The 219,826-nt window shown below is 47.9% G+C and overlaps 4 protein-coding genes across 4 annotated transcripts; 2 read left to right on the forward strand and 2 right to left on the reverse strand.

The window, feature by feature from the left end:
* The first annotated feature begins 2,716 nt into the window (after nt 1-2,716).
* On the forward strand, nt 2,717-94,980 carry Otof (otoferlin). The gene is made up of 46 exons (XM_085691208.2): nt 2,717-2,888; nt 23,018-23,076; nt 35,719-35,807; nt 42,117-42,216; nt 43,809-43,990; nt 56,860-56,933; nt 58,031-58,157; nt 58,577-58,631; nt 64,143-64,274; nt 69,166-69,228; nt 69,645-69,729; nt 72,546-72,705; nt 73,677-73,863; nt 74,016-74,202; nt 76,084-76,307; nt 76,741-76,849; nt 77,578-77,758; nt 77,859-77,979; nt 78,540-78,640; nt 78,744-78,834; nt 78,955-79,071; nt 79,299-79,451; nt 79,747-79,936; nt 80,039-80,163; nt 80,583-80,717; nt 81,213-81,374; nt 81,522-81,641; nt 82,648-82,809; nt 82,932-83,094; nt 83,597-83,727; nt 84,802-84,831; nt 85,150-85,281; nt 85,631-85,697; nt 86,937-87,079; nt 87,169-87,303; nt 87,500-87,637; nt 87,919-88,046; nt 88,150-88,320; nt 88,905-89,065; nt 89,677-89,819; nt 90,126-90,214; nt 90,601-90,699; nt 90,837-91,078; nt 91,523-91,701; nt 91,784-91,884; nt 94,013-94,980. The coding sequence occupies exons 1-46, from the start codon at nt 2,810-2,812 to the stop codon at nt 94,191-94,193; spliced, it is 6,003 nt and encodes a 2,000-aa protein (XP_085547334.2). The 5' UTR covers nt 2,717-2,809; the 3' UTR covers nt 94,194-94,980.
* Nucleotides 94,981-95,517: 537 nt separating this feature from the next.
* Drc1 (dynein regulatory complex subunit 1) lies at nt 95,518-130,106 on the reverse strand. The gene is made up of 17 exons (XM_087907424.1): nt 129,903-130,106; nt 121,417-121,504; nt 120,514-120,626; nt 117,672-117,855; nt 115,288-115,425; nt 113,963-114,049; nt 111,693-111,815; nt 105,920-106,059; nt 105,589-105,723; nt 105,038-105,270; nt 102,983-103,095; nt 102,045-102,134; nt 101,522-101,608; nt 98,396-98,661; nt 98,001-98,144; nt 97,581-97,683; nt 95,518-95,717 (listed from the first exon to the last, which is right to left on the reverse strand). Exons 1-17 carry the CDS (start codon nt 130,055-130,057, stop codon nt 95,661-95,663), a joined length of 2,256 nt encoding a protein of 751 aa, XP_087763550.1. The 5' UTR covers nt 130,058-130,106; the 3' UTR covers nt 95,518-95,660.
* A 5,266-nt stretch (nt 130,107-135,372) lies between these two features.
* Nucleotides 135,373-177,177, reverse strand: Selenoi (selenoprotein I). Its single transcript, XM_048436616.3, has 10 exons — nt 176,996-177,177; nt 160,568-160,636; nt 159,341-159,449; nt 157,713-157,787; nt 153,617-153,879; nt 152,352-152,460; nt 148,312-148,360; nt 145,921-146,101; nt 144,654-144,839; nt 135,373-141,510 (listed from the first exon to the last, which is right to left on the reverse strand). Exons 1-10 carry the CDS (start codon nt 177,050-177,052, stop codon nt 141,412-141,414), a joined length of 1,197 nt encoding a protein of 398 aa, XP_048292573.3. The 5' UTR covers nt 177,053-177,177; the 3' UTR covers nt 135,373-141,411.
* Nucleotides 177,178-195,649: 18,472 nt separating this feature from the next.
* On the forward strand, nt 195,650-209,305 carry Adgrf3 (adhesion G protein-coupled receptor F3). Its single transcript, XM_087907425.1, has 14 exons — nt 195,650-195,796; nt 197,060-197,120; nt 197,774-197,914; nt 198,357-198,533; nt 199,120-199,335; nt 200,492-200,701; nt 202,322-202,465; nt 202,651-202,847; nt 203,382-203,561; nt 204,470-205,852; nt 206,930-206,971; nt 207,055-207,117; nt 207,547-207,602; nt 208,702-209,305. Exons 1-14 carry the CDS (start codon nt 195,707-195,709, stop codon nt 208,724-208,726), a joined length of 2,985 nt encoding a protein of 994 aa, XP_087763551.1. The 5' UTR covers nt 195,650-195,706; the 3' UTR covers nt 208,727-209,305.
* Nucleotides 209,306-219,826: the final 10,521 nt, after the last annotated feature.

Below are 219,826 nucleotides of genomic sequence, written 5' to 3' on the forward strand. Positions count from 1 at the left end.
GGAGAAGTGTACCCTGCTCAGCTGGCTCTGTAGATGGCGGCTGATGAAGACACAAACACTAATGAACTCAGGAAGCCACTGCAATCAGAACACTCCAAAGACGCCCTCTAACAGATGCCAGCGCGTCTGGGAGGTGGGGAGCTACATGTTTCCAAGAGGCACACACTCAAAAAAAAAAAAATCAGAACAACTAAAACCTATTGTGGCAAAGAAGCCAAAGGTGGGTGAGTGGTTGCCAAGTCAGCGGAGGAATGCCATCCAGTTCTACCTGCAGTTTCCTGAGGCTCCTGGGGGGACATTGCTGCACAAAGAAAACATTTGATAAAGTTGTTTTGTTTTTCATAGAGCTTTTCTAGGTAACAGACTTGGCTGTCCTGGAACTCGCTTTGTAGACCAGGCTGGCCTCGAACGTGAGATCTGCCTGCCTCTGCCTCCCAAGTGTTGGGATTAATAGGTGTGCACCACCACTGCCCAGCCAGTAAAGCTGTTTTGAAAAGGTGCCCTGTAGATCTGATGTGACAAGGTGGCGCGCTCACCTCCTCCCCATCAGTGGCATCCCAATTTGGACACATCACCCCCTGTGCTGCTCTGGAGCGTCTTTTTTTTCTGCATGAACTCTGACTCGGGGTATCTGGGGCAGTTTTTGGAGTGGTCAGCTGGTGAAGATAAGCCACGCTAATTGGAACTGCCGTCATCTTGTCGATGGGAAAACTGGGGTTTGGTGACAGTTCCTAGGGCAGCTTTGAAGGACTTTCCCTCAACATGCACAGGGCTGCAAAGGGCTCCCTAAAATTCACCCTTTATAGCGAAGCACAACCAGGGGACCCTTGGGAAGCAGGGGTCTGCTAAGTACCACCGAGCCTTACAAACAAAGACGGATCTGTATAATTAATTTTAAAGGGACATTAAACTTGGTCTTTAAAATTATTAGATATTTGCTTTTATTCAGTATATGCATTTCTAAGAATTTTCCAACTCAGAGTAATTAAATATGTGTGGGAAAGGTGAGCAGAAACTGGGAGGGAGAAGAAGAAAATGAGCGCACAGGGAAACGGGTAAAGAGCAAGGAACAGTGAGAAGAAGCGGAAGCTCTCGGAGATCTGCAGGCTGCTCCACTATTGCGGTGCCATGTCTCTCTCTCTCTCTCTCTCTCTCTCTCTCTCTCTCTCTCTCTCTCTCTGTGTGTGTGTGTGTGCGCATACAGGGGAGTCCATTTCCATTGCTACAGCTCACATCTGGAAGCCAGAAGACCAGTTGATCCTCTCTTACCACACAGGTCCAGGGTCAAGCTCCGGTCATCAGGTTGGATGGTAGGAGCCCTCACCTGCCGAGCCAGTCCATCAGCCCAAAGCCTGTACACTTTTTGACAGGACACTGAGCTTCTGAGCCCTGTTCATATTAGTTAGACTTCTGGCTATTACAGGATACCCTGTTCTTTGTCCCCAGCTGAGGATGTGGGAGGTTGGAGTCCTGAGTCTTACACCCTGCGGTTTCTGAGTAGGTACCTCCAGTGATGATCCCTATTTCAAGACCAGCTGCCTGAAATTCAAACCATGATCCCAGGACAGAGCACCAGAAATCAGCATCCCAGGGACACAAACAGTACAGGGCCAGGTGGTCAGTACATTGTTACTTCTATTTTTTTTTTCACAGGGACCAGCCCTTGGGAGCATTTTCTAAGCTGCCTTATAGAAACTGCTTTCCAGACTCTAGGGGTGTGTGTGTGTGTGTGTGTGTGTGCAGACTCTAGATGAGTGTGTGTGTGTGTGTGTATACAGACTCTAGATGAGTGTGTGTGTGTGTGTGTGTGTGTGTGTGTGTGTGTAGTATGTATGCACCCATGTGGGCATATGCATGTGTCTGTGTTTATGTGTGGAAGCCTGAGGTCAACCTCTGCTGTCTTCCTTGGTCACTGTCTACCTTATTTATTTAAAGACAGGTCTCTTTACTGAACCTGAAGCTTATACATTCAGATAAGACCAAGTGGCCATTAAACTCCAGGGCTTCTCCTATCTCTACCCTTCCCTTGCCCCAGAACTGGGCTAGAAGCCCATGCCACTGCACCCATTTCTAAGACAAATGCCAGAATCCAAACTTAGGTCCTCACGCTCTTGTGGGAGATACTCTACTAGCTGAGGCATCTTCATTGCCCCTGGGCGAGGCTTTTCTAAGTAACACAGCACAATCCATCCAGGCTGCCAGGCTTTCCTGTCCGTGTTCCCCAAACCCTCCGAGCACCCACAACCCTCGTGATTAGCTAGACGGGAGCCACCATGGATAATCCCCAAGACACCGGTATGTCAATCAAAGCCCAGATCATGGCGTTCCTGATCCCATAGAAAGAGGTGCCCTGACCCCACACCCACCCCATCCCCATGCCTACTGCAATCTGTTGGCTCTTAGTGACATAGAGCTTCCATCCTCCAAGTGGCAGGAGCTTCCATTCAAGGAGCTGAGAGAAGATACCTGAAGCTGGACAGACCTTTATCTAGGGGCTGGTGCTGCTGAATAATGAAGTCAGCATGCACTTCCAAGCTACTGGCTGGGTGTACAACACACACACACACACACACACACACACACACACGCTACACACATGCTGGGCTGACAACTCGGAGGGGCGGGGCTGGCAGGGCTGCACGGCTCTGCTGAGCTGAAGAAGCAGCTCGCTGTGGTTGCCTTGGTCTCTGTGGGCAGCATCAGGAGGAGGCGGCAGCAGCCGGAGAAGAGGGAGGTGTGTGAGCCGCACTCAACCAGCTTGCTCCTTCCTGCTGCTCTGCCTGGCACTGCCCAGGCTCTCCCTGCCAGCATGGCCCTGATCGTCCACCTGAAGACCGTCTCAGAGCTGCGAGGCAGAAGTGACCGGATCGCCAAAGTGACTTTCCGAGGTAGGGAAGCCCCTGTCTCTGCGGAACCCCAGGTCTGCAAACTGACCCAGTCCATATTCTGTGAGTTGATAGAGACGGGAGAGGACTGGGAGGAAGGGTGGCAAAGTTCTAGCAGGCGTAGTGGTCTCATGTGCCTGGCCTGAACTAGCCTTGAGGTTTTCTACAATCCCCCAGGCCAACACACCAGTGTCCTGGCAGAATGCAGATTCTTGACTCAGTGAGGCAGAAATGAGGGGTCCATGCCCACAACCACAGCACAGCCTTTCTGGGACCCTTCCTTCTCTTCCCCCACAGACTGGTGTCTGCCTGGTGAATAGGAATCTATGCCTGAAAGGACCAGAGTGGCTGGCAGAAACTGGCAGCCAGCGGCACTCTGCCCTCCAGTGCTCTGAGGGTATTGGCCTTCCTCAGACCTTCGATGTCGCTAGACAGGGACATTACTCCAACCTCTCCTCCTAGCCTGCTTCAGCTCATGGATTATAACCTACTGTGTACCGAATCGGGGGTCTGACATGAGGCAGGCAGACCCCAGTCGGAAGAGCTACATCTGGCGGGGCCTGGGAAGCAGTTAGCAGACAGGCACGATGGGTGTTTGGTGCAGATGGGCAGAGGACATGAGTACCATAACCAAGCTGGGAGCTAGCGCTTGGGGAAGACTTCTAGGAGCAGGCACTGCTCCCCTGCTGGCTGAGGGACGACCAGAGGGAGCAAGCAAAGGGAATTGATGACAGGAGAGGTAAAAGGAACAGTGTGCCCCGAGGCTGGGAACAGAGCTGGAGAAGGGAGAGATAGAGGTGAGGAGCTGAAGCTGGGCATCACCCAGGGTATCTGGCAGCCCCCTGAAGAGTCAAGTAGAGAAAGACAGGGCCAGGTTTGCTTCTGTGCCCACCAACCTCTGCAAATTACAGTTCAACCTGCCTAGCCACAGGAAAACCCTCTGGTCCAGGGGTGTCTCAACAGCCTTTGGCCAAAGCCAATGTACTCTCCAGTGTGGCATCTTCTCCTCAGAGGGGTTGAAGGGAAGGAACTATGGCTCAGGATGCACACTGCCTCTAAAGGTCTGCCAGGAGGTAAGAGACATGGCGACTCACTAGACATTCCTCTAGGCAGCTGCCTCACCCACACGGGCCACGGGCTCTCCACCTGCACAGCCTGCTGGTCACAGGACTGGGCCAAGTGGCAGGAGGGAGGCAGGCAGAAGGGACCTGAGAGTGGGCTGGGCCACCTATTGCTTTGCAGGCCATCCAAGTGGTGGCGCCACTCTCTGTGTGCCACCTGCTGGCTGATGCTGGTTTTAGGAAAACAAGTACATCCTTCAGTCTGTGGGGCCTGGTCTGCGTGCCACATGCGGTCCTGCACTTGGCTGCTTAGCTCTGGGTTGCTTGGTGGCTACAGTGTGACAGGCCAATCTCCTTCACAGAAAGACAGACTTTCAGGGAATTAGTGGAGTGGTCAGGTCTATGAAGATCTGTCTACCCGATTACCCGATCTCGTAATCTCTTTGATCTCTTCTGGGGTCCACAAGAAATAGGCATCCTGTCCATCAGAGACTCCCATATTGGGGGTGGGCAGTGCGGGGAGTTGAACCCAGGGCCTCCTATAACCTTTCTATCTCTGAGCCATACATGCCCCAACCTTTTCTAGGCCTGAATTCACTCTGGCCCAGGCAAGCCTTGAACACACACTTTCCTGCCTCCTCCATAGCTGAGATTATAGGCTTGCCCCACCAGGCCCACCTTCCGCCTCTTCCATAGAGCTGCAAGGCCAAACACCCAGGAATTGGGCTGGCTGTAGCCCAGGCCTCCCCATTTGCAGGTTGTCAGAGGCAGAGATCCTGCAGCAAGAGGTGAGGGGTGGGCAGAAAGGCTACGGAAGAGTTCAGTCAGATCTCTGCAAAGAGAAAGCTCAGACATTCACCAGATAGATGCGTAGCAGGTGGCAACTACGGGCACCCCAAACACCAGCCTACACTGCCGTTCCTGAGGGAACTGACCAGCACATCCTCTGCTGACATCTGCAACCAGTGTCCAAGCCACACTGTGTTGGGGAGGAATGAGAAAATAGAGAAGCTTCAAATAAAGCAGGTGGCAGAAGGGGTAAGGGGTCAGCATGGGGCCTACGGGTGAAGGAGAGAAAGACCCTGTCCTGAGGAGTTTGCCGGGAAACAGGAGGGCATGGATTCCGCCTGCCTCACCCACCATGGCTGGCCTGGGGCTTCCAACAGCAAACAGGACAGGGCAGCCCTCTTGTGCTGAGAGGCCTCCAGCCTGCAGGAACCATCTCCAGAGGAGGTCAGCTGGAGGATGCCTGTTGGCTTCCCGTTTCTCTGCTCTTACTTCAACCCGAATCTCCAGAGTCACGGAATATGGGGTGGGAGTGTCTGTCTGTCTGTCTGCCTGTATACCTTTCTGCCTGTTCTCAGCCCTTGCATTTCCCTGGCTGCCGAGATTCCAGTGTTAAGCTGTCATTTCTATACCCCTCTCTGGAGCCTTCTTGCCAAAACACAAGGTTGAGAATTTTCCAGACTTGCACTGTTCACCTGGGCTTCTTACCGGTACCGAGGTTCTCTGTAGTAAGGCTTCCCATGGAGGTTCATCTTTATATTCCTTTACATCCTATACCCCCAACTTCTGCCCTGCTACATTTAATGTCCAGCTGGTTCCCAAGATGCCAAAGACTGTACACCTTCCTGCCTGAGACTGCGTACTTCTTTGTCGTACAATGACCCCATCTTCCATCTTACAATGTCCATCTTCTGCATACTTCAAGTTCCAGCTCATGTGTCACCTTGAGGAAGTCCTCCCCTTCCCTTCCACACCCTGTATACCCTCCTATGGCTCTGCCACCGTTCTGCTGTGGGCACAGGCCGCACTCTGTGAGCCGTCCTACCTACCGAGAACCCTCGAGACAGAGGGCAGATCTCAGCTGAGCTGCTAACTATCCTCCATAAGAGACGACTCCCTTCCTTGCCATCTTCACTGTTTGTTGTTGTTCTGAGACAGGATCTCATGTCGCCCAGGCTGGCCTTGAACTCACTGTGTAGCTCAGCAAGGCAGGATTACAAACATTAGCACCATGTACCTCACTTCTCGATGTTTAATGGGTTTAAACTCTTCCACGGTGGCCCTGTCAGTCCCTGACTCGACCCAGCTATGAATGCCACCAGGATTTTATGCTACAGGGAGCACCAAACTGAAAAGAGGTCTCATGAACCAAGAGCCAAGATCCCTGGCTCCATTCCTCCCATCAGCTTCCAGCTCAGAGAAGCCTCAGGGTCCCAGAAGAAGGGACCTCATCCTCCAGCAAATGTTGGGGGTGGTCCAGCCAAGGAACCATGTCCCCCAGCAGTCAAGGAGTGCTTCCTGTAAGGGGAGGCAGGGTTGGCTGGGGAAAGCAGCTCCTAGCTGGGTTTTGAACTGCATGTCTTTAAGTAGAGATTCAGGAGAGCAGAGGATGGGGGGTTGGAGGGAAAGCCACTCCAGAGGAGGAGCTCACTGCCCCAGAGGCTGCCAGGTGAACCCCCGAGCCAGAAGGAGAGCTGGGAAGCCAGATCTGTGGCTAGAGGCAGGGGAAGGGAGGTGGTGACTGTGCTCTGGGGACAAGATTGCCCTTAGACTCTTTTTTTCTTGTTCAATATGACTTCTTTCTGGAAACTTCCCCAGTAAGGGAGGCAGAGTATTCAGGGCCCCACCCTCAATATTTCCCTGGATGCCCAGGCCATTTAGGCACCTGTGCTCTTGGAGGATGGAGCAGGTGGTTCCTCTTTCTGGGGACAGTAGACAGAGGGGCTCCCCAAGGACAGCAGCTGCAGCCTGTGGGGCAGGTATGGGCACAGCTCTGTGCCTTGATATAGTCACAAGGAATGTGCCCACAGTACCCCTCCACTTCCCCAGCACGGGGGTGTGGAGGTGTTCCTTCTTGCCAGGATAGTGAGTCTCCTCCCACTCCTTCCTTCCTCTCCCTCCTCCCTCTTCTCCTTCCCTCCCCCTCCCTTCTTCCTTCTCTTTCTCCTCCTCTTCCCCTGAGCAAGCCCAAGTCCTAGCAGGGGGTAGACGCTGCACCCAGCGCATCCCCTCGGCCTTACCGCTTTGACAGGAGAAGGTATTCTCATGCTATGAAAATGACTGTTAAATCGTCTTCTGCTACAAAAGCACTCGGTGAAAGCCACTGGAAATGTACGGGGAAATGGGGAGCGAGAACGAGAGATGACTTGCAAATGATCCCCCAGAGTGTGAAGGCTTGCTTATCCTGTCCGTCTTTACTGGCTATAGAAAAAGCTACCTTTTCCCATCTACACCCATTCCTGGGTCATACATACATACACACATACATACATACATACATATGCTTCAACTATACAGAGGAGGGAGAATCACCCCAGCCAGTTTCAAGACCCTCAACTCATGGCCAGTCTTGCTTGCAAACCCTCCCCTTGTAAGTCCCTCATGCCAATTATGTCGAAAAACACATGTGTTGTTTCACCTAGAAAGAAGGGTTTTTTAAAAACCCACATATTTTATAGTTCCTTAAAAACAAACACTGCCTTACTGGTGCCAAACGCTCGGTCCATGTCCATTTCCTTTGTCTCCTCAATGTTGGAAATTGTTTTCCAGGTCACTAAAAGCTTCATTTTAACGTGTCCTGTAAATCAAGTAATTAATCATTCATTCACTCATTCTTTCGTTCATCCACAAATGGTGTTTGAGAACCATCTGCGTGCCAAGCACTGCTCTAGACCCTGGGAGGACAGCAAGGAGACCTTCAAGTGGAAGGGCAGTCCTGGTCCCATCACTGTGAGTGTGCAGAGGATTGCAGAGAGGGAGGCCCAGGGGCCAGGGCAGAGCATGGCCAGGGAAGCACCCTGGACCAGGAGACAGGCAGCCCTGACAAGGTGGGACAAAGGCAAGAGACAGCGCCAACCCAGCCACTCTGCAGCCAACTAGAGGCTCCAAAGTGGGTGGAGTCTGTGGGGAGGGACTTCAGTGGGGGAAGGGATACACTGCAAGAGAGGTGTCCTTGACAGATAAGAACAATCTTCACAGGATAAGCCTACAGAATGAGCTAGTCTGGGACTGGAAAGGTGTCTCAGTGGTTAAAGAGCTTGCCACACAATTGTGAGAACAAGTTTGGAGTTCCAGAACACATATAAATATAAGGTGGGCACAGTGGCTTTCCTGTAATTCCACGCTGGGACCGCAGAGACAGGGATCCCCAGAGCAAACTAGACAGGGAGATTAGCCATATGGGTGAGCTCTGGGCTTGACTGAACAACTGTCTCGATGAATAAGGGGGGGTGAGAGATTCAGGATGAATCCTGACATCGACCTTGGGTCTCCACAAGCAAGTACATGTGTGTGCCCATACACATGCAAAATTACAGATACGTGTAAAAATGGAAAAAGAAGAAGAAATTGGTGCCATGTAGGGGTGCGGAGATGAGCCAGGGGTCCAGGAGCTGGGAGTGCAGTATAGAGGCCGGAAAACATCAAACAGTGGTACAGTGAGTCTTGGTCACACAATGAAGCCTGAAATTTTTGCCAAGAGGATGTGGGGATAATTATGGTGGTAGGTGGGAGAATAGGAAACTGAGATCTGGTTCAAGAAAAACCATTCCATTTGGTTCCAGACTACAAAACCAGGGCAGGGTACAGCTAGGGCTGCAGGACAGACTGAAATGGTGACCTGGCATTCAGAGAACGGGCAGCCCAGAGACAGTGATTGAGTGGGTAGGAAAAGATGCTTCTGGATAGAGGGTAGATGGAGCTTGTGGACTTGGATTTGCATTTGGAGAAGCAGGGGTCAACAGACTCAAATAGATCTTCCTATTTGATCATCCTTGTCCTAGGCTCTCTGATGACCCAGGAATTCTACTGTGGATGGGGAAATAGTGGGAGCTAAAATGGTACTTGAAACCGATTTGCGGCTTCAGGAGGTCCTCCTCTGTTCTCCTGCCTGAATCCTGGCAGTCACAGAGACATCTGGCCAAAACTCCTGGAGCTGTCAGCATCCTTGTGGGCATCCCCAGGGCTGGAGCCTTCGCCACTTCCAGAGGCAGCTGGTCAGTTGGCAACAGAGGTCACTGTGCAGTCCTGACACAGGTGCAGGCAGGCGATAACTCCATCCCCAGAGACTACAATACTGCCCAACCCTTTAACTGTCCTCAGGGTGTCCCTACACTCCATCTTCCCTACTATAGAGAGAAATATGGATGCCTTAGATTCCGCTGAGGGTAATCCATTCTCAGCTCAGACTTGGCTGAATGTCATGTCACCCACCTCAGGAAGCAGTAACAGTCACTGGAGGAAGGAATGCAGCCTCCCATACTACACAAGAGAAGCCAGTCATATTGCCCTCGTGGACATGCAGTTCTCAGATGTGTCCAGAGGGTCTCCTAAGACAGATTGTCCTGTGATCGTCTCAGCCCATTGACTGCTTTCTGCCTGGATAGATCCACCTCCCAGGCGCTTTATGTTTAGAGATCTTCTTCGTTTTCCTTCATTTGTTTTTTAAAATTTTTAATTTTTATTTTATTGTTTTCCAAGAGTATTGGAGTTTTGTTTGTGTGTAAGTCTGTGTACCGTGTGTGTCCCTGGTACCCATAGAGGCCACCAGAGGGTGACAGGTGTAGGCCACCATGTGAGTGTTTGGGAATTGAACCCGGGTCCTCTGGAAGAGTAGCAGGTGATCTTAACCACTGGCCATTTCTTCAGTCCCTGCTTGCTTCTTTTAAAAATGTGAATGTTTAGGATAAAATCAGCATTGTACTTGTAACAGTATTTTTACTCCATTTGAGAATGGAAAAACATTCGCTCTCCCATCATGCACCTGCATAGAATGAGTGCTCTGTTCTCTGTGCAGCTTGTGGATCGCTAGGGTCACAAACTCCTCCATCTGTCTCTGAATTGGGAGAATCTAGCTCCCGGCATCTGCTAGACCCACCCCAGGCTCTAAGGCAACACCTTCCCCTTCTCTGCCACCATGTTCCTATCTGAGGAGTGGGAACCAGTGACGTCAGTACCCTGGAGAAGGATTAAGCCAAGTTAGAGAAACAGAGCTCAATAAGTTCATCTGTGACTTAAAATCCCTGGCCTAGCCCTGTCTCTCAAACGTGCCCTGTCCGGGGCTGACTTTCTGGGTGTTAGCAGGTGACGAAGTGGAAAGAAATGGGTGACATACTGACCCTTGAGTAAGGGAAATAGTGACAGAGGGGCCTTCGCTTAGCTGAGACCTGGAGACCCAGGGAGTTTCTGGTCTCCTGGGCCTGTCTCTGTGAGCAGCTGGTTTTCAGAGAGGACACTATTTAAGGAACTTGCAGAGTATCCTTTTGGGGGGAGGGAACTCATTTGAGTTGAATTTCTTTGTCATACTGTGCCACCACCTGTCAATAAGAAAGCAAAGAGCACTCTATGTAAGAAAACGAGGGGTTGTTCCCAAAGAAAATTACCAACAAGCCGACAAGAAAATCATTAGGGAGATGGAAGATCTGACACATCCCTCCACCAACGTCACTCTAACTAACAGGGTTTTCTGAGATATTAAGCCTCAAAACTGAAGGCGACACCTTTGCCTGACATATCTATGGCGTGTTTGCTGTGACAGGCAACGTGCTGAGGAACTCAGGGATCACTACATTGCAGAAGTCTGACATCGATCGGGCCTGCAAGATGCTTCTGTAAGCTTGGCAGCCTGAGTTGGATCCACAGAACCCACACAAGGCTGGACAGAGAGAAGCAACTCCAGAATGTTGTCCTTTGACCTCCACACATGTGCCATGGCATGTGTTACCACATACACATATCATCCATTCATACTATTATCTGGGGGGGGGGAGAGGGATTAGAAAGACTGACATCGTGTGAACTCACAGGGGAATCTAGCCTTTTGACAGTGGAATAGTGTCACCTACAGATGTGTTGGGCTGCATTCATAACTACTGTGGACCGCAGGTGGCACGCGGGCCTCAGGTTGGACACATCCACACAGAGTATGTTCTTTGGCCATAATGAAACTAATTATAAAACCAATAGCCATGAGGTATCTTTAAAAGCCCCAGATATTTGATAATTAAATGGTAGCTGTCTTTCTAACCTGTGGTCAAAGAAGAGCACAAAGGAGAAATTAGAAAACATTGGTGGGTGGGGCTATAACTCAGTGGGGGAGCACTCACCCGATGTGCGATGTGCGTGCCACTCCTGGTTTGAGCCTTGATTCCACCCCACAAGGTGCAGGGGCAGAGAGAGGAGCTGCCACACAAGTGTGAGACAAGTGTAAGGACTAGAGTTCAGGTCCCCAGCACCCACAGGAAAGCCAGAGAGCCGTGCAGATCTCCTGCAATCTCAGCACTCGGGAAGCAGAGACTGGGAATCCCCGGGGCGAGCCAGCAGGGTAGCTGAGGGGGATCTGCAAGCTCAGGTTCAGGAATGGAGCCTGAGTCCTTAGAGTGAAGAGTGACCGAGGAAGCTGCCCCCCCCCGTGTGTGTGTGTGTGTGTGTTTGAGAGAGAGAGAGAGAGAGAGAGAGAGAGAGAGAGAGAGAGAGAACAATGGCTCTCATAAGCATAGACATAAAATCCCTTCACAAATAGTAGCCGACGGAACAACAATAGAGAAGGATAGTGCATCACGACAAATGAGTTTTATCCTAGGAAAGCAAAGTCCTCTTTAAAGTTAGGCAATCAAAGCCTTCCACCATGTAAGTGGAAGAAGTGAGAAAAGCTGCAAGCTTGTTCTACCCACCGTCCCACAAAATCGTGCGACAAAATTCAATACCCACTCATGATAAGTACTCTCAGCAGGGAAAGAATAGAGTAATTTCTTCAGTCAGGTAAAGGACCATCCCAAACTACCCAGCTAACACCGCACTTACTCCACAAAGCCTGAACTAACGTTAAGGTCACAGGCAAGGCTAAGTGGTCCTCCATCACCACTCTGTTCATTACTAAGTAGAGTCTAACCAGTGCAATAAGACAAGAAAAACAAAACTCACATAGCTTGGGAAGGAAGGCGTGAAATTGCCTTGTTTTACAGAAAACCTCCCTGGCTTGTGTGAAAAATCCCGAGGAACCTATGTGAAAACTACACGAGTAGGAACGAGCAACTTTCAGGGCACAGGGTTGATGCACGGTAATGTTCCTACAGAAATACAGAACACCAAATACAGACAAAATGTGTCTGTGGGAGCAAAGGTCACAATGGTGAAGGTGCCAGTTCTCCGTAAATTACTGCTGTATAGAGCGAGCACAGTCCTAGCAAAAGTTACAACAGTCTGCTTTGTAGACACCGGAGACGATTTTAAAATTGTGTGAGATGTAGAGGATCCAGAATAGCCAAAACCACCTTGAAAACAGAAGTATGGGAGTCTCTTCATTTCTGTAAAAGCCTCTAAAGTCATAGGGACCAAGTCAGTAACACCAGCCTAAGATAGCAGACACTCAGGATGCAGGTGGATCTCTGTGAGTCTGAGGCCAGCCTGCTCTACATAACGAGTTCCAAGACAGCCAAGGATACATGGGAAGACCCTGTTTCAAAAAAAGGGGGAGGGAAACTGGAGGGATGGCTCTGAAGTTGAGTGCTTGCTGTGTAAACATGGGAACCAGAGTTCAGATCCCCACGCCTGTGTGACAAGGTGAGTGTGGTCTCACAAGCACCTGTAAGTCCAGGACAGAGGGAAGCAGAGACAGGAAGACTGTTGGAGCTTGCTGGCTGCCAATCTAGAGAAAAACAAAGTCCTTTCATTGAAGACCCATGCTTCAAAGGAGTAACACGGAAAGGGATAGAGGGGGACTCATGATGCTCTTCTCTGACCTCTGCACATGCGCACAGGCATGCAACATGCACATAAGCATACGACATGCATACAGGCATGTGCATACACCACACACATACATATAAAAATTAAAATTGAAAATAAACAAAGCTGAACAATAAAAACTATAAACTTGTAGAAGAAATTCTGAATGTGCTTGTTATAGTTCGGATTGCACAAAAAAATCTTAAAGGAAATACAAAAATCTCACATTGTAAAATACAAACCTCCCAAAACTAATGAATTTGATTTTTCTTTTCTTTTTGTTTTTTCTTTTTGAATTTTTGATACAGGGTTTCTCTGTGTGACCCTGGTATTGGAACTCACTCTATAGACCAGGATGGCCTTGAACTCACAGATATCCACCTGCCACTGACACCAGGCATGAATTAGATTTCCTAATAATTAAAAATTCCTATTTATCACAAAATATATTTAAGAATGCAAGAAGGCAAGGCACACACAAGATGAAAATATTCACATCGATGCAAATCAATAATGAAAAGACCAATGAGCAAACCTTCTAAAGCAATCAAAGACTTGAGATGATATCTCATAGTAAAAGGCAAAAATAATAACCATATCAATGTGGTCATCATAGTTAAAGAGATGAGAATCAAAGTTACAAGAGACACTATCTCACATGCACTGCAATAACTGGAAAAGTAAGTGTTCTCACAGTCAGAAGATATTTATGAAATGTCAAACAGTTGCTTTTTTTGTTTTGTTTTGTTTTGTTTTGCTTTGTTTGTTTTTCAAGATAGGGTTTCTCTGTAACTTTGGAACCTGTCCTGGAACCGACTCTGTAGACCAGACTGGCCTCGAACTCACAGAGATCTGCCTGCCTCTGCCTCCCGAGTGCTGGGATTCAAGGCGTGCACCACCACTGCCTGACTTTTTTTCACATTGCTAATTGGTTTGTGAAATAGGGCCATCACTTTGGAAACCTCTTGGCAGTTTCTGATAAGCTGTGCCCACAATTCTGCTCTTAGGCATTTCCACAAGAAAAGTGAAATTACATGTCTACAAAAGGGGGTGTCTGGAAAAAGTCACAGCAGATTTACTCATAATAACTCATAATAATGAGTAAATAATAATTTACTCATAATAATCCCAGTTTGCTTTCTATCACTATGATATAACACTAACCAACAGCAGCATGCAAAGGGAAGGGCTTATTTGGCTTAGCGATTGCAGTTTCGTCATTGAGGAAGCCAAGACAGGAACCTGGAGGAGGCAGGAACTGAAGCAGAGGCCACGGAGGAAGACTGCTCACTGACTTGCTCAGCCTGCTTCCTTGTCTACAGCAGGACCACCTTCCATGGGTGGCACTATCCATAGTGGACAGTGTACCCGGCTTTTTCTTTTGGGTCACCTCCCAGCTCCCAAATCACGACACAGAGACTATTACTAGTTTTGAATATTCAGCCCTAACTTAGCTCTTTTCTCGCTAGCTCTCATAACTTAACCTGTTTCTCTTCATCTACACTTTGCCTCGGGGCTTTTTACCTTTGTTTTTTCTGTGTATCTTACTTTCCTGCTCTCTCTGTCGGGCTGGCAGCTGCCTGGCTTCTTGCTCTGGGAATGTCCCTCGTTCTCTCCTCTCTACTTCTCCTTTTATTCCCCTCTTCTCCTGAATTCTAGATTCCTCCTATTTGTTCTCTCTCCCTGCCAGCCTTGCTTATCCTTTCTCCTGCCTAGCTTTCATCCGATGGGCTCTTTATTAGAACAATCGGGTGCCTTAGGCAGGCAAGGTGAAACAAATACAACACATCTTTACATAATTAAACTGATGTAGCACAAACAAATGTAACTCCCCTTTCGACAACTAAAGAAATAGTCTGCAGCATAAACAAATGTAATAAATCCTTGCCCAGTTAAGAAAATAATATTCCACAATAGGTGGGACTCTCCCATAACAATCAATCCTCGAGAAAATGCTACCCTGCAGTCGTCCCACAGGCAAATTTGGTGGAGGTAGTTCTTCAGTTGAGGTTCCATTTCCCCAGCTCACTTCAGAGAATGAAACAAGCAAAAATAACGACCTAGCATAATAAGACAATCTCAGAAGCAACCTATGGGCAGAACAGCCCAACACATTGAGTTTGATCCACACAACAGAATATTACTCAACAGTGAAAATGCGTAGATTGGCCCACCGTGTGGACGAGATCTCTAAACGAGAATTGAAAATAACGAGGAAAAATGTTTACCACGTACTTCTCTCTGGTCAGAATTTCCTAAGTAATACACTGCAACTATTTACATTTATAGTATTTACATTAGTGTGTATTATATGCAGTCTAGCGATGGTTAAAAGTATATCAGAAGATGTGTGTGGATTACATGCAAATGTCACAAGATTTTATACAAGGGATTCTAGCACCCACAGGTTTAGGTATCCATGGGAAGTGGGTTCCAGGCCCCTCAGACACTGAGAACAGCTATACTGATGTATGCAGCAGTATGAATGAATTGGAAAAGAAGTGACTAAGAGAAGCCAGACACACAAAAGCACATCTAGGGGCTGGCGCAATCGCTCAGCTGATAAAGTGCTTGTCTTGTAAGCACAAGGGCCTAGGGTTAATCCTAGAGCCCACCAGGCATATACTTAAAATTCCAGTGGTAGGGAGGCAAAGACAGGAGATTCTGGGGCTCTTAAATCAGTCAACGGAGCCTACTTGTCAAGTTCCAATGAGAGACCCTGTCTCAAAAGAAGCAGCAAATGGCCCTTAAGGAACAACTCCCAAGGATATCTTCCGACTTCTATATGTGCGCAGGCACACATGCTCCTACACACACATGCACCTGCATGTACATGCACATGTACCTGTACGCATCTGCACCTGCAAGCATATGTACACACATGCTCCTTCACATACATGCACCTGCACACACATGAACCTGCACACACATGCACCTGCACATACATGCTCCTGCACACACATTACTTTAACTTTGCCTAGTTAAAGTAATAGTCTATAACAAAGCTGGAGGAAAATGGGGCAGGAAGGTAGTTCAGTGGTGAAGAGCAATTGTTGCTCTTGCAGAGGACTTGGACTTGGTTCCCAGGACCCACATGGTGGCTCACGCCCATCTATAACTCCACTTCCAGGGGATGTGACCTCCATGGGCATCAAGCATCCATGTTGTGTACATACATGCAGGTCAAACACTCACACATAAAATGAAATAAAAATAAACTTTAAAGGATTAAGTCAGGACAGAAACTGGAGCAGTCAGCTGCTGGCAGTGGCAGGTAGAAATTAGCTGGGAAGGGGTCTGGGGAATACTCGGAAGAGCTGAAAGGGTCCTGTATCTTGACTGTGTGGTAATTAACAAGTGCGTGCATTTATTAAGAGCCATTAAAATATACCCTTAAGATCTGTGAATGTAATTTTTACTTAGTTAAAAAGAGAGTCATAATCACACTTAAAATACCTAAAACTTGAATAATATTACAGGTGAGTGAAAAATCGTTTCTAATTATACGCTGCTAAAATTACACTATAAATGTGATTCATAGTAGAGGAGACAACTTTTATATTTAGCATGTAACTTAAAGGCCTAAAGCAAAGACAGGACCACTCCATGGGATGATGACTGTATTCTACGTAGGCAATAAAATGTGTGCCCATGCTGTTCCAAAGACACCCCTTTCCCCATTTCATGGGTGAAGAGACTAAGTCAAGCAGAAGGAACATGGTGGGGGCACAGACTAGCAAGTAGTAGAGCTGGCCCAAGAGCCATCGCATCTACCAAACTCAGGACCAGAAGATGACTCAGCAGGTGAAGGCACTTCTGCTGCAAGACTGGAGATGTGGGTTTGGGTCCCGGAACCCTAGGAGGAGGGAACTGACCCCACAAAGGTGTCTTCTGACCTCCACATGTACTTGTGGGGTGCACCCCCCACATTCACCATGATTTCATACACAGTAATCATAAATAAAAAACTTTTAACCATCTACTCAGTAGTCCTATGCTCACAGCAACTTGATTTTATGCTCAGACTTGCTTCAAAACAACCTCTTGCCGACTGTCCTAAGGTTCCAAGACATTAAACTGGTCCAGCATGATTATTGCCAGATGACCAGCGATGATTCTGAGACCCCATGAGTAGGACCACCAGCTCCAGGGCTCTGAGCCTTGACTGGCAGCTCCAGGCCCACCCACCCCTGCCAAAGGCTGGGCTCTCCCTTGTGCTCAGAGCAGTAGTGTCCTGCTTCTTGGAGCTTGTGGGGGTAGCTGGCCTTCCAAGGAAGGCGACTGACATGAAGTGGAGAGATTGAGAATGCAGCAGGACCTTCTTGGAGAACTCCTAAGGGGTAACAGAGGAAGCACCTGCCGTCAGGGGCGGAGAGGGGCCTGGAGGAACTTTACCAGGTTCATCTCAGGAAATGCTTAGTGATTTCCTGACTTTAAGTAAGGCAAAGAAAGAATGAGGGCAGGGCCAAGTGTTGAAGAGTGTTATGTTCTATCTCTCGGCTCACATGGAGCAACAGTAGCTGGTTATGGTGGGAATTTGTCTTGGGTCTATCATGCACTATAGATGGTTACCAATGTACTGTGCACTCTCAGCACCAAAGCTCCATTTTTTTTTCAAGACAGGGTTTCTCTCTGTATCTTTGGCTGACCTGGAACTTACTCTGTAGACCAGGCCATGAATTTACAGAGATCCACCTGTCTCTGCCTCCTAAGTGCTGGGATTAAAGGCATGCACCACCACACCCAGCTAGCACCAAAGCTTCTTTTGAGGTGTTTTTCTTAAATGCAAGGTTGTACCAGGCTGGTACTCTCAAACTCTCTACGTAACTGTGCCCGTTAGTTCTTGTCAACTGGACACAAATTAGAGTCACTTGGAAAGGCGGACCTCAGTTGAGGAATTGCCACCATCAGATTGGCCTGTGGACATTTCTATGGGCATTTTCTTGGTTAATGATTGATGTGGGAGGGTCCAGCCCACTCTGGACAGGTAGTCTGGGGTGTTTATGAAAGGAATCTCCGCAGGCCATGAGAAACAAGCAGATAGAAGAGTTCCTCTGTGGCCCCTGCCGCAGCTTCAACCTCAAGGTCCTGCCTTGGCTTCCCATAACGATGAACTGCAATCTGTCTGTCAGACAAAAGCCTTCCTCTCCCATGTTGCTTTTCATCAATTTCTTTTTCACAATAGAGAACCAAACTCGGACAGTAGTTAAGGGTGACTGTGAACCCCTTCATCCTCCTCTGGACAGTAGCTGAGGGTGACTGTGAACCCCTCACCCTCCTCTGGACCCTACTCAGTTCTTCCTTCAATAGCTGCTGAGGACAGACGTCTCATTTTTCTCATTACCATGAGAATTCAGTGTGCCACTCCCAGCTCCATCAGGACCCTTTCTCAGCTCACAAGCTTTGAAAATTTGCATACCTTCTCTCCTGGAATTCCCAGCTTACTGCCCAAGCCCTGGGAAGCTAGGAGTCTGTTATTCTTCTGGTATCTGCCTTCATGCCTGGGTAACTCCTGCCTTGACCCGCTAGGCAAAGACTCATTTCCTCCCCATCTACCTTTTCTCTTCAAGCCAGCAGTCTAATTCTATCTTATATAAAAGCTTCTCCGCGCCTGACACGTCTCTCCCTGTGGCTTGTAATAAGCTCTTAAAGGCAGCATCCAGATTCTAATTATCTCAGCTCAACGTCCCTCCGTGAAGGCTGAACGGCAGGGTCCACCCAAACCGGAGAGGGGGAGACCCCTTGCTGCCTGTAGAAACGAAGGAACTTATGGGGCGATCAGCCCTCTGGGCCTGTGTCTCGACAGGGCCCACTGGAAAGGGAAACTTAGTCTTCTGTGCAGTCACCTCCAGTGGGACGCTAGGACGTCAGTCACCCTGCACATAACACAGGCACACGGCTCACCTGCATATATGTAGCTAGCTGCAGGGTGGGTGTTTTTAAACAGCAAATGACATAAAGGTTCATTCTGTTAAGATCCCTCTGAGTTGTGATGGGAATATCAGATAGTGTGGGACTCATGACGCTCTGAGTTCTGCTCTGCCCTGCTGGGCATGGGAGGAGGTCGTTTTAAACCCAATAGCTCTGCCACCAGAGTAAGGGTGCAGTTCAATCTTTCATCTACCCTCCCTCTCACCTGACCCCTCTCCACACAAGGAAGAGGTGGTTTTCTTTCAATCTTTAATTCTCCATCGTCCCTGTGGCAAGAATGGGAATTGGGTATTAGGATGTTTAATGGTTTGATCCAAGGCCATTTAAAACGAAGCGGAAATGTCACTATCTGAGACGGGTGGCGGATGAAGTGGACGGTAAGTGGAAATGAACTTGAGCACAATGCGGTTCACCGTCCCCAGTGATAAGCTGGAGGAGGGGAGAGCCCCCGGCTCTCCCCGGAGGAGACAGGACTGCTTGTTAACCCCCCCAAAATGTAGCTCTTCCAAAGCGTGTTAGTGTGTGCTGTTTCCTTAACACATTGCTCCTTCCGCTGTTTCTGCATGATTTAAGCAAATATTTATTTGTACTTGTATGACTATATTGCATGTATATAAGGAGAGAGAGTCCCACTCCCCTGTCTTCCTCATGGCTTCATCTCCAGAGCGCGAGACACTGAGGTTTTTAGTGCTTCTCCAGGTGAGCTGAGCTGTGGTGTGTGGCGTCTACATGACTAATCTCACTGTGTTTACCTCCCTCCCAACCCGGGGCTGTGGGCAGCTACAGAGGAGTGCTTCATGCAATTCAAAGCCAAGCCCGCCTGACAGGACCCCCACCTGCCCTCCCACAGCTGAGTGCCCCAGCTTTTCATTCCTGGAGACCCCTGAGCCTTGCCCATATCCGAGGCTCATTAAGACCCTATAGGATGAAAAGGCCTTTGATTATTCAGAGCTGTGAGTCCTTGGGGAAGCCCAATGCACAACAGCGCTCACCTGATTCTCGAGTTATATTGCGCGTGCTGCCCGGGGGGAAAAATTAACAGAGGCACAGAGCTCAAACGTCATGGCTCATGTTTCCTCCGCCTCTGTTGGCTGCCATCGAGTGCGTGGCGGAGCTTTTATCTTTTCGATTTTCTTCCTGTGTTTTTTCCCTGGCTAGTGCTAAAGACTCTTTCTGTCTCATCTAGTCCCATCCATTTTCTGTGTATATTACTTCTCTGCTTCACAGCGTCGCCATCATTATCTCCGATGCAACCAGGCAACCCTGTCTACATTTACCTGCCACACACGCAGGCGCTTGCATGCACACACTCATGCACACGTGCGTGCGCGCACACACACTTGCACACTCGCTTACTTGTTTCTGTTCACCCAACATTGAAACCCCTCACTTCCTAGTCAGGATACAGCTCTACCCACTGTGTTATAAAAACCATTCAGGCCCTGGAAGTCTCTTATTAAACAAAATTAAATGGCTAAGCTGGCCAGGCAGGGTGCCCCACACCTGGAGGACAGCTGAGAGTTCAAAGCCAGGCTGGGCTACGTGATAACACTGTTTCAAAAACAAAAGACCAAGCCACTGAGGCCCAGAAAATCTGAGTCAGTTTCTAAGGGGAGCAAGCCCTGGCCAAACCTCTGTGCTCACCTGCCTCCTCCCTTATACGGGGTTCATTCTGTCCTTTCTTGGCCCAGCGCTACCCACGCAAAGCCTTCAGACTTTCTGGGAGAAGAGCATGTTTCCCTAATACCAAATCACCTGGCCACCCAGCCATGGCTACCAGTGACAAACCACACTAACTCCCAGACAGGATTGAGTTCAAATTGGGAAAAGCCTTCTGTGACATAGACCGCCATTTTAGATTGGTGAGGATTTGAACATATTTCCCTTTTGATTACAAAGGTAAAATATGATCTGTAAAGAAGAAACCATCCATAGTAAAGGATACACATCAGAGAAAGAGTGTCTAGTATACACATGGCCCTTGTTCGAGCTCTAACACCACACACACACACACTCACACACACACACACACTCACACACATACACACACAGCCAGATGAGATGGCACAAGCCTGACATCCCAGTAGTTGAAAGACTAAGTCAAATCTTGAGAGTTAAAGATTAGCCTGGGCTATATATCAAGACTGTCTCCAAGAAACAGAGCAAAACAAGCAAACAAAAAAAATTTAACTCACATATAATATACCCAATGTACAGTAAGAACGTGAAGCAAGTATATGCTTGCAGAATCTACTCTTTGCTCCAGAGATGACCACTTAGTGATTGCAATCTTTCCATGTGTGTGCACGAAATATGTGTATGCAACTGGGGAGTTGTTTTTGCTGAAGAAAGAGGATGCTACAATGTCACCTTTTTTAGTACGGAACTGACAGAGCATAATAAGTTAATTGTAAATAATAATTTTTAACTTTATCTACTTGGTTTCTTCCTGATAGAAATTACAGCCCTTGTCATGGGATTCTATCCCATTCTCAAACAGTGTGCACCCTGCCTTATCTGTGTCATTTCTGTATCTCATGCACACTTGTATCTTGGGCATGTTTTATACGACACTGACTGGGGTCTGTTACAACCCTGTGGCTTCCCCTTTTATGGTCCCCTGAGAGTGAGATCCTGGAGAAGTTGTTCATCTTCCCATCCAGAATCCCCATGGCCCTGTACATCAAGAATTTTAGTGAATATTTCTCATAGCCTGCCCCCACTCTCTACAAATCTGATTCTTCAGCAGCTTGGCCCAGACTGGATAGGTCAGAAAAGGTGATTTCATCCTTTCCATTCAACAATCCCCATGTGAGGTGTGTAGATGCCAGGGTCCGGTGCGGAGGGTGGCCTGAGACATGCATGCGTATCGAAACCCTCTATTTCCTGTGCCAGCCAGAAAGGAGGGGCTAGGAGCAAAGCACAGGGAAGAAGCCCACTGAGCTGCCTTTCTGCAAAGGGGGCACAGAAATGGAAAGACCGTTGGTCATGGGTCAGGAGAGCCACAACCTAAGAACTGGCTGGTTGCTGAGCGGTGGTGGCACACGTCTTTAATCCTAGCACTCAAGAGGCAGAGGAATCTCTGTGAGTTTAAGGCCAGCCTGGTCTATCTACAGAGAGAATTCCAGGACAGCCAAGGCTACACAGAGAAACTCTATCTCAAAAACAAACGAAGAAGAGCATCTGGCTGCTGGCTGGTTGCGTTTCCAGTTGGTTAAAGGTTTTTTGGCTCCGTTCAGATAGAAATCATGAGTAGATAAAGTGTTGGCGTCTCTAGAAACCACAGCCTGTGTCTTCAGCCCCAGCAGGTCCAGCTCCCACTGTCAGCCTCCGTGTTCCCTACCCCCTAGCTGCGGCTCTTTGGGACTCTTCAGTAGTCATGCTCCCCACCGTGCTGCGGTTCTCCAACTGCTAGCCACCTCAGAGCTACCAGTACTGGCTACTGGCCACTTTCAACACAAGCAGTCATTAGTGTTACCCGCCACTGGTGCGTTCTTGCTCAATGCACCAATAGACTTCACCAACATACATAGTAAAATGATCTGAGAGAAACTTCACTAGGCCAGGTGTGATGGCACATGATTTTAATCGGGAGGCAGAGGCAGGCCTGCCAGAGATATGCAGTGAGACCCAGTCTCAGACCAGAAAAAAAAAAACAAAACATTATTAGGACTTCCTCATGGTATGAGAGGAGCCCTAATAAAGGTGAGGTGGTGCTGCTTAGACAAAAAAGAAGGGCTCACGCATGATCAGAGTCCTGTTGGCTAACTGCGGACTTTTACATAGTTCTGCCCCTCTGCCCAGGCATAGTGGGCCTGCCTGGGCAGCTTGGGGACCCAAACGAGGATACCAGAGGAACGAGTCACCTAAGAAGCTGTACGATGAGTCGCCTGGGACTACACAGGGCATGTGAGCAAATTCTCCCAGAGCAGACCTCGGTCATCTCTTAGGGGAAGTCGGGCCCTAATTCTTGGCTCAGGTTTTGTCTGGGCAGAAGATCCTGGGGTGGCTGTGGACATGGTCACAGAAGGGGTTAGACCCCACAAAGCCCCACTAGTCTGCAGAGACCCACGACCCCTTTCAACCAGGCTTCTGCTGTGGCGGCAGGGCTGGGGAGAGCAGAAGAAGACCAAGGGGCTCCCAGGTAACAACAGAAGAACCCCGGGATCCACTCTTCTACTCTGACTAGCCTGGGCCTCATCCTAGGTTTCAGTGTCCCTTCTATAAAAACAGAATTAATAACATTTGGTTGCTAGAAGGTCAGGTAAGAGGTTATGTGTGGGGGCGTCCCTCATTCTGGGGGGAGTTGCACAGCCATGGGGTCAAATGCTGCACTGATACTCTCAAGAAAGGTGTGTCCCCAGCTCACTGTCTAGACAAGTCTGACTTTACGTTCTCTTCCGTCCACAGGGCAGTCCTTCTACTCCCGGGTCCTGGAGAACTGTGAGGATGTGGCCGACTTCGATGAGGTAGAATATCTGTGTCCCTGCCCCTTTCCAGCAAGCTCTCCTCTCTGCCCACCCCCGACCCCAGGGTGGCGGTGACCCTAAACCCTGGGTGGCTTGCTTGCAGCCTGCTTCACCGGAGTGACCTCCTGGGAGGAGGTGGAGGTGGGTGGTTGTGGAAGCCTCCACACAGCGGAAGCCCATCCAGTGAGTAACAGCTGGGCGACCAGACCCAAAGCTGCTACCAGATCTGGGCCTCTTCGCTCCCTATAGAGAAAATGCCACTGGAGATCTAAAGTCAGCGCAAGACTCTCCAGGGCATCAGGGAGGGTTTTTCCTCGGTGTCTCGTGGTGTCCTTGGAGTAACCGGGCCACCAGGGCGTCTACGATGCCCTTCTCAAGAGGATTCAGCCTTTTAAGAGCATCAGGGTGCTCATCCCTCGGTTCTCAGAGCTACCTGGGTGGGAACATTGAAAGACATACGCACAGTGGTCCCCCTAGTTTATTTTTCTTCTGAACTATAGACTCAGAATTGTTGAACGTATAAAGCAGTCACTTCAGTTTATAGCACATCATCTCCTTGGCCCCATAAGGCCCCACTTGTGTCTTTTGGTGTGTATGTGCACTACACATACCATTTCTCACACACTACCATTCTAACGTAGGCAACAGAGCCCTTTTGGTTCTCTGTGCCTCCTTGCATGGTTTGCACTGCTGTACGCATATGTTTGTTTATTTAAATGACAATGTGTTCAATATTTTCTTTTCTACTTTTTCACTATATACTGTCTCTAAGTTCCATCTGTGTTACATCGCGCTGCCTGGGACACAGCCAACGAAGGGTGACCGTCCCAGACTGCCCGGGATGGAGACGATTCCAGAGAAACAGACTTTCAGTACTAAAATGGGGAGGTCCAGGGCAAGCCAGGATGAGCCGGCCACCTGCCCCTCTCTACCAGGGAGGGTTCCTAGCTCATGGCCCTAGAAATACAGAAAACGGTCTCCACACTTTTCCTGCATCGGTGTGAGTGTCTCCCCGAGATGAGCATCGGCATCTGGAATCTGTGGCTTTTGGTGCTTCCTACACTAATGTGACCCAGTGCCCCACAGCCTGTGGGGCAGAGAGTGCTGCTTCCTGTGCCCACATCCTCGCCCACAGTTGGGGTTTCCCAGGCCCCTGATTCTCACCAGTCCAACGGGGATCTCTTCTTTTCTCTGCAGGTCCCAAATTACTAACAATTTTGAACATCTCTTGATCATGCCTTTAGTCTTTTAGCTCCCTCTTTGGCAAGTTGTCATATTCCTTGCCGTTTTACCAGTTAGGCTGTCTGGGTTGTTGTTCTCCTTTCTTACTGATCTTCTTAACCAGTCTCTGTTGATGTTAGGTGTTTAAAATGCCTACTGGGGATGTAGCTCAATTGGTAGGGTGCTTGCCTAGTATACACACAGCCTGGGGTCAACCCCCAGCACTGTATAAACCAGTCATGGTGGTACATGCCTGGAATGCAGCACCCAAGAGGTAGAGGCAGGAGGATCAAGAAGTTCTGGTTGTCCTCAGCTACATATCAAGTTCAAGGCCAGTCTCCGTTGGATGAGATCATGTCTAGAATGAAAGAGACAGTGTGCGTGTGGTGGCGGCAGAGGAGGGGGGCGGTTATTGTTCCCAGTCTATCAACTCTCTATGAGCTAGGTCAAAGATCTAGCTTTTGTTTTGTTTATTTCTACCTGATGTTCTGTTAGCTGTGGCTTGCTTTATTTTGAAACTGTGTTATTAGTTGCTATATGTTCACAATAGCTTTCTCTGCATGTCCCTTTTCTCATTGACTAGCATAAGGTTTCCTTTCTTGTCCCTCATGACGTTTGCATTAATCTCTCTTATTGGATCCTAAGGCTGTTACCTAGGTATTTGTGGCACATGAGTGTAATCTAGTATTTGAGAGGCTGAGGCAGAAGGATTACAAGTTTGAAGTCAATATGGACTTCCTTTTCACACACACACACACACACACACACACACACACACACACTGCAAATCTCAGCTTATTTTGTTGACTATCTTTTCAATATGTCCATGTTTTTAAGTTTAGGTGGATCTTCTTAAGATCTTTAGATCTCATTTTTTACCCATGTGAGCATTTCTGGTTTTTAAAAGAATTTTTATAAGTGTGTAAATGTTTACCTAAAATATGTATGTGTACCACATGTGTACAGTGCCCACAGAGACCAGAAGGGGGCACCGGGTTCGTTGGAAGTGTAGCTGCAGATGTGTGGGCCTCCGTGTGCGTGCTGGGAATAGAACCAGGGCTCTCTGCAAGACAGCCAGGGCTTTTACCCCCCGAACCGTTTGTCCAGCCCTGGAGTCTCTGTTTATAAACCAATGATGTCACCATTTCCATTTACTGCTGTATCCATCAGCATCTTGTTTTATATTTCCCTTCCCTTCTGTTTGCTCCTTTTCATCTTGTCATTGCTTGATAAGGTTTAATTGAAAGATCATAATCTTTTCAACAGTTACCCTTATGAAAATTAAAGTCCCTACTGATAACCTGTAGAAATCAATTAGAGTCGTTTATCATTAGCGTAGTTACTTTAATATTTTCTCATGCCTATTTGGTTTCTCCACCTCACTCCATCTCTCATGTCGATTCTGCCTACATCAGGCATTCTTTAACTTTGTCCACTGCAGTCGGTTTATTTATTTATTTACTCTTTAGGGACCCACCACCCAGCTCTCAAATAAATACGTGGAGACTTATTCTTATTTATAAATGCCCAACCTTAGCTTGGCTTGTTTCTAGTCAACTTTGCTATCTTAAATTATCCCATCTACCTTTTGCCTCTGGGATTTTACCTTTCTTTATTCTATATTTCTTTATTTCCTTCTTACTCTGTGACTGGCTATGTGGCTTGGTGACTGGCCCCTGTCACCCTCCTCTCTTCTTGTCTCTCCCCACTCTTCTTCTCTTTTCTTCTATTTATTCTCTCTGCCTGGCATCCTTGCCTATCCTTTCTCCTGCCTCGCTATTAGACATTCAACTCTTTATTAGACCAATCAGGTGTCTTAGGCAGGCAAAGTAACACAGATTCACAGAGTTAAACAAATGCAACATAAAAGAATACAACACATCTTAAATCATTAATATTCCACAACAGTACTCTATATCTCTTCAACCAAAGAAGTTTTTATGCAAATTTTATATGTCCTGGGGATTGAACCTAGAGCCCTGCACACGTTAAGCAAGTGTGCCATTACTAAGCTACACTCCAGCCTGTACTGAAAAGTCTTTGTTTATTACATTTAGTTAGTTAGTTAGTTATGGAGGGGGGTGGCATCACACACCAACACACCAAGAAACTTATGTGAGAATCTAAGAATGACTGTGAGAGACAGTTCTTTCCTTCTACTGTGTGTGTTTGAAGATCACGAGTCACCAGTCCCTTTATCCACTGAGCCATCTCTTTAGCCCTGTATCCTGGTTATTCTTAAATTTTATTATGATGGGTTGGGTTGTAGATTTTCCTTATTGCTCCCATTTTGTGAGCCCTAACAAATCTATGCCTTTTTAACCTTTGTTTACTATTGTTTTCTTAAAAAACAAAACAAAAAAAATTTAGTCATCATTCCCAATTCTTGATTAAAGCTATTGCTCTCTCTTGGTCCTTCAGAGCACGGCCTGGTCTTTGTGATGCTTCCCTGTCCTCACACTACATTGCTAATACATTCCCGGATGGCCCAGGTGCTGTTCTAACTCGGTGCTGTGGCAGTAATGGCCTCAGTGTCCTTACTGTCTGTCTTTCGCAGGAGAGGTACTGCCAAAGCGCCTTTGCTTCCCTCTGTGCAAGGCCCCTGTGTGGACCACATTCTCTGGTGACAGGCCGGTTGAGAGAGAGGTACTAGGGGCTGAACTAAGTGGGCCCAAGTCACCCCAGAAATGTGCAGACCCTCACTGGAGTCAGGAGAAACACCATTGGCAGTAGCTCTGGGAGTCAACAAGAGACATGAGCTGCTGGTCCGTCAGCACCTGCTTGTGTTATTGCCCACCTCCACAAGGTTCTTGTCGTAGTTTATCAGAGATACAAACGGTATCATGGCAAACTTTTCCTCAGCCTTGGGTCTCCTCCCCTCACCACAGGCCCCACACTGGCAGCCTTCAACTTCCAACAGCCACCAGCTTAACAGCCAGAGATATATTCATGTGTCTGGGTCCTTTTGTCTTTCTGCTTGGAATCCGTCTCTCCCTCCTGCTGCTTGAGTTTTTTTCCAGAACTGACTTTAGAGGTGAAAACCAACAGTCTTAAGTCACCAGCTTGGCCTAAACCTGAAGCTCAATGTGACCTCCCACCCAACCCCAGAACAGCATGCCCCTTTTCCTGGTGTTTGTTTCTCATGTCTGGCTGTGTGTTAAAAAGAACCCCATGGCAGACGTGAGGTCCAATTGAACCACCAGGCTGAGGGACCACCCAAACCAGTTATTTTTCCTCCTCCTGGGCCAGCGCCATATGGTATAGCTGGCAGTTCAGACCCAGAACGAGAGCCAGGAGAAATGAAGCCTCGAGTCCATTTCCTCCCCACTGGGTGTGCCCCTCTGCCCTGGGACAGCTGGACTCGTCACCAATACTGTGGGAGCATTCTGTTCTTGTGTTCTCTGCCTCCTTGCTGTGCAGCTTTTAATTTTGGCTTAGCCTCAGTTGCCACATCTGTCAAACATGCTGGAGATGGACATGCAGTCTCTCTGGACAACAAACAAAATGAGGGGCCATTGTGATAAAGAGACCCTGCCATCACGAGACTGCAGCCTAGGCGCCCCCCCCCCCCCCCCCCGGCACAGCCTGGTGGCTCCCTTTCCCACTTCCCTTCTTCAGTCAGGGGCTCTGGATCACTTTCTCACAGGCCTGCCTTCCCAGGGCCGATAGCAAGACTCCTAGGGGCCCTGTCAGTCCAGGTCCCAGGCTGTGAGTAACCTGATGCCCCTTCCAAGGACAATACCGCCCCTTTCCATGCACTGCACCCGGGACACCTGAGCCACAGATAACACACGACATTCAAAGTTAATCACCGTGTCCTTCCTCTTTCCAGAGCAGGCCAACACGGGTCAGGTAAAGATGTCCTTGATGCCACTGGACATCTAGATGGGGCCTAGTCTGAGTGTCAGAAGGGTGCCTGAGCTAGTGGGAGGGACCGAGATGGTCCGTATAGGAATTTAACATCGGGCTGTCTCTGGGACAGTGTTCAGTGACCACAGAGGAGAGGCAGAAGCCAGGGAGCTATGGCAGACACTGACAGGATCCAAGAGCCACTGCCAGACAGAGAGAACCTTGCCAGTGTGCTCTCTGGCCTCTGGGTATAGGGCTGGTGACCATAAAGTTCCTGATTATCACTTAAGAGAGAGTCACTGTTACTTGTGGGTGTGGGGGCAGGGGTGGCCCAATACTCTCTGAGCCATCCTCTCCATCTAGTTTCCATAATAACCCGTAGATGATGGCACCCGGGCCCAGAGAATGTCCCCTTACAAAGTGACAGAATGGAAGTGGCCAAGCCAGGATTCTAAGTGGACACCACCAAGACTAGATTTGAGGACCTCTCTGGGTACAGCAACAAAAGGCTGTCCTGAAGCTTCAAGACTCTGACTGGCTTGCCCAAGTGAGTCAGGCTTCCTCTCCTTCCTCTAGCCTGTTTACTAGTGTGTATTCCAGAAGGCAGGAGGGGCAACTCCTCGAGCCCCAGAGAGACCATGAAGACCCATCCCTGCCCCAGGTAGACAAGCCCTACATTCCTCTGGCTATCCCTGATGGAACCAACCTGAGGTCTGGGGAAGAAACCCTTGTCAATTCTCCAAGGGTCTCTTCTGTCCCTGGATTCTGCCTAGGGCTTTCAGGAACTGGCTTAGAGAGAGAGATACGCAGTTTGGGGAGCCTGGGAGTCAGTAGACCTGGGCTCTAAATCTCTCATGAGACAATGTTTCTGGGTCTTGGACTCTTTCATAAAACGAGAGGAGGGGTTCCTCCCTGCATGCTGCCTTGTAAGGCTAGGAAAACGAAATGAAGGCAAAAAGGTTAACTGTGCTTCTTCTGCTAGGGTAAGGAGTCCAAGCAAGGGAGGGGTGCCTGCTTGATTCTGACATGGGTAGACAAATGGCTTTGGACTGAGCAACCTGAGTGGGCAGGAGGTAGCGGGAAGAAAAACAATGCTCCTCCAACAGCAATGGAAACAGAGCCCGGAGGTGTCCCCTTTCCTAGGGGCTGGAACCCGAGATCCCTCATTGTGCTGGTAGCGCCGAAGAAGCTGAGGCAGGAGGCAATGGGGTGGGGGGGGGTGGTTAGGGAGGAGAGCAGGGGGATCACACCAAGTCTGTCTCAATCCTGACTACTTTGGTTTAAACACTGGCACTGTGTGAACTCTCCCACCCCCAAGTAACCACACCACTTCAACAATGCTAAGGGGAGAGAGCTTGGCCTGAGTATAGCTGGCTGAGAGACATCATGCCGGGTCACAAGAAGCCATGCCAGGATTTGAATGCTAGTCTGTCTGATTCCAGGGCCCAGGGTCACTTGAAAGGGAGATAAATGATTCAGCCCTTCCCTCGGGTGCTCAGTACTCACAAAGCTAGATGATCTAGGGGCTTTCTAAGCTCAGGCTGGGAATGGCTGAGCAAGGATCTGGGCCTGCCAGCCCACTTCTGTTTACATCTGGAAGCCATGGGCTGTGAATTCCAAGGGGACAGGAATGTGCCATCTCTTCGTCGTTGGTCTAACACGCAACGCTAAAAACATTAGGAAAAAAAAAGAAAGAAAGGGATGGACATCTGCTAGCCTGGCACCTGTAACTGCAGGCCTGGGTCCAGATCCAAAGTGCTCAGCTGAGCTAGTGGTATGGGCAGGCCCTCAGCTTGGCCTTTAGAATAAGCAGAAGGCCAGGCACAGACAGTTACTGAAAGGTGCCTTAGAGGTCAGTTAGTCAAGGTGCAAAATTTTCTAGTGGTAGGAGAGGAGGTCTCAAGGGAGAAAGGGCTCCCTGAGACTTCCATAGGCAAGTGTAGAATAGGTCCTTTGTCTCCCAGGACTGTTTCTATTATACTCCAAATATTTATGGAGAACCCTCAACTCTCAACTTTTCCCCCCAATGCATGGGGGCCTGTGCCTGGAGGATGCTAACCTGCTGATAGGCCATTCCACCCCTAGTCAGTGGGCAAGCTGGGGAAGATGCAGGTCATCTTCCCACACGTCAGGGAGCTCGGTGGAGTCCCAGAACCCTGAGATTGATAAGATACAGAACACTGCATTCCGCCACTGCTAGCCACATTAGCCTAAACCTGGAGCTGGTGAAGTGGGTCACAACTAGACACTCAGGGAGCTCCCGAGACTCTTCCAGACAGAGATCATCTTTCCTTCCTCCACCACAAGTACCCAGCCCCCAGCTCCTAGACAGTCTCATCGCATGCTGCTGTTTCAGGACAGTTTGTCTTCAGAGCCATCTAGGTATATCCCAGGGGTGGGAAACACCCCAAACCCCTGCATCCCTGCACCCTGTACCTCTGCACCCCTGCATCCATTCATCCTGCATCCCTGCACCCCTGCATCCCTGTACCCCTGAACCACTGCACCCTTGCATCCATTCATCCCTGCACCCCTGCATCCCTGTACCCCTGAATCACTGCACCCTTGCATCCATTCATCCCTGCACCCCTGCATCCCTGTACCCCTGAACCACTGCACCCTTGCATCCATTCATCCCTGCACCCCTGCATTCTTTCATCCCTGATCCCATGCATCCCTGCATCCCTGTACCCTTGTTCTGCACCCCTGCATCCCTCCATCCCTGCAGCACTGAATCCATTCATCCCTGCATTTTTGCACCCCTGCACCCTGTACCCCTGCATCCCTGCATCCCTGAACCCCTGCACACCTGCATCCCGGATCCCACATGGAGCCTGCTGCTCACAGATCTGGTACACAGAAGATGCTCAGCAAACTGGTGCCTCTGAATGGGGTGTGGTGGCTCATGACATCTGAGGGAGCGATGTTTGGCTCAGCTGCTCCCCTAACAAGGTCAGGATCCCAGGTTTGGGGTTGATGGAACAGGATGTTACATGGTGAGTTGGATTTTATTGACCCACCTCCAGGCAACCACTTTTTCTGGACACTTCCATAAATAAAAGCCACCACCCTCAGCTGCAATGGCCACAGGAAGAGACTTTGCTAGTGCTGCCCAGGCTGGAGACGTGCCCTATGTCCCCAGAAACCTCTGCAGCCCTCAAGTGTCTATCACCAAGGAACCAAACCTTGCCCAGCTCCTGGAACAAACGGCACCATTATAACACTTTTAAAAAATGGCTTCATTAACTGACACTTCCTGGGTTCTGGCTCTATGCCAAAAGCCTGGCCAGCCTCAGCTACCCCCAAAGAACACACTCCCGCTATCCCCTCATGGGTACCTGTGCTGTAGTGCTGTAAAGGGTGCAGGGAAGCCCAATGAGACAGTGAACAGATACCCACGCCTCAGCTCTGCCCCTGCTCTGAATGCCCTGAGAATGGTCATCATGACATTCTGGGAACCAATAGTGAGGAGAGGAGCAAGAGAACTGGGGGGTGGTGTATGTGTGTGTGTGTGTGTGTGTGTGTATGTGTGTGTGAAGACCAAGGCAGGGACATGGATCCCAGCCCTGCTGCTGGTGTGAAGTGATCTTCAGACCTGATAGGGAGAGCCACAAGCAGCATTGGATAATGTCATGGTTACCTACTGCTGTGTAACAAGCCACCCAGGGACTGACAAAAATCTTCACTTTACTGTGCCTTCTGATTCTGAGGCTGACCATCTGGTTCTGCTGGACAGCTGTGAGAGCATCACTGCACCCATATGGGTCCTTTCTGTCTTCTCCTCTTGGCCCCACATCCATTAGGACCTCTCTCTTCCAGCAGCACAGCCTGGACTTCCTTCTGTATCACCGATTTCTAAAACAACGAATAATGGAAGCTTCCAGGTCTAAGCGCCACACAGCATCACGTCTGCCAGCCTCTCCTGGTGAAAGGCAGCCACAAGGCCAGCCTAGTCTCAAGGAGAGGCAGCACAGACCCCAGCTGGAGATGATAGGGGAGAAAGTCACAGGGAAAAAGCAGAGAGGAGGACTGGGAGCCACAGAGGCGGGGCACCCCTGATAACAGCGGAGTCACAGCTCCCCGGTGTTTGCCTCGTGCCTGAGACAAGGTGAGGTAATGTTGCCTCAGTTCTATAAATCAGAGAGCTGGGACGTGAGGTAACCCATCCAAGGTCTCTTATTTGTTAAATATCAGTGCCAGGGTTTGAACCCAGACAGTCTACCTCTTCATTAATAAGCTACATTGCTGATGAAGCTGGACAAATCCTGAATCTGTTTCCTTCTCTGGGAAGTGTGGTAAAACTGTACACTATGCGACAAGTGGCAACCAGCGCCTGACAGGTGGTCCACACTCAATCAATAAATGATTTTGCAGTTGGCGATCTAAACTGATCATCAGAACCACAGGTCCCACTGCTCTCCCTGGCTCAGGAGACAGCCCAGCGCCAGGGAGAAAGCCTTGCACTAAGCTTGGAGACGAGTGTTTCAGACCCGCCTCGGTCCAGACCAGTCCTGTGCCCTTGGACACTTCTCTCTCAACCCCTTTCAGCAGGGGAGCATCTTTGCTCTGTTGCCAGAGCCTTGCTTACTGCTTGAGAGCAATGCCCTGAGAATTGCTACTGAGACAGGAATCACCTCAGAACTCTTTCCCTTCTTAAGCAGCACTGTCTGGTCAGGGACGGTTTGGTGAGCAATGGCTCCTGGGAGCTCCCAAACCCCTAAAATCTCCCACCTTATCTGGCCGTGTTCTCAGCAGATCTCAGCATATGTGTGTGTCGCTGCATCTTTTTTTTTTTTAAGGAAATGATGGTCAAAATGAGACAATGAAAAATGAAATCAGGGTTTGAAAGAGATGTGAGACATGGAAAAACCATGGCCGATGAAGTGTGTGAGAGGCAGAAGCAGGGCCGAGAAGGGCCAGGGAGACATATTGGCTACACCGTGTATAAAGCCCCTACAGGAGGAAAACAAGCTCAGACAAATAATGGCTTCGTTTTTGCAGCGCTTCTCTCCATAGAACATCCTGTCCCTTGTGTGATGTCGCTTGATTCTTGCGACAGCCCTGTGAGGCAGACATCCATCTTAGTCTGTCTTTTGTGTCTATAACAAAATCGCCAAGACAGGGCCATTCCTAAAACATAGAAGTTCATTTGGCTTGCTGTTCTGAAGGTTGGGAAGTCCAGAACACGGCACCAACATCTGCTTGACCTCTGGTTAAGCCTCCTTACTGCGTTACAGTGTGTCAGAGGGTCTCACACAGCACCACACCGAGCCTGGATCCCACGGAGAGATTCTAGCTCCATCCGTGTTGAAGCTGGGGATCAGGGGCCTCAAAATGTTTCCAGAAATTATGCCAACAGATAACCATGAATGGAACCCATGAGGAAGAGGGACAAAGACGGAGAAATGAGAGACAGAAGCAGAGAAAGACCAAGAAAAGCAGCTATGTAGAGCCAGAAACAAGGAAAAGCAAAAATGGGGGGTGGGCAGAGACACAGACAGACATGACAGAGAGGCAGAGACAGGCAGAGACAGAGAGGCAGAGACAGAGGCAGAGACAGAGAGGCAGGCCTTTATGTACTGTCGGCTCTTGTGACCCACTGAACTACACCCCAGTGGGAGACAAGCAGAGGCCGGCAGTTTCTCTCTGTGGGTCCCCTTGTCTCCCCTCATCACTTTCCCCAAGTGACACACTGTTTGCCATTGTGTTCATCTAAAAAATGCTTCCTCTCCGAGGGTGCCACTTCCAGGACCGCCACCTGTTTCTCCCACTCCTCCTTGCTTAACCGCGCCGGGAGCTACCCACAGCCCACAAAGGGAACCTGAGCTCTTCCGCCTTCATCCCTGGAAACCCAGGCTCAAAGGGCTCTCCAGGCCCTCCGTGCACTCCCATCGGCTCCTGGCTAATGAGCTGGGCCTTGTGGAAAGTCTTGATTTCCCTGCAGTCTCGTCTGAGCAACTTCATTTAGAAAACATTCTCTGTGGAGCTGAGTTGAGCTGAGCTGAGCTGCCTCAGGCACCAGAGAACAGGAGCAGAAGCTATGGTGAAACATGGCTGCCAGGAGCCGCACCAATCTCTAGACATCTGCCCCTCTCCGGCTCACATCAGGGTTTCTGTCTCAGTCGGAGTTACAATCTCTGTGATGAAACGCCATGACCAAAGTTCATCATTAAAGGAAGTTGGGGCAGGAACCCACACAGGGCAGGAACCCGGAGGCAGGAACTGATGCAGGGGCCATGGAGGAGTGCAGCTTACTGGCTTACTCCCCATGGCTTCCTAGGTCTGCTTTCTTATAGAACCCAGGACCACCAGCCCAGGGATGGTACCACCCACCATGGGCTAGCCCCTCTCTCATCAATCTGATTAAGAAAAATGTCTTGCCTACAACCATTTTCTTAATGGTTCCCTCTTTTTTGATGACTCTAGCTTGTGTCCAGTTGACATAAAACTAGCCAGCACAGTTTCCCTGGGACCTGGCTAGGCCTAAGAAGAGATGACATGAAGTTGGGGGGGGGTGTTAAACTGGTCAGTCAGGATAGACCTGTAAGCCCAAGCCCTTAAAGTCCCCAGTCTGGGAGAAGGAAGTCCAGCAGTGGATTGGCAGGCCCACGAAAGAAAAACTCTGTGTTTACTAACAGAGCCATGCCGGTTCTCTCCCTGCTCAGAAGGTAGGGTCTCTGGGGATGAGGGAGCCTAGCCGGCCATCAGCTCCCTGTCAGGCAGGTGTCTGTGGAAACTTGTCCATTCTTGAGGGGGATGGCTACAAGCTATTTCTCTAGAGAGTGTCCCAAATGTTGCACACAAGATGGAATTCTTTCTCTCTTCTTTCTTTCCTCCTCAGTTGTCCTTGTTGCCCCCAAATGGAGAAAAGCTAGGTGAGGACGGGAACGACAGAGAGCCCTAGGGAAGAGCCTAGCTCTGCCCACCGTTGGCTTTCCCTAGAGACGATTCCTTTGAGGAGCTGCAAGGGGTCCTGGTTGCCACTTGTAGGGCATTAAAAGAAAAACCCACTGAGTTTCTAATTCATCGTTACTATTGGCTTAGAGATGTCTCCGGGGGTGCGAACGGAGGAAGAGTAAGTCGGGCGGACTGTACATAGGTCTGACCCTCACCACATGGAAGAGCCACCAAATGAGCCTGTGTTGTTCACACTGCCACAATCAGTTCATCCTGAAACCATCTCCCACCCCACCGGCTATGTTTGCCCTGGAGTTCACCCACCCTGGCTGCCCCGCCATTCTCAGCGCTCACAGGAGCTGAGAGGCAGTGGAAGCAGCACAGAGTTGGGAGTCAGAAGTCCTTCTTAGGCCTAGGACCCCCCCCCACATCACTTATCCTGTCACCTTGGCAGCTTGCCAAAGCTTTCTGAGCACCATCTTTGAATGAGGAATGGGTAACAATACCCTCCATAGGAAGCAGCTATGGTAACTGACTGAGTGGGAGTGTGGATGGTTTGTCCCTGGAGAGCCTGGCCCATGTGAGGGTCACCCTGGCTGCTAGGAGGCCCCATTTCATCACTCATCACCGCCCTGCTGTTTGCACCCAAGGCCACAGCTGTTCCTCTCTCCGCAGACATTCCGGTGGCCGGTGGCCAGCAGCATCGACAGAAATGAGATGTTGGAGATCCAGATTTTCAACTACAGCAAAGTCTTCAGCAATAAGTAAGCATGGGGCGGGCGGGGGGCCAGCCTGACTCAGACTTCTCTAGGATTACATACAATAGAACCCTGCACTTTGAAACCATCTTTCAAGGCCTCAGAGCTACCTATCTTGCTCTTTTTGGTATCCTCAAAGTGCCCTGGGCCTTGCAACCATTGTCAACCAAGAGCAGCTCACCCTCCTGTCCACCCTCAATCCCCTGCCCTTTTAAAGTTACATTTGCCTCTTTTTGAGCTCTTCCTTACTCAGACTGAAGGATGTAGCCCATCAGAGATGCTAAAAGCCAAATGACTGTTACATCCTGTGATCTTGACGGTAAAGTTGCCTAACAGGGACTGTTCAGTGCTGTGGTTTAGGACCCTTGAGCCAGTGATTTAATATGTGGCCCCAAGCAGGCAAAGGAACCCCTCTGAGCTCTCTGTGCTTATGTGTGAGAAAGATAAGAATTGTCTCAGTTCAACTGTGGGATGAAATGATGAATTCATTCACTCAGTCAACAAACACTTATAAAGCGCAAAGTGTATGTCATGAACGGAACTGATACTAAAGAGAGAGATGTCTGCTCTCGTGGGGTTTCCAGTCTGTAAATGAAATGCACCCACCTCGAGTGTTATCCTACAAGCAGATCAATCGAAGTCACCCCTGCTCTGTGGGTGATGCACAGGTTTTGGAAGGCACTAGAATGGTGGCTGAACCTAAGTAAATTGAGACACTCTGCCTTGAGGTAAAAACTGAATTGCTGCTCTGTAACCCACAGGAGATCATGGCTGAACTGCAAGGTGTCCAAAAAGGTGTGGCAGTGTTAGTTCAAGGAAGGCTCTAAAGGGACTAAGCAGTGGGAAGGGAGTGTAGTGGGCCACATGAGAAGAAATACAATCTCAAAAGGGTAGGCAAAGGGTCCGCTCTTTTGCTGTCAGTTGTAAAGAACATTAATAGGTAACACCTGTGGTCATCTGGGGTGAACACTAATTCTTTCCTTATGGCAAGTAGATGCAAGCTTCACGAAGAAGTTGTAGGATCATGTAGCTCACCAAACTGTCTGTTCATTCAATCATCTGTTTTTCCATTCATCCATTCATCCCATCCCACTCATGCGTCCTACCTGTGCATTCATCTCCTTCATCACTTCAACTCATCCATCCATTCACCCATTCACCTACCCATCTACTAACCCACCATGTTAGTCACAGTGGTTGCTAAAATGAAGGATCAAGGCACAGTCCCTGTCCTCAAGAAATTGTTTGTTGTGTGAAGAGAAGAGACACATGAGGACCAGGCTGTATCACTAGGAAAGCAAACAGCTGGAAGAGTTGGTACTCTCCAACACCCGTGCTATCTCAGGAAGCAGTGAGTGCCAACCCTGGAAAGGTGAGCTGAATAGACCCCTTGTAGAGTGGGGTTTTGGTCTGCTGGCAGGACCACAGAAAATACAATTAGGGCACTGAGGCCTTCTCTCTGTCTCCAGGGGATCACATCACTCAGTCAGCTTCCTCTAGAACCACAAAAAAGTTTTGGAAAAGCATCCCACTAGAGACCCTCACAATAAAGCATGGCCTTATTATCTGGTGTGAGACACCCCATGACTAATCTGGCCAGGAGAAGCAGGAACAAGAGAAGGACCCAAAGCAGACCGAGTGAATGTAGAGGAGAGACAGAATCAGAAGACCCCAGCAGTAAAATCCTCACTGTGCAGAAAGGGAAACTGAGGCTCAGAGGCACGTGGAAGTCATGTGAGAAGACTCTGGAACAGCTAGATGGGATGTACATCTTCCACCTCCTCTTTTAAACCTCCGTAGCTCCCAGCAGCCAGAGCATCTGAATGCGATGGAAGAAACTGAGGAAGAGATTTCTGAATCCCTTCCAGGGGAGACTTCCAGAGCAGACAGACCCCAGAGTGCAGAGAGCCCCCATCCGGACTCCTGCTACAAACAAAGGATTTGGAAGTTTTAGGTGCAATGGATAACCACACAGTGAATCTTCCAGGTATTAATGCCCATCTTAGGTGTCCTGAAATGCCAAGAAGAGGGAAGACAGAGGAAGTATGAATCCCCCACTGTGTCCTCCCCCCTTCCCTCCCTGCTCTCCCTCTCGCCACTGAAGAGCACGCAGGAAAGTCACATGATACCTAGTGGAGGGGGACTTAGAGACTGTTCAGGCTACTGCTGACCAAGGCCTAGGATGGAAAAAGAGACATAGGCCCATCCTGATACAGGCCAACCTAGGAGCAAGGCACTAGAGTTAAGTGGGACTCAGAACTTCCTGCCTTAGAGTTAGGGTCAAAGTAGAGGCCTACCTGGTTCTACCTAGTGGTGTTAGGGGCTTCCAGGAAGTAGAGACGTGGTAGAAAGGAGACAGTCAGGGACCACAAGTTCCCCAAGTGTGTGTGGCCACCCAGAACCAGGGCTTCCTTCAATAAACCTGGGGCTTCCATGAAAATATGACATTAGGATGAGATTTTATGCATCCCATATAGCCTTACCAGGACTTTAAGGGGCAATGGCTCCTTCCACCAAGGATGCCAGAGGCCCTGAATAATTCAGAAGCTACCAGCATAGTGGAAGCCGGACTGAGCCCCGGGCATTTGATACCGGCTCCCAGGGGAAGACGGTAAATTATTGACAGGATTCTGGTGCCCAGTTGCCGCTCTGTTGTGGTCAGTCTGTGGACCCATCAGCACCTGAGACCTCCTCCCCACTGTCTACCTACCTGAGAATCCCGCTTCTCCCAGGCTCCTCTGTGGCCCCTCTTTCTAATGGGTGAGCTGCTCAGGAGACATAAGGGCCCAGACAGTAGGTTCAGAACATTCTTTACTGAGATTAATTGTCCATTTCAAAAGTTATTGTTTCTATGTTTTATTTATCTATGCTTATTATTTGAGGAAGGGGGAGCTGTTGGTTACACACACCACCACCACCACCACCACCACCACCACTACCACCCCTCCCTGGGTGTGTGGCAAGTTCTTTCCTTTAAGAGTGCAAGCTCCTAGTGTCCTGACCCCACCTCCCTTCAGTCACCAACAGGCCCTGGCTCTCAGCAGGGCTTAAAGGATCAGGGACGACCTGGATCTGTTCCCAGAGCCCAGCTTCCAGAGAGGACCAGCCCTGGCTGAACCTTCCGAAGGCAGGCCACCACAATCGCGGGCAGAGGAGGTGGTGATGCAGAGGGCTGCGGTATTATAGAGCTATACCTCCACATCAGTATCTGGGGATGTGGATGGCATCGATACCTTAGAGAGAATTAAAAAAAAAAAATTACAAGACTTACAGAGGTTGCAGCACTAGAAAGACTCACATAGCGGCCAGGTGCTGGAATCCCCCCGAGCGACTACTTGGTGAAGTTACATCTGTCTGACTCCAGAGGGAACGACAGTTTGCATGTACATAGGGCTTGTCCCAGGAAGTTGCCAGGAGGCTGGTTGGCTGTGTGTCACAAGCAGTGGTGCATGGGCTAGCAGGGGCAACCTACTGCCGTGTTAGTACTGATGTCACTGTCTTCCTTGTGTCTGGAAGAGGCTTGAAAACCTGGTAGAGAGGCCATTTCAGGGATTCCTGCAGATCAAGCTCCCCTCCCAAGCCCCTCCCAAGCCTAGGATCTCAGACTGTAATGTGAAAGAGATCTAGAAGACGTCAGAGCTCTCGGGACAACTGCAGGGGAATGGCTCCCTCCTGCCCCCTGGGGGGTGTTTGTCACATTGCAGCACCTTGGTGGAGCCTAGGGACCTTCTTTGACTATTCTTGGGCGGCTAAGATTGAGAACAAATGTGCCCAGGTTCCAGCACTCAGCAGTCGCCTGGCTGAGTGGGGTGACAGCGGCTGGAAGAGCCTGACAGCAAAGGCTTAGAGTGGGACAGACAAGCGGTGTGACCCGAATAGTAGGAACAGTATCACCTGGATGTGTGGAAGTACGCGTGCCCAGGGACATATCACCACCACCACCACCACCACCACCTCCGGCCAGCAGGCGCTCTAGGGCTCCTCTAGACTCTATCCCATTAGAATACTGAAACTGGGTGTTCTATGAGTATTTACACTGTGGAAATTGATAAATGCTGAATACTGGCAGTGACAATGGTTCTGCGAGGAGTTAGGGGGTTCCCCCCAAGATTCCATGTATACCACTGGTTTAGAACCATAACAGTCGAGGCCTTCACAAAGCCAGCGCCTTATTTCCTGTCCACTGCGAACTGTTGTGATGTTTCCAAACTCAGCGCCCTGTCCCTCCTCTTTATAAAGGTGGACCTGAAACCCCCAGCGATGGCTTAGGATCTCCTGGGGCCCAGCCCAGCACTTGAGCCCCATGTGCATCTGCAAGCTAAGCAGAAGCCAAGATGGAGCTAGGATCTTCTACAGAGCTTCTCTGGGAAGAATCTAAAAGACCAATTAAGCTTTAGCATGGTGGACAGTTTGCCTTCAGAGATGAGAAACTCAATGAGGCTCTGAGCTTAGGAGGCAAGCACTTCATAATCGTCCCTGACTGCTGGATCCACCATGCACTCGACACAGCTGGGAGGACTGTGTGTTGGGGGTACATACATAGTCATGTGTTTACGTGCACATGGGTATACAAATGTATGCCTTCTCTCTCTGTCTCTCTCTGTCTCTCTGTCTCTGTCTCTGTCTCTCTCTCTCTCTCTCTCTCTCTCTCTCTCTCTGTGTGTGTGTGTGTGTGTGTGTGTGTGTGTGTGTGTGTGTGTGTGTGTGTGTAGGCCAGAGGTCAATATTTAGCATCTTCCTGATTTCTTGAGACAGGGTTTCCTACTAAACTTGGAGCTCACTGATTCCTATCTCCACTCTCTTCAGTGTTGGAATTAGAGACAAGCACCATAGCTCCTGCCTGTTTATAAAAAGACATGGATGCTTGGGATCGAAACTCAGTTCCTCATGCTTGCAAGGCAAACGTTAAACTCATTAAGTCATCTTCCTAACCCCAGAGTTAGGAAAAGAAAACCAGTGTCCCCCTTCACAGCCCTTAGTATCTTATAGGCAGAAAGCCTGTCTGTGTCAGAATCCATTTGATAGTTCACCTCATTCATATTTGTCATTGATTGGTTAAGTCCCTGGCCCCTTTCTTGATTCCACCTCCCTCCTCTACAAACTCCAAGCAGCACATGTCCCCAGATCCAGGTTTTATATACTGTGTGTGCCTTGAAGCCCTTTTGTGCTTCTGTAGAATCGGTGTATGTGTTCTCCATGGGTTCAGATGGAAGTACCACATGAGGGCATCTTTCTGACACCCTGTTGTCTCCCAGGGCAACAATCTTCCAGTCTCAGGGTGGGATGGGATCCAAGTCAGCATCTAGACACCCACTGCTGCTCATTCATAAATACAACAGACACTGGGAACTCTGGCATACAGGGAACACCAACGGGAGGCTAGACACAGAATGCAGGCTGCTTGATGGGGCGCCACAAGGAATGCTGGGAACATCCGGTGGAGTGAGCATGTGTTGGGGGAGGAGCATGTCATTCATGAAGTTGGAATCATTAGCGTATCTTAGAAGAAAACTGAGATATCAAAACTTAAGTGAGGTTCCCAGGGCAGAGACCATCCGTGTAAGCATCAGAGCTGAGTTCCTGTCTCAAACCAGGGCAGAGACCCTCCGTGTCAGGGCTGAGTTCCTGTCGCAAAGACTGCGCCTCTCGCCCAATTCCATGTGCTTACCCCACTATGCAGCTGAACGAAGGGGATTCTGAGGTCCCCGGAGTTCCTGCCCACCAGGAGCTTGCTGTAAATGTAGGGTGGATGGAGGACTGGTGGTGATGAGAGTAGAGACTTCTACCCCTCTGCTCCAGTAAGGAAGTGGAGGAAAGGAGTTCTTATGTAGTCAGAGTCTAGGCTGGGCCTGTAGCTCACTTGCCCAGCATGACCCAGGGTTCAGCTTCACACACACACACACACACACACACACACACACACACACACACACACACTCATCACCACCACCACCACCACCATCATCAACAGGAGACTCAATGTCTCCCCACCACCTTCCATTATGTCATCTGGAAGCTTCCACACTGCAAGGGACCAGCTACAGTCCCAAGGCTAAATTCCCTATCTCTACCGGTGGCCATCATTTAGATTTCTTTCTTCTTCTAAGTCTTCCAAGGAGAACAAACCACACATATCCAACCATCCACACTGTAAGGGGTACCCTCACAGACATGCCATCCTAGCCAGGTCAGCCATGGTTCCCAGGCTACTCCAGGCCCAGTTTAGGGTCTTCACAATTGCCCATCTCCTTGCCAGCTAGACACTGGCATCAGCTTTGCTCCTCATTCTGACAACGTCCCTTCTGTCATTCACAGACTTATTGGGACCTTCCGCATGGTGCTGCAGAAGGTGGTGGAGGAGAACCGTGTCGAAGTGACGGACACACTGATCGATGACAACAATGCTATCCTCAAGGTCAGTATGCCAAGGAGTCCTCGGAGTTTCCCATCACCCAGTCCCCTGGGTCTGTGCCCATCCCACAGAAGATGCTCCAGAGCAATGGTCCTCATCCTTCCTATGCTGCGACCCTTTAATACAGTTCCTCATGCTGTAGTGACCCCCAACTATGAAATTTTGTTGCTACTTCATAACTAATTTTGCTACTGTTATGAATCATAACAAAATACCTGTGTTGTCTGATGGTCTCGGGCAAACCCTATGGAAGGGTCATTTGACACTCCCTCAAAGGGGTCACTACCCACAGGTTGAGAACCACTGGTCTAGCGACTGCTCCATGATTGACAAGGGAGGTAGTAGGAGGACGTCAGGGAGATTCTCCAGAGCCATTTGGTCTGAAGGCTGGTGCTGGAGGTTCTGCAATATGGCTGGGTCTGTCCCAAGTGGAAACTCAGCCTTTCCCACAGCGATAACATTAGGTGAGGTAATGAGGACACCATCTCCTCTCCACTGCTGTGTTTTTCCCATTTGGATCCAGCTCAGTAATGAATTCAAGGTGTGTTTTATCGTCCAATGGCCGATTGAGCCTTGCCAGCCTCTCCGCGGTGGTAACCTCCACTTGCACATATGACGAGGCTCCCTTCTGACCAGCAGTTCAGCAAGGGTCAGGATCTCATTTTCTGCTCCATCTGTCCATTTCTGCTCAAGTAAGCATGGGTATGCACGAACTAGTCAGATCCAACCCACCCTTCAGTATCCGTCCCAACAAAAGGAATGGGAACCCCCTTGATGCCTAGCCCTCTCCAGCTCCTCTGAGGCCAATCACAGGCAGCTGGCATGGTGGTAAGGAACCTGACCCTTGGTTGTGATTCTCAGTAAGGCCTACATGCCATCTGCAACGTGTACAAAAGTGTAGTGGCCTCACTAGATAGCTCTAAGGGGTCAAAGGGCATGCAAAGAAAGTGCTTAGAGTGTTAGCTAATGTATAAAGAGCCTGTATCTTTCTGCCTCAGTTTTGCTCCACGCAAACTAGGGCTGTACCTTTTAGACATGGTCCCTCCACCTGGGTTCTGTTTAACATCTGGACCCAGGTGTGGCACTCCACTTTTTCCAGAAGGAAAACCCAAAGCAACTCCCAAGACCCCCTTCTCTAACTAGCAGATGAGTCAGAGAAATTGGGAGAAGTGCTGGCCTCACTAGGCTGAGGGAAACCCAGGACTGGGTCTTCTCTGAGAAGACACGCTCAACTAGTTTTGTTAATTTGCCAAGGAGAACCCTCAGGCCAGTACACAAACTGGTTCTGAGGATGAAGAGGTGACCTATTTGGGGGTAAAGAACCGAATGATTCTTTACAGAGGACCCAAAAGCCTCACATCCAGGCTTAGGCCTAGCGACCGAGGACAGCCACTTGACTTGGGCATCTGGGAAGAGGAGGGCCAAGCACAGGAGGACCTCGGGTATCAGTCTTACTCAGCCTTTTTTTTCTCATCTGCAAACTAAGGCAGGAAGGTCTTCACCTGGTCTTCACGGGAGTGAACGTGCCTCACAGATGCCACAGGTACCAGGGGACTGGTTGCCTGCCCAGTTGCTCACTGTCCCTCTCCCTGCAGACCAGCCTAAGCATGGAGGTCCGGTATCAGGCCACAGATGGCACAGTGGGCTCCTGGGATGACGGAGACTTCCTGGGAGACGAAGCTCTTCAGGAGGAGGAAAAGGACAGCCAGGAGACCGATGGGCTGCTCCCTGGATCCCGGCCCAGCACCAGAACACCCGGCGAGAAGAGCTTTCGCAGGTAAGTGGCTGGATGCCTCTGGCTGCCCACTGCCCCCCAAAGGCCTGGGAAGCAGGTGCCAGAAGCCAGTGTTCTGGAAGGCCCTCTAGGCCTGGCTAGGGTCAGAGTGTGGGGCTGAGTTGTTAGAGAAATATTTAAGGGTTGAGAAGATGTTGGCACCCAACCCAAGAGCACACAGGAGGCTCTAATCAGAATGGGGGGCCAGGACTGTTCCAGCCCTTAGGGAAGCAAAAGCCTGAGAGATCAATCCTAACATAAGAGGCAGGGGTCTGCAGTGCCTGCCTTCATCAGAGAAATGGGAAAAGGAGACAGGGAAGGCCTCGGTTTCCCTGGTCTAAGACCCAACAGTGCCAACCAGGCCCAGGCAGCCTGACCTCTTCCTTGGCCCAGTAAAAAGATCCCTAAAAGAGAGGCTAACAGACCTGGTCAGGACCTGGACACTCTCTGTTGAAAAAAAAATTTGCCCAGGCTTTTCTGTGCCTAAGATTCACATTTCACAAATGTCCTGCCACTTACAAATGACAGAGGGCTTTGACCAGGCCTCACCTCCATACATGTAGTACTTTTACCACAGAGAAAATGCAGTGGCGTTACTTTAAGCTCAGGGGGCAAAATTGACGCTAGCAAAATATCCCTAGACACCTAGGAAGCAGAACGCCATGAAAGAGACTTGAGACCCGTGCCTGGAGGTCTGAGGTATTTTGAGGACAAGGGTTCCTCATATCGTTGCAAGCTTCCATTTTTCTTCCCGGAGGAGGTATACTCAACCTGTGTTAGAAAACACACAGTGAGCGAGAGGGAACTGAAGTGCTTTAGGCCGACCTCCTCCCTCACCAGCTTCTCTCCAAACCCAAGTTTAAATAAACACCTAGGACTACACGCTTCAGGCCAGCCAAATCCTCTGCCGCATGAATATCAGGTCCTTTAGCATAAGGCCAAGCCTGAGTGCCTGAAGTCATGCATCTCACCCATCTCTACATCTGTAAGACAGGAGCCGGAGCCACCAGCCCTGCTCCAGCCGCCATCCTGATGACGATCTAAGGGGAGATCAGAGGCTATAAATAAAGAGCCAGCCGGGCGCTGGTGGTGCAGGCCTTTAATCCCAGCACTCGGGAGGCAGGGGCAGGCGGATCTCTGTGAGTTCGAGGCCAGCCTGGTCTACAAGAGCTAGTTCCAGGACAGGCTCCAAAGCTACCGAGAAATCCTGTCTTGAAAAACAAAACTGAGAAAATGAAGAGCCAAGTATTGCACATGGAAGGGCTGATGACAACAGGTTCTTCACCCCGGATAGCGGCAAATATCAGGACGAGATTTAGAAATGGAAGAGGACCATCAGAGACTGGTTAGTAGGTGAGGGCTATAACACAGTGGTCACCACCTGTCACCATCTGCCGAGACTACACGGAGAAGAGCCATGTAGGGCTGGCTCAGAGGGAGTTCTGAGAAGCAGGTCACTACTATAGAGAAAGGATTGGGGGCCCAAGTGAAAGCTAGCTCCATTAGCTTGACCCCGACTCTGCCCTCGTCAGCTGACTGACTCTGACATGTCACCAATCCTCTCTGGATCAATGACAGAAATAAATGAGTTCAGAAAGTAGACATACTGACTCCCCTCCTCTCTGGCCTCCAACGGGGCTCAGTATACTCAGGAACAGTCGTGAAAACAGCTCCCCCAGTAATTCTTGGTTGCGGGGCTGCCCTCACTAGAGAGGCAGTAGAGTAAGGACCCCAGGATGGGGCTCAGATAAAACAAGATGAAAGGGTACATCTCGGACCCACGGAGAGTTCTGGTCCAGGAAGGTGGAGCTAAGAGGGCTGGCTTAAGCCTCACTGCACAGCATCCTGGGGTTCTCTCCTCTTTTCATCTCGCTGGACCTTTCCCAGGCCAGAAGAAGGGGTAGGAGGAAGGGTTTCATCTTAGGGACCGGGAATTGGGCAAGATCAATAGCATAGCCAGAGTGTCTAGCTTTCAGTGGGTGCCACCACCCTGGTTAAAGGAGCATGTTAGGGCACACTACTTCCCCAGCTGCCACCTGGAGGTGCCAGCCTAGGCATGACATCACCTTTGAGATGGCTCTCACCACTTTTTCTCTCCTCTGGACCTAGCCTTGTAGCGAGCAGGGCTCCCTCTGCTCACGTAGTTTAACGTCTCCTGGGCTCTGATCCACCACATGCCACCGAGTTTCTCTGCCCACTTCTCTTAGTTTCTGCCCACTCCTTACAAGAGAACCCCAAGTGGGCAGAATACCACCAGGAGACGGCACAGAAGAGCAGAGGGTGTGGAGCCCTAGTGCTGGCTCTGCTGCTTGGAGACACCTCCCCAGATGTAAGATGGCTCGCTCATGCCCACAAGAGAATTAGGAAGAAATGAAGTACTTACTATATGTAAGTGATATCTATGGTACATGGAAGGCAGGTTCTCAGCCAGCATTCTCTGTTCAGTCTCCATGTTACCTTGACCCCAGCTGTTTCTGTGCTAAGCACTACCTGACCTTCTGGTCCAGGCTTTGTTACCATCTGATTCTCGCACCACCCAGTGCTAAGGGCTCTTCCAGTGCTGCCCACTGGAGGTTCAGCTATCCTGAACAAGAGCAGAAATACCTCCGCCTACTCCCCGCCACACACACCAATGTCCCTGTTGTAAAAAAAAAAAAAAAAAAAAAAGGAATGGATTACTAACCTCACGAACATTTCCACTCTCAGGAACAAAAAATCAATACTCCAAACTATACCTCAGTCTCAGAAAGAGGGAGGTTTTGAAAACACACACACACACACACACACACACACACACATATTTGCATACATTTGCATGCACACATGTTCTCTGCATGGTACCAGGGAATTCTATGCCACTGTGTAGCGGGCGTGGTCGATTGATAGAATAAACAGACCAATACTATATAAAAGATTTAGCTTTTAATAAAAAGGGGAAAACTTACAAGACCCGGGATCCCAAGAACATCAATCGCCAATGGAGCCGGAAAACCAAAGGGGCAGGGGGCAAGGCACTTCGATCTTTTATAGCCCGAATGGCCACACCTTAGGTCGAATGTGATTGGCTGAGATTCCCCATCATCACTGGATACCACTGGAGTCATATCTTACAAAGGATTGTGTGGTAAAGCAACACAGCCTTCTGCTTTCCCCAGGCTCTTTTGTACTCCAAGGCTATCTCGTCTTCTCTGCCTCACCTAGACTCACAAGCTTACACACGCACACATACACACCCCGCCTTCTGCTACTCAGGCCCCTCTGGTGTCCTGGGGATGTCTAGGTAGTTACTTTGTCATTCTTTTAGGAGTAGGTTGTGCTGGTGCCATCCTTCTCGTCCTAACCATGGGCATCCTTCCACTCCAGGGAAAACCTGTAGAACCAGGAAACCCCCCTTCCTGTGTCTGGAGCAGAGAGCAACTGGCCGTGTGTGCATAGCAGGGGCCCTGAGAAAGAGGTGCATGTGTGCACTAAGGGGTGTGCATAAGTGTGTGTGCGTGGTGCAGTACACACTGCCTCATCCCCAAATATTACTTCATTGGTTCTCATGGGCCCCAAAGAGCTAGGGAATCCTTCCCTGCTTCCCCTCCCCAGGCTGCAGTGGCTGCCAAGGAGCCAGAGAACCAGTCACAGTCATGCTGAGATGTAGGGGTAAAGTGGTTCTTGGGATATTCTGCCCTACCCAGATGCTCTGCCTGGGACTGAGGCGCCTACCTTCAGCCCAAGGCTGAGTAACCAAGTGAGGCCTAGTGCTGAGACATGCCTGGGTCTCCACAGGCCTTAGTGTTCCCAGGAGGGCACTGTTGTTCCCCCTCCTAACTGTGGATGCTTTTATCAGTTCAGAGACAAACTAAGGAAGAATTGTTCCTTAGTGGGGCTGAAAGCAGCTTGCTAGAGAATGCTAGCTACAGAGCGGGACTTACGTAACTGGCAGGAAACACCAAAAGTACAATGTGGGCACTAGGAAGAAATCCAGGCGTATCTGGAGCTTCCTGGGAGGCTCCATGGCAATGCAGGCAAAAGGTGAGGTCACTGCTTGCCTGCTGAGTGACAGAGGGCAGCCTGAGCCTCCACAACTTTCCACACGAAGCAGGCAATGTGACGTCCGTGGGACGACAGCTCAATTCCATTGGTGCCTGCTGAAGGGCTAATCCCTGGCTTTGCAGCTGTTATTTCTAAGGATGGTAGCGGCAGTAACAGTGGACGTAGTAAAATCACGATGATGTTCTTTCTTTATACAAACAACTTTTCCGGACTCTATTTCCACTCTCAGGGAGTGTGGCCCTGTGAGAGCCTTAAGGTCTGGAGTACAGAAGGAGGGGAGAAAACAGAACTCTCCCTATATCCTGGTAGATGTGACACCTCTCTGACTTCAGTATGCCAGTTACACACACCTGTTGACCCTTACCAACCCAAGGCCACACACCTCTCTTTTGTAGTTCACAGCAGAGACTGACATATTTTCCAGGGTCACAGAATGAAGCCGAAAGAGAAAACCCTTCCTTCAGAGCCTGACTGTACAGTCAGGAAAAAAAAGAAAGACAATTCTCCAAACACAAACATGAGGATGGAAATCAGAGAAACCTTGAAGTTGTAATTCCTAAATAGCCCACAGAAATCCTTGCTCCATGGGAACAGGCCCCAGAAGCCCTTGGGGCTTCCTAACAGTGGTCCTAAGGTCAATTGAGCTGGGCTGGAGCAGGGCACCTGAGTCTCCCCTCATCTTTCCCTGCTTTCTGCTCAGTGGTCCTGACTGATTTGGGCAGTCAGAAACTTGTGGCAGCCTGGCTGCCTGTGGGTCTCTTTGAATTAGATACTAAATATTTGCCTCAAACAAAGGTTAGTCAGATGAATCTGGACTTCAGTCGTGACTGTGCATGGACCAGGCCTGAGCTATTGGGGTACGGCCTCACCTGGGCAAGGTCTGAGGCAGGAGAGTGTGTGAACAGAGCGGGGACATCATAATGGCAGTTTTTCTTTATTCTCACTGTCATGGCATGGAACCTTCCAGTTTCTGGAAACCTCTCTTAAGGAAGACAGGAACACATCTCTCCTGCTCTGAGACCTTTAGTGGCGGTTTGTTTATAGCACATTCCTCCACTCCCCCATCTTGTAGCAAATCCAGCATTTCCTCTCAAATAGGCTCCATCCACTGTGTCCCCAGAGGTCCCCACAGCATGGACACTATGCAGTCCTTGGAGGGGACCAAGGGAGAAAGGGAGGGAGGAGGAGATATTGGGAACCCTACAGCTTTGAAATCACCAGACATCCTCCTGGGATAGAGGAGATGGGCTGAATCTGGGGCCATGGCACGCCTATACAGAAGACTTAAAGGTGTCGGTGGGAATAGGGAAGCCCTTGGGGGAAAAATGCGGGGGTCAGCAGGGCCAGGGCAAAGGTTGTGAGCATCTCTGGTCCACACCCTCTCACCCGCATCCCCTTGTCTCCTCATTTCTTCCCCTTACTCAGCAAAGGCAGAGAGAAGACCAAGGGAGGCAGAGATGGTGAGCACAAGTAGGTGTCCCAGGCCAGGGCAAAGCCAGTGGTGCCGGCGGGGCTATAGGGGGGCGGGAATGGGCTGAAGGGCAAAGCCAGTGGTGCCGGTTCTCTGCTACGGGGCTCTAGGGGGGCGGGAATGGGCTGAAGGGCAAAGCCAGCAGTGCCGGTTCTCTGCTACGGGGCTCTAGGGGGGGAGGGGGAATGGGCTGAGAGGGGCTAGGAGGCGCTGTTCTGGTGGAGCAGCAGGGCACATGCAGGGTGAGGGAGGTCTTTTCACAAGACTGTGGGAGAGAATGGGAGCATGGGAGCGGGTGGTGAGGGCCAGGGAAATGGCCAGACCTATCCTTTCCACTCTGGATTCTTGGAGGTGACACCCTCTCCTTTTAGAGACTTGTTTCTCTTCTTCTTCACTGACCAGCTCTACGTAAGCATCCCTCTGAGGAAGGATATACTAAAGAGTGGGGTACACAAGAAGCCAGTCTCCAGCCTAGGCAGCACTGGGTAGTTGAACATACAGCCTTGGAGGTTCAAAAAAGACAATCTCCAGGCACCATGTGGTGGGCAAAACACAAAATCACAGAGCGCCAAAGAGAGTTTGCCATTCTTGTGACCCTCACAGTCTTCATTCCCCCAAAAGCATTCCACAGGAGGAAGACATAGAACTCTCTGATGGGCTGATCACAGGGACCCAGAAAGATTGGCAGCCTGAGCTGATAGGCTCATAGGTTCCCCAAAGTCACACTGTCGTCTAGAGACTCAAGCATCACAGAAATTACAGTGGTTTGGGTAGTGACAAGTGTCAGTTCAGGGAACAAGGCAGAACTGGGCAAAAATGAGGAATCTAACTTCCTACCCAGAGTTCACTTCAGACCCAGGCAGTTGAAAGCACCTGATTGTACTCAAAGCCAATCGACCCTTCAAACGCTCTGGTGAACCTGCAAACTCGGAGACGGAGTCTTTATTTCCCACATATAGAAACTGAATTTCAGAGATACCAAGAGATTTGCTCAAAACTGTGGTCCCAATACTTAAAAATTAGTTTATAGTTGTGTCTACAGCAGTCTGAGCTGATTCTCATGGGTGTGTCTGCACACGTTAAGATCCTGGGGAACTTGGAGCCTCGTCCGCTGTGTTGCCCAAATCATACTGAATTCTAGGCATGCTTGGAACGACTGCACGAGTAATAACCATGACCACAGAGCAACAGAAGCACCATGCTGTATGGGGAGAGAGCCACACAAAATGATGGAGCAGTTTGCCTGCCTCAGAGAAGGGTAGGGTGTGTTCCAGGGCTGACAGAGCCAGGGGTCCGAATCCTTGTGTGGATAAGAGGTGATGGCTCATGGCTCTAGGTTTCTCTGTGACTGACCTAGGAGGCGCAAGCCACCCTTCTGATCTCCCTCAGCTCCCTCTCTGAGATCACCAGGCTCCAGGTCCCCTCCAGCTTCCCAGTCTATCAGACTAGCTTGACTCCTATGATTATAGCTGGGGTGATGCAGGCACATGGCAGAACCCTAAGACATGGCTGCCTCCCTTGCCCTGCTCTATCTTGTCTCTTGCTGTCCCATTACCAGATGAAATTAAGTAAGCTAGGATGTAGTATTATTTTAATGTGAACGGGAATGGGGAATGGAATCTCTAAGATGCAATTAAGCAAATTGAAACTCGTTAGCCGAGGAAAGAACACTGTGAGGAGAGCTCGCAGATCCCGACCTCGGTGCTGCCAAGGCGGCTGGAGGGAGATCAGAGGAAACAGATGCAAGATGCGAGAGAAAATGTAAGGTTTGACCCGGGAAAGAGCAACAGTGCTCCCATGAGTCTGTGGGGCCATGGGGAGATGGGAAATCTACTCTCAGGATCCTGTTTGCTGAGACTTTGCAAAAAGAATTAGAAACCAGAAAGAAAGAAAGGAGCCAGATTCCCAGGGTCAGGAGAAGCACTCACATTCCCTCTGGGTCAGTCTGGGCCAGCCATGTCACTTAGTAGTAGAGCCCTTGCCTAGGATGTGTGAGGTCTCCAGCTCTAGAAAATAAATTGTGGACTAGAGAAATAGATAACTCAGCAGTTAAGAACACTGGCTGCTCTTCCAGAGGACCTAGGTTCAATTCCCAGCACCCACATGGCAGCTCACAAACTGTTGCAACTGCAGGGATCCAATACCCTCACACAGACATGCAGGCAAAACACCAATGTGCATAAAAATAAATATCTTTAAAAGAATAAATAATAGTAAATGCATACATACATATACACAAAAAAAATTCAGTCAGCCTGTCCTTCACCCACACAGGAAGTGATTCAAAACAAACTTAAATTCAGCACAGTTTAAAATACATTTAATTTTTTAAATATTTTATCATTTTATTTATTTTACATACTAACCACAGTTCCTCCTCCCTCCCCTCCTCTCCCTCCTCTCCCACCTTCCCCTAACTCCATCCCCATCCACTCCTCAGAAATGATAAGGCCTCCCATGGGGAGTCAACAAAGCCTGGCACATTCAGTTGAGGCAGGACCCAGCCCCTCACCCCCTAGAATACATTTGAGATTATAAAATTACCTGTAACTGCAGGGATAGGTAGTATCTGTCCATGTCTGAGTGTTCAGGAGAGGGAAGCAGGAAGATTAGGAGTTCAAGACTTAGAGTCTATGTAAGCAACAACGCAAAGAAACAATACAGCTCCCGAATCTCATGGATAGTTCGTGTATCCTGATTACCTGAGTCGTGAGTGCAGGAGCCTGGACATTTCCAACTGAAGGTGCTTGTGACATAGAAGCCCTGGCTGGACTGTGAGTGCTACTGTAGTTCATGTGCAGTCATACCCTTCTAAGTCACAGCTTCCAGAATAATCCATAGAGCAAATCAATGAAGCACTCAGGCCACTGGATTCACCTTGGTGCGTGTCCCCTGTTCATAATATGCAGCTTCCACCCCTGGGTCATGTGTGCATTGCACAGCCGTAGTGACAGACTTCTGAACTGAGCCATGGAACAAGGTGAGGGAATTGCTGGGTACCTAAAGGAAGGGGTTACAATAAACACACTGATTTAAAAGTCTTTTCTCTAGAGAACTGTCAGTCTAGAGATATCATTCTAACTATGGCGAACCCAGCCACTGGAAGAAAATGTGATTCTCTATCTGCACCTCCTCTACACTCCTAACTGTCATTTTTCTGTTTGTTTGTATTTTTGTGCATGCATGTTTTTGTCGCTGGTGTTTTGTCTTTCAGTCATTAGATGTGTTTGTTTATGTGTGTATTGCACATGCCATGGCACACGTATGGAAGGCAGAGGACATCTTGTGGTCCTCAGTTCTCTCCCTCCACTGTGTGGGTCCCAGGGATTGAACTCAGGTCACCAGGCTTAGCGGCAAACACTTTTACCCACAGTGCCAGCTCACCAGCCCGTTTTTGCTGTGGTCTGATCATTTTTCAAGAGTAATCTCATTCAGCAGGCAATTCCAGGAATGGATATGGCCCAAGTGCCAGGGTCATTTGTAGAATGGAGTGTCATTGAGAAAGAGTCCCTTGGAAAAGGTGCTCATTGTCATATTTCTCAAGCACACCGTGTCATGAGTACAGACTTGCTTAGGTGAAGGTGCCTCTTCACAGAGCTGACCACTGGCATGTTTCAGTGCCTGCTTCTCACTCCATCCTACCGTCTGTGGTTGTAGAACCCCACTGGAAGAGAAGCAAAATTTTAATTCTTAAAAAAGAAACTTAAATCACAAGTTAAACACCTGCTCCAATATAGGTTGATAATCTTTCAAGTTCCGTGAGTAAACTAGCTTTATTTTTTATATTGCCCTTCTTTGCCCTTTGCCCTTTGCCTATGCACTGCTTCCCAGGGCCCAGCACAGTAGTAAGGGTCTTTTCTATAGCGATTCCCCAATGCTGTCAGTTGGGAAATCACAAAGAATGCTGTAGTCCAACTAAAGAACAGTGTAGAAGGTACCAGAGGCATGGAGCCCAGACTAGGAACCGTGGAGAGGGGGTCCACCATTGCACACATCTGTCCTTTTCATCAAGAAACAAACACCATTTTGAGACACCCCAGTCACGTGGCACGGCCAGCAAGTCTGTTTGCTTCAGTGGTCACATGATGCAATCTTTGGGGGGTTTCCTCCTTTGAATTTTTTCAGGGCACAGTAAGGGTAGTACGGCATTAAAAGTCTTATTTTTACTCCCCGAAATGTTTATTCTAAAGAATTAAAGGGGGTCTTTAATTAAAGGATCATAACTAAGAGTAACCCAGGCCTTGAACGTAAGTGGCTATATGGGACCAGCTTTAGAAAACCATGCAGTCCTCTGGGCTTCTGGCGGCAGCTCAGATTCCAGCCCCAGATGCCTGGCAGCTGACTTCTCTAAGCAGCTTCTCTTCTGACCTACACAGCTCTCAGCTCTGCCATCTCAACCCTTCCCCCGCTGCTGCTGCGGAGATTCTGGCTAGAGCAGGCTGTCATGGTGACTGGCATCCTGTTGGTCACACAGGCACAAGACTGGGACTCTAGAAATAGCCACCCTGCCCTTTTAACCACTTGTTGGGGGAAAAGTCCCCAGGATGTTTAGGATAAGCCAGGCAGGGTGACTCCTTTTCCGCCTTCAGACAACCAGTTCTAATGAATCTACTGATCTGCTTGATGGCATGTCACCCGTAATTTAAGCCTCATCAGAGTCTCTCCCAAAGTATGGTAAGGCTTGGGTCATTTCTGAATGAAGAACTCTTTCTAAATGACTTCCCATTTCCCAAATGACATAGGCACCATAGCCACAGGGGCAATGGTCCTGCTGCCTCTTCCCAGTGTTCCTTTTGGTCACCATGGATTCATGTTCAGAGAGGTCCTGATCACGGAGACAGAGCAGCCAGGACAGTGGAACTCCTGCAGGCCTGGGGACATCAGGCATCAGCCTCTATTGCTCTTACTATGCAACACTGAGATGATTTTCTCATCTCTGAGCTTCAGTCCTCCACTGGCTGAATGAAGAGATAACATATCCATGCCCTTCGCAATTGCCAGCAGGGTACAATGAGAAAACATGAGGAAAGACAAGAACTGTATCCCTTTTTGGACATTTCATAGTGTGTGTGTGTGTGTGTGTGTGTGTGTGTGTGTGTGTGTGTGTGATTTACTTCCCTTTAACGTAGCTCAGAGACAGAGTCCTTGCCTATCATGCAAAGCCCAGGTTTAATTCCCACCAGTGGAGTTTGATGGTAAATGTCTTTAATTCCAGCAGGAAGAACGGGAGTTAAAGGCCAGGTTAGGCAATACAGCAAGTTTCAAGCTAGCCTAGGTTATGTGAGACCCTGTCTGAGTAAAAAAAAAAAAAAGAACCTGTGGGGGCGTGGGGGTGTCTCCGAAGAAAAAGGAGTCTACCACCAGTGTTGACGATCTTGGGTCCATCTCTAAGACCCACATGGTAGAAGAGAAGAGTCAATGCCCAAAAGTTGTCCTCTGCCCTCCATTCATGAGCCATGGAACATGCATCTCTCCTTACAGTCTCTCTAAATAGATAAGTAAAAAAAAAATAAATGTATTTTTAAAAAAATAAACTTTTAGCAAAACCAAAATCTAAAAAAAAATTTAAATCCCAGACAGGCCAATCCCAGCAAATGCCTTTTGAAATGAGGTCACCTTCATGTCTATTCTGTGCTTAGAGTCAACTGTTAAAACTACAGAAACGGGGCTGGAAGTTGAGGGGCTTGGGAATAGAACTCAGGGGATAATATGCTTGTCATCCATGGCGACCCACCTGTAACCCCGGCACTCTGGAGGGGAAGACAGGGTCCACTGAGCAAGCTGGCTAACTAGCTAGCCTGGTCCCTGAGCTCTGGGTTCAACCGGAGACCCTGTCTTGAAGTCGAGGGCAACGGAGAAGGACAGCAGTGCCGCCCTCTGGCCTCCATATGTATGTGCACACCTGCACGCACACAGACGCGAACATGCACATGACAGAAAAAGAAAAGACTGAGAGAATAGAGGACAACAAAGAAGATGCTTGAGCCCAGTGATCAGAGCTCCGAGGACAGCCGCTTTCCTATATGGGGTCCTTCCTTCATTTTTAAACCCATAATACTAGGGAAACAGACAAATCAGGGCCGCCCACCTCTCTCACCTGTTTCTAGGATGTCATCAATGAACACATTCACATGACGGGAGTGGTCCCTGTTCACCCAGCCATCACACAGGACACAGACATGGCTCCTTGTGCATCTGGGTTTCAGATAGGGCCAGGTTTTGGGAATGCACCTGATCCCCCAGTCTCAGGTAGAAGGGCTTGAGGGAGCCAGGCAATCACCAGGACAGAGAGGTTTTCTCCAACCTCACACTGTACAGCCTGCAGAGCAAGGATCTGGGGATCCTAGATACCATCCCCAAGCCTCTGCAAGCCAAGGCTGATCCAAGGTCTGCGGACTTTGCTGGAAGCAGGTTAGGAATGGGGCTGTGCCTACCCCCATGGGAGGCTGCAGCATGGCAGCCACACCCAGGAGGAGGAGGAGGATGGGAAACACGGGGAGTCAGGTGTCCTGCTTATACAATATGGATGGGGTAATGGAATACTGCACTTACCCCCCACGGATCCTACTCCCGGTCTTTCCTGCCTCAAGGGACCTCAGGCTCCACTGCAGGGACATCACTAAAGGGCTGTAGGGACCCCTGCCTCCTTCCCTCAGCCCCACTGACCTCGGCACCTGGCCATACCACACCCGAGGAAGAGGTAGGAACTATGGGGTCTGCTTGAGTTCTAGGGGCTAAGGGGTGATGATCGGCAGTAGGAAGCCATAGGGAGAGGGGCAACCAGGATAAGAGAAAGGCCCTTTTCACGGGGAACTGAGACTCTCTTGGTACAGAGAACAGAAGAAGGCAAAGTAGGTTCTGTGTACCAAAGCCACCTGAGACCTGAAGAGCTGGCTTCCAGGGCTCCTACCTTATCTTCAGCCTCAGTCTGTCCCTCTGAGCCACCCAGACCTATGTATCTGTTCTGATGCTGTCTCTGGGTATCTGACCTCTTTTCTGGTTAGCTCTTGTTGGGGTGTATGGACAGGAAGGCCACTTAGGAGCCTTGCAGATCCCAGAGCTCTGAGAAGACTGGACCGAGGTCCAGCTGGGGAGCTCAACACCCAACCAAACTCCAGGCCACTTCCCTTGTCAGCTGGGATTCCCACCTGCTCCGGAAGGGGCCAGAGAGGAAGTGTCCTATGTCCTTCAGGGCTCATGGCCCCTAATTTGGAAGGTACCTTGGGAAAAGTCACTTAGACCCGGGGTCTCCATCTCCTTTATCTCTGAGTTCTCGCGGGGACTGCTTCTTGTGTGTTTATGTTTTCCCTGCGTGTATCTATCTCCCCCGCACCTCATTCTTGGGGTCCCCCTTTTACAGAGCGGGAAGGAGTGTGTTCTCTGCCATGAAACTCGGCAAGACTCGGTCCCACAAAGAGGAGCTCCAAAGACAAGGTAGGCAATTCACAGCTCACAGCTCCATCAGCCACTCTGAACTGTAACCATCATTTAAACCCGCCCTAGACTGGTCTCAAAGGGTCCTCCTTCCCCACTTCCCATTGGCCACTCCCACTTGGGCAGGGCTTGGACTCCCATTGGTTGGCCTGGGGAAAGGACTCATAAGCCCTTGAGCCTCTGCCAGGTGGGTGGGCTCCTCTCTACAATGAGTAACTTCACCGGAGCCCAGAGACTTTTTTAATTAGAAGAGAAAGAAGCAAGGAAGTATTTTTGGGGTGTACCTGGCTGATGCCAGCAGGCTCATCCCTAGAGAGGGGCCACTGGGCCTGCAGAGCTGGAGTGACCTCTGGTGCTTGGTCCCTCCTAAAAAAGGAGACTGATTGGGGTTTAAGAGGAGGCAAGGACAGGTGGAAGATAAGGGGGTATGTGGGGCGGAGAGGGGAGCTATGTGTAGCCAGCATCAGGGCTTTCTTATGTAGCCCATTGGCCCTAGAGCTCTATTTTGACTGTACTCTTCATAGAGGGTACAGCTTCCTGCCGAAACCCAAACCTACCATGTCTTTTCCAAATGGCTTTTCCAAATTGTTACTTCATCCACTGGATTCATACACAGGAGTACGGGCCCGAGCTCTCGCCTCCCTGTTAACAGTAGCCATTGTCATAAGATAGATGTAGTAAGCTCAGGGTATTTCCTACTTTCTTCCACAAAGGATATTCAGAGCTTTAGAAGATAGACTTGGATAAAAGAATTACATTCAGATAAGATTACAAAAGAAAGAAAGGGAGGCTAGACATAATGACGATTAAAACATTTTAGAACATGGCCGTGTACATCTAATTCCAAGACTCAGGAGGCAAAGGTAGCTGGGTCTCTGTGAGTTTGAAGCTAGCCTGACCTACACAGAGGTCCAAGCCACCCTGGGTTACATAGTGAGACTGTCATAAATCAACCAACCAATCAACCAATCAATAAGAAGACAAGAGATATATGGGTTCATTCTAAGAAAGTGTCACCAAATTAAGCTGAAATTTGACTCTCCAAGAGACCGTCCCTAGCCCTGCTTCCACCCACTTACCCTTTACTTCTTCCCCAGATGAGCCAGCAGTGCTGGAGATGGAGGACCTGGACCACCTGGCCATTCGGCTGGGGGATGGGCTGGATCCTGACTCAGTGTCTCTGGCCTCGGTCACCGCTCTCACCAGCAATGTCTCCAACAAGCGGTAAGTGGACCAGAGGCCTGTAACCCTCCTGCCACAGCCCTGCCAGGCAGGACCAACTTGCCAGGCTTGAAATTTGAGGGCAGAGAAATTAGGGTCCGTGAGCTGCTTTTCCCTAGCCTTATCCTTTCTTACTGTCCTTGGATGGCCTTATCACTTGTCTCCCTGCAGAGGCAGAGCCCTTGAGCCATTGGGGGATGGGGGGGCACAGAGTGCTGGCTAATCCACACATGACTCTGTTCACCCAACGGCCACCTGTGGCTTCTGCTTCTGCTTAGTCCTCTCTGTCTGGTGGTGCCACCGAGGACATCCACCCCCACCCCCAATTCTGTTGGCAGAATTGAGTATTTGGAGACCACGATTTTGACCCTTTGGCCTTTCCATCCCTCACACAGACCCTGACAGTACATTCTCCTCCTCAGGTCTAAACCAGACATTAAGATGGAGCCAAGCGCTGGGAGGCCCATGGATTACCAGGTAGGTGGGCACCCAGATGTCTGGGTCTTGCAGATTCTGCTGGAGTGGGGTGTCATGCCAGGTGCACATGGTAGACTTAGGTAAGACCCAGGAGGTCATAGAAGGCCACAGTTGAGTCTCAAAGTCAGCTTGTCTGGCTTTCCTAGAAGCATCAAGGCAGGTGCAAACCCAAGGAAGTTTGAGATCTCGGCACCACTCAGAGTTCCTTGAAGATTATGTGTCCATTGCTGAAAATTCTGAGGAAAAGGGGGTCAGGGTGGGGGGAGAAACACACACACACTCAGATTGTTCAGGGGTGAGCTGTTGAAGAATGGTAGGTGTATTTTTAGTTTATTTTAATGCTGGAAGTAACATCAACCCTGTTATCTCCAGACAGTAAGAATAGGAGTGATCTTTCCCCTCCTTTTGTGTCTCTATACTTTCTCAGATTAGTTGTTATTTGTTTCTAAAACTAAATTTTAAACGGTCTGACCAGGACGGTTGTGTGTATAGCCACAACACAGGCAGAAAGGGGGCTGAGCATCAGTTGGGGAGAGGAGGCATCTGCCGACACAGGCCTTAGTGGCCTCCACTTCACAGGCCCAGATCCCCAGCCTTAGCTTTCTCCCAGCCTGAGACACAGAGCCAGATAGAATGGCTCACAACAGGCAGGCATACAAGCCAGAAACACCTAGCCCTTATGGGAAGAAAGGCGAGAGAAAGCGTCTCTCAAGACAGGCCCAGGGACCTGCCATGACTCCAGACTCTTCCCTGAGAATTAATAGGACTTAGTTATAGGTCAGAAACCGGCGTGAGTTCAGCTTTAGCTTCAATGCCCATTTCCCAAGCCCCGTACACACCACCCTTATGCATGGACAATCCCACTTCACCTCTCTCGGGTGAGGATAGAAAGGGCTGAATGGCACTGTCTGTTTTCCATACGCCTGGTCATGGTACCCAAGGATTTGCCTTGACTCCCTTAATGCTTGCTTTGGTTTGCTTCTATCCCCATTTTCCCTGGTGTTTAAAAAAAATAGCCCCAAGTGGTGTCACATGGTGCCACCCTGAAATTTTCGCCAACCTCAAGCCCCGAGAGTCCCTTGACGGTTTGGAAGTGTTGCCCCTGACCTATCAAGACCCAAACACAATGTCTTGAGGCCTTAAGGGATTTCTCTGGGAGACAGACACGTGGAGAGCTGCTTCTGCGGACTGAGATCAGGGAAACCCCAGAGCCCCCCATGCAGAGACCATGCCACTGGCCTGCTGTGCAAAAGCACGTGAAATCGTTGTTCGCATAATTTATTTTTAAAGGCTTATTATAATTCAGGCACTGTGCTAGGAGCTGAATATGTGATGATGTCATCCTAACAACCATCTGAATGTAATTGTTACTGCATTTTTACAGTAAGAACTGGAGTCAAGGAAGTTACAGGGGAGGCTTGGGTAAATCAAGGCTGTAGCCAGGGTTCAGAATCACAGCAGCCGAAGCCTCTTGTTCTCTGTTGTTGGGGCTTCTGGAGAGTGTTCCCTTCCGGGTGTCTCTGAGCTCAACACTTCTTCCTCCCAAACTGCTTTTTGCCAGGGACTTTTATGCCCCAGGCCAGACATTTTCCCCTCCCAAGTCTTCTAAACCTTCTGACTTGAATCGGTTGCCCCGTTTCACCTGGCAGGACTGTGTCTGCCGACAGATCCACTCACAGGTCACCTGCATGTATTTCTCCACTGTGCAAGAGGGAGTGGCCAGGATTCAAACACAAAACCTTTTTACTTCCGATAAACATCACGTGCAAACCAAATAAAACCAACAACGACTTCTCTCCCCTCTGGGGAACTTGGCTGTAATTAATCAGAAAGGTCTCGAAGAGCGCATGGCACTGAAGAGAGGCAGAACTCAGGTCCAGGTGGGATCCTGAGAGTCGGAATCATTGGGAAGGTCAGATACCAGCCAAAGGAGTCCTGTGGGAAGAAACTTGGGTGTGAACATTCAAATTCTTTCCTAATTATTAGTGTCTGAAAGGGGACAGACCACTGTCACCTCCTAGGGAATGTGCACTTTGCAGAGTGGGCAGCTGTCCTTATAGCATAGATGCCCATGAGCCTAGAGTCTGTCCCTGCTCTCTTTCCTGACATGAAAGAGTCACCTTTAACATGTCACCTCCAAACAGCTCTCCAGCTTCTAGATCGTTCCATCTCCCGGGCCAGACCTCAGCCCCAGCCTCTGCTGTACTCTACATCACTTCCTTGTGCCCCCCAAGTCTTCATATTGCCCCCCCCACACACACACACTCCAACTTCCCTGTCACCACCGGAGTGATCTGCCTGCCTGGTGATGTCATACTGGCCCTGGTGACAAGGGGACACAAAGAATGCTGGGTGTGTCACCTCCCCCCTCTAGCTTCCCCTGCCATCTTGACGTATGCATGAACAGAAGTCCCCTAAGCAGGTCACAAGGCACCGTTATTCTTGGGGTCCCGCGGGACATCTGAGTAGACATTTCTTACCCAGCTTTGTTCCTTGTGGTCCCTTGGAGAGGCCTCTTGGGAATTCTAACCCTTACCTCAGCGGGGGATGGTGGGAGAGCCAAAGGGGCTAGCTGGTCCTGTGGCCCCGCTGGTGATTCCCTTTGCAGTCTCTGGTTTTTCCTTCTGTAAAGGCTGTGTGTGAACTAGCAGTTTCTTTACTGTCCTGCAATCTTTTTTTTCCCCCCATTGGCATTGTGGTTTTGGTTTTCTCAACATTCTGATGACTGGGTGGCCCATCCCCTTATGGCAAATATAGACAAGGGCCACATGGTTACTTTTAATTGCAAGGGTTGCACACACACAACTGAAGCAGGGATTGTGGGGGCTATGGGAGTGGGCTTCCCTTCTGTCCCAGTACCGGGCCCCCCACCTCTATCTCACACTCCCAGGCTTCCCCTGGGACCATCCTCATCCAGAAATATCTCTTCATTCCATTCAACCATTTGCTCCTCTCCCCACTTTACCCGCCCCCCCCCATGTTGATTGTCAGCTTCTGACCCTGGTCACTGTCACTAGCTGTGCTCCCTGCAGAATACGGAGAGATGAATACTGAAGCAGGGGAAGGGACCAAATAGAGGGGACAAAAGATGGAATGCACACATAGAAACCAACCATCCTCTTGACATGGGGCAGTTGATCTCAGCGGGTACATCTGGCCAAAACCATACTTGTCCATTCCCAGTCCTAAGTTACAGAAAACCTTGGGGCAGGGTGTTAGTTGCAGATGAGCAGAATTTCTAAACCTTTTGTATAAGAAGGTTTCTGTGAGTTAAAACTCTGTGTGCTACTGTGCAAAGAATATTCCAGAAGGACTCCTGGTGTTGCTTCACAGTCAACTTCTTGAAGCTAAGTTAATTAGCCTTGTTTCCTTTTTGGTTCCCTGAAGAAATAGTGACTATTGCAACTCTTTCAAGCGTGGATTCTAAGCATTCAAACCTCAGCCCCTCTGGCCTCTCAAGCCCCAGAATAGAAGCGGCTGCTCACATAGTTCAAGTGTTCCTTCAGCGCACAGTCGTTTCTGCTTTTCTGGGCTTTCTTGGCAGTGGTCTTATTAGTCTTAGGGTTTCTATTTCCCTAGCATCGCTTCTGATGTGTAGATTTTTCTTGGTCTTCGAGCTATTTATAAGACCTCAAAGAACACAGTGGGATGGTAATTTTAGTAAGGATTCTTTTTATCTAAAAACGGAAAATAATTCTCCTGAGTAAAATCATATTTAGAAGTTGCATCAAAAGCATAGCAACTGAAGTGCCAGAGACCCAGATGAGCGGCACAAACAGCTGCCCTTACAGTCAAAGTGGCTAGCGGGGAAATGCTGACAGCAGACAGGAGGCTTTGAGATAAAACGCTAGTTCAAGCCTCCTGTGGAGCAATCCGTGCCCGCTCGAGAGATGGCCGCTACCAGAGGTACCTTCTCTCTGAGAAGCCACTCCTGCCACTGGCTCTCACCTCATGCCTGTTCAGGACTGTGATGGTTTTGGGTGTGCATCATTTCATTTAACCCTCGCTAGCTAGGGTCTCAGCTTGGAGCTGGGAATACACCATTCAGTGGGCCCATGGGGTCCTCTGCATCCATTCCTGGCCATATGTCAGGTTGAGGCTCAGTGCCAAGACCAGCAGCCCAAAAATCTGTACCTGTTTCTGTTTTGCCATGGCAACCTTAATGGGGACTGACCCTGCCAGATCCAAGGCATGAGCTAATGGCTTGAAATGAAGACTCAGACTGTTGCATCAAAAATCACACTCTTTCCTCCTCTCTTCCCTCCTTCCCTGCTCCCTTCTCCTTCCCTTTCCTATCCCCTTCCCTCTCTCTCTCTCTCTCTCTCTCTCTCTCTCTCTCTGTGTGTGTATGTGTGTTTCATTTTTCAATTTTATATATGTATATATTAAACATCTTTTCACATATATATCTTTATCTACATCCTTTAACTATGCATGTCTTTATATGTATGTGCATATAAAGATATAATGTATCTCTTATGTATATTCTAAGCTAAAATATGTGTGTACTAGTTTAAAATCTATAAGCCAGGACTTCTTTATAATGAGATCCCCGAGGAGTGGGAGTTTATCCCAGCCTCACCTGGAGCCCGTTCCTGGCCCTAGCAGGTGTCCCCTAAATATTTATAGACAGAATAGACAGCTGAAACAGGGTTTCCCAGGACAGAAGGTCCCAGGCAGCTAGAGGCCATGATAGGCTCAGTACAACACATACAAAATACTCTAACCAAGCCAGAAAGCAAGGCTAAAGCCACTCGAGGAAATTCAACAAAGAGAGGGGACTATGCCATTGGAAAGGGCTCAGCTTTCAGAAAGCCCCAGGGTATGTCAGAGGTCCACAACATGAACAAGAAACCCTGGACAGGACCCAAAGCAAGTTCAGGGAGACTTGAACAGCTTGGCCTATTCCTACAGATGGGAAACGGGCTAAGCAGGCTTGGTGACCCTCCCCTAGCAGAGCCAGGGTGCTAGGGAGAACTTGGAGCCCAGAATCAACTAGAACTTTTAGGGGGTACAACTTTTTAACACTGTGACCCAATGTTGTCAACTCCTAAGTTTATAAAGAAACAATCAGGTTACAAAAGAGTTCATAATGTTTTCGTAGAAGTTTACTATCTGCATTATACCTCATTCAGGGCAGTCCATGGCTGTCTGTGGTGGGCTGGGCACGCCTGGCTGGCTGTAGGAAAACTGATTCCGGACCTTTCTTCCACATGGGAGAGACTGATTGATCAGGCGTATGGCCTGGAACCAGGATTTGGTAATGCTTCTCTCTTGGCTGATTCTGTAACACTGACCAAGAGGCCACCATCCCCGACACCTCTCTCAGCGCAGACATCCCAGGATCACCCAGCAGATGAGGGGCCATAGTCAACACGGAGCCTGGGATCTGACTCCAGGCTGAACTGGCTCCTGAAATCCCTAGTCCTGCCGCCTGGTCCCATGCTCTGGTAAGACCAGACTCTAAGGTGTCTGCGGTGCTTCATGCAGCCCCCTCTCTCCCTCCCACAGGTCAGCATCACGGTGATCGAGGCTCGGCAGCTGGTGGGCTTGAACATGGATCCCGTGGTGTGTGTGGAGGTGGGCGATGATAAGAAATACACATCTATGAAGGAGTCCACAAACTGCCCCTACTACAATGAGGTCAGTGTCCCCTGTGGCCTCAAGATGGGGAAGGGTCCTACTGACACCGGAGCATAGGGCCGCCAGTTCCAAGATCTTGGCCCACCCTCTCACAACCCAGCACACAGGCATACAGTGCTATACCCTCTGTACCCAGTGTGGCTGGACCCCTGTCTGGCCCTGCTGTGACTACAAATCAACCATGCCTACCTGAGGGTAGAGCAGCTCACACCAGCCTAGCCCAGGTGCCACTAACATCATAAATAAGTCCTTCCAGGTACCGTGTCTCTTCTACATCCATAGTTACATCAATACCCATCATACATGAATACTGTTGCCCATGGCACAGGCAGGAACACTGAGACTCCTGGACCTTACTGATCAGGTCGGGGTATCTGTTCTTTCCACTAGGCTGCCTTCTTGGTACCTGTGCTCCAAAGAGGCCACCCTCTGGAACACAGCCTCCACTTTAGCTGTGAGAAGGAAAATGACTGCTGTCCCCTCCACTTGAGACCACACAGAGGGTGATGCCCCTTAGAGCCTTATCAGTTCCATCTTCCCATCTTACAGAGGAGATAACTGAGGCCTGAGGTCAGGAAGAGCCTTCCCACCACCCCCATGGAGCTGTTGGTGGGATAAGGCCCGCACTAACTGGTGGACTCCAGATGGGACCCCATCATGATTAGATTTGGAGGAGGTGGCCAGGCCTCCCCCTGATGCCTGAGTACATTTCAAGTGTCTGGAAGCCTGGGTGTCCCAAACTCTGTCCTAGAAGGAACACTTGGTCTGTCTATCCCTGTGACTTCAGTTAGCAAGGGGTGCTGGGCTAGCTCAACTGGGGCATCCATGCCTTACGCTCAGCAGTATGGGCAGAGCTGAGGGTGTCCTCGGGCAGCTGTGGGGCCTCCAGTTGTGCAGTGCGGAACCCAGGAACACTTCAGCATTTCAACTCAATCTTGACCAAACTCATGTGTAGCCATGAGTTACAGTGTTCCAAGCTGGTGTCCCATGCCTCCCCGCCCCCCACCCCAGGGCAGGACATCACTGCTCAAGGGCCCTCCAGTCCTGGGTGGAATCGGGGTATCCAAGCTGGACAGCTCTGATCTTATATCAGGAGACATTCCTGACTGGAAAACCTCCGCTCTAGATAAAGGTCCATTTTTCTGTGACGACTGTGGAGAGGAGCCCAGGTGACTCTCTGGGGTTATTTGATAGTGGTGAAGCCATGTTTGGCTGACTTGAAGGTTCACCTTGCATCAGACCTATGTACCTCATGTTTCCGTTGACTTGCTTACTCCTTCCAAAGTAGCTGCCTGGCTCTATAGGCCCCTAGCAGACTTGTATTGTCTCTGCAAGGATCCAGCCCCAATGGCCTTGCCATAGAGCAGCCCACCCTGCCCTCCTCCCTGTGAGCACCGATGTTCCTCCGTTGGTTCACCAATGTTCACAGTTGTTCCTGTGCCTGGTCTTTCATGGTTTTATTCCCTGGTGGATGAGGGGCTGCAGGTCTCCAGGTCTCCCTCATCGCGCTCCCAGCTCAGAATCTGCAGGGACACGGAAGACTCAGTAACACTGTTAATGGGCTCTTACTGAAATGAGGGAGCATTTGCTAAGTGCATGTTTCTTTCTTTCTTCTAAATTAGGGTTTCTTAAACTCAACCATTTGGATGAGTGGAAAATTCTGGATTGACCCAAGTACTGAGGCTACAAAATGCCAATAACAAGCCTCCTGTCTGTAACTACTAAATATTCCCAGGTGTTGACAAATGTCCCCTGGGAATTAAACTCACCCCCAGTTAAGCCCACCCCTCTACATTATATTGCTGTGACTCTTTGCAGCCCCAGGAATGGTTTCTTTTCCTTCGTTTCCTCTTCAGTGAAAAACATCATAGGGTTACTATCTGTAAAGAGACACCGTGACCAAGACATAGCACCTTCTATAAAGGAAAACATTTGAAGATGGCTTTCAGTTCAGAGGTTTATGTCATCGGAGGCTGCTTGTTCTTTTCCCAGCCACCCAGACCCGAATAATCACATAGAAACTATATTAATTACAACACTGCTTGGCCAATAGCTTAGGCTTCTTATTAACTGACTCTTACATCTTAAATTAACCCATTAACCCATTCCTGTTATTTTATATTTTACCACGAGGCTCATGGTTTACTGGTAAGGTTCTGGGGTGTCTGTCTCCTTTGGCAGCTACATGGCAGCTCCTTGACTCTGCCTACTTTCTTTTTATATCTCTGTTCTGATTTCCCACCTGGCTTTATTCTGCCCTACCATAGGCCCAAAGAAGAGTCTTTATTAACCAATAGTAATAAAACATAGTCACAGTCACAGCATACAGAGGGGAAATCCCACATCAGGTTTCGTCCATTACCATGACAGGGAGCATGGTGGCACGCAGGCAGACACGGTGCTGGAGGAGGAGCTGAGAGTTCTACATCTGGATCAGCAGGCAGCAGGAAGAGAGAGTGACACTGGGCCCCGTTTGGGCTTTTGAAACCTCAAAGGCCACCCACAGTAACACACTTCCTCCAGGAAGGCCACCCTCACTCTGACAAGACCACATGCCCTAATTCTCTCAAACAGTGAGAATTATGACCCCTATGCATCTATTGGGGTCATTTCCATTCAAATCACCACAAACACCCTTCCAGCCATGGGGATGCCTTGTTTCTGGAAAGTTCTCTAGGAAGTAGGGATCTACCTTTGGCTCCACTAGAACAGCAGAGGCTGGTAGGAACCCTCAACTGACTTAGTGGCTCTCTAAGCAATCCAAAGGAAGAATCATGCTCAGAAAATACAAGAATTGTGATCCAGCCAACTCAGAGCCCATGGGGTCTGGCCCCAGCTTAGCCAGCTCCTTCCTTCAGTGGGCCTGGTCCAGTTCTTGTGTCCTGACAGCTCATTAGCATGGCTTTAAGCCTGCCTAGGAAGGGGAGGCTCATGACTTTTGTCCTCCCCTAATAGCCTGACCACACATGGACCAACACAAAGCCCCTTCACTACGTGCACATGTGGTCCACCTGGCCAGCCTGCAACCACTACTCCTCCTCCCACCCAGTGCCCACCTATCACCCATGCTATGGACCCTCCTGTTTGTTTTATCAACCCAAAGGACCCAGGGTTGTACCAAGACCCCAATTCTGTTTTCGCCTGCCTTCTGATTCTTTCCCCCTTGCCCAAGTGACACTTTACCACAGAATGTTGTGACCATAACCAGGACACTTCATGGACACCCAAGGACAGGGACCTGGGGTCTGTCACACCCACCTAAACAGGGCTTTCTCCGCTCCTAGCTGGATCTCCAGCCATCTCCTATTAACTCCTCCTTTCACTGTAGAGGTGTGAGCTGACCCCATCCTCTCGCTCTGTCACATTCTCATCTTGTTCCTCCTTCCCCGGAACTCTCACAACACTCTCCTGCTTCGTGGTCTCTCTAGAACCTTCTCCCTAGCTTCCTAAATTGCCATGGCTTTCTCACCCCACCAGTAAAGTCTGCTGCTTTGTAGAGCCCTGAGCCCTGCCCTGAGCCCCTCCCCTAGCCCCGCCCTGCACTGAGTCCCGCCCTGAGCCCTGCCCTGAGCCCCGCCCCTAGCCCCGCCCTGCCTTGAGCCTGCTTCTCCTCTGGTGCTTCTCTAGGGTGTCTCCTCCTTTACCACAGCTCTGTCACCATCCTCACGCTGAGGGTTCATTCCCACATCCAGACTCCAGAGCTGCAGGCGCTCACTCCAGCCAGGGTCCCAAGACTTACCAGGCATGCTCATCAGTTCCTGTTTATTGCGCCCTTACCAAATGCACAGTCGAGTCCTGTCATTTTGATTTTACAACCCCGCCTTCCTGCTTCTGTGTGACCATGTCCCTGGAGTAGAACAGCTCAGTGGCCTAAAATCATTTCCCCATAGCAGCACAAGGGTAAACTGAGGCTCCGAAAAGGAAGTGATGGATCCCGCAATAGGAGCTGTATGTCACTGGCTTTATGGACAACCCTCTGCACACAGTACTTAGTGTTAGCTGTAAAACAGGGGTATGGACATCAACTACCACGTCACAGAATCAGCAGACTGTTGACCAGAACTATTGACCACAGCGAGAAATACCTGCTCTTGGGACATTTGCTCTAACCAAAGCCCTCTGGTGATACTGCCCTCTTTGCCCTGCCCACAAGCTCATCAAAGCAGTAGTAACTGTGCTCACTGCCCACACCCTTACCTCATCCCAATGCACCCAGGACAAGGATGGGGACTGTGAGCATGGAGGTTCACACAGAAGAGGCTCTCTGTTGTGGCTAAGGAAGGGCTATCTTAACCTGAGTGCATCATTCTGAAACTCCCTGGGTTTTATGTTTTAAGACTTCTAAGGTCAGGGTGCATTTCCCAGGCAGCACTGAGGCTCCGTGCTATCTCTATGGCCGCCATACATGGCGTACCCTCATAGTCAATAACCCACTTGATTCTGTGATGCAGTAGTCACTGTCCATACCCATACTTTACAGCTCTCTGAGGGACATGCCGAAGAACAGGTGTATAAGTCTGTGCAACTAGGAAGGGACAAAACTGGCTGAGAGCCCAGTCCTGGCTCCTTGGGCAGGACTCTTCCACACACAGCACATAACCAAGGGGTGCTCAACTTTTTGACATTATAGCATGATGTCATCTACAAATGTGGGGGGCAGCCTGCAGCATGAACATGGGTATTAAGTAGACTGTCCCACCCCCTGGCAGTAGAAGACCAAACTTAGGAAATGGGGTTCTACTTCTTAGCCACTCAGACTCCCAGGACCCGGCGGCTCAGCACTCCTGCTCCTGTGAGCTTTGAGACTCACGGGGAAATAGTGGGACATAGGCAGGCACTGCTAGAAGGAAGGGGCTGCCAGTGACGTCATTCTGCATCCTTCCCCCTCTAGTATTTCGTCTTCGACTTCCACGTCTCTCCTGACGTCATGTTTGACAAGATCATCAAGATCTCGGTGAGTGGAGAGCAGGGGCCTCCGGCTGGGCTTACGCTGGATCTCTGCACAACCCTGTAACCCGCTGTTCGTAACACAGCAGTCCTGTGCCTGGACACACAGCTGGGCAAAGGATAGCATGGAATAGATACTAGCCCCTCTTGCCCCTTCAGCTGGTTCCCTCTACAGAGTGTAAAACCTACTCACTTATACATAACAGTGGCGGGGGGGGGTGCGTGGTGTAGGGTGGGAAGGGCTGGTGCTGAGCTTCAGCAGACCAGCTTGTCATCTGCCAAATATCTTCCCACTTTACCCTGAAACGTGGGTCCCAAGAAAGACAGAGTTAACACTATCAACAGATAGTTAACCCGTACCCCCAGCCCCCAAAGGCTTCTCCCCACCCAGCCTAACTGGCTGCTGGTGGTTCTGCCCGGAAGGTGATCCATTCTAAGAACCTGCTTCGAAGCGGCACCCTGGTGGGCTCCTTCAAAATGGATGTGGGGACCGTGTACTCCCAGCCTGGTGAGTAAACCCCTAAGAATGGACGGTGCACACATCTCCAGAAGCAACAAACAGGGTGCCTCCTGCTGTATCCGTTCCCAGCTCATCCATCCAGGAGCACAGATACAATCCACTGGCCGTTTGTATGCAGCCATAGGGGTGGCAGTGAAGTGGTGTGCACTCTACACACAGATGTACGTGCCATGTGCACCATGTCTGCTAGTTGCTTGGTCAGTACGGGAAGGGGGATCTGGGAATTGTAGTACAGAGAGGAGGCAGCTTAAATACATGGCTTCTCTGGTGTCAGATGAGGGCATGTCCACCCACTGCCCCTGGCTGGCATCTGCTGAGCAGAAAAAAAACAAAAACAAAAACAAAACAAAAGCCTTGCCATCCTTACAAAGTCCCTGTCGCCCCTTCTCTGGCAATTAAGAGGCCCGAGGCTCACAGATGTGCCAGGGTTTGGCTCAGCTAATCATCTAATTAGGGGGACCCAGGGCATGTGTTTCAGAGAACCCATAGAGTCCCACCGTCCAATCTAAATGTGACAATAGATAGCAAGTGTAATAAACTTTGGGGGACACTGAGCTCTAAAACCACTTTTTCACAAGGAACCTAGGCCCCCTGAGGAGCAGCCATGGTGGGAGGAGCTGTGTCTGATTAATCACCCCACAGGTGCCGAGGGCCACCACCGTGTAGAGTTGGCAAGGGCACATCAGGTGATGGTCTAGAAGGTTTGTCATTACACGGTCAATTCGGGGATATCCATGTCCCGGAAATGGAACTGTTCAGAAATCAATAATCACCCTACTGGGCCCTTTGATGGTGACAATACAATCTCATCCCACACTGTCACATTTGACCCTCATAAAGTAGTTAAACACACAATAACATCCCTTCCCACTTTACAGAGGAACCAATGAGCAAAAAGGAATGGGGGAGGGACTTCCGAGGTGACTCTAACAAGGAGGTGAAGCTATTGGTGCTTTCTGGTGGCCCTAATAACACACGGCTGGTGCCCACTGGCACTGTGGCTTACATCAGGAAATGTGAATCTAGTTTGGCTTGACTGCAAATGCAGGAAATTGCTCGCTGCTGCCCTCTGCTGGAGAGGGGCTGTAGTCACAAAGGCCGGAGTGGCTGGCCTTTTCACAGCCAGACCTCCTCAGCCACAGGTGTGAGAGCCAGGCAGAGGCAAAGCCCTAGAGCTGGGTCTCCTATTTGCCTTGTATCTCCAGCTAGAGATTATAGCTTCCACTCTACAAGACCCTCAGAGGTCATAAATCTGGTGTGTATCCCACAGGGGTGCCCCTCGGCGGCATCCCTGATGGTCATCTAGCCAGAAGTGGGCTACTCACCACCTGTGTTTTAGATAAGTGTTTCATGTATGTCAGACCCAAATCTGTCGTCTGTATCCTTTGTCACCTCTAATCTTCACCCATGCTTTCAGGTTTGTCTTCCAATCACTTTTAGGTTTGAAGGTAAATTTTGTGTTACCCAAATCTTACTCTTTCCTTGGTATCCCTCCACCACCACCCCATTTCACCCAACCACATCCATGCCTGCCAATCTACCCATCCTTACAAGCACCCACTCCCTTATCCACAGCCAACAGATCATTCTACCCATTTCTGCCCACCATCTACCCATCCATCCCCGAGGCCAGCAGGCACCCGCTCAGCACTGTTCATCTTCCCAGCCCTCCGGTTACCTTTCCTACCTCTCTCTGCTCAGAATCATGAGGTTCTGGGGATTTATGGCACCCTCTTCCTGAGGCCCCCGGCTCAGCAGAAGTCACTTCAGTGACTTCAAGCACTGAGGCTTACTGGCTTCTCATTGCCCTTGAACCTCATTTGATATTGGCTTTAGCTCTCCTGAGAGCTGGACCAGCTGACCCACACAGTCAGGCTGGGTTCTACCCCCTTCCCTAACCGCACCTCAAGGTTCCCACTGGGGTCAGAACCTTGCAGGACACAAGTGTAAAAGGAGGGACATTCTGAGCCCCTGGAGGTTTCAGTACCTGCAGAATACTATTAAGAAGGTACCCCTACCCAGTATCAGCTCACTAGCTTTAAAATCACCCCAGTGGGGCAGATCTTCTTAAAATGCCTCCTTCGCTGACACTCGTACTTTTCTCCATACTATCCTGAGTCCTGGGGACACTGCAGAGACACACTGCTGATCTCTGTTTAAACATGGAGACAGGCCATGTATAGCTGTACTGTGAGGTGGGAGGCGTGCACACAGGGCCCTGAGAGCACCAAGGGGTCAGAACCATCCCTCTGAAGAGCAGAGTCAGAGGAGGTTGCAGGGACACAAGGAGACGTTTTCCAGCTAAACAAGGAAGAGAAGGAAGGTGGAGCATTTGGAGCAGACGCAGTGGCCTCGAGTCTGACCCGGCGCAAGCTCAAGAGGCAGTGAGCCCTTTGCCTGAACGGTGCTGGGGTGGCAGAGCCAAGCAGGGAAGAGAGTAGCAGGACCCCCTTGCCAAAACTTTGGGCTTCACCTCGAGATGCAGGAGAACTCAAAAGGACTGAAGTGGGGGGACATGATAAGGGGAGCCTCTATTTTAGTAGGACCTATGTGGGACCCACTGTAGCAGGGACCAGAGGAGAGATGACAAGCAACCGACCTGGAAGCAATCTGGAGTCCTGAAGTATGCTCCTGGGTGGGGACATGCCCAGCCCTCTGGCTACGGAGGCTCTCTGTCTTCACTGGGCGGGTGCGAGTAGAGCTGCGACCCCCAAGTCTCTTGGGCCTGTAGCCTTGAGCTTGGATGTCCCGTGGCCTGGCTTGGGATGGGGATGACAGGCACAATGCCCTCCTCGCCACTGCAGAACACCAGTTCCATCACAAATGGGCCATCCTGTCGGACCCCGATGACATCTCTGCCGGGCTGAAGGGCTATGTAAAGTGCGATGTCGCTGTGGTGGGCAAGGGAGACAACATCAAGACACCCCACAAGGCCAACGAAACAGACGAGGATGACATCGAGGGGTGAGGCCCCCGTCTCCCCTAGAGCCCTGCACACAACCCTTCCATCCCCCAAAAGGAAGTTCCTGAAGTGGCCTGATCCCAGAGCTCTTTCCGTCGCTCCCTTACTTCCAAGACCCACCCTGCCTCCCAGTCTCTCCCCCAGAGCCCGGGGCAGTGTGGCCGCTGAGTTAACAGAGGGCAGTGCTTTGGCATCAGATTTCCAACTGAGAAAGCTGGTGGAAAGAGGAGATGCTGGCACCTAAGAGTCCTACTGCTGCCAGGGCCCGAGGGTTCCAGTGCCATGTACTCAGGCAGCAGAGAGATGGCATTCAGTGTGCCAATCTCAGCAGCGGGTGGTGGCTGCTGAGAAACACTCCAGGACATCGTCTGGACTCTCGAAATGTGCTGGGGTCCAGTGAGCCTGGTCTCCCACGGGCTGGGGGAGGAGACCGGCCCCTGAGAGGTTTTTGTCATGGGGAGAAAGGTGGCAAACAGATTTGAGAGTTGACGTCATGATTAGCATCCTCCACGCACTGTAGCCTGTGTGTTGCTTTCCTGGGAAGTGGCTATTTGTATTATTGCCACTTTAATGTGGGAGACGCTGAATCTTGATGAGATGAGAAGCTTTTCACAGAATCCTAAAAGTGGATAGGACCACGAATTAGTGTCCTTAATAAAAGTGTGGGTCCTCTGAAGCTGTCCTTCACAGATTATGCCAGGCCCCAGGGGGATGCAACTGCTAAGATGTGGGGTGGCGGGGGGGGGGGGAGACAGGCGTGTGTGTGTGTGTGTGTGTGTGTGCATACACACATGCATACAAGACAGAGAACACTCATGTGCAAGTGCACACTTGCTCTGTCTCATCTCCCTCTCCACCTCTCCTCCTGTCATACTCCTTGACTAGCTCTTGGTCTAACTAAGGACCTAAGATGCAAAGCTGATTCTCTAAGCCTGGTTCATGGTGGATTTGATGTGCTGCCTGCTTCTCACAGGAACTTGCTGCTCCCGGAAGGTGTGCCCGCAGAACGTCAGTGGGCCCGGTTCTACGTAAAAATTTACCGAGCAGAGGGACTGCCCCGGATGAACACCAGCCTCATGGCCAACGTGAAGAAGGCTTTCATTGGGGAGAACAAGGATCTCGTCGACCCCTACGTGCAAGTCTTCTTTGCTGGCCAGAAGGTACTGAGGACGGAAATTCTGAAGGATGGGATGATGGGCTTAAAGAACAGGCGGTGGATGGGAGGAAGGGGCACACCAGGAGAAATCTGGAACCTCCAGCTGGGAACGCATACACCACACAGCACATGCTAGCCCTGACTTCTTCTCACCAGGGCAAAACATCCGTGCAGAAGAGCAGCTATGAGCCGCTGTGGAACGAGCAGGTCGTCTTTACAGACCTGTTTCCCCCGCTCTGCAAGCGCATGAAGGTGCAGATCCGAGACTCCGACAAGGTCAATGACGTGGCCATTGGCACCCATTTCATTGACCTGCGTAAGATTTCCAACGATGGAGACAAAGGTTAGCAGCCTGGCATGGGTGTATCCAGGGCGAGAAGGGGACGTGAAGGGAAGAGTAAATGAGGCCCCTTTTCCTTGCACCACCTCCGGACCTCAGCCAGAGATTGAAGGGTCTTATCTGTAACCCTACCTCAAGGAAAGGGAGGACGTAATAACCCACGACTGTTCGGAGCTGACTGGATTTAGCAATTAGCTGTGTTGCCTTTGCACCCGTTTTCCCATTGGCCAAGTGACAATAAGAACCATCATGTGTTACAGTGCACACGCTCTGTAAATGTAATCTCCGAGTTCTCACTAGTACTGGTGAGTAGTGACCCCTGTGGGGACTGACCGTATCCCAGAATCTGGGAACAAGGCCGGGCACAAGGACACAGTGAGACGAGATGCCGCTCCTAACCCTCCTCATGCCCCTGGGGGAATCAGAGAGAGAGAGAGAGAGAGAGAGAGGTGATACCAAATGACCAGAACAGTAGGCAGAAGAAACAATAGCCCACGGTGCACTTCTGCATCCAGGAGATACCCAGAAGCCGTGAATTCAGACGATAGACTGGTGCCTCAGGAACAAAGAGAGGGTGGCTGGGAACACCTGCTCAGGGTGTGGGGCTTCTTCAGAATGGGTTAGGAGTGTGCTAGACCATGACAACGGGTGTACAACCTACTAAACATACTCTAGCCACCAAATGTATACTTTAAATGCCAAATTTTATTGGTGAATTATATCTCAATTTTATAATGTTGTGTTTACAAAACAAAAATTAAATATAAGAGCTGAGGAAATGGTTCATGAGGATGAATTCAATCCCCAGAACCTATTGTTTAAAAAAAAAATAGAGCATGATGGCATGGGTTGTAATCCCAGCACTGGGGAGGCAGAAACGTAGCATCTCTGGGACTCCCTGAATCCCAGCCAGGCTAGCCAACTTGCCAAGTTCCAGGTCATTAAGAAACCCTGTCTCAAAAAAGAGAAAAAGAACAGTACTTGAGGAATGACATCAGAGACTGGACCGTTACATACACATCATATATGCACCCCACATACACACATGCACGCACACGCACGTGCGCGCACGCACACACAACACACACACACACACACACACTCACACAATAGTTTTGTTTTGTTTGTTTGTTCATTTGTCTTATCATGTAGACCAGGCTGGTTTTGAACTTACAGAGATCTGCCTGCTAAGATTAAAGGTGTGTGCCCACATTCAGATTCTGGCAAAAATTAAAATAAAATGAAAGAGGGAGGGAGGGAGAGAGGGAGGGAGGGAGGGAAGGAGGGAGGGAGGAAAGAAAGAAAGAAAGAAAGGAAGGAAGGAAGGAAGGAAGGAAGGAAGGAAGGAAGGAAGGAAGAAAGAAAATACATAAAGACGAATTGGATTCACAGAAGGCAAAGCTCAACAAATCCTAAGCACAAGAAAATTGACTGGTGACAGATACAGAAAATGAGGCTGCTTTCACCCCCAGGTCCTTATCAACCCACTGTGGTCACAGTCCAGGAACTGAGAACCCATAAATAATCAAGAGATTACAGAGAGGAGGGAAGGTCCCCTGAGCAGGAGAGGCAGGATGGATGGGCATCCTTTATCTAGAAATAAAACAAAGAATGAAGGATCCATGTTGTGGAGTGTGGGAAGAGTTGGCACCTATCTAAAGGTGGTGCCTGTATCAGTGGGAAACAGGAGTGTGGCTTTCTATCCCACACACCTTGCCAAGGCTCCTGCAGAGAATAAAGTACCAGAAGGCACGCCAGATAGGCATGAGTGAGAAAACTGCCCCACACCTCCCAAGCACCCAATAGCCAAGGCCACAAAGATCCCTGACTCCTGAGTGAGCCTTGGATATGACACAGTCCTTCTACCTCCCCTCACTGACACAGGCTTCCTGCCCACGCTTGGCCCAGCCTGGGTGAACATGTATGGCTCGACACGCAACTACACACTGCTGGACGAACACCAGGACCTGAACGAGGGCCTGGGGGAGGGTGTGTCCTTCCGTGCCCGCCTCATGCTGGGACTAGCTGTGGAGATCCTGGACACCTCCAACCCAGAGCTCACCAGCTCCACAGAAGTGCAGGTGGAACAGGCCACACCTGTCTCGGAGGTGAGGGCAAGGCTGTGCTGGGTCCAGGTCCCTCGCTGGATCCTCTCCTCAACACGTCAGCCAAGTTCTAATTTTTCCCTACTGCTGCGCTGTCTACTCAGGGGCCCTCATCTGGCCCTTTTGCAAGACCTCAGTCCTCCTCTACTATTGACTTATGTGCTACACCAAGGTTCCATTACAGACACCAGCAACCAAGATGGCAGCCCGCCTCTGCTCCTCTTCTCAGCCATGGCTATCCTTGTAGCTCTAGAGCTAGCCATTCTCTCAAGGACAACTAGGCTGGGGACTTGAGTCCAGACTTCCTAGACCCAGAACTGAGTAGGACACACCCCAACTGTCAGCCAACGGCCTGTCTATGACATGAGGTCTTGGTCTGACCCAGGTCTGCTGCCCCACTAAAACTCAGTGTAAGCTTTAACTGCCTCCCCCACAGAGCTGCACAGGAAGAATGGAAGAATTTTTCCTATTTGGAGCCTTCTTGGAAGCCTCAATGATTGACCGGAAAAACGGGGACAAGCCAGTTACCTTTGAAGTGACCATAGGTGAGAGCTGCTGGGGTCATGGGAAGCGTTTCCAGCTTCTGGGTTGTCACTGTGAGCCCCATGTCCTAGGCTACAAAGAGTGGGTGCCTTAGGGTTTCTATAGCTGCAACAAAACACCATGACCATAAAGCAAGGTGGGGAGGAAAGGGTTTGTTTGGCTCACACTGCCATATTGCTGCTTATATTAAAGGAAGTCAGGACAGGAACTCAAACAGGGTAGGGTCCTGGAGGCAGGAGCTAATGCAGAGGCCATGGAGGGGTGCTGCTTACTGATTTGCTCAGCCTGCTTTATTATAGAACCCAGGACCACCAGCCTAGGGATGGCACCACCCACCATGGTCTGGGCCCTCCCCCATTTGATCACTAGTTGAAAAAAAATGCCTTATGGCTGGATCTCAAGGAGGCATTTTGTCAGCTGAGACGCCTTCCTCTCTGATGGCTCTAGCCGTCAAGTTGACACACAAAACCAGCCAGCACAGTGGGCGAATTGATGTGTTTCCCTGACTGTCCTCAAATGCTCATGAAGCATCTCTGGTTCTTGAGAGTGTACTTGACCACAAGAGAGGTCAGCCATCACTCCACCAAAGGGCCAACTCTCTCCCTTATGAGCGACGGGTCCCTTCGCTGGATGGTGCTGTCTGAGCCCTTTACCTCTCCAGGAGGAATACATGGACTGGACGGAGGGGGAATGAGTAAGGAAAGGACTTGACAAGTCACTCTTTGTCCAGGAAACTATGGCAATGAAGTCGATGGCATGTCACGGCCCCAACGGCCTCGGCCCCGGAAGGAGCCTGGGGATGAAGAAGAAGTAGACTTGATTCAGAACTCCAGTGATGATGAGGGGGATGAAGGCGGAGACCTGGCCTCAGTGTCTTCCACCCCACCTATGCGGCCCCAGATCACAGACAGGTGAGTCCTGCCACTTGCCTCAGCTCCAGTGACCTCGGCCCTCACCTCCCAGGACCCTACACCTCAATATCCCTCAACCTTCCTCTGCATCTGACTCCAGGAACTACTTCCACCTGCCCTACCTGGAGCGCAAGCCCTGCATCTACATCAAGAGTTGGTGGCCTGACCAGAGACGACGCCTCTACAATGCAAACATCATGGACCACATAGCTGATAAGCTGGTCAGGGCCAGGCGAGAGGTGGTGGGATCTGGAATCCTGGGCGTGCATGAGGGCCTCACCTGTAAAACACAGGCTGCCTATCTAGAGGCTATCTTGAAACAGAGAAAGGGGGCGCCCAACAGGGCCTGGAGCTCTGGAGTAGTCTAAGGGTCTGCCCCTCTAGGTCTGGGCTCTCAGAGACCACTAAGCAAGGTTCAGGTATGCACAAGGCCTCTACCCAGCCCTGGGTCCTGCTCAGTCCACCACAGTCACAGCCCAGGGTGCTTCTTCCTGAAGGAGCTGAGAACCCATGAATAACTAAGAGTCCCCAGTGTCAACAACAGGACCTGGGGACTTGGTGGCTCCTTCATAATATATATGATATATCATTCACATATATATAGATGTAGATAGATAGATAGATAGATAGATAGATAGATAGATAGATAGATAGATAGATAGATAGATATAAATAGAGATACACCCACATTACTAGGTTCCTCTGTCCTGGGGTAAATGGGAAGCACATCCGGGAGGAGGAGGGCTGAGGCTCAGAGTGCACCTGAAACCCTGGTTCACAGGAGGAAGGTTTGAATGACGTGCAGGAGATGATCAAAACGGAGAAGTCCTACCCAGAGCGCCGCCTCCGGGGTGTGCTGGAGGAACTGAGCTGTGGCTGCCAGTGAGAAGATGGCTGGGGACGGTAGGGTGGGACAGGGGACACTGTAGCCAGGTCAGCGCAGAGGAGGCTAAGCCCTGGCTCTTTCCTGCCCATCCCTCTGCAGTCGCTTCCTCTCCCTCTCGGACAAGGACCAGGGCCACTCGTCCCGCACCAAGCTGGACCGGGAGCGCCTCAAGTCCTGTATGAGGGAGCTGGTGAGGCTATAGCTGGACCCCGGGATCAGGGAAGCCAATGGACAGGGGCCATCTGTTCTTGATGTCACGGCTCAAGCTGTCGCCAAAAGCTGACTGTTCCTCCTATACTCTTCCCAACAGGAAAGCATGGGACAACAGGCCAAGAGTCTGAGGGCCCAGGTGAAGCGACATACCGTCCGGGACAAGCTGAGGCTATGCCAGAACTTCCTACAGAAGCTACGCTTCCTGGCAGATGAGGTGGGTGGCCTACAGGGCAGGGACAGCATCGAAAGGGGCTGGCGTGAAAGTCCGCCCCGCTCGGATGGCCACGACTGACAAGACTGAGCAAGCTCAGTGGGAGGAAAAGAAGACCCAGGAATGAGGGTCTTTCCCTTCCAAGCCCCAGGAGTGTGGGGCATCCGGCTCAGGGTCCCATATACTGAAGCTTGTTCTGCCTGGCTTGTGCCCTCGCCCCTCTGCTGCAGCCCCAGCACAGCATTCCAGATGTGTTCATCTGGATGATGAGCAACAACAAGCGCATCGCCTATGCCCGGGTGCCCTCCAAAGACCTGCTCTTCTCCATCGTGGAGGAGGAGCTGGGCAAGGACTGCGCCAAAGTCAAGACCCTCTTCCTCAAGGTGCTGCTGGGATGGGACTTGGGTGGGGTGAGGTGGGCTCTTGTAGAGGCGCCACTGAGTCTGGCAAGCCTAAGGGAAGGGGGTGGAGCCCTTAACTAGCAGGTATTCAGAGGGCTGGTGCCCACCTGGCCCCATCTGTCCATCCCTTAGTCTCCCACCCCCACATCTATACAGTGAAGGGGTAGGCACAACTCTTTCTAACTCTGCCTGAGGTTTCACTACCACCCTGGGCCTCCCTTACCCTGTGGGCCCTGGAAGCTGTCAGACGCTTGGTGACCCCGATCCTGCCCCCCAGCTGCCAGGGAAGAGGGGCTTTGGCTCGGCAGGTTGGACAGTCCAGGCCAAGCTGGAGCTCTACCTGTGGCTGGGCCTCAGTAAGCAGCGGAAGGACTTCCTGTGTGGCCTGCCCTGTGGCTTCGAGGAGGTCAAAGCAGCCCAAGGCCTGGGTCTGCACTCCTTTCCGCCAATCAGCCTGGTCTACACCAGTGAGTGAGGACTCCTCATCCTGGGTGGGCCACTCTCCCAGCTTGTACCCCCAGAGGACCACGGGGGCCATATGGCATGGCTCAGCCCACTCTTTCCCACAGAGAAGCAAGTCTTCCAGCTCCGAGCCCACATGTATCAGGCCCGAAGCCTCTTCGCTGCTGACAGCAGTGGGCTCTCTGATCCCTTCGCCCGTGTCTTCTTCATCAACCAGAGCCAGTGCACTGAGGCAAGGGCCTGAGGGGAAGGGGCTATGGGGACTCGAGTGGACATGGGGGAGGAGCCCTGAAGGGAGGGGGCTCTGGAGGGAGTGGCCCTGAAGAAAGGGGATTCTGAGTGGGGGGGGGGGGGCACTCTGACTTTGGGAACACTGGGAAGACGTACAATTGATCTTCTAGTTCCCCAGATCTCAGAGGGAAGCCCTTTGGGCAACTGGCTAGGCTGGTAAAAGTCACCAACTTGGACTAGGGCTATGTCCACAAGGCAAGAAAACTTTGGCAGGGCACTGGGAACAGATTTCATAGGAGCCTTGACTTTCAGATTTCTGGAAAAATAGGGGACGCAAACATCCCTGCCTGCAGGTTCCCTGCAGCCATGCCTAGGAGTGGTGTCCGCCACTTATTCTCCGCCCCTCACTCCATGGTGCAGGTTCTGAACGAGACATTGTGTCCCACTTGGGACCAAATGCTGGTGTTTGACAACCTGGAGCTGTACGGTGAAGCTCATGAGTTACGAGACGATCCCCCCATCATTGTCATTGAAATCTATGACCAGGACACCATGGTAAGGGTGGGCACTGGCACCAGTGACCTCTAGCGGACCCTACCTCTGCAGGTTCCTCCCCCTCCCCCTGCACTAAGCGCTGTGCTGGCTGCCCCTATGGGTACTCCTTAGTTGGGTTTGCTGGGAAGAGGGGCTGATGACCAGGCTTTCCGGGTGCCTCCTGGCCACCCACAACCTGATCCTTTTCCAGTACCATGAGCCTCTTGGGAACCAGGAGCAAACCCTGATGTTTTCCCCCTCCTGGGTAAACACATTGAAGCCAATGTCTTCCAGAGATGTTACCAAGAGGTTCTATGGTCACAGCCCCACCCCCACTCCAGAGCTCTGATCCCTACCTACATTCATCACAATCTATAGTAGCCTTGCTACTCTCAATGGAGGTTCTGCGGGGGGCGGGGGGGGCAGGATAATACCCTTTCCAAGAGGGGCTAACTGCCTATAAGCCAACTCAACTGTTGGGGTGCCCAAGGGAATGCTAGAGTCTTGTTGTGTTAGGGTAAAGCTGACTTCATGGGCCGGACCTTCGCCAAGCCCCTGGTGAAGATGGCAGATGAGGCATACTGCCCGCCTCGTTTTCCGCCCCAGCTTGAGTACTACCAGATCTACCGAGGCAATGCCACGGCCGGAGACCTCCTGGCTGCCTTTGAGCTGCTACAGGTATATGGCGGGTGGGCTTGAAAGCCGGGGCTGGGAGTAAGATCTCAGGGCCCCTGGGCTCTCTGGCCTGCCTGTTCCTTCTGATCTCAGGACGCCAACTCACTGGGGAAAGGGCCTGCCACTGTGATTTATGACCTTGTTCCTCAGATTGGGCCATCAGGGAAGGCTGACCTGCCACCCATCAATGGTCCAGTGGACATGGACAGAGGACCCATCATGCCTGTGCCCGTGGGAATCCGGCCAGTGCTCAGCAAGTATCGTGTGGAGGTATGCACCAATTTTTTTTTTTTTTTTTTTTGTGGGCCACCAACCAGCTCCCAAATCATGACATGGAGACTTCTTATTAGTGATGAATGCTTGGCCTGGCTTAGGCTCATTTCTGGCTAGCTCTTTTAACTTAACCTGTTTCTCTTTACTTAACTTTTGTCTCGGGGCTTTTTTTCTTTCCTTCTGCATATCTTACTTTCACTGTTTCTTGTGTCTGGCTGGTGGCTGCCTGGCTTCTGGCCCTAGGTGTCTCTCTCCTTCTCCCTCTTCTTTCTCCTTCTCTCCTCTCTCTCTTCTCTAATTTAGATTTCTCCTCCTATTTATTCTTTCTGTCCACCAGCCCCACCTATCCCTCTCCTGCCTAGCTATTGACGGTCAGCTTTTTATTGACCAATCAGGTGCCCTAGACGGTCAAGGTGAAACAGATGCAATACATCTTTACGCAACTAAACACAAATCCTTACATCATTAAATAAATACGGCATAAACAAATATAACACACCTTTAAACAGTTAAAGTCATATTCCTCAGAATAAACAAACGCAACACTTCTTTACATAGTTGAAGTAATTTCCACAACAGAGGTGCGTGAGGGCTCCGTGCACTTCCCTGCCCTGTGTGTGACCTTTGCCCGAGTCATCCTGAGACTTTTGCCCCATGAAGCACCATGAGTGTACATTCCACATAAGCCATCAAACTCCTGGTCCCCTAACCAGAAAAGGATAGCGAGGGCCCAAGAGTGGAGGGGACTTGTCCAAGACCACTCCCTGGAGCCAACAGCACTGGCACAGGCCTCTAGTCCAAGCTAGAGCCTGTCCAACTCGGACACACACCACTGTGCCCAGAGCCCTCTGTCTTTCATAGTGGCCCTTGCCCCAGAGACCCCTCCTCAGTCCCCGGAAGACATTCACTGTCCCTGCCCATCTCCCACCCTGCTACTGCTTCAGGTGACTCATCCCAGCCACCCTGGGCTCCCTTCACAAAGCCACCCTCCCCCTGCTCTCAGGTGCTGTTCTGGGGCCTGAGGGACTTGAAGAGAGTGAACCTGGCCCAGGTGGACCGACCACGGGTGGACATCGAGTGTGCAGGAAAGGGGGTACAGTCATCCCTGATCCACAATTATAAGAAGAACCCCAATTTTAACACCCTGGTCAAGTGGTTTGAAGTGGTGAGTGTGGGAGCCAGCAGAGCCTAGCAGGGCTGGGTGTGACCAGCGCAGTGTGCCTTAGCCAACCTCCTCTGCCCCTTTCTCTGAGGCATAGGCTGTAACATGTTACTGTCATCTCTCAGGACCTCCCGGAGAATGAGCTGCTGCACCCGCCCTTGAACATCCGCGTGGTGGACTGCCGGGCCTTTGGACGATACACCCTGGTGGGCTCCCACGCAGTCAGCTCACTGCGGCGCTTCATCTACCGACCCCCAGACCGCTCAGCCGCCAATTGGAACACCACAGGTATGGCTTGGCTCTAGTCAGTTCCTAGAAGGGCCCATCTCACAGTGCAGTTTAAGTATCCATTAGGATTTCCTCTGGGGCGACTCTATGGGGCAGCGTGGCAGTGTAGCAGGATTAGAGTGGGGGTGGGGTGGGGAGATGGACAGCGTTAGGGTCAGAGAAGGCTGCACAGGGTTGCCCTTCACTCTGAGGCCCACAGCTAGTTCTGACAGGCCCTCAAAAGGCTGAGAGCAGATGGCTTCTTCTCCCAGGTGATGGAGGAGACCCGGGTCCTCCGCTGGGCATAGCCTCCAGGCCTCGCCTCAGTTCTACTGTCTGGATGCACAATGATCCATCCCTCTCTCTAGATCATTTCCCTTCCTCATGCCCAGCTTGTTCTTGCATCTGCCCTGTCTCTCCTCTGCCCTAAGAAAGCTCCAGAATCCTTAGTAGGCCGTTCTTCCTACCTTACTGCTTCTCACTGTGACTCTGCTCCTCCTCTGTCTGTCGTCTGTCTGTCCAGTCAGGCTTCTCCGGGGCTGCCACGTGCTGTGCAATGGGGCCCCCTCTTCTCGCCCCACAGGGGAGGTTGTAGTGAGCATGGAACCAGAGGTGCCCGTCAAGAAGCTGGAGACCATGGTGAAGTTGGATGCGGTAAGGCGAGTGGCCAGCCCCTGGCTGGCCAGGGACACACAGGCACAGGCAGCACATTGGAGAGCCAGGCAGACCTGTCCTGAAAGTGCAACTCTGATTTAACTCTCTAAGTGTAGTTATTAAGAACCAGCCTTGGTTCACATGGCACTTTCTGGAAGGGGGGACTAGGGAGTGTGTGTGTATTGCACACGTGTGTGTCTGCACATGTGTGCATGAGCAGATGATATGTATGTACAAGAGAAGGAGTAGCGATGGCTAGCGGCGATGACCTGCAATGTTTCATACTTCGGAAATGCCCCCCTAGGCAATGAACTGCTTATGTGAGAGGTGTGGCCTGTACAGGGTCATTGTCCATGACAAGGGATGCCCCAGGAGCCTGGGCTGGGGGAGGAGTTCCACAAGGAAGGTCCTGTTCCTCAGGGGGGTCTACCTGGCAGAGGAAGGTCTACAGGAGAGGGCAGGATGGGCTAGCCTGGAGTCAGCCGCCCGAGGCCTCGTCTCTGCTCAGAGCCATGAAGGGACTCCCTCCCAGTCACATGTTCAGCCTCCTGTCCACTACCTCGCTCGATTCACGCAGTCTGCGGTATTTCCTAGCTCCCGAGGCCTGGTCTAAAATGCTTGACCTGGCTAGTGAGTAGAATCGGGGCTTCCAGTGATCTCTAGAAAGGACAGCAGAAGACACTGGGTCCTGCAGCTCTGGGCAATGCTGCCTGGAAAGCTCACTGCCCAGGTGCTCAGTTTTGAACATTCTGCTGCCAGCTCCCACCCCATCCCCATATACTCCTCGTTATTTGTAAAAGCCCCCAGGTGACTCTAAGATACAGGCTTCCAGGGATCTAGTAAGCCAGAGGGAGCAGCAGAAGCCGCCTCGAGTAGGCCCTTAGTCACCTTAGCAGGCAGCCTGCTCTTGTAAATGTGAAGCTTGCCTTGCGGTCAAGAGAGAAGAGTAAGCATTGGTCCCTGTGTGCACCCTGGTGGCTCCTGGCTTCTCACTTCCTGCACTGGCCCACTGCCTCTCCCTTGGGTTCTCAGGGGCTAATCCTGTCCTCTCTCCTTGGTTCCCTCCCTCTACAGACTTGCGATGCTGTGGTCAAGGTGGATGTGGTAAGTGGTGGAGCTATGCAAGGGCCCTCGGGCAAGAGAGCCATTCACTTACAGCAGTGCCAGGTCGAAGGCCAACTTCTTGGACCCAGCCATCCTTCCCTGAGTGCCCGTCCTGTGGCTCCCAGTGGCAGGCTGTGGTTCTTATGGGGCTATGGTATCCTCCTCACCAAAGCCTTGCCTCCATGGCATTGGTGGCCCCATGGTACTATGACAAGGGGTGGGCTTTCTGGGATCAGATAGCCAGAGTGGGAAGAGATCAGTCAGGGTCCCGGGAAAGAAAGGAGAGCCTATGGGACGGTCGCCCTGGCCAATCCCCAGGCTGAGGAGGAGAAGGAAAAGAAGAAGAAGAAAAAGAAAGGCACGTCAGACGAAGCAGAGGAAGAGGAGCCTGATGAGAGCATGCTGGATTGGTGGTCCAAGTATTTTGCCTCCATCGACACAATGAAGGAGGTGAGAACCGGATGTGAGCTGGGAGGAAGGAGGAAAGGGGTGGCAGGTGCCCAGTTCTAAATCACATCCACCTCTCCAGCTCCTATCCTAACCCGCAGAACCAGCTCCTCAAAATCTCCCTTCAGAGTCCTCCCTCCTTGGGCTGATAGACAGTTGACCTTCCTGACTGAGTCCCCTCTCATCAGTCCCACAAAGATTTCTTGCATCTACATGCTGAGTCAGATAGCGTATAGGGTGCTGTGGGAGTCAGAGATAGAGTGCCACCAATACCCTGAGAAGCCCCAGTCTTGTGGACCCAAATGCACACGTGACCTGGAGAGTCAGGGAAACCCCTTTCATGTTTTGGCAGCAACTTCGACAACATGAGTCCTCTGGGACTGACTTAGAAGAGAAGGAAGAAATGGATACCGCTGAAGGTGAGCCCCAAACCCCTGGCATCCAGACCCCTGGACCCCTGCATCCACAACAATGTCTGCTGCTTCCAGCCCTACTCCCAGGCCTGGGCTCCAAGGATCAAGCTAAGGACCTCTTGTACAGTAATTTCCACTCTGACCAGTTCAGCAACCACAGCACCAGATAGACACTCAGAACCATAGACTATCTGAGCCGGAAGGGACATCCCTAGCTTGTCAATAACCTTTTCCATGGAACAACATCAGGGCTATTCTGGAGGAGAAAGGATTCTGTGGTGAGATCCATTTAGGAAACTTTGGTTTAAGCAGGTTCCTTTGGTACAAGATGTCTCCGAGCTTTTATGTTAGTACTGATTATACAGGGATGTGTGTGTGTGTGTGTGTGTGTGTGTGTGTGTGTGTGTGTGTGTGTGTGTGTGTGCTCTCACTGCTTCTGTGTACACCAGACTAGCTGGCCTGTGAGTGTCCAGGAATTCTCCAGTCTCTACCTCCCATTTCCCCATAGGACCTCTGGGTTTATAGACACTTCTGCTATGCATTCAGCTTTTACATGAATTTCTGGGGTTCAAACTTAGGCCCTCACACTTGCAAAGCCGTTTCACCCTCTGAGCCATCTCCCCAAGCACTGGGGTTATTGATTTTTCAAAGGAAGACAGTATAGAAATGATCTCTTCTTTTCTCCTAAGCTTACCAATGGTGCATATGCCCGGGATCTCACTGGATGCAGCTTGGGAAACGCTAATAGGAAGCAGCCTTGTCAATATAAACCTAGAAAACAAAGGGAGCAGGCACAGGTCCACACAAACAAGCCCTCCTGACTCCAGATGCCTTCCTCACTCTACCAAGAGCAGATAACATCCTGTGTAGGAACTGACCTATGTAGGCATGGCCCGCAGTCTGCATCTCCTCACGGAATACATTGAGACTCTAATGTCAGGCAGTGGTGGTGCACACCTTTATTCCCAGCACTCAGGAGGCAGAGGCAGGTGGATCTCTGAGTTCAAGGCCAGCCTGGGCTACAGAGTGAGTTCTAAGACAGCCAGGGCTACACAGAGAAATCTTGTCTCAAAAAAAAAAAAAAAGACAAAAACAACAAACAGCAACAATGAGAGAGAGAGAAAAAGACTCCAACGTTAAATGGGAAAGAAGTAGTGAAGCCGGATCTCGATCTCAGGCCTTCCTGCTCTTTCCCTTTCCACCCCATGCTCACCTAAGCTGACTAGGGCCTCCTCCTCTTCTTAGGGTCAGGCCCAAAGGGGCCAATGAAGAGCAAAGAGAAGTCCAGGGCTGCAAAGGAGGAGAAAAAGAAGAAAAACCAGAGCCCTGGCTCTGTCCAGGGATTGGAGGCTCCTGAGAAGAAGAAAGCCAAGATTGATGAGCTCAAGGTCTGGGAGCAGATGCTGCCCGGGTGCGGGGTGGGGGCAGCAGATGGGGCAGGAGGCTGGCGTGGGGCCTGACGTCCTGGCCCGTCCAGGTGTACCCCAAGGAGCTGGAGTCAGAGTTTGACAACTTTGAGGACTGGCTGCACACCTTCAATCTACTGCGGGGCAAGACAGGGGACGACGAAGACGGCTCCACGGAAGAGGAGCGCATCGTGGGTCGCTTCAAGGTCAGGCAAGGAGCGTGGCCCAGCTGCTGATCCCCTCACAACCCCATTTCTCTACATCTCTCCCACTGCCCTCTACAACCCCTGTACCATCCATGACCCGGCAGCTGAGGGCTAAGGCCACGCCACAATGTGGACCTGTACTGTTGGCTAGTTGGGAACTGGCAGCCTTCCATCCCCACCCAATGCCTTGCTCCAGGGTTCCCTGTGCGTGTACAAAGTGCCACTCCCAGAGGATGTAGCTCGAGAAGCTGGCTACGACCCCACCTACGGAATGTTCCAAGGCATCCCAAGCAATGACCCCATTAACGTGTTGGTTCGAGTCTATGTGGTCCGGGTAAGACTCCCTTCCCGTTCCTTCTCTGAAAGCCCCCCAGGCCTCCTGCTGTAAGGACTGAGGTAGCTTCGAGACATCAGAAGGGTCCACTGGTCTAGTCTGCATCTTTCTAGACAGAAAGTCCAGTTCCAGGGACAAGAAGCAGCAACGTCCCTAGAGCCACACAGTGAGACTCAGTCTCTAACCCAATGCCCCTGTCCCCACTTTTCAACATCATGGGACCCTCAGGAACAGAGCAAGGGTACCCAGGATTCTACTTAGGCAACACTTACCCTGCCCAGGCCACAGACCTGCACCCGGCTGACATCAATGGCAAAGCTGACCCGTACATCGCCATCAAGCTAGGCAAGACTGACATCCGTGACAAGGAGAACTACATCTCCAAGCAGCTCAACCCCGTATTTGGGAAGTAAGGCCTTGTGGTACCCTCTCTGCCCACCTCAACTCTCGGTTCACTCCCCACCCGTTGCCAATCTCAACCTGCAACCCCCTTCCTACCCCCCACCTGGCAGGTCCTTTGACATCGAGGCCTCCTTCCCAATGGAGTCCATGCTGACAGTGGCCGTGTACGACTGGGATCTGGTGGGCACTGATGACCTCATTGGAGAAACCAAGATCGACTTGGAAAACCGCTTCTACAGCAAGCACCGCGCCACCTGCGGCATTGCGCAGACCTACTCCATGTGCGAGGACGGAGTGGGACCAGTCCCTGCGAGGGGCTAAAGACAGGACAGGGAACAGGGAAGGGGCTGGATGTCTGCTGCACCTCAGCACTAGGACAAGACTCGGGAGCGATAAGCATGCTAGAATGTCTGTGCTAGGTTACGCCTTCACCCTACAGACATTGAGTGCAGCTTCAGGGGCCGGGCCTGCATATCCCAAGGGTAGGGAGGGGACTAAGACAAAGGAGACAGAATCGGGAAAGCAGAAGGGGACAGGACAGATAATGTCTTCTGAGGATCTGGGAAGGCCTCCGCCACTTGCAGGCCAAGCAACTTGGTCAAGTTCCTTCCCCCTCTGGTTATCTGATGCCTCACAAGAGCCCTTGAGGGATGACGGGGCAGTGTTAGGCAGCACTGGATGTTGGAGCCAAAGACCAGGCAGAAGGGTCAGCTCCCAGTGGCACTAGTGTCTTGGGTGAACCTGGGGACACAGGAGGCCTATTGCTGAGGTAGGCACTGGCCGACTGTGACGAACTGGCCAGAAAAAGCTGCCACCTGGCATGGCCAGCCTGAGCCGCTTCACGCCTGTGTGTCTCCTCCCACAGACATGGCTACAATATCTGGAGGGACCCCATGAAGCCCAGCCAGATCTTAACTCGTCTCTGTAAAGAAGGCAAAGTGGACGGCCCCCACTTTGGTCCCCATGGGAGAGTGAAGGTCGCCAATCGTGTCTTCACGGGGCCTTCAGAAATAGAGGACGAGAATGGTAAAGGGCATTGAAAACTGCTGACTGGCCCCAGTCCACTGGCCACCACGGAGCCACACTTCTCTATGGGGGCCTTCCTGACCTAGTGCACATGTCCTTAAACTGAGTCCTAGTGACCCTCTGCTCTGTACTCCAGAGCTCCCTCCACTCTGCCCAGCCACTGTCCTGACACCCTCTCCTGTACCACACTTACCCACACACTGCCCCCCCCATATCACTTTCCCTCTCTCTCGTTCATCCCCATGGGCCAGGAAAATACCCCCATTCTACAAATGAGCACAATTGAGACTCAGTAAGTTCCAGTTGGGTGAGTTGCCCAAACTCATGTATCTCTCCAGAGGCAGAGTAATGGTGTAGGCCTAGGTCTCCCTGGCTCAAAGTTACAGCCCCCTGTGTACCCCCATTCCTTTCCCCAAGCCTGGGTCAGCTAAATTTATAGGTCTCTCTGGGTCTTGTGGTGCAACTGAGACCTTGGCCTTCCTCTGTGTCTGGTTCAATAAAATGAAGGTGAAGTAGACAGGTCAAGACTTGGGGCTCCGTGCTCCTAAGCTCCTGAACCTAGCACAGGGCCCCTGGCCGTGTGGATGCACCTGACCCACTGTCATCCACAGGTCAGAAGAAGCCCACAGATGAGCATGTGGCTCTGTCTGCCCTGAGACACTGGGAGGACATCCCCCGAGTGGGCTGCCACCTTGTACCAGAACACGTGGAGACCAGGCCGCTGCTCAACCCTGACAAGCCCGGCATTGAGCAGGTGGTGTACACATGGCTGGGATCAGGAGTTAGAGATCTTCCATCCGGGATCATAGGGTAGAAACATAGCTTGTGCTGTCCCGTGTCCCCACTGTATTCCCGCACGCCTCCTCACCGAGGCCAACTTGATGGCAAGTGTGTGTTCTGAGAATCACGTCAGGAGCTGGTGCCTCCAGAAGCTGTCAAAAGATATCCTAGCATCCAAAGCTAGAAACTGCTGGCAGGCAGCTTGGGACAGGCCAGGAGAGTAGACCCCCTTGAACAGAGGGACTAGGTCACTCAGACATCTGCCACCCGCCTTCCTCAGGGTCGCCTGGAGCTGTGGGTGGATATGTTCCCCATGGACATGCCAGCCCCTGGGACACCTCTAGACATCTCCCCTAGGAAACCTAAGAAGTGAGTTGCCTGGGATGGGCACTACCCCCTTACCCAGCTCATCTACTTCCCATCCAGCCCACTTCCCTGCACCTGCCCCCAGGAGCCCACGCACCTCTCCCTACTCCTTTTTCCTGGCTTCATGTCCCAGGAGTGTGCATTGGGTGTCTGCTCTGGGCTGGCTGCTCTGCCCCTAACTGTCTTGACCTGTGCTTGGTTGAACGCCAGCCCACTAGGGACCTGGCCACAGAAACCTCCTTTGAGTCTCCTCCCCCACTTTTCTAGCCTGCTCAAGTCCCCAGGGCTTCTCTTGCTGACACATTAATAGACCCCTGCCCTGATCCGGCCCCAGGACCTGGGACAAGCCCTACCCCAGGTTGTTGATGGGCCTTCCTGCTCCTGTCTAGGTACGAGCTACGGGTCATCGTGTGGAACACAGATGAGGTGGTCCTAGAAGATGACGATTTCTTCACGGGAGAGAAGTCCAGTGACATTTTTGTGCGGGGGTGGGTGACAGTCACTGCCCTGGGAGAGGCTGAAGTTGGGCATGTCCACTTTCCCAGGAGAACGGATAAGGGAGTCCTGGGGTGGGGCGAGGTTCCAAGGGTGTGGCCACAGAGCTGGAGCAGGTGCCTCCCAGCAGGTGGCTGAAGGGCCAGCAGGAGGACAAACAGGACACAGATGTCCACTACCACTCCCTCACTGGTGAGGGCAACTTCAACTGGCGTTACCTGTTCCCCTTTGACTACCTGGCGGCCGAAGAGAAGATCGTCATGTCTAAAAAGGAGTCTATGTTCTCCTGGGATGAGACGGAGTACAAGATCCCTGCACGGCTCACCCTACAGATATGGGATGCTGACCACTTCTCTGCTGACGACTTTCTGGGTGCAGAGCGAGGCCTCGGGCCCAGAACTGAGGGGCAGGGGTGGGCAGGCTGGGTCCTTAGGAGGGGATCCACCTAGTCTTCAGAGCCAGAGATACCACACGGGGATCTAGCCTCTCCAAGAATCTGCCCAGTTACCACTGGAGCAACAAGGAGCTCTGGGCACACTAGGGAGGCAGGATAGATGTTGATGGAAGTCAGCCAGGATCACTGAGGAGGCAGATTTCTGTGGGTCCTCGGTTACACCAAACTCTTATCTGCACCTGCAAGCCTAGGTTTTGGTACAACATGGTCAGAAGGTGCCCAACAGCCAGGATGAAGGTTGCAAATACCTAGAGACACTCTAAGCTAAGAAAGAAACCAAGCAAAATGGGGTGGAAAGGAAGGAGGCAGGGCAGTCCCCGCCTTTGTCACACCCACCCGAAACTGACTCTGATGTCCCGCAGGGGCCATCGAGCTGGACCTGAACCGGTTCCCAAGGGGTGCTAAGACAGCCAAGCAGTGCACCATGGAGATGGCCACAGGGGAGGTGGACGTGCCCCTGGTTTCCATCTTTAAACAGAAGCGCGTCAAAGGCTGGTGGCCCCTCCTGGCCCGCAATGAGAATGATGAGTTTGAGCTCACGGTGGGTACCATTTCCTGCTTGGGAGTAGACCTACATGGGTCTACCACCATGGCCTAGACAGGGGAACTCTTTTTCCCTTCAGGGCAAAGTGGAGGCGGAGTTACACTTACTGACGGCAGAGGAGGCGGAGAAGAACCCAGTGGGCCTGGCCCGCAATGAACCTGATCCCCTAGAAAAACCCAAGTGAGTGTCCTGTCTGCCTAGACCCCCAGACACACTACATCATGTCCCAGACCTTTCTAGTCTTCTTGCCCCCAACTCCCCAAGAACAACTTTGTCCCCTCCTGGGCCACAGTCACATCATGGGGGAGCCCCTTCCTTCAACCCTGAAGCCTGCCTCCTCGCTCTGAACCAAAGGAAGAACTAGCTCCAGAGAAAGCTGTTCCTTCCCCAGGAAGGCTTCCCCAACCTGCCCCCCGACCCCCAGTCCAGCCGCTATATGGGTTCTTCCTAGTTTTTGACAAGGGCAGGCACCCCAATGGTGGCCAGACTTGATGGCCCGACAGGTGACAGAAACTCTACTGCTTGGTACTGGTAGGCTTCCTCGTCAGCAGAGGCTTCTTGCCAGGCCCGTTCCCGCCCCCATGCTCTTTCTCTATGCTCATCTGCCCTTCCCCATGCTCCAGTCGGCCAGACACGAGCTTCATCTGGTTCTTGAACCCGCTCAAGTCTGCCCGCTACTTCCTGTGGCATACCTACCGCTGGCTGCTCCTCAGGCTCCTCCTGCTGCTCCTGCTGCTGCTGCTGCTCGCTCTGTTTCTCTACTCTCTGCCTGGCTACCTAGCCAAGAAGATCCTGGGGGCCTGAGCCCTGCAGCCTCCTGCACCTGGTACTTCTTCCTTCCCTCTCTGGACAAGGGCTGGTCAACATGTGGGACACACTCAAAACACACATAGAAACCCATACAAGTTCATACGAGTACACACGGTGCATACACATACAGAAGCACATATGTGCCTCCCACACAAACATGCGTCGCAACTTTCAAACCTTCAAAGTCCAATCATATTCTCAGAAATGGCTACTTTATATTTTTATATTATTGGGTCCAAGAGGTGGGTGAAATAGCTTGACCAAGATCACCTCGCTCTAGGTAGCACTGGGTCACCAGCCTAGGTGGCAAACAGCCAGTCCAGTGTCCACCAACTACAGAAGCGCTGTTCCCAGACTCTGAGTTCAAATCGCCAGCACTCACATAAAAAGCTAGGGCGTGACTGTACCTGGGCCTCCAAACCCAACAGCACTGCTAGGGGCAAACACAGGAAGATTTCTGGAGTTTATTAGCTGCCAGACTAGCCCAAGTTCAGAGAGAGAGAGAGAGAGAGAGAGAGAGAGAGAGAGAGAGAGAGAGAGAGAGAGAGAGAGCGCTTTGCATAAGGACAGTGATACAGCAGGATCCCTGTGTCCTCCTCTGGCCTCCATCTGTGTACACAGGGATGCCCACTGACACACACGGATGTACTCAACACTTTATGTTGTGACATTTTATGGAGCCTGATGATCTTGTGGTACAAGTTGCAGGGAGTAAAAGTTGACAAGGACCTCAGCAAGGAAACTCTGCAGGAGGCAGGGCATGTTCGTACCCTGACGGTGGGCAAGCTGGTGAGAGTTAGGCATGGCACTCAAGCTGTCCGGATGCTTGCTATGGGCATTATCTGTGGGTGTATAAGAAAGGGAGAATTTAGGGGCTAGGGATGTAGCCCAGTGGGGAAATGCCTGCCCAGCAAGCAAAAAGCCTTGGGTGCAACACCAAGCACTACATAAATGGGTAGCGATGCAGGCCTGTAATCCTAACCCTCAGTGGGCAGAGGCAGGCATATAAGTCAAAGGTCATCTGTGGGTACATAGTGAGTACAAAGCTAGCCTAGGATAATTGAGATCTTGTCCCAAAAAAGGAAGAAAGGAGGGAGAGAGGGAAGAAAGGGAGGAATGACAGGAAGAAGTTGAGCAATTCTGATTTCCTGAGAATATGGGGAGACAGGAGCCTGCATGAAATGCTAAGTACAAGATCACAAGAACAACACGCATGGCCTGCAATGCCAAGGCCTCTGCTTCAGTTCATCAGTGCAAGCAATCAGGATGAGGCTAGGTGGCTGCCCCTAACAAAAACTGCCACCTAGGCTCAGGGCAGAGCTGGGGCAGAAGAGGCCTCACGGTCGAGGGTACAGCTTAGGAGCCGGTAGACTGATACTAGATACGGGCTCCACCCTGGTTCGAGCACTCACTGCCTGTAGAACAGAGAAGCTAGGAGCCCTGCGTGGGTGGCTCATGTTTTGTCTGACAGGCTCCTCCCATTTTCTCCCCGCCCTAGCCGGCCTGACACAGCCTTCGTCTGGTTCCTGAACCCGCTCAAGTCTATAAAGTACCTCATCTGCACCCGGTACAAGTGGTTGATCATCAAGATCGTGCTGGCGTTGCTGGGGCTGCTCATGCTGGGCCTTTTCCTCTACAGCCTCCCAGGCTACATGGTCAAGAAGCTCCTTGGGGCCTGAAGCATCCCCGGCCCTGCCCTGCCCCAGCAACCCTCCAGGGGCTTCTTTCTTTGCCTTCCCTCACCTGGACTCTTTCCCAACTCTCTGGGGAGCCCCACCACCGCTGCCAGCTTCGAGCAAGACACCTGCTTGCTGGGCTGCCATCCTCACCCCAAACCCAAACTGCTGCTTGCCTGGTCTTGCCCCAGTCCTGCTTGGAGTTTGGAGCACAGTTGTAATCGGTGGCATCCAAAGGCAGATACCCCCATGCCCCACATTCCATGAAAACACACTCCTCGGTCCAGCTCCCAGAGTGGCAGGGACCCAGCCCTCCATTGAACATTACAGATATTCGGTTAAGGCTCCAGTGAAATCAACCAAAGAACATGGGGCAGTGCTGAAAGCTTGAATAGGAGGAACAAGTGGGAAGCACCAGAAATGCCACCACAAGCCACACAACAGAACAGTCCGTACAAGGCCACAGCAGCCGGTTGCTTCTGCGCATGCTCTCCTCTTGGCTCCTCCTCCTTCCCTCAACTGCGCAGCAGCTTATCCTGAGGCTTCCCATCACAGCCCCCCCACCCCCACCCCGGGCTTCCTCTGTCTAGGCCAGTGTGTGCCGGCCGGCCGCTACACAACCCTAAGAGGGAACCCAGTGTCCTAGCCGTCCTGAAGGCAGCCCTGTCAAGCCTGTTGGCAGCCACAGCCAGGAGTCTACACTACGAGAGCTGCTCTTCTGCCTCTGCGAGTCTGCCGGTTGCTTTTCTTGAGTGTGATTTTTCTCTTAATAAAATAAATCAAGCCCTGAGACCGAAGTGGAGCATGAGGCGGATGGGGGGGGGGGGCAAAACTTGTGGGTCAGCTGGGCAGTGGTGGCACAGGAGTTTAATCCCAACACTCAGGCAGGCGGATCTCTGTGAGCTCAAAGCCAGCCTGGTCTACAGAGCTAGTTCCACAACAGCCAGAGCTGTTACACAGAGAAACCCTGTCTTGAAAACAAAAAACTCGTAATGGGTAACCTCTTGTAGAGCAGCATTTAAGGTGGGCCTCTGGCCCAGGGCTGCCAGTCCGGGTTGCTGATGGAGAAGCCTAGTTTCACAGACCAGAGGGCACACCTTGGTGGACCCACAGGCCCCGAAGTATGGAGATCATCTTCAGATTGGGGATAATCTGAAGACACACGACTTCAAAGCCCCAGCCAGCCTCCATCCATAGAAACCAGCATTTCCCCAAGGGCAGGAAGGGAACCCGGTGCTAGGTGTGAGCCTAGGGACAAAACTCCCTCATGCCACTCAGGGAAGGGACCTCTGTCCATCTAGACTGGCCTCCTTAAAGGCATTCAGCCTAAGCTTTCAAAGACTTTATTAGAACTGTGGGGACTATTGCTGCCTTATTTTGGCAGGCAGATACAGATCTGGAAGACCCAGGGTGAGCCAGGCTCTCGGGTGACCGGTGTGGACTCTGACTCCAGGCTTTGCAGATACACCTCTATTTTGTGGGCATTCGGAAGCCTTGCGTTGGAGGAATCTGCAGTTCAGCATTTACCTGGAAATTAGAGGGTGGAGGTCATGTTCTTGCCTTCTGGGAGAACTCAGGTGAAGATGCTAGCTCCCCTACAGTCCCAATCCCTGCAAGCATTGCTTCCCCAAACAGAGAGGCCTCAGTCTGGAGAATGCCAGGGATTCCTGTTTGGCTTCAGGAAGTGACTTCTGGTGGCATTCCTCATCTTCCCCCACCCATCCCCTGAAGCCCCTCCCCTATCCCTCCCCTCTCTGTTGTTTCCTCAGTCTGTCTTTGCCCCTGCTCTTCATCTCCATCCTCTTGTACACAGACCATATGTCTCCAAATGTCTAGGTCCTATCATGGGGCCGAGAAGCCAGCATGATGCCAAGATTCACGCCGTCTACCTTCCAGGTGTGGCCTGGGACCTGAGACCAGCTTGGAGTCATCTATCCCCTACACTTGGACAAGGGACTGGAGATTGTCATGACCCTTAGGGCCTGGGACTCAGCACTGCCCTGAAAGCATCACCCCTTCCTCCTCTGTCCAGTCCATGGGAACAAGTGACACTTATCACTGGAAGGGAGATCCCAGACAGCACAGAGTCTGCTCTCTGCTCACAGAGCCCCTCCGCCATGTCTTAGGAAGTTGGTCTGGCAGAGGGGGAGGAGCGTCACCAAAGCTCCAAGCTCGCATCTCTGACAGCCGGGAGGATAGTTTCTGCCTAGCTCCCTGGCAGGTTGTTAGGACTGAAGAAGATACACAAATGGGAGTGAGGGGGAGTCTGGAGCCTGAAAGCTACTTTTGGACTTGGTACTGTTTTTTAAAAAAGAACAGTTATGGCCGGGCACGGTGGAATGTGCCTTTGATCCCAGCACTTGGAAAGCAGAAGTAGATGGATCTCTGAGTTTGGGGCAAGCCTGGTCTACATGGTGAGTTCCAGGACAGCCAGGGCTATGTAGAAAGATGATTTTGAGCCAATAAGATAGCTCAGCGGGAAAGGTGCTGCCAAGCCTGACTTCCTAGTCCTATCCCTGGGACCCACACGGTAGAAGGAGAAAGTTAACTCCCAAAAGCTGCTGTCCTCTGACCTCCACATGTGTGTCATGGCATGTGCGTGTGAACACACACATACACACACACACACACACACACACACACACACACACAGAGAGAGAGAGAGAGAGAGAGAGAGAGAGAGAGAGAGAGAGAGAGAGAGAGATTGAGATTAAGAATGCCTCTACAGCTGGGCAGTGGTGGTGCACGCCTTTAATTCCAGCACTCGGGAGGCAGAGGCAGGCGGATCTCTGTGAGTTCGAGGCCAGCCTGGTCTACAAGAGCTAGTTCCAGGTCAGGCTCCAAAGCCACTGAGAAACCCTGTCTCGAAAAACAAACAAACAAAAAAAGAATGCTTCTACAGCTGGGCATTGTAGCTCCTGCCTGTCATTACAGCCCTTGGAAGACTGAGACAGGCAAACAGTCATGAGTTCAAGGCAAGTGAACTACAATGTACAAGCTGAGAGGGGAGGAGGCAGATGTAGCTCGGTTTGTAGGGTGCCTGCCTAACATGAGTAAAGGCTCTAGGTTTGATCCCCAGCACCGCATACACAGGTTGTGGTGGCTTATGCCTGAAATCCCAATTTCCCAAGGTGAAAGCAAGATATCAGAACTGCAGGGTCACCCTTGGCTACAAATGGAGTTTGAGACCAGCCAAGGCCACCTGACACGTTGCCTCAAAAAATTAAAACAAAATTAAAGACAAATAGAACAAAGAGAGTGATCACAACAGAGTGAAACCAAAGTAATGGCACCAAGGCACAGAGTCACGGTCCTTCTGCCTAGGCAGGGCTGCAGGCAGTACCCACAGACTTGCCAGCAACCGTCTCCTCCTGGGGTCCCACCACTCACCTTGGCCTGGAGATACTGCTGCAGCAGGGACTGCATCTCAGCATTCTGCTGCTCCAAAGAGTCATTCTCCATCAGCAGCTTGGCCCTCTGGGTCAGCACAAGGCTGGGGATGAGGCAGAGGAAGCAGGTTAGACAGAGGCCAGTGCACTCTTCCCTCCTCTACTGTTTAGAAACCAGGCCCTTGGTGTTTCTGTCCTGGCTTCAAGTAGAGGAAGAACTGGGATATTTCCCTTTCTCCCAGGTTAGTAGGGACAGACAAGGAGGGTGGGACTAGAGGTGCCACCCTCTACCGCCTACTACCGCCACCACCTACCAACATTCTACCATGTCAAACTGTGAGCATGGGAGACACAGCTATGACTCAGCAGGACTGTCTTAAAGACCACCCAGCTCCCTGCCCTTCCACACCCTGGTACTGACTAATATTTCTCCAAGGCCTTGTATAGCGCATCCCAGAGGCTCTGCTTGGAGGCAGGGATAACCATGGCCAGGGACGCCCAATACTCGCTGTCCCTGGAGTTATCGCGAACATCTTTCTTCACCCTCGGTACTGGACGGACGTCCCTGAAAGTCAAAACCAATGGTGTCACCGTCACCACCTAATACCCTAGTCCCCCAAGCAATAACAGTCATAGTACTGAAGCCAGTCATATACTTGCTGTTAAAAAAATCACATTTGTATGGGTGTGTGTGTGTGTGTGTGTGTGTGTGTGTGTGTACACAGCCCCTTTTCCAATCAATTGCCCCAAATGCCTCCTAGCCTCCCAGTCCCTGGGTCTCAGGCAAGCCCTTCATCACCACCGCACACTGCCTACTTGGGCTTCTTCAGCCCCATGACAAAGGCCTCCAGAATCTTAAGGACATCGTTGGGGTGGATGAGCCTGGGAGAAGATAGGCCCTCCTTCTCTCTCAACTCCCTGTCTGCAAGCCTTTCGTAGTCGCCTCCCTGCAGGGCCTCCTGCTCAACGATGGACTCCACCTCTGATTTGGATACCAGGCTCTTCCTGTCCACCTGGGACAGCATGCTCAGACACTCCATCGCGGACATCAGGCTTGTGCGCTCCGTATTAACGGAGGTACTCTACTGGAGAGAGGAGCATTGCTGACTGTGGGCTGCTGAGACCCAAACACATAGCAAAAAACAGGAGAAGAAATCAAAGCAAATTTCCAGAACACTTGCTGATGGACACACTTACATAAAGACAGCAGGCAGGTAGAAAGGGGGTACATGGGGTCCTGAAATGAGGGCTGTGCTCTATCTCTAAACCCAGTTTCACAGGAGTTCGCTGTATTGATAGTATGTGCTCCGATGCCATAAATACCCTTTGACTCACAATACAGAACCAAGCCTGGTGTCATTTCTAAATTTAAATAGCCTTTCTCCTATTTTCTCCCACTCCCAGTTCATTCAGTTTACCACCTGCAGGCAGTGATGTTAGCAGCTTCTTATGCCACAAGTTGTGTCCACTGGGGAGAAATGAAAGCTATTGTTGAGTCAAGATCTTGTTATAGAGCTCAGACTGGCCTCAAACTCATGATCCCCCTGCCTCAGCTGGGATTCCAAGTGTACACCGCTGCACCCAGGAAAAATATAGTGTGTCTCTGAACAAACATGTACTTACTTTTCCTCCCTGTTTTTTATTACATTTATTTATTTGTGGGGAGGGAGCACATGTGTGGAGATCAGAGGAGGATTTGTGGCGGTCTGCTGTCTTTGTCAACCACACGGGCCCCAGAGACCCAGTTCCCCACTAGGCTTGGTGGCATGTCTCTCTACCTACTGAGCCATAGTTCTGGCTTCCTTGCTTGGTGTGGGAGAATTGTCTGTATTCTGTCAATCATGTTTTAAATAAATGCTGATTGGCAGGCAGGAGGTGTAAGCGGGAAAACCAGACAGGAAGTGGAAATGATGCAAAGAGAGCAGGAGAATTCTGGGGAGGAGGAAGTTGATTCTTCCCACTCCTGCCCAGATCACCGAAGCAGCAGGATGTGAGCTGCCCAACTGTAAAAGGTACTGAGCCACATGGCTAACATAGATTAGAAAAATGGGTTAATCAAGATGTGAGAGTTAGCCAGTAAGAAGCCTGACCTAACAAGCCAATCAGCATTATAACTTAGAGATTTCAGTGTGATTTTACTCTGGGACTAAACAGCTGGGGTGCCGGGTAGGACAGAAACACAAACAAGCAGGCCCGGCCTCTTATGTTACACTTACTGTTTTTTTATATAAATCTTTGTACATGTTCTTTATTTTGCTTTTTTCACAGACCAATAAACCTCATGGATTTTTTTCATATAGTCATATAAAGAACTTTCTTGATCTTTATTTGTTTTGTAGTTGAGTAGTGTCTCATTATGAATGTGCTTATGAATTATTAAATACATTCCTTAAGTTATAATATAGGGGCTGGAGAAATGGCTCAGTGGTTAAGAGCACTGGCTGCTCTTCCAAAGGACCAGGGTTCAATTCCCAGCAATTACATGGCAGCTCACAACTGTCTATACCTCCAGTTTCAGGGGATCTGATACCCTCACACAGACATACATACAAGCAGCACAAATGTACATGAAATAAATCATTTTTTAAAAAGCTATAATATACATATAGTCTCAACTTCATTAAGCAGAGCACCCAGGAGTATATGCCTTAATCTCACCACTTCCACGGCAGCGGTAGGAGAGTTAAAAGTTCAAGGTCATCCTTGGCTACACAGAGTTTGAGACCAGCCTAGGCTACATAAAACCCTGTCTCAAAAAAAGAAGAATAAAAGAAAAGAAAGTCAGCTGTATTCGGATTAAGGTCTATCTATATACTAACTGATGCTGTCAAACTGTCCCCAGTGAAGGCGGCAGCCATTGCACTCCCACCAGGTTTTAGTTTGCCAGCACACAGAGCTTCAGTTATATATTGGCAGACCTCAAGCTCTACTGCCAGTCCGACAGGCAGAAAGGAACTGTGCAGTCCCCATGTGCCTTCTCCCAAGGCATCCAGCCGTGTGTTTAAAGTCGCCTGTCCTAGTCCAGGTGTGCTGGTGTGCAAAGGAGTGGGGTGGGAGAGTGTGAGGACAACCTGAGCGACAGTGAGGCTGCCCACACTTGCTCTGAACTGTTGGTCTTTTTTTTTCTTATTGGCTTGTGTGAGCTCTTTATATAATAAGGAAACTAGTCCTTAACTGTGATATCAATTGAAAATACTCTTTCTCAGATGTTGCGTGCGCTTTAAGGTCTTTCTCCTCCTCCTGTGTACTGAGATCACAGACCTGCGCTATCATGCACTGTGTACATGCACAGCATGTAATGCTGTGGACCAAACCCAGGCTTTCACGCGTGCTAGGCAAGTACCTTCCAAATAAGCTACATTCCCCAGCCCTCGGACACTCTCTTTCTGAAGGCTGTCAGGAAACTCACCCTGGTGCTAACAACACTAAAAACACTTTTAAATTAAAATCTTGTAACTTTTAATGTGACTCTCCAGAGTAGCTACTCTTTGCATCTCATAATGAAATTATTTGCAATGTAATATCTATGGTGTCACACTGAGCCCTGCTTCATAGAAGAGTGTGATGGATCAAATATGCAGAGTGTGATATATTCAGATTTCAGTGGTTGAAGACTGGTTTTGAAAAAAGCCCAGGGAAAGTGCCCTTAGGCCTCAGTATAGAGCAACATCCCATCCCTCCCCCAGGCATTCTGCCCTTTGCAAATAAAAAATAATAATAACTAAGCCAATGCTTTTAGCCATTCCTGGCACAGAACATCCCCAGTGCCAGTGCTCACACCACCGCATGCCCCGGATAGCTACAGGATGGTAGAGGGATGTGCCGCGTTAGAACACAGGGCACACGGCACAGACAGGGGCAGAGGGAAAAAATAGGCAGGCCCCACGGGGCAGCAAAACCTCTGGAGAAACAAAACACTCTCCCAGCTGCACCCTGCCCCACCTTGGCAGAGGATAAACGATGGGCCCGGTACCGAAGGAAGAAGTTCACCATCTTGTACAGGTCATCCTCACTTTCAATTCCCAGGGCCTGGGGAGAAAACAAGATGGCCGCTCAGATGCCTCCCCAAATACGCCATGAACTCGGGGTACTCAAAGACCCTCAACTCCTCTGAACTAAGAGTAAGAGGCTCCGCTCAGCATCCATGAGGCCTAAATAGGTGTAGGGTGAGAGCCAGAAAGATGCAGTCAACTGGAACCATCAAAAGACTGGGACAAAGCCCAGAGTTGGGGGGTCCACACATCATGACACCTGGGGGGGTACTCAACACATCATGACACAAGGGGAGGTGGGTGGGGTGCTCCACACAGATCACAACACCAAAGTCAATCTGAAGTTGAAGGAAGGCAGTAATACTGAGCCCGAAAGGGCCCGGGAGACTCTGGTATACTCTCAAGGCTGAGGTAATGTTGAGAAAATAGGTTCCGGCCCCCACCCCATGTCGTCTCTGCCCAGTGGGACTCACAGAGAAAATGGCGTCCAACCTCAGCAGATAGCATTCACTCTTCTCCAGGGGGAGGAGCAGGCTCAACAGTTTGCTCTCTATGAGGAAACCCTGGGGAGAAAAAGAGAATAGTGTCCCCAGTCAGAGCCGGGTTCCAGGAACAAGGCATAGGGTCTTCAGTCATCCACAGCATGACCCTACAGGGACAATGCCACAGAGCAGAACCTCTAACAGTGAGCCTTTGGGCAGTGGGGTCCTCAGTGGACCTCCTCAGTGGAGGTCACCTGGGCTTGCCTAAGCCAGTCTCAGGATGCGAGGACAAAGCCAGTTCGCATCCTGGGTTTAGGCTGCTCTCCACCTCACCCACAAGTCACTGGGCAAACACCTGAGTCTCCACCGTACTTTAAACAAGACCAGCCTCAGTCCCCGCCTCACCCATTTTCCTTCAAATTCCTACAGAACTCAGAAGCAAGCCCTGAAGAGGAGAACAGGGTATGGAGGAGGAGAGAGCCACATCGGGACACACTGTGTGTGGCACAGATGGGGTGGGGTAAGGAGAAGTCAGCTGTCACACTGAGTTAGGATGCCATGCTATCCAGCTGTGTGACAGAGGGGACCTTCAGGAGGAGTGGCTGCCCCGAGACCACTGAGGCTGAGCTACCGCCTCAGCTAAGAAACACCCACGCCATGTTGCAACCACCTAGTTCCCGCTGAGCCAGCTCCAGCATGTCCTCACTGCCAGCACTGCAAATATTTGAGACCTGATACAGCTGGGGCAGGCACAGGAGCGGCAGACCTGGCAGACGGATTAGTGGAAGGGACAACCTTATTGTCAACCAGCATGGCCCGCTGTGGGAGCAGCCATTGCCGGCTAGGCCTCTCAAGTTCACTCCCTAGGCTTCTCTCTGGGCAGGCCTGCCACGCCTGGCTCCAAGCCGCAGGGGCCCGGGGGGCCTTACCGACTCGTCACACAGGAGCATCAAGATTCTTTTGGTAGTTTTTGCTGAAACTTGCTCGGGCAGGTCCAGGTAAGACTCGTCCTCTGACATGGCCTCTTCTGTCCCATCTTCTTCTACAAGTAAGTGGGTCAGAGAAAGGAAGGTGGGGAGAGGATGATTTCTTGGCTTGTGAACTTTGAGAAGCTTCCGGGTGGCTTTCCCTGAGCAAATGGCCTGCTTACTACCCTCGGTAGTAAGTAGGCTTCGGTAGTAATCACATGTGAATGCTGAGACTAAAGAGTTAGGACAGCCCCAGCCAGCCAAGGACGATGTGTTTCCCCAAACCTCACCTATCTGGAGGCTTCATGCTCAGAGTCCAACCATGAACCAAGAAGGGAGAGGAGAGCATGAACCTATTTATTTGCGTTTTGGAGACAAGTTACATGATTTCCAACCCACAGAGATTAGAAGCAGCCTACTAAAAGGACAAACGTTCCCTTAAGACGAGAAAAAGAAGGCTGCAGAGATGGTGCGGAGGCTAAACCCCTTCCTGCTCCTGTACAGGACCTGAGTTCAGTTCCCAGCACCCACATTGCCAGTCTACAACCACCTGGAACTCCAGCTCTAGGAGATCCAACACCACCTTCTGGCCTCCTAAGGCACACACATGTAGCATAATGTGTGTGCACATAATTATTAATTATGCACACATAAATTAAGCACACACATAATTTTTTGCAATTAAAGAGGGAAAACACAAAGAAAAACACACCAAAAAAAGGAGAAACTACAATTTTAAAAAGAATTTAAATGTTTTACCCTATCTTTACCCTGTTAATTCTTACTCAGAACATGGGAAATAAAATCATGGTATAATGGCTGGTAAGATGGTTCCCTGAACAAAAGGTACTTGCCACCGAGCCCGATAACCTAAACTTGATCCCTGGGATCCACGTGGTGGACAGAGAGAACCAATTCCTGCAAGTTGTTCTCTGAACCACACATGTGCTGTGGCTCAGACACACACACAAATAATTTTTGGTTTTTGTTTTTTAAGATAGGGTATAACAGCCCTGGCTGTCCTGGAACTCACTCTGTAGACCAGGCTGGTCTCAAACTCATAAAGATCCGCCTGCCTCTACCTCCTGAATGCTGGGATTAAAGGTGTGCATCACCATGACCCGGCCATGAATTAATATATTTTAAAAATCGTGTATCACCCAAGACTTACTGGTTGTTCAAAAGGCAAGACAATACTTATGATCTAGCACATGTCATACATAATCCTAGAACTTGGAAGGGAGAGGCAGGAACATCAGGAGTTGAAGGCTGGCCTTGGCTACGTAGAGTTTGAAGCCAGCCTGGGCCACATGAGACTCTCTCATAAAGAAAAAAAGAAAAATGCATGACTCAGAGTCTCAGATAGTATATGATGTTAAGAAAACAGAAATGACAACATCTCTGTGTCATGATTTCCAACAAGATAAGAAAGACTTTGCCCATTACCCCAGCAAATGTACTCATAGAGATCTGTACCAACGATTTCCAACAAAGAAAACTAAAAGACAAATGAATGGAACTGTTCTTTAGGCAACACAAGTAACCCCCAAAGCAACCAGGCCAGGGATGACCAGAGGACCGTTTGAGGGAATTTGGGCACAGACTCAACATGGTACCATGTGGAGAGGAGTTTTTACTACAACCAGATAATCTCCAGCGGTATCATAAGTAAAGTGAGGGCTGTAGATATAACACAATGACTTCAGAGTATGTCTGATATGTGTGAGGTACTGGGTAGCACAAACAACTAGATGAAAGGAAGCATGTTTTTATTTATTCCATGTGGGGGCACATGTGTGGAGGTCAGAGGTCAACTTGTAGGAGGAGTCACTTCTGTCCTATCGTGTGGGCTCTGGAGTTTAAGCTCAAGATATCAAGCTTGGCGGCAATCTCCTTACCCACCGAACCCTCTCACTAGCCCACTACTGAGCATCTCTCCTGCCTTTGCCGTGTAAGATGGGTAGGCTAGTCTATGTTCCCAGAGGGCCGCTCCGTCTCCGTGACTGTTTCAGTCACCTGTCTGCAGCAGCAGTTCTTCTAGTATCTGTGCGGCTGACTTCCGCTGCTGCAGGGAAATTGGCCCCACATTCTTCAGGAACCAGAAGTCAGGAATCTTCCAGGGCAGCCCCAGGTGCTGAACATTGATGACGCAGTCCACGTCAAAAGCTCTCTGTGCTAGCGCCTTCGCCTCTTCTTCGTTCATCAGCCAAATGTCCCGAAACTTTTCAGCGTCGATAATGGTGAAGTGTCTGTAAAGCAAAGTCACAGCCAACCATCCTCAAGGCCTGGCCCCAGGCTCCCTTCCCCCAACTGTCAATAGGATAAGAACACAAGGAAGAATTTCAAGTCCCCAACACCAGGACCCTGCATGGGATAAAAATGCAGTTGTCCCAGTGAGAAATCAAAACGGACAAGTGACCCATGAGTCAAGGGGCAGAGGAACGTGTAGCATGAGTGAGTCTTCCGGAAGAGCTGGGGACCTCAAATCCAGTGAAATCGCTGCTGCTGCACCCTGCCAGCTCTCCCTCCTGCCACCGCCCCCATTCCAGACCAGACCCCCGGGACACCTCATGGCTCTCTGTAGCTCCTTGAACTGTCCCACGAGCCGTTTGTAGTCGGAGGTCAGGGACTGGTTCTCCTCTTGAAACTGTTTTATCTGCTTGGCGTATTTTGATCTCAGGTTGTTAAGGACATCGTGCAAGCTGATGGAGAGAAGGAACTCCAAATGGGGCAGCAAAGCAGGTAGGACAGAGGTGGCCCCTACGACCACCTGACCTTTTCTGCCTCTTCACAGGACAGCACAGAAGCGTGCGCGCTCACGCGCGCGCGCACACACACACACACACACACACACACACACACTGCCAAGCAAGCTGCTCTACCCACTGGCTCACTGACCGGTTGAGCTTCCTCTTCTGCTGGGATTTGATCACAGTGCTCTCTTCGTCTCTCTTCTTCAGCACCTGGAAGTTGTACTCTAACTTTTCTTGGTTTAGCTGGTAAGTTGCTTTCATCTGTTGAAGCTGTTGCTCGAGAATCTGGTGTCGATTTTAAAAGTAAATACGCACATACATACATGCATACCTAGCCGGCCCTAGTGTAACTTACTGTCCCCGAGGACCTTAATGGCTTGTTCAAGCCACGCTCTAGAGGGAGCTCAGGGGCGTGTGCCTCAACCTAAACTAGAAATTCTGTCATCAACATTGATGACGGCTCAGCCGTTAAGAGCACTTGTTGTCATTACTGAGGATGAGAGTTACTGAGGCCTGGAGTTTGGTTTCCGACATGTATGTTGGGGAGAGAATCCGGTGCACTCTTCTGGCCTCTGCAGACCCCTGCATACACATGTGCATACATACAGAGACATACAAACACAGAAATAAAAAACAAAATAAATATAGAGAAAAGAGGAAAGCGCCAATAGAGGGAAAATAAAAGACAAATAGATAAAATACAGACCAGTCATCCCACAGCTAAACCTGCACACACAAAGAAGAAAGGGTGCATCAGGAATTTCCCAGTCAGCCAGCCCTGGTGCATTGCTCCAGACCCTTTAATGGTATGAATAGCTACCTTTTAAAACTCCATAAAATAATATTACTACCAAAGCTCACAATTTCCTCAGTTTTTTTCCCCCAGAGGAGTAATATCAGGGGAAAGCAACCTAGGTTCATGTAAAAGGACATATATCATTGTGTTTTCAAGGGAGAAAGGATACAGCCCTTCATGGTAGGTAGCTCCATGGTAGTAACATGGGCCAGACTATTCACCTTATACAGTGATCAGGGAGCAGAAAAAGGGGACAGGCCACCGATAGGTCAGTTTCTATCTACTGTGTGACTAATATATGTCAGTCATTTTTCTAGATGCTTCTGGGAAACCACATTGAACAGTCATAGTCCCCAACTAAATCTAAGACAGTAAGCACACACACATGTTAAGAAATTCAAGCCAGGTGGTGGTGCATGCCCTTAATGCCAGCACTTGAGAGGTATAGGCAGGCATATTACTGTGAGTTCGAGGCCAGCCTGGTCTATAAAGCCAGTTCCAGAACAGCCAGAGCTGTTACACAGAGAAACCCTGTCTCAAAAATAAAAAAGAAGTAGTAGTTCCAAGTACACAGAGGGTGCTATGGGCCACGGAGAAAATCACTTTTCTTCTTAAGTCAGAAGCCCTTGGCCTCGAGGGAACAAGAATCAGCCCTGAGGAAACGGCACCCTCACATCTGCTAAGACCTGGACTTAGGGAGGTGACACTGAGAACCCCAGGCTCTGGGGAGAGGAAATGGCACACAAGACACAGAAGCAAGAAGAGAGCTATCGGGAGAGACCGCGAGCACTTCAGGATGCAGGGCACAGGGCCACGATGACTAGAGATGAAGCGGGCTGTGCAGCTGAGCCTGGCCAAGCTGAAGATTTAAAATATCATCCAGAGACAAGGTGGTGCCACTCAGGTTACTAAGCAGGGGCGTCCAGACCCTGCAGAAAGGTTACTCCGTCAACTTGTAGAAACATGATTGGAGAGGCTGGACACAATGGTGCATCCCTGTAATCAGAGGCATCCAGAGACCAAGGCAGAGGGACTATGAGTTCCAGCCCAGCCTGGTCTACATATTGAAATCGTCCATCAATTTATTCATTAATTTGTTTGCAAGTATGTGGTATATATGTGTGCTCACATGTGTGTGCGGGACTACACGCATGTGGGTGTCTTGTGTGGAGGACAGAGGTTGACATCATCTTTTTTCCTCATTTACTGCCACCTTATTTGTTTAGGACTGAACTTGGAGCTCACTGACTCTGGTGTTTTGAGACAGGGTTTCTCTGTGTAACAGCTCTGGCTGCCCAGGAACTCACTTTTATAGACCAGGCTGGCCTTGAACTCACAGAGATCCACCTGTCTGAGATTAAAGGCATGAACTGTGCCCAAAGGATCGACCTCTGTCAACCCTGTGACACTGGAGTTACAGGGACATGCTACCAGGTAGCTTTTTATGTGGACATTGGGGACCTGAACTCAGTGTAGCTATCACTTTCCTGACTGAGCCACCTCCCCAGCCCAGCTGACTATTTTAAGATTAATGAGGAAAGCCGAAGAGGTGGCAAATACAGAGGGCAGCAGGTTCTTCCTCTTTAGAGAAGGGGGTGATTTAACACGCGGTCTCCGTCCTATCTCTCTCCACTAGTCTGCAGATTCCTTTCAAGAAATTTGGAGAAACCGATTCTGTCTCCACTGATGGAGAGATCAAGTCGGCTCCACCTTGCCCAATCAGCACTGGGCACCTTGCTGGCCAGCTCGGAGAAGATGCTAGAGTGACAGACAGACAGCTGCCAGGAGCTACCTATCTTCCTCCAGACCACAGCTAGCATCTCATGGTAGAGCCAGAAGAACCTATGGAAGATGCTTAGAGCAAAACAGCAGCCTTGACTCTGCTTCCTAGGGATGGTCCGGGTGCTTCCAGAGGACAAGTCTTCCTTCTTCGATGGAAACTACCCATGCTGCTCCAAACATAGCCCCTTCTGGGCGTAAGCCAGGATCTGGATCAGAACCCGGCCATGTGTGCTCAGGGGCTGGCCAGGGACTGGTGGGGTGGCTCATTACAGAAGTCAGGGACAAAAGTTTCGTGTTGGATGTGGTAACATGAAAGGGCATGAACACACAGAGAAGGTCACGAGAGGCACTGAGAATTAGAGACAGCAGTGGCTCTTCCAGTCCTCTCTGAGATGCAGAGTGCTTGGGTGTCCACAGAACCCGCACACCTCCTGCGGGACAGCGCTCCCAAGTCTCTCCCGCCACACGGCGTTTTTATATTCATACTATAATGAGCATGCGAGCTTTAAGTGCAAACAAACTCTATCACATGAACTCGATACAAATGTTACTCTTTTTTTCTTTTAATTTATCTTACGTGCATTGGTGTTTTGCCTGCATGGATGTCTGTGTGAGGGTGTCAGATCTTGGAGTTACAGACAGTTATGAACTGCCATGTGTGTGCTGGGAATTGAACCCAGGTCCTTTGGAAGAACAGCCAGTGCTCTTAATCACTGAGCCATCTCTCTAGCCTGAAAATGTCATTCTTAAAATAAGATTATATCAGAAAAATGTATTTTCATAATACATTTTATTTATTTATTTATTTAGGTTTTTCGAGACAGCGTTTCTCTGTTGCTTTGGCACCTGTCCTGGAACCTGCTCTGTAGACCAGGCTGGCCTTGAACTCACAGAGATCTCTGCCTCCCGAGTGCTAGGATTAAGGCGTGTGCCACCACTGTCCGGCTCATTTAAAAATATTTTTGCCTTTTTTTTTTTTAACAATGGTACTGGGGATCAAACTCGGGGCCTTGTATGTACTAGGTGACCACTCTAATACTAAGTCATACTTTAAAATATATTTAGGGGAGATAGTGGCAAGAGAGAAATAACTTCTAAAAATTATTTCTGACCTGCAAATCCTCTGACCTCTATGTCTATACCATGGGCTACACACACACCACACAACAAGCACACACACACACACACACACACACACACACACACACGAACATCTCCAGTACCATCTTTTTGTTTTGTTGCTTTTTGAGACAGGGTTTCTCTGTGTAGCTTTGGTGCCTGTCCTGGAACTAGCTCTTGTAGACCAAGCTAGCCACGAACTCACACAGAGATCCGCCTGCCTCTGCCTCCCGAGTGCTGGGATTAAAGGTGTGTGCCACCACCGCCTGGCTTCATCTTTTTTTTAACGTGCATGTGTGAGTGCCTACATGTATGTATGTATACCACATGCAGGTGAAGGCCAGAACCTGAGTCGCCAGGTGAGTGCTGGGAACCAAACCCAAACCTCTGCAAAAGCAGTAAGTGCTTTTAACCACTGAGCCATCTCTCCGGCCCTTGGTACCACACTGCTAGTCCTGGGAACCACTTCCAGAGTCTCACACCACTGAATACCACAAAGAGCGGAAGGGCTTGAGTCCGTTTCCCCTTTGCAATTTGGACAAATTTGACTGCGCTGATTTTATAATCAAAATCCCAAAGCAACCAGACCCAGGCAACCCAACCACAGCAACCGTCATCTGATTGCTTTGATTTGCAACTCTGCTTGCACACATGTTTGTCTATTTCTTGGCCATTTTTACTTCCTCTGTCACAATCATTTGCTCCTGGTTTTGCTTGAGAGCAATTCCAGGAACCAAAGCCTTGGGCACTGCCACTGTGCTGAGTGCCTGGCACCAACCGCAAGCCCTTTGGGCTCCACCAGATCCCAGATCTCAGATGCAAGGCAGCACACACAGGGGTACCAAAGGCAATGGCACACGGGGGTTGTTGGCAGTGTAGCCAAGGATCCCACACGGTTCACAGAAGCCTGGGCCTCCCACAGCCACCTCTGCAGGGCACAGCGACATAAGTTACACAGTAGGTATCAGTTCTCCCTCTTTATGCTTAACATAATTTCCACACCAATGCCCCACTGTCAATTTTCTCAAGTTTTAGTCTCAGCATAGCCATCCTTGATTGCTATATAGTAAGCACAGTTTATTGTTGCTTGTTTGGTGGGATTTTGAGGAAAGTCTCATATAGCCTAGGTTGGCCTCCAACTCTCTATGTTGCTAAAGATGACCTGCTGATCCTTCTGCCTCCACCTCGTAAATTCTGGGATTACAGGCATGCACCATCACACCCCTGGCTCCATCTCCAGCCCTGCACTAACTGCCACTGGGCCTGGCACATACTCAGTGTTTTGTGATTAACATCCTGGTATTAAAAACAGCAGCTCTAAACCGGGTGGTGGTGACACTCTCCTTTAATCCCAGCACTGGGGAGGCAGAGGCAGGTGGATCTCTGTGAGTTCAAGGTCAGCCTGTCTTACAAGTAAGTTTCAGGACAGGCTCCAACACTACCCACAGAAACCCTGTCTCGAAAAATCAAAACAAACAAACAAACAAAAATCCCAGCAGCTCTTACTGAGAACTGAGTTTACAGTCTTAAATGAGCATAGGCCTACAACTGAGGCAGGTGTGTCACGATTTCAAAGCGACCCTGGCCACAGGGTGGCTTCATGGCCAGCCTTGGTAACTTGAGACTGTCTCAAAATAAAAAGTAAAAGGGCACGAGACCTATAGCTCAGTGAGAGCATGTGCTTAGTGTGAATGACACCCTACATTAGCCCCCAGCACACAGATGATAGATGTATATAGATCAGTAGACAGACAGACAGATGATAGACAGACAGACAGAGCATGAGCAGCCTCAAATAAAAGCATTTCTTTCCTTCATTAACAGTTAAACTAAGGGGCTGGAGAGAGCGGCTCCCTAGGTAGGGGCACTGTCTGCTCTTGCAGAGGACCTGTGTATCCTGTTCCTAACCCTCACACAGTGGCTCACAACACTTAGAAGGAAGTAGGAAGATCAGGAGTTCAAGGCCATCCTTGGCAACACAGAGTTTAAGACTAGCCTAGGCTACATTAGATCTTATCCCTCTAAGGAAGAAGAGGAAGGAGGACGAAGGAGGAGGACAAAGAAGGATGACCAGAAGAAGGAGGAAGAAGAGGAAGAGGAGAGAGAAGAGGTAGATACTATACAGTAAGTGCCTGCCTCTGAGACACCATGGGGAGTAGCTGAGAGACTCCTTTTGTCACCTCCTGGCCACCTGATTCCAAGGCACAGAGCCTCCTCCCACCTGAACGTCCCGCTCGAGCTTGATCTTGATCGTGTTGTACTCTTCGCAGTCCCAGGCCCGCTGCTTGTTGAGCTGCTTCTCATAGTCCTCCACCTTCTTCATGCGGGTGATGAGGTACTCCAGCTAAGGGTGGGCAGACGTGCAGATCAGGGAACCTCCCTCCCAACTCAACCCTCAGGAGAGCCCGACAAGCAGGGTACAGTGCAGGACCTGGGAGTCTCACGGACACGGATGTCTGCTGGCATTCTGTTGGGGATGGTGGACCCCCAGACCCTGAATTTCCTGTGACCCCCTTGCCTGCCGGAGTAAACAACTTGTTATGCCTGCAGCTGGTCTGAGCATGAGACCCTCAGGAGTTCCTGATGGCAGGGGAGTGGTCTCAAGTGGTTTGCAGCTGAAGAAGAGCTAGGATGTGTCCATTGGTCAGGGAAGGCACTATATAAGCTGCCCTGAACACAATAAAGTGGGCATTCTTGGGGAATTAAAGGATGACCTGTGGTTTTGTGTGTGTGTGTGTGTGTGTGTGTGTGTGTGTGTGTGTGTGTGTGCGCGCGCGTATTTCAATCTCCAGGCCCTTGCTGGAGGCTGGCGAACCATCTTGTGGTGCAGGTGCCCGCACTATGGGCGTACTACCGTAGCACCCATAGCAGCACGGATGGTACAGCATTCAAAGGCTCAAGCTCCAAGACTGGGTTCTCAGAATGCTGGCTGGGTTCTTACTGTAGAAACTACAGACATGGCAAGCGGCTACACAGCAGCTGGAGTGATGGCTCAGCTGTTCCGACAGAGTAATGTTCCTGCATAGGACCCAAGTCTGGTTCCCAGAACCCACATGACTCCACGTCACTGCAGCTCCAGCTCCAGGAGATCTAACAACCTCTTCTGGCTCTGTGGGCGCCTACAAGTTAAACATACCCTATAACCTAGCCTTTACAGTGCAAAATAATAACAATAATTCATCTTGTTCATGTCACTTCTCCGCTCTTTGTACCTATGAAATACAGTGACACATTATTCCTACACTACTTTTAAGTGTGTCTTAAAATTGGGTTGTACACACCTGCAACCCCAACAATCAAGAAGCAAAAGCATGTTCACAGGTTCAAGGTCAACCTGTTCTACATAGGGAGTTCTACATGCTCACAGGTTCAAGGTCAGCCTGTTCTACATAGAATTTCTACATGTTCAAAAGTTCAAGCTCAGTCTGTTCTACATATCAAGTACTACTCAAGCCAGTACTACATAGTGAGATTATCTCAAAAATTAATAACAATAGCCAGGCCGTGGTGGTGCATGCCTTTAATCCCAGCACTCAGGAGGCAGAGGCAGATGAATCCCTGTGAGTTCGAGGCCAGCCTGGTCTACAAGAGCTAGTTCCAGGACAGCTAGGACAGGGAAACCCAGTCTCAACAAAACAACAAAAAAATTAATAATAATTAAGTAAAGTAAATTAAAAGTTTCCTGAGCTTGGGAGGTAGCTCAGTTGAAAGAGTGCTTGCTCAGTAAGTACACAGGAAGCCCTGGGTTGGGCCCTAGTACTTCATAGAGCAGACATAACATTGCATACCTGTTAAGATCTGCTGGCCTGGTCTGTCACCTGGGTACCTTGTCCCTTTAAGAGACAAGCCCCGCCCTCTCCCAACCCCTCTCTCTGTTCTTCTTCCCTCTTTTCCCCTTTCCCCTCCATAACCCACTAAATAAATACCCACTTTCTCTGCATGCCTATCCATCTCTGTTTCTCACCCGTGACTCCTCCTGGGTCCAGCTGACTTGCCAAGGTCTCTCTTCCGCCACGCAGCTCCCTGCCTGGGACCCACTACCCATTGTGGCCCATTGCCCACAGCCACTTGGGTAACCATAGTATCTTATCTAAACCATAACAATACCTATGATCCCAGCACTCAGCGGATGGAGGCAGAGATTAAAGTCACTCCTGATCATATATAGAAAGTTTGTGGCCATCCTGACCTATATAAGACCCTCTCTCTCCAAAAAAAAAGAAAGAAAAAGAAAGAAAAGAAAAGCACTTTCTTGGGTCACAGATACTAGGACTGGAGTGGATACCCAAGAAGATAATGATGAGATGGTGGAAAGCCATTGGACACACTCAGCTCTGAAGCCACACTGACTAATGATGAAGCCCAGAAAAAAGCATGGGCCACACAAGTCCTACCCAAGGTACTTGAGACTCAGGGTTCAGCCATATCCAATACCACCCATGGGTCCACAGGTCACCCTGGACACTCCCACCCACTCACCCACCCCTTTACCTCCTTGGCATTGTGAGCCTGCAGCGCTCGTTCCCATTTCTTCTTATTACTGGACAGTAGCTCTTGACGTTCCAACTCAAAGGCTTTCTACAATAAAGAGAGGAAAAATGTCCTGATGTCTGCTTCCATTGCAGGGGGAATGGGGCCCAGTCATATAGATGAAGTCACACACAAACATGAAGTTGCCAAATTTCATGTGGCCAAATGGCTGCTGAAAGGATTGAATGGAAGTTAGCATTGGCATACTTCTCACAAATGCTGAGAGGAAGCTTGCCCAGAGTCCCACGGCTTAGCCTATCGGAGGCCTGGTGCTGGAGGCAAAAGAAGTGCTTGGGGGGCAACCACAGGGCAAAGCTTGGCAGGCACCTCGGCCTTGATAGCATTGCCACAACGGCAAAGACAACATGCAGACTGTGAATGCCTGCCACCGTGAAAATGCAGAGGGTGACGATCGGGAGCGCCCTGGCTCTCTTGTCTCTCTCCTGATTTTGGAAGACCTAAAACACAATCTCAGTCTTGAACGTGTCTTTCAAGACAATAATCTCTGATTCCTGCTAGTCCCTTCCTGTCCCCACCCCCTCACATCACCGCCACACACCAGCACCCAGCTCCACTGACTGTGGTTCTGGAGCACTGACGTCCCTCACTCTCTGTGGTTCATCTCTACTGTCAGCCTGAACAGAGGCTCCGGGGAGACAGCTTCGAGCACACCTCTTGGGCAGTCTGAGACTAAGAAAAGAAGCACCCTGAATATGGGTGGCACAGGAGATTGGGACCCTACATAAAAGAAGGGGGGGTCTGGGTGGGATAAGGGGAGGTGAGGGCATTCTTTAGTGCAGGCATATGCTGCTCTGCTGCCCCTTCACATGAACACAACTGCTCGGCCACATCTTCTCCATCACGATGGACAGAACCAACTGAACCCATCAGCAAAAGCCAGACCTTTCCCCTTAAGTCATCCGGTTCTGGGATTTGTCACCGACACAGAAAGTTGACTGCACATACTCTGCCCTGTCTGCTCTTCCACAGTACTCATTAGCACCAGCCAATCACATGCCTAGGAGTGTACGTGTGTCCTTCTGGCTGCCTCCCGGGAGACGACAGGCTCCAACGGGGGCTCTGCTTTGCTCACGGCTGTCCCACCTGCCCCTGGAACCGCGCCTGCCATACACTAAGCGCCTGACTATCACTTACTGAATAAAGGAATGAATGAGCAAGCAAACCCTAAAATCGGAAAGAAATCAGAGGTCGGAGCCATTGCCCCCCCAGACTGTCAGGACAGGTGCAGCTGTCCTCCCAGTGTCCCCACAAACCTCAAACCTCACCTCGATGTGATTGAGCTCCTGACGGAAGTTCTTCATCGCGTTCTTCACTTGCTCCTCCATCCTCTCCAGAAGCAGGCTGATGTCGTCCGACTGTTTCTTCAAGTCCTTCACATACTGGTCGTCCTTTATTTTTAACTCCTTGAGTGGGGCATAGGCAGAAGTCGGTCAGAAACGGAGGCAGGAACAAGAGCTTCCAAGCACACTCACCCAGCGCCTCCATCCAAACCTGCAAACACGTGGAATTAAGGCGAGCGTGACAGCGTGGCCTAGAGACAGGAGGATGGTGAGCGTGAATCGACCCTGGTTACTAAGTGAGTTTGAGGCCACTCTGGGTTTCATAGTGGGCTCATGGCTGGTCTGGCCTAAATAGCAAGACTTGGTTAAAAAAAATATCCAAGTGTGGTGGTTTGTTGTGGAATTATTTTAAATAGGCAAAGATGAGTTACATTTGTCTAACTGCAGAATATTAGTTTAACTATGTAAAGCTGTGTTATTCTTGTTTATCTGCATTTGTTTAATGATGTAAGGATGTGTGTTTGACTATGGAATGATGTATCTGGTTCACCTTGCCTACCTAAGGCACCCGACTAGTCTAATAAAGAACTGAACAGGCAATAGCGAGGCAGGAGAAAGGATAGGCAGAGCTGCCAGACAGAGAGAATAAATAGGAGGAGAAATCTAGGTGGGGCGGGGGAGGGAGAAAAGGTGAGAGAGGAAAGGGAAGGAGAGAGAAGGAAGAACAAGAGAAGGAAGAGAAGAATACAAGGAACACGCCCAGGGCAGAAGCCAGGCAGCCACCAGCCAGCAGACAGGAGAAGCAGTGCAAGTAAGATATACAGAAAGAAAGTAAAAAGTCCAGAGGCAAAAGGTAGATAAAGAGCAAGAGGTTAATTTAAGTTAAAAGAGCTAGCCAGAACCGTGCCTAAACTAGGCTGAACCTTCAAAACTAATAACAAGTCTGTGTCATGACTTGGGGAGCTGGTTGGTGGCCCAGGAGAAAAGGCCTAGTACAGTGGTATACATCTTTAAATCCCAGCACTTGGAAGGCAGAGGCAAGCAGTGCAGGGGGAAGCCTAGTGCGAGACAAGCACTTCCTCTCAGCTACAGCCCTTGCCTCAACCCAAGGGGTTTTCAGCAGCCCACACTGTGGTGAGAGCCCTCTCAATGTTACTGGAGCCAGAGGTGTAGCTTAGTTGGTAGAGCAAGCGCTCACTGTGCATGCGGTTGGCCCTGGCTTTGATCCGTAGCTCCACATAAGCCGAGTACCCTGACACACACACCTCTAACCTCGGTACTTCGGAGGCAGAGGCAAGCTCAAGGTCATTCTCAATTACAGACTGATTTCAAAGCCAACCTGGACTATATGAGACTGTGCCCAGAAACTGAATATGTTTAAAAAACCAAAAAGACACATTATTGAAATAGCTGGACAGTCCGCATGTAAAACATGAAACACTGCTCTCACCTTATGTCATAAAAAGTTAACACAGATGGAATAAAAAACTTAAAAGCAAAGCTTAAAACAGTGGAAGAAATCAGGAAAAGCTTTGGGACAGTGGATTTGTAGTGGGAGCAAAAATTAAAAATAGACAAATGGAACCTGTGCCAGACTCAAGACTTTCTGAGAGCTTAAAGGAACAGTCACCGGAGTAAAGCGGGGCATACAGGTGAGTCGACAGAGCTCGGCAGCTTCCTGAGAGAGCCGGCATGCCTGCCACCGCTTAGCATAAAAGTACAAACAGGGGGGTTTCTCTTTTTTCTTTCCAACATCATCTCATTGCTGTAGCCCAACTGGCCTTGACTTACTCTCCCCAACAGCCTCCCAAGTGCTGGGATTACAGGTGTATATCACCACGCCTGGCTTCAACTGTGTCACAGGCAAGATGAGAAAGTGAGGCAGGAAAAGCCAGGGACTGCCAGGCCACGCCCCCTCAGTCGGGATGGAGGCCCACCCCTCACCTGCTGCAACCCCTCACCTGCTGCAGCCTCTCACCTGCTACAGCCCCTCACCTGCTGCTGCCCCTCCCCTGCTGCAGCCTCTCCCCTGCTGCAGCCCCTCCCCTGCTGCAGCCCCTCGCCTGCTGCTGCCCCTCGCCTGCTGCTGCCCCTCGCCTGCTGCAGCCCCTCCCCTGCTGCAGCCCCTCGCCTGCTGCAGCCCCTCGCCTGCTGCAGCCCCTCGCCTGCTGCAGCCCCTCGCCTGCTGCTGCCCCTCGCCTGCTGCAGCCCCTCGCCTGCTGCAGCCCCTCGCCTGCTGCAGCCCCTCGCCTGCTGCAGCCCCTCCCCTGCTGCAGCCCCTCGCCTGCTGCAGCCCCTCGCCTGCTGCAGCCCCTCGCCTGCTGCAGCCCCTCGCCTGCTGCAGCCCCTCACCTGCTGCAGCCCCTCACCTGCTGCAGCTCGCTGATCAGCTTGTTCTTGTCCTCTATAAGCCCAGCACAGTGCACCTGCTGGGTGTTGAGCATCTCCCACAGTTCCTGAGGAATCCGCTTCTGTCTGCCCTCCTCCCACTTGGCCGTGATCTCGTCAAATTTGTCCTGGCTGGTCTTAACTTCATTCTCCAGCTTCTCGAGTCTGTAAAGAGAAAAGTGCAGGGCACTCTGGGACTTCTCCTGAGAGCATGGCAGAGGCTGCATGGTCCAGGCTCTTTCCTCAGACCCTTACCCAGAGCAAAACCAAACTCCGGGGAAATGGCTTTTGGCTTAATTTTGTACTGAATTTTATTTATCTAGTATGTTTGTGTGTGTGTGTACATGCACATATGTGTGCGCGCAGACATGTGCCACAGGCTGTGTGTAGAGAACAAAGGATCAACTTGAAGAAGTCAGTCTTGGCTTCCACTGTGTGGGGCCCACAGATGAACTCAGTCCATCAGCCTTGGGCCAAGTCCCTGTACCCCAGAGCTGTCTCCACACCCTTTCTTTCAGTTTAAGGCTTCACCCCAAGTAACCTATGTCAAGCACTTGCCAAGACAGATCAACAGCAAGTTGGTCTGTTGACAGCCCATACACTAAGGCCCGGACCACCACCTTCCATGTCTCTTCCCCGGCTTTTCATGCCCACACATCCATACTGAAATCTGCGGTGGCTGATATTGTGTGTCAGCTCAATGGGGTTTAGAATCACCATGGAAACAAACCTTTGGGTGTGTCTGTAAGGTGTGTCAACTGAGGTGGGGAAACCAGCTCTAAATATGGGCCCCACCAATGCAAAGGTTAAAGGGTTGAAGCCCGAGGCTGAATCAGAAGAAGCTGAGCCGAGGGAAGCTGAACTGAGTACCAGCGCTCATCTCTCTCTACCTATTGGCTTCAGCCGCCGTATGACCAGCTCCCTCGAGCTCCTGCTGACCTGACGTCTCTCCCACGGTGGACTGTGACCCCAAACTGGGAGCCAAGAGAAGTCCTCCCTTCCCTAAGCTATCTTGTCAGGTATTTTGTCAAAGCATCAAGACAAGGGGCTCAGACAAAACCTCTTCTTCATAAACGCCTACCCTGATTTAAAACAAGTCAATGCTAAATAAAGCACCTCCGTGCATTCACATCAAGCCAGCTGGGCAGGGTGAGACAGTGATGCTTAGGATTATTGCCAACAACTTAGAATCAAATCCTGACATTACTGTGAGTAGACTCGAGACAAGCCACTTAATCTCTGCAAACCTCGTTTTACTCCCTCTGTGCAGCGCAGAGGATGAGACATCTACCTTCGTGGCCTTTGCGTGCCCGTTGCTAGGATTAATAAAATGACATATTGTTTGGGGGCTCAGTACCTGACTACCACATCACAAGTGATACTTAAATTCTTTTTGCTGAGTATCTCAGCTGCAGTCCAGCCTGGCCTGGAACCCAGTAGGTACCTCTGAGTGGCTTCACAATTGAGGCTACTCTCCTACCTCAACTTTCCAGCACCGAGGAGAATCCAGGCATGACCACCACACCCAGCTCTTAAACTCTTCGATAAGCTTTCATTAACAGCACAGCCTTGGGTGTCTGATCGCTCCCCTTCCATCATCAGTAACAAAATCAGGAGTGCCTGATAGAGATTCCAAAGAGGCCCAGCGCAGGGGCACACTGAGGATTCAGTAGAGAAGTCAGTATCAGAGCTGAGGCAGGAGCTCTTCTGAAAATGGTGGCCAGGACCACACCAGTGAACGCCTGTAACTCTATATGATTGTCACCTTAAAGGGCACAAACTTCTTTAATGACAGGAGCCACAACATAAATATTCTATAATCATATCCCATACTGCCAATATTTCTTTTGTTTTCTAAAAAATGTTGCTACATGTGAATGTAACGCTGAGCTACCTGTGAGTCTGCTCGTTTAATTGATTTAATATCGAGCTTCTTGGTTGATTTTGTTGTTGCTGTTTTGTTTTTGTTTGTTTGTTTGTTTTGCCTGTCCTCTCCAAATTTTCACTAAGAGCCAGCCACAGTAATATCATTTTTCCTCATTGCTTCAGGTAATGGTCCTGTATGAAAGACTGAAGTAAACAAGCCGTGCTGTTTCCCACTGTTTTCTAAGAGCAGGGAAGCCAGGATAAGAGGAAGAAAACCCAGTGCACACGGACACTTTGTTTCAAAGTGCTATTTCATCTGTGCCTCATCTCAGCCCTAGTCGCCTCTGCAGATGGAACACTAGGGGGCACTCCAAGCCCAGGTTTCCATCAATTCGGCTGCAGCTTCAGAACAACAGGGAAAAAAAAAAAAGTTTGTTGGCAGAGGCTTCAGATGAATGAATGCATCCTCCACCCCCGCCCCCGCAGTCATCACCTGCTTTGTCAGCAGCGCCTACTCAGCAAACTGCACCTGCAAGAGTCATTCTCGGGCCGGTGGTGGCTCACGCCTTTAATCTCAGCACTCGGGAGGCAGAGGCAGGCGGATCTCTGTGAGTTCGAGGCCAGCCTGGACTAACGAGAGCTAGTCCCAGGACAAGTTTCAAAGCTACAGGAGAAAAAAAAAAGGCATTCTTGGGGCTGTTGGAGCCACATCTGCCTCCCAAGCGCGTTCTGAGATTGCACATCTCTGCCTAAAACACCTACTCAACATTCAGACCCTTCTTGGCCTTTTCAGCCCAACCTAAGCCTGTTGAGTTTCTTCTGACCTCTGCAGAGAAACCCTAAAGCCTCCTTGTGTGACTTCCTGAGGTTCTTTATATTTCAATTCTAAAACAAAGTGCTTGGGACTCAGAAGAATCTAAGGACATCCGCAGTGCGCAAGCGCAGTCGATGCCTCACCGCTGACGCTTGATCTCCTCTTCTTCAACCCTCCTATGGATCTCTCTGATGTCTGTAGCCACCTGGATATTTGTTACCAACTCAGTACCACAGAGCAGCAGTTTAGTCAATTTCTGAAAAACAAACAGATGAGAATCTGTAAAGCTAGAACATTCTGTAAAGAATTTAAGAGGGCTAATAAGCTCACTGGTAAGGGTTCTTGCTGCCAAACTAGATATAACTTGAGTTCAGTCCCCAAACCCTACACTGTAGAACCGACTCCCACAAATTGTCTTCTGAGTGCCATATACACCAGGGCACATACACCCCAGGCACATAAAATAAATAAATAAAATGTAACTATATATTTTAAAAAGTTAAGGCTGGGTGTGGGAGCGCACGCCCTTAATCCTAGAACTCAGAAAGCTGAGGCAGGTGGGTCTCTGGTTTTAAGGGCAACCTGGTCTACATAGCAAATCCCAAGCCAGCTTGCTTTGGAATCCCTTGTCTCTACTGCCCTACCCACTCAAAATTTACGTGAGTTCTGGGGATCTGAACTCCAGCCCTTATGCTTTGGATGCAAACGCTTTAAACACCGAGCCATCCCCAGCCTGTCTCTTGTTTGTTTTTGAGACAGGCTCACACTCTATCCTAGACCAATCTTAGACACACAACAATGCTCCTGCCACAATTTCCTGGACAATGGCACTATATATGTGCTCCACCTTTCCTGACAAAACCCCACAATTTGAAAGCTCACCCCCTAGGCAACCCCCAACCTGACAGACTCCAGTTCAGCCCCATTTAGAGACAGCAACACAGAAGGGGTGGTGCCCGCCTGCCCGCCCGCCCACCTGCCCACCTGCCTGTCCTCCCCCCATCTGTGAAGACCACACTAAGGGACTTGATGTCGCCAGCTCGTACCAGTCTGCTCTCTTCCTTCTGTTTGTAGCTCTTGCTTTGCTCTTCCTCGTTCTCCTTCTTCCCGTCTAGATACTCTCCCAGGGCCTCCCTGTGGCAGGGAGAAACCAAAGCAGGATGTTGCTGTTATCGCGAGTGTTTGTGCTCCGTCTTTAAACACTTCATATACCTAAAAACAGACCGCTTGAATGTTATTTTTTTTCTTTTGTGGGGAGACGCAGGTATGTATCCCTAGCTGGCTGAAACTTGATGTGTAAATCAGGCTGGCCCTGAACTTGAAAAGACCCAGCTGTCTCTCTGATCCCAAGTGCTGAGATTGCAGACATGGTGCAGAATACCAGACTTAGCTAATGGAACTCCCAAGAACTAGAGACATAGCTCAGTGGTAAAAGCTTTCCCAACATGAGCAAAGCTCTGGGGTCAATCCCCGGAATCACAAAAAGGGAAAAAATTGCCATACACACACAATGATAATAAAAACACTGGATGCATTTAACAAGTAAGTTCTAGGAGAGCCGAGGCTGTGTGGAGAGACCCAGTCTCAAGAAACAAAACAACAGCCAGTGGGGCACAGGCCTTTAATCCCAGGAGGCAGGGGCAGCTGGATCTCTAAATTTAAGGCCAGCCTGGTCTATACAGTGAAACCCTATCTCAAAAAACAAAACAAAAAGTAAAAACAAAAAGGAAAGAAAGAAAAACAAACCCCCCATACTAGAAGCAAATATAAGGAAAGGAGAGCATTACCAAGCCCAGCTTTGGCTAAGCTGTCGGTTTACGGGGCCTGGAATCACCTAGGAGACAGGTATTTGGACTGTACATGGAGTCTGTCTTGACACAGCCGAGATGGGAAGAATCACCACCCACCATCCTGGGCTGGCATCCTTCCCTGCTATGAACAATGAGCTGAAATGAATGCCCCTCAAGTTGCCTTTGTCACAGCAGGAGGACTTTACCAAGATGGCGCCTGGTGACTGGCATCTCCTCCATGTGCCACTTGTCTACATGATGACCAGCAGTGTGGATGCCAGCTGATGCCCACTTTCACCTTTCTGACCTCCCTTTTCTCTGAATCAGTCCCTTAAGCTTCACCTTGGGTTCAGGAGGAAACCAGTATGCATGGCAAATGGCTATGCATGAGAACTAAAACCAGCCCAGGGCAGCACGGACTTCTTATTTCTGGCAGGCCCTGCCTCACTGGTCCCGAGAGAATGGTCCACCAGAAAACCACAGCCTGAGAGCTAGGGGCCAGGAACAAACTTTTCAGTTACCTCATTGCCATTTCCCATCCAGTGCGGCCACATTAGGAATAAATTCCGTTCCTGCCTTCACCACCACTTCCGTCAGAGGGTCGCTGACAGAGTCAGCTGCGGGGACCCCTCAGCATAGACCCCCTAGGAGCCCAGTTACATCCTGTCTTAGTTAGGGTTTCTATTGTTGGGGTGAAACACTATGATTAAAAAAAGCAAATGGGGGAGGAAAGGGTTTATTTGGTTTAAACTTCTGTGTCACTGTTTATCATTAAAGGAAGCTGGGACAGGAATCCACACGGGGCAGGAACCTGCAGACGCCAGGAAGGGGAGCTGCTTACTTCATGGCTTACTTAGTCTGCTTTCCTGTAAAACCCAGGATCGCCAACCCCAGGCTGGCCCCACCCACAATGGGCTGAGCCTTCCCCTACTGATCACTAAGAAAATGCCCTCCAGGCTGGCCGGCAGCCCAATTTTAGGGGGGCATTTTCTTAATTGGGGTTTGTCCTCTCAGATCACTCTAGCTTGTGTCAGGCTGATTTTAAATTATCCAGGATATGCCGGGCAGTGGTGGCGCACACCTTTAATCCCAGCACTCGGGAGGCAGAGGCAGGTGGATCTCTGTGAGTTCGAGGCCAGCCTGGTCTACAAGAGCTAGTTCCAGGTCAGGCTCCAAAGCAACACAGAGAAACCCTGTCTTGGAAAAAAAAAAAAGCTATCCAGGATACACCCCTATTCTCCCAACAGACTGGGAAAGATTTTAAAGGTCAGGATTCCAGCATTCATCAGGAAACAAGGAGAGCCCTTCACCGGCCTCAACTCCACCCACTTTGTCCAAAGTACAGCCCCGCCCATTTTTGAGATAAGAGAGCTGAGAGGCCCCATTGGGCTCTAAATCTTAACCCCAATCCTCCTCGGCAAGGCTTTTCACTCCGGCTCCTGATCTGAACTCACCTTTCGCTTTTCTGGAAAGAGCACCAGTTGTTCCCTTCTGCTAGGACATTGCCAGGCTAACTTACCTGCATCCCCATGAGCACCTCAAACTTCCTACACTGACGATCAATCAATCAATAACCATCTGTGTAAATACCTCCAGCTAATCCCTGGAACAAAGATCAGGGGTTCAGGGAGGAAAGTGGCGGCCACAAACTCTCACCGAGATTCTATTTCAACCCCTTGGCTGCTTTAATTCATCCGTTTTCACCTCCTGGGCACTATACTGGCCAATGTGGTGGCCACTGACCACACGCGACCAACAGCCCCTTGAAATGAGGTAAGACCAAACTAAAATGTGCTATGAGTTTAAAGCACACACACACACACACACACACACACACACTACATACAGGACTGGAGAGATGGCTCAGTGGCTAAGAACACTTGTTCTCGCAGGGGATCTGGGTTCAGATCTCAGCACCCACCTGCCTCGAAATTAGCCACGACTCTAGTTCCAGGGATCCAATGCCCTCTGCTGATCTCCCCAGCTGTATAAGGCATGCATGTGGTATATATGCATTTATGCAGGCAAAACTATCATATAACATAACATAAAATAAATAAATATAAAAATAAAAATCACCCACCAGAGGCTGGGAAAATAGAAAATAGGCCTGGGTTGGAACATCTAACTTCCAGCACTGACAGGATGCTGGGCGTGGTCATACTCTGTTGTCCTGTTTTGTTGGTGGCTGTTGGTTTCTTTGTGACAGGCTCTCCTTGTGTAGCTCAGGATAGCCTGGAACTCTTGATCCATTTGCTTCAGCTTCGCCAATACTGGAGTCAGTGGCATGTACCACCACACCTGGCTCATCTTCTTTGTCCTGGAAGCTTGGAGGCACTTCTCTCTACTTTGGAATGGACCCTCCTTCCCTCCTTCCTTCTTTTTCTCCACATCTTCCCCTCTCGCCCCTCCACTCCCTTTCTTCCTTTTGCGCTGGGAATTGGCCCATGATTGACGGCTGAGCTGCACCCTCTCCTTATCTGGAAGAGACCTAGTTCCTCCATTGGCTGAACAGTTTCTTTGTGATTATTATTTTATTTTATGTCAAAGGGTGTTTGTCTGCATGTGTGTCTGTGCACCATATGCATGCCCAGTGCCCACAGAAACCAGAAGAGGGCGTTGGATCTCCTGGAACAGCTGTGACCTGCCATGCGGTGTTAAAAACAAACCTGGGTCCTCCGAAGGAACAGTCACTGCTGTTGACTGCTGAGCCATTTCTCCAGGCCTCTTTAGTGTTGCATTTTATTTATTTGTTTTTGGTATTTTATTTTGTTTTGTTTTGTTTTTGAGACAGGGTTTCTCTGTAGCTTTGGAGCTTGTCCTGGAACTAGCTCTTATAGACCAGGCTGCCCTCTAACTCACAGAGACCCGCCTGCCTCTACCTCCCCCTCCCGAGTGCTGGAATTAAAGGTGTGCGCCACCACTGCCCAGCTTCATTTTATCTTGTTTTGATACAGGGTCTCACTACATAGCCTTGGCTGACCTGGAACTCCATATTTTAACAAAGCTGGTCCTGAACTCAGAGATTTGCTTGCCTTGCCTTCTGAGCACTGGGACTATAGACACCACACCTGATGATAACTATTTTTTTTGTTTTGTTTTTCGTTTATTTGTTTTTTTCTGCTTTTCAAGACAGGGTTTTTCTATGTTGCCCTGGATGTCCTGGAACTCGCTTTGTAGGCCAGGTTGTCCTGGAACTCACAGAGATCTGCCTGCCTCTGCCTCCTGAGTGCTGGAACTAAAGGCATGTGCCACCACACCCAGCTGACAATCATCTTTTTAAAAAAATATTATTTCTATATTTGTGTGTGGTGTGTGTGTATGTTCAAACCATGGCATACATGTGAAGGTCAGAGGGTAACTTTCAGAAGTTGGATCTTGCCTTCTACCTTGTTGAGGCAAGGGAAAATAAAGCTAGAATCTCAAAAGGGGGAAATGTTAGTTATACACACATACAAGTATGTGATTATACAAATTCTCCCAATTCAGAGACAATAAAGATCATTTAGGATTTAGAATTATTTTACTCAAAATACCCAATCACTTAGAAACTTGAAATATACTACTACCATAAAGCATAAAAATTGATTTTAATACTATGACAAATACTATGACAAATATGTCAGATGTGGGGTCCCCCAGAGTCTCCAGCATTTGGAAGGCTGAGACAGGAGAATTTCAGGGAGTTCAGGATCACCACCTAGCACAGACATCCCTACCCCAAAGGTATTACAAATGCATCATGTTTACCTTATGTATACATTAACAAAGAGAGCTAATGGTGCTGGGGCAAGGAGGGACTTGACTAAGAACCTCTCTGCATAATGATCTACCTGGGCAGCATCTGAGGGCTAATTCTTTGGTTACTAAAGATAACAAAAAGACAATCTCTCCTCAATCTGAGAGCATTTCCAAATGCCTAAAGGACTTCTTAATTTCAGTATTTTACAATGTCCAACTTTGCTTAACATGTTCAAAACCCAATCTTTAATGTCCTGCCTCGCCGTCCCGCCAGCGTCTTACCACCACAACTACCTGTGCAGGGGTCAAAAGAGGCGCGAAGGAGGAGAGAGCTGTATATACTAGGTGTATGGAAAGAGGTCCAAGAGGCTAGACTCCATAATAAAACATCTTGTCTACGAAGCTGTCAGACGGATAACTGCCAGATATGCTCCTCAGATTCGGGTAATTAAAAACGGGCAGGTCATTTACTAACAGAACCAGAGGAAGTAAAGCAAAGATGGAGACAATACTTTGACACCCTATACAATGAATGACCCTAATGCTTTCAACATAGACTATAATGAGAAACACTTCGGCAGCCACTCAAACACTAGAGACAATGAGGAAATATTAAATATTGACAGGAGTGAGATAGAGGAAGCTATCAAGAGAGTGAAACACAGGAAGGCCCAGGAGTGGATGACATCATGGTGGAGGCGTTGTAGGTGGCTACAATAGACTCAGGGGCTGAGGCATTTCTCAGACTCTTCAGAGAGGTATGGGAACATGAAGTGATTCCCACAGAATGGAAGCACTCAGTCATAATTCCCATACACAAGAAGGACAAACTGACTGCTCAGGTTACAGGGGCATTAGTTTGTTATGCCATAGCAGCAAGATCTCCTCCTCCATTGTCCTGCAAAGAACAGAGGAAATCCTAGTGCGGATTCAGAGCTAACAGGAGCACAGTTGATCAGATCTCCACTTTGAGGCAACTGGCAGAAAAATACAAAGAATTTGGGAAAGACTTATATGTCTGGTACATCAACTTCTAGAAGGCATTCAATAGCATTTGGAGGAAAGAACTTTGAGAAATAATGAAGTTCTACAAGTACCCAGAGAAAATCGTAAGAATACTCGAAAATACCTATAAAGATACTTTGCATCAGTAAAAGTCTGTGGAGAACTAAGTGATCAGTTTAAGACAATCTGAGGAGTGTTGCAGGGATGCGTCCTCTCGTCACTACTCTTTAATATATTACTGGAATTAATAATAGCAACAGCCCTAGAGGACGAGGAGATAGGCGTGCAGGTAGGTGGTGTGTGAATCAATAACTTGCGTTTTGCTAATATATGTGTGTGTGTGTGTGTGTGTGTGTGTGTCTGTACACATACATACATACATACATACATACATACATACATACGTAGTATACAGCACTACTTACTGAAAGTCCAAATGCGCTGCAGGCCATGGTACATAGAGTGGTGGAAGTAAGTGAGAACCTTGGTATGAAAGTAAACATTGAGAAGACTGAGACACAACACACGGGAAGGGCACACAGGGATTTTAACATTGTAATAAAGAATCAAACCTCAAGCAAACAGTCAACTTTGTCTATCTGGGAGGAAACCTCAGTTCAAAGGAAGGAATTATTTCAGAGATCAAAAGGCAGATAGGGACAGCAAGGGCTGCATTCCAGACACTAGGAAAGGTTTGGTCAGCAGGAGACACAACGACAACAACAAAATAACAAGTGTATGAGACACCTGTATTCAGCTGCCTTCCTTACAACTCTGAAACCTGGACAATGAAACGCTCCTCAGAACAGCAGCTGAATGTGTTTGAGATGGCGTATCTCAGGAGGATTCTAGGCGCCACACGAAGATACAGGCTGCGCAACAATGACATTAAGAAACATCTCTATCTACAGAAGGAAGCAAACTACAGGATACGGGAATGGTGCCTGAGATACTTCAGCCATGCTATGAGAATGAATGACAGCCGATACCCAAAGATAGCACTGCTTGGAGGAGTGCATGGGATAAGGTGAAGAGGAAGGGCCAGAAAATGCTGGACAGACAGCAAAAAGGAAGACTGTGGAATCTTGGATGGTGTAGGAGGTTCTTCTGTTCATGTATTGCTTTCATTGGTTAATGAATAAAGAAACTGCTTTGGGCCTGATAGGGCAGAACTTAGGTAGGCGGAGAAGACAGAACTGAATGCTGGGAAGATGGGCAGAGAGAGACCAGGGATCTCCTGCCTGAGACGGACGCTGGTTAGAATCTTGTTCTTGCAGGTAAGTCACAGTCATGTGGCGGTACACAGATTAATAAAAATGGGTTAAATTAAGATGTAATAATTAGTCAATAAGAAACTAGAGCTAATGGGTCAAGCAGCGTTTTAATAAATACAGTTTCTGTGTGGTTATTTTGGGTGTAAGCTAGCCGGGCAGCCAGGTCAAACAAAGGGCCGCCTCTCCCTTGTAACACTTGAGTAGGACAATAACACAAGCATCTGCCCAGGATGGAACAACTGGAGAACCGCCGTAAACAGTTGCCCACGCATGCTTAGCATTGTCGGGGCACAAATAAATAAAAACAATCAGATCCAAATGCTTCTCTCCAAAGCACCACCTCAAAGAGTCCAGGCCAAGCCCGTGCCTCACCAGAGCCAGGGCAGCTGTCCCCTTCCCTCCTTGTCTCCTCAGTTACACCTCTGGCCCCTTCACACTATTCCCCAAACAGCAAGCAAAATGATTTGAGGGTGAAAATGCCACCCTTCCCGTCGAGAAAGTGGCCTTTATTTTGTTGAGGCATAATCAGATACCGTTATCGCGGCCAATAAATATCTTAATACAATCTAGCCAGTTCTGTCTCAGGCTCCAGGCTTAGGTCCCACAGCCACTGTTTTCCTTTCCTCCTTACCATCCTTGTCACAGCTCAAAGTGCTACTTCCTCCCTTGGCTCACTTTAATGTGTCCTCTCTCCCTCATTAACGCATAACTGTCCTGAGGGAACTTTTGTCTTGTACCATTTGGAGTCAAACAGAAGGGCAGGCAAAGAGTCCAGTTCATCTGTTTACCGCAAAACGCAGCAGCAACAGACACACTGAGGATGCTCCTGCCTTGCCCAGTTCCTGAACCAAAACCAATTCTTATCCCCCAACCTAATAACTAAAGAGGTGGCACAGTTCCCGGGAGGAAAAACCTGAAACACAAAGGCAAACACATACTGTTTGATGATGCCTGCAGCCCTTTCCTGAAGGACAATTAAAAAAAGATCTGAGTTACCACTGACACCATCATCATGACCTTACACAATTAGGATGAAGGTACATGGGCACCAACATCTTATGCTTCTGCTGTATCTGTACACTCAGCCAAAGGTCATGTTTCCACTCCACCAACAGTAAAACTGAAACGAACTACTTAGAAGTCAAGGATACGTTAAGTCTGGGTAAGAGCTCTCACGGTGTGGGAGCCAAACGGCTGTCCCTTTGACTGGGCCGAAGCTAATAAAGACTTCGGAGTCTAGGAGGTATGGTGGGGGTACAGGTATGGCAGCCCCCATTACACCTAACTCACGGGTCTGGCACTAAAAATGCCTGGATGGAGTCTGAAAATGACTATCAGTTCCGGCAAACACAAATAAGTAGCTATCCTGATCTTTGCTACAATAGATCATCATGGCCAGGGGCCCAGTGAGTGTGGCCACTAACTACAATGAAAGCGTTTACTCCACTTTATTTTATTTTGTTTTGAGGAGACAGAGCCTTACTATGTAGACCAGGCTATCCTTGACTTCAAAGAGGTCTGCCTACCTCTGCCTCTCCAGTACTGGGATTACAGGCATGAGCTACCACGCCTAGCAGTCCCAAAACTCGCTATTTGAAAGTTCTGGAAGAAGACGTTTCCTGCTAACACTTAGAGCACACCCACCCCTCACCGTAGAGCTCCCACCCAACCTGTCCCCAGCTTCTGCACTCTCCATTGCATCAGCCCGCCTCCCCTTCTCACCGCCTTCGGGATTCCTGGCGGGCGGCGATGCGCAGGCGCCGGGCCTGGATGCGCTCCTGCGGGTTATCCGAATGCACCGAGGGCCCGTGAATCGCGGTGGCTAGGTGTTCTTCCCCATTCTGGTCTATGACCCCAATGTTTCCGGACGGATTCATGGCAGCGGTCTCCGGCCCGCTGACGGCTCGGCGTGGACTCGCAGCCCGGTTGCTAGGAACAAGCCGTTGCCAGGGGAAGGCAGCCACGTGACCTGAAGCTGGCGTAGTTGTGCGCGCGCAGTTCTTCAGTGCTCACCAAGCTTTGTAGTTTTGTATCCCAGTTGGGATACAATATTATTCGCTTTGGCTGAAGTTAGTTTACAAGGGCTGGCCTTTCCCCACGAAGGCAGCTGGAGCAAGTGGCACCTCATCCCTTTCTGACTCGAACAACCAACTCATCATCCACTGACCAATGAATATTTCTAAAATGCACATTCCTCCAATGTAACTGAGGACCTGCTGCCTGAAAAGCATTGTGCCCAGGCTAGGGATAGCGGCGTCCCATCCTCAAGCAGAGTTTTGAGTGAGTGCAGAACCCACTGCGGGTTTTTTGTTTGTTTTTGGAAGTGTGAGCCCAAGTCCGAACATCACCCACCTGCATCCAGGAGCTTGAGAAAGACTTAGGAGAAGGGACTCAGGACACCGCCGATCTCTCAAAGCAACAGTCTATAGAAAAACATTCCTTAGTCACAGCGCGTCCCCTGGGTCGGCGAGATGGCTCGCCAGGTGATGTCTCTTGCCTAGTAGACTGACCATTTGAGTTCAATCTGTGGAACCCACACTATGAAAAAAGAACCAGTTCTAACTAGTTGTCCTCTGACCTTCACACCCTGCAGCAGGCACTCAAGCACACACAAACATACGTGTAAACATTTTTTGAAATGTTCTCATTAAGAATTAAAACCATAGATGTCCAGGAAAAAAAAAAGAAAGAAAAAAAAAGAAAAAGAATTAAAACCATGGGCTGGAGAGGTGGCTCAGTGGTTAAGAGCACTGACTGCTCTTCCAGAGGTCCTGAGTTCAATTCCCAGCAACCACATGGTGGCTCACAGCCCATCTATAATAAGACCTGGCATGGAAGGAATGCTGTACACATACTAAATAAATAAGTTTAAAAAAAAAAAAAAGAATTAAAACCCTGCATGCGGGCTTGTGAAAGAGCCTAGTGGTAAAGGGCTTGTCCACACCAGCAAGCGGGAGCCCCAGGGACAGGACACACAAGACAAAATAAAAACATCCCTAGGGGTTGGAAAGATGGCTCAGTGGTTAAGAGCACCGGGTGCTCCTCCAGAGGTCCCGAGTTCAATTCCCAGCAACCACATGGTGGCTCACAACCATCTGTAATGAGATCTGGTAACCTCCTCTGACTTAAAATCGTCCATGCAAATAGAGCACTCATAATTTTTTGGGCCCTGTCTCTTAATAATTAATTAGATTAACTAATTATAATCTAATTAATTAGTTTCTAAATTAATTAAAATAAAAACTGCCCTACACCAATTGGTTCACAATAAGTCCTCTGGGAGGTAGGTTGAGGCAGGAAGTCTAGGTCAGCCTTGGCTACATTTAAGGCACTATCCCACACTATGCCAAAAGCAACTCCCTCATCCCCCCAAGAGATTGGAGGTTGAACGTAGGGGCTCACACATGCTAGATGAAGGTTTTGATGATACCCCCACTCCTTACAGCCCTTTAGACTAAACTGTACCAGTATCATTCAGACTGTGTCTCACCCCATCAGCCCATGGACAGCTAAAGAAAGTTTCTAGAATGCAGATGCTAGTCCTGGACTTGCCCTGCCCCCTTGGACAAATCACAATTCCTTGAAGGCTATTTCCTTAGCTGCCAAGAAAAGCATTTACTGTCTTGTCTACTTGACTTAAAACGTCTGGTCAGGAAGATAAGACCTTTGTGAACAAGCCCTGCCAAAAGGCAAGTGGAGCCATTTTTTTCTTTCCTATTAATTCATTTTAAGTATCAGTTTAAGTCTCGGAAGTGGTGAGAACAGGGGCAGCTGCTTCTATAATTTCGGGCCTTCTACAAAGTTCTCTGCTTTGTTATAACCTCCGGGGTTAATCTCTCCTAGAGGTCTAGGCTCTGTCACGTCTGGTTCACGTTATGTGTCTGTGTGTGCGTGTATATGCACGCAGTTAGCTGTGGCTGTGAGTAGGAGCCATGATATAGTCAAGGGAAATGAACTGCTACACGGGAGATGGAAGAACAATGGTACCATAAAATTCCAAGAAGCTCAAGTGAGATAGAGGGAGGACAATCAGAAATTCAAGGCCACTTGTGGCAACTTGGTGGGGGGAGGGCAGCCTGGGCTACATGAGACCCTGTCTCAAAAAAAAAAAAAAAGAAAAGAAAAAGAAAAAGAAAGAAAGAAAAAAGAGTAAAGAAAAGAGAAGAAAAAGAAACAAAAGAACCAAGTGTGGTGGTGCATGCCTTTAGTTCAGCAGAGGCAGAGGATCTCTGAATTCAAGCCGTCGTGGTCTTCAAAGCAAATTTCAGGCCAGCAATAGCTACATAGTGCAGGGGAAAAAAAAATCCATGACAAGTAAGCAGTGAGCACGTTAGGTGGTGAACAGACCCTAACGCTGCACAGGTACTGTCTAGCTTGTGTGGGAGGGCTGCGGGTGACTCTCAGACCTCACACCTTTCTTCTCCGTATCTGGGACCTCTGTTTCAAAAGGGAACTTGGAGGTAGTTTAGTGATATTGCACTTGCTTGGTATATGTGTGAGGCTCTGCCCCCCCCCCCCAACCACCACCACCACCACCACCAGACTCTCAAACACGCTAAAACAAAAACAAACCCAGGACGCAGCAGGAGAGATGGCTCAGCTATGGAAAGCTTCCGTTGCTCTTCCAGAGGACCCGAGCTCAGTTCCCAGCACCCACACCAAGTGGCTTCCAACTGCCTGTAACTCCAGCTTCACAGGACCTGACACCTTCTTCTGGCATCCTCCCTCCTACACACACACACATACACACACACACACACACACACACACACACACACAAATACATCTTCAAAAACTAGCAAATGCTTAAGTGTCTTCTGCTAGCAGGTGGTTCCAAGTGTATGCTAGGGACTCCCATCTAGACCAACCCATAACCACAGCAAAGGCCACGAGCTGCTCTTTCCTGGCTCAACCCACTCCCTGACCAGCTGTTCTTAGCCAATCTCAATTATGTAATAAGCCTTTTTGTTTGCTTTGGATAGTCTTGTGGTTGCCTTAAAACAGCATCTCACTTTGCAGCCCAGGCTGGCCTGGAGCTCACTATGTAACACCTCCCAAGTGCTAGGATTACAGATTTAAACCACAATGTCTGGGCTGCAGTAAGCTTTTTCATTGGTATAGGAAACAAATGTTATAAAAGGCACTAGGAAGGCCCCTTACGAAACAGTCTGCCAGGATTCATCAATATCTCAAGGCCATTCTACTTAAAACACCTATCCGAGGAAATAAAGGGTCCTTGAAGGTAGACTGACCAGTTTTACTCAGCACTATGTACTATAGCATCTACCAAGACACCTGCTACATGGTCAGAGTCCAACATATACATGTCACTGAAAAACAACCCTATCTCTACGCTTATTCTGACTACTTATATTTTAAAAGCTGGTATGGCACAAGATCCATAAAAAAAAAAAAAAACTGCCAAAGCTGAGGCTGGAGAGATGGCTCAGCAGCTGAGAGCCCTGGCTGTCCTTCCAGAGGACCTGGGTTCAATTCCCAGCACCCACATGGCAGCTTACAACTGTCTTGTAACTCCAGTTCCAGGGAATCTCACACCAATGCACATAATACAGAATTAAATAATTTACAAACCTGCCAGAGCATTTCTGGAATGATACAGAATTTATGTGACTTAGAATGACACTCAAGATCTATTCAAAAGAAAATAAAGAGAAGCAGACAAGTCTCTTAGAGTCCACCACACCTACGCTCTCCAGGTCTCTTGCTTTTCTGAGTGCTTTACTTTCCCTCTTAACCTCTCAGCTTAAACATACATACTAAAATATTATTAAACCCCGGCTCAATTTCATACAAAAAAGATATGGGTCATGGAAAAGCATCACCCAATTATATCCCAATTTGTGTAAATTTTACCAACTCAGTTCCCAGAAGGAAATTTTCATCCAATTTTTATTTCTGAAACTTCTTTAGCATTATCTTTAAAGTATGAAGGAAAGAGCCAGGATGAGGGCTAGGGAGTGGAGGGACAAAGGTGCTTGAGTTCCATCCACCGGAGCCCCATAGTGAAGAGAAACAAATCCCACAAACTGTCAGCCACACGTGGGCAGTGGCATACACCTATCGCCAATACGTACATCTTTAAGTATGAAGAAAGGAACAGAGGCACCAGCGGAGCCAGGAGTTGAAGCAGGGCTGGGACAATGACTGAAAGGTTTTTAAACTTCACCTTTGGGTAGGGATGGAGAGCTTCCCTAGCAAACATGAATCCTGGGTTAACCCCCAGCACAGAAGGAAACTGGCTACAGGGCACGTGCCTACAACCTTAGCTCTCAGGAGGTAAGACCAGAGGGTCAAAAGTTCAAAGTCATCTTCAGCTACACAGTGTTTGAGGCCAGCGTGGGCTACACGAGAGCCTAACTTTAAAAGGTTAATAAGGACTGTAAACTGGTTAGTAAAAACAAGTTTGTGTTGATCCGTCCACACTGTCCGGGAATCAAGCAAGCTGCTGCTGTCACTCAGTCACACAGCAAGTCACGTTCAGGAAGGTCTCTGAAAGCAAGCTGGTCTTCTTATACCCCAAACAAACAATAACCAGAAAGAGAGCAACAACCCCCTGAAAACAGGACTAGCAATGTAGTTTAGTTGGAACCCCAGCACCACATAAACCAGACCCATTGGCACACCCCTGCAATCCCAGTAATGGCAAAGGGAACAAGGTCAGAAGTTCAAGGTCATCTTGGGAACATCCTTGACAACATATCAAGTTTGGGGGCCAATGAAGGCCAAGAAAGACTCACTTATCTGATATATGAATATATGACATATGTATATGTGTGTGTGTGTGTGTGTGTGTGTGTGTGTGTGTGTGTGTATGGGGGTTCAGATTCTGTTAGCCAGCTGCCCACCCAGGTTAGGCACGGGACCCATGTGCAGATACAATGGTCCTCTGTACCATGATGGAATTGCAAGATGTCCACTTATTGTCCTTGAGCAATGAGTCCGGGTCCCAGAGATATTCACGTTATGAATTTCTTGAATATTTTAAGTAAAATTGGGTGATGCTTTCCGTGTGTGTGTGTGCACGCGTGTATAAACCTTTACTATCGTGTTTTACACTGACTAATGGTTCTGAGTCGAGCAGCTGGGACTGTTTCCCATTACAGAGCTTTCCCCTTTGCATGTACCAAGGAAGGACAAAAAAAAAAAAAAAAAAAAGACAACTTGAAAACAATTAAAAGGATTTAAAAATTATTTATTTTTATTACAATAAATATTTGTCAATAAAAGAATTAAACAATTTAAAACTAAAACCCACTGCTTAACTTTTGGAGTTCACAGCAGCAGACTTGAACATAAATCCAGTGAAGGTCAAGGCCTCTAGATTCCGTGACAAGAAACAGGTCTTGATTATCTGGACTAGCAGCAGGGAACAGTGACACAGAAAATGCAAAAATCACATCCAAACACCTCAGAGTATTTTACTATACATTGAATCACAAGACTTGGAATATTCCAGTAAACTTAAGCAAGCCGTAGAGCTCTGTCTTGGCAAAGAGCAAGCATCTCCCCGATGAGATCCACAGGTACACTGCTCCCAAAGCTGCCTCCTAGCCAAAAAGGGCCCAGCAGACCCAGAAACCTCGACCCCAAAGATAGCAGCCAGCATTCTTAAACCAGTCTTTCTGGTTCCTAATTCCCCGGAGGAAAGGAAGGGGAAAGTGGTGTACTTAGGGGGTTTCCTCAAGGCCTGAGATGACCCGGGGCAGGGAGGGCTATGGCTCCAGGTGGGAAGTGGCTTTAGGTGTGGACCAAGTCCACACAAAGCAACAGTCTAATGAGGGTTACCACCAAAGAGTAAACTCCATGTAGATACCATATCATATATACACACGGAGAATAAGTGTACATACTAAACGTGTATATATACACACAGAGAACAGGTGTACGCATTAAACGTGTATATATACAGAGAATAGGTGTACACATTAAATGTGTATATATACAGAGAATAGGTGTACACATTAAATGTGAATATAGAGAGAGCACATGGAATCAGATTAAGTAAATGCTACGTTAGTTTACTATTAACACCACAAGTCCTATGCAGACCAGCTACAACTAAAAGTACTTGAAAGGAGAAAGATTTCATGTCCTTTTCATTTTTCTCTCTGGTATCATTTTCCTTCTTTGTGGCGCACACACCCCCACCCGCTCCAGTTTCTAGGCGCCTGGAAGGGACGGAAATTTACTCTTGCTTCAGAAGACTTGAGAAAATCTACTGGCAATGGCACCAAATTAAACTCCGCAGCCACAACTGCCGCCACATATTCTTAGCACAGAACATGAAACCTTACTCAGGAAAGCAGCAGTTTATTCTCCTTCACCTGCCATCCATTTACTCCACTGACGGGGGAAGGGAAGAGCAGATGTCCTCCCTTAGACTTGGCCATCACTGTCTTCCACGCTACCCAGAGAGAAGAAAAATAAGTTAAAACTAGAATTCAGAATTCAAAACTAAATCCTGCATTCTTGAGACATTTTGAAGTGAACTAATCATTAGCCTGTTGATGAATAACAGTAATTCCAAGAGGTCAGTGATACAGTGGCCAAGTTAAAACAGGCAACTTCTATAGCCTGCTTAACCTTCAGTACAGAATAAACAAGCTCCAGGTCATGAATCTTTTTCTCTAGATATTAATAGTCCTCACCAAGAATATTAAAATGGAGAATTCATCAAGGATTATTTTGTTTATGAAAAACACAAATCAACGCTTATTTTGATTGTTACCCAAAGAAACTGCTTAAAAGATCCTATAGCCAATGTGACAGAAAACACCCCCAGTATTCAGTCACTCCCTGGACAGCCGATGTGATCTCTGATTTCAGTTTTAGAGCTGCTGACGTGGGCACTGGCTTCTCTTTCTATTTTAGATATTCAATGGCCACGATCCAACTGCCATAAAAACAGCCCAACTTAGTCCAGCTTTCTAAGAAGGGCTCTCTGAGAGGAAAGACAACAGAAACAGCCTAAAAGCCCAGAACAACTTTTCTGTGCTGCCCAAAGGTATGTTCCTAGGGAGACGGCCCTTTTCCCCTTCTCAAATACTCTAAAGTCAGTCTGTGTGGTGTTATCAATCCTGGGAATCCAACCTTCTCCACTGAATGAACAAATCCTGTTCAGGCTGCCTGTGGGAGAGCGCGAAACGGCAGAACTCCTCCTGCTACTCTAAGCATGAGTCTGTCAAATGTCTACAAAAAAGAACATATTCCTACTTAAAAGACAGAGACAATAACCAGCTGGTGTACTATCTCTTGAGCGTCTGTTTATTAAAGAGCAAAGCACACTATGAACATGCAGGTTGGAGAGTAAGTTACATTTAGTTCATACGGTAGAAACTCGGGAAATGAAGCAGCCAGCAAACACAATTCCCATGGCTCTATGCGAGAAAGAAACAAACACATCACCCCTTTCCCTGGATAGACCACTCTGACTCACCGCGGATTCACCGTGTGCCCTGAAGCCACCGCCGGCTGTGATGCCAGTCATTTGTACTACTGTTGAAGATGACTAAAACAAAACCCCAAAACATACAAACTGCATGGGTTACACAATAAAAGACAAGCAGAAATGCATGCTAGCTTTTAAAAAGTCCTAGAGCGTCACACATTCGTTTCACAGTGATTAATTTAATACTAGTCTACTATTAGGAATGTCACCTTAAATGCACATCCAAGTGCTTTGGTGCAGCCCGCTAGTCAGCATTCTCTCCGAAAGGCTGGAGTAGGGCAGCTAACTATAATAAGATTACTCACCCACAGGATGTTCAAGATAGGGCATGCTGCCTCCAAATGACACAGGACAAAGAAAATTCTGGTCTGACGTCACAGACAGAGGCTTGACCAGAAGTGGGTCAAGATAAGGCCACTCTGAACACAGGCATCCTAACAACCAATATGATTTCTCTATCCGTTCCTGGCTTACCGAGAGACCCAAACTCAAAAGTTGCTGTCCACAGGTTTGACTTTCTTCTCTGGGGCTGTTCCCAGTCCTTCACCGGTCAAAAGATATAAGGCATTGACCATCTGAATGTGGCAAGGTCTGGAGGCAACCAAGTCAGAGCTCAGTGAGCTCACGCTGTCCTATGTGGTGGCTACAAGTAGGTTTCAGGTTATAATACAAAGGGGGAAAGTAGTCAGACAGTGGAGGCGCACGCCTTTACTCCCAGTACTCAGAAAGCAGAGATAGGCAGATCTGAGTTCAAAGCCAGTCTAGTCTGCCGAGTGAGTTATAGGACAGCTACCGATACAGAGAAGTCCTGTTTGGAACCCCCCACCCACCCCTCGCAAAGGGGGAGCAGCAGTCCGAGACTTAGATACTTCCAATTAAAAAGAATTTATCTTTTTATTTTCATAGGTCATGGAGTTGAAGTCTGCTTTGGGAAGCAAGGTGCCACCCATATGTCTTCTGACTATAACATACTCTCTTAATAGTCAGGTTCAAAGTGACAAGCAATATTCTTGACATGTACTTAGCACATGCTAACCCAGACTTACACCCCTCTCCCCAGCTGCCTTATAAGAGAACACACAGCAGTATTAGCAGTTGTACTGTAACATCCTAAACCATGTTCAACATTTTCTTTTCAAAATTGGAATTGAAAGTATGTCAATCATAATATTGAAATGTCAAGGAAAAATTATTATATTTTTACTTCAAAGTTATTCTAATGCTCTAAAACCTATAAACAATTACTATTTTCAAGATAGAGATGGTGGCCATTTCAAACAGTGAGCTGAAATAAGACCATACATATAACTGAAAGATCAAAGGTGTCAGCCTTTATGTTAATGTTATTCTTTCCTACACCCTCGCAGATACAGGGAGATTACTTTCTGAGAAGCCTGAAAGGGCCTTTTCATACCACAACCCGAAGAGAAGTCTCTAAAGGTGAATGTAGCATGGGTCCAGCAGAGGAACAATGCAAACCCCTAGCCTGGCCAAGGCACTCTATTCCGCAAGTACAGAAAGCACGAACGCATGCTCCTGCCCGCATCACCTGGGACAGGCTGTGGCGTAAACTCACCCAAACAGAGCACATATGCTTCCAGAATTGTTTACGTTTGGGAAGTGTAGAGGAAGGGGTGTGACCCAGACGCACAGAGCTCCTGAGTATCAAGTCTCACATCCCCGCTGGACCGCGACAACAACCAGCCGAGGACGCGAGCCGGCTGGGAGGGATTCACAAGTCCACAGGATTGAAACAGTGAAAAACTACCTAAAATAGAGACCTTTACCGTCACAGAGACGTGTTAAACACAAAACAAAGGGCACAAATCATTTTCAAATCCACTTGATGCAACAAGAAGAGGACAGATACATTAGGAAGGAAGGAAGGAAGGAAGGAAGGAAGGAAGGAAGGAAGGAAGGAAGGAAGGAAGGAAACAGCCCTCAAATTACAGGACATGATCCTTTAGTATACTGTACAAGGTGAAGAAAGTCTGTGGTCCAAATTCATTATTTAATAAATATTTATGTTATTTTCTTTTATACAAATGATTATTCCTGTATACAATGCAAAAAAAAAAAACAGTAAAATGATCATCAAAAACCTTATAACAAAGCTTTTTCCAGACTCAGAGTTGCCCAATTCAGTTCTACAGGGCGCGAATACACAGCACAGTTATCCTCATGCAACTGGCTGGTTTTCTGACCTCCATGATGGCAATTTATTAACGAACACGAATCACTTTCCACCTCACACATCAACGTCTGCTTTCATTTTTTGTCTTAGAGAAAGTTCCCAAACACACATCAGCCTTACAAACAGTTAAAACCAGTACAGGGCCGTGGGTTAGCTCCTCACTCAGTTTCAACAGCCTGGATGACAATGATTCGAACTTAAAAATGCTCAGGGGGAACATCAACTAGTTACTTTTTACAAAGCAGCAGACAAAAATTCAACAAAGAGATGAGCTACAATATTTAAGAACGGTCACCTTCATAGGAAAATAACAGTTATGACTTTAATTACATATCAACACAGTGGTGCCTATCTTATCCAAGTGCAACCTACCCAGAAAAAAAAGGGGTTTAAGACACACTCTTCATTTAAGCACAAACCTCATTCAGTGGAAAAATAAAACCAGCAAGTAAATTTCACCACCACCAAACTAAATAAAGACAAAGTCCAAAGACAGAGAATATCCACATTTGTAAAATGGTGAGATTTATGAGACAACCATAATACAGCAATGGGAGTTTTGTGTTGTCAGTAAACCTCAAAAATTACTGAGTCATCTAAAGGAGTAAATACTCAGTAAGGCATATATATCAAAAGTTTTCTTCAAATAGGGAGGCGGGAAAGTTAGGGGAGAGAGACTGTCTCTCTGCCTTATCTTATCCCGTGTCAGATTAAAAACCACAGCACCTCACCCCGAGAAGAAGAAAGAATGAAAGCAAGCAGACAGGTGGCCAGGCAGTGCCAGGGTGCCAAGTGGTCATCATGAAGTTCTGGGTTCCTAACTCCAGCTTAAGTCTTCTCTCACAAGGTCCTTTTCTGCAGCCTCAAAAGTACCACGAGAATGGAATTGTCAAGCACAGCCTCAAGAATCATGGCTCACAGGCACCCAATCCCGACAGGAGGAAACACCACAAGTAAACCATTCTCTGCTAAGTAACAACAGAACACTTCTCTCCAAAAGAAAATTAAACAATTTATCAGCATTGAGCCACAGAAGAGCCAGGCACCAGATAACCTCTCGAAGCTCCACGGGAGAATAACCAGGATTTGGCAACTGTACACGGTTCTGTGTTCGCTGGTATCTCGGGCCAGAGAGACTTGTTGGATGCTTCTCTACAGTAGATCTGGGCTGTCAACCATTTCCACAGCTAAAGACCTTTTATAAAGTATCAAATATTAGGACATGTTGTGGCTATCCGAACGTTATTAGTGTTCCTGAATCAATCTGAGGACTTTAAACATAAAAGTAAAGCATCCTTAACTCTGTATGAGTCGAAACATTATGGACTCATGAAGCTAGGAACATTTAGCTGGTTTAATGTACACTGTGCTTAACCAAAATGTCTCATGGTTTTATAAAAAAATAAAGTTGGGAGTTAGAAAGCCCAAAATTCCACAAGCACAGACATGTTCACTCCTGCTGTCCACACGACACACATTGCGATCCCACAGCCGCCAGGCAGAGCAGTTGAGTTCAGTGGTGATGGATGGGATGTTTACAGGCATCTATTTACAGCACTTCCCGAAGGTTACAGGCCGACATTCTTCTCTTCCATTCCTAGTCAATCTGAGTTTGGTTTCCTCAATGAAAAGGGATAAATCTGAAAATGGCTGCTCAGCTGCTTCACCTACAGAAAACCAGAACACAAGACAGTGACCAACACGTCCCGAGTCTTCGGTGAAGGCACTCAGAACTCACCCTCTGCAGACAGTAACTTACTGACATGGTAAAACTGCCAGAAACAAGAAAGGCTGTGCTGAACCAAACTCTAGTCATTCTGCGAGCCTTCTAGAGCAGAGAAGTTCATTCCCAAACTTCCTGAGGAACTACAGGGTTATCCGACCAACAACAGCTTCTAAAGAAAGCCATTACTGTAGTGAGCTGGACTCAGCAGTATCCATACTGCTAGATAACGCTTGCTAGCCTGGACAAAGTGGTGAAAAACCTGGCCTGTGACGCCAGAGACCATGCTGGCTACGGCATCCCCGGCAGGAGTCGGTTCTTCCGTGTAAGTCAAGAGTGTGTGTGGTTTCTGGCTACACGTAGTAAAGAGCACAGAGATGGACAAGAAAGATGTTCTTCCTGTTCGCGTGTTTATCGTCTAGATTTCTTAAAATTATGGTTCACTTTTTAAGTTTAATTATTGTTGCCTATGGGTATTGCTTGCACGTATGTCTGTTCACCATGTGTGTTCAGTGCCCAAGAAGTCAAGAAGGAGGTATCCAATTCCCTGGAGCTGGAGTTACAGATGGCTGTGAGCTTTCACGTGGGTGCCGGGAATTGAACCCGGGTCCTCTAGTACTCTTAACCACTGAGCCATCTCTCCTGCTCCCCATTTTCTTTTTAGATTTATTGATTTGGGGAGAAGGGCACATATCTGACACATGTCTGACACGGCATGCACAAGGACATCAGAGGACAAAGTGCAGTGACTGGTTCTCTCCTTCAGTCGGGGGCTCTGAGACTGAACTCAGGGCTGGGAGCAAACAGCCCCTTTCCTGGCTCCACGAGAACTTTACTTTTATTTATTATTGTTGAGTATGTGTACAGTGCATGGGTGCTATGACATACACGTGGACACGTGGAGGTCAGATGACAACCCGAGTCGGTTCTCTCCTTCCACCTTTATGTGGGTTCCAGGGATCGAACTCCTGCTATCAGGGTTGCAGGGCAACAGGCTTCGCCTGCTGGGCCCTCTCACAAGTCCTACTGTCCAGATTTTAAAAATAAATTTGTACTGCTCTTACAATGTAAAAAGATTGTGAAGGCTGCAGAGGGGTCAGTGAGTAAAGTGCTGACAGAGCACTGCAAACACCGGGGCTGGGGCTGCAGAGACGGCTCAGTGCTTAAAGCGTGGAGTTCAGCTCCCAGACCCACACTGGGCAGCTCATATTACAAGTAACTCCAGCCTCACAGATCCACAGCACCCGATCCCCTCCTCTGGCTTCCACAGGCCCTATACTCATATCACAAACCCCCACACACAGAGGGATGTGTCTGTTAGACATACAGTTTCTAAAGAGAAGAGTCTAGCAAAACGTGGCAGCACATCTTCACTCCCAGCTCTCAGGAGGTAGAGGCTGAGCTATGGTCTCCAGGCAGTTCCAGACCAACCAGGGCCACACTAAACAAAACAAGTGTCTTGAAATTACAAGACACTGGCAATGGTCACTCATAAGATCAATGAATTAATGCACCTCAAATTGGCAAAATGTATATAATAAATCTTTAAGAATAAAAACACAAGCAATTATCTGACATCACAGTTCATCAGTTTCTCAGCAAAAATGTTTTGTTCACCAAGCAGACTCTGAGCAGGCCCCTTCTAAGACACAGGGAGCAGACACTACAGTGGTAGTGTGGATGCCCAGTCCACCCCATGCCTGCAGTTATCCTCTCTACAGGACACAAACCAAGGAAAAGAGCGTTCCAGCGTGTTCACACCAACACTGTAAAGATTAGAGCACTAGATAAATAAAATAAGCTGACTAGAACTGGTATCTGGGTAACTACTGGTGGTCTCCCTGAGGGAATACGATGTGGCAAATGACAAAAATATGTAAAATAACTAGAGAACTAGAGAAGGTGTTGAAGTCGGGGGAGGGCACCATGTGGCTCGGACATCATTGTATGCGTCCATGCATCCTGAGGTGACCTCTTATTTTGGAAGAGAACACTGGGTGTACAAATAAGTAAACAGTACTTATTTGTGTCTGTGCTTCATCGAGACAGGGCCTAGCAGCGCACGTCCGAGTTAGCCTCAAGCTGTCTTCCCGCTTCTTCATCCTTAGCACTGAGGAGACAGCCGTGCTCGGACACACCCAGAGAAACACTAACATTTTCCTCTACGTTTTTACATTATTTGCTGATAAAGGTAAAGGTTTATGAGATAAAAACTGAAATAATGCAAATGACTTCCTCTAGTCTAAAATTCTGATCTGCCTGTGCTGGCCAGTTGGTTTTTTGTTTGTTTTCTAAACCTGACACAGGTTAGAGTCATCTGGGAAGAAGAACCTCAACTGAGAAAGCGCCTCCATCAGACTGGCCTGTGGGCAAGCCTGGGGCTCATTTTCTTGATTAATGACTGATGCGTGAGAGTCCAGCCTATAGTGGGTGGTGCCACCCATGGACAGACAGGCAGTCCTGGGTGCTATAAGAAAGCAGGCTGAGCAAACCCTGGGGAGCAAACCAGTAAGCAGTGTTCCTCCACGGCCTCTGCTTCAGCTCCTGCTCTAGGTTCCTGTCCTGACTTCCTTTGATAACGGACCGTGACGTGCAACTCTAGGCTGACATAAACCCTTTCTTTCCCGAGTTGCTTTTGGTTTTAGTGTTTATCACGGCAGCAGAAGCCCTAAGATACTGCCCTACTCCATTTCTCACAGGGTTAGGGACAGACAGGGGAGCACTATAAACCAATGCTACTTGTTTTCCCCAAATTAAGTTAGTAAACAATGAAAGTGTCCTAGGAAGAAAGAGGCAAAGAAACAGAATCAAATGTGATTATCTGGTCTCACATAAAGAAAAGTACAGTGTTTTCTCAACAAAATCACTTATATAATGATCTAAAGTAAGAACTAATGATCCATAATCACTCACTTAATAATCATTTGTAGTTGCCATAATACAATCATTAGGTAAAAGCGTCTGAGACGACACACTTACATCTCCCCCACAGTCGCTACACTAACAAGCCTCTTCTGCAGTGGCTCCCCACTGTCTAGATGCCTAAGAAGCAGACAAGAGCGGCCTGCCTCGCTCTAGACTACTCACCACTTGTACTCCATAGTGGATGTGAGCCAGAGTGAAGGCTGCCGTGAGTGCATAGAGGAGAAGACTCTCGAGGTGGGAGGCCACTGCGCCTACATTCACTGCTGCCACAACCAAGAAGAGAGGAAGCAGCAACCAGTTCAAAGTCGGGCACCGTGTGCTGCTCATTTGGCAAACAATTAGCTGACACTTGGGAGAAGCAAGAAGAGGGAGGGAAAAGGGGGTTATTAATTAGCAAAGCACTTTTAAAACCAGCCATATTCAAAAAGCTTTCAAGAGTGTATCTATTGTCAATAGTTCTCAATTGCTCAGGGCCCCAAGTGGCCCAACCCCACCCTTGAAGCACGGATCCTGGGATGGTATAAGAAGAGACTAAGACATTGTAGTGGGGATGTGGTGCTGGTTAATCTCCACTATCAGCTTGACTAGATTTAGAGTCATCTCGGAAACACACCTCTGGGCGTGTCTGTGGAGGAGTTTCCAGAGAGGTTTAAATGAGGAAGGAAGACCCACTCGTATGTGAGCAGCACTATCCGTGCGCTGGAGTCCTGGACTGAATAAAAAGAAAGAAGTGAGCCGAGAAGTCCCCTCGATGCTCCCTCACTTCAACTGCAATGTGACCAACACCGACCTGACACCATGACACCCTGCCATGATGAACTGTTTCCCCTCTTAGAGCACAAGCCAAGGACTGGAGAGATGCTGGCTCAGCGGTTAAGAGCACTGGCTACTCTTCCAGAGGTCTTGAGTTCAATTCCCAACAACCACATGGTGGATCACAACCATCTCTAATTAAATCTGGCCTGCAGGCATACAAGCAGCCAGAATACAGTATACAAAATAAATAAATCTTAAAAAAAAAAAAGCAATTACAAGCCCAAACAAATCCTTTTGTAAGCTCCTGTCAGGTACTCTGCCACAGGATGAGGAAAGGACTACACAGACGCTATAGAAGGCATTTTCTCACAGTGCGGTAACAGCTGAGAGAAAAGGAGTAGCTCCCGATTTTAAAACTCTACGTTGTGTGAAGAACAATTTCAAAACAGCCTCCTAAACCTGGACACAACTAAACTTCTTCGTGGTAATGAAGAGGAAACACGACCTCCGACCTCCAATCAGCAATGACCACCTTCCAAAGGCTGTTCTGATTCTTCTTTGTTATTTTAGTTTTGTGAGACATGGTCTCATGTAGCCCAGGCTGGTCTTGAATTATAGGCATAAGCTACCACATCAGGCTTATATAATTTTGAAAAAAAATAAAAAGTCTTACTGTGATATTGGCAAAAGCTGTTCCAACCATGAAGTAGAATATTCTAGGGTGAATTTCTAAAATATCTGAAGGAGACCGGAGGACCCACACGGTAGACAAAGTGAAGAGCAGACATGGAGAGAAGAAGGGGACCATGACTTCATAAACGGAGCTGTGTTTCAGAGTGTTGCTTTTATAACTTCTGAAAAATCAATACAGAACATCATTACATAAGACACACGCATAACCCTTCCATCTCCAAACTCCTTTCACATGTATTCTCACTATGTCTACGATCTACGGCACAGAGAACCACCATTAGTCCTACTTTAAAGACAGGTTAAGTTAGGAGGAAATGCTCTCAGTCTGTAACTGCCACCAAGGCCAGGATTACAAATGAGGTTCTGACCCCGGATCAATCCTACCACTTTCTTCATTTCTCTATTGTTAGACAGAGCCTCACTACGCAGCCACGGCTGGCCTGGGGCTCACTATGTAGATCCACCTGCCTCTGTTTCCAGAGTGCTGAGATTAAAGGAATGAACTGGCCCCTTTCTTGCTTTTTGAACCAAATGATCAACAGCTGTGTAATAACAGTAGCAAAATTATGAAGTAGCAATAAAAAAATTCTATGATTGGGGTCACCACATGAGGAACTGTATTAAAGTGTTGCAGCATTAGGAAGGTTGAGAACCACTGGCTTTAACTTAGAAGTTAAAAGTCCTGACTGTTTTTTTCCAGGGAACCCAGGTTTAGTTCCCAGCACCTACATGGAGGCTCACAAACTACAGTTACAGGGGATTCAACACCCTTTTCTGGTCTCCCTGGACAATAGGAATGCATGTGATACAAACATATACATGCAAGCAAAATACCCGTACACATAACAAAATATCAAAGTGATAGAGATTTAGAGCAGATATATTTCACATAAAAGGTTCTGAAGAGAGAGACATTCTGTGTCTCTAAGTTCACTGGGAATAACCCAGCGTGTCTGCTCATCTGAATAGGGCTCCAAATTCTAATCTTGGTTTGGTTATTGATCACATTACCTTGGACAGTGTGAGGCCCAATCAAAGCCTCATTTATAAGAGGAGGAAATGACTCAAATGATGGGCATGGTTTGCAAACTTTAAATGCTATTACCTTTCTAAAGACAGGGTCTTACTGTGTACTGTTGGTAGACCTGGTACTCATTACGTAGCCCAGGCTGGCTGGCCTTAGTCTCCAAAGCGCTGAGATTATGAGTGTGCCCCACATTTGACTTAAAATGTATCACTTCTATACATGACCATCACCACAACAGAAGCTGTATAGAGCTTGTCTAGCATGGGCAGGAGTCTGAAAGACAGATCTGGGTGTGGAAGGACTAAGTAGGAAGGACAAGATAAAAAAAAAAAAACAAAAAAAAAACAACAACAAAAAAAAACGGTAGCAGAGAAAACAGCCAGGTCAAAATTACTGAGACGTGAAAGAACAAAATATTTTTGGCCAAAACAAGGCAAGTCAGGGCAGCAAGCAAAGATGAGGTGTGCACAAACCGGAACTGAAAGTCCACCTCTACCCCATCTAAGGAACTAGTCCCCAAAGGCAGGAAAGTCCACACAACGTCTCACGTGAGCAGAGTAGCATAAAGTCTGGTCCTAACCCACACATATTCAGCTTGTATGATCTCATTAACTACCCTATAATCGTTCATACAAAGAATGTGAACAAGTCGGGGCTGGAGAAATGGCTAGCAGTCAAGAGCACTGACTGCTCTTCCAGAGGACCCTGGTTCAATTCCCAGCACCCACATGGCAGCTCACAACTGTCTGAAAATCCAGTTCCAGGGGATCTGACACCTTCACACCAATGCACATAAAATAAAAGATAAATAAATCATAAATTAAAAAAAAGAATGTGAACAAGTCAATATTCAACAAGAAAATACCCTCTATAGGTAGAGTCACTCACAAAAAAGTGACAAACATCAAGACTGCTGGATCCAAAACCTTAACAAAAGAACTGATCGGTTTCTATAGTTGACTACATAAGCCAACAGAGATAACCTCAATTATCAAGTTCTCTAGATCTGAAGTAGAGGTTTTAAACTTTTTCAAAATGCCTAGATTACAAAAATAAACAGTTAGCTGGGCCTGGTGGCACATGCCTTGAATCCCCAGCACTCAGATAAACTGTTAGGTGGGCCTGGTGGCACACACCTTAAATCCTAGCACTCAGGAAGCAGAGGCAGGCAGATCTCTGTGAATTCGAGGCCAGCCTAGTCTGCAGAGCGAGTTCCAGGACAGCCAGGGCTGCACAGAGAAACTTTTGAAAACAGAAAGCAAACAGCCCTTCCATTCTATCAACACAACTGTTAAAGATGCCTTTTCTTTTTTTTCTTTCCACTACTTAAAAAAAAATACTTACCTATAAAAGTTCAACAAACTCATTGGAAGAGTCACACATAATGCACAGCCTAAAAAAAAAGAATATTTAAATTATTATGAATTTCAAGAGTGATTATTTTACAGTAATTGTACCCATAAAAACGTCCGAGACTTTATGGCCAGTGGTCTTCAGGTTCAAGTTTATTTCTACAGCGAAAGCACGTTTCTAAACAGCACCTGTGGGTGGACAGCGCAGCACGCGGCTCAGTTTGTGAAGTCAGCACAGGCTGGAGCAGCAGCCTCACTTCGGTTTGCCATCAACTGGTCCCAGAACCACGACACTTTGGGAAACCCAACCTTTCAGTCAGTGCCTCATTCTCTTCATTTTTGAAACAAAAAATAGTACCAACGGCACAGAGCTTGAAAACTGCATGGATTATCACACAGGGCAAACTAGAAAACCGATGTGAGCTGCCACAAAGGGCAGAGGGAACAGACAATACTTGGAAACTGCTGCTTCCTGCTTCACTTTATTTTTTTTTAATGATTTATTTTTACTTCATGTCCATTTGTTTCTCCTGTGTGAAGGTTTTGGATCCCTTGGAACTAGAGTTACAGACAGTTGGGAACTGCCATATGGGTGCTGGGAATGGAACTCAGGACCTCTGGAAGAGTAGTGAGTGATCTTAACCACTGAGTCAACTCTCTAGCCCCTCCCATTTCATTTTAATCTTCCTAGACTCTTCAGTTTCTCTCCTCCCCCACCCTATCCACACAATGTTTATTTTTCTAAGAAACCCCCTGGTTCTGGGGCCCTGTGTCTGCTACGTTCTAGAGCTTTCAGTCCTTAAAGTTCAACTGCTCTTCTTGTCCCCCAGGAAATACACTTGAAATCTAACAGTAAGCATGTAGACAGCCTGTGTTCTACTCAGCAAAAGAAAAAAACCACCTTTATTTCTTCTCTAAGTGGAATTTAGTTTATGTTCTCTTAAAGACTTATCTAAATTTCAAGTATAAAATAGAGATGAGACCCATATATGCACACCTGCTTTTCATAGTGCCACAATTTAAGGTCAGACTTCTTATTCCTCACAATTTCTAACTTATCACATAGGAACTTTAAGAAAACAAAACACTAAGATGAGACTGGAGAGAGATGGCTCAGCTGTTGGGAGCACTGACTCTCATCCAGAGGACTCGGGTTCAGTTCCCAGCACCCACATGGTGGCTAATAACCATCTGCAACTCCAGTTCTAGGGGATCTGATACCATCTTCTGGTCTCTGTAATATACAGACATATGTGCAAGCAAAACACTCACATATATATAGAATTAAGAAATACATAAATAAGCCATCAACAAGGAGCTGAACGATGCCTCAACAGTTACGAGAACTGTTCCCCACTGTTGCAGGGAATCCAGGTTTAAGTCCCAGCACCCACATGATAGCTCACAACCATCTGCAACCCCAGATTCAGAGGAGCAAGTGCCCTCTTCTGGTCTCCATAGGCATAAGGCACGTATATAGTACACAGCCATATATGTGAACAAAACATCCATACATATAAAACTAAAAGAAAAAACCCAAAAACTTCCACCAAAATAAAAAGCATCTTAAAGAGAAGTTTAAAAAGACATGCGAGAGAACTGTAATTAATCAACCAAAGGATTAATGCACACAAAACACAAGAGCATACAGGAAGTGTTCAACAATTCTATTGGGAAAAATGGGCTAAAAGTATAAAAACACACAGAAAACAAACATAAATGGTTATTAAACCTAAGTAAGTTCATTCAGGAGAAATGCAAATTGAAGCTATCCCAGTGTATCACTTCTTACCCACAGATTAACAAACATGGCAATATACTATGATGGCGAAACTATGAATTAACAGCATTTCCACAATAGCTTGTATGCTGTAAAATCAACACCAGTGTGGAGCGAAATACGGAAGTGTTCAACACAAGCGCAAGCATTATTCATTAACAATTATACTTCTAGGACTCTCTTCCACGCTTGCTAGCCTGGCAAAAAATATAAGACACATGCACAAGACTATTTACTACAACAACGTGTGCAACAGCAAAGGCCTGCAGACAACCCGAAGGCTGGCTGGAACACTCTGGTACAGCCATACCATAAAATATCAGGAAGCTGGAAGAAGAGATGAGGAAAACCCTTACACACTATCACGGATATATAGCAATGGGGATGGGGTACCTACAAACAAGGTAATAAAATGATGCATGCTTTTCTAAACCATAAATTAAAAGCTAAGAATAAGGTTGGAGAGATAGCTTAGCGGGTAAAGACACTTGTTGCCAAGTCTGACAACCGGAGTTCTGTCATGGAGAAGGAGAGCGGTCCCCTGTGGCACACACAGAGAACAGGCAATAAATAGATAACAAACAAAAACTAAGGATGGCTGAGAGAAAAGGAGAATAGGTAGAATAAAAACTACACTTCTTTGAGTATATTGTTTTATAGATTTCACTTTGCAATCATAAATATTTTCTGTAACTATAAAGAATAAAATTCAAAAGAAAACCCAATGATAATAAATTGAAGCAAAATTTACATGTACATACCCAAAAATAGTGTCACATACCAAAGTGGCACTTTTCCTATCAGATTCCACTTGGAATCATCATTTTGAATTACATGGCATTTCTACCATAAAACTAACTTGAGTCCCCTGCGTATCTGCTGAAGGAATGGCTAGACAAAGAGCACCAGTGTCTGTGAGTGCTACTGGATGGAGAGCACACACCAAGTTGGCGCTGGCTACAACACCTGAACCCTTTATCGCTATTTAGAAGAGAGACAACTAGACGTGGTGTGCTTCCTAATATGTGGTCATGTTAACTTTTGATTCAGCTGAAGGAGCTATCTGTGGGCAGCTGATTGAACACAGCACTGGTAGGTTTGGAAAGCAGTAAAAGGCAAGGGTTCTAGGCTATTACTTTAGAAGTCTTAGAAAAAATGCTAAAGATATATGAGAATAAAATGCATACAAGCAGGCTATTGATCTGCTGCTTTATCTAAGCACAACCCAACCTATTCCTGCTGGTGAACCTTGGTAAAGTCGCTCAGAAACTGCTGACTACTGTATAGACACTGACTTCCAGTGGTTCTGGGCCACGTTTAGGAACCATTCCGCTTTACCTACCAAACGTTTCTCAGTACAAACAAGTTTGTTTGTTCATTTTTAAGCCTTGAAAAAGCTACTTTTCCTCTCCTACCATTAGTGAATCTCTAAATCAAGCAGCTTGTCTCATGAAGGCTTGTTACATTTTATATTTAAATTTGATACGCTGAATTTAAAGAATACAGAAACATCTACTGTATTAGGTACTTAAAACATTAACCATGTGCTTTCACGGACACTTAAGCCACACATGGGGACACACACCTCCCAGCACTTGGCAGGTGGAGGCAAGAGGATCAGGAGTTTAAGGGCAGCCTTGGTTATATAAAATCCTGCCTCAGAAAAACAAAGGAAAAAAAAATGGGGCTGAAGTGATGAGGTGGACACGAGCCTCTAAGAAGGGGGGTGGGGACACAGGTTGGAGTAGGTGTGACGGCTTTGGTTTACCATGAAGGTTACCTTCTTAGGGAGCAACAGACAGGATACAAAGATGGTAACCATAACCAAACCCTCCAGTATCTAGTAGCAAGAAGGAAGGTATCTAAGAGGAAAAGAGGCTTAATTTTTTTTGAGCAAACATATTAAATTTCCATATTTTATCTATTCTTTTAAATTAACAATTTTTAACTTGAAATAGGTATGAATTGTCCACTAAATGTGGGTCCTCCAATACAGTCTAGAGTAAACAGGTAACAACTTCACAAAGTTTGTGTGGTGATCTACTTTGGCATTTCTGTTCCATTAAAAAAGCTTGGTGCTCAATAACAAAAACCATTGTTTTCTTTAACATTCTGGTAGGAACCCTATAGGGCCGTCGGATTAGTCTACTTGCTGGAGAACAAGAAAAGAGTGTTATCACTTGCTATGTTCAAACACTGGCTTTGGATAACAAAGTGATGGTTAAAACAGGCTTTGACATGGAGCTCCTTACCAATAATCATTGCAGTGAATAGGTCTCTATATAAGAAATTAAACAGGAAAGGTTCATACCAGGCCTCAACTCCCACCACTGCAGTCACTATGTAGACAAAAGAAATAGTCTGGAAGAAAAACACAGACAGAACAAGAGGTGTCAGCAGCTGAACAATCAAGGAAGCCAACAGGGCTTTATGCATCATCAAGTCTAATCAAAGTAATTACTGAAAAATGTGCTTAAATTTGCTATATGGCCAATCTTCTTGCCTATAAGAGACATTTTCCCCCTCCTATACTGCCATCAAATAGTGACACTGTAGGCAGTGTGGGCCAGTGGTCACCGTCTGCAGCCCTTTAAAGGCAGTCTACAAACTGTTACATCATAGGACGGCTCGATTGCCCACCAACCAACCTCCAACAGCAAACACACCCCAATTTCCGATTTCTTTATTGGTTTCTTACAGCAAATAGAGAAAAGGCAACACAAGAAGACTCAAAGGCAGAGAATTAACACAGGTCTAGCTGATGAGACAAAGCTCTCAACCCACTGAAGTTGGCAAGGAAGACAAATGGTCAACAGTTCAGTCATATTTGCACACCTTTCTCTAAAAATAAAATAAAAATCAACCTGTTAAACTAAATCATATTTAATAACATTAAGAAGTTATTAAATTTGGGCTGGGTAGTGGTGGTGCACACCTTTAAACCCAACACTCGGGAGGCAGAGGCAGGCAGATCTCTACAAGTTTAAGGCCAGTCTGGTCTATGGAAGAGTTCCAGGACAGCCAGGACTGTTACACAAAGAAAACCTGTACTGAAAAAGAAAAGGAAGGAAGGAAGACAGACCACTGATGCTGGGAACAGACCCTAGGACTTTTACATGCTAAGCAAGTACTCTAGCACTGGATCACATCCCTATCCCAGTCATCCTGCCAGGAAAATAAAATGGTAAAGCATCAATTCTTCTTTTAATTTTTATTTAAAAAATTTTGTGTGATTTGCCCGCATGTAAGTCTGTGTACCATGACTGCCTGGTGTCCAAGGAGGCCAAAAAGGGGCACCAGAGCACCTAGAACTGAGTTACAGACAGTCGTAAACTTCCAGGAAGGTGCTGCAAAAAGAGCCAGTGGCCTCTGAAAAAAGAGGCCTTGCTCTTAGGTCTACCAAGCCACCACTCCAGCTCCACACATTGGTTCTAACTTACTAATGCCTAACAGCAGTGAAGAAAGGTAGCAAGAACTTTAAAACATGCAAACCATTTAGGGCAGGATGCATACTTACCACTTGGCTAATGTCATATCCCCAGGGCAGGAAAAGAACGCCTGTGTTATACTTTTCCCAGTGAGACAAGATGAAAGAAAACAAAACTACCCAGAGCAGGAGATAAAGAACAAAAACACTGACACCAGTCGGTCCTCGTCCGAAGATGGAGTACACGGTCACAACAAAGTAAACACATGACCAACTATCCAGGCCATGGTCAAAAAGTTCCCCTAAAGGGGTGCTGGAATTGGTTCTGCGTGCTTGTTTCCCATCTACTCCATCTGCAACAAAACACATCACAGAAAAAGGTCAACATCTGGCCAGCAAGCATGGAAAAAGTCAACTTCAGGAAACTGGTAGAAAGATGCGACCGAGTCACACAGATGAAGTGCAACTCCAGCCAGTGCTCCAGAGTCTGGTCTTTAAATCATACAACTCAGACATTCCAGAAAAAACAAACAAACAAAAAAAAAAAAACATGTAAAAACCATGCAATTTCTCTTTCTAAAGATTATTTATCTATTTATTTATTTGGTGAGTGTGTGTGTGTGGACACTTGAGCCATGTATATGCAAAAGGCGATGAAGGCCAGGAGAGGGCACTGAATCCCTAGGAGCTGGGATTACTGACAGCTGTGAGCCACCTGCTACAGGTGCTGGGAACAGGACTCCGGTTCTCTGGAAGATCAATAGCACTTTTAACCACTGAGCCATCTCTTCCCCAGCCCTGCAATTTCTTAGGATGGAATCTAAAAACTCACATCATACTACACTGAATGCTGTCATTTTAGATCTAAGAGGGAAGCAGTCTAGCTGGACTCCAAACTCTCCAAACCGGGCACAGATCCTCTGGTTCTCACAGTTGCTCCTCGCAGTTATCTAGCTGACCACTTCTTGCTGCAGTCATCACACTCGCTTCTCCTCTATGACGTAAGGCCCTTTCCTCACAGCTCTGTTCTGCCCTCATTTGAAGCGCTTTCAGAACACGCATACAGCAATGCAGTCAGAACACACTATGGCTGAATCTGTTGAACTCGTACAATGCACTCACTGTTTTTGGTGCTATGAAAATGACAAGAAGGGGCAGGAGAGACAGCTTAGCAGTTAGGAACACTGCTTGCTCTTCCAGAGGACTTAGGTTTGATTCCCAAATCCATGAGGTGACTGACAACTATCTGTAATTCTGGTTCCAGGGGATCTGACATCCTCCTCTGGCCTCTGCAGGCACCAGGCACACACATGGTATACAGACATATACACAGGCAAAGCACCCAAATATGTAAGTTAAAATAAATGAATAAAAATTATAAGAATCTTATAAATTGAGCTTGCCCTTGGAATGTTTACAACCGAGAAAGGGACAGAAGACAGTCACTAAATGCATGGTGTGTCACAAACCAGGAAAAAAGGACAAAAAAGACAAGGGCTCCCTTCAGAAGATCTGGACTGGCCTTTAGAGCGGGACGAAATGTGAGTGGGGACGTAAAACTGAATTGGATTTCAGCAGGTAAGAGATACCGGAGGATGCCATTTCAGGAGAGGGGTGCTATGAGCGACCTGCGCTGAGATGGAAACCGCAGTGCACAGCAGAAGCCCTGAGTGCCAAAGAGCACTACTCACACTCGGAAAAGGCAAGTAGTATATAGTCTGATTGGAAGCCAGTATGTGCAGGCAGTATCAGAAGGTTAGAAGAGGGGCTGGAGAGATGACTTAGCATTTGCTGTTCTTGCAGCGGACCCAGGTTCGGTTTCTAGCATCCACATGGCGGCTCACGACCATCCTTAACTCCAGTTCTAGATCTGATGCCTGCATCTGGCCTCCTGGGACACTTGATATGCACATGGTGCACATATGTACATGCAGGTAAAACATTCATACACTATAAAAGAAAAAGTAAGCCACACACTTGGTTCTCTATTAAAAAATAAACAAAACAAAAGCCTCTAACAAGAGATTTGAGCCACTTCAAAAATTTTAGGGACTAGAGGGAGCTACTAAAAGATGTATGAATAGAAAAGGACAGGAGAAAAAGTTATGCTTTAGGAAGGTTCGCTGAAACAGTGTGATTGACAGGCTGGAGACAGGGACCCCAGTCCCCAGTAGTCTAGATAGAGATGGAGTCCAGTGGGAATGAGAACCGGTGGAACAATACCAGAGACAGAAACAGTGCGGGAGTGCTAACTTCCACTCGGGTGACAGCGGAAGGAGGCTATCAAGTTGGAGGCCAGGCTGAGCCACAAGGGAAACTCAAAGAAAACCAAACAAGTAAAAATGAGAGAATACATAAAGATGAAATGCAAGATCCAAGAAGGCAACTGCCCAGGTTTCCAGCCTGGGTACCAGGAGAGCAGCAGTGCTCCTACAAAGATACACAGAGGGGAAGCAGAAGACCAGCAGGGCAGGAGTATGGGGTTCATGGGGTTGGGATTCTTTTCTGCTTCCATATAGCTGAAATATCTAGGAACAAACAAACAAACAAACAAACAAACAAAAAACCTCTCTTATTCACTGGCTTAACGATTTTTTTTAAATTTCTGTTTATGGTTTATGGCTAAACCATCAAATACACAAACACGTATTAATCAGTTTTTGTGCACTTTTTCAGTGACTTCATTCCAGCTTGCTACATTGGGTCTGATTATGTTTCAGAATATAATCTTTTCCTCAGAATGGTGATTTATAGGATAGTCCATTATTATAAAAAGACATGTTCAAAACTACCAAAACTACTACAGTACCAAATAATTTTTGCAATACTCGCACAGTCACACTTATTAAAGATTATAAGCTCCTCATGTTAGTTCACGACTAGTTCTGTAACAAATGGCTTGTGTCTGTATCTGCAGAAACTGTGGACCTGAAATAACTGGAACACGGGGCCTGACAAGGCTCACGAGAAATGCTGCGGGCGGCAAGAGCTCACAGGTCTCCTCATCTTTCCCTAGTCCTCAAGGCATCCCTCGGCAATGAACTCCCTAGCATTTTAAAACCTGCTCACCTTTTCTAACAAGTCTATACAGCCTCTATCCAAATACACAGCCTTTACCTAAGGTTTCCCTGGCTCTCAGAGACCTCACTCCTACAGTTCTCCCACCCACCACATCACTAATGTAAGTCACACTGGTTCTGTGAGAACAAACTCTTTTTATTTAAAAAGACTTAAAAACAACTTGAACTTCAGGTCTGCTACTTCACATATACTTGAAAACCAAATACAAACTGCTACTGTGTGCCAGATAATGTTCCAGAAACTTAGGTTGCAACAGTAAACAAGAATACTCACTCTTAATTTCTATGTCCAGATTTCTTGCCAAAGTTAAGGCAACAATGTCTTACTCCAAGAGCTGGTAAATCTTGTGATAAAAGCCAAATAATGGATACTTTGGCCTTTGTGGGTCATACCCTTTGTGAGACTCTGTTGTAACTTCTCAAAGGATCTTTATTGCAGGAAGGCAGCCACAAACAGCACATAAGGAAATGCACACTGCTGTACTCCGGGAAAGCTGTGCTAAGGGAGAGTCCATTTTCTTCAGAGGTGTGGTCCTTGACAGGCTGCCTATGCCAATAGATGGTTCTAACTACAGCCGTGCCCATATGGCAGCACTAACTGGACTCAGTGGGTTAGAAAAGAAAGCAGGTCATCAAGTTTGGAAGAGGATATGCAAGGGGCTCCAAAAAAGGTTGAGGAGAGAGGAGTTGATACAATTTAAACATAAAACACACACACACACACACACACACACACACACACACACACACACACACACACATATATATATATGGGAAACTACTAAAGAACTCTTAAAAATTTCTTGAACAACAAAAATAAAACACACAACAAAAAACATTAGCAAAAATCTTACTTCCAAAAATAGACAGTTATCCAGATTGGGCCTGCAAGTAGTCACCTGGCAATCCCTATTTTATTCTGAATCCCTGGCAGTTAAGTGACACTGCTTTTCATAGACTCAAAAATATAAATGATCAATCTGAACAAGATATTAATAGACCCTAGTTAAAATGAGTAAAGCATAGAAGAAAATGTATATTTAATGAGTGCTTAGTTCTGCTGATATAGCAGCCATGGACTAAATGAGCATTTGCCAGTTTCTTACCTAGAGTGTAGGCTACGAAGTTGAGGATGCCCACGACAATCCAAACCCAGTCAGGCACATGCCTGTGACCTGGTGCTGTGAAGGAAAGCAACCAAGATTTTACTACAGTCAACTGCGACCGCTCTCACCACCCCACCTGCTGCCGCTGAGCAATGCTGCTACTTGTTTATGAGGAGTTGTTACGTCACCATGTACTCTGAATGCAGAACTAAAATAGTAAAAGCTAGCAGGTCCCAACTCAGTTTTAATAACCTATGCTCTAGACCAATGTCAAAAATATTTTAGAAGCCAGGCGGTAGTGGCGCATGCCCTTTATCCCAGCACTTAGGAGGCAGAGGCAGGCCTCTGTGAGTTCGAGGCCAGCATGGTATATAAAATGAGTTCCAGGACAGCCGAGAGTACATAGAGAAACTCTGTCCTGAAAAATAAAAAACAAAAAGAAAAAAGAAAAAAGAAAGAAAGAAGGAGGGAAGGAAGGAAGAAAAAAGAAAGAAAGAAAGGAAGGAAGGAAGGAAGGAAGGAAGGAAGGAAGGAAGGAAGGAAGGAAGGAAGGAAGGAAGGAAGAAAGAAAGAAAGAAAGAAAGAAAGAAAGAAAGAAAGGAATTAGAAAAGGTCAGCTGTAGGGCTCAGGCCTGTAGTTCCAGCTACTCAAGAGACCAAGGTAGGAGGATTTTAAGTTGGAAGCCAGCCCGTACAACTTAGTAAGACCCTGTCTCAAAATAAAATTTGAAAAACTTGGCTGGGTTTATACTTAGTGACACAGTACAAACCTAGCATGTGTAAATCCCTACCCCCCCACACACAAACAACAACAAAAAGCTGGTGAGGCCCAGCTAAGGACCATTTCCAGAGGAAATCAGGAGTCATGTAAGGAAGAAATGAACAGGCGGCTGACGGACGGTGACAATGCATTCCCTTAGGAAGAGAGGCAGTTTTTCTTCTATGACTGGAGATGGGAGAGGGTCATTTCTGGCACTGTAGGCATGGTGGGCCCTACCTGGTACTGAATCTTAGATAGTTTCACAACTAAATTTCTGCCTACATGCAAATCCTTTTTTTAAAAAAAAATGTTTGTGAATTTATGCTATATGCTAAAGCTAGTCCTGAAGTCCTGACTCTCTTGCCCCTACATGCAGTGCTGGGATTACACGCATGTATCACAGCACCCATCTTCTAATTATTCATTATTTGCCAAAACCTCGCTGCTTTTTAGACAGCATATCTAAATTTAATAGATAAGTTGTTATTGTTTTTCTTTTCTCTTTCTTTTTTATTTTTGGTTTTTAGAGAGAGGGTTTCTCTGTGTATATCCTTGGCTGTCATGGAACTCACTCTGTAGACCAGGCTGGCCTCAAGCTCACAGAGATCCTCCTGCTTCTGCCTCCCTAGTGCTGGGGTTAAAGGCGTGAGCCACCGCTGCCCAGCACTACTATTATTTCTAAAACGTAATGGGAACAATACATAACATTATAAAAAGACAATTTAGTTTTATACACAACCCCAACATCTTATATAACATTCTAACACCCAAAACTTTCAGAAACATCTTAAATACAGAAATTAACTAACCACACCCCTTTGCTACTCAAGACATTTAAAAGTATGCATTAAGATAATAAAGTTCTCACCTGAAGCATAAAAGTCAGGATCGAAGTATGTCAAAAGTAGGAAATTGAACACAACCAGCATAAATCCAGAAAAGGTTATAAGATTGGGAGCCAGCCAAGCAGGAAATACCTGTTTTTTTTTTCCCAAAATAGTTGTAAATAAGTAAATAAAGCTCTGTTCAATAAACATCACAACATACAAAACTAGGTCATAAAAGCTATCAATTTGAAAGAGCATACACAGGTGTTATGTATATTAAAACAAAAACAATAACTCCAACTGGTAGATGAACATTTCTTTCTCCTCCCTGTTCCCTATCTTTAGAAGATTCTTTAGTACACAAACTTTTATAAGGATATCATTAAGCTAATTTTAGAATGTTTCAAAGGCCTTTTATAGAAATAATCAATTACAGTGTATATATCTAGAATTCAACAGGAAGATACACCAAAAGGGAGAGCTGACCGGGGAGGGGTGAGGGCAGCACCTCTATTACAGCTTACTAAAGACACTGCTGGCTGGGCCTGCAAGCACAGGCTGTGATCTCAGCTACTCAGGACAGCGAGGCAGGGGCATTCCAAGTCCAAAGCAACTCAGCGAGTCCTTGTTTTAAAAGTAAAAGGGGGTAGGGCTGGAGAGATGGCTCAGCAGTTAAGAGCACTGACTACTTTTCCAGAAGACCAGGGTTCAATTCTCAGCACCCATATGGCAGCTCACAATTGTCTGTAACTCCAGTTCCAGGGCATCTGGCACCCTCACACAGATATGTAGGCAAAAGACCAGTGTACATAAAATAAAACTTTAAAAGGTTTAAAAAATAAAAAAGGCAAAAGGGGGCTGGAAAGTGGCTTAGTGGTTAGGAGCATCTGTCCTTTCAGAGGACCCAAGTTCAATTGCCAGCACCCCCATGGTGGCTCACAACCACCCCTAACTCTAGTTCCAGGGCCCTAATGTCTTCTTTCCTCCAAGGGCACTAGCCATGCAAATGGTACAGACATGCATGTAGGTAAAACACTCATACACATAAAATAATAAGTATAAATAAATCTAAAACAATTTTTTCAAAAAGTAAGAAGAAGGCCGAGGACACAGTTCTGTATGGAGCACTGGGGCAGCAGGTATGAGGCCGTAGGGTCAATAACCAGACCTGCAAAGAGTAAACTGAGATGGCAGCAATAATCTCCGTGAGATGGGTTAAAATACTCAAAACTCGTTTCAACGAAAAGGCACACCATTAATAATCTTACCTTCACTATAGTGTTCCAAAACGGATGCATGACATACAGAGAGAGCGGGTTGGTATCCAAAGCACTGTACTGTTGAGAAACAAAACATTCAGAGTTAACCCTTACTCACTAAAAACTGTAATAGCATTTCTTAAATCTAAACAACAGTGCAAAGAGAGCACATCTACTTATATGGTCTCCCCCTAGACAACAGACTAGAGTAAATGGGGCAAAGCTGTTAAGCAATCAGGTATTACTTTATGGCAAGAGGCAAGGGCCACAGAGGCAGCAAACAGGCCCGCCCAAAGCACAGAATGTCGCTGTTTCATTCACAAACACCAAGTCCAAACTGCCAGGATCATCACTCGCTCACCCTTTCCCCTCTCAATCAACTGCATAACGTTGTGGTGTTTTGGTAAAGACATTCCCGACATGGACCGGGATGGAGCCGAGTGGTAGAGCGCCGAGGCGGCACTTCTCAGAGAGGTGAGAAGGAGATGTGTACACGTTTTCATTGTTATAGTCACTATACAGGACAGGAGATGTGTACATGTTTTCATTGTTATAGTCACTTACAGGACAGGAGATGTGTGCACGTTTTCATTGTCATAGTTACTATACAGGAAAGGAGATGTGTACACGTTTTCATTGTTATAGTTACTATACAGGAAAGGAGATGTGTACACGTTTTCATTGTTATAGTCATGTACAGGACAGGAGATGTGTGCACGTTTTCACTGTTATAGTCACTTACAGGACAGGCAACATGCATACTGTCTCCATCAAATACAGACCAGGCACATTCTCAATCTCCTACATTCCTGTTAACCTACAGGGTCTAGTTGCTCCCCCTAACACACACCATTATTAAAACTCTTACTGGACAGTTCTGAGTGACCTTTCTCTCTTATTCACCTGTGAACTGAAAGTGATAGCTCTTAACTCAGGGGACTATCATCAGAGCTAGTTCCAGGACAGGCTACAGAGAAACTCTGTCTCGAAAAACCAAACTAATAATAATAATAATAATAATAAACAACTCACTTAGCCAATGTTTGGGCATCACTGGCTATAAGTTCAGCATATACATAAAATGTGTTTGGGGGTCTGAAACCTGGAGAATGAAATGCTCCTCAGAACAGCGGTCAAATATATTTGAGATGGCGTGTCTCAGGAGGATTCTAGGCGTCACATGAAGATACAGGCTGCGCAACAATGACATTAAGAAACATCTCCATCTACAGAAGGAAGCAAACTACAGGATACAAGAACGGCGCTTGAGATACTTGGGCCACATTATGAGAATGAATGACAGCAGATTCCCAAAGATAGCACTGCTTGGAGGAGTGCACGGGGTAAGACGAAGAGAAAGACCCAAAAAACGCATAAAGGAACAGACAGCATAAAGAAAGACTGGAACCTTGGGAATGGCAATAACAAAAGCATCTGCCCAGGACAGGAACAACTGGAGAACTGCCATAAAAGGGCTGCCCATGTGTGCTTAGCATTAGCGGGGCATAAATGATGAAGATGATGGCACATAAAATAAGCAGTAAACAGTCATAGCTAATATTTTTAATATAGTTAATACAACCAATACCTTATTAATTAACATAATTAAAACCTTAATATAGTTAATATCAAGTTCTAGCTAAGATTTTTAACACATTTAAAGTCAAGAATGTTTAACAATGCCAGGCAATGGAGGCACAGGCCACTCGGGAGGTAGAGGCAGGCAGATCTCTGTGAGCTCAAGGCTAGTGAGTTGTAGGACAGCCAAGCTACATGGAGAAATTCTGTCCTGAAAAACCAAAAAAAAAAAAAAAAAAAAAAAAAAAAAAAAACAAAGGCAAAGAAAAGAAAAAAAAGAATGCTTAACTACAACTATACAGCCAATATTTTCTTTACTTTCTTTCCTTCTTTTTCTTTCTTTTTTTTTTTCTTCTTGAAACAGGGTTTCTCTGTAACCACTGTGGTTGTCCTGGAACTTGTTCTATAGACCAGGCTGGCCTCGAACTCATAAAGATCCGCCTGCCTCTGCCTCCAAAGGGCTAGGATTAAGGGTGTGCACCACCAACACCTGGTCAGCTAATATTTTCAATGCCTCCAGTACTAAAATATGAACAAAACAGAAACTGAAAATGATTAAATATGGTTAGCACAGGCTTAATCAGTAACCCAAATATGTAATCAACAGATTCTTTGTGTAACATTCTTCCACTTCTCTAGCCCATTATGACCAAAAAGGAATAAAACACTTGATACAGGGAGTAAGAATATGATGGAGACACGGCTTGTTTGTACTGGCCAGAGTCACACTCCGGTGCTATCTCCAGACTCTCGCAGACCCACTGAAGCAGTCGTACTGAAATTTTCAGCAAACTGTGCTGTGATGAGGCTTTCACCCACACAGTGCGTAACAGACATCACCACAAGAGAAGCTTCACAGAAAGACAGCACCTGCACTAACAGCTCACCTGCAGCCTCCAGGCCTAGGCACCTGCAACTCCACGCACAGATGACTCAGTGGGAGTGTCCTGGCCTCCACTTCACAAAGTGTACCCAGACCATGTGATGGAGCCAGGAGGCCAGAAAAACTGGAAAAGCACCCATTTCAGGCCCATCTGCTGGAAAGGACGGAGGCTGGAAGACGTTCAAGTGAGAAGGAGATAGTTTGAGGCACAACATGAGTATCTAATGGGCACAGTGTTCAAACCTCCATCCAGTCAAAGAGCCTTGTTCATGAACAGAGAGAAATTTTCAATTAGAGCCAAGAAAAAGTTTTTTTGTTTTGTTTTGTTTTTTGAGACAGGGTTTCTCTATGTAGCTAGCCCTGGCTGTCCTGGAACTCTCTCTGTAGACCAGGTTGGACTCAAACTCACAGATCCACCTGCTTCTGCCTCCTGAGAGCTGGGATTAAGGCACTGAGCACACCAGCTCAAAGAAAGTCTTTAATGGATAACATTTCAGTGTGAGAAACCTCTTTTTATAGTCTGACACTTTAAACCTCTACTCCAGAAGCCCAGAATAAGTTAAGAATAATATAAAATAAACACAAAAGGGCCATTTTACCTTCTACGATTCTAATTTGATATTCAATAGTCATCAGTGAGCTCAAGTATACTATACCAAGAAGATCAGTGTACAAGTCCAGGGCAGCAAACAATAGCCCTACACAACACTCGGTGCCCTCCACCTACATCCATGCTTCTGACGGCCACACACCATTTAAACACATCTTAGCTGTGCCATGAGTCAAGAGGAGTAAGAACGACAAAACTTCACCACGACGAAAAAAACCAGCACACACTATTAAAGATGTTAACTGAACTGGACATAGGTGTTGGCTCATGTCTGTTAAATACACTTTGACTCTGCACTGGGATGTTTTGGTACACCCCAGAGAATGTGAACTTAGCCAACTCATCCAGATAACATCTGGCTTACTCTGGCTCCACAGTCTACAGGCCTGGAAAAGCATTAGAGACCAGACTCAGATTGAAACTATTTCCAAGGGAACTACCCAAAGGTGACCTAACCTAGAACATGTCTGATCCACAGCTGAGCAGTCTGAATTACCTGGCTTTTTAAGTGTTTTCTGTTACCAAGAACCAAACAAAACTTCCCCCTTCCCGAAAGAGGACAGTCTGATGCTAGTCAGCTTTTCCATACACTAATAAATCCTCAACCCCATATCGGAATCCTGTGCTTCAATTTGCTCTACAAAGTTAAGCAGAGGAGAGTCTAAATAACAGGCCTTTAACTAACTGGCAATAGCCTTCCCTGTCACGGCAACCTGTCCTTCATCTGTTCCCATACACGTGCCTTTTATGGCTCCTCTTCAAACGTCTTTGGTCTTGTTTGCCTCCTAAGTGCAGTTCACTAGACCAAGGGTTGGAAGGCTTTTAGTTAAAAGTCAAATAAGAAACACTTAAGGCCTTGGAGGATTAATGGTCTCTGCAAAAAATATGCCGTACTACCGTTGAGAGAAAAGCAGTCACTCAAAATACATAAACAAACAAGCACGGCCTTGTTCGACTAAAACTTCACTCACCAAAGCAGGTGCTCGGAGACCTAGGACCCGGCTACAGATGGCTCAGTCTGTTGTTAATCCAACCCAACGGTTGGCCGAGGGCAAAGCAAACTGAAGTGGCGCCTAAGACACTTCATGTCCTCTGGCACAGTCTCACACCACAGGCTTCAGACATCTTAAGTCACCTGGCTCCTCGGACTGCCACATACGGGCCACTGGCCACCCTGCTCTGCCCTACTACCAGCTGTCAGCAGCAAAGCATAGGACTGCACTGCCCATCTTAACACTTCAGCGTGCCAGAGTCAGCTCACTGTCTACACTTCCCCAGACAGTTTTTTTTTTAAAGACAGATGAAATTGCCCTAGAAAGTTAAGTGTGCCTCCAAAACTCTCAGCATGTAAACCTAGTCATGCTAATAACACCATTCCTTAGGTCTCATAAAAATGCCAATTGAGCTGGGTGGTGGTGGTGCGCGCCTTTAATCCCAGAGGCAGAGGCAGGCAGATCTCTGTGAGTTTGAGGCCAGCCTGGTCTACAAGAGCTAGTTCCAGGACAGGCTCCAAAGCTACAAAGAAACCCTGTCTTGAAAAACCAAAAGTAAATAAACAAACAAACAAATAAACAAATAAAGCCAATTGAAGTAGAACTTCTAGGCCACTCCCTCAGGATGGCTATTACATTATATCTCATCATTTTCATTTGCAACAGAACTCTGTAATGTCATCTAAGGCAATTATGCCTATCTTACAGTAAGAGACTTCCAGAGTCTGAGTGAAATCCACAAATATTCTAAGCAATGTTTTGCCTAAATCAAAAGCTTTTCTTATATTTCAATTTGAGTTGGGAAACAAAGCAGAATTCACCCTTCCCTCCTCCGTAGACTACAATATTTATGACTACCTATGCTCCCTGACAGAGGCCGTGCTACACCACTGACAGGAGAATAATAAAACCAGTGTTTAGTGAGCTCATCGAGTCCATATCTAATACGGGACAGGGTGCAGGAAGAACATGTACACATCATGAGACAAGATAAGATAAACGATGAACCACATAAAACTGCGCTACGGGAGAGGGCAGCAGAGCAGACAGGAAGGAGGCCCTATGGGAAAAGAGCCAAGCCTGGAAATGTTGCCACGCACCAAGAAATACCAAGAGCCACCAGAGGCTGAAGAAGAGGGATTCTCCCCTAGCATTTTAGAGATGGTGAGACCCTTCCAGGACCTTGGTTTTCTAGCCTCTAGAACTGTGAGAAAATAAATTTATGTTGTCTAAGGTCACCTACTGCATAACAATTCCCACACCTTCTCCAGAAAACCAATGAAGATGTGACCTACCCCATTACTTAGTAGAAGTCAGATCAACTGTGTCCTAGAAAGTGAGAAAGCAGTCAATGAACACACACAGCAGCAAGTAAAAGAAACCAGACCTGAAAGAGAATGTTTCTATAGAGTCCACAAATTATTTAAAGCTCAAAAGGAAGCCATGGGCCATGGGCTAGAGAGATGACTCAGCGGTTAAGGGCATGTACTATTCTGGCAGAGGACAAGAGTCTGGGTCCCAACACCTGCATCAGGTGCAGGTGCTCCGGTGTGTGTATGTGCACCACGTGGTGAGGGTGCTCAGGTGTGTGTATGTGCACCACGTGGTGCAGGTGCTCAGGTGTGTGTATGTGCACCACGTGGTGCAGGTGCTCAGGTGTGTGTATGTGCACCACGTGGTGCGGGTGCTCCGGTGTGTGTATGTGCACCACGTGGTGCGGGTGCTCAGGTGTGTGTATGTGCACCACATGGTGCAGGTGCTCAGGTGTGTGTATGTGCACCACATGGTGCAGGTGCTCCGGTGTGTGTATGTGTACCACATGGTGCAGGTGCTCCGGTGTGTGTATGTGCACCACGTGGTGCAGGTGCTCCGGTGTGTGTATGTGCACCACGTGGTACGGGTGCTCAGGTGTGTGTATGTGCACCACGTGGTACGGGTGCTCTGGTGTGTGTATGTGCACCAAGTAGAGGCAGAAGTGGGCATTGGATCCCCTGGAATTGGAGTTACATGTGGTTATGAGCCAACCAAGTAGATGCTGGGAACTGTATCTGAATCCTCTGCCCTTAACCACTGAGCCATCTTTCCAGTTCCCTCGCTAGCAATGTTTTAACATCATTATGGGAAGTTCCCTTTACTGGTGCCCTATTAACAGTACCATATTGTATTTGTATTGCTTTGTGTCCAAAGGACAATTTTATTGGTTCCCTCATTTAATATTATACAGTATACACAACAATGTTAATTGCCCTTTGACAGACTCTAGAATCGCCTGGAAGATGGGCCTCTGGGCATGTGGGGAGCATGTTAACTAAGGTGGGAAAAGTCATCTCAATCATTGGCCATTCCCTGGGCAGGAACCCTGGACTGTAAACTGGAGAGCACCAGCTGAGCAGCAACAGCATCCATCCCTCTTCTCCCAGTCCTGGATCTGATGTGCGCAGCTACTTCCAACCCCTGCTGCCTTGGCTTCCCTGCCATCACTGTGAGGTAGAGTAAGTCCTTTGTCCTTTAAGTTGTTTTTGTCAAGAGTATTTTATCCTAGCAACAGGAAAGGAAACTAACATGAGGACTATCAGTCTTCCATCTTACAGATAAAGATATAAAACCAGATCAGCACAGCTGATAAATGGGAAGGTCTAAGTCATACATCCTGAGTTCAATAAGATTAGTCATCTTAGAACACTCCCGAGAATCTGACCGCTTTGCTGTGTGAGCCAGACTATGCTGTCTTGACAGAGCCATAAACTCCTACATCAGTGGTTCTCAACCTTGGAGTCACCATCATTTTCACAGGGGTCACATAGCAGATATCTTGTATATCAGATACTTATAGCACAATTCATAATAGTAGCAAAATTATAGTTATAAAGAGGCAATGAAAAAATTTTATGATTGGGGGTCATCATATGAGGAACTGTATTAAAAGGTCACAGCCTTAGGGAGGTTGAAAATCACTGTCCTAAATTCAATGCACTAAAATTACAAGCTCTCCCAATATAGATTTTTCTCTCCCAATGTATGGTACACACATCTCAAGGTGATTCCCAATGAGTCACACCCTTGTATTTCCTTGATGGGTCATTCTGCTTCCCTAAGGGTAGAACCTGTGACTTGCTTCTAATCAAGAGAATACAGCAAGGATGATGGATGTCACTGTCTTTTCTAAAATGTATTGTAAGCAGGTATGTGAAAGCCAGGGGTCACCCTCTGGTGCTATGCCTCAGAAGCCATTCACCTTTCTGTTTTGAGACAGAGTCTCATAAAGAAACCTGGCTCACTGTCTGGGCTAAGATGGTTAGCTGGTGAGCCCCAGGGACCCATCTATCTCTGTCTCAATACTGGGTTGAAAGCATGGCCCACCAAGCCTAGCTTTCTTGTATGAGAGGTAGGAATCTTAACTCAGGTTTTCATGTACTTTATCAGCTATCTTTCCCAGCTAGAGAGGAGACAAGCTGAAGCCTCCTAACACATTCTCAGTACTTGGAAGAGACAGAAAGATATCTAGTAAGAGGCCCACCTGGGCTATACAGCAGATGTTACCTCCAACAAAAGAGACCTCAGCAGCAGAGCCCTTGCTAGTATGGACAAATCTCTGGATTTGACCTTCAATACCACAGAGGAAAAGAGGAAGAAAAGAAAAAGAAAAGAAAAATCACAGTTACTTGATGTTTGAGAGCTAATGTAAACATACCAGAGTAAGATGATGTCTCCTTCACATCCATTTCTTGTGCTATAATTGAATATTTCTTTGATGCAGGTAGTTCTCAATGTGTGGGTCTCAAACTGGACACACAGCCAGATTCGTAGCATCAAGGCCCCAAGAGTGGGACCAGGCAATCTGCCCTTTTTGTTTATTTGTTTACTTGTTTTTTGGGGATTTTTTTTAAACAAAGGATTCCTCTGTTTATCTGTGGCTGTCCTGGAACTCTGTAGACCAGGCTGGCTTTGAACTCAGAGATCCACCTGCCTCTGCTGCCAAAGTGTAGAGATTAAAGGCATGTGCCACCACACCAGGCTCAGGACCTGCTTTTTAACAAATCCTTCTGAAGGGAAACTCAGTGCAAATTTGATTCATGACTGAAGGAAAAGACGCTAACAAGAACTTAGTGGCCTACAAAGAGACACCTCCTGGAGGTAACTCCAAACATCACATTGTAAGCAAAAGGCAAATACAGTTTTAATAAATATCAAGCACCCATTAAAAGCCTACTAAATGCAAGAAAGCACTGTGCCACAATCAAGAAACAAAAATACTAACTGTAAAACTTCAGATGCATTTGGTGGGGGATATGAACCCTAAACAAAGTTCCTCCAGTGTCTTTGTGGCTATGAGGCTCTAGGAACTACACCCACAGACAACATGACTCCAACAGTAATGAGATCTCATTTCAGTGAGCACTGGCATTTATATCTGCTAACAAGTCAGAGCAGACTGGAGAATTACAGCCAGGGAGAGATGCACAAGCCATGATGACGAGCAGGTCCGCCTGAGTGAGGGAATGGAAATACTTACTGAGGAATGGGGTATCAAGCATATGATAAATACATAGGCCCCTATAGATTCTTGCATAAGAGAGTCATATTTGAGGAAAAATACCTATTCTGCCTGTTGTCTTACGTATATAAAAACAGGAAGAAATCTGAAAAAGACTACAGAACCATAGGATGATCTGACACATGCCTACAATCGCAGCACTTGGGAGATGGGCTGGGCCCTTCAGCATCCATCACTAACCAAGAAACTTTTACCTACAGGCCAATCAGATGGAACCATTTTCCCATCTGAGCTTCCCTCTTCATGGATGACTCTAGTTTTGTGTCAAGTTGACAAAAAACACCAAGGTTTCTGTGTAGATTGGGACCTTGGATACCAGGTGTTTGAGAAAAGGTACCATGCACTCAAGCTGGGCTCTTACTGAGACCCTATGAGAGTAAAGAAATGTGGCACATGCCTCAATTTACTATCTGCCCTAGAGAAGATACTTCATCTTTTAAAGCACACAGGGCTGAGTTCGATTCCTAGCACCCACATAAGAAAGTTACGCCTGGTAGTTCATACCTGTTACTTGGTATAACCTCAGGTAAGATGAGTAAGATGTGTTTGTATGTTACATGCGGGGAGACAGGAATGGCAGGTTTCAGTTTTCATATACTTAACACTAAATACTATATACCAGACACTTGGCAAATATTAACTCATTCAACTTTGAAAATGATCCTGTGACGTAAGAACTATCAAATTTCACAGATGAGAAAAGCTAGAGCGGTTGGATTGTCTGTTAAGGACCACGCAATAGAATGTGCATACTTTTTACTTAAGTATTAGTCCCAAACTATTTAATAAAAGTATCTTCATTCTCAGAGCTGTGAGCAAAATGTCCCTTTTTGTCCAGCTTCACTTTCTGTGTCTTCAGTCAACCACAGTAAAACCCGTTCCTGCCCAGTGAGGTAGGGATGTGGGCTCTCCCTTTAGTCTGCACATCCACGCCATACACACTACCACCCACTAGTCATTTGGTAGGGGCCAAGGTTTAGGGATCAAGTACTATGGGATCACATTGTTTATATTCAAAATTCATACCCCCCAATTCCTATGTCACTCAGCTCACCACTAAGCACTGTGTGTCATGTGATCACAAGAAGGCTACAGTGAGTATTTTGACAGAGATCAAGAGAAGCCATGTTACTGGAACTTCTACTAGTGTATACTGCTGTTACCAACCCCTTGCTGTACCTAAATTACAAATGAAACGTTGTCATAGGTTTGCTTGTCTCTGCAGCAAAATTACATGACAAAGTTGTGTTACCTCAGGGTTGAGGGATTCACCGAATGTCCTGGAATATACCCCATGCAGACAAGGGGACTACAAGACTCAACTGAATGCACAACCATCAATACACCCCACCTGTGCCACTTTGGTTTCCCCTGTACATTTTCTCATCTGCAAACCATTAGACACAGATCCAACTAAGCATATTACTAAAGGTTATCATTCCAATCTTACATCCCTTGTACAAAACACAGCCAGCACCAACAAGGAATAGCTTACATTTCATTCCTAGGTTTAAGTGGCAGCATATTGTGAAGAACACAACCACCTGGCGTCAAATCTCAGTCCACTGCACTACACGTGGAAGGAAGGGCCTTGGGTGTTTCCTCCACACAGCACCTGCAGACGAGAACTTTCTCCCGCTCCTGCTGAATCTCTCCCCTGACCGACAGAACGTCCCCACCCACCCTCCTTCTACTCCTTCAGAAAGATGCCTTTCTCTTCTACTTGCAGAATAGAGTTCTTCAAGAGACATTTGAGGGGGCTGGAGAGATGACTCAGAGGTTAAGAGCATTGCCTGCTCTTCCAAAGGTCCTGAGTTCAATTCCCAGCAACCACATGGTGGCTCACAACCATCTGTAATGGGGTCTGGGGCCCTCTTCTGGCCTGCAGGCATACACACAGACAGAATATTGTATACATAATAAATAAATATTGAAAAAAAAAGAGAGAGACATTTGAAAGGGAAGGAAGGGGGGGAGGAAGGGAGGGAGGGAGGGAAGAAGGGAAAAGGAATGAGTGAATTGGAGACATGGTCTTGCTATGTTGCCTGGGCGGTTGTGAATTCCAGCACTCAGCCTCCTGAGTGCTGGAATTACATGTATGCATCAGCTCAGCCTCCTGAGTGCTGGAATTACATGTATGCATCAGCACACCTGGCAACTGTTTATCTTTACCTAAAACCCCTAGAGTATTTCCAAGGCTTATTAATGTACATACTAGGAATAATCTCATCAAGGTAACTAAGGTCCCACTGATGAGTTATTCTTGAGTAACAGCTGACATCTAGGTATTGTCATATTTACATCTAAGATGATACTGCAGGCAGTCTGCAGTCACAGTAATCAAAAATCAAAAGATCAATAATTTCTCATACTATTTCTACTGAGGTTCCAGAAGCATCCTAGTCTTTGAAATTACAGAAACTGTCTCTAACAGAGGACAACTCGTTTACAAACGATGGTGTTTTTTTGTTCTTTTGAGACAAGGTCTTGCTATGTAGCCTAGGCTGGCCTCAAATTCTTGCTAATCCTCCAGTTTCAGCCTCAAAGTGCTGAGATGATAGGCATGTGCCGAGATTATAGGCTTGAGCATTCTTTAGAACAATTAATTTTGTTCTAATTTCTAAGTTCACAAACTATACTTATTCATGTGCCCCCATCCAACAAAAAATGTCCTCACCAAAAGGTTATTATAAAGTCATAGGGCCTGTCATCACAGCACTTGGGAGGGACAGGAACAAAGACCAGGTGTTCCGGGACATCCTTGGCCACATAAGACTTTGAAACCAGACTGGTCTACAAGAGACCCCATTACATACAAAAATAATAATAAAGAAACTTTAAAAAAATATTTTAAAGCATTATAATATAGTGCTTCACAAAACCCTGCCTCATATGAGCTACCTCCCTCAACCTAGTCCACCTACCTACCAGATCCTGAGTCACCCTGGCTTCTCCTTACCTTTTATGTGCCCCTACCCAACTCCCAGCACCACCCCCAGCTACTCATCAGTTACCATGCTCTGTCAATCTTAAATCGGGGATGGAAAAGGCCAAATGAACAGAGACCTATATGCGATGTGTGGATCAGCAGGGACACAGCAAACTGGAGAGCACATACTCTATTTAATATTTATTTATGATTTTGGGTTTTTTTTTTCGTTTTTCTTCTTGCTGCTTAAGATTATGCCTCACAGTCTCTAGGATGGCCAGAAACTTGTTGTGTACTGAAGCTGCCCTTGGTCTTCCTGTCACCTCCTCAAAAATGTCAGAGTCACAGAAGCATGTTCCTCCTCACCCTGTCATCTACCCCCTCCCTTTTTTAAGACATAGTCTCATTATGTATTCTTGGTTAGCCTGGATCACTATGTAGACCAGGCTGGCCTCTAACTCACAGGCACTCATCTGCCTCTGCCTCTCTGGTGCTGAGATTACAGGCATGTGCAATCACACCCAGCCATATACCTTTTCTAAAGAAGTTAAGCACCAAGGCTGAATAAAAGAGGAAGTTCAAGGATGGTGTTGCCCAATGTTCTGATTTTTCAAAAACATCTGGAAATCTGGACTTTTGAGGGAAAGATTACTTTTTAAAACAAAGTAAGAACAAATTAAATGCATCTGCTAGATAAATTCAGTATGAGCTTTCTAATTGTGACCTGTATTTTTAGAATTTTGTCGCCCTTGCTGTGTGGCAGCTCATGCCTGTAATCCCAGAACTAGGCAGGCTGAGGCAGGAAGGTCAGCAGTTGGAGGTTAGCTGGGCTACAGAGCAAGCCTGTTAAGGGGAAAGGAGGGAGGGAGGGAGGGAGAGAGAGAGGGAGGAAAGAAAGAGGAAGGGAGGGAGGGAGAAAGAGAGGGAAAGAAGGAAAGAAGGAAGAGAGGGAGGGAGGAAGGGAGGGAGGGAGGGAGGGAAGGAGAGGGAAGGAAGGAAGGAAGGAAAGAAAGAAGGGAGGGAGGGAGGGAGAGGGAAGGAAGGAAGGGAGGGAGGGAGGGAGGGAGGGAGGGAGGGAGGGAGAGAGGGAGGGAGAAAGGGAGAAAAGAAAGAAGGAAGGAAGATCTCTGCTCTCCTGGGGGACACGGTGCTGTAGACCTGTCATCTCAACACTCTGGACACCAAGGGAAGAGATCATGAGCTTAAGGCACACTGGGACATAGACAATCTCTAGTCCCTCTATTCCTGTAATACCCAGGCCTTCGACACTTCTTAGATAGGGACGTAGTTATTTATTGGCATCAGAATCACTTGGTGGGGGGTAATCACTGCCCTGACACCAAGTGATTCTAATGCCAATAAATGTGGGCCACAGACACTGACCCACAGAACAAAATTACTCCCGCTCTGTCAGGAGCCGCCTTCCTTGCCAGTTTCATCTGCCATGCCACCATTATACTCAAACACCTTATTTTGTGGTTCTCAGAAAACCTCTCCGCCATCCCGCATCTCCTGGCCCTTATCTGACAGAGTGCCTTTCCACGTGGACACTCTCTCTACTCAGTTTTCCTCTTTCTAGACTGCCCCTGCCTTCACCTCCATCACCTCTGAAGTCTTCATCAGTGTATGCTGCCCCTGTCCTTCACCACAGTACCTAGAACTTACAATCTGGACTCACTGTTTATTTAATAAGGGTTTGTTTACCTGTCCCTATGCCACCCGACTGGGCTCTCTGAAGTCAGGAATTTCAGCTTAGTTGAAATTGTAACCCCGGTGCTGGGCCTGATGAGTGAAGCTCCCATGAATGCCTGCTGAATAAATAAAATTACACGGTATGGCCCAGTTTGGATTCTGGTTCGCTGGCTTTGCTATCAGGAAGCAAAGATAGTTCCTCTTTACAACTTCTTCACTGTAATAGTAATAAATTCACAATAACTACAGTCCTTGTATCAGGCTGTTGTCATTGGTCAGGTTAATTAACTACCCAACGGCAGGAGCCAACCCCTGAAATTCTACTCTTGAAACTAAAGGAAATTTAACTCATTTTCCCCCCCTAAAGCGAAAGGATACAATGTGACGCTAGCTGCAACACTATAAATTAAAATGGGGCTTCCACAGATCTGACTAGGCAAACAACAGATAACCCATGAAGGTATAGAGTCCCTCAGCAGTAAGTGTCTGTCTCATCTGAAAGGAGGAAAGGGAAAGCAGTGAGTAGAGGAAAGACTGAGTCTCACGAAGCTGGAATACTTCACCACAATATCTGAGGCTGCTCTTAGGAACAATAGCACTCTCAAATTGGCACATTCATATTCAAGGTGAAAATTCAAAAGAAGCCTTCCGGTACCCACATGTACAGCTCCCTTTACCATACTTAAAATTCTTTCTTTTCTCTCCATTTTCACTCCTTCAGTACTTACTGGGCAGCTCTTTGGCTCAGGATGCTATGGAGACACTGATCACGTTGAACATGACAGCCATTAGCCCGGCCCACCTAGAGCTCCTGTCCTAACACAGAAAGCAGACTTTCAACTAAGTATGAAACTAACAGAACTATGTGAAACACCCTGCCAGAAGACGTGAGTACTCAGAGAGTATATAAAGCAGAATCCAGCCCAGGCTTCTTCTGTACTGAAAACCACCCCTTTCTCACCACAGAAACCTAACTATCTCCTTGTGTGCACCCCTCTTGGTGGCGATCTGTGCAAGTGCCAGGTTTCCACATGTGGCTCTCAGATGTGCCCCTAGGGACGATAAAGAAATTCAACTGGTTCAAAAGAAATTTTTTTTCCACCAGCTGTTCTAGGAGTATCATTTTTTCGCCTCTGTATCTTCTGGCTGGATTAGAAAAGGTCACAGCAGAGAATAAAAATCTCTGCAAGTATGTTGACTGCACATTTGGGGGTGCTGTTTTAATTCATGAAGCTGTGAGGCATGTGCTCTCTGAAGACCACACAATGAGAAGGGGACGAGAAAGAAAAGATTTCTGTGTACAATTCACAGGCCAACAAAACTGAACACACGAATTTTTTTTCCTTTGGATACCTCTGATTCATTCTTTTAATATAAATGTGGTATGGTATTGAGCAAAGAACCTTCTACTAGAAGAATGATAAGGTAATAAATTTGTATTTAATTTTGGGGTCCTCCCTCCCCCAAAAAAGCCTCATAACTAAAATGACATCAACAAACTATTTTGGTGAATGAACGCTGGTCAGCTTGCTAAACTGACCTTTGTTTTCCAGGATGATAGGAAACCTACTGTCAGATACAGGAACTGAATCAGATAAGGGAGGAGGGGATCGCCACTGAAAACCACACTGAAATGTCTGATAAAGTAGGACTCCTGTCTAGCGGAAAATATAATCCTAGAGAAGGCGGTAAGGGTTCACTAAATAAATACAATTGTTTTTTTATAAAAACTTACTCTAGGCCGGGTGGTGGTGGCGCATGCCTTTAATCCCAGCACTTGGGAGGCAGAGGCAGTGGATCTCTGTGAGTTTGAGGCCAACCTGGTCTACAAGAGCTAGTTCCAGGACAGGCTCCAAAGCTACAGAGAAACCCTGTCTCAAAAAACCCAAAAATAAAAATAAAAAAATAAAAACTTGCTCTAAATGTCAGGCTCTAGTAAGGAGAAAATATTTTAGCTGTCAATCTTTATAGAGCGCAGCATAGATACTGAAAGAGCGGGCGCTGACGACACAACAGGAGGTATTAAAAGCTTTCTGCAACACAAGTTATAAGGCCCCGACCGAAGTTAGGCTCTGGAACTTCTCCCCAGGTACAGCAGACAAGTCACCACCTCAATTCAGAATGGTATAGTCTGATGCTGCCTCAAAGAGGGATACCCTAGGGCTTTTTAAAACCCCTCGGGGTTCAGTTAAACAAAATTAAGATTCCCACCCCCAGATATTCATTCATTGCACAAATGCTTGCTAGATGCCAACTGTGCAGTGTAAGCAAGCCCTACGCTTCAGCCACGCCTCATCATTTGGACGTTCTAGTCCATTCGACAAGCACATTAATTTCGTAAAGGAACAGGTTGCCCTCAGGAAGGCTTAGCAAAAATGAAACACTAATGCCCATTATTTCAGGCGAAGATAACAAGATGGCCAGTAGCTCCCTGGTGGGAGTGCTAAAACAGGGTGAAAACCACCATTATTTCCTGGGGATCATTACGTGTCAGACACTTTGCAACCCTTTACAATCCGCTGAGCACGACAGAAACTTTCACTTGGGCTCTAGCCTAAAGGAGAGGCTGAGTGGGGTTTCAACAAACAGAAACTTGACTTTGGCATCGGGTTTCTATGTACTCGAAAGCCCGCGCGCTCTTTGCACTACACAGTTCCTTCCAGTGCATAATGTCTCAAGCACCACGCCAGCGCCCGCGCCACGAACCACAGTGGAAGCCTCTTTCCAGGGGCAGGGTGGGGCGCATCTGCATCAAGGCCTGGAGAAGTCACTTCCCCTCCCTCAGCATCCGCCACGGGACCATCCCGATCTCCGAAGTTGGAAGCACTGACAGGCAGATGGGAAGTTCATTCAAACGAAGCCCAACAAAAGGACACAGAAGGGAACAGCCCCCTCTCTAACAGAGGCTGAAAAAGCGCAGCCCTGACAAGTAACAAGGAAAAGGAGAGAAAGGAATTCTCTCACTCTCTCCGGGTGCTCTAAGGAAAAGACAGTCTCCCGCGGGGTGCAGAGCCCGGGCGGCGGGCCTAGGATGATCCCACGCTCCCCGACCGCGAGACCCCCTAGGATCCCCGCAACAACGCCCGCCGGCGCGCCACGCGGCAGGCACAAGGTGACACGGACCGCGCCGGCCCCTCAGCCGCCAGGGCGCGGCCGGGGCGAGGGGGAGAGGGGCTGCCGTCCGCCCTCCCGCTCTACCTTGTACTTGTCAAAGCCGGCCAGCTGCTCCGGGCTCACGTATTCGTAACCAGCCATGACGACCCGAAAACCGAACGCCCACTCCGCAGCGGCAGCGACTCTCCGCGACCAGGAGATGAAACGTGAGCAGCGCAAGGCACCGTGCAGGGCTGGAAGAGCCTGGGCTGGTAAAGAAGGTACAAGCGCGCTCCTCCCACCGCGCACGCGTAGCCGACCCAGGGCGCAAGCGCAGCCCCCCGCGGCTCCCGCCCACCCGGTACGGACACCGCCCTTCGCACGGCCCGCCCCCAGGACCGATTCTATCCAATTGGCACGGAGTGGCCAGTGCCAAGTCCCGCCCTCCCGCTGTCTTCGTCGATTCATTTGCTGGAGTCAAATTAGGTGAACTGAAGTAAGAGGAGAGGTGAAAGGTCATCTTCCCAGCAGCCTTTGCTCTTGTCTCTGGTCTAGGACCCTCGGGGTGACTGTGTGGGATTCCCTTATAAGCTTGTGGTCTGGGTGAGTGTGTGCGAGGGAGCGCGGGAGGAAGGACGGGGCCGGGTGCCTACCGCGGCGGGCAACGAGCTCCTGAAGCCTCTGGAGCCTGAGTTGATGATACTGGACGAACAGGGGACTGGGAACTGTCCAATAAAGGGACTTAAAAAAGCCATCGGAGTCCATCCCCCTCTCTCTGGTCGGTGTTGCTTGTGAACTTTGGACTGCGTCGTCAAAATTGCACTGGTTCAATCCGGTACGAATTCCAATTGCTTAAATCTCCTCGATCTCCCATAAAACCATTAATCTCTCGGTGTCGACGGAGCCTTAACTGTGTTTGCAAGGAGTGGTGTTTTTACACAACTAGTTCCCAGTGCATTGTAAAAAGAGCTGGTCATCAGTGGTTACTATGTATCTAATAATAGGAAATGTTTAATAATAATTGCTACTTTTTATTGAGTGCCCTACCTGCCGGGAACTTTGCATACATTATCGCCAACCCACTAACATTGTGATGAGGAGTATTTCTCCCACTTCCCCTAGCACAAAGCCAGGAGTTGCGTATCCCCAGTACCAGCAAAAAGAAATTCAGAGACACTTATTTGGTTAGAAATGGTCAACCCAATTAGAAATATAGTCCTATTAAAATCACTATCTCAGTGAGTCTGCCAGTCTCCCAAGTTCCTGGAATAAGGGCAATTAATTTGAAATCTCTTTTTATGTTCCTTAGGGTCATTCACGTAACAAATACTTACTAGAACCTAAGCTATGCCAAGCACAATTTTTGGCTATATCCTCCCTTCTAAAGTCTAGGGGGTGTGCATGGGTGGGGTTGTCATTTTTTGAGACAAGATCTCGTACTGTCGTCCCAGGTAGTCTGGAACTCACTGTATAGCCCAGACTAACCTCAAATATCATCTTAGTCTCTTAAGTGCTAGGACTGTAGTGTGAGCCACCACATCCAGCTCAAAAGTGTGCAATTCTTAATGAGATGGTTCATATAAAGATAAAAATCTTTGCCCTGTATTTCTTCTAGAAAATATAAGTCAGACAAAAAGAAAGGAATCTTGCCATCAGGTGGTGTTTTCGATATAAGCCTTGTACTATTCCATGAGAAATACAAACTTCATACTTAACATATTTTAATTACGTGTGAAAAACCATTAAAAAGTGACATGATAGGGCCAGAGAGATGACTCAGCCTTTAAAAGCATTGGCTGCTCTTCCAGAGGACCTGAGTTCAATTCCCAGCACCCATATGGTGACTCACAACTGTCTGTAGCTCCAGTTCTAGCAGATATGATGCCCTCTTCTGGCTCCCAAGAGCACTGCATGCACGGGGAACACACACTCATACATATAAAATAAAATTTGATTTTTAAAAAAGTGACATCCGTGCAAACTAATAAGACTACATAAACTGCACTTCTTAACTACTTCATAAGGCAACAAACTCAATGTAGCTTCCCCCCAGGTTTTTTTTTGGGGGGGGGGAGTGGTTTTCAAGACAGGGTTTCTCTGTGTGTCACTCTGACTGTCCTAGAACTTGCTCTGTAGACCAGGCTGCCTTGAATTCACAGAGATCCACCTGCTTCTGCCTCCCAAGTGCTAGGATTAAGGTTCTATGCCACCACTGCCCAGCTTTTCTTTTCTTTTCTTTCTTTTATGGTGTATTTAACTTTATTTTATGTGCATTGGTGTGAAGGTATCAGATCCCCTGCAACTGGATCTTTAGACAGTTGTGAGCTGCCATGTGGGTGCTGGGAATTGAACACAGGACCTCTGGAAGAGCAGTCAGTGCTCTTAACCACTGAGCCATCTCTCCAGCCCCCCAGCTTTTTTTTTTTTCATAAGAAATGCTTTCTTTCCCCCAGAGCTGAGTGTGGTGATGTACACTTACAATCCCAGCTTGCAGGAAAACTGAGGCAGGAGGATCACTTTAGCCAAGGTTGACCTTAAACTCATGATCCTCCTGCCTCAAAAGCAATTTAGTAAATGTGTTTTAAAGAGCAACTTAAAGACTTTTTTATTATCTTTAATTATGTGTATGGTTAAGTGTACGTGAGTCTAGGCGCCTGAGGAGGCCGGAGGCATCCAGTCTCCCTGAGCTGGAGTTAGAGGCAGTTGTGAGCTGTAGGCCGTGGGTGCTGAGAAGAAACCCTGGTCCTCTAATTTTGTAAAGGTAAGCAGCTGCAGTTTGCTGCTCTCCTTTGTGGAAGGCTGTTGCACCTTAAAATCAATTATAACGCCTGAGAACTGTTCTAATGTGAGTTGCTCCGCCGGCGCAAAGAAATCCAATTAGATCAGATTAAACCAAATTAAAACGCCCATGTTTTATTAAGTGCATGGCAGGGAAGACAAAAAATGCAGGGAGCACATGCAAACCCGGGACCATGTGTTCCTTCTCTGGGAGCCCACTTAAATACCCTGTGGAAATGGTCCTAACCCTCCTCCCGGGGAGGGGTCAGGACCTGGCATGCTGGGATTTGGAATCCAGAGCAACGCAACTCCCAGGCCAGGGGGCTGGGATGGATGCCAGGGCCTGGGGTTAGGCTCCCAACTTAAACAAGAACATCTCAAACAGAAACAGTATAGAACTTTCACTACACTTTGACATCTTGCTGAGGGATCCTCAACAATTCAATCTTACCCGATTTTTTATTTTCTTCTTCTCAATAGTGTAATTTGTTAGCAGGAGGGAGCATGGGGAAGCCTGAGGCCTACTTTCCACAGCTGGCTTCCTTCTCCCACCATGTGAATCCTGGGGAGTCTAACTCAGGGTGCAAGCGCCTTTACCCTCTGAGCCATCTTGCTAGACCTCCAGTTCTCTATTTTAAAAAGAAGGCATTAGACTAACGCCAAAACCTTATTCACCTCTGAAATCCAGTAAATTATATCATTTAACTTCTCAGATGAAACCAGCTCACCTGGAGAAGATGCCTTTCCTTCAGTTATTACACAGATCATGCTAAATGATGTGGCTTAAGGTGGTTAAATTAAAGCCAGGCAAGCATAGAATAGACTTCCTTGAGTCCTGTGAATCACACACTCTTAGAGGATGCCTAAAAAGAGGAAATTGCTCAACAAAATGCCTTTGGAATTGAACCACTCTCCTGTCTCCTCTTTTCTGAATCTCGCTCAAGGAGGCTTTTACGCTCCAAGCAGCCCAGAGTGACCAGAAGTGACCAGAGACTGCCTTACATTGGCCTGGCTGCTCCCCTCTTCCCAGAGTGCCACAGGAGTGAGTGTGATTTATTGGTCTGCCACGTCAACCGTTGAACTTGACCCCGTTGGCCTTCCTACCTGTGTCTCTTTTCTCCCCCATCCCCCATCTCTACCGGTATGGAGACTGAACCTAGGGCCTTACTCCCACTAGGTGAACATCTGCATCTCACACCCTCAAAATCAAACATATTACCCTTCAGAATAATATCTTAGAAAATATTAATTCACCCTAAAAAAAAAGTTACCTTTGTAATATAAGCTGGAAAGAACTTAATTCTTGTAGCTTCTGTTTTATTTAGTCAGAAGGAAGAATATGTCAGGTAAGGGGCAATAGCTAGTAAGTTAAAGAACTAATATAGTTAATAACACCAATAAAAGTTATTGAAGTCATAAAAATGAACAAAATATTCCACGGAAGTTGGTAAAAGATGTGATGGCTTTATTCTTTCTTTTTTTTTTTAAATAAAAATAAGGCCAGATGTGTGGCTCATGCCTGCAATCTGAGCATTTAATGGGAAACTAACAGAAGAATTACTTTATGTTTGAGGCCAGCATGTGCTACAATATGAGGCCTTGTTTTGTTTTGTTAAAGAATTAAATAAGTGAAATGAATGAGGTGTAAGTTAGTGATCGAGCATGAATGTTTCATCTGCATGAAACCTGGGTTTAATATTCGCCCCAGCACCAAAATGATAATACAGTGATAAAAATAATGTCTCATCCGTTTTATGGTCCTTGGCTGTGTTACAGCACTTAGCCTCAAATGCAGAGGCTCTGGCTTCAGTCTCAGTACCCTGACACCACCACCACCACCACCAGTTCTCAGAGCACTTGGGCATCACTGGTACACCCGAACAAATCTGGTCCCGGGGCCAGAAGGTTGTTCCAATTGTTCGGAATAGAACAAAAGAAAAGCCATATATTTTGCCTCCAGGTTACTCAATTTGTAGTAGCTTTGAATATATTTTCCACTGGATTATACAAGTTACTATAATAAGGTAAAAATATTAATATAATATAATAAGGTAAAAAATACTATAATAAGGAAAAAAGTAGTATGTCTAGTTGTTTTGCAGTGGGCCTCACATATTAGGCAAGCACTCTACCACTGAGTACCATTGCCAAACCAGTAAACCAGCTTCTAATCAAGGCTAAGGAATGCAGAGAACAGGACTAGGAGTCAGACATTAAGTTCTTTATTGTTTCTTAAAAATAAAATTTGGTGGCACATACTTTTAATCCCAGCACTCAGGAGGCTGAAGTAGGTGAATTTCTGAGTTCGAGGCCAGCCTGGTCTACAGCGTGAGTTCCAGGACAACCAGGGCTACCCAGAGAAACCTGTTTTGTGAAGGAAAAAAAAAAGAAGAAATTTCTTGGCTGTAATATACCTAAAGTAGGATTGTTGCCTACTTGGTTTTTTCCCCATTACTTTTAGTTTGCAAGAATTCTCCATAAGAATGTATAGGAAACCCTGAGTGGGTGGCCATTTCTACCCCCATTCCAATGTGTGTGGGGCACAGTGAGAGTCACCATTGGCTAGCACATGCTGCCTTTCAGTTGGTGGAGGAGGATGGTAATTGTGTTCTCTCACTGGCCTTGCCTACCGGCTTCCCAGTGATGGTAGCGCCAGTTTTGCTCTCCCAGATATTGAACACTAACCCAATACTGAGTAAGCATTGGAATCAAAGGCAGGCAGCGTGACAATGCGGAAGCAGCGGAGGTCCTGTTGGCTTTGTGAGCAATCAGCCGGTTGAGATAGGAATCCCTGGTAGGTGCGGGGCTCAGACTCGGCATTTCCTAGCTCAGCCGCGATGAGCCATAGGCATGGATGCAAGCAATGGCAGGTTACTGCCTCATGCAGGAAACCTTAGGTACAGTCACAAATGGTGAGCTTTGGTGCCAGTCTAGAAAGTTGGGTTCCTAACCATTAATGGTGCCTTATTAACAGCCTTTAGGCTTAAGGTATTGCGATTCCCCAGCCCTGAACAAGGTTGGGCATTATGTTATAGCTTTTGGGGCCCACAGTATCTGAGACCTTTGGCCTTTAATCTCTGATAGCGCTCTGGAACTTTTCCAGTGAGACCAGGGGCTCGCTCTCTCTCTCTCTCTCTCTCTCTCTCTCTCTCTCTCTCCCTCTCCCTCTCTCTCTCTCTCTCTCTCTCTCTCTCTCTCTGTGTGTGTGTGTGTGTGTGTGTGTGTGTGTGTGTGTGAGGTGTGGTTTTACCATGTAGCTCAGGTTAGCCTGGGTGTTGTTCTGTGACCTCAAACTCACAGTACTGCCTCAGAATCTGAGTGCTGGGATTGTACGTGTGCACACACGCCCAGTTAAGTTTTCCATCTTCTCAGCCCTCAGCTCTCAGCCTTTTTACTTCCGCTGTTGGCTGCTGGTCTAACCTGACTGCCCCGTGGTGCTGCTCTTCGCCTCCCTATAACAGCCACTGCCACCATCACTTCTGCTGCTGTCTCTGCCGCCTCCACTGTCTCCATTACCACTACCTCAGCTAGCCCCCCCCCCCCCCCGGCATGACTGTCTCCAGAGCCAGCCCACTCTCTCCACAACTGGAGAGGAGCCTGTTACCGAGCCTCGTGTTGGAACAACAGTGGGGTAGCACGGAATGACTACGCCCCGCTGGCCCCCAAAGTGAACCGGACACTACAAGAGTGCTGTTTGTGCCAATGCAGTAGAGACCTTCGTGTAAGTGGAGGACTGTGCTCACACTAACCATGGCACTGGGCATTGTCCTGGCACCAGTCACGGAAGTCCCTCTGCCACGCCACAAGGAGAGATGCTCCTCCTGTTCTGGGTGGTGGTTGCAGGATCACCTCCATTTCACCAAGACTTCAGAGGACAGAAAAACACAAGCGGAAAAAGTTGTGCCTGGGTTCCGCCTTCAGGAGGTAAAACGTATTTTCCAGCAAGCAGCTAGGCTGCCATGGGGCGTCCTCAAGTGCTAGCTCACTGTCCTTCCCTGAAGCATCTAGGGTGCCAGGCAGTTATAGCTCTCAGTCAGGAGGCCAAGCTGCCCTATCGCTAACATCCTAGCTTATTTACAGGAGAACCAAGCACCAGGAATGCCTATATAGAGTACGTTTTAACATCAGTAAGGTTCCTTATAGTTTATAACAGTCTAACACTGGCCGGGAGCCCCAGGAGGGCGTAGGGGATCCGCCAAATCAGCCTCAATATGAAAGCTGCCAATAGAGGAATTTATTTAGACCCACATACTAAACGTTCTTGTTTGAAAGAAGAGCGATGTTTCTTACAAGCATTACTAGTGAGGATGGCCGTTAAAGAGAATGGGTGTTCAGACTGATGTCAGGCAGACATTTCCCATGCAAGCCTGGTGATCTGAACCCACATGGTAGAAGGAGAGAATCAACTCCCAAAAGTTATACTCTGACCACACACAGACACACACACACACACACACACACACACACACACACACCCTTATGCTCACACACACATCATACATATGCACAATAGTAAATGAATGGAATTTTAACAACTGATCTCCAAGTTCAATACATAACAGTTTAGTTTTCAGTGTTTTTCAAGTTCTGAGAGTGGCTGGGGAGCTGCATGTTAGGAACAAAGAAGGAATTGATACCCATCCCCCTACGTCCTCCTCCCAATTTTAGCTGCACCCAAATGAAATCCAAACACAGAGCTTTCAGCTGAGGAGCTGTGGTGCCTGGCATGCAGCCATCATCCCTGGGGCCTCCTTTCCTTTATTTCTGATTCCAAGTCCTACTCCTGTCTAATACCAGCCCTGCAGGTAGAGTCCCCTGTAGCCGCTACCATTTGGTTTTCTTTTCTGTGTTCATTGTTAACGTCATCATCCTTTGAGATGGTTGGCTCCATGGTCCTTTGGCTTTGGTGGAAATCATGGTGTGAGTGAAGACAAACCCAAGTGAATGAGAGTCGGGAATTTTGCCATTTTCCTCTGGGATTCCTGGAAAACCCAGGGCAGTCATCGCAGCCACAAGATTGCCAGCACAAGTAGCTACTAAGTAAAGCTCTCAAATGTTCTTTCTGAGTGGATGGAGCTAGAAAACATCATATTGAGTGATATAGAGCAAAAAAAAAAAGCCTACAGTTCACAATCCCAGAGAACCTACACAACAATGAGGACCCTAAAAGAGACATAACACATGGATCTAATCTACATGGGAAGTAGAAAAAGACAAGATCTCCTGAGTAAATTAGGAGCATGGGGATCATGGGAAAAGGTAGAAGGGGAGAGGAGTAGAGAAAATTGTATAGCTCAATAAAAAAGAAAAAGTATTATTGCTGGGGCCAAGGCTGTTTAGCTTGCTTAATCAGAATGCAAGTTTGGACTGGCTTTACACTTAGAAAATAAGAATTGTATATCAAACAATGTGTAAAGGTAGGAATTTCATGATTCCTTCATGCATCTTTGAGTAGTAACTACGTGTAACTATGTGCTAGCTACAAATAGCACCAAAGACTGTGGAGAGATAGACAGTAACGTAGTACATGGTCCCAGCACTGAGTTACTGCGTTCTGCATAGAGCCAGCTCCATCAACCACCACAGTCCCCTCCATCCTTGTCCTCCCCTCTCCCAGCGAAAGTGTGACATACACTTTCTTCGACAGAGAACTGCCTTAAAGGCAGGACTTGGGACCATAATTGGAAAAGATTTTGAATTAATACTCTGAGATTCTCCAGGTGTTAACTTTAGTGTTTTGATAAGTAAGCTAGAATATGGGATATAGAGATAACTATTTAATTATGAATGAGGGCTGGAGCGATTGCTCAGTGGTTAAGAGCATGTACTACTCTTGCAGAGGACCTAAATTCAATTGTCAGCACCTACTTCAGAAGGTACTCAACCTCCTGTAGCCCCAGTTCCAGGGGATCTGATACCTCTGCAGGTACCTACACTAATTATACACATACACACTCAATTAAAAATAAAATCTTAAAAATTTTGTAAACTTAATAATGATCCTTAGCCCTTTACATCGCCACATCAGTAGATATAAACTACAAGAACATGCAATATAAGCCTGGCACAGTACTCCATAGCTACAATTCCAACAGTCAATAGGCTGAGACAGAAGGATTACAAATTCAAGGTCAGTCAGGGCTGTAGAGAGAGACCCTGTCTCAAGAAAACAAAAGATAGCACAGAAAAGAGCCCACCTCAGTACAAAAGATAAGCAAGGACAGCTGAGCATGGTGGCTCGTTCCTGCACCGAGAAGGCTGCAGCAGAAGGAGCACCATTAGTTAAAAACTGTCCTGAGTTCTGAGCCACATAACTCCAGAGCAAGCAGTGTAAGCCAGACCACAGTGTGGTACTTTCAAAAAAAGAAAGGAAGGAAGGAAGGAAGGAAGGAAGGAAGGAAGGGAGAAAAAAGAAAGAACGAAAGAAAGAAAGAAAGAAAGAAAGAAAGAAAGAAAGAAAGAAAAGAAAAGAAATGAAAGGGTTTTATAACAATGTAACAAATCATTCAAAACTTAATAACCTAAAATTCCTCTCTGGCACCTGTCAAGTTTGCTTATAAGCCCGTGGGGCAACCATTTGGGTTGAACTTAGTGGAACAGTTCTTCCAGTCTTATTTGATAAATCATAAACATTTCATAAGGATGCATCATATTACACACTTTAGACATACATATTTTTATGTCAGTCATACCTCAATGTAATGATATTTCTTTTGTATTTTAATAAATAAGCTTGTCTAAAGATCAGAAAATAAAACAACCGCCCCGGTCAGCCTTACAGACCAGGCAGTGGCGATACACACCTTTAATCCCAGTAGCCACACTAGTTTGCCATAGAAACCAAGCAGTAGTGGTGCACACCTTTAATTCCAGCTCTAGAGAGGATTATAAAAATGGGAGGAGACAGCTCTCAGACAGTCTCATTCTGAGAATTCCTGGAGGCAGGATCGCCATTTCGGGCTGAGGTAGAAGTAAGAGCCAAAGACTGGCTACCTTGCTTTTCTGACCTTCAGGTTGAACCCCAATATCTGTCTCTGTATTTTTATTAATCATGCTGCACCTCAATAGAACTGATCCTTTGAAAATTTCCACAATGTCAGGATCGGGCACATAGCTCAGCACCGAGCATCTCCAGGGCAAGTACAAGGTCCTGGGTTGACTCTCCAGCACTGAAATAGTTAAAAGGAAAGGACTAAAGCCAGGCAGCAATGGTGTACGCCTTTAATCCCAGCACTCAGGAGGCAGAGGCAGGTGGATCTCTGTGAGTTCGAGGCCAGCCTGGTCTATAAAGCAAGTTCCAGGAAAGCCAGAGCTATTATACAGAGAAACCCTGTCTCGAAAAAGGAAAAAAAGAAAGTAAAAAAGAAAGGAAAGAAGGAAGGAAGGAAGAAAGAAAGAAAGGAAGGAAGGAAGGAAGGAAGGAAGGAAGGAAGGAAGAAAAAGACCAGACAACATGACAACATTCTGGATCATTGGATCATTCCTCAGGCAAAATAGACCACAAAGCCATCCTTGGTGAGCAGAAAAAGATTCCAACTCCCTTTTCCTTTGTAATCTTTGTTTGTTTGTTTAAACGTATACTTTCATTATTTTATTATGCATCTGTGTGTCTGTCTGCAGGGGTCAGAGGGGACAGATCGCCCTGGAACTGAATTTACAGGAGTTTGTAAATCACCCAGTGCGGGTACTGGGGATTGAACTCAGGTCCTCTGGAAGAGCAGAACATGCCCTTAACCACTGACAAATCTCTGTGGCTCCAATCTTGATTTTTTTTAATTAATTAGTTTTTATTTTGAGGCAGGGTCTCATTCTGTAGCCCAGGCTGGCCTGGCACTCTTAGAAATTGAGTACAGGCATTACAGTCATGAGCCGCATTGCCTAGCTAGAGTCTACCTCTGAGGGGAGGGTGATGGGGGAACACAAGTCAAATAACCCCAAGATAATTTTGAATAGAGTATTTTAAGGTTTTTTCTTCATTAAAAGAGAACTCATAGATCACAGTGAGGAAATAGGAATGGGGTCCAACATCCAGATGTGGCTCAAGAGAAGAAGAGGACAAGCAGGGCGGGACTGCAGCTTTTTGGTACCCTCAGTCACCCCCCAACCTGGTCCAGCCTCTTAAAGGCCATTGGCTGAAGAAGGTTCCCCATCATCTCCCCCTTTTGTCTAAATAAGAGTTCCAAACCCAATATAAAACAATATACGCTAAGAACAGATATCAAGTATAAAAATTAGAATTACAACCAGCATAAACAATATTAAGCAAGGAACATATGCTAAATGTTTTAATAATCATTCTAGTCTAAGGAGTCTAAGTCTTACATTAGAAATGGCTTCGCTAGATCATAAGAGTAAGGTAACTACAACTATCTAATCTTTAACCCATCGAAGGCCTGAGAAGGGAGATAATATTACTTGAGTAGGCGGGAAGTGTAACTAAGCAGCTTTCAAAATGTGTAGTATATAACAGAGACAACTGGCTACCTGGGTAATCACCCAAAGTCTCATTTGTAATGTTGAAACAACCAACTTTGGCTAAGGCCTAGAGTAACTGATAGACCATTTTTAGAGGCAGGAAAAAAATTTAAAACCATCTTACCCTGTCTTGGCAAAGTTTGGCAGTCTCTCTTTTTTTTTTTTTTTTTTTTTGCTTGTCCAGTCCAGACACCATGCACTTTGTCAGTGGTTGAGGCATGGGCAAAGCCTTGCCCAAAGGCCAGTTATGCCAAGAAGAAAAGCTCCAAGTGGAGTATCTTTGGTGCTCAGCCTTTTCTTGGGAATAGATCAGTGCTGTCAGGAGCAATTGAGTCTCACGTCAACAGAACTCTAAGTTATTTAAATGCCATGTTTTACAGATTTTTGAAGTGGTTGAAGATTACCTATCCATATAGAATACAATCTCTATGCATTTAAAGAACCTAATTAGTCTGACTATAAATATGACAAACATGAAATACTATTGACCTATAATACTTAATATGTAACTAAGATTTTATATCAGAATATTAAACAATCTTTAAACAATTGTGCAATGAATGAGGACAATAACCTCAAAATGTAAACAATGTATAACTATCTTGATCAGAGGTAGAAATATGCAATATGATAAATATATCATATGCATGATATATTTATCACATATATATCATATATATGCGCAATATATCATGCAATATGATAGATATATCCTAAAATTGTATCAATATACACAATGTCTTAATCAAATGTAGAAACATGCATGCATACAATCTGACAAAATAACTTTGCACAGGTGTACAAATATTGTAAACAGAAACAGGAGCATATTCAATGTAACAAATGTAATTTGAACTTGTATCAATATACAAGAATCTATACCAATGTAAATTGTCCATAAATAATAGCTCACAAGTATTTACTCTATTATTCACTATTATTATTATTAATGTGAGTAAACTCACACTAATCTATTCTTCATCAGGAGGGAATAGTTGAGTCACAAGGCAATAAGCTTTGTGAGCAATCTGTCACTTTATCTCTGAAGCTAAAACACAAGAGAGTAATCTCATTTCATTAAGAAGAGATTTGTGGGGCTGGAGAGATGGCTCAATAGTGGTTAAGAGCACTGACTACTTTTCCAGAGGTCCTGAGATCAACTCCCAGCAACCACATGGTAGCTCACAACCACCTGTAATGGGATCAGATTCCCTTTCTGGTGTGCATGAAGACAGAGCACTCATGTACATAAAACACATGAATAAATAAATCTTTAAAAAAAGAAGAAGAGATTTGAAAAGCCAGATATGTTGGTTTGTTCCTTTAATCCCAGTGCCCACAAGGTTGAGACGGGAGGATCACCATGAGCTTGAGGCCAGTCTAGGCTACATAGTAAGATTTCAGGCGGGTGGATGAGGGTGGAGAGAAACCCTGACTTATTCTTAACTTGTTACAAGACTGTTGCTTCTTTAAGACAGGGTCTTGCCCTGTGGCCCCGGCAGGTTGGAAAGTGCCATCCTCCTGCCTTCGCCTCTCTAGTGCCCCCAGACCTAGCTTCAGTTATTTTTAAATTGTTACAAGCTGTTCAGGAAAAGGATGACAAAACCAAGCTAAAGTGCTTACAACTCTTGTCAAGGCACCTCCCCAATCTAGTTCCCAATCCCGAAACTCCAGTTAAAGCTGCTTCCAGGCTCCTCGCTGTCCCTACAGCTGATAGTCGCTTTCCGACATCTTCCCTGCAGCTGGCTACTTGCCACACCTGCTCCCTTCCTCAGCTACTTAGTTACTCCTGCTCTTATGAGTCTTTCCTTCCAGCACACACACACACACACACACACACACACACACACACACACACACACACCTCCCACTGTTCTCTCTCAGGGTCAGATGTGTACCTCGTTCGCCCTTCTTATCTGTGGGAAAGCCACATCTGGATGCTTCTGAACCTTGCACAGTGTCTGGTATGCAAGAGGCCCTCGGTGAGCTTTCACTGAGATAAGACGGATCACAAGAGAATAAAGAAATGAACATCGCTGACATCAGCAGGTGCTGAAGCAGTATTCATGCTCATTCATTCACTTTGGAATGACATATTAGGAAATAACCCAAGAGTGGGGAAAAACTTGTTGCAAAAGTAAAAGGGACCCTGTGACACTGTGAAATGTCTACCTGCTATACTAATGGGAAACTTGTAGCTGAGGCACCCCAGTTGGCATCAGGATAAGGGTTGGCCACCAGCAGGATGGAGACATGGAGAGAGGTGGGGCTTTTAGCTTCTCCCATCAACCTCCAGGGAGGCGAGGCAGTACAGGCTCATCGCTGATGGCCGGTGATTCAAGCAATCATGTCTACTAGTGAAACTTCCTTTAAAACCCCAAAGGGCTGAGTTTGGGAAGCTTCTAGATTGCTATACATGTGGAGGTCCTGCTGTTGGTATATGAGAAGAGAAGTGGGGGCTGTGAATGCCTTCCCACACCTCATGCCTCCTGTCTCTCCATCATACAGACCACTAACATGGATAAAAGGAAATCAAGTGTATCTCTGAGTTGTTTGGACATCTCCAGCAAATTAATTGAATCCAAGGAAGATGTCATGGGAATCTTGGATAAATGGTTAGTCAAAAGCATGAACAAAACAACCCAGGGCCTGAGACTGGCACCAGGAGCGGGCAGCAGCCTCATAGGGTAAACCCCGGGGATCCAAGGGTATCTTCAGGCAGATGGGGTCAGAAGTGAATGGGTTTAGAAGACAGCCCACCAGTATCTGCTGCAGAACCTGTTGCAGAAATGAATGCCTGTTGATGTGGGGAGAGAACATCCTGCCCATCTGATATCAGAAGTATTGATTGCTGGGAGGATAGGAAAAGTCATTCTGCTTTTCCTATAGCATGTTAGCGAGTCATTGTTTGTTTGTTTGTTTGGTTTTGGTTTTTTTTTTTTTTTTTTTGAGACAGGGTTTCTCTATAGTTTTGGAGCCTGTCCTGGAACTAGCTCTTGTAGACCAGGCTGGCCTCGAACTCACAGAGATCTGCCTGCCTCTGCCTGTCGAGTGCTGGGATTAAAGGTATGTGCCACCACTGCCTGGCTGCGAGTCATTTTTATAAGTGCAAAAGACAGAAGCAATCAAATGCCCAGTTAAATGAAAACCCAAACTGTAGTAAAGTAATGTAATAAAGTATACAGTCCCTTTTTAAAGGTAAAAAATTAGGGTCAAGGACAAGTAATAAATAGTTTGGTGTGTGACCTTGGGAATTGTCTACCTCCAAATTGGGGTGATGCCAGCAACCCAGAGTGGTATATGCAAGTCTTGAGTGAGAAGAATGTCAGTGTGGCTGACAACTGCCCGTTTACTCAGAGTCCACACCTCCTACCCATCAAACTTCTTTCTTTATGCTTGTCTGTCTGTCTGTCTGTCTATCTATCATCTAGTTTGCGGTTCTGAGGCTCCAGCAAAATAGGTACAAACCTGAGTTTGCAGCGCCACCTAGTGTTAAAACAACAGACGTGACTTTGTGCTCAGATAAGCATAGAACAAAAGCAGGTTCTGGGAAATTTATGAATACTCTGCCCTTATTCTATTATTGTTATCACAATGTGTGTGTGTGTGTGTGTGTGTGTGTGTGTGTGTTCACGTGCCTGCAACAACACAGAGTTCTCTCATTCCACTGAGTGGCTCAGGGGATTGAACTCAGGTCATTAGGCTTGGTATATAATCACCTTTATTAGTTGAGCCATTTTTCTGGCCCCCTTCTTCTTACCAATTTCTACTTCTCCATAAATACTTTATAACCATGAAAATTACGGCTTGATTGCTTGACTGTAGTCTAGATTGTAGAGCAGCTAAACGGTGATTTGCACTCGAGTGTTGGTAAGAACGGAGGAAAATTTGGATCCATGCAGTATGAGTAGAAATGTAAAATGGAACCATTTATATCACAAAACATTTATATTCAGTGTGTGTGGGGAAATGTTTGCTCACTCCCCAAAAATGTAAGCATAAACCGAGCAGTGGTGGCGCACGCCTTTAATCCCAGCACTTGGGAGGCAGAGGCAGGTGGATCTCAGGGTTCGATTCCAGCCTGACATACAGAGAGGGTTCTGGGACAGCCAGGGCAACAAAGAGAAACCCTGTCTCGAACACACACACACAAGTGAGCCTAGAATCTCCATACGACCCCTCCGTCTACTCCTAGCTCCACACTCCAGAGCATGTCACAAATGCTGTGGGAAGTCACAAAACAACTCGCAGAACCTGGCTCCTTGACATCCCTCAGAACTCAGATCCCTCCCATTCCCCTTGGATCTCCCAGCCCAGTGCTGAAGGAGACTTTGTACTAAGCCCCTGAGACATCCCTCAGAACTCAGATCCCTCCCATTCCCCTTGGATCTCCCATCCCAGTGCTGAAGGAGGCTTTGTACTAAGCTCCATACCTGCCTGAAGTTCAGAGCCACCCTGAAGAAGCAGTCACCACCTTCCTTCCTCTGACCTTCTGTTAACTACACTTGCATCAGAAGAAAGACTGAAGTTTGTCAGCACACCTGGAAAACCCCAGGCCCAGCCTTATCCTCCCATTTGCTCTCAGAATCATTTACACACCATTGTCCATTCTGCAGAACAAACAGACTTTGTCCCAGGCCTTCATATGTTCTCCAAGTCTTAATAATCATGTGCCGTCCTCCTGACATGCCTTACCTCTCTGTCCCTGTGAAAAAATGGGTATGTAAACTCGTGGGTGCTTTGACTCAGGAGCTAAAACACACCTGGAATAGTTCTCCTTTAGCCAATCTTTGCAGATCATAAATCTGTTTGATGTATGCAAGTGCTCTATTTGCATGTACGCCTGCATGACAGAAGAGAGCATCATGTAAGTCTCCATGTGGCTACCGGGAATTGAACTCAGGGCCTCTGAGTAATTTCTCTAGTGCCTGTTTGTTTTGGACATGGATCTCTCTACACAGCTCTGGCTGCCCTGGAACTCACCATGTAGATGAGACGGGCCTCTAATTCGCAGAGATCCACCCCACCTGCCTTTGCTCCCAAGTGCTGGGATAAAGGAGGCACACCACCACACCCCAATAGATTATGAATCTGAATGCCTTGTATCCTACAGTGTTTGTCAGTTTATTCTGGGGTAATCCCAGTATTTGGGAAGATGAAGTAGGAGGCTCAATCACAAGTTCAGGGTCAGCCTGGGTGAGCTCCTGTCTCAAAACCAAACATAACAGAAAGCAAACAAAGGAATCAGCAGCAACAACAAAACAAAAAGCCACAGGAAAATCAAGTCCAATCAAACACTGTTTTGAAAAGCTGATTTCTAAACTCCCTGTACAGGAACAGCCCTTGAAAATGTGTGCGGTCCGGCAGTCAAGACTTTCCTCTCGGAAAAATCAAGCCTGGCGATGTGTTAGGAAAAATCTTTTTTTTTTTTTAAGGCATTTGAAGTCAGTGCCTCATAGTCAGCTATAGCTACCACCACTTCCCTGTCTCTAGGATGCCCTTGGCCTAGAAAGAACTGCTCCCAGTGACATAACACACATGCATGTGTGCGCACACACGTGCGCGCGCGCACACGCGCGTGTGCACACACACACACACACACACACACACACACACTTTATTGGTATCTACCTAGTTTCCTGGCACACAGCTCCTACAATGCTAGGAATCCCCACTGTGGGCACGTCCTTGCATATGCTATTGAGATGATGGGTACAGCTCCTGGGTAGCCTCAGTGTGACGGGCAGGTTACCAGGGAACCAGTCCTGTAATTAGAAGCTTGGAAATTTCAACTCTGTTCCCCGTCCATCTTGGAGAACAGAGAAGAGTTGGAGGTTCAGTGAATAATAGTTTATCCTGCCTGGCCAGGAGGTGGTGGCACACCCCTTTAACCCTAGCACTCAGGAGGCAGAGGCAGGATGATCTCTGTGTTCAAGGACAATGCGGTGCACATAGCGAGTTCCAGGACAACCAGGGCTACACAGAGAAACCCTCTCTTAAACAAACAAACAAAAATAGCCAATTATATATATATGATGAAGTTTCCGTGTATACTTCAAAGTTGGGAAGTCCTGAGGGCTTCTGGATTGGTGTCCATGGTGAGGTAGAGGGAGTCCAACTTGCCCATAGAAACAAGCCAGTTTTTCTTTCTCTAATTTTTTATTTATTATTATTATCATCATTATTATGTTTTTTTTTTGGTTTTGGTTTTTTGAGACAAGGTTTCTCTGTGTAGCTTTGGCTATCCTGGAACTAGCTCTGTAGACCAAGCTGGCCTCAAACTCACAAAGATCCTCCTGACTCTGTCTTCTGGATGCTGGGATTAAAGGTGTGCACCACCACTGCCCAGCTAAACAAGCCCATTTTCCACATGCTTTTTGCTATGTATGCCTTCCATCTGGCTGGCCTGTAGCCTTTCTTAATAAACCAGTAATCCAGAAGACTGGTCTCAACCTCATGGTAATCCTCTATCAGTCTTGGACTTTCCAAACCCAAGACAGTAAGCCGAATAGATATCTGTTACAAACTACCCAGCCTGAAGTATTCTGACATACCAGTGATGTGGGATGTCCTTCTGTATGTGTGTTGCTTTTATTGGTTGATGAATAGAGCTGTTTCGGCCAATGGCTTAGCAGAGGAAAGCCAGGTGGGAAATCTAAACAGAGATATATAGAGAATAGGCAGAGTCAGGAAGACACCATGTAGCTGCCGAAGGAGACAGACACGGGCACCTTACCGGGAGGCCACAGCCTTGTGATACATAGATTAATAGAAATGGATTAACTTAAGATGTGAGAGTTAGTTAATAAGGAGCCTGAGCTAATAGGCCAAACAGTGTTGTAATTAATATAGTTTCTTAGTGATTATTCAGGTCTGGGTGGCCAGGAAACAAATGAATAGTCTCCGTTTACACACCAGCAAAGGGGACTGAGGCAGGGTCTTTAACGGGACAGGAGGTGTTAGTTTCCTCCTTCCACCATGTGAGTTCCAGGGACTAATTCAAATTGTCGAGCTCGGCAGCAAGCCCCCTCACCCTCTGAGTCACCTCGGGGCAGGATTTCTCGGTGTAGCCCTAGCTGTGTAGACCACACCGTCCTCAAACTCACAGAGATCCGCCTGCCTCTGCTTCCCAAATGCTGGGATTAAGGGCGTGCGCCACCACTGCCCGTCACCGCCCCCTTCTATGTTCCTTTTCTAATCTTGGCTTTTGATCAATGACCTAGCTTCCTGGAGGAATTCCAAACTGATCCAAGTATCCTAGCCCCCATGGAGCATGCCTGAACCTGGTTCTGTGACCCATTGTTTCTTGTGACCCGGCCTCTGTGTCCCCTCCTCCTTGAGTCCTTGGGGATTCCAGGCACACTCCTCTCACAGAGCCACATGGGGTCCAGGTGGCCCCAGTGACCATATTTGACTGAATCACAGGCCGTGGCAATCACTCTGTAGATTCAGCCTGGATGTCACCCTTTCCTTCCCTTCCTTCTGTGCCAGCCCTGCCAACTCCCGGCACGAAATTTGCATCATGGGACAGCAGGAGGCTTTTAGGGACAACTCCTTCAAGCCATGGCCTCTCGAGCTCTCTCCCAGCTGTTCCTGGCCATGACTCTTCCCCTGCTGGAGCTGGAGTCAGCGTCTGTCCCCACAGCCCAGTCAGTAAGTAGTGGGGCAAGGACCCTGGGGAGATCTACAGCGTCCACGACCGAAGCCTCCGACTGTGAGGGACCACAGGGTGTGGGATGAGAGGACAGGTGGAGGGAAGGAGCGAGCTTGCAAGACCCCCAAGAAGCCAGTCTTCCTGTCCAGGGTGAAGGGACCCTGCCATGTCTTTATCTGAGTCCCTGCGAAGTCCTGTGGCACCTGCTGCCCTTCGGATAAAGGCTCTCTGGTCGTGCTGGCAATTTAAAGTGGACTAAGAGGAAGATCATTGCAGGTTGGAAGCGTATTGGCATAGAGGATGGGAGAAAGTCTGGGAGGAAGTGGTAGAGCCTCAACTTGTGTCGTACAATCTGCTTTCTCAAAGGAAGGTAGCAATATCACGATCTACTAATCTACATCTCCTATCTCCAAATCTATTGTGACCCCCCCCCCCGATCTTAATTCCATCTGTAGCTTTCTCTGAGTTTTATCTATACCCTATCCTTATCTACATCTGTTTATTTTATATCCATATCTGTGGATCCACCAAGTTTTATTTACTTTGTTTTTTGTTTTATACGTAGATCTATTTTGCTGCCCAGGCTAATCTTGAACTATTGAGCTTAAGTGACGCTCCCGCCTCATGATCTTAAGTGCTGGGATTGCAGGCAGGAGCCACCACACCTAGTTTCCTTCTGGTTTTATTATTTTTATTTTGGGGGTTGTGGCTATTGGATTTTTGAGATAAAGGTTCACTCTGTAGCCCAGGCTGGCCTGGAACACACTCTGTAGCCCAGGCTGACCCTGAAGTTGCTGCAAGTCTTCCTGCTTCAGCCTCCTAGGTGCTAGAATTGCAGGTATGTGCTGCCATCTGGTTTTGGAGACGCATGCACGTGAGATTTTGAAAGGAAAGAGTGGGTTAAATTGCAGGCTCCTCACCTCCCTTTCGGAGCTCTGGACCCAGCCATTTCAATTAGCCTAGAGGCCCAGGAAGAGGTAAATTCAGGAAGGAGCTAAGCAAATCATGTTGACTCCCAGGGTGTGCCTGGTTCCTGGTTTCAGATGGGACTGCTGGCCCTGTGAGGGTCCCTAGTAAAGTGTCTTTGTCCTCCCTCTTCTGAGTGGCTTTTCTCTATCCAGATATTTATATTTGTCCTCAATCCAAAAAAAAAAGATCTTCTAAGAGGACCAAGTCACACCAGAGTAGCCTGGCTGTCCCTGAGGTGCTCTGGGAGGGGCACCAGCCTCTCCTCAGATCTCTTTCCTCGTGTCTCTTTCCAGGAACTCAAACCATCTGGAGGGAAATCTGGGCAGCAACTGGACCAAAACAATGGAGTAGGCGGTGAGTGGAGGACCTGGTGGAGATGGGCAAGGATGAGGAAAGGAAGGAACAGCAGGGGGCGCAACAAGGTGGGCATAGTGAGGACAGGCTCTGGGAGGGCCAGATGGTCCTACACCAGCTCCTAAGGTGGGCAGAGCAAGGACAGGCTCTGAGAAGGTCAGATGGTCCTACACCAGCTCCTAAGGTGGGCAGAACAAGGACAGGCTCTGGGAGGGCCAGATGGTCCTACACTAGCTCCTAAGGTGGGCAGAACAAGGACAGGCTCTGGGAGGGCCAGATGGTCCTACACCAGCTCCTAAGGTGGGCAGAACAAGGACAGGCTCTGGGAGGGCCAGATGGTCCTACACCAGCTCCTAAGGTGGGCAGAACAAGGACAGGCTCTGGGAAGGTCAGATGGTCCTACACCAGCTCCTAAGGAGGGAGGCCTGGGGAGGCATTTGCCCCTTTGCAACGATGGCATGGAGCCGTGGACCAGAATGCACCTCTGCTAGTGCAGGAGCTGGAGCCGACCGGCATCCTGTGTGTACCTAGACTGGCTCTGGGAGATGACATCTGCTTGTGTCCCCAGAAATGGCCAGCTGAGTTTGCAAAGGCAAAGGGGACTCACTTGGGGCCTCACTGCCTCTTCTCTGCTGTCCCCTTTGCTTCTATAGAATCAATACTGGTCTCCAGTTATGTACAGCTGGAATTTTCAAACAGATCTTGGCCACAGGAACTCCCTGAGAACTTGTCTCTTCTTACTGCTTCAACATCCCTTCCCCCAAGAACGCTTACTGCCCTCAGCCTAACAACAGGTAGCAGTTGCATGGCAAAGGGGCTCGTGGGAAGGATACACAGCCTCCTGACTCTCTAGCTAGCCAGCTTGCCCAAGATGCAGCAAGCTCTCCCTAGCTCCCTCTCCCTGAGGGCTGCAGCTGAGTCCATTCTCCCCTGCCCAGCTCCTTGCTCATCTCCTTACCCAGCAGCCCTCCCTTTCTGTTCACGTCTCAGGGTTCTAACTTGAACAGAGGGTCCAAGGGGCAGACAGAGTGTGAGGAACTTTGCCGGGTGTCCCTGTCCAGCGTGTTCCGCTGCTCTGAGTCCTGGGTGCAAAGGAAATCCTCTTGGGTAGCTGGGTGGGTGGAACTGACCTCCTGGGACCTCAAGATTAGTGTCAGCCACCCTGAGGCCTCTCAGGAATCAGTTGCTGGTCCCACAGCCTCGCTTTCTCAGCCTGCCTGCCTCCCTCTGTCACAGAATGTTGTGTCAAACACAACAAGACACAGTTCTGCACTTGCCACTCTGGCTACCGGTGGAACGCTACGCTCTGCTCCCTCTATCCTACCTGCCTTGGCCACAGACCGGAAATCAGTTCCTGTATGTGTCTCAGCTTCCACGGAGCTGCTCTTGGCTACTGCCAGTTGCCGCCACCTGGTAAGAAGGGTGGGAACTTGGATACTAGTGTCCATCCCCAAGTGAAAAGAAACACTTCCTGGGTTATTGGGGTTGTTTGTTTGTTTTTGCTTTTAATTTGTACCTGCGTTTCTGGCATCTAGTCCAAGCCCAGTTTCTCCTCTGGCTGGTAAAAGAAAGGAAGGAAGGAAGGGAGGGAGGGAGGGAGGGAGGAAGGAAGGAAGGAAGGAAGGAAGAAAAAAGAATAAAAAAAAAAGGCCACTGTCACAGAACTTGGGACTTGAAAAACTGAGACTAAAGAAGTTGGTTCTGAAGGCACAAGGGCAAAGGTGGGGGGGTGCAGGGGGACCTTATCTGAAAGAGCTTCAGCAGTCCCAAGGCCCTGGAAAATGGAAGTCCTGGGCCAGAGAGCTTGCGGCTTTAGCTCTCAGTGGGAGGCTCTACAAGGCGGAGGTATAGCAGGCACCTTCAGACACTTGCAAGGCCAAGAATGAAGTTCTGCGAAGTTATTCAGGGAATGGTGTGGAGAAGCAGGCTTCAGGAGGAGAGGAAGAGGAATTGCTAGCTGAGGCCCTTTCTCAAGCCCCTGTCTCTTACTTTCCTGCAGTTCCTGCAAACCTGACCCTGAACTCCCAGCTGCAAAGGCCAAGGGACACCCTGAACCTCATTCTCAAGACAGAGGAGGCTACCAACCTGAGATGGTACTTGCGGAACCCAGAGGACCCCAAACTCATCTTCCTACGGCCAGGGGCAAAAGTGTCCCAGATGTCCAGTCAGGGCCAGGAGGGCCTCAGCGTCACCCGCTTAACCCGTCACTGGACAGGTAGCCCTCAACTATCTCTTCTCTCTCCTTTTCTCCCACAGGTTTATGAGATAGAGTCTCACTCTGTAGCCCAGGCTGGCCTCAAACTCACAGCAATCCTCTTGCCTCAGCCTCCTGAGCACTGAGGGAACAGGCATGCACCACTCACTTCTTTTTCTGCTTCTCTTCGCCTTTCCCTCTCACGCCTCCTTCCCTCTTTTCCTCTTCTCCCCACGCACCTCTTTATGAACCGTTTCCATCTTCCCATTTGTTGGAGAAGCAGATGCAGAGACTCAGCATAGTGTGGAAAATTCCGTACGACAGCCAGCTGTTTGCACTGTAGTCTGGGGTCCCTAAGACCCTTTCTTAGTGTCACAAAAACCCAATGTTGTCTTGATGCACGAAGATGTAAAAACACAAACAAAAGGAGGGGATATGTGTGAGTTCGAAGTCAGCCTGGCGTACAGGAGCGAGTTCCAGGACAGGCTCCAAAGTTACAGAGAAACCTTGCCTCGAAAACAAGACAAAACAAAGAAAAGAACTTAGATTATTAAACATCTCTAGATCTCTGAAGTGTTAGAAGACAATCTATCTAAACTATATCTCTTTTGACCTTGAAAATATACCTAATATGACTGTAAGTTTAATTGTAATAGGTGACTAATTACTAACTTGCATTTCCTTATTATCCTAAATTGTTGGTAATAACTTTAAAGAACTAGAAATTTGCATTATCTTGTTAAATACACTGTGTAGGTCCAATACCTTGAACAAAATTTAGAAATGTATGTACAGTGTTTTAACAAAATTAATCTCAAATTTGTATCAATATACAAATTTGTTTGCGATATACAAAAGTCCAATCCAATGTAAAATATTTAAAGCTAGTAGTAGATCCAGTAATCTTCCTTCTCTTTATCTTATATCTTATAGATAAGATATTTCTTATATCTCATCAGCACTAAGATGGACAGGCCAAGAGCCCCTTCCACAGATCCCTTTATCCTTGGGGAGGAAATGTTCTCCATTCTGGGACCTTCTGGCTGGGAGTTAGCTCCTGGTGCTGAGCAGAGGCGGGGGAGTTTGAGGGCCTGGATTGTGACTTAGCAGGCAGTGGAGTGCTGGCTTCCAGGTAGACCTGGGTGAGCCACCACATGGAGGGGGTCTGTCTCTGCAGGTACATACGTGAGCATCTTCGAGGCCCAGGGATTCAGGTGGGAACTGGAGCAGGTGGTGCAGGTGCCCTTGGAGAAGAAGGAAGTGGTTCTGCTTCCAGACGAGCTGTCTATCTCCTGTGCCGCCTCCTCTGGCTTCCAGCTGAGCTGCTGCTTCCCACGCACAAACTTGGCCTACACTGCTACCTGGAGTCCAGGGGAGGGCAGCGAAGGTAGGAGACGAGCAAAGATGACATGACTGGTCCCTTGGGGCAGCACAGGCTAAAGCTGGGGATGGGAGTCGGGTGTCCACGCTCAACGATGTTTTCAGCCCATCAGATAGAACCCCTTCCGACACACACTCCCACTTGCAGTAAGCTCCATGAGGTTAGTTTAATAATATCCTCTTTTTAAAAAAGGAGGAAACTGGGGATGGAGAGATGGCTCATTGGTTAAAAGCATCTGACTGCTCTTTTAGAGGTCCTGAGTTCAATCCCCAGCAACTACATGGCGACTCACAACCACCTGTGATGAGATCTGATTCCCTCTTCTGGTGTGCATGGAGACAGAGCAATCATATACATAAAATACATGAATAAATAAACCTTTAAAAAGGGGGTGCACCCTGTGCCCCATCTCTGCCAGGTGTAGGCGCAGGCAGGCCCCTGCATTTCTTGGGTGGGGCCTGAGGGTGAAGGGAGAAGCATAAGCTCTTCCTATACCTCTCTGCAGAGGTACAAGCCCCTCCCTCAGCCCTGTGTCATGCCTTGGCCTCCTGACCCCACTGCAGCCATCAGGCAGCGACCTTCCTATACTACAGAAGGGCCAGGGATTCCTCCCCTAGTGCCTTCTACCCTTGACCCCGCCTCCCCCAGAGCAACTTGGCCTGGGGCAGGAGGGGAGCTGTTGCTTCGCTGATCCCACCCTGACCCAGAGGAAGCCTCTATTTGTTTATAAGCTTTGGTTTACACCCTGGAATGACCCCTTCCTCCATGGGTCTTGGGAGGGGGAACCCAGGGCCTCTGTGACCCCTCCCTTCTTCCCCAAACCCCCCATTAGTATTTAACTGCCAAATAAGATTCCTGCAGGCTCCCCCTTTTCTCTGGGTGGTGGTGAGGGGGTCAGGGTGCTGTCCCCTTCCCTCTGTTTACATCTCCCCTCCCACACCACGGGTATTGCATATTGCTGAGTTTCCTATTTTTTTGCAAAACAAAGTGATGGAAACTCCAAAAAAGGGGGCTATAGAGATGGCTTCGTATTAAAGCACTTGCCGCTCTCCCGAGGACCCGAGATCAGCCAGGCGGCTCAGCACAAGGGGCCCCAACTGCAGCGGGTCTGAAGCCCCCTTCCGTGGGCACTGTTGCTCATGCACACATCCACACAAAGATACATATATGTGCACATAATTCAAACTAAAGTGACTCTTTTCTTGTTGTTGTTTGTTTTCTTTTTGTTTTTCAAGACAGGACTTTTCTGTGTGACAGTACTGGCTGTCCTAGAACTCATTTTGTAGACCAGGCTGGCCTCAAACTCCCTGAGATGAGCCTACCTCTTCCTTCGAAGTGCTGAGATTAAAGGCGTGTGTCACCACGGCCCAGCTAAAGTGAATCTTTTTTAGCCTGAATAAATATTTTAAAATCTGTTGAAACTGAGTGCCAGGGCTAGAGACCCAATAGGGCTCACGTCAGCGGAACCCACATTCTGTCCCCAGCAGTTGGATGCTGACATACCCATTCAGCTCTCCCTCACCGCTTCACCTTCAAAGACCACCCGGAAGTGGCATTTTAGGGCTTGCTTAGCTCTCATCTGCCTCAGTCAGCAATGGTCCACTTTTCTCTTCTGTCCTCCCTCAGTCTCCTTGCAGAATATGTTGGATTCCCAATGCCTGGTGCTGACCGCTCAGCACTGCCCAGCAGCCGACACCACGTACACATGTACCCTCCACAGTCAGAACGTGGCTCCTTTCACGGCTCCTGTCTCCATCACCATCATCCAGGGTATGTGGGCCTTGGCTCCCAGTCGTTTGACCTCTAAGTGGCTTGTCCTTGGTACACGGGGTCTCTTCTTTGTTGTTCCTCTGCCTCGGGCCACCTAGTCAGGTATCAAGGCCTGCCTAGCTTGTGATCAAGACAAAGGCTCTGGCTATATCATGGCTTCTGAGGCCTCACTGTTCCTTATTCAGATGGAGACACGACCTGCCCCACGGACTTCTCAGTGGTTGACTGGAATGTCACCAAGGCTGGCTTTGTGGCACAGGCTCCATGTCCTGTGAATAAGAGGGGCATGGTAAAGAGGCTCTGTGGGTCTGATGGCATCTGGGGACCCGTCCAGAACAGTTGCACAGAGGCAGAGATCCTAAACTTGTGTCTTAAAGCCAAGGTAAAACGGCTACCTCTATGACTCTCCCAATAAACTACACCTGCCCACCTGCCTGCCTGCCTGCCCGCCTGCCCGCCCTCCAGCCTGCTTGCCCGCTTGCCTGCTTATCCACCTCTTCCTGCCCACCTGCCTGCCTGCCCAGCTGCCTTACTGCCTACTTGCCTGCCTGCATTCACTCTCTCCCTCCATGCCTCTCCTTCTCCTTCCCTTAGAATTCAGATTCAAGAACCTTTCCTAATGCCAACTTACCTGTTATTAAATATCAGCCTCTCTCATCTGGACCCCTAGCTGACCAAGGGAGGAAGAGTGGGTCCTCCAGGGATGGGAGTGGGGTGGGGTAGGCGGGTGTTTGTTTCAAACCACCAAGTGGCATCTGTCCTCTTAACATCGGCGTCCATTCCATCCACTGCCTGTGTACTCCCCTCCCCTCTCTGCTTCCTGCTCCTCGGCGGGATCTGGAGGACCCTCTCAGAGGAGCAAGGGGGAAGATGTGGCCCTTCCCTGGTAAGGATTTCTCACTGTCTTTTCTGTCAGCTGCTACGGGAAGGCCAGGGAAAGCCTGACGAAGAGATCCCATGTATCCTGAGTCAGCTGCGAGAGCAGGTGGACGTGGTCAGCACCCCCACTGACTTACAAACATTGCTGCACGTTGTAACCTTACTGGCCAATGTGGTAACCGAGACAAGAGCAGAGCTTACAGAGAGTGACCTGAAGGTGAGCTCTCGGAGCCTCGTTGGGAGCCAGCTGGGAAGGGTGGAGGGGAGGCTCTTCCATTAAGAACACTTCTGCCTTTCTGGCATCATGTGGGCAGCCCAACAGAGACCATCGTAGAATCCAGGTGTGGGCTCCTGCTTCCTCTGTTCTTAAAGACCAGTCTCCAAAGCCATGGAGAGTAAAGAAAGCCTGGTGCTTGAGGGGGTGGGGAGGCTTGACTTTCAGAGACATGTATGGGTACACAGCATGGGAACAACACACACACCATACAACCCAATAGCCACTGAGACACTCAGGCACACTTGGTATTGCCAGGCAACCAGGCGGTGGTGGCACACACCTTTAATCCCAGCACTCAGAAGGCAGAGGCAGGTGGATCTCTGTGAATTTAAGGACAGCCAAGGCTACACAGAAAAACCCTGTTTCAAAAAAACAAAACAAAACAAAACACAAGAAAAAGAAAAGATAACAAGAGGCGAGGACACCACACAGCCTTCCGGTCAGCCATTAAACTGCAGTGACAGCTACACAGACCTCATGTGGCTCTCAACTTCAAAATGGTTGCTCCCTGCCCCTGGCCGTCATTCCTAGTTTTGCAGAACTGGACAGGTTATGGAGTTGATGAAGGACCCTTGTAGGACTTGGGCGGTCGGTCCCAAGGGATGCAAGTGGGAGAAGAGGCGTTAGGCAGAGATGTAGGTGTGATATGGAGACCATGAACCCAGGAAGCCCCAGGAGCTGCTGACAGGGCCTCATTCCTAGACGGTCTCCTCCACAGACTTGTCCTCCTATAACCTTTTTCTCTCGAGCCCTGGGTCTTGCCAAGGAGGAGAGGGGTGGGGTCTGTAGGTCCTAGGGCCCCTGTAGACTCTGCAAATCGCATATACCTCCTACTGTTGTCACTACAGGATCTCCTGACGACCACAGACAAGATTCTAGATGTGAACATCAGCTCTCTGTGGACTGTGGCCCAGGCCCGGGCGCCCGCGATGGGCTCAGATTTCCTGAAGGCTGTGGAGACCCTGGTTCACAGCTTGGACCCACAGCAGTTCCCTTTCTCCTTCAGTTCATCTAATGTGCTGCTGCAGAGCCAGCTCCTCAGACACACCTCTCCTCCTGGCTACCAAATGTCCTTCTCTACCCGGCCCCTCCTGCAGGCACAGATCCCATGGTATTCACTGGCCCCACTGGTCCGCAGTGGAGCTAATGTCAGTGTTACTAGCCTAGTACTGCAAAAGCTGGACCACCGTCTGCCCTCAAGCTATACCCAAGGGCTGTGGACCGCCTCCTATACCACTCCTGGACTGATCCTGGTGGTCTCCGTCACAGCAGACGGCCAGGCCTTCACACAGGCGGAGCTTATCATGGACTTCGAAGACATGAACGGAGCCCTGCACTGTGTCTTCTGGGACCACAGTCTCTACCAGGGTCAGGGAGGTTGGTCAGATGAAGGGTGCCAGGTCCATGCAGCCAACACCAGCAACACCACTCAGTGTGTTTGCCAGCATCTCACTGCCTTTTCCATCCTTATGTCCCAACACACCGTCCCAACAGATCCCATCCTGGACCTGCTGAGCCTGGTGGGGGTTGGGGCTTCTATCCTGGCACTGCTGGCGTGCCTGCTTATCTACAGGCTGGTGTGGGGGGCTGTTGTCAGGAACAAAATCGCCTTCTTCCGCCATGCTGCCCTGTATAACATGGTCATCTGCTTGCTGGCCGCAGACACATGCTTCCTGGGCAGTCCGTTCCTGCCTTCAGGGTACCACAGCCTGTTCTGCCTGGTCATTGCTTTCCTGTGTCACTTTTTCTACCTGGCCACTTTTTTCTGGATGCTGGCCCAGGCCCTGGTGCTGGCCCACCAACTGCTTTTTGTCTTCCATCAGCTGTCCAAGTACTTGGTTCTCTCCCTGATGGTGATCCTGGGCTACCTGTGCCCGCTGGGGTTTGCAGGTATCACCCTGGGCCTCTACCTGCCTCAAAGGAAATACCTGTGGGAGGGGAAATGCTTGCTGAATGGAGATGGAATTATGCTGCACACCTTCAGTGAGCCAGTGCTGGTCATCGTCGGTGTAAATGGGCTGGTCCTCGGCATAGCTGTGCTGAAGCTCCTAAGACCTTCGCTGTCAGAGGGACCCCCGGTGGAGAAGCGCCAAGCTCTTGTGGGGGTGCTTAAAGCCCTGCTTATTCTCACGCCCATCTTCGGCCTCACCTGGGTACTGGGCGTGGCTGTAGTATTTGATCAAGACTCCATGGTCTCTCACTACATCTTCACCATTCTCAACAGCCTCCAGGTGAGTAGCAAGTGTGAGGTGGCTAAATGGTGGTCTAAGTCACAGCCAATCACCAGGCTCCAGAGTTTTAGAAGAGACTTGGATATAGATCCCAGTTCCTTCACTGCCTCACTGGGTAACTTTGGGTAAATTACATAACCTCTCTGAGCTCTGGTTTTTTTCTTTTCTTTTTCTTTTTTTTATTGTTTTGATTGAGCTATATATTTTTCTCCATTCTCTTCTCTTCCTCCCCTCTCTCCTTCTACCTTCTCCCATGGTCCCCATGCTCCCAATTTATTCAGGAGATCTTGTCTTTTTCTACTTCCCATGTAGATTAGATCATGCATGTCTCTCTTAGGGTTCTCATTGTTGTCTAGGTTCTCTGGGATTGTGAATTGTAGACTGCTTTTCTTTGCTGTATGTTTAAAAGACACTTATGAGTGGTTACATGTGGTATTTGTCTTTCTGGGCCTGGGTTACCTCCCTCAATATGTTTTCTAGCTCCATCCACTTGCCCACAAATTTCAAGATGTCGTTATTTTTTTCTGCTGTGTAGTACTCCATTGTGTAATTGTATCACATTTTTCTTATCCATTCTTTGGTCGAGGAGCATTTATATTGTTTCCAGGTTATGGCTATGACAAACAAAGCTGCTATGAACATAGTTGAGCCCATGTCCTGTGGCACGATAAGAACTCTGGTTTTCTTATAATCGTGTCAAAGTCTAGACATCGTCAGTGCCTAATCTTAACCCAGTCCTACGAACGGCACCATGAGGGTCTGTGAGATGACTCAGTGGGTGAAGGGGCCTCTGCCAAGCCTGACAATCAGAGTTTGATCCCTGGACCCTAGATGGTGGAAGGAAAGAACCGACTCCCTCACACTGTTCTCTGACCTCCACGTGTGCACTGTAGTGTGCACACAGGCTCATGCATGCACACGTGCACACTCAACCCAAATGATGCTGATGGGTGCCAACACTGAGGAGGCGACATGGGATATGGACTAGAACACGGGTCTGAGAACAGAAGATGAGGAGGTGAGCGAGAAGTGAGCCTTCCCCCACACTAACCTGCTTCCCACCTCCCCTCTCCTCAGGGTGTCTTCATCTTAGTGTTTGGCTGCCTTACAGACAAGAAGGTGAGTGCCCAGTTAGCTCCCCACACTCCTGACCTAGAGGCCGAAATGTCATCAGCACAAGCAGCTGTCTACCTTCCCTTCAGGTACTAGAGGCCTTGCGCAAACGCTTCCAAAGTACCCAGTCCTCCAACTCTGCCATCTCCCTGGTGAGTTGCCCCAAGCCTCAGCTGTCTGCGAGATGTGGCCAGCCATCCTCCAGCCCTCCCGGGAGAGATGGGCTCAGCTAGGAGAGGAGAGTTAGGGGCTCTTTTGCAGCAAGCAGCTTTCAGACTCGGTTTCTCCAGCTGTGGGGCTGGGAAGATGGGTAAACCAGCCTGCACGGTCAGAATGGGGTTTGGGGGTTGTGGGTGACCACCTGGGCAGCTGGTGACACTCCACTTCATCGACTCCCCCATCTAATGCTCTGTTCCATGTTAACATTTGGAGGGAAAAGAGTTGGGCCCCACGGGACCTATGTAGCTGATACCAAAGTTCCCGGAAGGACTGGCGAGACTATCCGAATGGATATGCCCTCTTCACAGGTGGATGGGCTGTAATAAAGATCACCCCAGCTGGGCCTCTCTGCTTCTCCCTAGGCTACAAATGAAACCTACACCTCGGAACACAGCAAAGAAAGAAGTGAACATGCCAGGTGAGGGGCAGAAGCAGAGTGAGTAATGGAGGGGAAAGAGGCTGCGGCAAGAGCCTCCAGGCCAAGTCTCCCCCAGGCTCCCCCAATGCTGGGGCAGATCCAGAATAAGCATACCCTAAGCATGTCCTGATGCCCCAGATCTTAGGTTTACATTTTGAGAAAGGGTCTCACTAAGTTACCAAGGCTGGCCTTGAACTCACCCTAACCGACAGGATGAACTTGAGATCTCCCTGCCTCCACCACCCAGGTACTTGGCGAACAGGCATGTGACATCATACCTAACTCTGTGGCCACCCCTGAGTGAGCAGCGAAGGCAAAGCAAATTAACTAGGGTCTAGTTCACCCCAGAGATTCCCTTCCATGACACCAACTTTTAAATTATCTGGAAAAACCCTCGCCTCAGCCAGGTGTGGTGTGTATCACTGTAAGCAGGAGGAACCTGCTTCAAGTCCTGTCTAGACTACATAGCGAGCGCCTGTCCAAACAAGAACAGAGAAACTAAATCCAGACCTGTTCATGTATAATGTGTGTGTGTGTGTGTCCGTCTGTCGGTGTGTGTCTGTGTGTTACACCAACCAACCAATCCAGCCTTGAATGACTTGCCCTTGTGGGTCTAATATCTGGAGAGGAGAGCTGCTCACACAGGAAAGCCAAAGTGCCCTGTCCTCCAGCTGCAGGGCGACCTTTGTTCCGGGATGAACCACACATGAGCTCATGTTCCTGGCAAGGGAGGTGAGGGCGTGTGCTGGAATCCACCAGATGAGTCCCAGGCCGTATTCGGAACACCCTCACAGGTTTTCATTATCGTCAGTCGTAGGCAGCTCCTCATGCGGCTCAGCAGTCCAGAGCCCCTGGTGTCTAAGCAAGAGGCATGAAAAAAATTAGCGAAAGCTACCTAGTGACCTGATGAAAAAGCCTGCTTCTGCAGAAAAAACAAAATAACAAAAGAAAAAAAAATACAAACAGATGTCAACATTCCAGAGAACTACAAGAAGAGCAGTTTTAATTAGCAATGTGCTCAACAGTGCGTGTGACAGACACAAGGAAAATGTTTTTAATGTCACTACTGAGTGATTCCTCTGTTGTTTCTTTTTGGTAGTTATGAAGAAAATATGACTGATTGACAGGGACCTGTGATCTTCCGGACATTGAAGATGAAGGACAGAATTCGGTTTCTTTGGGGACAGTATTTAGTTACAAAGTCCTTTTGTTGGTAGTTGTTTTTTTACTCTATACTCTTTGGCGCTTTTGGGGGGACAAAAACCCAGGTTCCAAATAAATCACATAGAAACTTATTCTTACTTATAAATGCCCCACCTTAGCTTGTAGCCAGCTTTTTCTTTTTCTTTTTTTTTTTAATTATCCCATCTTTTGCCTCTGGACTTTTACCTTTCTCTATTTCTGTATAACTTTCTTTACTTATTCTGTGACTGGCTGTGTAGCTAGCTGGGTGGATGGCTCCTAGAGTCCTCCCCTTCTTGTTTCTTGATCCTTTTTCCTCCCAGATTTCTCCTTCTATTTCTCTCTGCCTGCTAGTCCTGCCTATCCATTCTCCTGCCTTGCTATTGGCTGTTCATCTCTTTATTAGACCAATCAGGTGTTTTAGACCTGCAACGTAACACAGCTTCACAGAGTTAAACAAATGCAACATAAAAAGAAATGCAACACATCTTTGCATTATTAAACAAATGTTCCACAGCATAAACTAAACCTTTAACTAATATTCCATAATAGTCCTTACTAATATAACTGCCTTTAAAATACATCAAAAGAGGTCATTTACTGGTCTATGAAGTTGCACATACACGGCATAGAAAAAAATCCAGAGTGATAGTGTCTTTACCTATTAAAGCAGATGACTGAAAATTAAACAACAAGGAAACTTTCTACAGTACTCTCTTAAACAGGGAAGAAATAAAAATGCATTTGTTCCCACATCTGGAAGAAAGAAAAATAGTAATAATAATTAAAAAATGCATTTGCTCAGGCTGACAAGAGAGGAGCCTGACTGCCTGACTATTTTGTATTACTAGCTATAAAAAGTACTGTTGGAAAAGGTAATGTCAGTCTTTGGGAAGTGCTTTACAACTAATCTCCAAGTTTACATTTACTTATATAACCATAATAAAAAGCTGACCACGCATGGACTGTGGACTGTGTGTTTCATAGCAGAGCAGTAAAATCGACAGCAACTTTAGAACTATCTCATAGAGAAGATGAACAACCGGTTTTCTAGTGGTCCAAGATTTTCAAGTGGCCCAGATGTCTCTGAAATAGTTGTTTTACAAATCTTTATATCTTGCTTTTGCAACACATGCAATGTAATAGCCAGGTGTAGTGGTGTGAGTTTTTAATCCCAGTACTCAAAAGGCAGAGGCAGACAGATGTCTGAGTTCAAGGTTAGGATGGTCTACAAAGTGAGATCCAAGACATCCAGGGCTACCCAGAGAAACCCTGTCTCAAAAACCAATCCAAATCAAACCAAATGAACACAGCAAAATGTCCTGTATTCTTTCTTTCCTTGTTCTGTTTCTCATTTTCTGTGTTTATGGGTGTTTTGTCTGCATGTATGTCTGCGTAACACATTCGCACAGTGCCACAGAGGCCAGAAGAGGGTGTCAGATCCCCTAGAGTTACCCACAGCTATGAGCCATCTTGAGAGGGCTGGGAATTGAACCCAGGTCTCTAGAAGAGCAGCCAGAGCTCTTGATGGAAGAACACTCTCCAGCCTGTGTTTGCATCCTTTAAGATTTAGGAAAAGGTGAAGCCCTTCTATCTTTAACCTAAAAAAAAAATCAATAATCATTATAAAATAAATGTATCAGGGTAGTATGTATAGAAACAAAGAGGCACATGTGAATGACACTTGAAAGGGATGGGATTAAGGTGGGACAGAAGAGTAAGATGCAAGAAGACAGGACAATAAGACATCTGGCCAAGCCAGGCAGTGGTGTGCACGCTTTTAATCCCAGCACTCAAGAGGCAGAGGCAGGAGGATCTCTGTGAGTGCGAGGCCAGCCTGGTCTACAGAGGAAGTTGCAGGACAGGCTCCAAAGCTACAGAGAAACCCTGTTTCGAAAAACAACAACAACAACAACAACAAAAGACCTCTGACCAAATTAACAGAATGGGAAAGGGAGTGACAGGTTTTTGAGAAAATATGTAAGAGCAATGAAAAATTTGATGAGTCAGTCTTCCTAATTTACATGATCTATGGATTTTTTTTTTTTTAATGGGATGAAAACATTGACTGTTAAAACTGGAGAGTCAGCGAGACGGCTCAGCAAATAAAAGTGCTTGTCGTTCGAGTTTGGTCAACCGAGTTTAGTCATCAGAACCCACAAATGGCAGCAGGAGAAAACAGGCTCTCCGAAGTCATCCTCGGGCCTCCACTTGAGTGTCGTGGGTGCCCATGCTCACCCCCCCACACACAAATAAATAAATGTAACCAAAAATCTTGAGATAGAAATTCCACTAGTACACTCTCCCTTTAGAAGCAGAGGCGACTCCCTTCCTGAGTGTGCTTTGGGGGACAGGAGTTCTTTTTCCTTCCCAAGTGAACCCACATACTCAACGCACATTAGAGCAAGTACATGAAACATTAAGCCCTCATTTGACTCTCACCATTAAAAAAAAAGTCCATAAAGGAAGTCTCCAGAGACAAATAAAAGAAAACATATTTTGAAGCAATTCTGTTTCTAAGACGACTTAAAAAGGAAATGGTCAGTGGGCCGATAAACATGCAAAGTCTTCTCTGCAGTCTCAGTAAACATGACTCCTCAAAGAGACAGCGGGTAAGAGCAGTTAGGACGAATCCATATGCAGGGCTGCCTTGTGGTCAGTAGCGTGGGGAAGCGCTTAGACTAAGCAAACAAAGAGCTCCCAGGCGGCACCATGCTATGGGATTTTGGATTGTTCAGATATCCCTAAAGAGGAGAGAGGTCAATGTTAACAAATGGCTCCAAGGCAGTTTTGTTTTTATTCTTGTTCAATCTGTCACTAGCTTATTTGGGACTTTCCCTTTTTCTTCCCTCTCCCCTAACCCCCAGACAGGGTTTCTCTGTATAGCCCTGGCTGTCCTGGAACTTGCTCTGTAGACCAGGCTGGCTTCGAACTCACAGAGATCCGCCGGCCTCTGCCTCCCGAGTGCTAGTATTAAAGGCGTGCGCCACCACTGCCCAGTTTATATGGGTCCCTCAGGTCTCTCAGGTCTCTCTCTCCCCGTGTGTGTGTGTGTGTGTGTGTGTGTGTGTGTGTGTGTGTAGTGTGTATATGTGCCTCTCTCTTTCACTTTTTGTTCTTCGACAGGGTTTCTCTATGTAACCCTGGCTGTCCTAGAACTTGCTCTATAGATTAGGTTAGCCTTTATTTTATTTGTTTGTTTGTTTGTTGAGACAGGGTTTTGCTGTAGCTTTGGAGCCTGTCCTGGAAACTAGCTCTTGTAGACCAGGATGGTCTCAAACTCACAGAGATCCGCTTGCCTCTGCCTCCTGAGTGCTGGGATTAAAGGCATGAGCCACACTCACCTGACAAGGCTGGTCTTGAACTCAGAGACCCACCTGCCCATCAACACCCAGCTTAGGACTTTTCAATGAAGAAGAATCATTGTTTGGGGGGCCTGGGAGGGTGTTGGAATAGATGACAGAAATCCTGGCAGTGATGCTGTCCTTAAGGGAATGTGTTGTTAAAGAGAAGAGTGTGGTTGTGTGGTTTTACTTTTACTCCTTACTCCTTTGGGGGCCACCAAGCAGCTCTCAGGTAAATCACTCGCACAGAGGCTTATTCTTATGTATAAATGCTTGGCCTTAGCTTTGCCTATTTAAGATAATTTTCTTAAATTATCCCGTCTACCTTTTACCTCTGGGCTTTTTCTTTTCCTTACTTCTGTATCTCAGACTTTCACCCTTACTCTGTGGCTGGCTGGGTGGCTGGCTGGGTGGCTGGCTCCTAGTACCCCCCCTTTTTTTCTTTTCTTGCTCCTTCCTTTTCTCCTCTCAGATTTCTCCTATTCATTCTCTCTGCCTGCCAGCACTCCCTATCCTTTCTCCTGCCTTGCTATTGGCCGTTCGGCTCTTTATTTTTTAATATTTATTTATTCTGTCTGTGTGTATGCCTCATTACAGATGGTTGTGAGCCACCATGTGGTTGCTGGGAATTGAACTCAGGACCTCTGAAAGAGCAGGCAATGCTCTTAACCACTGAGTCATCTCTCCAGCCCCCCGTTCAGCTCTTTATTAAACCATCAGGTGTTTTGGACAGGAAAAGAATCAGAGTTAAACAAATGCAGCATTAAAAAAAATCAATATATCTTTACATCATTAAACAAATGTTTCACATAAACATTTCGCATAAACAAAAGTAACAGACCTTAAAATTCTACAACAGAAGAGGTTCTTAGATTTGCGGGCAATACCTGGAGCTGCACTGGACTATGTCCTGTTCCCTTTTGTATAGGGATGGTCAGATCAAACAGCTGATTACCAAAGCAGAATGCCAGATGACACTTTAAAACTTTCTCAGCCACCATCTTAAGGCAGCAAGAGTATAACTTTCAGGTCAACCCAGGCTACATAGTGAGTCCCACCCAGGCCACCCTGGGCTATAAGGCAGTTAGTTAGATTTCCTCAGGAGCCATGCTTCCTTATTTGTCCAGTATATATTTAAATATGTAAAAGATTCTGAACTTTTCTAAAGAAATCAGTTATAATACAAAATGACAAATTTCAGTTCCGTACAAGGAGTAAGTCCAGAGAGCTGATCATGTGAGAACTATAGTTGTATAAATATTTATTGGTACTACACACACACACACACACACACACACACACACACGAGCCATGTGAGAGCTATACTTGATAATAATGTATTTATTGGAACTGTACATTATTATGGTAACAGTAAAATGCTGTGGATCCTCAAGTGGCTGCAGAGGGCAGCGGGCCATGCGATCACGCTGCAGATCCCCAAAGTGGCAGCAGGCAGCGGGTCCTGAGAGCAGTCAGTTCCAGGCAGGGACGGCATGGTTCCCCAAGTGGCTGCAGCAGGCCACTAGTCCCAGGCAGGGAGCTGCGTGGTGGATGAGAGACCCCGACGGGGCAGCCAGTCCCACGAGGGAGAGACTGATGGGCACGAAGGTGGCTGGTCTCACAGGCGCGCCATGCAGAATGAGGTTGGATATTTATTTAGGGGGAAAGGGGAGAAGGGAAGAAGAGGGAGGGAGGGAGGGAGGGAGGGAGGGAGGGAGGGAGGGAAGGAGAGAGAGAGAGAGAGAGAGAGCCAGAAAAGGAAGGAAGGACTCAGGCTGGAAGATGAGATCAACTTGCCTAGGTAGACAGGGGAGGGAGTGGGTGTGGCTTGTCTTTTAAAGGAACAGGACAGATTATTACATTCCCATCTCTTTTTTATAATAAGAAAGCGGGAGGTTAGGCACCACAGATTAAAGTAACTGGGGCAGCTGATTCTCAAGACTGCTTCCTACTTATTTGTGGGCATTGCCTTTGAGGGGGGAACCTGAGAAAGCTGGGTGCTGGTCACATCCTGGCGTAGCTGGTCTGTTTGCAGCCTGTCATGGCCTCTTCAGCTATGAATCGTTTTGAATATTTGTGTTTTCCAATGGTCACTTTGGGGTCACGACCCCACAGGTTGAGAACTGTTGCCTTGGAGGCTATGTGATTTGCAGATACTATCTCCACAGTCTTTTCACTCTTGATTGTAACTTTTGATGCAGAGAAATCCAAATTTTTCTCATTGCTCATACTTTTGTGTCATATCTAAGAAATTATTGCCAAACCTAACGTCATCTGACCCTATCCATGCCGATTTTCATTTTGGTTGCCCCTTCCTTGCCTAGCTGAAGATCCTGCCCGGGGCAACAGGCACAGGAAGCTAGTGCTCTCCTAGTGAACTGGACCCTAGCCATGAATTTTAAACATGGAGTCTCACAATGTAGCCATGGTTAGCCTGGAACTCTCTACAGAGACCAGGCTGGCCTTGAACTCACAGAGCTCTGCCTACCTCTGCGTCCTCAGTGCTTTGATTAAAGGATGTACCACAAGGCCCAGCTTGTTTGTTTTTTTAAACTGTTAACTCCAGACATGATTCAGATTTCACCAATTTTTCTATTAATGCCCCCACTCCTTTTTCTGTCCCAGAATCTAATCCATGTTACTGTCTCTTTATTCTCCTATTTCCAGTGACTGGTTCTCATGACATTTACAGTTTTTTGTTTTTGGAGACAGGGTTTCTCTGTGTAGCTTTGAACCCTGTCCTGGAACTTGTAGACCAGGCTGGCTTCTAACCCAGACATTCGCCTGCTTCTGCCTCCCAAGTGCTGGGATTAAAGGTGTGCACCACCACCGCCTGGCTAACCTTGATGGTTCTTAAGGGCTAGTCAAGTACTTTGTAGAATTTCTCTTAATTTTAGTTTGCTTGATGTTTTCTTGTGCATTGACTAATTTTGAGGGTCTGAGGATCTTGGGTCAAGCTGGTGGTCACCCTTTCTCCACTGTAAGGTTATCTCTCCCCACTTCCCATACACTCACTACTCATGGGGTCAGAAAGCCCAGTCAAGGGGGAGGAGCTTGTTTCAACTTCCATGTAATAGTTTTCTGTAAAACAAAGAGACAAAAATCCTACCTTTTCCTTATTTTATAAATTATCTTTTAACTCATCTGTAGGCATCTTAGAAATCAGCATATTTATAAACTTTTCTATCAGTTGACAAGAGCTATTTAGTGCCCCTTTATCTGAAGAGCAATGCTGCTGTCAGCGACCTAGAATCATGAGCGTGTTCTTCAGGGCAGACTCCTAAGAGGATGTGGAGTTACAGACTTTGTGCGATATTTAAATGCACCAGACAACGTCAGGCTCTTATTCCAAAATTCCTATCAGTCTGTATTATCACAGTCTGCAGTGAGCTGAGAAAGCGCAGTTCAGCACTCACATGAGGACTCACAACCCTCTAACTCCAGCTCTGGTGTGATGCTACGTCTCTGGCCCCCAGGGGCACTTGCACTTACATGGACATACCCACAGGCTAAAACATACATATACACACAATTAAAAATACATCTTAAAAAATAAGCTTTTGCTGGCTGGTGGTAGCCCACGCATTTAATCCCAGCACTTGGGAGGCACCAGCCAAGTCTACAGAGTAAGTTCCAGGGCAGTCAAGGCTACACAGAGAAACCCTGTCTTGAAAAACAAAAAAAAAAAATAAAATCCTTCTTGCCGGTTGGTGGTGGCTCGTGCCTTTACTCCCAGCACTTGGGAGGCCTAAGCAGTTGGATCTAAGCAGTTCATAGTCGGTCTGGTCTATGTGATGAGTTCCAGGTCAGCTAGACCAACATATTGAGACCCTGCCTTAAAAAAGAAAGTTCTCTTTTATATCTTCACCAATACTTACTCAATACTTTTAATACTCTCAGTCTGGTTGACTTTTGTCAGCCTGGTAGGTAAAAAGTAAAATATAATTATGGTTTTAGGTTTTCTCTGAATCCTAGTTTCACATTTACTTATCATTTGTATATCATTTGAAAAAAAAATCTTCTGGCTCTATAGCAATTCTTTATATTGCTTGGAATCTTTTTTAAGACAGGTTTCTCTGTGTAGCTTTGGAGCCTGTCCTAGAACTCGCTCTTGTATGCCAGGCTGGCCTTGAACTCACAGTGACCCGCCTGCCTCTGCCTCCCCAGTGCTGGGATTAAAGACCTGCACCACCACTGCCCAGCAAGCTTGGAATCTTTGAAAAATATGTCCACTATAGTTTTGCTTATTTGTGGCTTATCTCTCAGAGCATTCTAAGCACATGGAAACAAAATTCTTATTTCAACACAGGTAAGATTAAATTTTCAATTAGATTTTGCATGGGCGGATGGGCACACATGTCACGGTGCACATGTGGAGGTCAGAGAACAATACATGGGAGTTGGTTCTCTTGGTCTACAATGTAATGTGGGCCTGGGGATAGAATTCCAGTCAGCCGGCTTAGTGATAGGTATCCTTACCCAATGAGCTATCTTACCAGCCCAATATTGGCAAATTTATAGAACTTTCTTTCTTTTTTCTCAAGACAGGGTTTCTCTGTGTAGCCTCGGAGCTTGTCCTGAAACAATCTGTAGACCAGGCTGGCCTCAAACTCACAGAAGCAGAGATCTGCCTGCTTCTGCCTCCCAAGTGCTGAGACTAAAGGCTCACACCACTGCTTCCTGGCCAAATTTACAGAAATTTAATGGCTAGTATTTTAAACACCTTCCCCAATAATTTCCCTTCTCCCTTCAATCTAAGATCATAGTGGAATTACTTTCCTAAATTTTACAAAAATATTATTCCACCTATGTATCTTAATCTGGACTTTTTTTTTTTGGTGTTATATGTACATAATGGGTTGCCAAGAACATGCTTGTAAGCCCAATGCTGTGGAGACTGAGGAAAGATCCCAGCTTATGCTCTATTGTAAGACCTAGTCAGTCTTAAAACCTCAATGAAGTATATAGCTTTTAGATATATGAATAATTGCTGTGGTGGTCTGAATAAGAATGGACCCCACAGGCTCATGTTTGAATACTGTGTCCCTAGCTTGTGGAACTATTTAGGAAGGATTGGGAGGTGTGGCCTTGTTCGAGGCATATCACTGGTGGTGGGCTCTGAGGTTTCAAAAGCCAGGCCCAGTCTCTCTCTGCCTATGTGGCAGGTTGTAAGCTCCCAGCTACCGCTTCAGCTTCATGCTTGCCCACCTGCTGACATACGCCTTGCTTTGCTGATCATGGACTAATGCTCTGAAACTGTACGCAAGACCCCAATGAAATGCTTTTTTCTAAATTGCCCTGGTCATAGTGTTTTTTTCACAGCAATAGAACAGCAACTAAGACAATTACCTCATATTTTAAAAAAGAAACAATGGCAGTATAATATTAGTGCTTATATATTTGTTCTGATTACTGTAAAACTTATTAGCCTGGTCATTAGGAAATATATTAGTTAGCCTTTTTATATATGGCACACCTGTAAAAATACCTTGTTTTATTTCTACTGATGGGTTTTTTATTTTTTTATTACATTTACTTATTAATTCTGTGTGTGGGTGTCTGCATACATGCACACATTTCATGGCACATGTGTAGAGGTCAAAGGACAACTTACATTTTCTCCTTCCACCATGTGGGTATAATCCTTTTGTACACTGTGAAGATGTGAAGATTTGTCACTGAGATTGGTTTAGTGAAAAGCTGATTGGCTGGTAGCCAGGCAGGAAGTATAGGCAGGATAACCAAACTAAGGATGCTGGGATGAAGAAGGGAGGAGTCAGAGGAGTCACCAGCCAGATGGAGATCAAGTCAGACACACAAAATGGGACAGAAGTAAAAGTCATGTGACAGAATGTAGATTAATAAAAATTTGGTTAATTTAAGTTGTAAGAGTTAGTAATAAGCCTGAGCTATTGGCCAAGCATTTATAATTCATATTGAATCTTCATGTTAGTTACTTGGGACTGACGGGTGGTCTCATGGGTCCCAGAGATCAAACTCAGGTTGTGAGCTTGGTGGCAAGCACCTTTACCTGCTGAGCCATGTGGCCTGTTCAAGGAAGTGCTTTAGATGAATGCCATTTTCCCCAACTCAAGAGTTTTTCTGACCCACAAAGTTAACTTTCATTTGTTAACTATTATATTTAAATAACTCTGGGAAAATTAAAGCATTTCTGAAGTGTGGTTAGTGACACTGCTGGTTCTGTGTCAACTTGATACAAGCTAGAGTTATCAGAAAGGAAGGAGCCTCAGTTAGTTTTCTCAATTAGTGATTTATGGGGGAAGGCCCAGCCCATTGTGGGTGGTGCCATCTCTGGGCTGCAGGTCCTAGGTTCTATTAGAAAACAGGCTGAGCAAGTCATTGGGAGTAAACCAGTAAGCAGCTCCCCTCCATAGCCTCTGCATGCCATGTTCACGTTCTTGTCCTGACTTCCTTCAATATGAAGAGCAATATGGCAGTATAAGCCAAATAAACCCTTTCCTCCCTAACTTGCTTTTGGTTATAGTGTTTCATCACAGTAACAGAAACCTCAACTAAGACAACTGTCATTGCTTCCTTAAATCTAGGATTCCTCCAAAGCATTCCTGGAGACTACAGGAATACTGAGAAGTCCTTTTACCTTCTCCCTCTGATGGGCTGATTATCCTCAAAGTCTATTTCTACAGCATAAAGTGTGGTAATACAAGCAAAATAGATGAGTGCAGCATTACATCAGCTAGCTTCCTGTGAAAAATTACTTACTGCTATTTCTAGCAATGTTTTCTTTTTCTTCTTCTTTTCTTTCTTATTTTTTTTTCTGAGATAAGGTTTCTGTATGTAGCTCTGGATATCCTGGAACTCATTATGTAGACCAAGTTGGCCTCAAATTCAAGGGATCTGCCTGCCCCTGCTTCCCAAGAGCTGAGACTAAAGGTGTGCAACTCCTCTACTCCCAGCTAGGTTTTCTTTTCTTATTGACCAGAGACCAAGTCATAAGGATTCTGTCATTTTTGGGAAAAGTTCACTAAATATTAAAACACAAATGTCACTGATAAAAATTTAGATCAGACATCTAAAAATAAGTTTGGACACAGAAGTGGTATTTCATTTGTGTTTTAATAAATAAAGCTTGCCTGAAGATCAGAGGACAAAGCAGACACACTAGTCAGCCATACAGGTCAGGCAGTGGTGGCACACACCTTTAATCCCAGCACTAGAGAGGCATATAAAGTGGGAGGAGACAGGTCTCAGGCTCAGTCTTCAGTTTGAGGATTTGTGGAGACAGGATCTTGCCCATTTCGATCTGAGACAGAGGTAAGAGCCAATGGCCAGCTACTTTGCTTTTCTGATCTTTAGCTTGAACTGGGTTTTTATTATTCATGAAACACAGAAGAAACTTAAAAAAACAAATATATACCACTCACATTATAGGCTGGGGCTGAAGCTCAGTGGCGGAGTACTTGCCTAGTACTCATGAGACCCTGACTTTAATTCCTAGCACCACACAAAATTCCTTAATACATACATATATACAATATTTTAATTTACCAAGAAAACTCTTAAGTACTTTTCAGAGGTCAACACTTTGTTCCTTGCCTAAAAGCCCTGCACTACCCAGGATCTTTCTGATAGCAACTTCCATACGTTTGAGCAACATTTAAATGTTCACAACTGAAGCTATGACATTTTCAGAATAACATATATGTGATTTGTGCAGCA

Source organism: Myodes glareolus, chromosome 6, assembly GCF_982192425.1.
Source record: "Myodes glareolus chromosome 6, mMyoGla1.1, whole genome shotgun sequence".
Taxonomy (NCBI): Eukaryota; Metazoa; Chordata; class Mammalia; order Rodentia; family Cricetidae; genus Myodes; species Myodes glareolus.

Coding starts and splice junctions, on each gene's coding strand:
- Drc1 (XM_087907424.1), bottom strand. CDS start 130,057: ATGAATCCGTCCGGAAACATTGGGGTCATAGACCAGAATGGGGAAGAA. Junction 98,662..101,521: donor ATCGTTTATCCTCTGCCAAG/GTGGGGCAGGGT, acceptor TCTCTCCAGTAG/AGTACCTCCGTTAATACGGA. Junction 95,718..97,580: donor AGCAGTATCTCCAGGCCAAG/GTGAGTGGTGGG, acceptor TCTAATTTCCAG/GTAAATGCTGAACTGCAGAT.
- Adgrf3 (XM_087907425.1), top strand. CDS start 195,707: ATGGCCTCTCGAGCTCTCTCCCAGCTGTTCCTGGCCATGACTCTTCCC. Junction 199,336..200,491: donor CTTAACCCGTCACTGGACAG/GTAGCCCTCAAC, acceptor CTGTCTCTGCAG/GTACATACGTGAGCATCTTC. Junction 202,848..203,381: donor ACTTGTGTCTTAAAGCCAAG/GTAAAACGGCTA, acceptor CTTTTCTGTCAG/CTGCTACGGGAAGGCCAGGG.
- Otof (XM_085691208.2), top strand. CDS start 2,810: ATGGCCCTGATCGTCCACCTGAAGACCGTCTCAGAGCTGCGAGGCAGA. Junction 79,937..80,038: donor AATCAGCCTGGTCTACACCA/GTGAGTGAGGAC, acceptor TCTTTCCCACAG/AGAAGCAAGTCTTCCAGCTC. Junction 81,375..81,521: donor CTGCCTTTGAGCTGCTACAG/GTATATGGCGGG, acceptor CTTGTTCCTCAG/ATTGGGCCATCAGGGAAGGC.